This window comes from Dromaius novaehollandiae, chromosome 5 (genome assembly GCF_036370855.1).
Source record: "Dromaius novaehollandiae isolate bDroNov1 chromosome 5, bDroNov1.hap1, whole genome shotgun sequence".
Taxonomy (NCBI): Eukaryota; Metazoa; Chordata; class Aves; order Casuariiformes; family Dromaiidae; genus Dromaius; species Dromaius novaehollandiae.
In genome coordinates this window covers 62,920,810-63,186,048 of record NC_088102.1, presented here as the reverse complement: position 1 = coordinate 63,186,048, position 265,239 = coordinate 62,920,810, and the positions used below count along the sequence as shown (strand labels likewise).

Here is a 265,239-nt window from a genome sequence, read left to right as displayed (position 1 = left end):
TTTTAACACTAAAAAGACTGTCCTAAAATAAGGCCAATCAAGAGCATCATTCCTTTTCTGAAAGAGGGACAAGCATATATTTAGCCTTTGATTATTAATAATCATCAGAATTAGAAGAGCATGATATCTGTAAGTAGTATGGTTAACCTGAGAACAAGTCATTAGCTAGAAGTCATTTTAGACTAGATAACATTTGATTAATATGAATAGTTCCTCCGCCATAATAAAGTACAGTCTCTGTTCTGCCAAATAGTGCCTGTCCTTATTTTACAACTCTGGAAGTCTGGGAATCATTAGTTATTATGCTCCTGGTACACAGAATAACTGTTAATGGAATGCTACAAATCAAATTAAGAGGAAAATTCTGACAGCACTTATGTGATAGGTCAGAAAGTAAATACATACACTCTGTCCTTCAGCAACACATCTGGTCCATCAGAAATTTTTCACACTAACCATCTGAGGACTCAGGATCCCATTCTCATTTTGCTTTATACCAGGTTTATACAGGCATAAATTAATTACAATAGTAAAAGCCAACTCAGAATTAAGCTGAGTTTCACAAGTCTAGGAAGCAATAAAACCAGAAACAAGAAAGAATGGAGAGTCCTTCAAACAGTGCATTAAAATGGATCATATTAATATGGGTCCATATACACAGATGTATGTATGTATCGATACCCCTAGAATGCAAAACTAAAAGAGGCAGAGATGGGCACAGGGGCTGCCTGAAGCATTCATTCACAGCAACTGCTCTTGCAGATCGAACTGAAAGAACTGCTGAGCAGTTTATGCTTTACACTGTCATGTACAGTCAGAAGCACAAATCCATTTTCACTCATACAGGGTTTTATTTTTAAGGCATATTTCTTCCCATCCGATCTCTATTTTCTGCAAGCAGAGGGTCCCATTTTAAACATTTCTGTGTTTATCTCTGACAATGCCCATCATACATGTGCAAACTATTGCAAACTTAAGTCTGTGCTCCTTCTTTTCCATTACAGATACTGAAGAAAGTTTTCTCATCTTAGCCTTACCATACACAGTTATACCTTAGAAACTCAAAAAATATATAGAGTGGCAAATAAAAGCCATCTCAGTTTAAACAGATCACGCTGAAAATTACAGGCAGGATCATTACTTTCTAAGTCTTAAGTTAGCATGACAAGTGTAACATTGCCAACTGCAAATATCAAGCGAGAAAAAAGGAAAGAAATCTCAAGCCAGGCTCTTAGAACAAGATCTCATTCACCTTCATACAGAGCTTTTGAGTCTTTAATTCACTTTCTGGATTTGGAGCCTTCAGGACATCCTTCAACATTTACCATTTTCTTTTTGTGAGCCCAATGAAAAAAATACACTTTTAAAATAACAGGTAATTGACTTGTCCATGTCATTTATTTTAGCAAGTGAAGCATATGGAAAGCACTAAATAGGATACCTGCAACACAACTAGGAGATTTGGTACACTGGGAGGGGAAGCAGAGACCCAAACTGCTACACAGCTGACCATGATAAAGCATACATATAACTATAGAGATCAGGGACAGAGGAGCTCTATCATCTCACAAACTACAGTCACTTCTTTTGCCAAGGCACAAATTGTCATTTAGTATACCTTAAGCAAATTTTCCAGTTCAGACATAAAATCTCTGGAAAGATGGAATTTCCATGATCACAGAATGCTTATAAAAATGTTCAAAATAAGGGGAGAGAAAAGCATAACATTCTAGATTTCCTTTTTTTCTTTTTCACCCAAGAAAATTGTTTTGGGCAAAAAGCCACTGGCCTAATCACTTGCTTGGCATCTTTTTTCTTATCTTATCATTGAAAGCCTTTATAATTTCCCCTACTAGAAGAGACACCAATTTATGTAGATGGCAGTATTATGGGAGCAAACTGATTAGTGGTCCCATTTCTAGTGATTAGAATTTCAGAGGCAGTTTGCCTGGCAAAGAATTTGCTTTTGATGTTCAGCCATTGAATACGTGGCAAGCTGGTGCACTTTGGAGCTGTATTTTATCTTTTTATATAATGTAGAATAATCACCATATAAAAATGTTTATTGGTTCTCAGAACAGTATTAACACAGCTTGCTACACCATAAAACACCAAGAAGTACAACTTCTCCATATTTATGCTTCCCTTGCTTTCTCAGGGAGTAACTGCACAGTGATTTCCCCCTTCTGTCTTAATGAAAAAAATGCTCATTTGACATCACCTGCTTCCCATCAACACACATCTCAGTTCTAACACTCACAGGGGCAGCAACCCCTTTCTCAGCAACGGCTTTGTGGTTTCCACGGTATTTCGGCCATGCAGTGGGTAAAACAGGCTCGTTTTGACCGTGCGGTCTGCAGACCTCTCTTCAGAGCGGCCTCCTCAGCTGCAGCAGCGCCCACCGCGACAGCCCATCCGCGGCACGAGGAAGATCTTTTAGGAGACACTCAGCCACAACCAGACCAAAACCCCCATTTAATTTTTTTTTTAAGACTACATATACAGTGAAACACAGGCTTAAGGCAGTAACAGGGCCGTGCGAGCCACAGGTTCAGTCCCTCACGGGCGGACGCTACACGCTGCGCCTCACGGAGGCTCCAAGCTCACCTCAGGGGCGGCGCGCGCCAACGGTCGCCAACCGCCGCCGACCAGTTGGAACCGGTTCCAGCCGGTCCTGAGGTAAAAAACCGGCTGCGGCCAAGCCCCGCGCGGGCAGCAGCGTCACCCCCTTACCTGGCCGCACGGGCGGGCCATGGTGAAGGGACACTTCGCCCTCACGATCAGAGGGGACACGCAGTAGGAAGCTGTAAGGCTCGCCACGGCAGAGCACCGCCGCCCTCGCCCCTCACTCGCCCGCGTTGGCCACCGCCTCGTCGGGGGAAGCCTGAGGGGCGGAGATCCCCTGGCGGAAACAAGGCAAGGCGGGGCGGGGCGGGGCCGGGGGGCGGCAGGTGATTGTTTCTGCATTTATCTGATTGTGTTCTCCTTCCCCACCCGTAATCCCTAAATCAGAGGGTGGAGGTTTGCATTGGTTGGCAAAAAGTTAAGTACAATTTCCCTACTTTAGTCTGTTGCCTGTGGCACAATAGCGGCAGGCTAATACAGTCCAGTGTAGGGGTCACAAATGCTTCGTGTTGTCTCTTCAGTATGTCCTGTCTGAAGGAGATGGGACCTTGTATCCCTCCCACTCTGTCTGTAGAGAGGTCAGAAATAAAGGGGCTGTTATTTTAACTAGTTATTGTGTAGGACATAAATGAAAAGAGGATATTGCCCCCTACCCTGTAGGATAAAAAGGTATTTAAGGGTAAAAAATTAAGGCTAAACGGTAAAAAGCATTTTTAAAAGATTATGGCCTAACCAATGCAAGAGGAGAACAGTATGTCATCAGTGCAGCAGATCCAGAAGTGGGGATCTTTATCTCAAAATTATGCTGTCATATGCTCACATTGAAATACAGCAAACTGTAATACGTTTTTCTGGCTAGCTGAAAACATCCTGGGAGATCTCAAGGAAATTGCTTGGCTAAGGACAGCTAAACTGAATGTGCAATATAAAGGATTCAACAGCAACTAGATATTGTAGGTTATAGCTTCTTTAGCAGTGGGTAGACAAAAAGTGAGAAAACAGGCCCTGGGCACTGTGAGAGAGCCACAGCTCCACCAGCGGCAGTGAGGTGCTCTGACTAATGCTACAGCGAAGACAAAACACAGGCTCTAGGCTACATCCTGCATGTTGGTGGGGCAAGTGGTAGTTCAAGGCAAACATTGGAATGGGCAGCGTTTTGTAAAAGGACAGCTAAAGGCAAGGGCAAACAAAGAACTAAGTGGCAGCCCAAGGTAAATTTATAGCACAGATAGGCTGAAGAATAGTCATTTGAGTTGCATAAGGATTACCTTCCAAAAAGCTTCATGAAGTATTGTTTTGTATGTTTCCGTGATTTCTTAATAGATCTTTAAACAAGGAAGTTGTTACAGATTGCTTAAAGCAAGAGAGGCATTTCTTTGCCCCCTCCTTCCTATTCTTCTGTTAAATTGCTTCATAACTAATTCATGAAATTGATGCTTTTTCATGAAAGAGATTTCTTTTCTTCATAGTAAATGTGTCTATGGGTCAAACTTTTAAAATAAATTCTACTTACTATGTAGCCTCCTCTCACTCATGATGAGTCCTGCTGTCTTGTGTAGCAAGTGCTGCTCAGAAAAACGGCCTACAGAGTATACCAGTTTTACTGTTATGTGGTAATACAGAGCTTCTAGAAGCAACGAAATTATGGCTAAAGTTCATTATTCACCTTACAAACATCAAAAAAAAAAAAAAATCCAAAGGAGCTTAAAATCAAAATAGATAAAATCATCTTCACTTCAGGCAAGGAATGGAGAAACAGAAATGAAGTGACTTACACAAAGTTAAACATGATACAACCGCAAATTGAACCCAAATATCCCAAAGTCTAATATTGTAAGTTAGTATCTGTAGAAGATAACCTTGTACTTAACAGTTTCAGTGAAGGGAAGAGAATAAGGACCTATACAAATTACTCACTTCCTGCAAGGAAAGATGACAAGAATATCTCTGCTCATCTCTGTATACAATCCATTCTCTGTAATTAAAGGATTTCACCTTAATATCCATTTCAGTTACTCAGGCAGTCTGAAAGACATCTTTACTTATATTGATATTCCCCTAAAGAATAAAAAAAAATTTGACATTTTAACAGAGATGAGCAAAACAATATTATTAATTCAGGTCACGGCCCGTACTATCAAAGTCTTTATTGGAAGTATTGCAAGGCGTTGCATGGTAAACAGTGGTAGCATTTTAACAGTATTAACTATTAGCATTTTACAGAGTGAATATCAAGTTGCTGTTTTTTGGCATTGCTCTGGAACTCTTAAAACCAGCTTTAGACCAATACATATAAATGTATATTCACCTAAAAGTTAACACAGACACGAAAGACAGCTTCGCTCTAGCTGTTGAAAAACCTCTCTATTTGCATTACTTGTAAACTTGTTACTTCTGTCACTAAAATTTGTCTCTTTTTTTTTTCCTTTCTTCCACATATTGGGGGAAAGAAATAAAAGGACATTAGAGACTTTTCTATATAAAAGTTAATATGGAAGAAAATAAACGAGATGTCAAAGTTATTGCTTGCTAATTAGGCATTTGGACACAGTGCAAAAAGCAGGGAACGCAGTGTTCAGGGACCCAATTTAATGACAAGCATGCGATATTAGCGAACACAACAAGGAATGTGTAAAGCAAAGGTGGTCAATTCATGCACTTTTAAGGAACCCAATTGTCTTAATATGGGTTCTCCATTAGGGTAACTTCATGCTAATTGCAGTCTCTGCCTTAAAGTACGTCTTTCCTAAAATGTGAAATAACAAATCCAGTAAAGTAACACAGACTTTTGCATACAAGGCTGAAAAATCAGAGCAGGTTTGCGAAAGTGCCCAGATATGCAAAATATGAATGTGTTTGCACATACAGCAACATTTCAGTGTTGTACTTTTTTTCTTTAATAACTCCAATTAACACCTCCAGACAGTATGTCAGCAGAACTTACATTTCGTAGTCATTATAATTCTACATAAAGGTGAAGTAATAAAAGAGAGAGAAAAATCCCACTGTTGCCATTCTTTTAAGTAGAAACTGCTGTATGTATATTTTTTTGAACCACTGCCAAAGAGTGTCCAGTTGTCAGACATTCTCCTCCCCCTCCATCCTTCACACAAAGCAATGTGAAGGGCCAGAAGTATATAAATACAGATAGGGAATCCCCAGCAGTACTAGAGGCAGAACAAACTGCTCTGTAGCGTCGTCCACACATTTAATGTCTCGGGGCAGATGTAGTACAGCCAGAGTGCATCCAGAAATCCCTAGCAAACCTGAAAGCTCAGGGATTTTGCAGCCTCTACACATTAGATGAGACCTACACCAAAGATCAAGCTGTGTCCTGGGAACAGCTTGGAGCTGAAGGTGCAATGTCCACCTCAGGTCAATGTGCTGCAATGAGACTGTGTTAGGACACACTCTTGAGCCTTTGGGTGCAGAGCCCTAGAAGGCCAAGCCAAGGGCTTTCAAATGGTACTATTTGATATAATGGTAAGATTTATACAGTTTGCAGTTTTTCCAGTTTAGAAGCTGAAGTTTTAGTATGGAAGGCCCAAGGAGGAGAGAGCACAGGCAACAAAGCAATAGAAGAGACATGAGGAGAGAAGCGTTTCTCATTATCAAGTAAGGTGTGGATATTGAGTGGTGTATATATGAAGACCCATACCGCACCTAAAAGCGTGTAACATTACTAATCCTGATAGAACAAAACTAGATGCCCTTTTCCAGGCGGAAGTGTCTTGGTCAATGAAAACTGTGCATCATTAAGGATTCAGTGAAAACAGGGAAGAAAACTAAGCATTTGCCACTGATACTTGGTAACTATGGACAAAAACATATTAGTGTAGAGCAAAGAGGTCTAGTCCTTTGGGTGTTTGGGGGGAGGGTTTTGTTTTGTTTTGTTTTGTTGAAGTCTGGCTATGCTGTAGAGTCAACGTGAAATCTTCCATCAGCTTACAGTAACATGGAGTAATATACATCATAAGTCTGTATTGCACACTACTGACCTTACACAAACTATTGGGGGGGGGGGATATTTGTAGTTCGATTTAAAAAGTGATAAACTACTTGTAGCAGTGCTACAAAGTAAAGTCCCAAATTTGGAAGGTACACAAATCAGAGTCTGTATTTTCCTTCATTCTCTTTTCTAACTACAGGGCCCAGACACACAGCAAGTTACTGGAGTCCAGCAACTTACTGTATGTCAGCTGAACTACAGTAACTGACTGCTGCTCAGCTGATGTTCAGTAACCTATTACGCAAAGGAACTGGCATGTGAGTTTTGAGTACACAATGAACTGCTTCACAGTCTGTTCCGGAATAGCTGTATTATTTGTTCTCATGATTTTCTAAAAAGTGATATTGAGAGAAAAGAAAAATTATCTTTTAAGATGTGCATGTCTCATTGTAGAAAAGGGCTGATATTTTGATAAATATTAATATCGTGGCTTTTTAATAGTTTGTAATGGCCCAAGTAGAGAAAAATACACCAGAGTCAGGCAAAATTAAAGATTCCAAAGCCAAGCATTTGCTATTAGCAGCTAAAATTCAGTGAGTTCCTAATCATTAGGGCTTAGGAATGTTCAGATTCCAGACTTTATTTTTCCTCTTCATAGAGAAACATAACTATGACCTTGGATTTTTCTTCACAATTTTGACTGGAGCCTTGCAGTTATTTATGGCTATACTGCAGAACTTGTTAATACTTCACTGAAAGTCAAACAGACAGATGCACAGTCACATTTTTATAACAGTCTGTTCACTTATTTCCAGTGCAAGTCCATGCACTACAAACACTCCAGGAACAGGAGACTGATAAAACTAAGTAAATTAAAAGTTTGAAAGTTCTACATGAACTTACATTCCCAAAATCTGATGATGATCATTTCGGGTGCAAATGCACCAAAACTTAGCAGAGGCCACAAAGCTGATCCATTGCCTTCAAAACTTCTGTCCTAAGGCTCATTTCCATTGTTAGCTGTGAAATGTGGGATGTGAAGCAGATGATCTTCCATTTGCAAGAACAGGGTGAGAGTTGCCAAGTAAACTCCAAAATCTCTGCAGACAGCTCATTGCGTTATTCAGATACCTGTGTTACTCTATTTACCACCTCTATTGAGATCATTTCAGGTTTAAGTGTTTCATACATCTCTCTTTTTCCATCATCAGCCTCACAAAACTCTGCCTGTCTCCAAAGGGGCCATTATCTTCCAATATTGTCAATGTAACTGAAGTCAATAATTGGCCTCAGCAAGGAAATCTACATATTCCTAACCCCTGGTGGAGACACAGTACATATTCCACCTGCAAATATGGCTTGCATTTTTTCAGGGTGCCTAAGCTTAGAGATACTGTCAGCAGTCAACATTTATGTTGGCTGGATCCAAACCCTGCCTGTGCTGATGACACTTACGTTTCACCAGTAAATACTTGAGTGCCAGCTATGTCAAATGACTTGTTGGGTAGTGCCTGTACGCATCCGCTGATGTGCCAGTGCCCTGGGAGACAGCCCCATCCCCACTGGCAGTAGAGACTGTCCACATCAATTTCATTCTAGATATGCATTACTTGGACAAGAATCAGCGCAGATGTCTCAGGAGCACTATCCATGACCTCTCGGGTCAGTGCCAGAATGAAAGAAGAGAATTTATAAGTATGCATCCTCAGATGTACTACATTCACTGCCATGCCTCCAATGTCATGTAGACCTGTCTGCACAAGCTTCAAGCTACCAACTTTGATAGCTGGTATCAATACAAGTCTCAGTGAAAAACCCTTCCCAAAAGCAGAGTCAATACTTGAGCAGCAGTCCCAATGCTAAAATCATGTTATTTTTCTCATTCTTTTTTGGATGGAAAGCTATGCCCTGTAACATGTTCATACAAGGGGAAAAAAAGTGATATGTTTAAGCTGGAGGAAAAAGTTAAAATTGTTGCTGTGGTAAATGTAAATCGATTCTGAGACCCAGCCACATAATTGTCCATTAGGATATCAAAAAACAGATTCTTCTTCTAATTTAATAGTGTTCTAAAGGAGAACCCAAGAAAATGCTAAGCATTACTCATGGTGGAACTACATGACAGAGCTTTCGACTCATGACTCATCCAATAAAAGTGAAAGCAGTTCATAAGCAGAATCTGAAGAGTTTCAAAGCACAAGATGAATTTACCTTTAAAAAAAACCCATTTCAGTAAGAAGGAAAAAAATCAGTTACAGGAAACATAGGACAGTGGCTACAGCTGGGGAATGAAAATAAGGAATCACCCTGCTTTCTACAACAAGGTTTCTCACTAACTTTCTCCAGGCTGCACAGCAGGTTATTTAATCTGCGTCTCTGAAATGATGGTGTATCCAATTCTTTTATTTTCTTCAATGCCCAAGTGACAGATTACATTTGCAATGAAACAATTAGTAATCCACACATAACATTATTGCTTTTTTCCTTTGTTTACAGCCTTTGAACCTCACAATTTGGTTTTAAAAATCTGACCATATGTTACTTCAAGAATTAAACTGAGTTCATACTCCTGAAAGTAGAATGCTTACTTCACAAAAAAATGGTTTTAAAAGACTGTAAGATGATTGACCACTGTCAAGAGATGACTAAGAGGGGAACTGAATAATGAATTAACATTGGAAAAGATAGGTCAGGAACTTTATTCTTCTAATCTTCTAGGGGTTCTATGAAGTTAAAGTGTAGAAAACTCAAAACTCAGAAAAGCTTTTTCAGAGGATGTGACACTTGTTCCCAGGAAGTCAGTGTGACCCAGAACCCAGTAAATTTCAAAAAGGAACATTCATATGGGTAATACAAGTTACCAGAGCTACAATTAATTAAAACAATTTTTAAATTAAGGCTTGCACCTCAGGACAGTTACTGTCTGTATTGCTTCCACTTCTTAGGACATCACTGGAAGTCTGGATTCTGATTCTAGCTGAAGAACAAGCTTTTCCATGATAACAGGGACCTGAGCTGAGGAACTAGAGGCAATGTTGCTACAGGAGGAGTGAATGAGAAGGACACAGATGCATTAAAGCACCCAACAGCCTCACCACTGAGCTTGGTGGTGAAATGAACCCAAAATATATTGTACATATAGGAGTTAAGATTAACTGGAACTTTTCTAAAAATTACATACACAAAACACAAACTTCTGCAAATAATTGTCAGGTCATATACCCATAAAAGTCAAAAGAAGGTATTTTATTACCAGCTCATCTTACTTATTTACGGAATAGAGCCAGTATTAGTCAGCACAAGTAGTTGCTTCCAAGCAAGAATGCTTCAATCAGTAAGGAAGGGAGGTAATTAAAATGAGGGAAATCCAAAACACAGTTATAGCTACCAACCATGTCATCTAAATTGTACTATTTTATTCATTAAAAACAAAGCTTTGAAACAAAGATGGCATATTTTATGCAAGTTCTTGATTACCTTTCTGCCGAGGGAGCATGTAATTTACAAGAAAGAGGACTTAAAGCTTTAAGTGCCTATGACTTAATTCAGCATGCTGTATTGATGGTCCCATTTAGATGATTCCATTTTAGGCCCCTCTAACGCATTAAAGGCATGACTTACTCACATCCATTTGGCTAATGATCCCCTACTGCTCTAAAGTAAATGACAGCTATTTACAGTAAATTATTCAATTAGATAGAGGGAAGTGCAGTATTCATTTTATATTGTTTGACATGGCAAAACAGAAGTGTGCAAGAAGGCAGGTGGGGCATTTTAATCTTTCAGAATCAATTGTTTAATCCACAACAAGAGACTAAATATACTCCACAATACTTGTCAGCATCAGATTTTTATTGTAAACATTCTAAGAGACAGTGAAGTGTTGCAAATCTAGATAATATAATTCTACCCACTTCAGAAATAAGTCGTCATACAAACAATACAAGGAATGCTGGTAGCCACCATCTTATAAAACTGCTTGATTTTAAACATAATTTAAACTAATACACAAAGTGATTTTTTTTCCATGCCTGCAGGTATTTAGGAGACTAAATTTCCATTTTAAAAAGGATTTTAGGCACAAGCAAATCGGAATCACATTTATTTGTAATGGGATTTACACTGCTAAATGCTACCTCACTTTTGGAAACAGGCCTGACTCTCCCAAGACATTTGGACTCTGGGGTATGTCTGTGTGTAATCTAAGCAAATGACAGCTCAGTTGCTCTCATGAATTGAGGAGGAGGATTCAGAAAAAAAAAAATCAAACAAAGTACAAGCAAGAGAGATACAGTTTGGGGCTAAAAAATAGCCTAGAAAGAAGGGAGAATGATCACATGGCAGTAACTCAAAAATAGCCTTAGACAAATTCAAAGACCTTTTTCTCCATATTTTTGTTCTTTCTCAGTCACTGAAGGGCACACATTCATACATAAGCACATGCATAAGTAGCTTACAAACCCTGCTGTACATATGCTGACTGCAGGTTGTGGCCACCAAACCTGGAGAAGAGGGTGAAGCCGTGGTTCTGATTGTCCCCTGCCAAATCTCGGCCTCATAAAAGAGAAAATAAAGGAGGAACTCTCATGATTATAGGTGTGGACACAAAATCCAAGGTGTAGGTAGGGCTGTTACAGATCTTGAGCCTGCCAGTGACCATTCTTTGCACAGTTCTCAGGATCTGCAAAATTTAATACAGAGGGAAAGAAGAATCAGGCAACACGTCCCCACTGGTGAGCTCTGATTTTGCAGAGCATCTCCCTTTTGTGAGCTGGAGCACTGTAGAACAAGTACTAGGCACCTCACACTTTCCTCTGGCTAACCTGCCAATGCATTTAATTTTCTGTAGGCAGAGGGCCAAGTTCAGCAGGCACAGCACCCGCTCACTTTAATGGGAGTTGCACTTGCCTATGCCAGCAAATGAAATTTGCCCAAGGACTGCAAGCAACAGACTACAGAAAACACAGCTGTAGCTAGCTTCTTTATTCAAAGGATACATGTGAAAAGCTACAGACTAGACTGTTTTAATTTCTCTTTCTGTTTCACCTTTTTTAAAGCTGCTGGGACAGTGGAACCCTTCCCACTCTCAGCAGGTATTTACTCACTTTTGCTCACCAGTGTGAGCAAGGATTCCAGACTGGCTGTTCATACTGATGGATTTAATCAAAAGACTGTCTTAGTGCAACTAAACTACTGTGAATTTAACTGACATTTTGTGCCTATAAATCCAAAAGTGCTGATCAGATTGTTCAAAAGACCTCCTACACGTATGGCTCCTGAGTGCCTAAGAAAGATTTGCATTTCAGTGTCTCTAAAGTCTGTTTGATACTTCCTGCTTATTCTGCTAGCTCTCTTCTTTTCTGTGAAGGATTTATGTTACTTCGACTCTGAGCTCTGCCCAAACCAAATACATCAACCAAATTTTGCTCCAGATTCTCAGTGGCTCCAAGCTGTCGTGGATGCTATGTCAGTTTTCACCAGGCAAAGGTTGCTCCTTCGTTATTATGTGCAGAAACTCAAAAATACTGTCAATTTGAAATACTTTCTAAAGGATATAATAATACAAATAATAGTAATAACAACACAAGACCTTAGCAAGCAGTACTCCAGTCCTTCAGCCTGTAGAGTAGCTAGCTCTGCTTTTACCTACACCTCTTCACACAATGTCTTCATTGTTCTCCCTCCTGCTCTCAGACTAAACATATATCTGCTGACATTCCCTCTGGTGCACAAGGAAGTGGCTTTCTGAGTTAAATTCTTCTAATATGTGATAATCCTCTGAAATGTTCTACAGTTACTTTCTGCTGAAGAATTACCCACCTGAAAGGCACTGAGGTTAAACCAGATTGCAAGCTAGTAACAGATTGCTTCACCTAGTAACAAGCTCATAATGATGAAAAAACTTGTAGCATTGTATTTGAAACCCAGAAAGCCCAAATTAAAAATAATCAGATACAATAAAGACTGAAAATATGAATTTAGCTCCACATTTTTGAGGCTTTAATTCACGAAAATAAAATTAACTTCACCAAATTACTAACATTTTTGTTTCTCTAGTTTTGAAATCCCCTAGTTAGCCAAACAGGAAAGTTCAGAGCAACTTAGGCTTTCAAACTACATTGCCAATAAAACATCTGCACACAGTAGCTACAATGATGCTGAGGTTCAGGGACTCACTGCAGCTGTGTCCTCATCCCAGTTTGCTGCCAATCCCTGCTGTCCAGAGCAAGAGGAAGCTTGGGAGGGCTGTCCCTATCCCAGTAGTGCGGAAGTTTCTCTAAAACAAGAGTGTTAACTGCTCCAAATGGACTTGATTCACAAGTAGTATTTACAAAGCACTCTAGCATCCCTCTTGAGAGGCAGAACACAGTACAATTATACGAAAGTACAGTACAGTTTTCCTCCACCTTAGGCAGGTGCACTAGGTTCTCATTCGTATTACAATTAACAGACATTAAGGGTCAGGCACACATATCAGCTAGAAAATAGCATGATGATTAGTTAGCCCAACCAGCTCACTTAGATTCAGGCTTTGCTTGTTTTGAGTTTTTTTTTTTTTTTCCTCAGAACCCTTGACATTGTTTTCTAGCTATGGTAATACTTAAATAAATAAAGGAACAGGAAACACTTCTATGTGAGCTATCTGAGTGTGCTGTCCTATAATGGGCCCTCTCCCTAATGCCACAATTCATAGAAGTTTAGATTAAAAAGTACACAAAGAATGTTTTTAATAGAGCCAAACACGGAGCAGAACCACTCCCTGAGGTTTTCCAGGTCTCCCACAAGTCAGAAGCTGTCTAATAGGTCCCTGTAGAAACGGCTGGTAATTTTTCCATTTTCTTTCTCAGCAGCCAGAGGTCACCTTCTTCTTACAAGTCCTACAAACGCTTTCTGAAGTCCTAGTGTTTAGGAGCTAGGACTGGGAGGAGAGAAACAAGGGCATTCAAACACACAAAGAATGTGAGACAGTACATATGAAAGAAATCTGCTCTAAGGGAGGGAGGCACTTCCATTGAAGAGGACTACGATTTGGTCTGAAAAACCAGCAAAAGGCCTGACACGAAAGAAGTCTCTTGCATCCTGTGCTTCTAGCTTAGCACCTCAGCCCGTGATGCAGAGAGTAAGTCTCTATCTAATATGAGGCGGTGCTTCAGCAATGAGAACACATTTCCGGCACAGTAGCGTGTCAAATTTTACCTACACACCCTTCAGCTAAACAATCTACGTTGGCTACATTTTTCTCTGCAAGACTGGCACTGTAATTTGGCTCTTTCTAAATTCCTGTATCTTTAAAATGACAGAAGAGTTTCTCTTTTTCTTCACTTAATGCCTTATTCTGGAAGTGCTTGAAATCGCAAGGATATTTTGAGAACTAAATTACAAAATCTTGCATGACGACTCAAATACAATACAAATGGAAGACTATCCCTTCTTCTGGAATTCAGATCATCTTCTGCCTTCTATTTCATCACAACAAGATAGCAATCTCCAAAGCATTTCTATGATGGCTACATACTCAGTCCTGCTTTTTCCTTTAAAGGAGACCGACTGACTGACTGATTTTGTAACTTTTATCCAAGTCCTGGTCCCAGCAGAAAAAAATAAAGGGGATGTAACAGTACCAAAGTGTTTACCTTATAAGGAAGGTTACGAGTATCTCAAAGGCAATTGCTTTCTAGTTCGAAATCAACCTAAGTACAGAGACATTTATTCCAAAAGTCATCTGCAGATGGGGCTATACTGTACAGTGTTATGCATGTGAGAACTCCAAACTGGCAGCAGCCAAGCTGACTTCCAAACTTCAGTCAAGCTGGCCCTACAGAAGCTAGTCTGTTCCCAGGTTAGTTAGCTTAGCTGAGAAGCAAGACTAAATGACAAGGTGCTTTAGTCAATGGATCTCTATTAATTGAAGGAAACAGGCCTAAAATGCTACACATCACTCATTGTACACTGACAGTGCTGTGTGGCATGGCCATACTCTAACATTTCTGCAGAAATCTAGCTCTAACTAGGTGCCTACCTAATGCTCACTGATGGTCTAGCGTTTTCTCAGGATAGGAAGCAATACCACGTTTATATTAAATTGTCCTTGTAACTCAGGCTTAGCAGGAAGCTCTCTGCTGGTTAGCATGGATACTTTGAAAAAGTATGTTATCCTTCTAGTGCCTGAGAGACTTTCCTATTTAGAAGAAAATTAGTTGCCAGGTTTACCAGAACTGATGAGTTTTGTGCTCTGCCATTTAAAGTGATTCATAACTAAGAGAAAGAAAGTGAAATCTGCTTCACTGTTAATGACTGCGGGCAAAAGGAAAGTATGCCTGGACTTCTGTGAAGCAAAGGTGCTCGAAGGAAGCCAGAGTAACAAAGGAGGCTGAGGAAGGCCATGAGGGGTATTTGGAAGAATCAGGGCTGCGGGACAGTATGGAAGGAGAATTGCTGAGTAAAAGGAATCAGGCTGGAAAGAGCTGTTGTGACGAGTGGACAGGAAAGATTGGCTGAGCACTTTGGAGAGGAAGCTGTGGCACAAGAGTTGACAGAGGAGGTGGACATTACTCATTCCTGTTGTAATAAGGACTTGCAGTTTAGGGTTTGGTGGCCAGAAGCAGTCTGCACTTGAAATTCAAGGACAGACCAAGGTGAATCCTCTGCTGGCTTTGCAGCCTGCTGCTGCTGGTGCCTGTCTTTATAAAACAAGGCAGGCTCTGTGCCTGACAACACTTGTTGGTTGCACAGTTTCTGTCTCCCACTCTGTTCCCAATGCTCATTCCTGTGACCTCTTCTGGTTATCGAGCTCACATCTCCAGTGCTGTAAGGGACCCAGGAACAGTGTCTGCCATCTAGTGTCTGCCCAGCCCCTGCAGCAGCCATAATAGGGAGCCCAGAGGTACTGAGTTGCAGCTGAGCACCAGGAGCTGCAAGAGCTGCTCACAGCATCCTGCAGGGAGGAGCACAGCCCCTGGCAGTGCTGCTGGGGTAACGAGTGGGTTCCCCTTTTGTCCCTCGTTTCTCAAAGGCACCCCCTTCCCAGGTGTCAGAGGGAGTCCTGTCCAGCCTGTGGACCCAAAACTAAGTTTTCAAAGCATATACCCACCCTTTCCACTGAGTCCATGAAAATATGAAATTGAATCACTGTAACGCATGTGCTTAGGCTTTTTTTGTTCATGGGCACGTTCCTTACCGAGAAAGCAAGAGGAAAAAAAATGCCACACGACACACACCTAAAGTAATCTTACTCAGCTGTACTTTGGCAAAACGCCTAGGCAGCAACAAGATTTTCCCTTTAGCTAGCAAACATATCCCATTTCCTTTTTTCCAGGGCCCACATCCGTATATTCAAATATGGTTTTGGTATCAGCATTTATAGCTTTCATATGGTTACCATTTCTAAGGAAACCACTTCCTCAGCATAGACACAGTTGGTGTATTTTCTTATTTTCATTTTGTTCTGAAGTTGGCAAAGTGCTTGTAGAGCAGGGGGAGAGAGGGAGGAGAGAGTGCAAGGGAGAGAAATCAGACCTAGAAAAAAAATCACAAAGGTAAGTGTGTTTCTTAAGGTACACTAGATTGAATATGCAAAAATCACTGGTGAATTATTTTTCAAGCTCCCTTTCTGTCTCTTTTCTTAGCACAGCTACCTCAATTGTTTTGATCTTTTCTTGGGATTTTATGTAAAGATTAAAGCATTTTCTGTACAGGGACTAAAGTAGAGAGATCACCACTTTCAGTACTACTGTTTGCCTAGTTGCAGCTTACTCTGCTTTCTAGATGAGCATACTGCACTGGAGTTGAGAGCAATTTTGGTTGTCTGCACTGTCTTGGATATGACACAACCATCATGGTGTCGTTAGAAAACTCCAAGCACTTAAATAAATAGGCGCAGTGTCTAGCACAACTACATCATGGTGTCTAGAAAAAAGTAGCAGCAGCAAAGGCAACTAAACAGCTTAGAATAAAGCAAAAATAAAGCCTGTTCCAATAGGCAAGGAGTTAATTTGCCACTTCAGTACTAAATTGTGAAACAGCGATTCTAGAATCCAGTATATGTAAATGCTTCAGCTTCTGAGATACAAAAAATGGTATTAAATACTGTGGCTTTTTAAGAAAATATAACCCCAGTCCTCAGCCTGCCCTGGTACCAGAGGTTACAATCAATCAGGAATGGGCCTTTGCCTACCTTAACAGTTCACAGTTCAATTCATTAGACTGATCCTGACAAAGACACAAGCCTGAGAAATACAGGAGCACATATTCCTGTTTGCCACTGCTCCATTGCAGAGACTGACTTGAACCCTTGCAGTTGCTTGCTCTATCACACCATAATGGCATATAATAAATACTGCTTTCGAAAAAGAATCATCCACCTCCTGGGTGAAACAGATCAGCTGGCCAGTAAACAAATGAGTCTGAAAAAAATAAAAAACTCACAAAAACCCGTCCATTCTCTTGACGCAAGAGAGTACATTCAAACTCCCTTGCACTTGGTCTGAAAAGGCATGTTTAAACCCCCTATGTGATGTATGCTTGACAGTATAGTCCCTTTCTAGGAAGCAGGTTGAGATTTGCAAATTACTCAGATCCTGATCTTTTAGAACAAGTTGACCTAGGTTTAATTCTTCCTGTGCTTTGCCAACTGCAGTGCCTGGGAAAGTATAGCAGCCAGCCAGCCAGCCGTGAAAGATTGCTCCCTACAATATATTTTTCCCTCTTCACTCCAAACAATAAACCAGTATTGAAGATACATGAGATACTGGCAGAAGTTGAGGCTTTCATTTTGTACGTCAGAGTTTAGTTATGGTCTAATATATGATCTAATCACTGATGTTTTTTACAGCTTCTGATGGTTCCTTTCTGATAACTGCAAAGTTCTTATAGGTATATTTTCTTCCTTTTTAATCAGTGGGACTCCAGCTGTCTTCTGAAGATAGCTAATGATCAACAGGCCGTGCGATTCCCCTGAGCAACTTTTCAAATGTTTTTTTCTCCAAATAAAAGTAGATCTCATGAAGCAGATCTTGAAAAAATCTTTTAAGGAACAAAGATCTGATTTTCAAATAAAAAAACATAGCAAAAAAACAGAAATCTTTTCCAAATTTGATAAACACTGCTTTTCTGGATCAAATATATGGCATCCAGCACAATGCGAAACACGTATCTGACATCTGAAGTGGAAGCGTCTTTTCTGAAGCCACACCTAATGTTGTAATGTAGATCCATTAAGAACATAAGCCATGGCAGATGAACAGCTTCTGCTTTGCTGAAGGACAGCATGGATGCCAAGAACAGATGGCAGTCAAGGAGCAGTGCCAGTTTACACCACCTGAAAATATGGCTCACGCCTCTTGCCATAGTGAGCTATAATCTAAGAAGACTATAGAATGGCCTAGGTTTATTAATGTAAATTTCCAGCTATCATATCTTCTCTGAAATGTTTACACGCTGTCCTGAAGAAGGGTGAACTAGAATTCGGCATGCGTGATAGAATGAGCCATCTCTGGAGAAATGCAGCATCTCCAGGCATGACTTCTCTACACATAAAACTCAGTTTTTTTATTTAAGTTGTAAATGGTGGGGATTGTTTTTCCCTATATACTGTCTTGTTACCTTGCAGCATAGGGCCAGTAAGCAGAAAGGAGAAGCTGCTTCACTGTAGGATCAGAGCACAGGCTGAAACTGTTACCATTTTGAGTCCTCTTCAGGATACAAATAATATTAACAATTAAGTAAAGTCCATCAGCACCCAACCAGTTAAAAAATAAGTCATTTGTGTTGTGACTATTAACTAGAGTATAGGAAGAATAACTTTAAAAAAATCAAAATAATGTGGAAGGATTTCACATAAAACAGAAAAGCAGAAAAATATTTAGCAGCTCTCCCTAAAATTTCACTACTTCATCCACAATTTTTAGGAACTAGTTACTAGTTACTAGTACTTAAGAGCTGTGTGCTACAATTAACTTTCTTTGATCACACAAAGCATTCAACTACTAAATCAATTAACATTTCCTGATTAGTAAAATATCACATTAATTATTGCCATAATTAAAATAATCTTACTCGGAGAAAATGAAAACAGATACCCTGAGATTTTGGTTCTGGTGTCTACCTCATCTCTTAACAGCTACTAGCATGCTCAGTTTATGAAATATAAAAATAATCAGACCACCCAAAAGGTTAATAAGAAAAAAATCCTTTCCTCAAAAAGCATAAAGTGTTCCTTTGTATTATGTGACACAAATATGCTCACATTAAAGTTTAAAAGTAGTTTTCAAAGCTCTATATCAGGAACAATAAAGAAGCCAGCATAATAACGCAATACAGATGTTAAGTTCAATTTGCTTTTTCATAGTATAGTAGCATAGTTTAGTACTTAAGCATGGCATTTACCTTTGTCTTTCAGTCTGTCCTAATAGACAAACAGACATCCTATGAGCCACTTTTTCAAGGCAACTGTAGGACTGCGTTGTGTGCATTTCTGCCCACTGCAGCCCTGCATAGTGGAGAGCAGGAGAGGAACAAGCGATGCCACAGTCCAGAATGCTTTAGCCTTACATAGGCACATTAAATCTGTATACTGCACTGAGCACAGTCATACATCTGTAAAAAACCAAAACAAAGTCCCTTGCCCCCCAAAACCATATTGCCCACAAGACTTGCACGTATCCACGTGCTTCCTCTTCAGTGCCAGTACAAAGATAACTAGCAGAGCTAAGATCAAAGAGGTGCTACAAGAGACATTTACTGTCACAGAATTAATAGGCTTACCAGAAAGGGGACGAACGTTGCTGCACCTTGTGAAAAGGATGTCTTATTTCTCCCTCTCCTTTTTAATCTACACATGCGGTGTGAGGCGCAGGTTACACACGCACCGCACAGCTATGTAGTGTCACAGGACAAGCGAGTTCATAATTCAGTCAGTTTTGCATTGCCTCCCCGTTGCTCATTCCCAAATAACTAGTTTAGATATGTTTGAGATTGGAGAAGGAAAGAGGTGGTAGTGGTACAGAGAGGGGGGTTAAATAACTTTTCATTTCCATTGCAGATTTTAAAAGTTGACGATCCCAACAGACAACTATAACAAGGCCACTTTTCTGGCCACAAATAGAAATGCGCTAATCTTATATACATATATTGGCCCCAATACTCAGTAATTACATCCTTGCAAATAGTTTTAAGCTAGTGGCTTGCCTAGTCCACAGTGCTTGCAAGGCATACCACATCTGCTCAAAATCCATTCCACTTCTCGAAACACACGTGGACCCGAGGATCTGGAGAACAGAAAATAATTCAGTGTAGTTGGGAACACACTTCCTTTCTCTTTCTCTCTTCCTTATAGGTCCTCCCAGCACCAAAGGTAAGGAGTGGCTACCATGCAGCCCTCGTGCCAGCTTGGAAGGTTTCCAGACACATAGTTCTCTTAGGAGACTGAATGTAGAAGCTTTACAGTCTCAGCCACTTACTGAATAATTATTTATTCAATAATTGACTTGGAATCAAAAAAGAAAATAGTTTTCATACATACAATCTACAAGGCTCTGCTTATTTATTTTACAGTTATTCTGAACACTGGTCTACCTATTAGTTTGGATACTACTGGAATATCAGATACCATTAAACCAAAGCCTAGGCCAGTGGTTGACAACATAATGCTGAAAATGGACTCAATTCCTTCTACGTCAGCTGGAGCAAAGAATGAAAGTTGAACTCATGTTTTGTTACTGACATAGAATTTTTAGAGAAGAAATGAAGGGGCCAGTTCAGCCCTTTTGAAGATCTGTGTAACCTCAAAATAATAGTCAGGTCTGTAATGTAACTAAGGCAACCCGTATCATATTCTGGGGGTTGATATATTGGGCACATTTTGGGAAACAGAAACTTACATACATCTGGCTAGAAGAAAAGCAGTTTCAGTGCTCGGTCCCAAAAGACCAGTGTTTAATTGCTAAAAGAGATTTTCTTTTTTTTTTCTGTAAGAAAAGTTCTTCCTGAAATCATATCCTCTTTGGTTTCTTCATTGGTCCATTTTTTTGAACCAGGAACTGCTGAAGTCCCTCAATCTCAGACAGACTCATTAGCTAGGAAGACAGAGTACCCAGAGTTGGAACGAAATCCCTCCATCTGAGCAGTCTTCCTCTGCCACTGAAGAACTGCTGCATTCTCCTTCGCTCCAGGCCAGAGGAGATCCTCAGTTAATTTGCAAAGATCTGTTTTGCTCTGGCTCAGGAGGCCAGTTACCCCAGCAATGCCATGGCTGCAAAGTTGGCCCAAGAACATGGCTAATACTACTGCCAATAAATGTGAAAACAGCTATTTGAAGTAATGACTTGGCCTAGGGTGAGTTACGGGACGTCATCTCCGGTCTGATGGTATGGGGAGGAATGCTGAGGTTCAGGGACTCACTGCAGCTGTGTCCTCATCCCAGTTTGCTGCCAATCCCTGCTGTCCAGAGCAAGAGGAAGCTTGGGAGGGCTGTCCCTATCCCAGTAGTGCGGAAGTTTCTCTAAAACAAGAGTGTTAACTGCTCCAAATGGACTTGATTCACAAGTAGTATTTACAAAGCACTCTAGCATCCCTCTTGAGAGGCAGAACACAGTACAATTATACGAAAGTACAGTACAGTTTTCCTCCACCTTAGGCAGGTGCACTAGGTTCTCATTCGTATTACAATTAACAGACATTAAGGGTCAGGCACACATATCAGCTAGAAAATAGCATGATGATTAGTTAGCCCAACCAGCTCACTTAGATTCAGGCTTTGCTTGTTTTGAGTTTTTTTTTTTTTTTTTCCTCAGAACCCTTGACATTGTTTTCTAGCTATGGTAATACTTAAATAAATAAAGGAACAGGAAACACTTCTATGTGAGCTATCTGAGTGTGCTGTCCTATAATGGGCCCTCTCCCTAATGCCACAATTCATAGAAGTTTAGATTAAAAAGTACACAAAGAATGTTTTTAATAGAGCCAAACACGGAGCAGAACCACTCCCTGAGGTTTTCCAGGTCTCCCACAAGTCAGAAGCTGTCTAATAGGTCCCTGTAGAAACGGCTGGTAATTTTTCCATTTTCTTTCTCAGCAGCCAGAGGTCACCTTCTTCTTACAAGTCCTACAAACGCTTTCTGAAGTCCTAGTGTTTAGGAGCTAGGACTGGGAGGAGAGAAACAAGGGCATTCAAACACACAAAGAATGTGAGACAGTACATATGAAAGAAATCTGCTCTAAGGGAGGGAGGCACTTCCATTGAAGAGGACTACGATTTGGTCTGAAAAACCAGCAAAAGGCCTGACACGAAAGAAGTCTCTTGCATCCTGTGCTTCTAGCTTAGCACCTCAGCCCGTGATGCAGAGAGTAAGTCTCTATCTAATATGAGGCGGTGCTTCAGCAATGAGAACACATTTCCGGCACAGTAGCGTGTCAAATTTTACCTACACACCCTTCAGCTAAACAATCTACGTTGGCTACATTTTTCTCTGCAAGACTGGCACTGTAATTTGGCTCTTTCTAAATTCCTGTATCTTTAAAATGACAGAAGAGTTTCTCTTTTTCTTCACTTAATGCCTTATTCTAGAAGTGCTTGAAATCGCAAGGATATTTTGAGAACTAAATTACAAAATCTTGCATGACGACTCAAATACAATACAAATGGAAGACTATCCCTTCTTCTGGAATTCAGATCATCTTCTGCCTTCTATTTCATCACAACAAGATAGCAATCTCCAAAGCATTTCTATGATGGCTACATACTCAGTCCTGCTTTTTCCTTTAAAGGAGACCTACTGACTGACTCAAGCTCAAGAAGAATTAAGAGCAGCCAGAAGAAAAATAGCATACCTGTGTTATGTAATATAAGAAAAAGGTACAAATCCAAACTAGCTTTAACTTACACTGCTTAATGTGCAAAGATATCCAGGTTTCAGTCCTGCCAGGACCCCGGTCCAGCAAAGTACTTAAGGATGTTCATAGGAAGCAAAATGAAAAACCTCACATGTTTAAAACCTGACATCTGCTTAAGTGCTTTGCTACATTAGGGCCAGCAGCCTCAGCACTTCCCAGCTAAGCTGCTTGTGAATCTTCAGTTGAAATGAGTTGCATTGTCCTTCCCCTCTTGCCTTTAACCTCTCAAACCTTCCTTTGGTTCAGAGCACGGGCTGCCCGAGGTTTGACTCATTACAGCCACTGTTTCTCCATCAAAATGCATGGAATAGAAGTGGTTTCTAAATGTTTGACATTGATCTTAAGGACATGAAAGAGAAACCAGGTACACAAATTTTCATTGAGAACGACGCTGAAAAGCATGTGTCCTGCATGTGATTGCTTAGACTCAAAACTTTTACCATTCCTTTTATGCATTGTGAGAAAAAAGCTACATAGCACACCTACCTTAAGTGCCATTCAGAACCAGCTGTTCCTAGTAGTTTGTTAGTTAAGTGACCCTCTTTACTGCATAGAACTGATTTTCTGGTTAGATCACCAGTCTTGATTCTGTCTCTGGTTCTTGTGCAGCAAATGAGTCACTTATGCTCTGATTCAGCAAAACGCATGCCTAGTCAGGAAGTTATAGAAGCACATGCTGAAGATCTGGGCATATTCTTTGTCAAATAAAGTTCTGCTTTGCTGAACTAGAGCCTTACGTTCCTTTCTACAAAGAAAAAGGTGTGGGGGGCTGTTAAACAGTAAAGTGCTATTCTCCTGTTACCCTAACTTTTCTGTCCTGCCCATTTAGTCTGTAAACTATATAAAAATCAAAACTTCATTGGGTCACGCATTTGTATTTAGCACAATGGAATTGATTTCAACACAGGTTTCTCAGCGCTGTCATGTGGTTTGTTTTCAGGAGGAGTGTACGCATTACATTTATTAGTGCTTAGTTATGAAGTATATCCATAAATACATTAGGTTTCCTATATAAAAAATGTTGCAAACAAAACGAAAACATCTGAAAGTTTCAGTGTCCCCTGAAGCGCCAACAGTCAAATTAACTGCAGTGCATTATCTAGCAGGTGACATATTTGCTGTTCCTGAACAGATGCAAAAGTCTGTGTTCCCCAGATTGCCTCAGCATGGTTATGATTTTGACATGGTATCACTTTGACAAAAGCTGATCACCCAGCCCTCTGACCACTCTAGTTTAGACTTGATCATGTTCTCATTATTTTTTGCTTTATACTATTTCTTCATCTTCCAGTAGCCTTAACAAATCTAATTCCTGGTTGTCAAATCTGACGAGTATATGGGATACATTCAAAAACCTGTATTTTCCTCACTGGATGGGAACTCATCAGGTTCAAAAAATTTACAGCTCTGAGAAAAATTTTCAGTCTATTTTATCCTCCATTGTGTGAACATAACTCTCAATTAATTAATCTCATTACTCATAATTAATCTCATAACTCTTAATTAATTAATCTCATTACGGTAAACTGAATAACTTTAAAGATGTGAAAAATTGGTCAAAGCATTTTTAAACAAATCAAATATACAGCAACCTATTTCAAATGATAAAATATGAGACATAGAAATATGCTGCACAGACTTCCACTACTTTCATACTAAAAATCACAGTGCATAACTACCAAGTCTTTAGGTATGTGCCACAACAAAAATAGTACCAAAACCACATAGTTGTAGGCAGCTGATGGTCTTAAGAATGACAACGTAGATTCACATGGAGAAGACAGCAGATGAGTGGAGAAAGAAGAGAAACTTGGGAGTAAGAACTTGAGCACAGGACAATGATAATACAATCCAAACACTCAGATAAAATCAGTTTATTGTTTAGAAAAAAAGTGAAAGAGAAAATATGGGATGGGAAATTGAGGCTGCTTTTGGTAATATATGTTTGTCTCATTCTTTACCAGTCCCCCGAAAAGTCTGTTCAGACACTTTGTCCTTTTCACTAACAAGAGAAGATGCATGGGCCACATGTCTGTCATGAGGACAGTCTCTGAGGGGACAATGTTCTAACACATGAACGAAACGACACAAGCACGGTGGCTGACCAGCAGCTGCCTGTTCATTATTCAGACTTTTGATCCCCTGAAATACTGTCCTATAGGGGAATTATTTGCACAAACTCGGGTTAATTTGGACATCACAAAAATGACAATTCACACTTTCAGTAGAAGCTATGTTACAAGGAAAAGACATTTGGAAGTATTAAGACCATCTCCCCTCCTTCTTTAAAAAAGGCATTTTTGCATAACATTTGCCTGCATACACAACTACAGCTCTGTGACACCAGTTCATTGAGAAACAGTCAGAAATGCCCAGGCTCTAATAATAACTCTACCACACTTACCCCTCTTAACATTACAACAGAATCACAACCTATGTATGACTCAATTCACCATATATAAAGCAGGAATATAGTTATTCATCTGGGATTACTATACATCTTTCATTTGTCACTTTGAAATCTTGTGTGCATAGTTTTTGAGGAATCCTTCAATTAATCTGGAATCTCCTGACGCACAATAAGCCTATTAATACATGAAACATCCCAATATTGTTGCACATGTGGCATTTATCACTAGCACTGAAAATCCCAGGTGTAGCTTTATCGTATACAGTAGCTCTGACACTTTGGGAATGCATAAAGTACAACATTTTAATACTTCTGGGAGCTTCAGACTTACTGTACATGCATAGAACAGCATGACTAGGTGCAGTTGGCCATGAAATCCCAGATTGGCATATGTTAATCGCATATTTGTCTACTCAACAGCAAATGTTTTCTTTCATATCACTAGGAAACACAGATCCTTCAAATGAGTTACTGAGTTCACACTGCACCAGTCGGTACTGCAACGCTCACAAAGAGAACCTCATCCCATACTCGCATCCCAACAAAATGGTAAGGTCTCTCTGCTATTTCGAACCTTGTTTTTGAAGTGAATCCACTGACTACTTATGAGCACAAGCACTTCTTTCATGATTAAATGGTTGTAGGATCAGAGAATATTATATATTTCAATATTGCAGCATGAAAACACAACTTGCATTTGCTCCAATTATACTATTGCCTACAATTTCTGGTAGCATATTTAAAACACTTTAAAGCCTGTATTTTATTCTTCCACAGTAGAGCTATAATAAAATAACCTGTATAGCATTAAGCCTAGCAGATTTTATAGCAGTATCTTAATCTTTCTTTTGGAAATACATGTATTTTTATGCCATAAACACAGACTGCAGTATACCAGTGTAAATTGCCTCTTTGAGGGCTGGAAATATTTTGATCAGCGCTTATTGGAGAAAAACACTTGAAGTCTATCACAAAATTGTGAAGGAGTCCTACCAGCAGAGCTGACTTGCATTAAGTTAGGTCAACCGCTCAGTTTTACTGAAGTCTTTTTGCAAGATTCGTCACTGTTTTATTATTTCAGAAGAATATTGTGGACCAATCATAAACATTTGTCCAAAGTTCTTTAATTACTTACTTGCATTTTAGTTTATTCTTGTAGTGTTTTTGATCCACTTGCACAGTATTTAAGAGCAATTTTACAAAAGAATGATCACAGTCTGTGGAGGGATAGCACACAGAAATCATGGAAGGGGTGGCCCTTGAGTCAGAACCATGACTTAGTATTGACGGGTTTTTTTGCTTCCAAGAGGTTTAAGCATGGGCAAAGCTAGTTCTTTGGCTAAATGAAAGGTAATTCCCCCTCTTGCTCAGCAGAAATCATAAAGAAAGAGTAGGAGGCAGAGGAGAGCTTTGTTCATCTTATACACTGTGTACTTATACAGATGAAGAGGCAGGAATAAATTTTATTAGTGACACCTTGGAGGTTTCTGTCCTCCCTGGTACTGCACTCTGGATAAGCAAGTCTGCTGTAAAACTGATACACCAGTCACTCTCATTCTAAGTTTATTGAGCATAAAACCTTTCAGATGGCTCTAACAGAGCTCTTAAACCCCCAAGAGATTATTAAAAAGAACAGACATTTCTACAGAACTAAATCTTTCTTCACTCATAGTTAACAACAGATTTTTACAGTCTTTTTCATTGTTCTATCAATAACGTATCTATTATAACCCGTCCACTGACTTTTTTTATATAAACTTGTTAACAAAACACTTCTGGTTTAACCATTTTTCATATAAACATATATGTAAATAACTGTATAAGTGAATTTGCAGAGCAATTCATTTGAATCTCACATCTCTCAAAAGAGCACTAAAGCAACTATAAAATAAAAGCTTTAAATTGTGTCCTGTTTTTCTCGCGTTAATATTAAAAGGACACAGAGTACTAATGCACTATTAACACTGCCACCGAGACAAAATATTTTGTTAACTCTTGTGAGTTCTTTTGCAAGTTCTTATGAGTTACATTTAATTTATTATAGTGGAAGCCATGTAAAACAACATGTGTGGTCTTCAGAGGAGAAGTAGTGCTGCTGCTGTAGGGAAGGGGTTGCAGTCTCTTCTTCACCAGACAAGACAAGTGTTGAGCAAAGCCACAGAATAGGCAAAGACAAATATAAATAGATCATTAAAATATTTCAGACGTGGAAAAGCAGATTGAACATGAGACAGGCAAGTCATGAACTCCAAAGGACTTAGAAGGAGGAGAAGGGACTTCCTATATTAGACTAGTTGCCAAGTAATGGTCACAGCCGGACTTCAGGATTTTATTTCTGTGCTGCTTTTAGTCATTTCTTTCCAAATCAACACTATTGTTTGATAATAAACACAGCTGATTCCGCTCTTTATAGAATGGAGCAAGTGTTTACCAGCTGTCCTGTAGTCATGAAAGACTCTGTCACAACAGAATAAAAAGAAAAGCAAAAGCCTTTGGCCATCCTAGCCAATAAAGCTATCAAAATGCTTGAACATGATTATTTTCACATCTCCATGTATCTCTGTTAACATAAAAAAATATAAGCCAAAGAACAGTGATTTTGTAGTACATTTGTGTAATGACCAACAAATCAACGCCACTGTGCAAATCTCATCTCAAGAAAAGAAAAAGCTTGACAAATCAGTTCTAGAAGAGTAGAAAGCTGTCTGCAGTTTTTCCCTGCTGCTTTTGGCAAACTGGAGATTGACATAACTTTTCAACATCCCTAGTTAATTCACTGGTAAAAGGCAGAAGAATTTATAAATCTCTTGTGTAAGGTTATATTAAAATTGCATCTATTTTTGCAGCAGATCTTATACATCCAAATCCATCTGTAAATATCCCTCAGTTTCCACAACACCAAGACCACCAAGCACCCAGCATCTCAGAGACCAGACAGTGACGAAACCTGTCTCTTCCCACTTGCAATGTGTCATATGCAGATTGCACATTGCCTGAAAAAATAAATAGCAAACTCATGACATCAAGGCAAGATAGGGATTTATTCCTACTTTGCTTTCAGGTGCCACATATTTGAGTTTAAACTCTGCAAATTCCAGGAAGTCAGAGAGCAGATCGGAACAAACAAAAAACCAACACAGCACAATTTTTCCAGGCCTGACAAGCCAACCTGCTGTTTTAACAGTGCCTGTAGGAAGTGGTCTCATTGCACATCTGCTTTAACTTAATTGTTTGAGACCATTGCCTAGTTAGAATAAGATAGTGTCCTTCAGCACTCCGGGGTGTTATTCTCACATGTGCTTATGACTAAATGAGACTCTAGGCATGTCACTAACTTAGTTTGGAACAATTCATATGATATGTAGCTTCCCACACATATGTATCCGTCAGTTAAAAAATTAATAGCTGAACTGAAGACTTCATAGGAAAGGCGTTACAGTTACAGCAATGGACCAAATTCTCTCCTCAGACAGGAGAATTTGGCTCCATAAAAACAGTAATCACAGAAACCCCAATATATTTCCCTACATTCACCACATTGCAACAGGTGATGTGCTACAGCTATTTCCCCTTTCTGTGTATAGGCATAATTGTGGTATCTCAGATATTGTAGTTAGCACTGAGAAACGATAGCTTTTTAAAAGGGAAAAATGGTAGCCTGCACTGTGATTGCAAGCTACCATAAATACTGCAGTTACCTAAGTGCAAGGCAGAACAAAGTTTGGCCCCAGTTTGAGGCCATTACATTCCATGGTAGTCAAAGTTTAAGAACTCTGTCACAAACGTACTTTTGTTTTTACTGAAAAAAAAAGTGAAATAGTTTAGCCTCAATGAATCAAAGAGATGGAACCAAAATACAGGTTTCCGCTGTATGAAGACCCTCATCTGTGTCCTTTGTGCTTTCCCTGGGCAGCTGATGCTTCCTGAGAAAAAAACAGGGAACAGGCACTGAGCTGAAGTCTTCTTTTAAAAAGCAGCCAGGTCAGAGGGAGGCAGGCATTGTTTTACGGAGACCTGGATCCAGTACAGAGTTTGTTTGGATTTTAAGATATGATCTCATCTCTGCTGATAGGCACTTTGTTTATGGAATCAAATCTATAGCAAGTAATAAACAGATTAATTTGGCACATGAAGTTGCTCTTCATTATTTCTCCAAAATCTAGAGTTATCATTACTTATATTTAGTATATTTAATAGCTACTGAAGCCTATGAGTTAATACAAGAAAATACTTATACAGTACAGTGATGGGTCAGTTTCATCCTTCAAGCAACCTTATTTCCTCTTTAGCATCCTCATCTCATTTTCTTCAGCCAAATTATCTGTGTGTCCATTCCCTCAATGTTGGTTTGGAGGAGCCTGGGTGGGGAGGGGGGGGGGGGGAGGGAGAGAACAACAGAAAGTAGTTTAAATTGAAAAAAAGCTCTAGACTACTTGAATGTATTTTTAACAAAGAAAACTTCAGGCAGTGTGAAAAACTCTTTACATATTTCCTTTTATAAGACTTTTCTCCCTCAGCTAGTTCACTGTTCTTATTATTCATTGAAAGTAATGAGTTCTAGCTCTTTACTGTTTCCCCTCCTTCTTCTCTCCTTTCTGATACACTGCATTTGCTTTCGAAAGAAATCGGGAATTTTGAGCTTTTTCCATACCCGGTGTTTGCTGGCTGTTACAAAGTCCTTTCATTAGGAGATTACATAAATGGGTACTTGAAGCAATAATGGTGCAGAACAGTATTTGAAAGGAACAATTTATTCATGCGATAACAATTGCCTCATTTATTTTCTATAGAAATAGATCTGATTAATGTTTCTATTTTCAAAGCCCATTAGGCTGTAGTCTGCCTTTGGCAAATGGTAGATGAATTCACAGTGCTAAACAATGTTTTTGTTTTGTTTTTAATACATTTTTATTTACTATTATTTTGTGACGTAGCTTCTTGTGCTCAGGTTTTGACAATGGCAAAGAAAATTGAGCTGAAAATAGAAACAAATAACAAGATCAACACAAATAGTTTCATATCCCTAACTATGAACAAAAAATACTAGATTCGAGAAAAAAAATGAAATTATATCAGGAAATGTATCAGTAGGTGGAAGAGTTGCCAACCAGGAGCAGGAAGGCAGAAGCCACAAATGAGAACTCAGGGTACAGGGAACTTGATTATCCCCAAACTATTCCTCTCCATGGAAGTACCTCCCAAATCCGTCACTAGGCGTGAAATAACTTAGCTCAAGGAAAAAACACGTATTATAAGCACTTTGTTTAGACAACGTGTTTATCCATGGAAACCCCCCAAGAAAGTAAGAGGAGAAAAAGAGCATTCTTAAATCGAACAATATTATCTATATCATGTCCTGTCACATGGTCAGTTCTTTGCCCATGTGGGTTTTTGATGAGAGATGGAAGGACAGAGCACTAATCTAAGAGCTCTGATGCTATGCTTGAATACTGCAGGGTGGGTACGTGCCACTCCAGTAAAAAAGCTACAGTTAAAAAGAAACAAAATAATATTTACCTTTAGCAGTTTATGAGTGGAATAATTTTTAGAAAGAGATTTGTATGAGTCTGAGGCCCTAGTATTTTCTTCCGCCTCTAAAACAGTTTTCTGTTTTTTAAATAATTTCTAAGGCCAGTTGAATTAGGCTCCTTCTTACAAATTCCTCTCATCTGTCTAATATTTTAAGAACATACACATTTCTTAGCACCTAGAGAACATCCTTCTGCTTTTGGCTTTAGTTTGGACAAGAAACTTAGGTGTAATGTTGGTCTCTAATGCTACAACCAGCTTGGTATCAAAATAAAGATGGTGGTTAGTTTTCCACCCATCATCATGAAGGGAGCATGGAGAATCCAGATCCACTAGAAATTTCATGATTCATATTGAGAGAAAAGTGACATATCTCTTCCCTCCTCCTTACATAGAGGTTACAAGTTCATAACTGCTACCAGAGAGCACTGTCAGTGCTCTTTGGTGTTTTGTACTCTATTCTGAAAAAGCAACACTAACATGTTGGCGAAGGGCCTCGTAGTAGTTCTGGCAGCTTACAGTGTATCCTGTCTTTGCTTTCACATCTGTACAAAACAATCACCGTGACGCTCAGACCAAAACAAAGAAACTATTTTTGTCGTATTACAGCACTTCAACACCAATACACTTACAGGCGCTACAACCTACTGTTATATCATTTTGAACCAGTTCATAGTACACAAGCCTATTTCATTGTTGACCTTTCTGCAACATGCATCAGGTCCCACAGATTATTTTGAAAATAATTGTATAAATCTTTAGTTTTGCTGGAGTAGAATAAATCCAATATGAGAGAATCTTAGCAGTATACAGTTACTCTGAAGATCTTGATAAATGCTTTACACTTTTTTTTGATTGCCAGACAATGGGAGCTTGGGCAATGATTTAGGGGCAGGGAAGGAAAGGGAAAGCAGATTTGGGGGCCTAGAAGAAGGAAAGGGGAGAGAGGATGGATTTATAAATTCAGAAGAGTAACAATCCCAAAGCAGTTATTATGGAATTTACAGAATCTGCTTTTTGACTGATAACAGTGCAAAGTCTTACAGGTATTGGCTATATTAATCCCAGAAACATTTGGCAAGACATTTTCCACTCATGTGGCCATTATTAGCCAAGCTCTCGCTTTTCAAAGTCCATCTGTATCTGTGAGCATTTTTTTTAATTAAAAAAGAAACTTAGACCTGAACAAAAATTAGAAAGGGACCCCCATTTTCCAAAGCATAGAAAATCAGTCTGTAAATGTGAATCAGAATACAAATTTGCATCCTTAATTCTTTGCTATAAACCTCGGTTGCAGTTTATAAGTGCAAGTGTAGGTTCACATGTACATAATCATGTGTACATAATCACAACCACACATCAGTAGTCTAACTTTGAAAGTTGAACAGATTCAGGAATTCAGAATTTTCCCTCCTGATTCTATGTTTCAGAGCTGTTTATTTGCTCCTGCATTTGAGGAGAACAACAAAATAGCAGTGATAGATTAATGAACAGTTTACCAGGAAATATATTTAAACTTTATTCCAGTCTCAGAGACATTATTAATTTCAAGATTATATTTTTGATTAAATAAGCAGTGGTTTACATTTCTTGGCCAAATCGTCCAATGTTGACTGTCCAAAAAGTGTTTTATTAGGTGGTAACTCATTCCTCAGCAGTCCTACTCCTGTGCGCAGGAGGCCCTGCAGTGGGGCACTCAGGACGCTCCTGTGCAGTCACTGCTCTGGATGCCTACTGACATGGCTTTTCCGAGGAGCGCAGCAAGGGGAGGGAAAGGTACTTCCAAGGTTTCTTACTTAGCTCATCTAGCACGTGGAACAAAGAAAGGCACTTCTTCTCTAGCCAGGAAAATTCTCTCACAAACAGTTGTAGAAAGTCTGTTTTGAATGATGAAAGCAGGGTGGTATTCCAGTCAAGAAAGCCGCAAACATTTTAAATGAAATAAATCGAGGCCACTCATATTTTATCATCAGCTCCTCCAGGATACTTTCATAATGTCCAGGATAAGGACCTAATCCCACATTTTGGTTATTGAGTTCTATGAAAGAGACCTCTTTTATTTTTACTCTTTCATGTACAGAGACTACAGCAAGTAAAATCCTTAGATCTAGGATGAACTTCTGCAGTGGGCTCACTGTATGTAAAACATGCTGTATCGTTCTATGGCTGCTTACATGAGGATAAAGACTGTCACAGAAAGCTCGCTAAGTAAATAGAAAGCTTAGCTAAAAGTTTAAGTTTGTAAATCATATTTAGGTTAAATGTTAGCAAATAATCCGTTGCTAATCAAAGCTGCATGGCTTAATGGTCATAGAATGCTTTGCTTAGGGCACAGTTCAGCTGTGGCCAAGAGTTTTTTGTGACTGGGTAGCTCTTATCATTGGTATTTTCCTTTTCACTGGAAGTCAGAAACCTGACAGAAAGCACTGATAAATATCAGAGTCATCAATCTATGTAACTCACAGTTTTAGCAACACATCAATCAAGTATTTCCAAGGAAAATTTCAGTGCAAAACCTAGAAGACTGAACACACAGGAAAACTGAACCATTTCCTTATTGTTAGGGATGCTCATTGCAGAGCAGAGCTGAGCACAGAAAGGTTTGGGGTTTGGCATTTTTCAAGGCCTTTCCTGGCCCATCAAGAGATATTTGCAATAGAAGGAAGATGTTTATCTATTATACCCGTGCATTTTCAAAGCTCAGTCAGACCGATGGACAGTATACCTGAGACTTAACTAGATTTAAAAATGAATAACTTGATATTATTCTTACAGAGATTTCTGTTCCTGCAAACACGAAATTTGGAGCATAAATTAGGGCACTAATAAAGAAGGACTTTGGCCCAAAGGCTGGAGCCTCTGCAGATCATGGACAAGGGAAGACCAAAGGGCCCAGGGAAACAAAGAGATAAGCTGCTCTCCCCAGTCCTGCGGCCAGCAAGACAAAAGGTTGATCGCTGGGACAGAGTTACAGCAGCCTCCTGACTCCCGTAATTTTTTACTTAGCAGCTTGCTGTCCCATAGCCTCTGTTGGCAAAAGCTCCTGCAGTTCACCAGTGACTGGGGATAGGTTTGACAAGCTCGGGGGGAATTGCCTGTGTGGAGAAGAGAGCCTGCAAGGTATTGCTGCACTATCACAGAGATGCCCAAATAACATCAAACAAGAAAACCCTCGACTGTCCCGGGAGCAGAGCTGCCAACGTCCCAAGAGCATCACCAAGGGAGCTTACTTTGCATAAGCAAGGAGATCATTTTGTGTGGTTCAGCTGCAGAACCAGAGGATGAATGGTGCTCAGGTGGCTTAAAGCCACCTGTTTAACTCCATATACAGTTTTGGTTTCAGCTAAAAATCAGAGTCAAATCAACAGAAGCAAATATACCTTACACCTCCTCCTTCCTTAGGCCAAAATCATACGAGAAAAGCCATGCCCTCCCTCATACACACTTAAGCCTCCATGTTCTTTTTCTCTCTAAAATTGCTCTCCACAAAGATGGTCAGTGATGTGCACAGATTTCATGCATGTCAAATACTGTTTAAAAACAGTGCTCCGTAAGCTGCTGCATTCAACCCCCAATTTCTAAATGAAAGGCACAAGAAAAAAATCCCCTGAAAACCCAGTCCCAAATACTTTCCGAGCTTATCAGCAAAAAGCTAACCCACCAGTGCAAGGTAGTAGAGAAATACAGGCTGTGCTCATCAGCACAAAACAGAAGTGAAAGGGGAGCAGTAAATAAATGCAACAGACACTGCAACAGAGAAAAACTATCCTGCTAGCAGTCAAGTCAATGGCAAAACTCCCAACAACAAGCAGGGTAGTGTTGGGCCCTGCATCAGCAGCCAGGAGCTCAATACAATAATCTTACTTTCTCCATAGCTTCCTATGCAGCTTCCTAACAAAAAGAAATTCACAGCGTATTCCTTATATAGTGTATCCCTTATCTTACTACTGGAAACACAAGAAACTTCACTGCAACCAGCCCCTATGCTGTTACTCTGATCATGTTTCAGTACAACTGATAAATAAAAAAGAGAAAAATCTTACATAACAGTCTTCATTCAAGACACTTAAATCTCCAGCTTCAAATCCATTCCATGCACTTTCAGTCACATAGAACAAAACAGTTTTACCTACAAGAAAAATGAGGATGGTGAAAAAGGCAATGTTTTCTACTGGCCCATTTAACAAATGAAACATTTACTTTCTGCTTGGTGTAAAGTGACAGGCAGCTTATTAGAGCTGACAGTGATCCTCCCTAGAGGATTTCAGTGAGCAAGTAACACAGGTGAAGGTCAGAGTAGCAAAGGAATTAAATGACGAGAGGAAGGAAGCTGCTCCCTCCTGAAGACAGAAGTTAGCTAGCAAAGCTGTTCCTAATGCAGCCCTCGCTGGTTGGAAATACAGTGCTTGCAAACATTTTCTATTGCTCTAGAAATGCTTCCAAGACATTTTGGGACTACAGATATGAATCTGAAGATTTTTAGACCTGGTTCCTTTCTGTTCACAAGCTCAATGCACTGCAGGTGCAATCCTAATGCAACTTGCACTTGCAGTAAGGACTCCCATGAATGCACAGTTTTGTGCCACTGCTCAACTTACATAAAATCAAAGGCAACGCATGTAATAGTCTTACCTATGAATCATACATCTATTAGACATATATGAAAAGAAGTAATATGGTATACTCCACTTTTTAAAGTAAATTATAGAATAAACACAGCTGTGCTCACCCAGCGAGTTTTAACTACTCCATAAGGCACGCATAGCTGGCTGGGGAGAGCTGCCTTATTTGTTGAATGCTGTTGCCTGACTGCCCTCAGCAGACCTTAAGACCCCAGAAGAATTAAAGGTTTAGGTAAGAGATGATTGGCTTTTGCCAAGGTTTGTTTAGCACTTGTGCTTTTTTCTCACTTTGACCCTGCCAGTTTGCTGCAGTTTACTAACCTGGGCAGAATTCCTAGCACCCAGCCACTGCCCCAGCACAGGCTGAGCAGGAAACACCCCTCGGGACCCTCGTGAGGTTTCTCACAGAGCTGGCCACGCCACACCACAGCTCAGCTCTCCCAGGGACACTATGCACAAAAATAGTACAGCGTTTGGGGGAAATGAAGGTACTGGATCTCCTGGCAATGCTGGAAAAGGGAAGACTTGAAAAGTCACTAAGAAGTGATAGAGGCTGTGCTATCCACGTGGTGCAATTTGTGTTCCTTTTCATGTTTATTCAGATGAAATTAAAGCAGTGAAAATAAAACAACACTTTTTTATTAAGCCTGACTCCATTGCATTTAGAAGGACAGAATATCAGCATACCTGCTAACGCACGTAGTCAAGATGAGGATGTGAATGTTCATGTATATGTGTCCGACCTTCTTATGTAGCCTGATGTGGGTGATGCAGAACAACTCATGGCAGCAATCAGGCGTTCTCCAATTCCAAAACAAGCTTTAGAAATTTTTGGATACTTCAGTTGGGCAAATACTAAATGACTGGTGTGACAACTCTTCTAAGAAGAACCTGTGACTAGCATTCTTGTTACATTTTTCACATTTGAAGATAGTTGATCAGCAGCAGAAATAGCTAAGCCCAGCCTCTGTCAGCTCAGGATCCCACTGATAATCTGTTACTGAATATATCAGCACTCTTCCAGCACTGCTTTATATCCTTCCTAGCCAAGACCCCATAAAGCATTAGAGCTACTGGCTTCTGGCTATTAGTGACCCATTACCATGGCAACAGGGATCAACCGAGAGCCAAATAATGGGGCTGTCACTGCTGCATCTGCACCCATCCACAGCCCTGGCCTCGGCACTTAAAGTCAGCACCGGCACCCCCTGTGCACTAGTGCACGCTGCAGGCGCAAGGAGAGAGAGTGACTGATTTATGGGCCTCGTCCCATAAAGCACACTCAGTGTTTCAAAACGAGGTTTCCTTTTGAGCCTTGCCCCTCACCACCTCTCAGATGCCCTGAAGTGAGAACAGGAGGTGAGAGAGGAATGGAAAGAAATGCTAAAGGAAACTTTGTGCCCTGGAAAAGGTTTATGCAACTTAGGATCACAAGTACAAGTTTCACTACTGTCTGCGAGGAGTTAGGGCTAGATTTCTGCTACCTTAAACTCACCTTACACCACTCTGTGCAACAGTGACTACAGTATTAGAGATCATAATAAGATGGCAGGCAGGAGCGTGAAGGGGGTCTTTTAGTACCAGAAGATGAACTTGCAGATTCCTCGCTGATCTCCTGGACTGGTTACCAGCACACAACAGAACTGAAGGAAATGTTTTATCTCATCAGTGGGCCCAGTATGCAAGCAAAAAGCTTGCTGCTCTGCTCTGGTCTGCAGCCCTGCCAGGGCTTAGTCGCAGACAGGCTTTACTGCCCTGTGCTTTCCCCCAGCGCCCCAGCCAGGCTAAGGCCATGGCCTCATTGCGCCCTTGTGCCAGGGAAGGATGCCAGCTGCCCCTGAAGGCAGTTTCCACCAACCTCATGTAGCTTTTCTGCATGTTTCAGGTTTCTCTGACAATTCTTAGTCGATTAGGTGCATTTGGATGGTGGAGGCAGGAGACAGGAATAAATTAAATCTGAAGGCTACCAGCATCTCTATTTTTAATCTTATCACTCTCCAGGCACACTTGTGTAATATGAGATCACAGATTTTATTCCTCCCTTATGTAGATACCACTTATTTAAAACTATGAAGGCCTATCCTAGCCAGAGACAAATTAATGTGGTTCTACTGACAACACTAGGGCTCTGCCAGAGTACACTTCCTGAGGATGTGAGCCTGCAAAAAGCAGTATCATTCCTCTCGCTGTAGCTTTTCACTGGTGACTATTAGGTCTGATTGAAAATTTTTCTTTATAACTCTGATTTATTGTAATTTTGATAATTTAGCGTTCTAGTATTGTAAATGATCAAGTGTGGCTCAATGTGAGCAAGCGATCTGGAGCACAGAATCCACATGCTTGTTGCTGGATACAGTTGAGAACAAAGATCCAAAGAAAGACATGTTTCAGAACATATTTGTAATTCCTGAAATGCATCAGGTAAGTAATTTTGTCTATTGACTATGTTGGTCAATTTTTAAAGGTAGGCATAAACATACAGTACAGTACTTGACCCTTTTCCTCCTAAACACAAAAAGAAGGAAGTAAAATGGGTTTACTACCTGGTTCCTCTGTAAGCAGGGAGGAAATCATTCCTGTTCAGCCAGCCACAGTGCTGGGTGACCATGGAAACTCAAACACTTTCCAGCTGTGCCGCTAATCACCGCCAGTGAGCAGGATCTCCCTACGCTCCACTGAGCAAAATGGGTTCCTCCAGGTACCAAGGAGCTGCTTTCGTTTGCAGTGCTTTTCCGCAGTAGGACATCTGCATCCATACTGGAGATGCTTCTGCATTTCTGCTGGCAAGAATCCCTTTTCTCATTATCCTTTACTTGCAGCCACAATTAACTCATCCCAAACTCAAAGACCTTCACAAGTAGTTGGGTATTCATTGACTTTTGAGAGCTCTAATTACAAGATTAAGGACTGGGAAGTAAAAATTCATCAAACTGCAAATAAAGACAGTATAGAATATGAATGTGGGTAAGTCAAAGGCCTTGGAGTCATACCTTTTTGTAAGAGCAAGAGAACCGTGAATTTTGATTTTATCAATAAAACATCATACTTTCAAACTTAGGTAGCAAATTTGGATTTTTTTCATTAAAATGGCACAATTTTCCTGTCATCTAGTCCCTGTTGACACCCTTCTGCCATTTGCAAAAGGAAAGCATGGAAAGTGTTTTTCCTGTTTGACAGGAGAGCTGGACAGGTTTATTTTAACAAAAAATTCTAAATTTGCTAGATAAATGAAGAGTACCACAAAGCAGGTATATTATCGTCCTGTGTCATAACTGTCCCAGCAAAATAAGAATCAGGAACCCAACCTCCTGTTTCTCAGCCCTCCAGACCATTCCTACCGATCTGAGTTGGTTTGCCAGATTATTCCTTTTTTGTTTGGCAGCACCACTTTATTATGCAAAGAAAGATCAATACAGAAATGCCTGGATGTCAAAGGTACACTGAAAAATACACACATAAGGAACATGAGATCCAAGTTTGGCTTAGCCCATAAAGTTTTGCAGAGTCCCAGATAGTCTCATCTCATATATTCTGGTTTCAATCTTGACACTCTGGATAATATTCTGAGCTCGAGCACATCTCTGTTGAAAACTCTGAGGATATATGGAAGGAAATACATTACTTGGCTCTAAACAATTTATATGAAATACTGGAGAAGAAAGTGATTTGACTGCCATTCACACTTCAGTCTAAATATTGAAACAAACATGCTGAGGTAGAAATGAACTAATAAGGGGCTCCAACCGCTTTAAAAGGTCACAAGCCTTCTCAAATGTTTTCAATACATTTTCAACCCCAGATCTGCAGATCTCGCTTTCCTTCTGTCAGGTACCACCACAAGGGGCATCTCCCCCAGCAGAGCTTCGATTGCCAGTTCAGTGCACCCCAGGGCTTTTTCTTTCCACTCTGACATCTGCAGTTAGCATCTTTCACCAGACCATCCACCTCATGCATCTTCCCATGACATGGACCTCTCCAGACCAGCAGTTAGAATCCAGAAAACACAAAGCAGACGGTACGGAAATATCTGAGCCACTTTGTTTGCAACTAAGCACAATCCACTTAGGAGTCCGACTAGAAAAGTTATAATTAATCACTTTTGGGGAGGGAGGAAGAAGCAAAGAAGAAATCTTCTTAAGAGATAAGGACAACAGTATCTGGTCTCAGACAAACTATTTCCTTTCATGCCTAATGAAAGTTCACATAGTTGGGTGCTCCTTGTAGCTCTTCTGAACCCATCTGACTTTCATCTGATTACCTAGGTTATTCAGGGAGAGTCTTCCAGCAATCAGGAAGAGAGCACCAGGTGCTCACTAGCTACCCTTCCTTTTCAGATAGCACTGGCTCCAGCGGCCTATCAAGGACCCTTACGCAGAAGTACACAAGACTCCCTACACTTCAAGGTATTTCCATATTCCCGTCACCAGTTCCACCTATTTTATGGCCCATTTAGACCAGATAGCCACCTGGAAAGATGACTGAAGAATGAAGAATGGAGTTAATTGGGCCATGTTTGCAGGAGGCTAAAGAAAGTTGGCACGCAGTTACTCACGCTACTCCAGCCAATTACACTGCTAGTAAACCTTGCTCTCCAAGACCACATTTGCTTTCAAGGTCCAAGAAAAATACATTTCCTCCTGTATTCGTTGAGGCGATATGAAGAGTGGTACAGCGCTCCTATGAAAAGAAAGAACTCTCTATGGCTGTGTCATCCTGTATATGCTGCTCAAGCAACTTTCTTCAAGCCCATTTTATTTCCTCTTTCATCACCAGAACTATCTGCCAGAAATGACACATTAAGTATTTGGCATTCCAAAATCCTAAAAAGGTGAATGGAGAAAAAACACATCTGTACGCAGGGTGATGGCTGTAAAGGGAGTAAGAGCAATGTCAGTAACCTTTGGAAAAAAAATTGCATAAGCCAAAAGAAGACTTCTGATAAATACTAATATTCTTTATTAGACATTGCACATCTTCACCCCATTTCTCTTACTATTTTATTACATATTTTACCTCATACAACACTGATGAAGATTTTAAGCCGCCTCAAAAAGTAAAAGGGTATAAAAGAAACAATAACATTTTTGATTTCCTCTTTAACAAAGAGAAGGAAACAAGCTAATGAGGATAGTAAAGTGTTAAAAATGTGTGATCTGTTTCTCAGTGCTACAAGTATCCTCCCTACACACAGTTCATGCAGACGTACCACGTTCATAAAGTATTTCATTTTGGCCTGCTTCTACCGATGCAGCACAGTTCCAACCTCCAACACAGCGCACAGGTTTCTTGGTCAGATTTTCAGCAAAAAAATTTAAAACCAGACTGTCAAAGGACTAGACATACAGCATGATGCTGCAAAGACTTTGCAAGTGAATATTATACTCATGCGTCAACCAGTTCCAGTGGGACTAGTCATACATGCTTACCCATACACCTAAATCTTCAAAATATCAGACTCCAGGTATATTTATTTTTACCCAATGTATTTCTATTCTGAAAATTAAAATAGATTTTATCATATTCAAGCATTTATCAGCCTTGATTCTAAACCACATGCTTCATTTACTTAGAGGAGCAAAAGAAAAAACAGCCAATAAAAAGTTTTTCATGAAAATGGCTCCATTTTAGAAGGAAACTGGTACAAATATCTTTACACTGCCAACACACTTCCACGCCCCATCTGGATATAAACCATTTTAAACAAAAAACAGATATATCATTACAGCTTTTTTCAGTCAGTCTGTAGAAACTGCCACATGTACAACTGAGAAAGAGTATCTACCCTAGGAATAGCTTTCCCTTTCCAAGAGGGAATATTTTCATCAGAGTAAACAAGTTTTAGAAATTCAGAAATAAGTGCCTAGGACCTGAGCTATATTTGCTTTCCACTGATCTCAGAGATAGATAGGAAAGTTTACATAAGATGAACAAATAGTTTAAAATAATGATATAGAAATATAAGATACAGAAACATGTCTTGAACAGCAAAAGAAGGAAGTATTCTGAAAGACTATGTTACCAAATATACATTCAAGCTCCTTAATTACATTCAAAGCATACTAAAATTCCAGTCCAAAATGCATTGATAGAAAAAGTAGCTAAACTGTCTAAACATTACATTTAACACACCCATTGCTGTTACATAGTGTGACTATAGGTTGAATCTCAAAAACGGCTCAGAAGACTATGGACAAATATTAGCACACCATAATAATTACCATTTGTCCCCATTTTCTTTCTGTATATACCAACAAATATGGTTTTTCTGCTTTTTCAACTCAAGCGGCCAATTACCTGCTCTGCTTTGCAAGCTCCCATGCAAACTCACCAGGAAATGGATAATGTGCCGTGCAGCACAGTGGGGAAAACTCTGATGCAAAATAATCCTGAACTTATTCAAGTAAGTCCCTCTGCTGCGTTCTCAGACTGAGCTATGTGTTAACTGTATTTATTCACCACCGAAAGACTACACAGTTACAACCCTGGCAAATACTGTGCATTTAAATAATTCTACTTTTGCTTAGCCACACAAAGGGGTTTTATTCTTATACCACAGCTGTACACAAAAGAATAGAGTGCCATTTCAAATCAAAACTCCTGAAGTTACTACTTACCCGCTTGTGATTATATATTCAGTAAACCCGAGGAGCTGGAAAGATTTTGTTGCGCAAGACAAAAGTTACAAAAAAAAGCAGACAAAGGTAACAAAAATGAAGGGAAACTAGCGTAAATCCTCTCTTCATTCATCTACTTAAAAATTCCTGAAGACTAAAAAGGACCTTGAAGAAAGTGCTCTCAGCAAAGACTACATCCTCTTGTCAGTCAAACCCTGCATAGTTTCAGCTAGGCATCCGTCCAAAAAGACATGGAATTATTCTATTTTTGTCTTCCAATGCAAGTGGAAACATTTTTACAGATTTGTGGTGAGGACTTCAATTTTTATAGTGGTCAGTTTGTAGAGGAATATAATTAAAGACCCTGTTAAACATAAGACTGCCCACAAAGAAGAAACTGAATAATTTGGAGATAAATAGCAATTCTATTACATTATAGTCTGATATAGAAGCACAATAAAAACTTTCAATGAGGCTAAAAATCCAGATGTGATTTATGGGAAAAAAGTTGTAAAAAAACTTTTTAAAAACAGCAACGTTGCCACGAGCCGTGGGACAATGACACATTTTCAACAAATGTAGGCTTATTTTTTTTCAAATGAAATAATTTGGGTAAATTTTTTTCAGTGATTTTAGAGAGAAAGCTAAACATTTGTTTTACCACCCATGTTATGTCTGGTATGTTACTGTTTTTATTCAACACAGGTGTTTCCTTTAGAAGTACTTCACATTTTGCCTACTGCTGACATAAAATAAACCTCCTAAACCACTGACTTTGTGAAGCATGGAAATATTTTGGAAATTGTGTATTTCACTTCTGTTGCATTTAATTTGTATCCTATTATACCAGTAAGAAAGTATAGTCGTTTCCTGTGTACATTCTGTCTGGAAGCTGACGCTGACACTGAATGTACATCTTTACTAATCCCTTGAGTGCTCAAATGCAAGACTTTCCTCACTAGGGAAACATTTTGGATCCAGCTCAATTCCCCAATACTCTGTCAGCATCTCATAGGCTGAACTTTTGTCGCTGCTACGTTCGCCTCTCTGCTCTCTAACTTCCTCACCGATTGCTACTTTCGCCCTTGCTTGCTTTTCTGATCCTGCCAGTCCTCCTTTGATTTCCTCCATTGCTGCCCTTTTCCATTATACATTGATAACTCTTGTTTATTCCTCTTCATAGCTTTATGTCCCATCTCCTTTTACTGCTGACCAAATTAGTGCCCTGCCCTGCTGGTCAGTCTTACAGGCTTTGCCGATCACCGCTGTTTGCCGGGCTATCTTCTGAGTTACTTCTTTAGTGTAGAAAGCTCTTTCCTCAATTAGTCCATAAAGTAAGCTGGCCCTGGCTGTCATCATGCCTTAGGTCAGAGCCTTCATCCAGATGCACCAAAAGATATTAGTCAACTGCAATAGTAAATCAGATGGTCGTGAGGAACAAACGGTGCCTTTTTCAACCAAGAAGAAAAGAAGCACTCCCTGTCCCCTTGTTCCCCTTTTCTCCATACTTACATGTTGCTTTTTGCTCTCTCATGTTTCAAGTTTCCTTACAGTGTGAATGCCTTGGGGCAGGAAATCTCTCTTACTACATTTTGAAGTAGTCTCTAGTATAATGGCACCCAATCTTTTTAGGCTACTAGGCATTATTGCAAAACAAGTGAGAAACGTTATTTCTCGAACATCTTTCTACTTCTTATTATCCTCCTCAAATCAAAGCTCTTATGAGATAGAGCTTCAGTTGAATGAAGAGACTCATTTTGATTTTAGGCATGGGATAGGGAAAGAAAGAAACCCTGTGTAGCTGAATGCACACTGTAGTCCTGCACACATATCAGAAAGACAACAGCCTATTAAAGCTTCAGAAGGGGAAGAAGAGGTTGGACACTGAGATGCCTGCCTTTCTGAAGCACCTTAAGCATAGTACAGTGCACGTTTCTGACACATGACATGCTAGCATCTCACACTTTAATTCTCATTTTTGTTAGGAGTGAGCCGAGAAAATATGAAGGAGGAGCATGAGGTAGGGGGCTAGGAAGGGAGGCAGAAGGGCAAAAGGTCTCCCTAAATGCCCAGTTGCTGCTCTGCTTGGATTACATTTGGAGAGACAGGATAAGTCGGAATTATCTTTATTAAACTGGTCAGGCCTTTTCTTGCTGATTTAAGAGTTGAATTTCTCCATATAACCCTTAGTTACAAGGATCCCTGGTAATCCATCACCCCTTGATCTCACGACAGATAGAGAAGCATTTTACCTCACGTACTGCCACAGGGGTTCCCAGGAACCCATAATCTTTCCTTCAAAATCATTTTTCACTCAGTTTCTGAATAGCGATAGGTTCATCCCCTCTCAAGTTCACCAGCTTGCCTCTTTCTCCCCTGCATGATGTCTAATGATGGGCTATTCCTGTTTTTCTTCTACTGAGGAGCCGGTTCAGTTTAACCTTTACTACAACAGTCTGAGACCCTCTCCCATGGTAAAATAGGCTGTTTTTTCACATTACTCCTTCGCAGCAGGCCTTCTGACTTCCACAGCTCTCACCAGCCCTTTTGGGAGCACCACGCAGAGAACAGCCCTGTCCTCTCACCAACCATTGCTCCAGCTGCGCGCCTGAGAAGGCTGATGTGTCTGGTGAGAGAACCGCACCTTCGGACCCTGGCCAGCAGTGGTTATTTTATTTTTCTTGTGCTTGCCAAAATACGGTGCCAGTTCTAAAAAGATGAGCAATGCTTTTAGGATGAACAAAATACTGTGATTTAGGGAGTTTGTCATTTACCAAAAGATCTATGCATTTATGCACTCAGTGTAGCTCCCAAGTAATAAAAGGGTGACATAATCTAGAAACCAAAGTTCTTAAACCGTATTTTCTTCACAAAAAATGAATAGCCTGCCTGCTCTGCTAATTCCACTCAAATGAATCTCCATACCTTCTCTCTGCAGTGGACAATCCAAAACAGACAGCAGGCACTGCAGCTGTGACTAAATTGTGGTTCAGTTAAACACCATCTCCAGGATCTAACTTCGAACACATTTCCCAATTTTTCTGAGATCCAAAATTTAGGAAAATAGTAAAGGCTTTGCACATACACCATTATTAATGTCTAATTAACATCTGATTTCTTGCTGGTTGCCTATAAGTAAGTCGTTGTTATACCAGTATGACACTGACTTTTAAAATGGAGATGCTTTATGGCACCTATTGCTTAAATGACTTGTTTTAAAATTGTCTGGTCTCTAAAATCCATCCATTTTAAGGAGTTCTCGAGAGGCAGAAAAGTTCTGGATTAAGATTACTATTCCATTATTGGTCAGAATGCTAATTTCCTTCCTGTGATACCAGGCTGCTTATCATTTTTGACAACACATTTAATTGCTGTTGCAACCCCTGCAACTTTTTCATAGGTGGTGCCAAGATTATTTTAATTAAAATAATATCTATACGGAGGTTAATGAAAACTGGGAATAAAATTCCACCAGGAGTTTGTCATCCACCACTCTGCCTTAAGTGAGTTCATAAGAACCTGAATCCCGCCCAGCCCCGCAATTAGCAGAGACCAAGAGGAAAAGGGAAGGTGCTCGTAGGTGGCTTCCACAGAGCTGCAGCTCCGTCCGAGACACTTGCCCATGCAGCTCCCGAGCACTCTCCCCAGGGTTACCGTCAGACAAAGTGCTTGGGATTCGGCCCATTCTCCTTATTCTCTTCAGATATACAAACAATCAAGTGGCATATAAAAGTTCACAGTATGTCAAATGCTGCTTTGATACCACCAGAGACATAACCTGGGATCACCTGTACTTTATCAAAGATGAGAAGATTTGCTTGTACCAAAAAAATGCATTCATTTTTTCTTCATTTTAGAAACAACTAAATGATACCACATGTGGAAATGTAACTCTTCCAGCAGTAAATGCACTCAGGCAGACACACCCACTATGATTTTTTTAAAAGCAGACTAGTCTCCAGTTTAAATAAATCCTGCATATAATTAGACAAATCAGTATCTGTTGAACAAAATTTTCTTTTTTTCAGTTAGCAACCCTCACTTAGTGCTAAACCGTATCTCTGCAAACTGTTCATCTAGCAAATTATAGGCTTTCATATAGGCCATCTTGGTTTGTTTCCCTGTGTAGTTGCAATTCTCAAACTTTGCACACAGTTCCAGTAAAGTTTCTTACACCAACACTTGCATAGCATATAGCTTTTTCATTACTAATTCTACCTCCATTTTAAATTCTCTGTCCTCACACCTTGTTTATCTTTCTTTGTGTGTAGTTAAAATAGACAAATCAGTCACCTTTCTTAAGCTAGGCTGGGCTGCACAGAGAATTAATGCATTGCCTTCAGGAGCCAGTTAGCTATAACTTCAGGCTCCTCTTCGAGCTCAGTTACGTGTTTTTTTCTGTGCTCTCCCTTTCTGTTCTGGGATCAAATCACTACTACAAGCTGCTTTTTATTTGAAGAATTGGCCATCTCCATAGGTGACCCTCCTCTGTGCCATGAACGCAGACCCAAACCCACTGAAGACAGAAACTGCAAACTCCAAATGCCTGTGTGAGCAGCAGCACTAACAAAGCTTGTTTTCCTATGGAGGTACATGCTATGTTTATTATGCCTCCCACAGCAGTAATCTCCTTTCCTTATCATATCTCAGATTACGTTTCTTATGGCCTCCTTGCCTCTTTCCACCAGATCCCATGAGTCCATCCCCAGATCACAGTGACTGGCAGTTTCTGTAAAAAAGAGCAGCTAATTCCTCACCTTTCCCTTACTACAAAGCTACCTAGGTCTCACTCCACTGCTGATTTTGATAAAACTTGTAGGAACTTAGTTTCTGTGAGATACCAGGAGTTTACAGTCTTTGCTAGCGACATAGCTGTTGGACTTGTTCTACCTTTGTGGAGTGACCGTCCCAATATAAGGACAGGGCGTGGCTGACAAAAATTCATGCTCCAATTTGGAAGCAGAGAATATATTGACGTAATAAGGTACAGCTGGTTGAAACTTCCTGCCAGCTTACTATTTTGTTATATACTGCTCATGTAAAAAACATGCAGCTGTTAAATAAACTATGAATTAGTAAGAAAAAATAACACAATAACTGGGAAACAAAGTGGAAGAAATCCTTTATGATGTCACGGTATTTCAGCTCTTGATCAAGGGCAGAGACAGAAAACAGAAGGCATATAGCAAACAAGGAAAACTAATAGTAGGCACGGTCAGTCTCAGAGAAATTTTCACAGACAGTGTGGTCAAACAACTGGTTCATGTTGTGTCCAGACATGTTGTATTCCCTTGGTCCTGTCTGCAAACATGGGAGTTGTTCTGTTTCACATTTTCAGTTCATTTAGTGGGGACATTTTTTTTTTTAATTTAAATTTGCCAAACATAAATCAGCTGGAATAGGAATAATTTGAGCAAGTTAGAGAATAAAGACATGGGAACAAATTGAAATATACAACAGCTTTTCTGTATCTGAGTTTTTCTGCAGGGGAGGCAGGGGATTCTTGCTCTCTTTTGCTCTCTCTCCATCCAAGTTTTTTCTAGTAAAGGGACAGCATTGTAGCTGTCTGTCTAATTCAAATTTGCTCATGTTTTCTTGTGACTGTGGTGATGCCTCAAAGCCTTTTCTATTAGTCTGGCCCATTATAAACCTTCTTTAGCTTGTAACAGTTCAGATACTTTCTGCTTTAAGGATAAAGGAGCTCTTCACTCCTCACACACTGCAGCGATTCTCTGATTACTGGGAGGATATTTGAAATGTAATATTGGGAGGAGAGGTGTAATTATGTCTGTATTTGAATAGAACTATTCTAAGAGCCTTTATTACGGCAGAATCTTTTGGCTGCTATAGGCCCTTGGGGTCAAGCAATTCATTAGGAAATAATTTGGACCTGAAAATGGTCTCATTGTTTTTTGGATGCTTGGCAAATTCCACCACCTTCTCAGGAATTTGGTATTAATTCTTATTGTAAGTGCTCAGACCGGACAGTCTAGGCTAGCATCTACACCAGCACTCCCTAGCACTTCACATGGTTCCCCCAAGGTGCTTTTTTTCCTGTGTATTCAATGTGGTTGCATCCCACAGCTTTCACACAGCAAAAGCTTTCCTTTTCCCTGTGCCTGGATTTCCTTTTTTTTTCCTCGCTATCTCATTTCATCCAATGCTTATCATAAATCTGCAATTTATTTTAAATAAAGTCCCAAATTCTGTTATGATTAGGGCACATTTCTTGCTCCATACAGCTCATACTGAGAACAGGCCTCTCAAAAACTGGAAGGGGGAAGAAGCAGAATAATCTTCCCTCTTTCAGTTTAACATTTGGATTTTAGTCTTTTTCCAGTTTGCCTTTTCCTATTTTGTTTTTGATATACCCTTTTTTATGTATGTTCTCAATCCCTGTTTAGCCTTGCTCTGTTCTATCCCCAAAACAACAGGACTGTTCACAGGGCCTAAGGTAAAGCACACATGGAAGTCTTACAGTTTGCTCTTCATCTTCTGACTAGAAGACATTAGCTTCCTTTCTTCTTTTCTATGTTCTGTATGTACTCATTCCAGCAGCTTACTAATGTAAAATATGCTGGAGAAGCAATGGAGACAGTCACCAGTGTTAGGGGAAACCCAGCCTTTCATTTCTTTTGTCCTATTCTTAAGACAGCCTGACCTACGCCAATAGCACTGCACAGAAGGCCAGGTTTCTGCCTGCTCTCCCAGCCTATAAAAGCACTCTAGCCCAAAGAAAGGACTTTAACAAGGGTTGTGCCAAAATATTCAAAGTCACATTTTTCCGAAGAATCTTCCCATTTTGTCATCTGTTTATGTCTACAGCACTCAGCCTGGCTCCCTCTTCTCAGTGAGACCTGGTGGGCACCGAGCATGTCTGGAAATGTGGTCTCAGGAGCAATCAGTCAGTTTTGAAAATCTTTCTCTTTGGAAATACCATCAGTCAGACTTAAGCAGAGTATAACCCTTTAAACATATGTCCCAAAGGGATGAACCTTCATGACACTGTTCAGATCTGAATTTGGTCTTAAAATGTCCAGGCCACTTCAGAGTACAGGCTGCAGACAGCATCTTTCAAGTACTGGGTGAGAGGAGTGCCAGGAGTCTCAGGGCTCTTCTGGTGGGACTTCCCTGAGCCCGAGTTACAATCGCTCATGAACACATAACAGTGCGCCCTAAGCAGACCAGAGAAACGCTGCAGAAATCACGTAATCTCTGTTGAGGCCAGTTGTAATACTGCAGTTGACTGTAGTGGGGCTCAGTAACCATATCCAATTGTGCAAGAATGCCAAAGAATCCTTCCACAAAAAACTGGTAGTCTCCACATTTAAATGTCCTCCATCAGAAGACAAAATTAAGGCTTTACCATCCAAACAAAATAAGCTGAATGGCTGACCTGTTCACGTGCAGAAACATATGGACTGGATAGGGAATAACATGTGGAAAATGGCCAACAAGTATCAAAAGTTCCGGGAAGCTGCAACTAAACATCCTTCTATGTAAGCCCTAGAGATACCACAGAAAATCAAGCGTTGATCAAAAATGGCTAGCCTGTTATGCAGGAAAAACCATGAGTACACAGCTTTTTAGAATAAATGATTTTCCATTACACACCCTCAGTGAAAACCCCTATAAATGATGATCCTTTAGAAGTCAAAATCAGAGAATAAGGTCCAGAACCCAGTTATTGCAGATATGTCCAATTCTGCGGCAGGAGGAGACCTGTGACAGCAGCAAGACATAAATGTGTACAATCTCAAGAAAACAACACTGGAACTTTTCCATGCCTCTGCCTAGCAACCCAGTCTCACAGAAAGGAGCTAGCAAAGGTGGAGTGCACATCTGCTGCCGAAAATGCAGAGACAGCAGTCTTCTACCACATGAAGCTAATAAGACTGTATTAAATCAAAGCCTGCATTTGTAGGACTGACCATCTATCAGTCTCCTGCAAATGACTATCAGGAAAAAAAAGTGCTGTTAAACAAAGAGTCAAATATTCCAACAGGCATATGCTTAGAAATGCAGTAGCAAACCACATAAGTTTTTGGCTTCTTATGCCAAAGTATCACGGATTATTTTGCTAAATTTTACTCCGGGTTACTAGGCATCCTAATAAGTTTTACTTTCCCTTTGAAGAACAGAAAAAAACATTCTAATAAATTGTAAATGATATTTTAAAAAGCATTGAATAAAAGGATACGAAATGAAACGTTCTCTGACATTTGATGGTGAAGTAACATCTGTACCTTGTTCTCCGTGTATTTCAAGTAGTACGACAGCTCTTAGCAGTGACCACCATCAGAAGAAAACCAGACATCTAAAATGGGATGTCAGTTGAGTTAAATTAATCTGAATATTACTATATACTTGCATTTTATATTAGTACAGTATTAAGAGGACATTATTTGAGATATGAGACTTCATGTATGGGGACATCAAGATACTCAAGCTTTTTTCTTACTGGTTACCATACATTTAAAACACTGTCTTGACTTGTACGCTTATATTCTGTTTTGTCTACAAGATTCTGCCCCGTTCAGTACACAGTATTGATGGTACATTGTGAACAATATTTTGTAACTCCTCAGACCTCCTGGACTGCATGTTTCTCACACCCTGTGGCATCACACACCATTTTCTTCTTGGACTTCCTTACGATACTCATCACTACCACATTTAAGCCCAGCACAAATCTAAATTGAGTGCATGATTCTCCCCACCAGTGCTTCTCTGCCATGAGTGGTTATCAGCAATCAGATCACTAAGAAGTTTTTGAAGGTTTCATTGCTTCCACTGAAGTTTGTAATGGGGTTTTGAGCATGGCAAGATGGAAGGATTAAATTTCAACTTCATTCTATAATGAGGATTCTTTTTTTTTCCCCTCGCTGCAATGTTTCCTCTAGAATTGTAGGCTAAGTTGCCAATTCACTCATCAGCACTATCAGCAGGGTTCAGCCTGCACTCCCACTCAGCACCGTTCAAAAATATTCCTCCAAATATTTTTTTTTATCTGAAAGGTGATTTCAGTTTTATGGGCCCAGTTGGCCTCCCCCTCGGAACTTTCTCCACCCGAGTTCCTCTGTCTGTGCTGGACATCCCCCCTTAACGTCCCTGTTCAGCACACTAACACGTCACTGATCATCATAAAACCTTAATAGCAGTAGGAGTACTGTACCTCGAGGTACCTACCTTTCTGAAGAGGTTGTGCAGTTCCTTGATTTCCATAGGTCTGCTGGGAAAACGCTTCGTAGGTTAAAATTATATGTTAGTATGCAGTGGTTTTTGGAATCAGCTCTGTGTTGATGTATTCTGTGTTCCTGTATTCATCTGTGACATTTATTGGGAGGCATCATCAGGTTTGAGCCAGCAAGCCTGAAGATGTGCTTCTCTTTAAAGATATGTTGAAGTCCATTGCTTTTCAACAAAGCACTTCAGCATGCATTAATTTGATGTCTGTGGCACTGGAGCATGCACTTAACTGTTTTTGGGAATTAGATCAACAATTTCTAGATAAGTAAGGGACAGCTACCGAACGCAGTTGTTCCAGTTCACTTATACAAGATATTCATTCTTGCAAATGCCTACCTGGGAAAACAGGTCAGGTATACAGCACGGGCAGCGCTGCGCCTGTGGTACTGCTCTCGTTCTCAGGGATGTTCACTGTAATAATTGTCTCTGCATCACTCGGAACCCAATGAATAATTCAGTGGAGTTTCATTACTCCACCAATTGTTTTGTTTACTGGAATATCATCCTTTTCGTTCAACGTCTGTCTGGCTTCAGGCGTAAAACCTGTGGAAAATGCAACAGTTCACAGTGGCCAGAGGAGATCTTTTCTTTGATGCTAGAGTCCTATAAACTCATGGTACATTTGATTTTCTGTTTGAGACCAACCTGAGAAATGCAACATAAATTAATCGATACTTAAAACTTGACTCCTTTACAGGCCAGGGTAGAGCATAGTAAACTTGGGAAGTTCTCTCACTGGATTACCTTGAATTGAAAACAAAACACAGTGGAATTTGGGGAAGCCAATTTGAGGAGGTGGTTCAGGGCAATTCAGGCCGATCTGTTCATAATACACATTTAGGGTAAGCCCTGTGAACTCTACTCTCAAATGCAAACGAAGTAAGGTTTGTCTGTACTGCGAGGTGTCTGCCAGTATCCCCACCACACGAATCCTAGAAGACACGCAGATAGTAACATAGAACACAGCAGGATTTTCACTAGCATAGAAATACTGGTTAGGGATGAAGTTACCAAATATTTTGACCACAGCAGCTAGACAAGTAAAAATCTGAAGTCTGTGGTTATTCTGCATGAGAGCAATGCTCCTAGGCCCATGAACTTACCTTTTACCTTTTCTATTAAAAGAATTATTAGTAGCTGACTATTTTCATGGTTAAGAGTAGGAGATCACGCAGAACATAACTCAAAACAGTTAGTAATAAGTTTAAAAACTGGAAGTATATATTAACATCTTCATTTAGATCAATAGCTCTACAAATAATTGATTTTTCTCTAGATTATCTGCAAAACTAATCAAAACTCAGAGAGATATTGCATTTTTCCACCACTGCTCTTCAGAAGGAGAACAAAATCAGTTTCAACCTGAATGGCAAATGATGTTTTGTGCAAAAACAACAGAAAGTTACTCTCAATGACTCACTCATACGTCTTGATAACTGAGTTTCACCGGTAGACTTTCTATGTCTCCTATGCCCTCTAGCTTCTAGAAGATGCATTTACTAACTGCTTCTTTTCTTAACTTGAATATATTTATATAGCTTTAATTTCTAAGCAGTAGTAAAAACTTCCTTCCCCTCTTTTCTTCCCAGATATAATTTTTACCTGAAACAAAGACATGAAAATGTTAGTCTAAATTCTCATTTAGATTAAAGGCAATTCACGCTTCTGTGGCAATATAAATGGTTCTTAAAGGCACACATTACATTTACATCAATTTAGGGTGCTCTGTGACTGCTGTAAAGGAGCTTTAGCACACTTGAGAAATGCCACCTGAATTGCAGGAATGGAGTATATCCACCTTGAGAGAGAAGTGAGTTGTAAGACATATGGTTTACTACTTCTTAGTCTGATGTGATTACAAAGGTCACTACAGTTCAGGAAGGTCATTAGATGGTATACAGCAAAAAGCACCCACTTTACAAATAATAATATTTTGTGGTCAGTGTGCTGGAGGCTGCACTTTGTGAAGTCTCATCAGGTTGAATGCCTGATTGAAGGAGAGCAAAACCTGGGGGAAAAAAGTGTCCATAAGAAAGATAAGCCTGGTGTCCAGAGATGGAGCCTGCAGGAGAACGGTGTTTCCTTGTACAGTGCAGGGGAGCTAATGGAGCATGGCCAGCTGAGGCTGGCTGGCTGCGAGAGACAACCCAGGGTTATCTTTTGTCTTGAAATATCATCAAGAGCTCCTGAACTGGGAGTGCTTTTTACCTGCCAAATTACTAACATTTGCAAAAGTGCGGGCTTTACCCTTAAATTCTGCGTACTGTGTCATTAGAGTGAGGCCGGTTGCATCATATAAAAGATAGTTTCTGCAAATGTTGTAAGGAACACTCAAATAAACAGTACAACTTCTGCTGAGGGGAAACACTGGTGATTACGATGGGAAAAAGGCCTTGAGGACCCTGAGGCTATCGCTGTACGTTCTGCGAGGGCCCTGGGCCACTTTCGCTGCCTGTGTTACTGAGAGATGGGACACAAATAAGCTTTCTAAGTTAACAGTGTTGCAGCTATTGGTGTTGCTACAAGGTAGTATTCCACCATCTTTTGGGAAGTTGGTGAATTAGTTGAAAATGGACACAAATCCTATTAAGGATGTCAGCTACACAGATGTGTCAGTTAGATAAGTACATGTAGTTTTAAAACACATAAAGACAAAATGAGTGCTCTGACACCCAAGGAGCACGATGACACATAGATCTGCTACCATCAAGCTGGAAAAAGATACCGATAATACAGACACTTTGCCTCTTCTGAGAACCTTAGTTAAGAAAGATAAGCAAAAGGCATCTTAATGTAATGCAAACAAAACTTCTGCACATTAAAGTGTGTTACCAAGAATATGACTGAACTAAAAATGAGCAATGTTTAAAATGTACAAAAAACTTTTGATATTACTATCAATATTTGAAAAGTGTTTCAAATCATTTAGTATCTATCTGCTTATGTGTAGACCTTGTACGCTTTTCTTTCAAACTCTGCAATTCCAGCATTTAAGGGTAGGATCTATTTCTTTTTTCCATTTAATTTTCTGCCTCCATTACATTAAGATGACAAATTGTTATGCACTTTTATAATTAATTTAACACTTAGTATCTTTCACTATAGAAGGATAAAGAAGGATTTTCCAGCCCAAGAGGGAATGATCTTTTTTAACTGAGAGTAAAGACCTTGCTTGGAAAATAAGTGTGCACACATGTGCGCACACACACACACACACACAAATGTCCATTGCAGCATTGTCTTCTGAAGTCTTTCTTGGAGGACTGACATGCTAAAAAGCATTTCTAAACTATTAGGATTCTTCCACACATAAAATCTGCATGTCCACCTGAAAGTCACTGCACTGGTACTGTCATCCCTCCCCATGATGTACTTTCTTCATCTTGCTTCAAATTCTTTTGCAATAACAGGCTATTCCTACCTACTACTACTAATAGCAATGATGCTTTTTCAGTTCAAATACAGGGTTATATTATGAGCTAAAAATGGAATTATAAACTGTCTATGCAACTATTTTAGGAATACATGCTAATTAGCATAATTGGCTCACTCTATAACAGGAGACAGTGAAAACCTATAATAGCCTTTCAAGCATGTCAGCAGAATAATGGGCACATTAATTTGGCTCATATAAGTGCTTTGCACTTCCAAAGTGTTTGCAAAGCTGCTAAGAAGCTACAGAGACTCTAAACAGCCATAGGATGAAAGTTCTGTCATGGAGCAGGAATGGCCTGAGCGTGAGACAACAAGAAGTAAGCAAACTTTCTGGTTTTCTAAGCAGCAGAACGAAGTGTTGCTTAATGACCTTCAACAAAGCTGAAGAGGAAGGTGGCTGATGGTGCAGCGAGTACAGGTCAACGGGACCTACGGGCCGGCGACAAATGGGGTCCGTGGCCCGGGGAGGGGTGCGGAGGAGGCACCTCCCGGCCTGCCGACGCCCCGCCAGGAGGTGGTGCCTGCAGGGGCAGGCTGGCAGCTCCCATCTGGAGCAGCAGGCGCGGTCGCTCCTCCTGTCTGTGCCGGGGGAGGACCGGGGCTCCACCTGCTTCCCAGCTCCACGAGCCGTCCCGAAAACCACCCACCAGTCCTTCGCATCAGGGAGACCGAACCATCCTGAACTGACTGATAAAAATGATTCCGAGAGATTAGGAGATCACCGGTAAATCTAAATACTCCACTAATGCTGAAGGAGATAAAACACAAGGTTAAGAAATACGAGATAATGCACTGAAAACAATAATTTGACTGCCCTCTCCACCTTCTTGCGCTCTAATGTGAACTGTAGCCACTCAGAGAAATGGCAAGGGTGTCTGGTAGGCAGCGCAGCAAACAGAGCTGCTTATTGTGTCCACCACTCTGTGCAATTACAAAAATTGTTCAGTGTTTAAAGCCCTCATCTCTTCCCTTCTTTCTCTGCTTCAACCCAAGGCGATTTCCTCTTTCTATAGCATAGCTCCTAGCTTCTCGAGCCCTTGCATTTGCTGTCAGTCTTGGCAGCAGTTATTCAGGAGCGTTACCCCTGTTTCCACCGTACATGATTCTCACCGGGGGATGACTGCATTCCTTGCAACTTACTTTGCTCAGAAAAAAATTAGCTAGCAAACCCTCGAAGAACAATCGGGAAATCAAATGAATTTCTTGTATGTACGATAGATACTGTAGTTCATGGATACTGAGTGGATGAATGCAATGCCAGATTGCCTCATGTGCTAATGTGACAAGATACTATTAGGAAAAGCCATTGAAAAGAAGAAATATGACACAACAACAGCAGTAAACAGAAAAGTGGACTAGGACGAGTGTAATCACCTTCTGTGGAGAGCCAGTCTGAGTGTAATGAAGTAATGAGTAGGATCGAAGAGTGTTTGCTCACATATTATGGAAAAATAGCCTGCCAGAGGGACGCATTCAGATTTGTAAATGCCACATTTGCCTTTGTGGAACTGAAACTAATAAATCAGCCGGGATCACACCTCAGCCCCAGCCAAAGGAGTAATGGGTGCAAAGCACGAAGTGTGATAAAGCCAAGAATAGAAATAAAAGAGAAATGTTGCAGTGATTCTTCCTACTCTGAGGATGGTTCAGAAATCCCCTAGAGAAGGTATTGTGATGCTTGGCATACATTACTTTCTGAAAGAGTATTACATTCTTGAACACGTTCTGCAAAAGAGGAGAATTTAAAAAGGTGTAAGGAGCATGCAAAGCAAAGGACAGTTCTGTGCAGAGCTCAGGAAGGATGTGGTGTATTTTAGAACAGTAAAAGGACGGAAAATATATGCACCCCATGTTCCCCTTCCAGCAACAGCAGCAGCATGCACCTGACTATTGGAAGGAACGAGCATGACCAGCTTGGACAGAAGTTGTCAGCGCTCAACACTGCTGAAATCAGGTTTAAAATACCCAGTCCATCTATAACAGGAATACTCCAATGCATCTATAACAGGAATGCTCCTTTTCAGCAGTCGGATCTAGAAAGGAAAAGAGAGATGCACAGACCTAAATTATCCAGAAGGGTTTAAAAACTATCCAGCATTCAATCTGCTAATTATATATGACAATGCTGGATTAGATAACCAATACTAAAATTTACTGCTGCCTGCTAAAAGTTGCTTTTGGCAGTGCTCAGTGTCAGAAGCAATAGCATTAGCTCTGCTCTTTCCTTATGCTGCAGATGATGGAAGCTTTCAGGAAGATGAATTAAATTCCACTAGCAGAAAAGGCAAAAAGGGATCAAACTAACAGGAGAGCATCACAGCGAAAGTCCACTTAGGTTATTTCAAAATGATGCTCTGTCGGTACCTACTGCAGTGTCCTGGTTCATGATCCTGAACCAAAACATCAGTCGGATCTAGGAGCAGGAGGCAATTTGCGCCTTAGCAAAAACTGCGTCGGTGAACAGCTCAGACCTTTCTCTTCACACTGGCGGCAGGGACACAGGGGCCTGTGTTGGCATTAGCTCCTCTGGCAGCTCGTCTTGCACACGTCCGTCTCCGGTCCCTGGGGAGCCCGCAACGCCTTGCACCCTGCCCCTGTGCCTGCAGCCCGCTCCGCACACGTCCGTCTCCAGTCCCTGGGGAGCCCACGACACCTTGCACCCTGCCCCTGTGCCTGCAGCCCGGAGCGCTCTGCACACGTCCGCCTCCAGTCCCTGGGGAGCCCACGACACCTTGCACCCTGCCCCTGTGCCTGCAGCCCGCTCCGCACACGTCCGTCTCCAGTCCCTGGGGAGCCCGCAACGCCTTGCACCCTGCCCCTGTGCCTGCAGCCCGCTCCGCACACATCCGTCTCCAGTCCCTGGGGAGCCCACGACACCTTGCACCCTGCCCCTGTGCCTGCAGCCCGGAGCGCTCTGCACACGTCCGCCTCCAGTCCCTGGGGAGCCCACGACACCTTGCACCCTGCCCCTGTGCCTGCAGCCCGCTCCGCACACGTCCGTCTCCAGTCCCTGGGGAGCCCGCAACGCCTTGCACCCTGCCCCTGTGCCTGCAGCCCGCTCCGCACACATCCGTCTCCAGTCCCTGGGGAGCCCGCAACGCCTTGCACCCTGCCCCTGTGCCTGCAGCCCGGAGCGCTCTGCACACGTCCGCCTCCAGTCCCTGGGGAGCCCGCAACGCCTTGCACCCTGCCCCTGTGCCTGCAGCCCGCTCCGCACACGTCCGTCTCCAGTCCCTGGGGAGCCCGCAACGCCTTGCACCCTGCCCCTGTGCCTGCAGCCCGCTCCGCACACGTCCGTCTCCAGTCCCTGGGGAGCCCGCAACGCCTTGCACCCTGCCCCTGTGCCTGCAGCCCGCTCCGCACACGTCCGTCTCCAGTCCCTGGGGAGCCCGCAACGCCTTGCACCCTGCCCCTGTGCCTGCAGCCCGCTCCGCACACATCCGTCTCCAGTCCCTGGGGAGCCCACGACACCTTGCACCCTGCCCCTGTGCCTGCAGCCCGGAGCGCTCTGCACACGTCCGCCTCCAGTCCCTGGGGAGCCCGCAACGCCTTGCACCCTGCCCCTGTGCCTGCAGCCCGCTCCGCGGCCACCCGAGCCGAGGCGGGAAGGGGGAGCTGGCCTCGACCCGCCAGCCCCCGCGACGGACCCTGCTCGACCCCGCCATCCTTCAGCCGGGCCGAAGGCGGAGCAGGCACGTGAGCGTTTCAGAGGGAGGACAAGGATCCCTGCCTACCTGCGCTGTGCTTTCTCGGTGGCCACAAGGTGGTGCTTTTTTACTGCCTATCCCTGAGAACGGGGCAGCACGTAGGAAAGCGGCAGGTCTTTACTTCAGCACAGAGCAGAGGACTGGGCTAAATTCATTACCTTCCCTGGGCCCACGTGATGCTGGTGTTCATATTTGTACTGTAAAACAAAACCTCTACAAAATCACTTGCAAAATGAAAGCCCCAAAACTCTGTAGTGATGTGAAGACAGTCGACAGCAAATTATCCTCAGATACTTTTTTCTCAGAAAGCTCTAGGCTGCTAGGTTTTCAATTTGGCATAGAATACTAATCTGAGGAAATCCTTGTGACTAATAGAAAGTTTTCATAAGTTTGTTAAACTGTAAAGAAGGCTTGATAGTTTTTAGAAGGAAAGGAAACTCTGGTTGCTATAGAAATACATGAAGCAGCCTCAAATGTCTCTCAGCAGAAGATGGCTGTAAATGGAAACAATAAACTGCTTGGGTTTCTAGATATTAAGGAGCGAAGGGGCCCACAAGCATCGTATCTGGCTTCTTACTAAACACGAGCCATTACATTTCACGCACTCCCCCTGATACCTGTGCCTAGGCATTTTAACTCCGAGCAGATAAAGCTGTTGCCTTGTGAAGCTGGGAACAAGAGACCGACTACTGCACGCACCTGGAGGCTCTGCAGCAACAGGGAGTCAGCGAGGTGAACATGCCCACGTGATCTTGCATATGATCCATACTTCCTGCAGGGGAAAACTGAAAAAAAATACCTGAAACCTGCAGGAAAATACTTCCTGGCCCCAAATTTTACAGCTGGGCCTTCCATAGACAGCCTGACCAGATCCTCACACAAACATGGGGCAGCGGTTCACCTTGCTGATTCGGCATGCCCAGTTGTGGCCAATTTCACATAGTTCCAAGGAAAATGGGAAAAAGTGCTAGACTATATCTGGACAACAAATTTCCAAGCAAAGAGGAGATCACTCCATGGGAATGACGCTCCTTCGCGCATTTAGGCATTGAAACATCTTTAAAACTGTATGGTTTTCTACCAGGTCTGCTTTGCGCGCTGACTTACCAGGGCTGAAATACTCCCAAAGGTGTAAAACCATAGCCACAAGTGAGCATGGTATAGAAGTATCGCCACAGGACGGCCTTACTGGCTATGGCTACATCTGCTTGACCGTACTTCTCTTTTTGCTATTATACCTGCAGCAAAGACAGACAGAAATATCATGAGAGCCTTAACCTCTACTTTGCACTGCGAGGTGATCTTCATCTGAACTGATGAAGCAGGTTTTAGAGTCCAGCTGTGGAACACAAACCAAATCTAAACAGATATCTGACTCAGCTCCTAAGCTGAAAAAGCAGCAGCTTTGAGGAGGAAGTTGGCAACACCACTTAGAAATCCATGGATTTGTTCCAGCTACCCTCTTCTGCACTCACACTAATTATTTATCCCTGATCCCTAAATAGAATCTGTCACACAAAAAGAAAAATAGACTTTGCTGTAGCTCCTTTTTCTTTCCCATTCACTTTTTCAAACTTAGACTTTTTCAAACACACACCCCCAATCGCAAAGCATATTAGGCTGTTTCACCTTGCCTGCATCTGCATCCCATGTTAAACGGTTTTGTCTTAACCTACATATAATGTAGTTTGTCTCTCTAGTTTTACTGAATGGGACTGCAGCTTCTTTTTATTTTCCAACAGTTTCACTTAGTGGTAGCTTTCTGATTGATAGCTTTGAGCTAGTGCTTTATAAAAATAATAGGCAGCTATTCTTTCTGTTCTGAACATTTGACTCAAAAGATAGTTTATAGTTAACAAGGCTCTAGCAGACCTATAGGCCATCTGAAATGGCATGAGGCTAGGTTAGTGCCAAGTGCTGGAGTAAGAGCGTTCAAATGAAAAAGCAGTTTCTCAACCCAAGTGTATCTAAAATACTTTTTTTTTTTAATTTTTGCATAAATTCACAAGTGATACAATATTGAAGGGGGTTTTTTGTTGTTTTTTTTAAACATACTTTACAGTCAGGTTAGGTAAGTGTTTTACATCAAGGCACAGCACACCATATTATACACATATGCCTTGTCAGGCAGCAATTTAGTATAATCCCCGAGTTTTGGCAGTAGTGCCAGGATAAATAGCATGAATCACATATATGCTAGAAGATAAATAAATAATAGATGCTGTCACATTTTATTTGAAATAGGATTGCATATAAAAAGAATATACAATAATTTAACTTGAATAACTAGAATCTCTTGTACTGTACATAACAGAAGAGGTTTCATTTGTATTAAACAAAACATTTTCAATATTAGGATGCAAAATTAATCTTCTTTTTGGCCATCTTGATTTATGGAGAAGAGTTGCTTTTGTTAGAAATGAAAGCTGGATTTTCAGTTTCATGACAATCTGAAAGAAACAAATCCAGAGTTACAGGTATGTTGATAATGAGTATTACTAATAAAATGAGTAAGTATTTTCAAACTGCTGTGTTTAGTTAGATAACTAGCTTCACAGGGCACTAAGTAGTAGGTCTATAAAAGCTGTTTTTCACAGTTTAAGCAAGCTACAATTTATTTTTTAGCATTTTACTGTATTGTTACTTGTCCAGTTTTTAGGAGATGATCACCGTAAGTCTGTTACTCATCCAGCAGAACTAAAATGCTACCAACTCCAAAGGCTGCAGATTCTATGCATATTGCAACATATTTACCATCTTTGTGTTAGCATTCAGCTGTTTATATTTGAACGCTCCTCCTTCGCCTGCCAAAGGCCTTGGACCCCACGTTGGTCGGTACGAAGTTGTTCTTGCCTACTCCTCCCGACCGGCTCAGGAAGTCCGCCAGGCGATGGGTTACGCAGGTTGCTGTGTTGCATGCCCTCTTCTGTGCTGTCACACTGCTTTTCAAGGTGAAAACAGGAGTTAATTCCCAGATGGCTATTCTGAATGCAATAGACTTCAGTAAGGGATGTTATGCTCAGAAAGATTTTTCTGCAAGCAGGCTTACTGTGCAGCAAGCATTTCCAGCTTCATCCTGCTCATTTTACAAGTTCTGAAAAATGGTTTTTTTCCCCCCCCCCCACACACACATCCCCCACCCGCTTTCCTCCCTGTCAGACTCAGTTTATAAAAGGTGGCTGAGCCCTGCCTTTCTTAGGCAGTCAGGCTGAAGGCTTTAAACCACACTAGACCTTCGGCAACACCTGAGCTCTACCCTGCCAACCAGCAAGTGGCTGTGGCTAATGGAGGTGCTGAGGAGGTCTAAGTCTGAGGCTTTTAGCCAGTCCCCGTTTCCTCCAAAGTTTAGATCTGTGCTTTGTTTGCACTGCTGCTGAAGGAAAGCAGTAACAGTTGGTTTGGACTTCAGTTCTGCACCTAAATCCCACAGGAGTCCATCTGTCTTCTACCCCCACCCCAACCCGTGAAGTCCTAGCATCACTGAAGACTGGGAATTTTGTCAGCACTTTTGCAGGGCTGTACCTGCACACCCACTGCTCCTTTGGTCTTAGACTTACTTTTCAGAGCTGAACCACACAAACATACTGCTTCCACATGCCTAATGAGTGACACCCTGGCCAAGTACAGCACTTTAACATGCAAGTTGTCTAACAAAACAATTATAGTCTAACTGTAGGCACAAGGGACTTATATACATGTTCATACTATCCCTGCTTGAAGGGGTTTTCTACTAACGATTTTTTTCTTGGGGGAGGGGGGTCTGTTTAAATACAGATTACAGAACTGAGCTCATTAACAATATCTCTTGTAACATCACAGCCATTTTTGGAACAGGCCTCTGGAGAGGTGCTGCAAAAGAATAATGGTAAAGTATAACAGTCTCTGAGGAACAGCCCATGAAAATACCTTTTCTAAATACATACACACTAACAGATAACACAAGTGCTACAAGAAAAGTCTAGTTTTGTCTTCCAACATACAGTTCACTCATGTGGTATTTTAAAAATATTTGGATTTTGAATATACTGGTGTAAAGACCAATTATAAAGTGAGAAGGAAAATGAAAAGTGTTAAATTCTTACCTGGAAGTGTTCAGTACTCAGTTTTAAACAGGATTACATTTCAAGTGTGTTTAAACATCTCTATAAGCCTTTCCCAATTCCTTTGCTTCTCAAAAGCCTTGCTAGCAGGATTGTATGCTTGCCTGATTACATCAATGCATATGAATGTATATATGTAACTCCGCTTTTAAGTTCTTTGTACTTTACCTTATTCTACAATTCAGGAATTACTGGCATTGTTCTGCCTCTCCTGAGCTTTAAGACAACTTGTAAAGTTTTCTAGCCTTATCTAGAAATCTCATAGTCTAAAACAAGTAATTAAAACAGAGAGATCTAATCCTTATAGAAAAATAGGTTTATTGAGTAAATGCATGGGTAGGCATGAAAGAAAAGTCTACTTGTACATTTAGTAGCCAGAAATGAGGAGCCTCATTTAGTTTTTTTTTTTTTTTTTTTTTTTTTAGAGTGAATGTCTAAGAAAATAATTTGAAATCTCAAGGCAATGCTGTTCATTCTTATTTATTTTTTCCCCTAGCCTGATATGCGTGCTATGTACTCTGTCTTCCTAACATTAGGTCCACCTCAAACATTCTCTGTCAAAAACGGAGTCAAAAGAACATAGCAAAGTTAGCAATCAAAGTTAGATCCACATGCATCAAGTTAAAAAAAAAAGAAGGGAGAAGGGCAGAATTAAGCACATCTAGTTGTCTCCCAGGGGCTCCCCATAGTTTGCATAGCGTTCATGGTCCGGGTCACTCAGCACACTCCGCTTCTTGCCAGGAGTTCCAGCCCCGACGTCAGTGCGAGGGTAAGTTTGCAATTTGTGCAATTCTTGAGACAGTTTGCCCAGCACACAAGTACTCAGACTGGCACAGCGTTTGGAAATAGGTCTATCCAGGCTGCAGGGGGAAAGAAAACATGCCCAAAAGAAGAGTAGTCTCAAACATGCATGTTCATGCATTCCTTCCCTAGACAAATAACTACAGTTAGGAGACAAACAAAAAAACTGGAAGAAAACAACCCCTCCACATCACATTGCATGCAAGGAAGGTCCACACAAATGCAGTCAGAAGGAACACACTATTCTTCAGTCAAGTCAATAAGACTTCAGTTCAAAAAGCAGGCTGATTAGCCTTTTGGATGCTGGTAGTTAGGGCACAGGGATTTTTACTTTCAATATACTCAGCATGCTGTTCAGTCTCTCATTCACCATCACCATGCTTCGCAGTACAAGTTCTGTGAGGGTAACGCAAACGCTCTGGCATGCCTGTGCCCTACGGGAGAGGGGCGCGGCGTGCATCAGGAGGAGTACCTCACTCCTGCTGGTGGCTCTCCATGCCCAACAACAGCATGCACTTGCATGACAGAGAATCCAAGAGTGACTGAATGGCCCCTAGCACTCCCACTAGGAAAACATACCTTTCACTGCCATATTTTAACACAACCCCCTCATTCAGGTTCAAATCGCCCTCCATTTTCAGTTGTGAGAAACAGATAGAAGCAGGTTAATAGGTGGAAGCCTCTCTCCTGGTAGCAACATGAGAGGCTGTCTCTGCAGCAGCATCCTTTTCCGAGTCAGCAAGGAGAGCTAGCCGTAACCCCAGAGAAGGGGAAGCCTTAGCCTGCAGAGGGTCTGCTCAGGTGGCTCTTGGTGGAGATCAGACACGCGGTCCCCCTGCCCTCCTCCCAGCCCCAGGACCGCGGTCCTTACCTATTCCCCTCAGAGGCTTGCTCCAGCTCTTCTGCTGTCATCTGTATGAACTCTTTCACCAGTGCATTTAATAATCTGCGAGCTTCATAATCACTTAGCATCACTCGATCTGTTACAGACTCTAAGCCAGGTCTAGGCAGAGGCAAACAAAACAGGATGAATGTAAAACTGGGACTGCTCCAGAGGACTGGAGGAGAGAGGTGTGTCATGCATGCTGCTGACAGCATCTTTCACAGGTGTGAATATACATGTCATGCTCATGCACAGCATTACGTGTTTTATATATGTCATTAAAACAGTGTCACAAGTAACATTATAGTGAATGAGAAATCCGAGTTCTTTTAGTCTGTTTTCTTAGCTCTCTGCAGAATCTTAAGTATTTTCATACCACTCAGATAAAGCGCTCAGCAGCAGGACCAGCTCTTTGCTCCTTACCTGACGGGGGCTGCCTGGAAGCTGTCCATCTGGCACATGACCAAGGCATAGACAGCAAGGAAGGATGAAATCTTCAGCATGACCATGATTCTTCTCTACGACAAAGAGGTACATCAAGCAATTACCATTTTCCTCTCAGTCTTGTAAGATCTGCTAGAGAGGTCATCTTCTGTCTGACACAAGTAGCACAAATGCTAATAGCCTTTTCTTACATTACCTTTTAATTCCTGCTGTTTTACTTCGATTTTCTGAGAATTTTATAACAACTTAAAACTGTTACAGGTGATTAAGAAGGCAGCTTTTCACAGTTCTGTAGTGCTTAACACAGAATTACCCTCAAATTGATGCAAAACACATTCCTCTGATTATGCATACAATATCAAATTCTATGTGCCAGACAGGCACAGTTACAGGGAGGGAGTCACACAAGAAAGCAGCGTTTAGGTTTTTTAAGTGCCGTTGTTAGCACTTCACCTGAAGCTGCTTGCTTCTTGGTACCGTTAGCACAGCAACCTCCCATCTCAAGTTACACTGTAAACATTAAATCCGTTTCAAAAAGCACCCCTACTCCGAGACCAGAAAAATGGTACATTCAGAAAATCTACTGACAAGAACAAAAAGAAGTTTTCAGAGACTGTCACTGAACAGTTTTGCTTTGATGCACGCCTGTTCTTCACAGCATCAGCGCCTCCGGCTCACTCGAGCCCGCACCACCGGCGTCGCCCCCTTGCTCGGCTCGGGGCGGCCGCCTCCCCACGGCCCAAGGAGGCGGCGCCCCACAGCTCCGCGGGCGCTCGGCTCCCCGCCTCGACGCTCCTGCCCTAGGGAAGCGCAAGAGACGGCGACTAACTTTCCGCCCCCCTTTCCTGCAGGGCCTCCCCGCACGCACGGCGGGTGGCAGCGGCGCCCCGGGCAGCAGAAGGGAGACCAGCGCGGAGCGGCCCCGCCGCGGGGCTGCCCTGCGAGACCCGCTGCGATGAAGTCCCCGGGCTGGAGAGGTGAGGAGCGCGGTGCTTACCGGCGTGCGGACCCGCGGTGCGGTGCGGTGCGGTGCGGTGCGGTGCGGTGCGGTGCGGTGCGGTGCGGTGCGGTGCGGTGCGGTGCGGTGCGGGAGGCCCGTGCGCGCCGCCGAGTCGCGGTGCCGCGCGCTGCCCGCCGGCTTCCCTTTATACCTGCCGCCGGGGCAGCGCGCGTGGGCGCCCGCGCGGCCGTCGCCAGCCAATGGGGAGCTCCGCCGCCCGCCGGGAACCCACCCGCCATTGGGCCCCGACCCCCAGCTCCGCGGTTACGTCATCGCCCAGCCCGGGAGCGTCCCATTCACAAAATCGGGCAGTGACTCGGCCCGGCGCGGCAGCCCATTTGCATTGAGGTCACTGCGCGCGCGGGGGGGGAGCCCGCCCCGAGCCATTGAGCTCCGCGCCGCGCCCCGGCACCGCCGCCCGGCGCCGCACGCGCCAGGTGCTTATTAGAGGCGACATCTGCTGCAAGCGCCGCTGCATTGCAGACAGGACGGGACGCGGCCTGGCCGCCGAGGGCCGCGGCTGCTCTGCTGCGGGGCCGCCAGCCGCTCCGGCGGGGAGCGACTTCACCCCGCACTTCGCACAGCTCAGTGATGCGGGTTACCGTTCTCTGGGAATTCCCCCGGCCGGGGCAGGCCCCGCTCCGCTGCCTCCTCGCTCTAGAGCCTCCCCGTTCCTAACTGCACCCGCTCGCACAGCGCTTGCAGAAGCCCGGAGGCTGAGGAGGTGCCCTGTGCCTCGGAGGAGCTGCCCCGGCGGTGCTTCGGGGCCCGCTGGCGCAAACCCGCGTTCCCCTCAGTGCGGCCGCGCTTTCCCATCCCGAGTGAGCGCTCGGGCGAGCCCGGGGGCCGGCGCGGAAAGGGGGGGCGGCCGCGGGTGACGCGGGGCGCTCGCTCCCCCTGACCGCACGGCCCCGAGGCAACACTCCGAGTAGAAATGACAATAACGCAGAGGTCTCGAAGGGCAGGTGCAGCGCCTTGGCGTAGCCCACGCCGCACACCTCGTGCTGCAGGGAAGAGACAAGGGGGAAGAGGCGGATTTCCCCCGCCTTAACGCCGAGCCCGGAGGCGGGCGCGGCGCCCGGCGGGGATTAGCGGCCGGCTGCCCGCCGCCCCATGCATCACCCCGCCGAGGGCCCTCCGTCACGGCCCGCCGGGCCGCACCTGCCGCCCAGGATGTTTGCTCGCCCCCGCCGCGTTTGCCGAGGCGCCGCCAACCTCCGCCCGGCGGCGCGCACGGGGCGGCTGCTACGCGCAGCGGGCTGCTGCCCTCCGGCGCCGGGAGGCAGAGAGCGGCCGGGCGGCCCTGCGCGGTGCCGCCGCAGCCGCAGCCGCAGCCGCCCCCGCGCCGTCCTGTGCGGCGGTAGCCGGTGCCCGGTGGGGCGGGCTGGTGCGGGGCCGCTCCCCGTTTCCGTAAGGCCGCCGAGATCGCACATGGGGCAGCACAACGAGGCCGCTGCGCCCCGGCTCCGCGGGACGGGCGCTGAATGCAGCTCCTCTGAAATCTAGATCCCTCACTTGGCTGCTTTAATGGATGCGCGAGTTTTCCTATTGATTTCTTGGCTTTTCTTCGTTTATTTTTCACAGAACCTGAACATACGGCAAACTCCTGATGGTAAAAATAGTGTATTTCACCTGGAAGTGAATAAAGTCCGAGATAAGCGCGGAACAGGTATTCTTTTGTTAATGCGATTCTAGGTTTGAAGCGTATAAAGAGGAACATAAACATACTGAAAACGCGGGCAATTCGCTGATTATCCGAGGAAGGCTTCTGCTTTTCGTTGCTGCCGCCGGCCCTGGGGGCTCCCCGCGCCCTCCGAGCGAGCCGTGCCCCCTCCCTCCGCGGGAGCCGGCGGCACGACGCGCCCGCGGGGCGCTTCAGCAGCTCCTGCCTCTCCGCTTTTTGCAGAAAGACGATTGCAAAACGGGTTAGGGTTTTCAAATGACAAGTCATTTTTTTTTCGTCGTAAGTTTTCCTGCGTTACGGTCCCCGGGGGGGAGGTCTTTGAGCTCTCTAACCCGTGGCCGCGTTGCTCCGCTCACCTGCAGCCCGCAGTACCGAGAGCGAAGCCGGTGCAGATCCGCAGCGTGGCGGTGGTGAGGTGTGAGCTGCTGCGGTGACACCTGGCGCGCGCGCTCCGTGCCCACGCGCAGCGTCTGGGGGCTCCCGCCTGGCCTCCGCGCCCGCGGAGCCCCGCGCGCCCGGGCTGCCCCCCGCGCTGCCCTTCGGCTTCCTGCGCCGCGCTGCTCCCGGCGGAGGCTCCCCCCCCTCACGCACACAAACCTGGAGTTTTCGTTTGAAATAACGAGTCTATCACACTCATTCCCGTCGGGGTGATCTTTAAAAATCTCCTGGAAGAGGGAGTTGCAGTATCTGATTTTAAATCCCTTACTTTCCCGCGAATCTTATTCTGATTTCTAAGCTAGTCTTTCTGAGGTTGCAGTTCGTTGCTTAGTTTACGAACGTTTAACATCCAAAAGTAGCATCTAAAGAAACGATTCAGCATTACTTTCACTGCTTCAAACACCACTATTCTTTCCCCCTTCCTCTGTTAACAGTTAACCCCTTACATTTGGGGGGGGGGATTTATACCTTGTCTGCATAGAATATTTCTGTTTTAACCTTTAAAATTGCCAACAATTCTGTAAGACTAGTATATTTCAATTCTTGGGGGTGGGGTGGGGGGATGCCTATCTCATTTTATCTTGTGGCTGATTCCAGTTAATCCAAGTACTTTTCTTGCCAGTGCAACTCAGCCTCGGACTGGAGCCTGTGGGATGCAGTGATTACAAGATTTCGGATGCCAGCATTTCCACTTTAAGCTTTCACAGGAAGAAACGTAAATTTAAAGCAACAGGTATTAAAACTAATAGATACACTTTTGTGCACATATGCATATATAGATGAAATAGTACTTGCAGGTTGGCAAGCGCTCTGACTGCTTCTTGCCAGAGCTGATGCAGGGACTCCCAGCTGGACTGCTTGTCCTTTTTCCCCTCAGGTATGTGTCTGCTGGTCCCACCAGACACGTTTTCTCCTTGCAAATCTCTCTTCTCTTGTACGTAACATAGAGAAGAAAGTATACCAATTACAAAGAACTCTAAAGTCTGGTTTGTCTATATTTGGAAGTTGTGAAAGAGATACAATACAAGACTGTCGCAAGATAATGGTCTCCTGTTGCTAGATAAATCCCAAACTAAAGGTTAAGCATTCGTGGAAAAACTAGCATAGAGGGGTATTTATGAGCACCCCACGAGGAAAGCAAGATACTTACTGAAACCATGTTTCAAGGAACTTGTTCTACATTTTGCAGTGGCAGATAATATATCAGGTAAAATAATCAATGGGTATGGGTTCAAAGTAGACGAACTTGAAGAGCTACAGAAAGGCTGCATTTGTTAAAAGAAATCAGATTATATAAACAATGTGCAGCTCCAAGTAAAAGGAATTTCCATTCAAAGAAATTAGTTTAAGTTTCTAGGGAGGAAGAGAGGAAGAAACAACTTTCCTATTTTAAAATGACTTTCCTTCTCCACGCTAGATACAACTCCTGCTTAAATCATGTTAAATAGTAGAATATTTTAACTAACATGTTTTAAAGTGCAACTGTTTTCTCCTACTTTAGACATTCCCATTACATCAGCAAGCTGTAGACACTGCAGTGAGGTTCTTAACTGTTACCAGCTGACATGTTAAACAAAAATATTGTATCTACAGGGTATGTTGAGATTTTTGTTCAATAGTAAAATGTAATTCTTCAGTTACAAGACTCTGAGCTGCACAGACACAATTTCCATTCCCAGTAATGGCTGCATATCTGACAACAGAGGACTCTAAAAGGATAGACAGGGACAGTGCCACAATCCATAGCTACAGCAAATACTTCATGATGGAGGTGAGCATGATTCATGTCTCTGCTCTCTCTAAGGCTTGATCTTCATAGTACCTAATTAAGCCTTTTGTAGATGAGGACATTTCATGACAAAACCAGCTGTAGAAATCAAACAGCCTTTTTCTACAAAGAGAAGCCTGAGAATTACTTATCTGTGTTTGGGATGGACGCATTTGGCTATTGAATTCAGCATCCCATTTCTAACAACAGCCAGAAAGCCGTTCCACGTGAGACGACTCCACAGAGCACGCCGGGGGAGGTGAGTGCTGATGAGCCCCTGTGAAAGCACCACTCTAATGTGGGGTGGCAGTCAGCTCTGTAGAAGGGGGTGTAAGCTGAGACGAAGGTAAGGACGCCATGCTGTTGTGAAAGCAAGCTGTATATTAAGAGGGGTATCATGTTTAAGACGCAAGAGGTAATCCTTACACTCTACTTGTCATTGATGAGATCCCAGCTGGTGTACCCTGTTCAGTATAGCATGACATACCTCAACACAGGTATGGACGAGTTGGAGAAACTCCAGAAAAATACCAGTAATAATTATTAGAGATCCCATAACATGCTTTAGGAGAAAAAGAAATGGAAGAATGGGGAAGCATTTAGTTAAGAGAAGAAAAGACTATGGAGAATGTGCTAATAGCTTTCAAAAATATAAAGATTTGCCATTAAACAGTAATAATCTACACTGTTACTACATTCAAAAATATACAGGCTTAAAAGGCAACAAGGAGTATGCCACACATTAGAAGGAGCTGTCTAAAATTATGAATAATGACATATAAGAATAGGTTGCATTGCAGTTACGGCATATCTATTATTGGAGGATTTTATACCGTGGTAGTCTAACATCTGTCAGGAATGACATATGTCTAGTTGATCCTTCCTGCTGGGAAGGAACATGGTCTGCTAGATACACTCTCATCATCTTTTCCATCTCCATTTTCTGTGATTCTGTAATTTTAATAGCTAGAGATTGATTTAAACTCTGAAACGTAATATCATATGTCATCCAAACTTTTGTTAGCATTAGCTTTTGCAAAACTTGCATCCTTAAATTGTCTAATTTCTTGCTTTATTCTGTTTCTATAGTCTCCTCAAAGGTCGTATTCAGATTTAGAATAAGTAGGCTTCAAGCTTATTCACACAAATAATGTTTCATACATTTTCCTTGTTGTTCGGTTTAAATTTGGCCAACAATGAGAGCCTTTTTTATAAAATGTAGTAGTTTCCTGAGAGCCACAGTGCTAATATAGATCTCAACACTGCAGGGTTCCCTTTTCAACAGAGATCAAATGTGTATTTAGGCCACTTCAGTGATGGCCACTTTCTCAAGAGTGGAACTGCCATTGGAATTAATTACTGGAAAATCCATGAATCAGTCTGGAATCAAGCTAAGTTCTTCCAGAATGCCTTAGAAAAGCTTCTAGAGTGACCATCAAAAGACATTTTAAACAGAAGTTCAATGCTAGATTGCTTTAATTTCATGGAAACATTCATACTGAGCTTTGGTTTTGCAGAAGTTTTACTGTATATATTCAGAATTTGGTGCAGAATAATGAGACAAACCGGGTCACATTCTCACAGAGGTTTGCTTGGCCAGGGAAAAGGGACAGACTGTGGGAAGTTGTCTGTGGCTTTGTCCTCTTCCGTCCCATGTAACCATAGCTCAGCTTCAGAATCGTGTAGCAGAGGCCCCAGCCCTAACGCGTGCCACCAGGCAGCACACGCCACCCTCTGAGAACTGGCAAAACTCAGCAGCGCTCCAGCCAGACCCGCTTCGGTCTCAGGCTGTCGCTCCGACACGCTGACGAGGGGAGCTCGCAGCTCACCGGACACAGCTAGCGTCAGCCCTGCCGTGTGACCAGGGTAATACAACGGAGACAAACTGTGGAGGAAAATCTGAATCTGTTTCAAGTTCAGTACCTATTTCTACTTCAGTTTTACACATTCTCCAGTTAAGATAAGAGATGAACAAACTCCTTACCTGGAAGTGACCTCAGAACACAAAACTAACCCTGTTAAGCAATAGCATGGTTATAAACCTTTGATTTGACTGCTTGCACAAGTGTGCTATTAGTATCCTACATGTCATAAGAGCTTGTCAGCAAAATATGGCAAGAAATATATGCTAAAGCCTCAAGTTAATCCAAAGTTTGTTCTTGACAGGATATAAGGACAGTGGAAGATCTCATGTCATCATTTTATTCTTAGCCTTGAGAGTAGTGAGATGTGATTAAGTCACAATGTAACTTAATATTTTTATCAGTCCTTTCCAGGACTGTTCAGTTGCTCCAGCTATACATCCCTGCTGGTTCCAGTAATGCCATCTATATGAGGAGGTCCAGGCTCAGTTGTTTTTCAGCTGACTGTTTAATCACTGGTCACTTGACAAAAGGAACTTGTGCAAGGGCAACAGTATAGCCTACACCCTTTGCTACATGAAAGACTGAGAAAGCTCTCTCTCCTTACAGAGCTGATAAATAGTACATAAAGGCAAAGGCTACTATCATAATATTTGCTGATCTACTTACAGCACAGTTTCTGGGAACCAATAGTCCTATGAGGCTATCAATTAAAAAGATAAATTCCTAAGTGTATGCTTTAAATTAACCTAAGTATACCCTGAAAGTTCAAAAACCAAACAGCAACTAAAATATGGCAGAAGCATCTTTGAAATTACAATCTTGAAGTCAGCATCATAGTTTTCTGAGTTTGTTTGACAATGTTAAATGTTTAGGCATGGTAGAACTGTGATTAAGGAAATGTTTATTTTCAGCAACAGAACAAACTCACAAAGGAAAACTAGGTTTTTCTGTTTTAGCAAATCTATAAAGCTCTGTCATCATTATAGGCTTATCTAAGGAGATGTAATCTAGAAGCTGATAATTTGTTATGATGATACAGGTGTGTTAAAAAGAGCTATGTAGTTGTAATAGATAAATCTGCACATGACTCTAAGCTTCTCAGGGGGCTTATGAAATGAATTTCTTCAGGGTGTTCAGTGCATGTGTATTTTACACGTCTATACAGATCTCTCTCTCTCTCTCTCCCCCCTGCCCTGCACCCAAGAGAAGGAGCAAAATCTTTACATACCAGTCTACAAAGAAGTTGGTTTTTTGTATGATATTTTATAAATACTGGTGTGACTTAACTGGATAGAGAAGTCATTGTAGGAAGGGCAAGAACTTTAGCCTGATAAATGTTTATCTTTTTTCTAGAAGTGCAGTAAAAAAAATCAGTGTTAAAGAAAGCAAAAGCCTGTTTAGACAGTAATAAGTATTGTGGCTGTAATACCAGTTGGTGAGCTATTTAATGGACATTGGAAACTATTTTATTTTTTTCCCAAGACTGTAACAGAGGCACCATCAGGATCTTAATATTGTTACTAAAAGAACAGTCACATCTATCAATGTATTTCTTCAAATTCCCTCAAAGTGCAAAGCTGCTTAGAGCTGTGTAGCCACTTCCAGTCAATGGATCGCTTTCTGCTTTTCTTGATAAGACCTGGGAGCACAGTCATTTCCTGTTACTTGATTGTCTCCAACTTCTCCTTGCAGAATTTATAATGCAAAGTAATTGTGAATCTTGATGACTAGACTGTTTTAGAAGAATTTAATAAAGATACATTTTAATCGGTTCCTTTATTTAGCCATCATTTTTATAGTTAAGAAAACCTATTACTCATCCTATGAGTTTGCTCAGTTGATCATCAATGATTAAGATGAGTAAAACCTTCCAAAAGCAGCAATTCAGCACAAAGTGCTTCACCCCCCCTCCCGCAAAGAAAGAAAAAAAGAACAGTCAGAGAGTGGCAAGGAATCTTGCCCTTGGGCAGCGCATGGAGGTTAAGTCTTCCAGCCCTAAATCCGTGTTCAAAAGTGGCTTCAGCTGTTCACGAGGATTTATGTATCACTCATTTCTGACAACTTTCAATTGCATTTATCCACGCTAGTCCTTTCTGCGCTCCGTTTAATCATGTGTCCTTTAGAGGTTCTCAGATCTTTAATCTTGGCTGATTGACCGGCTTTTCACGTTTGGCTTAGCCAAAACTGACTTCACTGTTCTGCAGTAGTGCTCTTCATTTTCTCATCCTGTGTTGCAGTAATACCACCACCTCTTCTGCATCACCAAAGCTCACATGCTGTAAGGTCAGTTTTGATTGTTCTCTCTCCTGCTTAAAGATAATAGTCAAAGCTTGTCTGCTTTCCTCTCCATAAAAGTCTATTCGTTTCTTTTCAGTCAAACATTCAGATTTTTCTTCTGTATCTTATTTTCCTCTTCTGGGTCTTTCCTGTGCTGAATTTGCTTGTGGTTTTCCCTTCAAAATGCTCACTGCCAAAATTGTCAATCTCCTTTCCTTTCTTTTCTTATACAGGTGCAGTGGAAGGCATGATCATTAAAACTTTGGGTGCATATGAAATATTACACACTTAAATAACAGAATATTAAAGATAAAATGTAAAAAGCCGTAGCACTTTTTCCTGTGTTTCCACAGACATTTTGAGAACTAGTCAAGTATCATCTTCTCTACGGGAATCGAGCAGGAAGAAAAGTATCAGCCTCTTTTTGTTTTCTCCAAAGACACAGACTAATATATGTAAGCGATTTACATCCTTATAACTGACACTACAGTAATACCATATAATTATACACCATATAATTGCATAATGTATCTGTCACATAAATGTTCTTACTCCCATTATAATCAACAGTAATATCATTATGCAAGTTAATCCTGTCTAATTGTCTGTAGGCTGTGAATTAGTCTTTCTCATGCTGTTTGGAAGTATTTTCTGACCAGCCAGTCTGTGTTCCTCTATTCACCTGCATATGCTGAGCTGAAGTGAGTGAAGTGAAAGGGGAGACCCCCTTCTTTGTTGAAATGTGTGTAAATAATGAGGTTCAGTTCAGTCCGTTTGAGCTCGCATGCTACAGCACAACTGCTCAAGCACACTGCACATCTCGTTTGTCCAGACGCTTTTGCCTTCTTGTGAGAAATCTGAGGGCACTGACGTTGAAATGCCGACATTTCTGTGGGTATGGTCTAGTTACGTCAGAGTCAAGAGACCAGGCACTGTCACATTGAAAGAAAGGATGAATAAGTAACTTAGAAGAAGTAAAAGATGAGAAATATACCCCTGGCAGTGCTTGAGCCACCTCTCCACATCCTGACAGACTGGGTGGGATTTTGGTACGGGATGTCTACACTGACATATGCTTTACAGGCATTTTTCAGCTTGGACAAAGAAGGTGCTGAGGCCTGCACAACTCGCTACTCCTCACACGAAGCTCACCTGACAGCCAGGAGTCTCCACCGGCCCTGACCCAGGGAAACCAGCACGGACCCCGGCCCAGCACCCAGCCAGCCTTCAGTGCGGGACAGCACTGGGCACCAACAACTCTGCATGAGAAAAGTGGTCAGTATTGTTGCGCTTGCCTTTGTTATAGGTTAGTTACTGGTGTATTGTGCTGTGATAGATACGTGATGTTTTATCTTTTCTCCTCAACCTGCCCATCTTGGGCAAACGTGAGCGGGCACAGCCAGTTTGATTGCCCTGCAGCCTCGCAGCGGACTTGCTGCCAGATCGCCAGCCCAAAAGCTGTACCTGGTCCTTTCCCAGCTCCCCGCCCTGTTCTCCCTTCCTGCCTCAGCTCCTACCTCTCCTCTGCGCTCCCAGACTGCCGGCCCTCGCTGCCTGTGGTTTCATCCCCTGCCTCCTGAGCAGCGTCTGGTGCCCTCCTCAGCTGCTGTGCCGTGTGCCTCAGCTCGGTATCGCCCCATTCAAAGCCGAATATCCCATCACAGAAGCGTGCTGAGAATTAAGTATTCGGTCGTTAGATAATCAAATACATAGTGCGTTTTAATCAGTCGGGTTATTAATGAAGTTTATCAGCGAGTTTGTTACGTGTTCAGATTCTAACAACCTTTTTATCGCTCTGTGTAAAGGTGCTAAGAATAATTCAACAAAAAAGAAACCTCAGGCAGGAAACACGCGATTTTAATAGGGCAGGGATGCTTCTGTGATGCCTAAAACTCCTCGTAAAATAGCGGTAATGCAATAGCAAAAACAGTGTGAGCGGCAGCGGAGAGGAATGTTTTATGGTCTCTTAGCAGGATGTTGCGTCGCAGAGCGGGGCTGCTTTCCCCCGGGCTCTCCAGAGCCGCTCGAGCCCTCTCTCCCGGTCTCATCCCGCTGCACGCCCCAGCGCCTGCACCGTGCGCGCCGTGTCCTCGCTGCTCGGTCCCACGGAGGCCACGCAGGGGGCAGAGGCGCCGGGGCAGCGCCGCGCCGCCGGGCGGGGGCGGAGGGAGAGAGGGAGGGAGGGAGGGAGCCGCGGCGCGCCGGGACCCCTCTGCCGCGCCCCCACGCCGCGGCGGGGCGGGGCCGCCCGGGGCCAATGAGCGCGGGCGCCGTGCGGCCGCCGCCCAATGAGCGCGGCGGGCCGGCGCGGCGCGGCGGCAGGAGGAAGCGGCGCGGCCGCGGCTCGGGGCCATGCGGCCGGCGGCGGCGGCGGCGGGCGGCGACAGCGGCAGCAGCAGCACCGGCCCCGGCAGCACTGGCCCCGGGCTGCTGCTGCTGCTGCCGCTGGCGCTGCTGCCGCTGGCGCTGGTGGTGCGGCAGCTGCTGAAGCAGCGGCGGCCGCCCGGCTTCCCGCCCGGCCCCGCGGGGCTGCCGCTCATCGGCAACATCCACGCGCTGGGCGCGGAGCAGCCGCACGTCTACATGCGGCGGCAGAGCCAGATCCACGGGCAGGTACCGGGGGGCCGCGGGCCGGGCCGGGCGGCGCAGGGGCGGCTGCGGGAAGCCGGGGCGGCTGCGGGGCCGCGGAGCGCCCCGAGGCTCCAGGGCGAGAAAGGCCCGAGGGAGAGACGCCAACGCCCCGGCAGGGAGGGAGCGGTGCCGGGGAGCGATGTCGGCTCCGTGGCGCCGGGCTCCCTCTGCCGGGCGCGGGGCCTGGGGCGAAGCGGCCGCTGTCCCGCGCAGCCCCCGCGCGGGAGCCCCGTCTCCGCCCGCCCCAACCCGGGGCGCGCACGGCGGCAACAAAACACACACCAGAAAGGCGGCGGACAAGCGGGAGGCGCTTGAGCGATGCAACGTTTCGCTGAGAACAGTTTGCTTTGAAGTGCTGTAACTGGGATACTTGGGATATTTACCTACAGAGAATCATTACCTTTATAGGAGAACGGATTTTTTCAGTTTCTTCCCTTTCATATTTTCTCATACATCAGACGTTTCTTTTCTTGCAGTTACTTTTGGTCTCTGTTAGAGAAAAGACTTCAGCAATTAGGCTGTCTGTGAACCTTCCCCAAATATCTTCTGAATTCCTCAGTCAGCTTCAAGCAACAGCTAAATCCTTTCAAGTTTCATGAAAGCTGAACCCAGACTGGCTCCCCGAGCAGGAGAGAGGCAGGCAGTTCTCAGCATTTGTAAGTGTGTACATGTGCACACACTTTTGGTAGCAGCTGGCCAGTCAGCCCGCAGGCACTAGCCAGCCATTCAGCATGCAATAGAAAAAAGTAAAAAGTGTTTCTAGCAAAATATTAGGATGAATAGTATGGAAATAGGAAGGAAAATATATAATCAAATAAATTAAGCTTTTCTACTTGCTTGGAATGCTGTGAGCAGTTCTGTCCATCTGCTGTCAGAAAGGAGCCGGCGGATTTTCAAGCAACTTGAAGAAGGCCAATCTGGATATTGAGGTCTCTGGAAAAAGACAACAAAGAGATTAAAAAAAAATAGTATTGTATAATGTAGGAAGAAAGATAAAAAAGCTAGATCAAAGTGTACAAAAGTCACAAATGGTCAGGAGAAATACATCGGGAGTTTCTTCTTGTCACATAAAAAAGGAATAGAAGAATGGTAATAATAGAAAAAACTAAAACTTGATAAAAGGAAATAGTTTTCACAGAATGCATAAGACGACTAACATTTTTTACTTCATATAGTGGAAGTAAACAGCTCTGAGAACAAGGAAAAATTGTAGGGTTGTATAGGTTAAAATATCAGTGTTACAATGTTAAAAAGTATGAAAGGGATACAGAATTTCAGTCTTCAGAGTTTAGGCTAATTTTTAATTTTTAGAATTTAGGATAAGATTTTCATTTTGTTTATCCTGTATGTGCCTTCTGCAGGATTCATTGCATCTTTCTCCAAAGTACCTAACGCTGACCACTTCTGGTAACAGGAGGTGGGACTAGCGAGGCTATGCTAGCATTTGCTGGCTGTCACCACGGCTCTCGCATCTGTCGTCTGATGATTCTGTCCAGTTTCAGGGATCAGAGGGACTAGATGGAGCTTATTTTCATGACTGACACCACTTCTGTGTCTGCCATTACTACATGACATTTTCGAAGTCTTCATGATATGAACATGTGACTTCAGTCATGCTGCGCATAACCAAATGCAGCCATTGGAATTTACATTTCCTAAGGAGAGGAGGAGGAGCAGATACGGCAGTGAAACTTTCCTTCCTCCTGTGGAGACAGTCCCTGCAAATTAGAAAAGTAGACAATTATTTTATTTCTAGTTCTTCCGTAAAAAAACTATATGGCATATCTATTAATGTTAGGGGAAAAATATATTTTTCTGATATATGTGCATTGTGGTAACAAATCACATTTTTTCTTAGTGACTGTACGAAAGCATCCCCAATCCTTACTTCGGAGAGCTGGCCACTGTAGTTGCATTGCAAAGCACAGAATGTAGCATGGGCTCATTTACTGCGTCTTTTGACAGGTTTGACAAATTATCTCACAAAAAACTCTACGATGCCACAGTTAGGTTACTGGTGGAACCTCTAGTTATCTGTATGCTTTACTGAAATTTATTCAAGTCTGTATTTTGCACTGATGTTTAGTGTTGTTCCATATTTTCGTTGCTTGTTTTCATTATTTGGTCTTGAGATTTACTTGTGATAACATTTTACAATCTTTATTATGTTTTTTTTTCCCCTCAAAGATTTTCAGTCTTGATCTTGGAGGTATATCTGCTATTGTACTGAATGGCTATGATGCAGTAAAAGAATGCCTTGTCCATCAAAGTGAAATTTTTGCAGATAGACCATCTCTTCCTTTGTTTAAGAAGCTGACAAACATGGGAGGTAAGTGCTACTGTGTTAAACATAAATTTATTTTTTGCCCCATAGATGGGTTTATGATCACATAAAACATTTGCTTTAGGTATTTTTCTCTACTTCCTTATGTCCTTGCATAAAATACTTGATGCTTCTTTGAAGATATTAAAGATTCTTTTCAGTTGTGGAAAGAATTGTCTCATGTGGATTGTAGTCCATAGCAAGAGATGTGTAATTCTTTGCCTCCAAATTTTCCCCCACACAAATTAGTGACAGTTCATGGGCCACTTTGTTTGTTCCTGGTCATCAATTAACTTTGAAGCATCTGTTAGTTTATCTTTTGGCTATGGTCAGTGAAAGCATCTTCTGAGATAGCTACACTTATCTCTTACTAGAATTCTTCCAATTGTTCAGTGTAAATTTCGAGTAACGTTTTCTTTTGCATCTAGTCTTGCCTTCTGAGTAGATTTAGTCCTCGTGAGTTGCCAGATTTGCTTTCTATAGCCTTCTTATTAAAAACATCTGTAGTAGATGGGCCTTTAACATCCAAAATCTTTTGGATGAGGAATTTCAGGAATTGGCGGAATTTCAGAGCTTGCAGCTCAAACTGAATTTCTGTAGTTCAGTAGCTCAGTATCTCTCCGTGGTGATTTTTTGCTCTTTGTTTTCTTTTATGCTTGGTGTTGCAACATCTCTGTTGCACTACCTGTTTTACTTTGTGCTATAAAGCTTTCACCCGAAATCCCAAAGTTGCACCTGTCTCCGGTTTGGCATGCATATTGTAACAGAGCTCTCCTTCGTACGTTCAATATTCATTTATTTACTTTTCTTAAACTGCTTAATTTAACTACTTTTAACCTAGACTAATTCTTACCAGGTATATTCAGGAACTGCACTAACTTAAAAGTGGCTATGCCAGTTCCTTATGGGTCTTGGCACTTTTTTTTTACTTGAGATGTTGAGAGACTGCTTTGAAGTCATTCAGTATCTGAATTTTCTGAATTCAAGTTTAATAGGAAACCTCATTTTATATTACAGAAAGATCTCATTTCTTAGCTTGTGTTTATCAGATGTATTACTTTGAGTAATTGCCGAGTAAGAACAGTGAAGAAAGGGAAACATGGACTTTAGCACACTATAACAGCCACAGTATACACTTTGTGTCCTAGGAGGACTTGTGTTTTCATTGCTAAAATGCTTTCATTTCTTTACGGATACACAATACTCTTGATGTACCTGCTGATGTTGCAGTCATGCTGCACGCTGCTGTGTGGAAGTATCCTTAGCAGTCATTCCATCTTAAATCCAATTTTCATATATATGAAATGAGTCCAAATTGATCTGATATGTCTTTACACAAAGGTACAAAATCTGTTACCCTGCTAGGATAGGTTAGGCACATGTATGTCAGGAGTAGTATAGGTAAACCTAATTCAGCTTTGAGACAGAGAGATCATTTATATAATCAGTCACTTAGTGGTTCTTCCAGTCATCATGCTATCATTTGTAATTTATAATTTATAATTTACCTTTAGAGTAGACTGATACTTTAAATAGTTTTATCATCTTATGGGGGAAAAAATAAAGAGTTGCATAAAATACTGTGTCAAAATATTTTTTCAGGCTTACTGAACAGTAAATATGGCAGAGGATGGACAGAACATCGCAAATTAGCCGTAAATACCTTTCGAATTTTTGGATATGGTCAAAGGTCCTTTGAACACAAAATTTCAGAAGAATCGATGTTTTTTCTTGATGCCATTGATACATACAAAGGCAAACCATTTGATCTCAAGCACTTGATAACAAATGCCGTTTCAAATATTACTAACTTGATTATTTTCGGAGAACGTTTTACATATGAAGATACTGAATTTCAGCACATGATTGAGATTTTTAGTGAAAATGTTGAATTAGCTGCTAGTGCTTCTGTATTTTTATATAATGCTTTTCCTTGGATTGGTATCTTGCCATTTGGGAAACACCAGCAGCTGTTTAAAAATGCAGCAGAAGTCTATGACTTTCTTCGTGATCTTATTGAACGTGTCTCTGAAAATAGGAAGCCTCAGTCACCTCGACATTTTGTAGATGCATATTTAGATGAGATGGATTGCAATGAAAACGATCCAGAATCTACATATTCAACAGAAAACTTAATTTTCTCTGTTGGAGAACTCATCATAGCTGGGACAGAAACCACAACAAATGTTTTAAGATGGGCAGTGTTATTTATGGCTCTATATCCAAACATTCAAGGTAAGGTTTTTGACATTTTGAGGAACTGATACACTTTCCTATTGCAAATTTAAAATGCTTTTTCAAAGTAGTAATTTGAAGTGCTATCCATAGTCCTAACCAAAAAGAAAGGTTTGTATATATTACTCCATCAGATCATTTTCTAAGTATATTATGGGCATATGTGAAAAGCTTATTTTTTCTGCAGATGAAGGAGATATTAAGTACAAAGATAATATTTTACTATATTGTTTTGTGAATAAATTTTTATGAAGTTTTAACAATTTTTTAAAATAAAGAATTTATCCTAAAATATGTAAGTTTAGTGGTACGATGCATAATATTGGTTGGCAGATGCATTAAGTCATCAGCAAAAATTATGTAAATCAGGTTTTGGCAAAGTGTTTGGGTACAATTTCTTTTTATCCTTAAGAGCCTCAATTCACAATAGACTTACAGAGATATATTCATACTTTCGCAAAAAGGCATTTAAAAATAAAAACATGTGTTAGAGTCATTCTGAAGTGAGGTAGCCATATGGATGTTTGAATGCCAGCCCAGACATTTTGTGCAAGAATTTGGAATTCAGAGGCGAACAGTCATGCTTCTTGTTTCACTGCCCACACTTCGCTTTTCCTATCAAAACCTTATCGGTACTTAGTTCAACTGAGAATTTTCAGTTTTTGGAGAAAAAGCAGATGAAATGACTCAGACATTAAGACTTGGAAAGTTACTGTTTATACTTTAACCAAATAATACTGCTCTAACATCAATTTAATCATCTGTAGAGTGGGGATTACAACACTACCCATGGCTATAAAGCTCTTGAGATCTGAAGTGCTGCATGGGAACCAGATATTATATATGACTGATTACATTTTCTTCTTAGGGTAATAAGTGCATGACTTTGTGCTTTCTAATTTTCTCAGTTAGAAAAATTTTTAATTTAAAATGGATGGGCAATAAACAATTATTCTTTTTTAAATTAAAGGTCAAATTTTGTAATAACACTTTAGTTAAATACAGCTTTAAAAAACAAAGATTGAAAATTAAAATATATAATGCTAATTACATATGTGAAGACCTGACACGCTATAAACAATACAGATCATTTGGATTAAACAAAAAAAATTGATGCCCAACTTTTTTAGGGTTTTTTTTTTTTTTTTCACTATTACTATTTTAAGTCTCATGTTCACCAAACTGGTTCAAATACTGGTTAAAATATCTGGCTAAGCAAGCAGAACCAAAGTTTGCTCAAATATCTTCTGACAGCCCCAACTTCTCATATATTTTCTTATTTCATCTTTTCCAGTTAAGATGATTAATTCATTTAACACAAGGAAACTGATCAGAGATTAAAAAAAAAATTGGAAAACTTTTTTCATCTGGCCCAGGAGTAAAAGCAAGGTCTGACAGGACTTTAAATGACAGGATTTGAAATGTTAGTTCTAAAAATCTTGAAGGACATGAAAGAGAAGTACCCAGCTTCAGTTCACTAAATACAACTGATAATTTTTTGTGGAAGCTTAAAACTGCTTTTGCTATTTTTAACTAGTCAGCACATTTAAGATGGCTAACAACAAATGGATTTAAGAAAAAATTAATGCTTCTGAGTTTCATTGATTCCTGTATATGCTTAACACAATATAATAAGCTATCAAAAAGAAAAAAATAATATAATAAAATGAAAAAATTAGAATCTGATTACTTAAACTTTAGGACGCATATATACATGCTTCATATTTTTGTTAACAAGGAGGTGCATTAAGTGCCATAATCAGTCAAAAGGGTATATTTGTTCTTTACAGAATATAAGAATATTTTAAGTATAAGAAGCTTAAATGCAAAAAAGTTCACTTAAAGTTTGACCTGCTGATCTAAATCAGTCTGTCCTGCCTCACAAACAACATCCAGATCTTAAAACAAGAACACTCTTACTCTTTTTCCATTAAGATCTGACCAAGATAATATTTTTCAATGGAGATCAAGAAAACTTTGTAGTTTTGCATCTCTTAAACATTGGCCAGTTTCATAGAGATCCACTCACCTGAAATCAGCTTCTGATCTCAGATTTTCCAACATAAGTTCCTGAATCAGGATTCAAAATCAGTTTGTCTGAGTAAAAAATAAAAATTACCAATGTTTTACTTATTTAGACTTTCTCCATCTAAGTATTACAATATACACTGATACATGAGTAGATTACGAAATGTACTTTCACTAAGCCGCTTCTTGTCTCTTTATTCTGATGTGCAATGTTAACTTCAGATTAAAGAACCTGGTGATTCTGCTATAATTTTTCCATCGTTGCCCGACTCTTCATTACTGAACCCACAGGAACTGTAAAAATCCAACTTTATATTAAATAGGGGTTGTTTCAGCAGTTCAACAGTTTCAGCAAAGAAAGCGTATCAGAAAAAAAGAAAGAGGTTTGAATCTATATGAGATTATTTAAATAGCCTGTGAAATTATTTAAAAAAAGCTTAAAGAAGAAAAATTTAATTTGTTGCTTTACAGTTAAAATTTAGACTCTAACTACTGCTGTCCCTCTTACTCTCATTTTATTGTTATGGATATTTCAGTTTAAGAATGAATGATTTTATACTGTAAATTTCTAAAGAATCATGACAGAATTAAACAAGGGAAAGTTTAAGTGACTTATTTCAGAATTATCTGTGTCCACTTACGTATTTGATGTACTTTGTCTTTGCAGTCTGATGCTTGTTCTCTTAGTTTTGAAGAGCTCCAGAAATAAAAATATACTGAGCAAAGAAAAGTATATTAAGGCATCATATTGAAAATAATTATTTTGAAATGAAGATTACTGATGTATATGCTAGTAGGAATTCCTAGTAGCAGGATGAGGAAAACAGAATCTGAATTTAAGAGCTTATAAGGTACTATATTGTTGTATAAGACATTTTATGTTTCAGTATTCTTGTAAAAGTATGTATTTTATATCCTTTAATTTTTTGTTTAAACTATTACACAATAAACAGAGGGGTTTTTTTTCCTTTTCCTAACAGGACAAGTTCAAAAAGAAATCGATTTAGTCGTCGGCCCAAACAAAATGCCCACTTTAGAAGAGAAATGCAAAATGCCGTACACTGAGGCAGTTCTGCATGAAGTTCTAAGATTCTGTAATATAGTTCCACTAGGTATTTTTCATGCAACTTCTAAAGATACTGTTGTGCGTGGTTATTCCATTCCTGAAGGCACTACAGTCATAACAAACCTCTACTCTGTTCATTTTGATGAAAAATACTGGAGCAACCCAGAAGTGTTTTTTCCTGAGAGGTTTTTGGACAGCAGTGGGCAGTTTGTCAAGAAAGATGCATTAGTTCCTTTTTCACTAGGTAAGAGTGATTCATTCCATTATTCTTCTTCAGAAATCTAGAAACGTAAAACATGTAAGTGATGGCAATAAATCAGGAACGGACAGCATGATACAGAGTATCCACAGTGCTGATGAAATAGCTATTTTAAAATTGTATTCAATATAAAGCTTAATATTAATCTTTTATATAGATGAGCATTTTGTTATATAAAGTAATAAAAAAGATAATACTATCTCTTTATCTGAGGGTTTTATACATTTCAGATTATTGTGGTAAATAAGTGATGTTTGTTTTGCAATTAATGTGCATAGTCCTTTGCTGCTGCAGTTATTACATACAGGTGATTTACACAGCCAGCTTTCAAATTTCAGCACTCAGATCAGCACCAGAAATTGCAGCTATTATTCAGAACTAGCTTGGGAGTCAGTATATAGTATTGCCTTGTCTTGAGGAAGTATTCTGATCATCCTAAATCATCTTTATGGATCTGTCTTTTGATGCCTATAAGGGAGGGGAATTTGTTTCATGTATTTTTAGCCACCTAAAAATTAGGTTTGGGGCTACCTCTGCAATCAGTGAAAAGACATAGCCTTGTCTACAGGATGACTTAGTTTACCTATCAGGGATACTCTTTCTCCAAAAATTTTAAGAGGAGCCAAAACAATTCCCTTAGACTAGATGCACAAATTTTAAATGGCCCAGGTTAGATGTGATGAATTACGTGTATTTTATTAAGCTGCTTTTTACCTTATCTGTGCCAGGTTTTGCTGTCCATTAATCTGTTTATTCCACAAACACCTTTATCCCTTGCAACTAGTCATCCATGAAATGGGAACTAACATTTCAAGGCATTATCTAGACCTGTTTCATATCTTTCCACTTACTATTATGTCACGTAATAGTGATTGGCAGCAGGCTGAAATTCAGTATCATTTAAAACATTTTCTCTCTAGAGTAGCACTTCAAGACAGGATAAAATGGCTAATGGCTTATCTAAATACATTTGACAGGATTAGCTTCAATAGCATTCATGTAGTGAAAACTGCAAACTTTCTAACACACATTTCTTGTCATAAATTGCCATCTATCCTTTCTTGCAGAATACCAACATCAAAGAGCTCCTCTTAGGACACAGAAAAGACTATTTTCATTCATAATATGAGTGAAAATGTAATTAAATAATTTTAAAACCATCTTTTCAAAAACTTTTTTTCCATCCAGGAAGACGACACTGTCTTGGAGAACAACTAGCCCGAATGGAAATGTTTCTGTTTTTCACTTCATTACTTCAACGATTTCACCTGCGTTTTCCTCATGGTTTGATTCCAGATCTCAAACCAAGATTAGGTATGACATTACAACCACAGCCATACCTCATCTGCGCTGAAAGACGGTGAAGAGGAGGGTCTAGATTGTGAGGTGGTATAAAATGCTCGAAGTTGTAGCCACAGAGGATCCACATTGCCTTCTATTTTTACATGTTTTCTTGTCAGAAGAGCAAGAACTCTTAAGGACTTGCAGATAAATTCTGCCTATTTGTGCATAAGCTTATGGTTTCTATTTACTTGGTTTTCACACACACACACAAAAACCACCACACTTCAACCAAAAACGTAAAACATGTCCTGTGTTTAAAGCTGATGTCTTCACTCCATCAATCTAACTTCTGATTCTGGTTTTAAACATTTAATTACTTAGCAAGCCATTTTTACTTTGGAAGCATATTTTTATAAATAGGAAGAATGTGGCTCAATTTTTATACTTGGACTCATCTGTGAAAATCGCACATAAATTATTCCAGCTAAGTTGTTCTTTACATCCATTAAATATACATAACTAAAAAGGTTTTAAAGATACCTATTTAAATGTATGTAATTAAGAATTACTAACTATATCTTTTCCAGCCTTGACAAATGATTTGTCAATTCAAGCATTTTAATCCTTCCTCTACCTTGCCCCATGTTCCCAGATGGGGCAAGTCTTCATTTTCTTTCATTTTCTTCAACTTACCGGTTCATCTTTTCATTTTCCCACTTGGTCATTTTCATTTCCACCAGAAACTCTGAATATGGTATGCAAGTCCCTACTGTATGGGGAGAAGTGGGACCTCAGAACAAGGTTCAGAACAAAACCCACGCTGAGCAAACAGTTACTTAGGGACAGGGACAAATATCAGGCCTTGCTGTTTACACAGCTTATGCTTAGGCTTGGAGCTGCAAAGAAAAAATCTCCAACCACTCCGGGCCTGGAACCTTTTTCTGAAGCCAGGAATGTGACATTTTCTGCTGACCTGACATTTTCAGCTGACACTGAGCAGAAATATTTCCTTTGTTTTGAAACAGCAAAAGAGAAGGATCAAATGAAGCTGACACCATTCCACTTATATAAATGCCTAATGACGGAACAATGCTGCAGGTCCAATTTAAATTGCTTTCTGTCTGCTGGCAGTCAGACTCGCGCGTCCCACAGAGTATCTCAACCCCCTGGTTCTGGCTGCGCTGAAGAAGGTATGCTGGCTGCTGCTCTTGCTGAAGGACTGCCTTCCGGTAGAGAACAGACAAGACTCAAAAAGGAGAGGAAGGGTGCAACTCCGAAAGCTGTGCCCTGGGCACTCCGTAAAAAGCTGCGAAAGAACCACTCCTAGGAGTGGGGCAGACAGTGGGGCGTAGGAGTGAGACAGCTGCTGAGGTTCTCAGTGCTATCAGGGGTGCGACTCTGCTGGACACCTGCATAAGCCGATGTCGGGGGCTTGTGGAATATTAATGTAAAAACTGTGGAATCTACAGAAATTGGGTGCCTTCAGCGTGCACTTCTTCCCATATCCCACCTTGTATTCTTAGATTGCACAGCCAGAACTTTGTAAGTACCTAGGTTTGCCACCTGGGTAACAAGAGACATGTTTGAAATAAATCTCAATTAAAGGGGAGAAGACAAAAAAATAGAGAAATCCAAGAACCTATTCTTGTAGGGCTACACACAAAATACACCTGACTAGTGATAATTCTATTTTGCTGATGTATATTGAGATATAACTCTTCCCAATCTTTAATTCTTCTAATGAGAACTATATTGATTATATGTCGTTCTGGTTTCTAAATCAAAATGCATTATAAAAGCCTTAGAATATCAATCCAAACTTTTACCATTTTATGGCAACTTACAGTCTCATTAAGCAATGAAATACACTTGACAAACTGTCTTTTCTGTAAGCCTATATCAACCTGAGTTATATTATACAAGTTTCATTCTGCATCAGTTTTCCTCATTATTTTTCCTCAGATATGACTGACAGAATTACCCTAATGATCCAATTTAACCATTTAAAATATTGACATAGTAGCTTTTTCCAGTCCTCTGGAATTTCTCCATCATATCAGAATTTATTAGTAATAACATCAATAGCCTAGAGACCTCATCAACCAGCCAGCTTTTCAGAATTTCCTGGTGAAAGTGTTCTATATCTGAAATATCTGGCATAAATGGCTGCTATTTAATATCCTTTTGCAATTAAAGTATTCATTATGTGATAAAAATTCACTGGTTGGATTTTTGCCCAACTAGAGAACAAGTATGCATTGAATAGTTCATCTTTTCAGCATTTTTGCCAGCGTTACTACATTCTAAAAATTTCTGTGATTTCCATTTAGGAATAGATTGGTATCATTGAAAGGGGTTTGTATTGTATTTTTGTTTGTTTTTTTAAAATGCTTGTATGGTTTAAGAACTCCTTATCTTTCAACTCTGCTGACCATAGATTTTGTTTCTGTCACTTTTATTCCACTGTTAATTTGCTGTATTTCATAGCTCACAGTTTAAATTCATTACTGTTCTGTTTTTCCCTCTGTTTTATATAGCATTATATTCGCATACATGTTTCCCTGCAAAGCTAGATGGGTTTATTAATCAATCAGTATAGCTTTTTCTTGTCATAGAATTTAAAGATGAAAAAGACATTAAATAATGTAGTTGTAGTTGTTCCCATTTGCAGGAGTATTTCCAATCTGGCTTTAAAGGTCCTAATGTTTTGGACTAAGACAATACATCCAGATACTGATGGAAAGATTTCTTTAATTGAAATTAATTTGTAACCTCTCAATTTTTTCTAGTAATGCCATGTATTGGGTTCATGGCTTCTCAATTTTCCTAAATTTCACTCCCCCAGCATTTATAGACTTCTCATTTTTGCATAGTTAGCTCTTTGAATTCATGGTGATAATTCAGAACTGGAAGCAGTGTTTCCAGGTACAGGTGTGTCACAACCAAAAAGAAAAAGCTTTCACATACCTTCTCTGTAACTCTGCTGATGTACCCGAATTCAGGAAAGAGCTTTTTTGCTGTCAGTTTAGCTAGAAGTGTGTATTCAGTTTGCCTGTGCTGCTCTCAACCCTTGTGTTAATCCATGGCTCCATGGCAATCTTTCTTTTTTTCCAGCTTGTTTACTTCAGCTTCTTTCTGTTGCTGTAAGATTATTGTAATATTCCTTGTGGTATTTCTGTCTTGTTCAGTGTTTGTAAATGCAGGGTAGATTCTGCAGTCTGCTCACAGGAATATGAATTTTAGGATTAAGAGCTGAATTTATATTCTTTGTTTAGTCAATTCTTTTAATTTGTCCTTGAGTTATAACTAGTTGCCTTTTCTGAGGGCAGTCACAGACATTGTTAGTTGGAGAGTTCATACACAACTCACCATCCCATTAGTTTATTCCCTTCTAGATCCCATTCAAAGGTCACCACAGCCAGCTATAGTGTACTACCAGAGGGCGTATTATAGCTGCTTATTATAATGTAACATCTATTTTAACTCTGATGTGAGTGATGTTTCAACTGGGACCTAACAACTGTCCAGAGGTTCAGTCATATAATCTGGAAAACAAAAGTTAATTAAAACAGAAAAAAATGTAAACAGAGAAGAATATAGCAGATTGAAAGCAAATAGCCGATATTTTCTAGTTTTTGCAGCTATTTAGAAATCATTCTGAAGCATAAGTGGTTTATCTGGAAAAATAATTACAGGTTTTTGGATGACATTTCTGGATTGAATTGACAGAATTTTTCAAACTAAGTACTAACTGAGCCACTGCTAAAAATCATTGTATCTATAGCAGCCAAAGTGCTATTTGGGATTGCAATTTAGAAAGACTCTTACTTCATTCTTAAAGTAAATATAGAATTATGGTAATTTTTAATTCTATACAGAATCTATACAAAATTTGCTCCTTTTTTAGGTCAGTAGTGACTTATGAGCTAAAAATCAGACTGGAAGATGTTACCTCCTTAGTCCATGGATTGAGTAACATTGCAGGAAACATGAACTGGACCTTCAAGACAAATTTCCTTTTAACCAGAAAGTGCCTAATAGAGTTCCTTCTGCTGTGCAGGTATTGTATTACCCATCGTATTATGGGTAAAGAGAAATGCTGTATCCAGGATCCCTAGAAATCTTTTAAGAGAACAAAATGAATATATTTTCTGTAGACACAAAATAATTCAGGTCATGCAGGACCAAGATCTGGCACTAGCTGAAGGACTTTGCTTAAATGTCTCTGGAGCACCCTGGCAGTGCCTTCTTTAGCCTGCTGGTCACTGGCAAATAGCTGGTAGATCATTTTTGTTGCTGAGGATAGCTGCCAAGAACAGGAACAGAAATATCTCCCCCATGTAATTTCTGTGGATCCTGAGAAAACAGGCATGTCATACTAAATAATGCACTACTGGCAAGTCCAAACCTCCAGAGTTACTCACGATGCCAAGGGCAAGCTAGGAAACTTTCTACGTAGATGCTTAAGGTGAGCTCATTTCTTTGCAGACCGTGTTCCACAAGGACTGCTGAAACAAAAGCTTTCCAGAGGATGTCACATCAGCTCCTGGTAGTGTCTACGGCAGGCTTTTGGTGTTAGCTTTAGAGACCTACAGGCTGTTGCAGAACCATGCAGACTAGACAGCAAGGGAAGAGAAGGCTGATGGTACCTGCTGTGTAATGCGCACACTAATAGAGCTTCTTTGCTTAATAACCCAGCCTACCCTTAACCACCACTCTGGCTTACCTGAAACATGAGCGCTTGGGGCCTAGTTCGCCTTTTTTCTTCCTACTGACATGAGTATCTCCTGGAGCTAAATTACTGAACAGATCTGCACATCTCCCTTTTTCCTGTACCAAGTTTTCTTGCAAAGGAAACTTTGATGTATTCTGAATAGGAGAATATTTCGGCATCCACAATGTAGGTAGTGTGGATAACTGGTATTACAGAACTGCACAGGATGATCTGATGTGCACTGAGTTTAAACTGTAGAAGTTTAGTGTAGTCTCTATTCAGTGGGATTTGGTATGTCTCTCCAAATGGTCTTTGCTCCTGACTAGACTCAAGCAGAACACTTAAATGTGGATCTTTCTGTATCTGCTTTGGTGATACCTCCTTAGGCACCATCATGGTACAGGCAAGTCTCCAGTAGATCATTCTGTCTTCTAGTAATGTTGCAGAAGTTACAGATTGCAATCCTGGAAAGAATTCACTTGATCACATTCATTTCATACACTTGCAGTCACCCTCTGTGAGATGGATAGACTTCTTGTTGGCCAGATCCATTATCAATAGAACGAAGATTTTCCTCTTCTGGACTGTAGCCTTTTTGGATGTGTCCAAATGTAAATTCAGATGTTTATGAGCAAATAACAGAAGATTGGCACAGGATGAGGGAAATCAATACAGAAAAGACGTAATTCTTAAAAGGGCTCGAGATTCATGGTGGATGGTTAGTTAAAGATGAGCTTTGGTTTAACTGTGCAGCCAAAAGAGCTCATAGTGACACACTGTTGAGTGAGGATACAGAAGCTATGTCTGTATTTGGTGCTGGCACAAGCATTCCTTGAATACTGTATCCTGTTGTCTATAATTAAAGGAGCATTTAAAAAATTAGTAGCATTCTGATAAAGCCATAAGAATGGCTAAGAATATGTTTATGCTACATATTCTGGGTAGCTGCCAGGTACTTCTACTGATCTGTCAGCTGACCAAATAGCATGGAATCATATCAGAGCCAGACCATGTCCGGACCAATACGCTTTCATTTCGGAATGATTTATTATTTCAGATTTGGTGATACACTAGCACTGTTGAACAGCTTTTGGGTAAACTGGAAGCTCAAGCATCTGTCCAGAATACACACCACAGAACTGTACTGTAGGACACACTGGGTGGTACCCCGTACTGGGTAGTTCGTTTACCAAACACGATTAAGCATCTTGCTTACAGCCTACAGCTATCTATATAGACAACAGAAAGTTAGTAAAAGCGATCTCTGCAGTTAGTAGACAAGACTATAAATAGAAGTCAAGATGAAGCATCTTTAAACTAGGAAACAGGTGAACGGTTTGGACTACTTTAGACTAGGAACTGGTATATAACTAACAGTGAGGATAGTTATCCATGATTGTTACAGAAATTTTAAAACCAGTTATCAGATATTTCTCTTGTACACTAGTTCTAACTTGCCTTGCCTTCAGTATGAGAAGTAAACTAGGTCACAGTAATCTTTCCTGTCTTAATTATCAGTTTATATAAAGAACTGTTCTCCCTCAACCCCAAACTTCCACAAGCTATTCAAGTGTTAAAGGTGTCTGAGCTTACATAGCAGGCAGGCTTTTTCTTGATTTGATACATTATCCTGCTAACTAATCAGATTCTGCTAGTTTGCAAATAATGAAAATAAGCTATTAATATGCATACTATTAGTCTAAATTGAGCCTAAAAATTTGTACAAGTACTAATGAATAGATGAGACAGATTATGTTGTCATTAACATAGCATGTTCACTGGTAAAAGTAGCAAGGCCAGAGAAAACAGTATGACAGCCAAGCCACCTGAAAAAGTGGTGGAAAAAGATGATGTAAATTTTGCAACAACACATTGAATAGGAAAATATAAGGACTAGAGAGAAATAGGAAAAAATCATAATGGTGAAGATGTCAGATCAGAATTTGTCTTTGGGTAAGAGATGGAATGATGAAAACAAGATAACAGCTAAGTGCAGTGGACTATTAAAAGCTTGGAAGGATAAATTCTCGGTATAAGTCGGGAGTTTCACACGTGTTTTCAGAGCAGCTAGATGTGTGAGCGTTTTTGTTTTTGTTTGTTTGTTTTGGAGCTGGGCCACGTAATTCAAATCCTTATCAAGATCAAATTAAACTTTTTTTCTAGAAATACTACACCTTATTCTGTCCTTCATGCAATACAGCTTGACAATCAGCAGCTTCTTTCATTTCTAGATCCCCTCAGATACTTCTGAAGGCATGTCAACTTCCTTGATGTCGACAGCATTATAATAAAGCAGAACACACACTCCAAGTGGTCACTTTTTGGGAAGACTGCCAGGCTTCCGGAGACATTACGTTTGTGACATTCTTCTGAATGGTAACATTCCAAATAAATTAAATCCATTAAAATAATGGAGCAGATCAGGGATGTGCAATCTAATCCAATAGTTTGGTATGACCGCAGCAAAGCAGATGGCTGCTTGCCCAAAATTTTGCATGTGATATAGAACAGCCCACAGTAGTATTCCAGAAAACAGAATAAACTTACTACTTATTCCTTTGCTGTTTTCAAGTACTAACTTCTTTGACTAGGCTAGTAATAAAAATCATAAAAGAAATTTTAATAATTTGTATAAATTATGACCCATCAAAAGGATGAAAAGTGATTACGTACAACAAAGAAACTTTTTACATTACAGTTGATTTCTCAGGATACTTAACAACATTAATCCCACTGTTAGCGTTTAGACAACAGCATACACATTTTATGTCCCATGGACACTCTTAAGCCCTCATTAAAATGAGGGGATAAAGAACAGAGAACGCTCAATTGCTGCTCAGGTCCTTCACTCATATAGGGAATCCAGATAAGGGTTTCATGCCAAGAAGGAATGAAAGTTAGATAATGGAATCAATACGGACAAAACATCTTAGAGAAGTCCAGATACTTTAAGGAAATTAAGTTTCCTTTCTCTACATGCACCCCACTTTAAAGAGGAGTCCAAATACCCTTTGATTGTCTTCATCTTACACAAGCTCAATTAAGATAAAAGTGCTGATGAGCAAGCACCATAGCAGAACTTTATGAGCCTAATTTTTCTAGGAAAAACATAGGTGTCTATGACTTTTCTTGTGCCTACATACATTTGGCAGTTCGTGTAATTGCACTTTTATGTGCCTAAATTTCACAAAAGTTACTTTTTAGGCTCCTTCAAGGCATCTTCAGATCCTGTGCCATTGTATTTTACGTTGTATAAAGACATACTGTTTTTGTCCCAAAGACTGTACAGACTAAGCAGAGGTGTCACATGTGAAACTAGAAACAGTACTTTGCTAATGCCTTATTTATGCTGAATAGAACAATAGGATTACAAACCCACTCAAAAATAGGTAAGACTGCTTCTTAGTTCACTTATATAATAGAGAGGAAGCTGAGTTAACGTACACATCAGATAGATGTGCGATACTGCAGAGATTAGTCAACACCAGTAGGATCAATGTCATGATAAAACAAAGAGCGGCACACTAGGTCCATTTGAATGACCACATATAGGAGCAAATTTTCATGTCTAACTGGCACGGTTGACATAGAAGTCAGAAAGCAATCTGCTCCCCATATGCAGTATGTAATGTCAACCTTACCTTTTTTGAATTTTTGGTATAACACATACGTATTAAGTCAAACATTAGTCTTTGTTTTATAAAGAAGTAAAATTGGTAGACTTTGATCTCATCCAAGGTGCAAAGGATTCTGCTGATCTGCAGAAATGAGTCAGCAGTGAATCATTACCTATTTTTTTGGCAAGATATTTAGAACACGGACAAACCACAAGGTGAATAGTAGGAATCATTTGAAACACTATGCCATCTTACCATTATTTAAAGGTTCTATTGGTTTAATGTTACATATTTCTATTTTTCTAAAACCTCATAGAAAAAACAGAAGACAGAAGGTTTCTGCTCTTTACAAGTTTTTTACTCTCTTCACTTAAGTTTCACAGATGGCAATGTTCTGCCAGGTAACACAGTCCGCATAGCAGAGGCTATCTTAGGCATTAGTTGCTCTGACCTGTGATCTCTGGCAGTACAGAAGCGAAAGACGACTCTCAGTGTGCAGATTCTAGAAGAAATGCTGCAGTCAGAACTTTCCAGTAGTGTTGTGCCCTTTCTAAAGGGTGTCTCTAGTGTCACACAGAACCAAATAAGCGTCAGTCACACAAATACATTAAGCATCTATTATTCAGTGTTATGAATGTATCACAACATAGACAGTGTTTAAAGCCAGCCAATTTCTAGTCAGACATTTTAATCTCAGTACCAAAGGAAAACACTGTCTTCTTTACTGGAACCATTTTCTTTAGCTTAATGCTATTATCAAGAAAACAAACAATTGCTAGTTACTCTAGAGTATTAAAGACAACAGAAGTGAGACTAACCAGAAATATTAGTTCAAACCTAAGACAGAAATGTTTGAGAGAAATGAGAGCAACAATAGAGAACAAAAACATTGAGAGAGACCGCTGACCTAGAGCTATGTACCCATCAGCTGGCTTCATAAGGATGTGGGGGATGCGCACCGTGCCAGAAGGGTCACTGCCGATTAGGAATTCAAGAGCACTGGCATGTTTATGCTGGAGCAGCTTAGTCCACAAGCTTTCCTTCCTGTCTTTTTTGAAATACAAGCTATTACTCTTTCTCATTTAGCAGAAGACATACTACTAATTGCCCATGGCCCTATTAAATTAAGATTAGATAGGGAAGAGATAACAGCTGTGTTATTTTGCCAGGTTCATCTCTGAGAAGTCACACTATGACCATTACAATAAAGTAAAGGCTCACTTCAGGAGATATCGAAAAGAAAATTCTTCACTGAAAAAATTAAAGTAATTGATTACCTCATTTGCCTTAACACAGACAAGAAACAACAAGCTGTCCAGAAACATAAATCTGAGGAAAGCTGGAGGAAAAAACAAAACACTGCCTTGATCATGCTGTTTATACCTCATTTAATCAACTTCATGTATTTATTTTCTCTACATTTTATAACTATGTGAACATCTAATTTTTACTGGCCACACAGATCGATTTTCTCAAACTTGCACCACAACTTAAGTTACTACCATTGTATCATTATCAGTAAAACTTCACTTTCTAAAACCATCCATGAAACAGGTTTGACAGAAGCAGATAAAGAATTTATAAATATGATGAGAAGAATTAATCAATATAATTCAAATCTGAGGGCATTAATTGGGCAGCCTTTCAGATTTTTTTTCAGAAAAAATTATCTTGTGGTTTAGAATTGTTTATATTTTTTATTATTTCTGTACTGTAAAGCATGGATTAACGCAACCAGTTTTATTATTTCTGTACTGTAAAGCATGGATTAATGCAACCAGTTCAAGGTTCCTTTAATTTTACTTACTACGCAGTATGTCTTCTTATCTGTGTTAACGAGAAGACAGACTGTAGCCAAGAACCATCACTGGCAATAGTGGCAGCCACTTTTGTCGTGGTGCATACAAATGCATATACCATGCTTACTTCTCCCTTCCCAGTTCTCATCTGCCAAACTGAAATCCCTTCCTCTTACCCCCAGCTAATTGCATCCGTTAACTGCAAATCCTCCCTCAGAGGAATCTCTGAGATTCCCGGTTTCAGACTCGCCAGCTAAGATACACCTCCAGCTCCAAACCTCTCATGTCTTCAGATACTTTTGGCCAGGACGGTAAGTTCTGCACTGGAAGTTTTAGTGCCAGGCTGGATTACCTCAAATCCTGTGTATGCTTGCAGAGGAACTGGAAGCCAGGCGCTCAGCACACCTGCCCAGGAGGACTGGCTGGAGCTGGACGCGAGCTCTGGAATTCTGCTGGCTCCTCCGACTGATTCAGCTGCCACGGAGGGTACGCACACTGCTGTTCGACTGCCGTACGTCTGTCAGCCACAACGCCTGTGAGAACGCACTCCTTCCTTTTCTTTTGAGCAAAGAGGCTGAAAAAGAGTGAAGAACTTTCTCAGAACCAGTTATTTTTGTCAGCTGATGGAACTCTCCTCCAAGAACAGTGATCCCTTTATAGCCCTTTTGTTAGAAGACTGAAAATTCAATGTAAGTAGAAGAGAGAAGAAATGGTTCTATGCATATAGCAAATCATATCTTACTGAAACTTCGTTAATTTGGACTTACCTTAAGTAATGTTGCATCAGTCCTTCCATTTTGAACCTTAGACTCACCACCTGACTTTGTTGAGGAGAAGGAACTCACAGGAAGAGGATCCAAGCAGTTCCTTTGGCAACGTATAGCAGTACCGTAACACCCTGAGCTCTCCAGAAGGCATGGAAGGAACTGGGCCCTTGCAGGAACCGAACGCCGTAGTCTAGTTCTGTATGCGTTGCATGCATGGGAGCAACTAATCTGACCAATATGGTAAAGGAAGGCATGCGGAGATGGGGGACTGCCTTGATAGGAAGGGTGCTGAAGACATCACTTAAAACAGAATATTATCCATACAAGGTACGTCTGCTGTAGCAGCACAAACTTCAGTGCAGGCTAATTTAGCCTACTTCTTGACGAAACAACTGGTGTGCGTGGCTTTAGGAAGTATTTTAAAGGTGTTCTTCAACACGCTTTTCCTTGTTCCATAGCATCCCTTGGTAGCTGTGAACCAAAGTGTGACCACAGATTTAAATTCGCTGTGATTTCTTGATGGCCTGTTACCAGAAGTGGACCGCGAGCATACAGATGGAATGAGCAGAGTCCGCCTTACCTGGGTATATACTGTTGTTGACCACAGCTCAATCAACCTTCCAATGACCTTCCTTCACCATTTTTGAATGATTAAGACACCTTCAGTTGCAGTTACCTCTGCTTCTGCAAACATGTCCTGAACTGACCTTTGATGACGTTTATACTTCTTTTTCCCCTTGCTCTAAGAATAACAATTAGTCACATATTACGCATACATAAACAACAAACATTTTACAGTGGATTTTGGATTGATTCACAATTAAACATATCTTTAAAGCAAGTTGTTGTAACTTGAAAATACCTAACTGGAATTATATACTAGCAGTATAATTCAATAAACACTGAGGTTTGTTCCTTGTTTTTTCATTTAAAAGTTGCTTCAGTATTTCTAAAGAGTATAAGGGAAACCTGAGATAAGAAAGTTGCTGGCAATGCTGTCACCAGATATAAATGCTGCGAATGCTTTAGTAAAAGATAAAATATTATTTATATCTTTTATTCTCTTTTTATAATACTTTTTAATAACCATTCTTTTAAACAGAAAAGAATGGAAATTGTCATGTAAAATACTATTGCAGTAAGTTTAGGCAAGAGCATTTGCATCCTTCTGTCAGTCAAAGCAAGAGTGAAATTAAATAGTATTAAAAGGGCTTTTTTACATACAAATATGTAGTCTAAACATGAAATGCTGAGACTACAGCATATTCAAACAAGCATAATTTCTGCTGTCTTCAAGTGATCAGGGAAATATATGAAAAACAAATGTAAACTACAAGTGAATGATTGGTAAGTGCCAGCTTCAGTAGTGCAGTATTCTATTAGTGACAGAAACGTCTGGTTTTAACACTACTTATGTGTAACAAAAAATGCAGTGACAGCAGTAATGGCAGCAAAAGGGGATTTTTCACGGATTGTATAGAATAGCTAAGCATGTCTCAGTGGTCTTTTAAATGGATTCAGGAAGAGCTTATTAGTGGAAAATAAAAAAAGAATTCCTTCTCAGTTATTTAAACTGGCCAATCAAGAGAAGAATAAAAATTCAGTGGTGTAAAATAGTGCAATACAATACGCACAAGGTTTTCTTAGGCATGTTACCTCTTTTTCAAGTCAACTGACATAAATGTAAACACAAATATGCTAACATATACTTAGCAACTTGCACATGTGTGCATTTATTTTTATTTAGTTCAACTGCACAGCATATAAATGTTTACTATTAAAAAGTGCACCTTTAAAAATAGTTTTATTTGCAGCTTATATAAGGTTATTACATACTTGCAGCCTAATTTATGCATTTTTATTTTTTATTTTTGCAATTAGCCCTACAGTGGTAGTGTTCCTAAAATATATTTTTGTGGATTGTCTAAGTTTCTTATTTAAAAACTCAACAATCTAAAAAGTAATATACTACAGTGATGTTTACCCTAGCATTAGGCCTTACAAGAAATTGTCACATTCTGCTCTCCATATGTATATTTCAGCATGTCCATCTAGCTTGAAGGCAATATAAGCTATGTCTGTGATGGAAGAAAAGATGTGGGACACAATAAAATACACTAGCCATTTTGAAACAGTAATTTATCTCTTTGTTAAAAAAAAAAAAAACCTCTTTAATTCTCCTAAAGTTTTACATACAAAGAATAAATGAAATATGATCTTATTTCCTCAAAAATTAACACCTAAAATTGATGCAAGATAAGATCTATTATGTGGTTGACTTGCTTTTAAACAGGAACCTGAGTAAGGGCACGAAATATAGCATTAAGACTAAAAGAATAAAATCCCTTAATTTAAGTAGCTGGACAAATTTTTAATGTTCTACCACAGAACAGCAAGGCAACAGATGAAAACGGCCTTGTATTCAATAATTTATGATGAACACCCACTGCAAACCTGAATATTTTCTGCAAAAATAAAACATCAGATTATGCACAATAATAAAAAGCATCAGAATAGATGCACCTGGACTTTTGCTTTTTTAAAACACAAACATCAGAACTCAGCATTTATGTCACAGTCCTTGAACAGTTGCTCAGAGATGACTACATTAAGCACACTACTGCACTAAGTAGACACCCCACAACAGGCCTGCACTGCAACAGTAACATGGTTTCCATATATGCACAGACTTTTTCATATTCATGTTCAAAAACAACATGAAATACACAACTCAAAAGATTATTAGGATTCATCCAACATTTCCTTGTTAGCAAAGAGTTCTTGCCACTTTGGTAACTGAAGTCACTGAACGTTTTTAAAAATTGCAGGTACCTCAAGGAAAATAAGAGTTCCATATTCAGCAAGGCAGCATTATACAGGATATTTTATACCAACTAAGGCATAAAGAACTTTGCATCATGGTATACAATACTCAACCTTTGAATAAAGTTTCATATTCTCTGTGGTGAAAGTGCATAGGAGGGGGATTCCACTAAAATAGAGAGAATCCTCTCACAGTATTAAGGCCTTTCAACTTTATGCAAACTGTCAGTCCAAAGTCAGCACAGTGAAAAAAAGAGTATAGGCTTTCTAACATCATACTGCACACCACTCTGAAGTTTTCTCAGTCTGTCTTTTCTTCTCCTAACTGCCGCTCCTCTTCCTCATCTGCTTCCTCAATAACCTGAATTTCATCTGCCTGAGGTAAGGATGTGATCTCAGTCAGCAGTTTAGCTCCTTCAGCTTTATTTTTTTCCTCTTCTTCAATTACTTTCTTCCATATTTTGTGATTTTCACTTAGATGGTGCATTAGCTGGCAAAATATTCGTCGTCTGCCCTTTTTCCTTTCAGCTTCTGTAGAATTGTAAACATATTTGATAATTTGAGATGCAAAATAGAGCAATCATATTTTACACATATAAAAGACAATGCTGCTTTGTGAAAGAGATGTAGCTTTGAGCAAAAAACCAGCTAATAAAAGATGGATACTCAATCACAATAGTTAAACATTGACAGGATAAAGTACAAATTTCTACTACAAATTGCAAATCTCCTGTTATTAACAAAAATTTGTAAGTATAAAATTTGTTTATGAAGAAGCATAATCTCAAAACATACAATATTTAAACTGTACAATTTCAACCATCATTGCTATGTCTGGATCTATTAAAGGAAACTTGTATGTGCCGATTCAAAAACAGACCCTTACTTAAAATGAGGTCATCTTCCATTTCTTCATCATCACTCTCCAACTGTGCTCCATCATCATCCTCAGCACTTTCTGCATCATCCTCTTCATCAACCCATTGGCCTGGAAGCAACCCAGCTGCATTATAGGAATTACAAAGGGGGCCAACTATGTGAGTAATGAAAGATTCTTGCAGTTTTGCAAGCTGTGGAGAAGAACGATCCATGAAGGGACTTATAGGCAATCCAAGACTTGCTTCTTCATCCCCCTGCAAAAGAGAAAAAATAAAATACAGAACCTCCCACAAAATTAACTTTAAATTTTAATTTTAAAAATTAATTTTAAGGGCCAAGTAAATATCACATAGATTATATCTTTTTAAAAGAGGCAATAATAGTATGCACTAAATGAATGAAGATGCAATTAAGACAATTTATGAGACACATTATGTGTCAGTCTTGCAGAGCCCATAGTTCTCTCTTTAGCTTTGCTCTAAGATACCCTTGTGCACAGAGATCTAGTTCTACGGGGGCTGCTATTCCTCTGCCTCTACAGGAGAGCTTCAGGGGAGGCAGAGATCTGACTTCAGCTGTCAAGTCAGTGAACAGACCAAAGGGGAAAGTAATCAGCTAGAATAAAGCACGATGGTAAATAGCTTCCCCCAAAAACATGGGGTAGAAGGAAAGGAATCGTAACATCCAGAATAAAATAATTATTTTCATTTTATAAACTGAAGAAGAATAATTTGGAAAGTAGCTAATACACAATTCTGAGTTATAAATACTTCTCCAGGCACTTCTGTGGGACCGCATACTGTTTACGAACAAGCTTTGCCTAAAGGAACCACTTAGAATACTAACGCCTTGCACTTCAGATTATTTCTCCTGTTTAAATCTCCCAAGTATTTTTGTAGTTTGCCTGTATTTTCCTGGTTTGAAAAACATTTTTCAATCTCTGGTTGTTGCCTCAAGCAGTTACCTCCTCAAAAAGTTGACCAAATACAGAAAAATAACACAGATAGTAAAAATGTTCTGGTATATATTTTGGGATGCTTATAGAAACTGTAGATGTAAAAATGGACAACAGTTCTTCAGACTTTTCCCCATTAACGGTGATAGAGAGGATTATTTATTAAAGTTCCACTGTAAAATGTTTTTTACATTTTAATAATGTTAAAGTTACTAATGTATATTTTTAATATTTATTTTTGAAATTCTGATGTATCCTTTGCACTGAGTTAGTTAGTATATCCTCCCAGTCCTGTGGTTTCTGTACACATTCTTTGACCTAGAGTCTAGTGAATCCATTTTCCCAAAATAGAAGGAGTTGTTTTTGTTTACCAGTATCATCCCAAGGGGGGAAAGAAGAAAATAAACTAATATCTGAAAAACAAACAACATTGGTAGTGAGCTTTTTTTCAAACTTCTGACAGAGCTAATAGGGAGTAAAAAACTATGTTAGCATGCTACCTAAAAAGCCCCCAAAAACTTGGCAATATTCAGCAAGAGAAGAAAAATACTTTACCTAAAGATATAACAGAGGGAATAACACTGAAATATTTAGTTATACATTTGGTGATGCAAAGAATTGATCATCTGCCTTTCAATAAGAAAAACTAGAGTAAATTACACTTTCCATACCTACCTGCTCATAAAATTCATTGACAATGCCTTCTGTCCATTTCAGATGCAGCTCTCTAACTTTTGCCGGGCCATTAATATCCGCCAGTTTGATGCATATTTGACAGACCAGCAGGCGATCGTTTTCATTGCTCCATTCTATACCATGACTGTTGATATCATTGGCCTGGTTTGAGCACATACATTTTTAAGAATTAAATTAAAGCTATTCATCAAAGTTATTTTCTCAGGCTCTGCACAACAGACATTGCATTAATTTTTTCATATCATTTTCTGATTTATATAATTTAAAAAGCCATTTTCTATCTTTCAGAGTATGGAAATGTGAGATATTATCAAGGTCAGATAATCTCACTGGAATTTTTAATGGTTTAAGGAAACTGACATTTATGGAAAAGGAAAAGAGCCAACTTTCTCCTCCCTACAGAAGTATGTGCTGCAGTTTCCTGTGCGTAATCACTGCATTAGCTTATGAACAAAATGGTATGCCTCATTTGAATCTTTAAATACTACTTCTCAATTAGCATGGCTTTCATATTTATTGTCAAGTTTTAAAGGTCAGAATATCCTGCGTTTGTACATTTTTGAAATACTTAGCCCAGAATTCAGTTGTGATGTAATGCCATTTTAGATAGCTACTGGTCTGGCTCAGCTACTGCTCCAGAAGGTCTCCTGTATGTCCTGTGTCATATCTGCCAGCCTCACGGGAATGTTTTTGTTTCAGCAACTGAATTCAACTGATTAAGTATGATCACAAGTATTTTTAAAGATTTTTTAAAGAAATTAAGTATATTAAAATAAAAGGCATTAAGAATCAGGGTCAAAGTCTACACTAGTACTTTAGAATACCTTAAACAGTTTAATTACCTTCTACAAATAAAATACTCTATTTGTGCGTTTTGGGGGGGGGATCAGTTAAGGTAAATTTAAATAATCTAAAACTTTAAATGCAAGTTATTAACAGCAACAACCACTGAGTAGCAATACTAATGTCAGTATATCATGACCAGATCAGTGCAGACCCTAAAATGTAACAAACCTTGGCATTAAATTCAGCAAGGAAATCAAAATGCTTCTTGAGATCTGTGGCAAGGATTGCTTCAATCACTAAAAAACGGAATCGCTTGAATTCTACATGATCAAGATTTGATAAAAAGTTGTATTCTGGTCGTGATAAGAAAAGATTCCAGGCAGAAGCAGCATGATGATTTTCTAAGACTGATCTGTCATTGTAGAGAACAGCCTACCAAAGGAGAGAATCATAAATGTCAGAGTTAAGCTTTAAAACTGTAATCAAATATTTTGAAGCATAAGGGCTAGTCAGTAATATGTTTTTGTTTGTTTATTTTTAATGAAGCTGTACCAGAAATGGTGTTTTGTCTTCCAGTTTTAAGAGCTAAAATGAACCAAAAATGGCAGATGAGAGACGGAAAAGAGGTTAAAAAAAGCAGCAAGTAAAGTTCTTTTTTTCTGTAAAAGACATTTCTTGTAAAATATCCATACATTAGCCACATAGACAGTCCTAGAGCCAGCTCTCCATGAAATAATCATTTACCCGCATTGATTTATGTTATTGTTTTCAATTTTGTAAACAAAATTATTTCTATACATATACACAACCAATACACACAAAACACTTCAGAATTTATCAGGACAAAAAGTGTTATACAAGTAAATACAAATTACTTTCCCCATGCCTTAAATTGGACAAATGTTCCCTAAGCAAGCAAGGGTAGGGATATAAAAGAAAAGAATCTTCACTACTTTTCTGATTTTAGATAGAGACAATTTTCTGGTTAAAAGAATTTCTTACCTGAGGTGCATTTGTAGCCACTAGAAAAGCATTTGTACGACCAGGGTGATCATAATCATGCATGGCAGCTGCTACGTACAAAGCCATCAATTCCAGGGCAGGAATACTTGATGTCAGGCACCCGTAGCTGTCATCATCAATAGAGCAGCTTTTTGAAGAAATATAGCTGACTCGAACGGGGGAAATACCACTAGCTTCATCTAAGAAAATTGAAAGTATAAAGATATACAGAACATTCTTTCATTTATATTTTAAACATACTTAAAATGACTCAGCCAGATACTATTGCTAACATAATCTTAATATAGTTATCTTTGTAGTGGTGGAGCAATTCATTTTCAAAGACAGACTTCTTATACTTAAACCAGCAATTTAGAAGAAAAGTTGATAATGCTAGTAAGTAATAAATTCATCAAGACAACACAGGTTTTCCAAAAGGGTAGATGCATTGCAAAAATATAACAAGCTCCGGCTGTTTCATGATGTAACACAAGGAGGGCAGACAAATTCCTCCAGACCATCCTGAAGCCTTTAAAAAACGTCACTAAACTGTAAAGCCAAACACTCCTTTTCTAAAACCAATTCTTCACCTATTACTACGTGCAGATATAATATACCTCAGTAACCTTTTTATGAGACAAGATCTCACATTACAATGCTGAGAGATAGCTATCATTCACACAGCAAATAAAGGAGATTTTGAGAAGAGCTGGGAGCGTAATCAGAAAAAAAAAGTTTTTAATTCACCACAGCCAGAGCTCACTCTTCTTGCCACACAATTTTAGAAGAAAAGACAGTAATTAGGTACAAAAATTACACACAAAAACCTATTACAACACATGAAAAAGACTTTTTAAATTGCACCATGAGATACAAATAAAGCAGTACTACACTGTAACATGAGTCCTAACCATCTGCTAAATATATACCTAAAATTATTAAGAGTTTCAGATTTTGGTTCTAACTCAGCAAATGTAATGCCTAGAAAACAAAGCAATACAACAAAACTGCCGTTTGAATGGATTTTGTCAATGATTTCTAAATACCATGCATTTTGACAAACATTAACACCGATTCCTGAAAAGATAAAAATTAAAAATTGAAGGAAAGGAACAAGGTGAACGAAAGTTACTAATATGGAAAAGAACCTTTGAAATGAAGTCATCTGAAATATATATTTTATGAATAGGTCATTAACTACAACCATTTAAAAACACTAAAATATTATTTTGATTTTTTTTCCCAATAATCTTAAAAACTCACGGTATACCGAATATAACTTCCTCTCCTTTGGAACTTAGCATGCTTTTTAGCAGCATAATAATTGTATGAATGCACACTGCATAGTAAATAAGAATATTGCTGATATTTCCTCTTTTAAAACTGTTTAAATGGTTTTACTTTCCACTTCTAATAATTTTTCATATATTGACATCAAGTTACTGCCGTTGTCACTTTTTTTTTTTAATCATATATTCAGTGTGCTTACACCAGCATGCAAAAAAGCACAGTGTTGTTGATTAGGTGACTTTGAAAATATAAAGTATCAAAACTACTACAACTGATACCAACTTTGCAATCCTGGACTAGACAGAACGGGTGGGATATCTAGCACCACGGAGAAAAATATTCAGCAATCTAGAAAGGAAAAGTCAACGGACTTAAGATCTGACAAGTGATCTTGTGACTCCGGTGACACTGAAACCAGAATAATCAATATAAATTCTAACTGCTAAAAGGATAAGATATAAATTCTGGTTGTTTCCTTTGAAAGCTACTCTTCTGAAGGACCAAAGAGCAATCTGATAAATCTTCTCCTCAACTAACTGCCAGCTTTTTCTGTAATGCCTTACTCACCTAAGAGGTGTTGACACCACTGTTAATATCTTACAGGAAGTTCTTGGTGAAGTAGGAAGATCAAATGGAAGGACTGTACAGCTAGAAGTCCTGGTTGCTAGTGAAATTATGGCATTTTTGACATGATGGTCTTTGTACACATCTTGATAATTGGCAGGTTAAAAAAAAATGTCTTCCTCCTAAACAGCTGAAGTCACGCTGGCTAGAGTGACCTCTATAAAGCTGAACTCTGGACCAACGTGTTCAACCATAGTTTCAGACTGAGCTATCATTCTCTTCTTCTCTGGCATGAGAAAATCCACTGTAAAATCCCTTGCATCTATACTACATTGGAAATGTTTCTACAGTGGGCCAGTAACTCCCAATAAAAACTTGTTTGTGCAGACTCTTGTGACAAGATGCCTTGAAAAGAAAACCATGGTAGGGAGGGAGGACAGGGAAGAGGAAGGACCACAGTACAGTGGAGAAGCAAGCTGGTCTCCAGTCTGACATCCAAGTATTTTGTTTTTAACATCCGGTGTATCTGACTGGAAAGTAAAGGGCACAAAAGACAGACAGAGGAAGTGGAATAGGGAGCAGAGAGCAGATGATGGTGCTTGGCATTCCTTCAGGACTACTGCTTGGAAAACACTTGCTAATTGGAGGAGACAGAGCTGAATGACATTCTTCCATATGCATGGTATCTAAAAGTAACTGAGAAAGACAGAAAGGGTGCTGCCTTTGGCCATTACAAAAAGCCTTTAGAATTGAAGAGACTCCTGCTAACATGCAGAGATGAAAAATGTTGAAAAAATCAAAGAATTATCTGCCAAAACTTAAAGCAATGTAGGATATCCACAGACCAAGGACTGAGCAGAAGAGGCTCAAAGAGCCTTAGAGAGACTTGTATGTCATTTGACATGCCTGAGATGTGCAGCAAGGATGACACATGTTAAGACACTGAGGCTTTATGCTGTATCCCCAAAACACATCCTGGGCATGCCTTCTATAACAAAGCACAGATTAAAAGTTCCACCTACTGTAAGAGGAGAGACTCGAGCAAAAAATTTAGTAGCTTCCAGAATGACTTCATTTATGGGCCACGATACCAAAGGCAGGGGTGGCATGCAGAAGATGTCAACCAATAGATAATCACATACAATTTCCACACCCAAGAAACAAACAAAGATACTATCACCCACTTCAGCAGTTCCCAAAGTGACTGCTGATCACCGTAATAAACCGAGGCAAACTTTTCTGCCATCTAGAATGACCAGGACTCTCCTATAGTGGAACAGTCCTAGTCATAGTAAGAGAGTTGCACAGTAAGGGCCAGAACAGCTTATCTCTTCTGTAAAGGGTTACTGAACATTAGTTGTTGGGGAACAAGAATCATCCAAAATAGTTATCTGTAGAATGAGAAGATAAAAAGCAGTGAGATCAGAGATTAAGACAATTCTGCCATGTAATAATTCTAATGCTAACGTGATGTATTGCATGTCCCTGTAAGAGTGCTGTATCCTCACTTCTTGCCATCTGAGAGAAGGAAGAAGAGATATGCTTTGGTACTTGAAACCATACGGTGCCTTAGAAGTCATAAAAAACAGGAACTCCTCTCTTTGCAGCTACAGTTCACTTGTGCTGAAGAAATCTAGTTCAGAGAAACGTTTCAGTAAGCACAGAAGGCAATCTAGCGGAACAAGGTGACACTGGCCATCCAGTTTGTGTCTCTTGATATCTGATTGCAGTAGCTGTCATTAAGATAAGAAAGCAACCATAATAACCTAAGCTTTTAATTATTAAAATGTACTGGTAGGTATGTGTTCCATGGGAAGGAAGGCAGAGAAGGAAGGAGGCCGGCGTAAAGATGTGTCTCAGAGTCCAAACTACAGATTTTAGAAAATCCACAGAGATACCAATGGTTACTTATTACCTTTAATGTCTCTGTAACCACTTCTTTGCCTTCTCCTTACTGTCATGTTGCTAAAGTTCTCCAGCTGTTATGCAGACTTGGAATTTCATTCCCTTCTTAAAATGACAGCACCAAAAGAACACGTTACAGTTTTGCCCTAACCTCAACAAGACCGAGAAAGGATGAATCAATCTCTTCCTTTGTATTTCTACAATCTGCCATTTCTTGAAACTGCAGACCTATAGACAAAGCTCAGTGGACAATACTGCAGAAGAAACTGACCCCGTTAGTTGAAAATGTTTGCACGATAAGGAGAGCCACAGTGTTGTTGTTTTCTTTTCTCTGGGCAAAGTCACCACTTTTTAAAAAAATGCAATAGTATGTATTTCATCACTGCTTAATAAAAAGGGGCTCTTTGCCTCACTAGGTTAAATGAAGATTAAAAATCGTACCAACTTTGATACTGAAAAAGCTTCAAAAGAATAAGATTATAATTTCATATTTTTAATTTTACTTTTTAGAGAGGGAAGAAGAAAGAAAAAGGAATTTTTATCATTTTTAATTCCTCCAATAAGTCTCCAGCCCCAACTCTCTTAACTGTCCTAGGAAGAAAATGCAATAGGCTATAGTCGGTGAATGCAGACAAATTTGGAGGAAAAAAAAGACAAAGGCAGTGGCAGAGATAGAAAGAAATTAGGAAAAAAAATATTAAGGAAGAAGTAACATATATGGTATGATATACTCCACAGTTCCCAAATTACTTCAAAAAATTACAGCCTTCTAAAAGCCCCATGACTTGCATCTTGTCCTTCTTACTGCATAGATGAAACAATGTCAGAGTTCCTCAAGAGTGCTGAATTTCCCCCATTGTTCTTTTAATGTACAAGTATTTTAGCATAGAAGTTTACATTTAGACGTGTATTATATATAAAATATATTCATAAATATACACACACATATATGAATATATATGTAAAAACTACAAAGATTTAATTCCATAAAGTCACAGACAACACAAAAGTAAACTTAATCAGAACTAATGTCATTCAAATTTTGAATGTAAATAGTCTTTATTTCTTTTTCAGGGATTATATTTTTCAGTTCTTATTGGCAGAGTAGTCACATCAATGCCTGAATGTCTATATGTAATTTCTAATATAGCATTCTCAGATACTCATTTTTACACTAAAACCATTAAGCCAAATTTGAATTAAGTGAAATACTTTGCTTTGGTATATTTACTTTGGATGATTTAATTTCCTAATAAAATTATGAAATATTAGTCTAATTCCAATGCTGAAAATATGCTGACTGTAGCAGTATACAGAGGTTTCACTCAGCAAAGGAAACTTAAGTGAAACAATATCCCTGGCTAATAAACCAAGCACTACCACAATTATCCATCCAATAATTATTCTAAAATCAACCACATGATACTTATGAATGGTATGTACTAATACTGTCTTATCTCTCACTGCCTTATTTTAAAATATTAAAAATATTTGAGTGGTAAGAATAATGGGAGTTTTTTTCCTGAGTAATTTTCAGTCCATTCATTTTATCTATTGTAGTTTCATTAAAACATCCTCACAAGAAAAAGAAAAACCTATGTGGATACATACTCATATCACTTTCCATGACATGCTCATTATGAATTTGCTGAAATCCAGGAATAGGCCTTGTTGTTAGATACCATACTGCATGAAGAACATCTGTGGCATGTATACGATTGTGATCTGAAAATAAGCAGAATATTAGATGAGCTACTTTCTTTACACTCTTTTGCCCCAGACTTTGTGTTTAAATTCCTCAATAAATTCCATACTAAATTTTTAATTTTTTTCCCTAAAAAAGCTTTTACTTTTAATATTTTTCAAATTTGGCCCAAACATAACACTTTAGATTTGCCTTTCTTTTTAATGAAGTTTTATTTGAGATGATATAATTCTTATTCTTTCCTTTTTCCTACTTGCTTTGTAAAACTTACTAAGAACATTGTAAAGTCTTTCCACACGGAAACATCATCTAACACACGTGTATTAACCATCTATGTATCTTTTAAAACAAGAAAGTTAACTTTAAAATGTAGTAATACATAAAATATCGAAACAATGGTCTATGTTTAACTTATATTAATGGTGTGGAGAAACAGGACCAAAAAAATGAAGCAAAAGACAGAAACAATAGAAGTAACACATCAGAGTGGGCTTGTGGTTTACACTGTACTTCATGTGAAGTTAACTTTATTCATCTAAAAATCATGCCTATTGCTCTAATTTATATAACATGTAATTATCTAGTTTTGAGTGCTCCATTTCTGTAGAAATACCAGGGCAATAAATAGTATAGAAAAGTCAGTAAAATGATTAATAAGTTATTTCCAAATTAGTAAGAGTTCCAAGTTAATTGAACTTGTCCATATGTAATCCAAAGAGTTAAACTAAAAACAGTTAAAATTATATTTCCAATAGGATCTCATGGAATAATATTGTCTACATTTTTTCTTAGAAACAAAATAAACTTTTGTGAGACATAAGCATGAATACAGAAAGTCCACATGAAACAGTAAAAATTTAGTGTGAAAAGATGCATATGTTTGTGCCATACAAGAATGACCAGCCTCATTAGGAGTAAACATATTAAAAATTATTTGAAATTAGACATAAGGCTGGGAAGACCAAAGCATCCCAGAGACAATAAGTTTAATCATTTGTCAAGTATACATAGGTCAATTCTTTACTTTTCTGAAGTCTTTTTTTGTGCTGAGAAACTCATTAATGAAGTGGTTACAGTTAAAACTGGTTTGCTTTCTTTGTCAGCATATTTGAATATGGGTGGGTTGGGATAGAATGCTTTCAGGAATAAATTCCACACAAGTCTGCCCACATTTTTTTCTTTGTTTGTTTGTTTTTAATATAGGCCAACCATTCATATATGTTGAGTTTTCAGTATGGCTAGGATCCAACCTTCAAAACCTTGTGTGTGGCTAGTGGGTGAAAAAAATCTGATATTTGGACAAATTAAGTAATTATTCATACCAGAAGCAGAAGGAAGATGATGTGTGCACAAGGGAGGGAGGGAGGGGATTGTTCGTTTTCTGTTTTTTGTTTTGTTACTGGGTTCCAAAAACGGAAAATAGTAACGGGCTCAAAATATGACATCAACTGCTACAGGTTTACCCCAAGGAGAACTCTGAGTCGGTAAGGCCCTACCCAGGATGCTGGTCTTGACTTGCACAGAATGGGAATTTCATGTCTCCTGAAAAAGCTTTGAATGGGAACCTTTACAAATGAGAGGTATTTACTTGTGGAGGTCCTCCACAAACAGATAAGTGGAGTGTGGAAGAAAGTTTATCCACCTGTGAAACAGCTAGAAAAAAAGAATTTAACTGATAAGATGAATGGTAAATATATTTTGAAAGACAGAAGTAAAATCCGAAAGATCTTACTAATTTGGAACAGTAATCCAAATTCAACTAGAGGACAGTCAGTAAAGATAGCAGAAAAGTACTGCACTTGGGGACATCAAACAAATGGATACAAAATGGATAATAACTGGCCAAGAAATGGTATGCTGCAGAAAGGATTAGGGAGATGGATCACAGACTGACTATAAAACTAAGCATGCTATTAAAAGATGTCTCAAGTGTGCAAACCTGAAAGTAATTATTCTGGCATTTTTGGATATGGTAAAGCCAGAGAAGACTTAGAAAAATGGTAAGTATAAAACACAAGTACTTATGAAGAAAAATTAAAAGAATTGATTTTGTCTAGAAAGAGGGACTTTGCAGAAACATAGTAAAACTTCAAAATAGAAGAAAATTCATTTAAAATGTTTGGACAACTGTTCCATCTATCCATCACAAAAGATCAAAAGAAAAAAAATCTAAAAGGGCAAATATTCTGTAAGGGAGACTTGTATTAAATATAATGGAAAAATGAATTTAAATTGATAGTAGAGGCTGTATCACTGACTGCTTTCAAGAAACAAGTTTGATAAATATCAAACATCTGCTAGGTATACTTCATCATACCTGAGAGTCAGGAATGGATTAAGTGACCTTTTAAATCAGTGATGGTGAGGTGCTAGTATTGTGAGTGATCCGGCATCTACAGGAATCTGGGTTGGCACAAATATCTGAGCTGCTTTTTTTTTTTTTTTTTTTTTTTTTTTTTTTAATAAATTTGGCAGCCCTAAATAGAAAGATAAATTATTACTGCCAAAACTCTTATTTTCCTATTATTCTATCAGAGGCCTAATCCAAAATTCTGTTAAATCAACAAATATTCTCCCATTGACTTCAGTAAGTTTGATTTAACTATTCATTCAAATTCTGTAAGATTATATTGAACCTATACATTAACAAATTAAGTTTTTGAGTCCACCAATTTTTCTGTAGTACATCAAATCTTTTCAAAATCCTGACAAATATATGAATTTAAAATATATTAAGCTCGGACATCGTCTACATCTGTGTTAAACACTAAACTAAAACACATACTAAAGGGCATATACTACTATAAAAGAAAAACACATTTAATTGGACATTACTTACAGGGAATATCTCGGTAGCCATTTTCAAGTGCACAGAAGTAATTCATGAATTCTTGAGTTGGGATTTTGAAAATTTCAAACAAACCAGTATCTTGAAACAAGGTATAAGTTACCTAAATACATATTAAAATGAACTTTAGTCTGAAAAGTCACAACATCTAAGCCTATTCTACTTTTCAACTTTAAAAATATTCTTGTTTTTTAAATTTTGCTTGCTTATAGAGCTGGAAGTTACTGAAATTCCATTAAAGATTATTTGAAAGCTAATGTCATACATATATAAGCTTAATTTTAGTGCTAAAAACATCATTATTTTTAAATATTCTCTCAAATACAGAATAATGAAGTTTTTGTTTCTCTACTGATAAATCCTATGTGCAACTGATTACTTTTAATAATATTCTCCAAACCTGTTTCATAATATGTTAGAGAACTCATGCTTTGTTCCATTATTGACCTAGAAAGAAATCTAAATTCTTACTTATATTATTCAAAATTCAGATTACCTTACTACAGAAACCAATTAATGAAAAATGAATTTTCTGTCTACATTTCAGACTTTGGCAAAGAAATGCTATATTTTATTCATTATTACTTATCTTAGTCTTTAAACAAAAAGATAGCTGGCAAATCATTTAAAAATGTACACAGACCACACACATGTGCATATACTGTGCAAATATATTTTGGTTTACAAGTAGAACTTAGTGACCTCAAAAAACAAAAAAAAACTAAAAAAAGACTGCAAAAATTAAGAAAGCTTTTCAAAACAAGACACCACTTCTCATTTTGTCACCTCTTTCTCACACACTTGAGAGAGAGAATACGTCCTGAAGCACGGGAAGTCTCAAAGGTTCGTGAGAACAAAATGAAGGGACATTCCTCCTTCCACCTGTCCCCCATACACAATTTGAGAACCAGAAATAAAAATGTTCCCTTCTGAGTGCATACAGTTGATAATGGTAAAATACACTTTTTCTTCAGCTTTTAACTGAGATATGTATCAGATGCTTCAAGCATAATAGACAAAAGGACAGGGGGAGGAAGAGGAGAACAGGTAATGCATATACATGCAATATTAGGAAGAACTGTTCTGGTAGAGATAAGTAGAAACCTGCACATTTAGGTACTTACAGGTTTGCACTATCCTCTAGGTTGCACACATACTAAATGCAAGCTTATATAGGTCATAGAGCACTAGTACACTACTGCAAAAACACCTCTCAAAAATGGATTGTGGCATCCTGAACTGCACTAACAGCAGTCAGCAACTAAGGCGACAAAAGACCTGGAATGAACAGACAAGATTTACTTAGGAATCAAAGAGCTGTGAAAAACACTTTTAAAATACTGTCAATTTTGGGGCAAACAGGATTAACTGAAGATTTGAAACAATACCCAGAATATCTTGTATTATCGGTGGGGAGTGGGTGGAAACCAGTGTCTAATGACAAAAATGAAATTATCCGCATTGTTTTATCATCTCTTCAACAGAGGTGCAGTTTTACACTTTGCCCTGCATCTGAGTGTTTCTAACCTTTTTTCTTGACTGCAACTGCTTGTTGCTCTCGCCTCCCTTGAACTGGCAGTGATGTGTGTTCTAATTCAGGATAAAAAACTAAACTACTAGCAAGAAAAAATACTTTGTGGTGAGATCAGAACCAAATCCAATTCATGTTATAGACCTATGATTGCTAGATCCAGCATAAGGAAAGAGGCAGAAACTTCCTGAAGACACTGATGGATGAGAGAAGCTGGAGGAGAGCAAACAGCATCACCAAAGAGAGCTTTGTAGTAAGTCAGAAAGAGATAAAAGGGATACTACATGCAGAAAGCAGCATGGAAAAAAAAATCCCATTGTTTGTAGGATCAAGAGGCAAAAGGCTGCCTAAAAGATCACTTCTGATCCCCCACAGGTGTAGCTCTGGTAGAAATATTTTACTGAAATAAAGAAAAAAGAAATGGTTGACGAACAAGGTAGCAATTGTGAAAGCAGGAGACAACTTTTCACAGGAAATGGAACATTATTACAAAACCTATTCCAATAAGAATGAGTCTAAACTACTTGACACTGAGTATAAAATGCAGAAGATTTAGTGCAAGTTGCCTATAAACAAAATACTTTTCATGGCTTACAATGAGATAGAGTACATAAGAAATGCTATTTCTACTTTTCGAGCTAGCATTAATATAGACTTAACTGCAAAACTTCTCTAGAGTTTAAATAAAATATATAAGCATGACAGCTTTATACACCCTCCCTCATACAATAAAAGACAACAACAAACCTGGCTAAGGATCCTTCCAGACTGGTCTCCCAATTTTTGCACAAGGTCAAAAATTTGGAAATTCCAATTGTTCATCTTCTCCATTAGTGAATCATGTTCTATTAACATCATTTCTAAGGAAGGATCCCGCTCCACCTGTATGAGAACAAGACACTTCGACATCTCTAAAGTAACAGTGAAAACTAATCTCTGAGTTACATCGACCAAAAAAACCTATGAAAATGATAAGGCATTATTGAATTTACTGTATGCTGCTGTAACTGTGGCTGTAAGAAAATCCTAAATCAATGATACAAATAGCACAGTTAAAACCCTGACTTCACATTCTTGGGCAGCAGATTCCAGGCTTTCTGCAGATGGTGCTAAATTTTCACTTTTTTTTTTTTTTTTAAACAAACTGAATTAATAAAGCAAAGCAAAATTTTGTGCAGGCTAACAAAACTTATTTACTGAGCTTTGACAGTTCATTAGTTGAAACCGCTTTAAAAAAGAGATGTCTAAAACCAAAATGTTAGTATAGCTTATTACACAATTTGTCTTCCCCCACTTTCAACATAGTGCATTGTATGAGCATTCAGTTGACAGTCTCACTGAATCTGCCACATATTTTGGTAAACTTCCAAGAGAAAATACTAGTCAGTTAGTGTTGGAGCATACTTATGTACATTAAATGTATACAAATTAATTTTGCTTAACAAAAATTTAATACAAATCACCATCTTTTCACTTGCTAGTGAAATTTATGCAAGGTAGAAGTACACAATTATTAAATGAAATTTTGTATTTTAACAATGCACCATTTTCCTTCAGACATTACAATTCTTAGCAATTCAGGGACCTTTCTACCGTATATTAGAAATGATAAAGAAACACTGTATTAATTAAAATTACTGCAAATACTTTTGTAATTACATGCTTACAAGTTGATTATTTGGTGTTTGATGAATCTTTTCCTTCCTTTCATCTTGTTTTCTCTCTGTATGGTGGAAAGGTTCTTTTGAAATACTAGTGCTTCCAACTTCACCTTAAAGAAAATATGTACATAAACACTATCAATAATTTGTAAATTACTGCTGTGCAACAATTCTTAAACTGAATATAACAGAATAATAGCTTGTTTCAAAACCATTTTTACTTAAGAACCAAACAACAAAAGGTTGTAGAAGAAAACAAAAATTTTAAGTTTTAGAAAAGCTAGAAACATCATTAGTAGTTATTGTTTCAGTGTTTAGTTTAACAGAGCTGGTACAGAACTTGTGTGACATGTGGCGTACAGGACTATAAGCCATGAGTGGGAGACTATTAAAAAATTCTATTTCCGAAACAGGCAATATTTCAGATCATTTCACTTATTCTAAATGGCAAACTGTAAAATAAAATATAGGTATGTAAATTATTTGAAAATATAAAAAAATCATGTAGAAATACAAAAATGTTAATTTTTTGTTATTAAGAAAACATAGCAAGTATTTGCATATTTTGAAATCCTACCTGATTTTCTGCCTTTGTATTCTGCAGATTCTGATTCTGGTGTTGGAACAGGCTTGAGTATCTGACGTCCACAGCTTACAGAATACATGAGAAATAGTTAAAACATTCAGTAATTTTATTCTTTTGCTACCACTGTGGTGCATTGAAAAATATCTGCAAATTACTCTTTCAAGTTATGCTTTTTAAGGTTCCTCCACCAAGTGACCTTGATATTTTCTCATGAACTATGCACATACGGGTTTAGTCTGTGCTTAGAAAACAACCATCCATCACCTCCCCCAGACTCACTGCCACGAATTAATACAGTAAAGGTAATTAATTAGTAAGTTTTTAAATAGAAAGAATTAAATTCCTAAGTAGGAAGGAAGTAGTCGTCGTCCTCCTCTACAATCTAGAAAACACTGCTACCCCACAATGACTGCTGCATTTCATATCAAGGTTGAACTATTTCAAAGCTGTGACATACAAAAGGCATCCTGCCCCTGGATAAAATAGTTACAGATTAGTAGGAGATGACATCCCTTATTTTCAATACTGTTAGATACAGGTGTTGTTATGTATTTCCATTTGAAACATATATGAAGTTACTAAACTTACACCTGAGACTTTACAGTACCTGTTACACATATAACCTGTGGGTGTTTTAACTTGTTGCTGAAAATCTGGAGAAATAAACGTGTATCCCAGAGGCTTATGTATATTAATGCTTGGTTTTGTAAGAAAGTCAGCAGTATCAGGAAATTCTACAGGTGACCAACTGACAAAGGACCCACTGGAGACAGATCCATGACCAGGTGAACCCACAGGATTCAGGCCAGGAGAAGCACCTTCCAAAACAAACATTATATTTGGTTCAGATTACATTAAGAACTTTACATATTGATAAGCCAATGTGCAAGTTTTCAAAATACCATGTATATCTCATGCTGTTAAACATATATTAAGTAGCAAGACCAATTCCAAGTTTTGAGATCTACAAATATGAAGCACAGTATAGGCCACACATCTGAGTGGCAGACTATGAAATATGTTATAACATCTGGCTTTCAAGGTTTCTCCCCCTCCCCCCCCTTTTCTTTAAAAAAAAACTTTGGTAAAGTTTAACCACTTAAGTTGAAACTTCCCATATTGTTTGTCTGATTCAGATTTTTTTTTTATTTCCAGAAAATTTCATCAAAAATAATTCAGTATTGATAACTAACTTAAAGAAAAATATTTTACCTAATTACTTTGCAATTGAAGAAAAATATGCTTGGGGCATTTAAAGAAAAAGTAAAAAAAGAAAAACCAAAATGTTGTAACCATATTTTTGAAGCAAGGGATTAAAGTTGGCAGGTACTAGCCTTTTTGACAGTGATGTGCCTTTTTGTTTTTGTGGTGATAATGTGCTCCAATCTGCCTAACAAGTCATTAAAAAACCCAAAGTTCACTCCTGGGTCAGTCAAAATAAGAAATCACACCACCTTCCCACTTAGATCCCCGAAATTTCCTATCCCTGTTCAAACAGTAAGCTAGCGCTCACTTCAAGCTTGCATCTGTGAAATATAGGAAAGCATGCTTGTAAATCTGCACTTTGGCTAGTACGAATCTGACATTAATTTACAACAAAATTATAAGTTAAGCCAAAAGATATTTTTTCCTCTGAAAATATACAAAAGATAGGTTATCTTGGAGTGCCCGAGGGAAGTTATACCCATTGTAAACATACTTTTATCAAACAGAACAACATGCTCTTTCTCAAAGGCTCAAAGAGCAACATAATGAGGTATTTTACTGACATCCCATGATTGAATCACTAGTTCTGCCGCAAACTATGAAACAAAAACTCCACCATAAGTTTTGTGATTGCACAGTGCATGGTAACAAAGTACTAAGAGAATACATAGCATGAGCACTGATTGCATTTAGGTCCTTAAATAAGGAATGCATAATTATACTCTTCAAACAGCACCACAAATTGATACTTAGATCTCACAAACCTTAGGGTAGTAACTAATAAGGTTTTGTTACTGTCAAATACAAGATTTTTCAAAGTCCACATTGTTAGATGCAGAGGAAGAACTTTCAGAGAGTAAATCTCACTCCACTGCTGCAAAGAAAGATCTGGCAAGTTGAGAGGCAATCTGTAAACTCCCTTCCAGAGCTAAAACAGATTAGTATTCCAGCATTAGGTATTAATTTTATTCCCTTTGTGTGCACACATTCAACAGTATTTTCCACAAGATTCTTATCTCTTTCAGTGCACAGAATGACCCTGATCTAGAAATCCATCAGTATTAGATGCCAAAGAAAACCGGTCTATGAAATTTTTATCTGTTTCAGAGTTTGGCAGATGTATTATGGTCAACGCAGAAAACTGCAGAAAGCAGAAGGCAGCCCAGAGTTTCATGAGAGTGGTGCATGAGAGTGTGCAACAACATATCTACATGCAAAAAACTGCAAGATCTGATTTGACTTTGCACATTCCTTGGTGATTAGAAGAATGAAATAATATCAGTGAGTAACCCAGAGAAAACTAGTGAGACATTTTTTATGAGAATGAATTCATCTCTCTCAAGCTGGATTGTACATTCAAATTTTTTTCAAAAACTTATTGCAGAGGTTATTTTTTAAACTATGCTCAAATGGATAGGCACAACTGTCAGAAAAAGGTCAGTTTGCACATTTTCACTTAATATGGGAAAACAGACCAATCATAACCCCTGAAAACTGATATACACATTATAGCAGCACTGCTATTACAATCTCTGTCTTATAACACGAACAATGTAAGAGTAAAATTTATTCCAACTTCTTCTCCCAAAATTTTATTAAATACTTACCTCAGGTTTCTATCAGATATTTTAGGTGCATCTAAATTACACAGTCCCAATGCAAAAAATGGCAGTACTAAAAAGGTCACCTTATTATGGTAAGTGAATGTTGCAATTTTCAGCAAGTATCAACCACTAAATATAACAATATTTTGCAGATACCCAGGATGAGAAAGATAGTTGAGATTTGTACAAAGTTGACAGTGTTAACTATAATTTTTAGTAGTCTTAGAAACAGATCAAAAATAAAACCTTTTAAAAATATATGCTACATGCTGATGTTATGTTACTGTCATATTTATATGAAAAAAATAATTGTAATACATGATATACTGTAAGCAGTTTGAATTAAATCTTCATGTATGTCAATCTTGACATCCTGCCACTAAACTACACAAAGTACAATATCTTACCTACTCGTCTGGGACCTATATGATGACTCATAGAAGATGATCTTTGTTTTGGTACTGCCAGTAGGTTTGCACCAAAAGATCCATTTGAATGAGATCCTTGGCTAAAAGCAAAACAATAAGAAATATTTTTTCTTTATTGTCTTCATTCCATTTCTGTCAAATAAAATGCTTGCAAAATAGCTAGACTGTTCTAATACACCGTTATTCAAGAAAAACAGAGCACTGCAATGAAGTCAAGTTCAAGATGAGCTACATGTCAATAATATGGAATAGAAATCACGTCAAGTATATGGAATAGAAAGCAACAGAGAATCCTATGCAGTCCTAAAAACACACAATAAAAGTCTTCAAATTACTTGCCATAGTTTTCACTTTCTAAAATGGCTTTCACTTTTCCTGAATGTTGCCTAGAAAGCATACAATATCTTTCTGAGTAATTCAAGTAATTGTTTATTTACTAGCTAGACCTTTTCACAGAACATTAAACAATATCTTCATTGCCAATGTTTTTAAAGGAATGCTATGGAAAGACAAATTTTCAAGATAATGAAAGTAATTAGAATTTGCTGAATTACTGTGCATTTAGCATAATTCCTTAAAATTCTGCTACTAAATATTACACAGCACTACATGAATTTATTGTTAAGTGATAATATCAAATACTCTAGTATGTTTTAACAGAACAGACTATTTTCTAACCTATCTGAGAACATTTAAAAGATTGGTTAAGTTGAAAATACCATGACAATCTTCCATAGCTATGGCTTTCTTTTCAAATCATTTTTTCATATTTAATCAACCATTTTATTTATTATCTTAAAACTAAAACCATTTCTGATGTTAATGAAGTTATATTGTACTTCAGTAGCTACAGTGTAGCTATCTCAATTGTTAAGTTATGCCATCTGCTGTTGTAGGCATGAAATTGCACTCCAAAATTCCAATTATGTTTTCCTTTTGTAAACAAAAATGTGATATGTAATCAAAAATAACTGTATAGATGTACCTGAAAGGGAAAATACTTTATGTAAAAGTAATTATTTCATTTTAGTATGGAAAAAACTATTTACCCACATAGATTTCACTTTGTTTAATCGGATTTCAAACAAAAGTTATCAAACCCATAAATACTTGACCTACCATCATTTGCTTAAATATACAAATATAAAAAAGTGCTAGCTAAATTTAAATATGTGAGCTAAAGAATAAAGAAAGATGTATTATTCTGAAGTCTGATACTGACATGTTAAGCAACTTTGAACAATGTTTGGGTTGACAACTGATGAATCTTTCACTACTTGCACATTGTTTAGCTATCCGAACTTGGAGGTACTCATTTAAAGCACAGAAAAATTCTACATTGGTATTTATGGTGTAACATAACTATTAAGCAAGGTCAGTTCATCTCAAACTGGTGTTTGAATGACAAACCAAACCAGGAATTCACAGGCAAATAAAGGACAAGCTCTTTAGAGCTGCATCTGAAAACTGTCTGGATAGATAGAAAAACTTCTGGAACATTAAAACAGTTTTTGTAGCAATATTTATTTATTATACCACTACGTAGTGTCCTATCTTCCTCTACTCAGCTAGGATTCAGTTGAACACAGTCATTTGTGTAAAAAAACATTGATTTTTTACAAGCTTTCCTCCCAGGGAACAGTTTGCTATTCTGAGAGTGGAGGTTCCACTCTCCATTTTTACCATCTGCATGTTCCTCCCTCCTTCTCCTCTGACACTTGTTTGGTTTCTCAGTGAGCTGAATCAGCTCCCTACCTGCAGGAAAAACTATGCCTTTTCTTTTGCTGAGTTACTTTCTGACAATTTAAGGGGCTGACTCACAAACCAAAGCCAATGGCACAAAAGGGCCGGGCGCACATTCTAGCAGCGAAGGACTGTCCCTTCCGGCAGCAGGAACAGCTGTGCCAGTTCAACTATCTCATCTAACCACATCTGTAAGGTAAGCAAATGATCACAGGGGATTTTGGGATGATTAGGATATAATTATAGGTAGAAGGAAACTTGAGAAGAATGATCGCTGGAAGATGCCTGGGGACTGGGACAGTGTAAGAGCTGGCAAGAACCCTGAAGGGAAGAAGGCAAACCATGAGAAAGGGACCAAATATTCTAGGCCTGTATGGCAGGGGCTTGAGGGAGGTAACGGGACTGGTGCAGTGCTGAGACTGAGGAGGGGACGTCCTGACGGGTGACAAGGTATGAGTGCTAGTCACCGGGGTCAAGGGATAATTTAATGATAATGGACTAAGAACGAGGGTGTTTTCTGCACTGCTGCTTTTAAGCAGGTATGCTCGAGCAGGTTCTTTGGTCTGTAGAAGCTGCAAGGAAACCCTCCTCCTCTCATAAAACTACAAAGCGTCTGCACCAGAAGTGCAAAACCTCAAACTGAAGTCCCACAGTTTGCAAATTTAAAGTCTGTTCTCTGGTTATTTCCACTGGATATAACAGTGGAGACTCTTTCAAACACTGAATAACCAAATCAGCATGAAAATACTACCTTTAAACTACTGTAATAATTGGCCAATAAGAATTTGTGATGCACATTCAGCCTGATTTCATATGACCAACAGAACTGTTGCCTATGGATTAGCAGTAGCGAAAGTATAGCAGTTGATGTCAAAATCATCCCAAACAAAAAAATATCCTGCTGTTGACATGACAGCAACAACTATGGAAAATTATCTATAATAATTTAATTACAACTTAAGAGATTCAACTATATTTTACACATAAGCCACAATTAAGTTTTATTATGTAAATACTTGAATAGTCTATTTTATTCAAAGGAAAAAATGTCCCTGACAACTGCCAAATTGTTTAAATGATTTGCTTTAAAACTAAATGTAATCTTGATAAATAAATTCTTGGACACTTGTTGCACATAAACTTTCATCCGCTACTAGTAATTATCAAATATCATCATAACTCATATTTTGTTTTTCTTCTTCTTCTTCTTTTTGTTAAGATTTATGTAAAAAACAGTTAAGTTTTAAGAGATATCAGGTATGCATAAAACAAAAAAATGCACAAATTTTTACTGATTCGAATGGCAACAAAATTTCAAACATATTTTTTGTATTTTTCTTACAAGACATTACGCAAAAACATACAAATTTAAATAAAACAAAGTGTGAAGTTTCACTCTGAAAGACATTAAACACAACAACAAAAAAAGTATGTTAATTTTAGTCCTAACTCAAGATGTAATCTTAATTATGGAAATAAAAGCTTTGTTTACATCATATTGACTGACAAGAAGAGAAGAGACGACTTTCTTAATCTACCTTACTGCTTACTTGATAACTGTACTAATAAGTGTTGCAATACACACAACAGTTAGCTAAGAAATGCAAAAAAATTATATAATCTTTTTTAATTAGAAAAGAAATTATTGGATATGTGGAAGTTCAAAAGTGATACATATTTAAATAAAAAGGAGAAGGAAGAGGAAGTCAGTAATGGTTTAGAGGTTACACGATTACAAAACAAACTAATTTATGTTGGACGTTTTTCTCATTTCCTACCAAAACTGGTAGGTAGTGCTACTTCTTATGATGGAGCATGCCATTCAACCTCAGAATGACCTGATTTCTAGTTGAGATCAAGCACAACTACAGAAGAACGATATATTATTAACTCAAAATGTTTTCTAATTCATGCTGGCAGAATACAGTGACTAAATTCAATTACAAGATTTAACATTAAATACTTCCCCTGCCAAGTTCCAACATTATAGACACGAACATTTTAGAAAGACTACATTTATTATTCTACCATTAAAAACTAGTTAGGTGGTTACCTTGATGTGTTACATTCCTGATGAGATCTCTTGCTGTTACTCCGCTCCCATCTAGAAGATGGCGATTCTATAGGGGGAATGCCAGAAACTCCTGAAGCTCTTCTCAGCTGTGGTGTTGGCAGGCTACTCCTGCTATTTAGTCCCTGTTGAGTAATTTAATTATAGTTAAAATTTACATAACTGAAAACAAACACTGAAACTTTATTTATTGCTTCTGAAGATAGGATATGACACTATTTATTAACTGCTTACAATGAAATGTAATGAAATGTAGCAATGCAATGGCAAAAAATAGGATTCTTCTTCAGAATATAGATGCATATAATCAGACCTTTCAAAGGAAGAAGTGTGCCAGGAAAATGTGTTTAAAACAAAAATACAAACCATATTTGCAGTGTTGAGTAAGGTTTGCAGGGTCATGAGTGAGGACAGGTGACCCTTGGATACTAGTGCTTCAAAAGGTCTGACAGAAATAATGACATTGCAATTTTAAGCTTCACCAGGTGGTCAAAGATCATACTTAACTCACAGAACTATTACATATTTCAAAAAAGGAAAAAGTGTTCACACAAAAAAGTACATTCTCTTACCCTGAAAAATCAGACTGAGTTTTTGATATGGGATGTACCTTGACCCTGTTTGCTTTGCTGCAAAGCTGTAGTTATGGCCAAAAAGGTGTAATTGGACAGGCAGAATAAGAAAACTGTATCTGCGCCAGAAACATGTGGTACTCCTTATCCAACACTACCAGAAAGGGAACCGGGAGTCTAGTCTGTCAAATTACATGAACCAGCTCCGGCAATGCTACACTGATGCACCAAAAAAAAAATCTTCAGACAGAAGGCAATGAAGGTGTCAACTAAGCCATGTACTCTTGAAGAGTAATTTGTTACACAGGAGTTAAGCAATTAAAATCAAAGATCTGAAATAAGTCAAGTACAAAGTGGTATGCAGGAATAGTAGGTACCAAAGGCAAGCTGTACTCATAAATTGTCTGACAGAGATCATTTGGATTGATGCCTTGAGACAACTTCCAGGGAAGAAGAGGAAACAGACAGCTATAAATGTAAAGTTATTTTCTCCAAGGTGGGCATTTAGGGAAAAAAAAAAATAAAAAAATAAAAAAAAAATAAAAGCCAGATGACTGCTTCCTGCTGAACTGATTTCTGCAAATATCCATGTGAGATTCAGCCTCTGTATCACTTCCACAGATTAATCTGTGGATACTGAGCTTTTTCCCCAGAAGCATTTGTCTTGACAATGATGGCCAACGGACATTTCACCGACTGAATCTGGCTCATGAGGCAGTCTTATCCGGCCCCAAAATGGAGAGCCAACAAGTTGACCAATTTTGTCCAACCAGCCAACTGTTTGGACATGGAAGCAACTACAGTGCAGTGACTTCCCAATGAAGCCTCTCGCATGCTTGAGAACAGGAACAGACTCCCCTGCTTTGGGTCTTAGCCGGACTTAGCAGGCTCCCTGGGGCTGCAACAGGAACAGCAAGGACAGATACCTAGGAGCAGCTTCTGTCTCCCCCAGCAGACAGAGGCAGGGCCAGTTTCTGTAATGGTTGAGAGCAAGTAGATGGTGCCTAAGCTATAAGCTTCCTTGAGTGCTCGGGAAGGTACAGAGCAGAGATAGCTGCAAAAGCCAGCTTCAAGCTGTCAACACCACACAACCCTAGAACTAACAGGCACTGATGCACCGCAGCTGAGTTTGTAATCTGAATGTTCTTGCACTGCATTCCATAATGTGTCACATAGTACCCATATTCTTGCTTACAGTTATTCACCCTCAATAAGGGAGGGGTGACAGTAGATAAATACATTGGTCTCAATGTGATGTGCTGCCCAGGCAGAAGACATTACTTTTACTTTTAAATAGCCGACTTTTTTCTTTTTCTGATGGTTAGTTTGATGTTTACAATAGTACATTTCTTCGGGGGGCAGGGAGGGGGGAAGTCAATGAAAAAGTCACACCACCAACTGCTAGACCAAGACTGTAGGAAGATTATGAGCCCTGTTCCTGCCATACCATGAATATATAATACTTTGATTTTACACTACTTTTTTTTTTGTTTGCTTATTGTAATCCTGTGCTTATTTTGAGGAATCTTCTGTTTATTTTTAGAGTGTAGACCAGTGCTCTCCACTTATCTACCCCTCAAACACTTGAATTTTTAATTTTGTTACCTATCTACATTCGGTGTGTTTTCACAGCTTTACTTTTGACCTTAACAGCAGTTCATAGATATTCAGTAAAGAAACTACTATCCATACAAAGGACATTCTTTCCAGAAGAATTTTCTTTGACAAATTGCTCAAAAATGGCAACACACTTATACATTACAATTAGAGTCGTTTGACCTTGAGTAGTTTTCGATCTCCTTTTTCAGCAGGGTCCTCTATTTCAGGACAGGGGAAGAAACCAGGAAATGGTGTGAATGGATTAGCCTTTGGCTTGCATGTGCCTGAGAAAGCACCCATCAAACTATTAATGCTTCGAAGGGAAGAAATCGCTTGTGGTGGAAGGGAGGGGTCAGTCAGGAGGTCTGTTAGCATGGTCCGAGCCTCATTTAGTACTGAAAGATCAACTCCGTTTCCACTGCCAGCATTCTAGAATAGATGGAATATTGCAAACAATTAACATTTTGAAACATTTCACTAATAAAAAAGTTTTAAATGAGCATCTTATCCATCAATAAAAATAAAATGCAGTTTAGTTTTCTTCTGAAGAAAAAGTACAGGTACATACATACTCACATACCATAGAACAAAATTTTATGTTCTGAGAATTTTTATAAATAATCCTGTCAAAACTAGACCCAAAATTCTACGTATTTTCAAGACTGAGTCTATAAACAAAATTGTCACATTTTCTTACATCAAACATCTTTTTAGTAATAATTATAAGGTGATTTTTACACAAGTCAGAAATAAGTCACTTCCTTAGAGGGGGAGAAAAGAACAGGGCTGATTTCTGCAAAGTATTTCTTACGCAATAAAAACATATTTCAGAATTCAACACTAGTTCTTTTCTTTTTAAAATAAAGATCTAGGGACAATTTTTTTTACCTCAATTTTTTATTACTTTGTCTTAGAATTAAACTTGTTATTCTATCTCCTCCAATAAAGTCAAAAGAAATTTTGGGGTGCCAAACTGTTATAAGCCCCTTATAAGGGTACAATTTCCAAATCAGTTTAAGCCTAAGTTAGAGTTGATTCAGCTTCACTATCTTTATTATCCTTGATTCTGCTGAAACAAATCCTAAAAATTCTGTCAAAAAGTCATTAAATTTTATTTGGCACAACTCCCTGAACAGAAACAGCATTGGCTGATTAGACACTAGTGCTGACACATGACAGACAGGGAGAAACAAGCAGTCAGAAAAAAAGTGAGATCTTGGTAGCCCTGAGTTTTGTGACATTGCTGGGGAAATCACTCCCTAACATTATGCTAGGGGATATTTCAGTCAGCACTCCCTTCTTAGCTGGACTGGAGACTCTTCTCACATACACTAAGAAAGTACATCCCTGTCAGCTTGGTCAGAATTGCTAAATTTCAAGTCTACATAGAATTAGAGCATACTAGGACAACCCAGGTAACTGAATTCTCAGCAAAAAAGCTGAAATCTGACAGGTCACAGTGAACTCTCTGCTTGATCACATTTCATTAAGGAATTCATAATAGACCAACCTGGTAATAGGGTTTGTACCATTGCTTCAAATCCCAATCCCAAAGAATCATCTGCAAAAAATGAAGAGTAATATGGTGATATGTTAGTGCTGTTAGCACTGAAAAACCAACAGTGGAACAAATCTTAATCATGTGATGTTATATAAAATACTTCTCCCTTCATCTTTTGATAGGACAAAACTTGCGTCATTGCCTCACTTACCACCACCACAGCAAAAGCTCTAAAAAGTGTTGAATCTGCATGGGACAGAGATATCCTGATGACAGAATAATTATATGGCCTTATTCTAATATTTCTGGATCACTGATAAATCATCTAACGTGTACACTAAATTAGCTGGTGACAGTGCTTTTCTACTTCGATTCATCTAAACTTATAAAAGCAAACCTATCCTAAAAATCTCCATTATCTTTTACAAAAGCAGCTAAATTATCAAGAAAACCAGCATTTAGCTACCAGACTCATAGCAAAAGAAAAAATTATAAAAATTTGTTCTTATTTAACTATAAAACATGCCCCCAAATTACTGAGAAAGAGAAGCCTAATAGCATGTACTGAAGGTAAATGTGCATGGGCTATATCAGGCTTAATAAATCTTATACTAGAACTTCCTACCTGAATTACAGAAGCATAGAGCAAAAAACTTCATAGAGTGGGTACATCTCAGAATATTACAGAGGATTTACAGGTAAAAACTTACACCTAATGTGATAAGTACGCAATAAATTCACAACAGAAACACACATAAGTGACCAGATATCGCTTGCATTAGCTAATTTTTGAATTCATTTAAAGAACAGCTAAAATACAGCATTCTGTTTTAATTTAGCCTCAGAATAACGAAACCTAATTGCAGAAATCCACTATAACTCTGGTTTTAGGAAAATGCTATGCATTTCACAATTAGGAAAGAGTTCAAGTACTTTAAAAACAATATTATGTTTTAAAATAAAAAAAATTGATATTTTGATGAATCTTAAAAAAAGCAGCTTATTGTTTGCATAACATTTAAGACAGTTTGTGGATAAAAAAGGATAAGAAAAGGGAAAAATAATGTTCCTACAAGAATTTCTGGGTTCTCAAAACACCATCAAAAAAAAAAACCTGATTTTTTTCAAATGGTTCTGCATATATAGGATTACTGACACAAAGCTCTTTAAGACTGAACATACAATTTTCATTTATGCTTGCTTATTACCCAAATGCTAGAATCATTATATAGTATCTTTTAATATCCTGTAGTGGGATATATCTTTAGAAAACTTTGCTAAGGAAGCAAAGCTATGAATCTTGGCCATATTGTCCAAATACTTTCCCAATATGCAACCCTTGTTATTAAGACCGAGTCTCAGGCCATCTTTTTTGTATGCCTTTATATCTCCATCACTAATTAAGATATTAAATAGGAGTTTAATATAACAGAAAAGGCCAAGAAATACTTCCACATATACTTACCATATGTACATACAGATCTTGATAAAATTAGCATTCTGAATGATACTGTCTTATCTACACTGATTTTTAGGAGTATTTCTAATTTCGTTTTTGATAAAACACAACTACTAATCTTTTGGTAAAAATCTAATACGCTGTGTGAACTGTTTGTTCACCATTCGGAAACCTTGCAGCAACTCAATGAAAAAACATGTGTTACACATATCCAGCATCATTAATCACATTAAATAACAGACAACTTATTATGCATACACAATCAGATTACATGCAACTATTATTTTTTCCTGCTCTGTCAGTTCAATGCAATATAGTATCTATAGTATAAAGGCCTAAAAATTAAGTAAATTCCATGACTTTCTGTAGGAAATCTAAACAACAAAATAATTAGAAAAAATTCATTGATTTGTATCTAATTTTTGTTACTGCATGAACTTCAGAGACTTGTAGCCCTTTATACTAGCTACATGAATATTCCCTCCTCTTAAAAATAAGATAAAGGATGCAATTTAAAGTGTTTACTTTTTTCTTATCTGTTTCCGAATTATTCTACATTATTTTCCAGGGCTATTCAAACAGTAGCAATATTGTAAATATGGCACAGAAAGCATCTACATTAACACAATTAAAATAAAAAGGCAAAAACCTCCCCAATACCTCAGGTTAAAGATCTGCTGTATTTTTAAAAACATTTTCGTGCAGGAGTATTTTTTAGTTTCTGTTTGAATATGGCTACAAATCTACGTGTCCTGAATAATTTCACAAAAACCACCAGACCCACAGAAGAACATCAGCAACACAATCTGAAGATACTATCAGCTTCAAATACGTCAACTCTGCTCACTTAATTTTTCTTCTACTTACCAAAAATAAAAACAACCTACAAAAAAATAAAATTCACGTCTGAAGTGTTCAGTCTTTGTAACTTTTTGTCAGCCACTAAAAATACCATAATTGACAAGGTTCTACTTTTTCTTTGATAAATACATGTTATGCAAATGACTGCATTTACAGATTAAACAAATATAAAGATAATCCTATAACTACAGAGCACAGATAAGATACCCATACCCCTGCTTGGTGCTTCATATTCTGCAGCTTTTGAAGTAATTCTGCTTATTGTAATGTGTGAAAGCTATATTTGTTTCTGTTTCTCTAACACCTCTTTTGTAGCGAAAATACAACATTCCAGTCTGGAACTTGTCCAGCAGAAGGTATAGAAGGTATAGAAAGTGCCAATACAGACAGACAGGCTGACTTGTCATCAGCACCCAGGCAAGGGTAACTCTGGAAGGGTAACATTTTCTCTTCTGTTTTCTTCATACAGACACTTTAAACACTGTTTAAAGTTAACAGTTGTAACATCCAACTGTTATGAAAACTTAAGATTTCTAATCATTAAGCACACACAATCTGGGAGTAAGTTATGCTATAGCAGAAGTCATATTACATAAAGCAAGAAGATCTAAATCTAAGAATTTAGATTTTACGAACTTAGATTTTTTGTTTTTAAGGTGATGAACTACCTTCTCCTTTTACATGACAACTTTTTTTTTCTTTTTAACCTGAATATATAAGGTGAAGGTTAGCATGTCAGTAACAAGCATTAGGATAATGACTAACAGTATTTATCTGGCCAGATCCATGTTGCATGAAGCATTTGGTTTTAGCTCGGTCATTGTAAAAATGAAAGCTTTATCCTCCAACTAAAATGAGTTGTCCAGCTTAATGATTTTAAAATCCAAGCAGTTTTTAAAAAACAGCTCTTCATTTCCAAGTTTCCAGATTGACAGTTCTTTACTGCATCAAAGAGGTAAATCTTCTGGTTTCCGTCTGTCCTCCAAAGCACAGCCATGAAGGCTGCATTCATCTGGTTCACTGACTACTGACTCAACTAGCAACAAAGATCAGACATGCACGAGTGTTACGAGTTTTGTCAGCTGTAACAGCAACCTTTGGTACTAATGGCCCACAAAGTTGCATCAGCTTGCTTGCAGCTACCATTGAGGGACATGGAAGAGGTTTCTCCTCCTCCAGCTCTTTTAGTATTTTTTCTTTAAACCTGTGGCACATCAGCTAATTTTATTTATTCGCTGTAAACAAGATCTTAAGAAAATACTCATGTCCTTGCAAACTCCAGAACTTTTCTGAACCAAATCTGTAACTGCAGCCACTTTCAATGGTGCAACCTCTTTTATTCAGCATTTTAGCTGTATACACACACACAGACATACATAGTCTATACTCTTATAATTTTGGGGATCAATCTATAAGACTAAAAAGGTTCAGTCCTAGACTCCTGAGTGACCTCCCCTTTACTTCAGCACTGCCGTAGTATAGAAATAGGCTTGAAGTTGCAGAAGGAAAAAAAAAATTCACTGGCAAGTGTTATGAGTTGATAAAAACTGTTGGCTCAAAGTAACAATCTCTTCTACCAGGCACAAAACGTAGATCACTACATAGTGAATATTTTTCCACAGTAAATATGACTCGGTAAATCTCTTCAGTAATTAAATCTTTACAGGGTAATAACTGAAGGGGGTTTATTACCTTTTCTTGGATGCTTATACTAGACCACAAGATGGCACTCAAATGCAGAAAGCCTCCCCCCACCCCCCCAAACAAATAACCCTTTCTCACTGTGAAAGGAACAGAAAACAGCAGCATATTCCTTAACACACCTACTGCAGAATAGGATCGGTCTGAGGGACAAAGGTGGGTGACAGTTTTAAAGGTATCAGCTGATAAATTCTGCTTCTTTACAAAAACATTTCTGTTCAAAGAATTTACTCCTTAACATGGGATTCTACTCAGAAACTATGCGTAAGGAAACTTGCACTTCATGTCTCAGTACCTGCTAGACTTAGCTTGATTAGCTTAACTGCCTGCCTGATTAGGTTATTAATAATATTAACAAAGTAGTATTTCTGGCATCATTCTCTTGGGAGATGGAGCTGTAATTACTGACTGGATCATCAATACAAGTTACAAAGTATTCCCAAAGCTGCACCGATCTTACAGCAATACAGGAGAAAAAGGAATACAGTTTATTTTAGTTTAAAGTGAACAGAGAGACTGACCTTAAAATAGGTCGTAGGCAGAGCCTCAGCGATCTTTGATTTTGCAACCATAAGACATGTTGCAGAAAGAACTGTACCCTGTAACAGCAGGATTTTGTAACCCACTTGCATGTAACACTCTTCCTTACCTCTTCCAGGAAGACACACCTGATCTAGGAGGGACAGGACTGATTAAACTTCCAAGCAAGCTACAAGCTTCTGCTCAAACTGCTGCTGAGCAGCTCACATGCTTTAGCTGAGCATCAGCTTCCAGTGCCACCATCTCGGCAATCATACGAGTGGGAGCTCATCTGAGCGTGACGCTGCCGCGGGCTCCGATACTGCAGATGAACTTGTGCTGGGGTGAGGAATCTAGCCCTCCCCCACAGACGTGTATCCCGAATTACCAGTCACGGCCTAGGGGAGAAGTTCTCCCATCAGCCTGACTTTAATCCTGGAGTCTCCCAGTTCAATTCACTGTGGGTCATCCAAAGAGCAATGAACACACTTTCCTATTTTTAAAAAATTGCCTGACAAGCTGCCTTGGGCTTTGAACACAGTTGTATGCCTTGCTCATTAACGGACAGGGACTGCACGACGTTTAAACTTAGGAATTGCATCTATTTTGCCTAAGAAATAAACAACACAGTTAAGACAAGCCACCTTACAAAAACTCCTGAAGTACAAGTGATCTTTCCTGATTCAGCCTCCATCAGCTGGCAATGAGTTCAGGCCAAACTGAAACTCAAAGCAGGCTAAGAGTACTCACAGAGGGAATTTACTTCACTGCAATGAATAAATAAATAAATCAAAGAAAAAAAACTATTAAAGCACAACAGCTTTCCCACAGTCATAATTCAGAAGAATGAATTACTATAGCCAGTTCAATAGGTGTTTAGTCAAACCTAATTTTACCAAATTTCAGCATGGCTTTTTGGAAAGCACATCTTTTAGCAACATTGGAAATATCTGTTAAAAATATGTACATCTGTTTGCAGTAATATAGACCTCTCCTAATATGGTTTACAGTTCAGTCAAAGGGTACAAGCAATATTAATTATTACAAAGAAAAAAGAAGGGAATAAGCCCTCCTCTGACCAGCTTGTATAAACTAAAATCAGATGAAAAATGGGAGAAGACAGCCAATGAAAAAAGTAATTAGCATAGCTCTGGAAAAAAAATTAATTATTTTTCTATATTAAAAAGTTATCTTTCCTGTCCTGGTGCAGCGAGGGCCTATGACAGAAGCGTACCTGAGAGGAGTGCTAATGATGGAGAGAGGGGCGTTCCTTTGCATCTTCTTTGCGTGGGCCTCAACTCCATTTGGCTAAAGTTGTATTTAAAATGATGTATTTAAAATGATTTAAATGGTTTAAACTTCTAGAAGTTTAAGCATAATAAAAGCCTATGGGTTTTACTCTTCTCAAGTTAAAAGCACTGAAATTACTATAAAAGTACACTAAGCATTTTAAACAGTTTCTTTTAAAAGCTTTTAAAAAGCTTGACAATATATTTGGACAGATAACTATGTAAGGATCTTTTCAAAATAATTTAACTTCAGGTAAAATACAAAACCATAATATCTTAACTATTCAAAAATTACTCACTTCTGTGCATTTGAAAGCCTAAAACTTCCAAAATTATACTAAGGATAATATTCATATTTATGCAGCTATTCAAAATACATGGCCAAAAAATTGTTTCATAGTTTATGATTCTAAAAAGAAATTTCTGAACTAAAATAAAACTAATTAATAAGCTACACACCTTAAGCTGAAATGTTTAATCCATATGAAGGCATACCCGACATTAAGATTAGTAACGTGATTGTTAGATTACCTAAACTAGGTAACTGAAAAGTTTTAGTTTCAATGGTTATATTATTCAGGAAATTCATCATGCTTTTTAATGTGTTCTTTAAGAAAAGAAACCTTGATCTCTTTGACATCATCCATTAGCATTCCACGATCCAAAATTTTAATGGAGAAAAAATGAATACATAAAATGAGTTTCCACTTTTGACCACATCCTTCATTGGTCAAATAGAAAAGATTCCTAGCTGCTAGTAGCATCTGTTCAACACCGTTAGGCATTAGCTCCGTAAATAAGTATTTCCATAGCAACCAAGCACAGAATTAACTAAACAATGAAACCAACACCATAGCAACTTGATTCAGAAATCAACTCTGTAAAAAAAATCACCTCATTCAAAAGCAAAATTCTACAACCAGATGAGAAACTAATTTGTTTTAAAATATGAAAAAGGTTATGTTACATTTCCATTTCTTTTCATGACTGTCTTTCAACCAAGACTGATGCTAGATTCGCTGCTTTTATTTTTAAATTAGTCTGTTGTAACAGTTTACAATCAATTAGCTTCTCCAACCCATATAATTTAATGATACAAGAAACAAACACTACAGTATAACCTACAATCCTATTTCAGTATTTTTAAAAGCTTTCTCTCTCCCTCCATGTAGAAGACAGATTTTGAAAAATAGTACGCTACTAAGTATTTCAGGTATATTCAGTATGATACTAAAGGTGATGCCACTAAAGTATGACTTTCTCAAAGTAGAAGTAGCATTATTTAGATAACAAAGTTCAGTTGTGAAACCTTGTGGGCCAAAGCCGCAGCCATTTGAGTAGACAGATTATCATAATCAAAACAAAACATGATACTAAGAAAATACTGAATATGATACTGAAGGCATCTAGAATCAAGATGATAATACACTACCCAGTAAAGCTTCTCATGAAAATAAATGGTACTGGAGAAAAAACTAGCATACTTTTATAATTCTAACACTTACCAGTTCTGGACTATATATAATTTATTTATGCAAGGCAGTAAAATGACCAGGAGGTTGTGATGTCTGCAGATAGACACAGTCCTTCATGATTGTGAGGTCTAAGCACTGTCCACCAAAATTAAACATTCATCTCCCTTATTTTGGACTCATTCACTGACTATGAAACTCTTTCATAAAAGGCATTATCTTCGTATAAAATGAAGCACTCACTTTTGTAAGAAGTCTAAAATCTTCCCCCAATGAAAGAGACCTGCTTCTCCTTAACTGCTTTAGTAAACATCCACTCTAAACGTTAAATAGTACCTGCAGTATCTTTGGGCATTTAAGAACCATACGTAAACATACAGGTGTCTGGCCACTACAATATTTTCACCAGATTTCACAGTAACCTGAGTTTCCCTCTAAATACACATCTTCGAGAGCTGCAGCCAAGAAAATTTTAACAAGTCAGCTTTAGAGTCTAAAGATGTTTAAGTATTGTTTTCAGTAAGTTGGTCCACAGCATAATTACGAAAACAGAGCAAAAACGCTCCACTGTTGGGTTAAAGATTCAAATAAGCCTTCAGCATGCTTATTCTTAAAGTTAATACTAATCCCTGCAAGTAGAAAAATAGTATTTTTAGAAGGCATTTTACTTCTGCTTTTAAAAACAGGAGAATCAGCAGGTCAGCTTCCACTTTGTCTGCCCTAGAAAATTTTCCGTGTTCTTATTGCTTGTTATGTTTGCTTGGACCTCCCTTTTCTACTTTATGACATCTTCCAACATTTCTAAAAGGTTATAAAAGGTGTTTTGTCTATCAAGGGAAAGTAGTTTTTTCTTATGTAGGTAATGAAAAAAACTGGCTAAAACCACACTTAGATCATTTCCTGTTCCTTCTAGGTTTTGTGAGATTCGCACTTCAGAGTAAAGGCCAACCAGTAATTTATGGCAACTAGGGGAGGGAGGGTGGAGGAAAAAAAGCCTGCTATGTGCAGATCCTTTAATTACCCATTATAAGCCTTTTCCTTTGGAGCATATGGTTCTAATCACCACTAAAGCAAAGAAATAGTGTTAGGTGGATTACTGCTCTGATCCAGTGTAGTTGCTCTGGCATTCCTATATTCTGCACTCATTTTACTGTCACCCGAAACCTAAAACCTTTTTTTAAAGTTGTGTTATTTTGAAAAAAACAAAATCTAGAAATTGTTCCTAAAACATCCTTTTCACATTTACCATTTGACATTATTTTAAAGCAATCTGTAGTAAAAGCTAGAGCATTTACTGGTGTGTTGACACTGTTAATCTACCATGTTGGAATAAAACAGAGCAACCTTAAATTTCGCCTTTCTGAAACAGATTGTTATGCACAGATCTTACCTACTTTGAAGCATTTTTTATTGTATGCTGAAATATTCTTAATGCAGTAACATTAGTTAGAATAACTAAAAGCTCTTGTTAGAGATGAACTGATTTCCTTTATTGACATAAATTTTTAACCAAGTATTTTTCCGCCCATTACACTAGAGATATCAGAAGTAAATGAATCTCAGATTTTTTTCTTTGCAGAAAACTAAAACTAAGAGGAATCATTTCATATGAGCACTAGTTTTATTCAGCACTGAGCTGAAGAAAAGAAGATACTGAATTTTTCATAACAGGTTTATCACAATTCTTTCTTAGAAGTCTCATAAAAATACTTACGTTTCACCTCTCTCCCAACAACCCCTCTAAAATAAGCAGCACATAGTCAAGCCATACAGCTCTTGGCTAAAAATTAACACAGAACATCAAATGGTCCAGGCCAAACAAATTCAAGCAAATGACTGTCCAGTATCTTGCCACTGGCAATAGCAGTCAGTTCAATATCAGAATATTCTGAAATAAGTGGTTCTGCTTCCCAGAATATTCTTTCAGTCTCAACAACATGGTTCAAGGAGCCATGTGTTGGATGTCTTTGTATTTTACAACATCCAATAGATTTTTCATCTTTGAATTTGATCACTTTCTCAGCGCCTATTGTAAAATTTTGACATTTACAATATCATACGCAAGGGGGTTTCACAACTTAATTATAGATTATGCAAAGTTCCTTTTAACTTGGAATCTGACAACCTGCCTCATTCAATGCCCCCAAATTCCGTTACTGAAAAAGCAAACAATTAGCACCACATTCCTGCAGTCTATCCACTGAATGTCTTTTTTGCCAAAAAACTCCAGCTAACTTCAGGCACAAAATACAGCATTCTTTTAGACTATGAGATTGTACTTCCGAATCCCCCAGCAATGACTTGCTCTTGATTAGGTCATTCAAAGACAGTGCTTTCAGAGGAACAGAGCTTCTGATTTGCTAAACACATCCACCTTTAAAATTACTGTATTAATTGTTGTCTCAAGTATTTTAATTTACAGAATTGACACAAGGTACAAGCTTTACACAGATCAGTGGGTGTTTTTGTTTATTTGTTTGTTTTTAGTAACTCATCCTATTAAGGAAGAGGATGACCCAATGAGTGACATTACAGAGATTCAAGTAAGGGAAGTAAACTGGAAGAAAATGGTCAAGGAGCCTAAAAAGAAGATGCTATGTCAGGAAGGAAAATAAACATTGTTGCAGTGCTGTAGTTGGAAGTTATACACAGAAATTAAACTAACTACATTCTAAATTGCTTAAGCTAACAAATTTAAAGCAATAATTTTAAAGTAGATGAAAGACTGTAATTATGAGTCTGATTACAAGAGCAATTGTGTTAGCACAAGTTAAATCAGTATTAAAAAAATACCTTAATGGACAAGTTTCTGGTTGAAGTGTCAGGAAGCTCAGAAAGAGATACCTCTTGGGGAGGAAAAAAATACATATTGAAATTCTAAAGGAAATACTACAGATAGGTTGCTGTCAGGGACAGAGAAGAATGAGGGAACGCAAGTTGTTATCTTCTACGGAGTGCTAATTTGCTTCTCTCTACTGCAGTCATGATAAGTAGTACTTTAGTTGGCAGTTTCCTAAGCAGCTGAAGAAAAACTCAAATGACAGCAGATTTGAAAGAACACAGAAAATTCCTTTCCATATAGTAGTGTTTTGATGTTTCAAATGAGGGGAAAAAAAAGAGCAATGATGCTGACCCGCTAATTATTTTATAACATTTAAAGAAGTCTAGATTAAATAAAATTACTTGGGCTAGACACACATAAACAGTTATCTGTGCAAGACTCATCATTCCCCTGAATTCAGGGGAATCATTCAGGGGAATGACGAGTCTTGCACAGATAACCATTTATGTTATGTTTATCTTGCATCTGCAAAGTTCGCAAAAGAATCTCCATGCAATACAAGGAGACTATATATATATATATATATATATATATATATATATATATATATAAATAATTACACCTTGCCTCATGTAAACTCATTCATCTAGGAAAAGAGTATGCAGTCAGGTGTCTCTGGTAGCTGTTACTAATTACTAATCAACTAGTTGTGACCAAGCTCTTTTTCAAAAGATTGAGGGCTGAACAAGCTATAGTTCAGATTTTGGTTAAAAGGAAAAAAACCTCTAAAACTCCAGAATTTGTTCTGAAAATTTTTTTTTTATAGTATGCAATAGCACATCCTCCTGAAACTAATTGACTTTACATAGACCTAAGTTGAATTTCATTCTTTGCTAATATGGTAACTAAACATATACTTCCAGGAAAGAAAAGTCATCTTTGTCAATATCTCTTCCCACATCCAACATCTCGGGTTTCTTTTCTACAATGGCTTTTTTATAATTTATATTCCATTCTCCTGTTCAAACTATTACAGTCAGCTTTTCTCAACATATCTCTCACATGTTTCATCTTGACATCGGATGAGTGGCAACCCTAGAAGGGGGGAAAAAACTGCTCTTCAGCCAAGTAGCAGAGCATGACACTCCCACACTTGGAGCCTACTGTGTAACTTAGGATATTCGAAGGTAATGCAAAATCGTATCACTCCAGCGTTTGACTTATTCTTTAAACCACTTTGCTACTCTGCTCACAGAATACAGGTCATAATTATTTGAATATTCTCATTACAAAGGTTTCTGAATATAGATGTATAAAATCCTAACATAAACAATCAAGCCTTCGAATATCAGGTTTCAGGGAATCTCAAAGATGCCTAGGTTAACAAAAACATTTTTTTCATTTCAGTAGCATCACTTAGATGGAAGAACTTACACCAAAAGACGAGGTCACAATGGGTCCAAATATCTTCCAGTGATTATAGAGTACTAGGAATGACTCTCTAGCCTTTCTTATACAAGAGGATAAGTATTGGGATGTTCTTTTAAACTCAAACTCTTTCACAAAAATGTCAAAACAGTGAGAATTACAGAAATACCTACAGAGTACATTTGTACCAGGGACCTCATATGCCACTTGGGACAAGTATTATTTCCAATGAAATTTCAGAGTAGCATACCCAATAAATATATCAAATACTGAAAACAAATACAGAATAACTTTTCCCCAGTGAATACTAATAGTTTTTTCCTTTCTCAGTCTGTTTCTGATAGCCTTTGATGTGTCTGCTATGAAGTGTCTATCAGATTATATTTTCCAAAATAGCTATTAACAAGACTAACCTGACACAAAGTCTATGCTCACCTGCAACTTCTGCATTCTTACCAACAAATGCAACTCTCAACTATCTTTTCTTATAATTTACAAACTACTTTACAAAATGCTTTGATCTTTTCCATTTTAAAGCAGAAGAGGGGAACATCCCTAGAATTTAAAGACAACACTCAATATAGAGCATCCATGGGATGCCAAGATTCCCAGCAATTTCTGACTACAAAAATACTATCCCAATGAGAAATGAAGAAAAATTTTCACAGAAAAACCCACCTATCAGACCATTTCAATTTGCTATTCCATTATAAAGACTCATTATCTTCATGAAAAAGGCAAACAATTGTGTAGTCACTCATTTCTAACTGAAAGCTATACACCTTATGCATTAAAAAGGAACAATTTTTTTTTAATTACAGAACGAACTACAGATTTAATTCTAAAATTAACACATAACAAATATCTTCCACAGCATCTTCATTACAGCCTTTACTCTGGAATGTGCCATTTAGAATTTTTTCTCTATTCCAGGATATTAATGGTATCAATTAACTTATGACATTCAAAATGCATATGTTAATCAAATACCCTTGTAAAGCACACACAAACTAAACAAGTAGGAAGACTGGCCAAAATAAATAATCAAATATTTATTCAATCCTGATTCAACACATGCAAGATAAGATTTTATTCTAGTAACCTTCAAAGGAGTAAAAGCTGTATTACGTGGTATAACCAATCATAAGCTTCATTTTGTACCATAGGAACCGAAAGTAGCAACAGTAACACCAATTTTGAAGGGATCCAGAAGAACGTGGGAAAGCTGTCTGAGGGAATTAACAGAAACTATGAGAAAAATTTTATAAATGCACCATTTAAATGAAACAGTGACAAAAATCAACAGGACTTTTGTACATAGATACCATGTTCCACAAATCTATTGGACTCTCTGAAACAGACTGTGAACACAGATAAAAGTGAACCAGTCAACCGATGTACTTTGATTTCCAACACGTTTTGACAAGGTCTCTCGTCAATGGTCTTGAAAAAAAAAATCACATTTGCATGGGATGAAAGGGATGGCTTCTTCTGGATTAGGAATTTGTTAAAACAAAGAAACTGAAGAGTAACAGGAACTAGTTCACACGAAAGCAAGAATTTACTAATAGAGTCTTCCTCAGAGATTCAAGGCTGGGATCTATACAAATCAACCCACCCATAAAACAATCTGAAGAGGCAATAGAAGACTGAGGTGACAACATTCACTGATAACATAAAATTTATGAGTATAGTCAGAAATAAAGGTGATTGTGAAAAAAGCAAAGGATCTTATCATAATAAGTAAATAGGCAATAAAACATTGATAAAATTCAGTCTTAACTAATGAGTAAATGCTGAGAACAAAAATAAATCTTAACTATCTATACAGAAAGTTGGACTCTCTTTTCATCAGTATCAAAGACGGAGATCCTGATAAAGTTGCTTCTCCTCAAAAACATCAGCCCAATGCTCAAAGATGTTAAATGATACATTAGAAAAGAAACATCAAATAATACAGAAAAACCATTGTAATTGCATAGATCCATTCTACACCCACAGTTTGAGTGCTGCATGTAGATACAGAAGTATAGAAGAATTTAAAAATATACAAGCTAATGAGAGAAATCAAAGACAGAGCAGCTTCTACTGGGAGGAGCTACACAGGCTGGGGCCCTTCAAGTGTGAAGAAAATAGAGGGATATGACAACAGTCTATAAAGTTATCAGTGTTATGCAGAAGGTAAATAAGGAACAGTTATTCAGTATTGTTCATAAGCACATGAATGAAGGCCATGTAATTGGGTCATCAGGCAGCAGGCTTGAAAGCAACCAAAGGAGGTGTTTCTCACACACGACATGGTTTCTGTAACATCCTGCAGCAATAAGTACAACAATTTAACTAAGTGTAACCAAAGATGTTAAAAATTTACAGACAGACCAAGCCATGGCTACTAACCATAGTCTGGACATACCCTCTGGGTACGGATAGCCCAAACTGTAAATGGACAGAATTCAGCAAGGAACCTCAGTGGGGGAAAAAAAAACCGCACTCAAATATATGCTACTACTGACTATTACCAAAGATAAAAAACCTGGTCTGGGTGGACCAGTTGATATCATCTCCAATTAACGTAAGACGAGTAATTATAAAAATGGATGAGGACTCCTGAAAAACAGAAGCTTGATATTGAACTCGCATATTGAATTTGTAAGACCATACAGATAGCTCAGAATAGCTGAGTCAGTGAAAGCATCCTTTGCAAGGAAGCTACAGCTGGCTAGCATCTTCCTACAGCATATACTGAAAAAGCACACCAGTTAGTCTCGTTTTCTATAAAATGACAAAATGCAATGTGACAGAACACTGCATCAGCCAGAGCCTTGAGGTTCCTTCCTCATCACATCCAAAAAAAATCCCTTTTCAATTCAAGAGACAAATTCTCTTAGAACATGAACTAGAGTAATTAAATTTTTTGAACAGGGAAAATGAAAAGTAACATAGAAATCAATAGGGTTTTATAAACAAAACTGCCTAGTATGTCCTTCCATGGTTGATTTCATCATTTTAGCAGTTTTCTCTGGTTGCAGCAAACTGTACTAACCTTTTGCATCCTTGGAAAGTTTCTTTCTGAGGCCTGCTTATGATCTGCTCCTCTTTTCTCCTCTACCTCTTCAAGGTACAGGTTTCCAGCTCCTTTCTGTGAATCTCATTCTTCCTCCATTCATGCAGCCTGGAAGCTTCTCTTCCCCACCACCCAAATACCCACCCTGAACTTGCTAGCATGCTCCCAAGGGCGGCAGCAGCCCCTCCTCCCCCCAGAGGCTTCCATGCGACCCAAGTCATTCTCCTTCGAAGAAATATAGTACAAAAATGATAAAAAAACTGATACGATCCATCACATTTGTCTATATTATGGCTTAAATACAAGGCTTAATTCGTTTGTTCCTTTTGCATGAATAAATGATGCTAAATAACCAAGTATGTATCTTCTCCAAAACTCAGATACAAGACTGATCAAAGAGCATTGAAAAGCTCAGTCACACTTTCTTTTTAGGCTCTTTCTCTGTCTCTATGTTTATATACAGACACACACTTTATATACACATTTCTGTAGTATCTAAACATAATATGCAAGTTTCTTAAAACATAACTTAGCACTAAAACAGTTTCTCAACTGTATTTCTAGGACTGCTGTCACAGGAGAACTTCAAACTTTACATAAAATAAATTAAAAAAATTAAATAAAAGCATCATCTTGCACAATGCTCAGAAAATCCACTGAGAATGTAAGCTACAAAAATGTTGCTATTTCACTTAATCTCTCAACTTTATTTCTCTTCACACTTTCAAAATGTGAATATCAGGCTGTCAGCTAAAAATAATTGGAGAAGTTTTCCACAGTGACAAATAGGAAGAGCAGCATTTAAGACCTCCAAGTACTAGAATGCAACAGCCAATGTCAGAATAACCAAAACTGAAACAAGCTGCAGATAGCAAGCCAATAAAGCTGAGAACACGCCTACCAAATATTTCACCAAACATGTTGATGAATTTATTAGAAGTACATTCAATTAGAAGCTACCTTTTGAATATTAAATAAAATGAATTACAAGTCTATTCTGAACAAGACAGGCACTTCCACAACTAATTATACCAGCTTTAAAAGGAAAAATGCATATGTCTCTAAACGGAGCACAGTATCACAGAACAGTTTAAAAGCACTCGAATTCAGAAGAGACATGTAAGAATTCCTGAGATTAGCACTTTACTTAAAAGTAGCCAGTGACCCTCCAAAGCTGAATTTGAAGTTCCAAATTAAAAGGTTCATATTACAAAAGACAGTCCTACATGAAAACAGGTTCATTTGTTTCCCCATTCTTTATATCTCCAACAATTTTCTTCTTACTGCTTGGAAGGAAACAGGAGCAACATCAACTAGGGGAAGGGGAGGAAAGAGATAAGGAAGAATTAATATTCTGGTTAGATTCTAAATTACCATTTCTTAACTTGCTATTTCATTTCAATAGGATTCCTTCATATTTTAAATGCATTTTCTAGACTGCCCAGCTTGTCATACAAAGGTCTATGATCTGATGTATCCACATTGCTGGTATTTTTTTAATTTGATAGTGATTGCTAATGATCACATGAGCATGCTCTATTGTAGTGGATCAAATAACCTGGCAAAACCATTTTAAAATATAAATCTGCATGTTCCCTTAACTTGGTAGGTAGTATAGCAGGAAAACTGAAGAACAGCAAACCTTCAAGTGAAGGGTATATATTCCTCTGAATCACACTAGCTTTAATCATGTTTAGCGCTCCAATATTTTCTTTGTCCAACTGCAAATATCATAATTTAAATCACATTCAAGCTGTAACAATATGAAGTAAGGATAACCAAAATAATTGGTATCTTAATTCCCATAAAAAGTAGTGGTGACCACCCATTTTTTCTTCAGAGCGTAGTCTGATTTCCTACTTTCTAAATACTTGCACTGTGATACATAGCTGCCAAAACGAGCAAGGAGTGGCTATAAAATGTATTTTCATTTGGCAGTGCTTTGTACTCTCTTTGCCTTGATGCCCAACAGTGGAAAGCAGGACCTGAAACTCATGTTTTTTAAAAAAGAAAAAAAAAGTTTTAATCAATATTCCTGAAGCTTTTTACAAATATATATGTTTAGGAAAAACAGTAAAGACTTGATACATGAAAGTGCTTCACGGGTACCTAACAGAAAGAACAAATTAAAATAAAAACAGAGACATTAAAAATTAGATACAGAACACTATCCCAACTAGATTGTTGGAGTACTCCAACCTGTATTCAGTATAGAAGGAAACAAATTATATATAGGAAAAAGTTGTATTTATGCTATTTAAATTCTGCAATGGAACTAGAAAGAAAATCATTGACATACAAGCTTATATATCACAGATGCTGTTCAAAATAAAGATAAATTACAAAATGTTTCAAACAAAAGAACAGAATTAAAATTGGGCAGCCATAAACTCAGAAATGCTAAAATAGGTTGACAGAACCTTGTCTGAAAAATATGAAAAGAAAGAATCTAGAATTTCTTCTACATTATCTTTTCTTGCCCTTCCTGTTACTTTTTTTCTTTTCATTCTGTCTCTTCATACTGTCCAACTTTTTAGTATTTGTTTCTACTAAGGAAAGTCAGCTGACCTGTGAGGGTGATAAGCAAGACATAGGCTAATTGCTGTAAATATTACCAGAGATTTTGATCCAGAAATTAATCAGGAGGCAATAGATGGTAGGGGAAAAAAAAAAAAGAAACGAAAACAAAAAGACTATCAAAATTTGGAAGAAACAACAGTCTTGAAGAAAATTGAAAATTCTGAACAGCTTTTGCTGTTAATGTTTCTTTTTTTCTGCCTTCTCATTTTTAAAAGAAAAAAACACATGCTATTTTAAACCCCTCTCCTGCACAGAGTTTTGATTTGTATTTTTCCAAGTCTGCTTCATTGCAGTGGCTCTTTCTTGCTCAGAGAAGAAGGCTATACAGGTATCAGCCATTAATGGTAACACTTATTAAAGACCTATTACTAACTCCAGCTTAACACACATAGGGAGGATTCTCTTTTTCTTATTCTGGAGCTCTGTGATGACAAGGTTTCCTGTGTTTCCTGTGCTTCAATTATGCCACTAACTGCTGAAAGTTTCTTTTAACAGTGAAGGAAGAACAGTCAGGCTAAGCCTTAAAGGCGGAAGATAAAAAGGGAGGCACACTCAAAGTCATGGAATATTAGGCCCAAAGGGACCATTTTTATTCTTTATTTACATATGACATAAAACCTAATGTAATAATTTCTGCACCCAGCCCACAACTACTGACTGGTCTACTGTAGCGCCTATTTTTTTTAGAAAAAAGTTTTCTGGGGATTTTCACAGAAGATAATTTTAGTTGAAAGAGACTGTTTGTATGTGAATGAATGTTTTAAATATTTGCTCTTAATTATGTCATATGAAGCCTAACTCAAGTGCTCTGAATTATCTCATCTCTATAGACTACAGAGGAAGCAGAGAAAAATTCATCTGCCCCAAATCAATGTTATTAAAAAAAAATCCTTATCTCAACACTTACAGCAAGAGACAGCTCATATCCATCTTCGGATTCTAACCTCCCCCCTCTCCTCGACAAGGATATGCACATACCTGCAGTATCTTTTACACATACAAAGAGGAAATATATGAGGAGTTTAGCAGAGCGGGAAGACCACCATTACTTTTCAACATTTCCTCTCACTAGTAAAACGAGCAAATCTGGCATTTAGAGAAAGTTAAAAATGTAAACAGTCAATCAACGGATGCTTCTCATAACCACAAAAGCTAAACCACTTAAATTTATTAACAACTAGAAATCAATTTATAAAAAAAATAACATGATAAAGACAGGTGGACTTGGGTTCTGTGGCCGATTTGTGAGAGTTCAGAGATTTTCCCAAGGACTTCTTCGCAGTAAGAGAAGGTGGCAAAGCAGCACAGAGATTTAATAATAGTCCAAGTGTGAAGGCAGCTTTGACCAATATCGTAGGAGACCTAATGCTCTGACACACCTCTACTGAAGAGGTTTATTTCCGCAGGGAAGAAGGTAAAACTATCTTCTCTGTGCTAAATTTGGTTAGAGATCAATTCTTTGTCAGAGCCTATTTTTCTCTCCCTTAGTAATGTGAACCCTAACTGGGCCTGAGTTAGATTTAGAAACCTTTCCAATACTTTACAAACCTGCCATCAGGTCTGAAAACTTAGGACTTCCACAAGAGGAAGTTATTGATGTTTCCTCTAGTAATCCTGGAGTGTGAATTCAATTCAAATATTATATTTCTCAAATACGTGCAAAGATATTCTTACAGACATGAATTTCAGAAGCAGTCTCTATAGTAAAGGTAGCTCTTGAAACCCACTGGAGGAGTGGAAGGCATGGTCAACAGTAAAGGAGAATCCCTGAGGCACAAATCAGAACAGGCAAAGTAATTTGCTTTAAAAAAAAATAGTGATACAGGAACAGGAGAAGAAACAGCAAAAGAAACAAATTGCTGTGGTTTAAAACTGCTATGCAGTTTTAAGTAATGAAGATTATGGGATAAAATTTTTGGCTTATGCTGGTGTGGAAGCATGTAGGAAGGCAAGATTTGTGTATGTGTCTACAGATCCTTCTAATGCAAGAAATTTTCCAGTCTCCAGAGCGGTGGCATGTGCACACCTACAGAGTGAACATATACAGCTGGATAAGCATTCTAATAGAAATCATGACTACTAGGAAATTGCATACTGCTACTTAGCAATAGTTCTCTAAGAGTCTAGCTATTAAAGTCCTGCATGGGAACTGTAGATAAAAAGTCCAGAACAAAAACATTATTTTTATATACACGTCTCAAATTCTTGAGCAGATCATTAAAATTTTTACTAAGATGCACTATTCCATTTCCTCTCTAGCTGCTGTCCTTAAAAATACTTTACCTCTCACTAAAAAGGCACTTTCCCCTCTTTCTGATACTCATTCTTGTTTTCAGAACTTTCTTTCATATAGCTATCATCAATGGTTCTTAATATAATTGAACATTTTCATGCTGACTTTATTATAGTGTTTAAACTTCTCTAGAATTCAAGATTACTGTAAAATATTGTTTCGACAAAGTTTAGTAGAATGTACAAGAAAACACTTCAAAACTTCATCTCATCAGGTTCTCTCTCTCACAAAATGATTTAAGAAAAGTAGCAATGCCATAATTTATGGGTGCCTCTCTTACAAACCATCTGCCTCAAGCAAAACAGCTGCCAGTGATGCAAGCTGGGAAAGTAGCCAATCTGGCTCACATGCAACTATATACCCAAGAGAGCAATAAGTCACAAAACAGTACCCAATTATGCAAGCATTTTTGAATCTTGGGGCTCAAAACAGGGCTAAGGCAGTATGACAGTCTGAAGGAACTCGCAGTACTCACGTACAGTGCATGAATGCTGCTCCACCACCTGATCTTTCCGTCTTACCAGCTTTTACATAAGAACAAAGTGGTAAATTCAATTTTACCTAAAAGCTAGCAAGATTTCTTAAAAACATAGTAACCAAATTATAATATTTAAATTGCAGAAAGATAGCTTAAATAACTGCTTGAATCCCAAGACTCATGCAATACTACCTTTCATCCAAAAAGCCCAAGGACTTAATCATTCAAGAAAAAAAGAGTCAATAAATATTTAGATAAGTGACATTATTTTGCCCCAATATGAGACAAAATTAAACCAAACATTATTTCTATTGTCATCTTTCAGATATTACCATCTGAGTTTCACATATTTTGTTCTTTAAAAACAATTAATTTAAGAATGTGATAAAGACATCCTCTCCAGTCAAACTGAAAGACTAGGGTCTTGGGTTTGGGTTTTTTTTCCCCCCCTCTCCTGGCAGCTAGCCAGTAAGAGTCAAGCTGAGTATATCTGAGTAAATTTTGACAGTTGTAGCATATCAAATTAATTTTTTCAATGCTCTTTCATTCACAACAAGGTTTTCACTAATTGCCAAGATATATGAAAATTGAAGTCTGCACACATTTCAGTCTCTGCGGACCTCCTCTTCTCTAGGAAAAAGGTAGACTATGGTAGAGCTAAAATATTAATCCACACAGAGCACTTTACATTTTGACATATTTACTGGAAGAATTGACAATTAGTGGACAATTTCAAATAATAAGCCTAAACCACACACCTAAAGGAAAAAAACAAAACAGAACCATTATTAAATATGCAAGTACATCTTATTTGGAGGTGCTGCCTTCTGTTTTGTTTCCTAACATAGCAGGAATAGTTGTTTGCCAAAAATTATTACAGTTTCACTGCTTGGCAACCCTCATAACAGTAAAAGATATTCTAAAATTAAGAATACAGCTATACTTCTACTATAAGCCCCTCCCTAATTTACTCCCCCCCCCCCAAAGGTGGATTTAAAAGTCAAATTTTGGTTTCAGAGCTAGTAAATTTGAATAGATCTCTAAATTGGTCATCTCTTTACCTCCCTACTTTCTCCCTCCTCCTTCAAAATAGAGAATTAATTATTCATAAAAGCCTTCTAATTTGCTGGCACAAATTTGTTCCAAAAGGTTCATTATGAAATATTTTATACGATTTAGTAGTTTTCATAAGATGAAAGCTAATTTGATAAACTTTGATTCCAAAAAAAGTGAACAACTCTAAAGATGTTTGTAACTGTCATACATCCACTGAAACAAGCTGTTCAGTTCAGCAAGCTCTGCACAGAATAGATGAGGAGCAGCTGGAGCAGGACAGAGCCGTAAGGAATTCCACATCTTTAGGAACATTAGCAGACCAAGGGAGAAGGGAAGCTTGGGCTTCATTAGTTGTCACTTGCAATGTAGTTAAAGATTTACAGAAAGGAACTCTGCTCCTCATAATTTTAACAAATCTTTTGGAAAAAACTCAGCCATTAAAGTGGCAAACTTAAAAAACAGAAACTCAAGATAAAAGCCTAGAAAATTCATTTAATAAAACATTTTCTGGTAAAAAAAATAAAGCAAAAACACATATCTAAAAGCAGGAAGAACATTCCATTATATAAAATAGAAAAAGTCAAATGCAAGATAATCCTGTAGGAGGAGTTACATTATTCATTACAGTGGAAGAATGACTTTATCAATGCATGAAAAATATTACGTCCTTGATGTGCAAATCTTTATGAAAACAAAAAAAAACCCCTTCATTCTTTTTCAGAAGAACCGCCCCCCCCCCCCCCCCCCCCAAATCTTTAATCATTTTGAACTGCTGAATACCATTTCCCTGAATCGCCATTTGCAGATGTTGGGAGCTTTTGAGCAACAATATTGAAATCCTGTTGCTAGATGGTGCTTAAATATAAGTGATACTCAATTTGTGAAGAAAACAGAAATGCAGGACACGCTACACAATGTCACATATAGAATATAAACATACATATAAATCAAAGACCAATATCTATCATCATTACTCAAATTTTGCAGAATTTTTTCACTTTCTCACTTTTTCAATTTGATGCAGAATACACCTTAAAGGGTCGAGACTTCTTGCCATACACTAGACAAACATAACTGAGAATATAATCCCCACATAAAAGTTTATGATGCTTCAAAGAAATACAATGTACAGAAAAGAATAATTGCAAAACAGGAAAAACAGTACAACTGTGGTATCAGTGCATAGTGCTGAAGATTTTGAACTACAACAAGTACCTCTTTTCAATAGCAAAACAAAAGTTAGTAAATACACTCTGTAGATTAAATCTTGCACCAAAAATACAACAATATTGAGAACAATGTAGAAACATTTCATTTTTTTCACAACTGCAGAGTGAAAAATCATGCAAAGATAATGGGGGGGTGTCTTTTCTACACTTGAAATTAATTTAGACTGAAAGAGGGCATAAATTTCAGAAGAACTCCCATTTAAAAATCTGAACAGGCAGCTCTATGTTTTACTCAGATCTACGGATCTGAGTAAAAATGCAACATTTCAATTAATATAACGTACCCAACTCAAACACAGGCACGGAAAACTCTTCCCTCTTGGTACAAACTGTTTGCAAGAACTTCTTATGGCTCCAATTTCTCAGCAAGAAAGAAAATGGGTAGATATGTACATACTGCAGCAAATGGTCCTTGCTTTCCTATGGGTTTCTCTCTTCTGTTCAACAGTGGGGTCTAACTGCAGTTTTCATGTTAAAACATTTGTGAGGCCTTTCTCCCATAGGTAATCTCTATCAAGTAATATAGCTTGCACAGAAGCCTATAATGAAATCCTTACTATAACCTACAATCACAAAACTCAAAGGAACTGGATCACTCTACCAGACTTGTCTGAAATCATGCAACAAGTTCAAAAGCTAGTAGGGAAGAGAGGCCAGATATACAGGCATAACACAAACACTCCCCTGCACCTCCCTACCCACACAGCAGAATCACATAAACCTCCCTTCCTTTGGAAACTGAGCTAAAAAAAAAACCCAAACACTTTATCTCAGATATTTACTAAATAAACATATCTATTCCTCTACCAGAATCGTACTTTCTGCTCTATTCATTTCTAAAAACAGAAATACAAGACTCTAAATGCATCTATTGTATGAACCTTGAATGCCAAAATTGTGAATGGTGTGACAAAGTGTCAGGCAACCTTCCAGGAACATTTAAGGGAGCTGTGGTCTCTCTCCTGCCAGTGCATGATGTTGGCATTCCCATATCACATGGAAACGTTGAGGCCATGCATTTACCCCTCACATTCAGATCAGGACAATAGCTATCCTTGAGGTCAACTACAGTATAATTTTGTTATCTGTACTTAAAACTTAGCTTTGCAAGTTTTAATACATTTTGACACAAGGTGCACTGTCAGTAATCAGAAACACATTTGCCACCTTTAAATAATGAAAAAAAAATCAGAACATTTAAAAGTATCATTTAGATGGATAATAAGCCTATAAACTTTTATGATACAAGATCTACCCAAATACTAACTGGCTTAGAAAAATCTTCCATAGACATATTACTTTGTTTTTAATACAGCTAGTCACACGTGCATTTGAAATATCCAGGAATAGCAAATGTTAGTGATTATTGAACCCAGCAGGACACAGAAATACATGTATTGAGATGTGCCATTTCCTTAACAAAGTAATAGCGATAGTAGAATCATGAAGCATAAGCTGAGGAGTGTGCATTTTCGACCCTATAACAAACGATAAGCCATGCGTGTCAGACACTAAGACATTATAAACGCTGAAGAGCCCTAAGAACATTTTCAGTCAGTCTTACTGGCCTCATGGATATGGACTTTCCCTTGCCACTTTGCAGTACTTCTGTTAAACACATTGTCTAACATTATCAGCAATCTAAGTACATAAATATTCATTCTATATAATTAATAATTAAAAAATTTAAAATAATTTCAAAAGGAGAATGTGTATTTTGTGCACTACAAAAGTGTTCTGTATGCTCTGTAAAAATGCAACATTTTGACAATTTTTTAATGATGTCCATTTGAGCAAGGATCCTACAATGAAATCAAGTTTCACTTAAGGAAAAGAAAGTTGCATGATTCCAATATAGCAATAGAACTTCACTGTATAAAATAACTAAAATATACTTTGGCAATATTTCTCATCTATAATAATGCCAAGCTCCTTTTTGATCAAGGTTTCTCCCTGTTCCCACCACCGCCCTTGATGGGTACTTGTACATTTAAAGGAGTTAAAACAATGACAAACACATTTGAAGGAAAATCAGAGTGCTACACACTGAGGAAGATCAAAAGTATTACATCAGAAATGAACTTTTATTCCACAATGGCACATTTAAGCCTCAGTGTCACATTTCAATAGAAAACAGGTGAATAAATTTTATCAGTTTTTCAATGTAATTGCCAATATATCAAGAAAATGCCCTAAGTTTTGCTATATCTTTTCTGTATTTTGAGTTGCACAATACTCCTAAAATACAACTAAAGAAAGTTGTTTTAATATTTCTTAAAGACTGAAAATATTTAGTAATTCTACTAGTTTTTCTAGCTATGTTGTTTGATCTTCATAAGTGAGCAGAATAAAATCCACTATAGAAAACTCCACAATAAAAATATCCTACCTATTATTATGTTTTCCAAATTAAAAAAAACTATGTTCACTTTAAACAGCTGCACGATTAAGATTAGTGCACAACACGTCTGTAGTCCCAGATTAGACAAAATTTTTTTAAACTCTGGGCAAGTTCCAATTTTTTTCCTTCATCATATCACTTTGTGGAAAAAGTTATAATAATATGTGTGTCAAAGCTGCATTTCCACACCTGAACTTGTTGAATATCATTAGAATTAAAAAGGAACTTGTTTTCTTGAGTTACAATATTTTGGAGGGGCAGCAACAACACCACTTAAGAAGTCACATCATGATATATAGCCATCACTCGATTAGTAGCTTTTATCTTGTTTTAGATGTTTATCGTTGTTTTTGTTTTTAGGGTAGGCACTACATTCTGACATTAAAAGCGAATATATAAATACTAACTATTAAACACAAAACAAATGAAACCAAATAATATTTCCAATGGTATGAAAAGATACAGAGAGCACCCACAGGCCAATTTCTCCATCATCGTTACTAAAAATTCCCAATACCTTCTCCCATCATTCTTCTTCCGCTATTAGTTGAATGGATCCAAAATGGAAATACTTGATGATTCACAGCTATAAGATCCACATTGTTCACACTACAGCTTTTCATCATTGAATAAATTTTCTTAGAAAGAGGCTATCAGTGCCCTTCCCAAGGAAGTTCCTGAAAAAATTTTCTCTTAAAATGATTACAGCTTCTAATATTACTGAGATTAGTGCCATGCTGTGATATCCATGCTGGTCATAACTATACACACAACTACTGAATCTTAAATTCAAGAGTTATCATTTGAAACTTATAATGGTCTAAGGATGTATCTTAAGCTTGAAAATATATGAATATATTTTATACCATTATGACAAACTCTCTCAGGTACTAAAAATCAAATAACTAAGATAGCTTAATGTTCTTTTGGGGCTAATGAGTAATTTAGTAAAGCCATTGCACTGGGCAAACGATGCCCACAGTAACCTAATACTGTTCCTGCCTCCAGTCCATCTCAGATAACAGAGCAGATTATGAACCAGTCCTCACCCTCCGCAGCAGAAGAAGCTGGATAAGTTTAAAACTTTTTACCATAAATCTATCATGCTTAGTCATACATCAACATGCCCATTAACTCTCTAATTGAGAAAAACTCATCTGAGTCAGATGCATAACATCTATAGAAAGAGACAAACGTAGCTTATCAAAAGGTAATTTAAAAGTAACTTTTAAAATTTCCCAAGTCTATATGGCAATACAGTTTTAGACTGAACTGTAACATAAAAGGTCTTGAAATTGGTAAGTGGATAAGCACCATATTCAAAACTGTAGTGATGTTCCGGGGACAAGGGGACACAAGGCTTGATTTAACATCAGCTGTGATAGCTAATGGACTGTGATTTCAATACTCAAGCATATATTCAGCAATTCCACTTTATAATTTTATTCTAGACTGAATATGTATAATGACTTTCAAAAATAAAGTATTTGTTCAGTGAACTACAAGATTGATCAGTAATAATTGAAAAAGTTTATGTACTCCATCAGTTTAACATGCTGAATATGGAAGGAAAATCACTATTATATGCAAGAGAAAGGGAACTACTGTGTTCTTTCAGAAAGCGCTCACCACCATGTTCCTTGGCTGGGGTGTTCCTTGTGGCAATAAGAAACAGTTGTGTCCTCTTGAGTTGCTAAATTTTCTTTTTAAGACAGACTGTTCTTTCTCCCTAAGGAGCTTACATTCAAGACAGTTTGCTTGAAGTCCAGTACTAAGCTGAGAAACTGTAAAAAGAATCACATAAGCAATATCCTTTTTGGAGATTGCAGACACGTATTTTTCATTCAGATGCAATTTGAGTTGTGTATTATAAAACTATGATGACAAAGGCTACCTGAGATTGACAGAAAAGATAAAACAAAAATATTTTTTCTTTGAGAAGACACCAGCCTCTACTTGGACGATAGCAAAAGTCACTGCCAGGCAGAAACAAGTTTAGAGGTCAAAACCAAGTGCCAGTATTGCTATCTTGAACAATAATCACTCTATCCAAAGAATGTTTCTGCTAATACATTAATACTACTTCTGTGAAGAGGAAAAATACAGACTGAACCTCATAAGATTGCCAGATGTCCTGTATAATTAAGATGTCATGTTTTAATGGTCAGATCTGTGCCTTATGAGAAGTACATAGGACACGGCTTTTCTGGTATTTCTGTGCTAACACTTGTTTTTCCAAACACGCAGAGATCAAAGTTATGGGGCATTCAGAAAAGCGGTTATTATGCTGATAAACTGTACTTTCCAGGCACAGTTAATCAATGTATGCACAATTTAGTTCTCTGCCATTGCCCCAGATTTTAGCATCTAAACTCTGGCAACCCTCGAACACTGTCAAAATCCTACACACAAAGAGCGAGCTTGTTTCAGTTCCAGATGTGATTGTGACTAAGGAGCTATTTCTGACCTTCCACCCTTCTCCTGCTGACCTTGGCAAAATACTTGTAAAATGGGACTATTTATATTTATGAGTTGCCCTCTCATAAGTGGTTCATTACTGCATCATCAATCTGTATAGAAAACAATTACTGGTGGATTACTGATGGTAAAAGATGCATGTTTGACTTTTTTTTTTAATACTATTAACATGTAAATGCTCGAATCAGACTGCTAGAGGTTGGTGGGAAAGGAAAAGAAGTTAGACTGTTGAGAAATCAGCATACTATATGGTAAGCAGATAAAATACATCATTCTAAACAGCACATTTATACCGATATAGGCAATGAAAGGTCAGAAGACATGTTTTCCCCCCACAATTTAGAAAAACTTTAAAGTCACAGGAACAAATAACAGAAGTTGCCTGCTGCTACAGTGAAGACTGCTCTCCAATTAGCGATTAGTTGGACTTCAGCAATTTTAACTTAATCCTTCAGAATATATTTTAAATGGTGAAATCTTCTGAAGAAAAAAAGAAAAAACAGCTAAAGAGACATTCATCATCAGTTTAAATCTGTTTGTTAGCATGTCAAATTAATGGGTCAAATCAAGTGGGTAGATATTATATTAACTGAATCTGTACTCAAACCAAAGACAGATGCTGAGATTTCTAATATTAATTTTGTGATCCATATAAGAATGTTAAATGGGTTTACTTAAATGTATGCAAGCAGTAGCCCAAATTACTTTGCACTTTATTTACAATACTATAAAAAAATCTCTGGGAAATTAGGAATAAATTAATAAAAGCACTAAAAATTTTAGAACTACTCTGATCTTTTGAAGCAGTCTGGTATTTCTTAATCTCTGAATATTTATGTGAAATATAAACCTCATGCTTCCAGGAAATGTAAATTATGCTGTTTCTCAACTAGTAAAAGTTTGTGATGTAGTACTTCAGCCTGATGGTTCATACTTGGCTGATAATATGACTCAAGATATGTGAGCTGCTACAGATCCACATAAAGCTGGATCTACCTTAGTGAAGTGTGACATTTTTGTAATCATTTGGCCATCTCAGACCCATTCATTAGGCAATTACTGTGTGATACAAGCTGCCACTTGTCAGCTGCTTCAGCTGAAGCCTCTTACTGGTTTTAAAAAACAAGATACTTCATGGTTTCACCCCTCAAAGAAAATACACTGGGCATATATTATTACACTAGGAATAAAAGCAAGTCCATAGGCAATTATTGCAGAATAGCTGGTGTGTAGTGATGTAAACACCCCATAGTAACATATACACATGTCTAAATGATTGTAGAATAAAAGATTAACATAGACCACTTTAAAAGCAGGGAAACAATTCAGTATTTCTTTCTATTCCAATCACTGTGTCACCACATATATTCTTTACTGTAAACCTTCCAAACTGTGAATGGAATACAGATTAATTTTCTGATGAGTTTTCTATAATGTTCAAATTAAAAAAAGAAAAACAAAAACCCCCACAAACCCAAACTGAAAGAATCTTCTCCAAGAGAGGAGAGCACTATTATAAATTTTTTAAAGACAGAGCAAGACAGAAAGACAATTGAAATAGGGTGGTTTTCTTAAAAACATTAGTGTTTTACTGTACATGAGATGCCAATATTTAAACTCAAATACATGAAAAGCTGATGCACAATGGACAATATATATACATTTGTGAAAGAGATGCATAGCACATCAGCAGCACACTTCTAGAAATCAAAAAATATTTTGGTTAATATTTTAGAATCACAGCATCACTGTCACATGGTGGTATATTATAAACAATAATTTTAATGAGTGACAGAACTTGTTCCACTGCAGAAGAACAATTGTTTAATTAGCTGTGACATTCCTTTTTTGTGATGCTTGTAAGTAATTATTCATCACTGACTCAAGAAAACGGAATGCATTTTTCAAAATTCAGCATAGGAAATATGTATCTGTGAAATTCTCAGACTCATATTTGATGCAATAATTGTTTTTATATCCATATTAGCATTTTATTTTCTAAACAGAAGAAGAAACATACTAACTGTCAATACACTGAGAAGGTCTAGTTATGAGGGATTTCTATATCTAATAATATAGAAATTTTGCCATACTTGAAAAACAATAGGTCTGGTCCACAGGAACAGTACAATATTCTGCTTCTTTGTTATTCAGTGTACAGCCTCATACTTGCCGAATGCTGTTCAAAGCCACTCAACAAATAAACCAGTTTACTTGCTCTGGTTTTGGTGTACTGCTTGTTACGCTAATACCTGAATAATTCACAAACAGTTTTACAAAATTAGCTACAAAGCACTCATATTGGAGTACTTAACCAATTAGTAATTCAGTCAGAAAAAGATGAATTAAAAATAATCTTGCTAATTTTCAGTGTCTAAGAACTGAATGTTCAGGTTCTTTCACTGCTTATATAGATTCTAGACATTCAAAGTACTGTTGACTGACTTTGGCTAGAGCTAAGATTGCTTAGCGCTATTGCAAATCAGATCCGCAGTTTCGGGGGCGGGGGTGTGTGTGTCAAAACTAGTAACCACCTAGGAAAAGTTAGGTTCTAGTGACTTACCCAGAATCACACACACACTTCTCCAATGCAATGTTCAACCGCCCTGGCGTAAGCCCATCTCCTCTTTCCTTTTGACCTCTGACTCATTCTTTGCACCCTTTCTAATCAGGGGGCAGGGTGAACTGAGAGGGGGAGGAAGAGGGGGAGGAAGAGGGGGAGGAAGAGGGGGAGGAAGAGGGGGAGGAAGAGGGGGAGGAAGAGGGGGAGGAAGAGGGGGAGGAAGAGGGGGAGGAAGAGGGGGAGGAAGAGGGGGAGGAAGAGGGGGAGGAAGAGGGGGAGGAAGAGGGGGAGGAAGAGGGGGAGGAAGAGGGGGAGGAAGAGGGGGACATCTTGTCATCGTTTACAGATGTACCGAAGAGTCCAGGATTTGGTGTGGGGGCAGCAGAGGGTATGGAATTACATAACCATACATTGCAAAATCACAGTCAACTTTAGTTCCAGAATTTTTTGACTTTTGAATTCCTTCAGGACATCAAGCCATTTTAGAATTTTTTTTTTTAACTGCTATTGCCTAATTCTTCTTAAGGCAAACCCAAACCCCAAAATTCCATCATATGTCATTGTACTGATGGAGTGACAAGTCATCGGCAGATCCGTCCCCTTGGAACAAGCAATAGTAAACATCAGGCTAACGTTCTTTATCGAGATGAATATTAGAAAGGGGTAGGAACCTTTCTTGAGTGCTTCCCTGCAGCAGAGGGAAATGGTGTTATTCAGGATGACGGTGTCATTCAGGATGACGGTGTCATTCAGGATGACAGGCTCCCAACTGGAACATTTCTCAGCAGGCACAAACTCTTCCACTGCTTCTCTCAAATATGGGACTTGTGGCCCTGTCCCTTCCAGCCTTGGTCCAGACACATCCCTTACCTCCCTTTTCAAGTCTCCTTCTTCAGTTATCTCCAGTTATATTTAATTCTCAAGCTTCTCATTATAATAAGCTCCTTGTCTAGCATGTCGATCTCATGACTCTAGACAAAATTATCCCATTCTCATTCCAGTTCAAACCACCACCTGAACCTCCTCTCCTTCAGCCCGAGCTTCCTCTCTTCTGCTTACTAAAATTTTTTAACTTATTTTCGTCTCCACATCCACGTCCAGTTCTTATTCCTACTGCAATCAAATCAGGCAAGACAAGACATGGGAGAGAAAGCATAGAAAAAAACATTTTCCTGTTCAGTTCTGGGGCACAAGCCCAAGCCCAGAGCTGAAATTATAGGCAAAGATCACTTCAGACAGGATTGTGCACATAAAAGTAGAATCTTCAGATACTTTGGTATAAAGATCAAGGAAGTTTTTATGGGTCATACATAAAATGCATTAAAAAATGTCTGATCTGAGAGCAGACATTCACAAAGATAACACACACACCCCTGGCATAAAGGCCACATCTGTTCAATTTCTAGTCCTGTCCTGCAACATAAGAGTGCAAGAGTTTTATGGTTAAGATAAATGAAAGAAAATTAAGAAATAAAAGCTACTAGGAAGTTTTATCAGGGACCAAACAGTCTCCAGCCTCCCCTCAACCCTGCTTTCTCCAGAAAAAAAAAGATTATTTTTCATAAAGAAAGGAAATCAAATTAACAGACATTAGGTAAGCAAAACTGTAGCACAAAAAGTTAAAATTTAGCAAAGTCACTTAAAAAAGGGGGGGGGGGGGAACCTGTTATTAAAACTGCATTATATTAACACTCCAGATCCTACGTAGCTCTTCCAGGGGAAGGGAGAGGTTTATGAAACTCAACAAGAAGGGTTTCTATAGGCAGATCAGCAGCAAAAGACGACCCAGGCAGCGTTAGTGCATCACTGAAGAGAGAAGATCACTTAGCGACAAAGGATACAGAAAAGCTGGAGGTACCTGATGCCTTCATTCCCTTGGCCTTTACTGGCAAAGTCTGCTCTCAGGCCTCCCAAGTCTCTGGGTCTACTGACAGAGTTTGGGGTACTACCCACGGTATGATCCAAGGCAGAGGGAAATCAAGTTAGGGACTGCTTAAGCCAGCTGGACATGGGGACTAGCTGGGATGTTTCTAAGGGTGCTAAAGGAGCTGCCTGGTGTCTTTGACAGGTCATGGTGACGAGAGAATCACTACCCAGCTTCTAAAAGACAAGGATGAGGATATGGGGAACTACAGAGCAGTCAGCTTCAGTTTGGCTCCTGGGAAGATTATGGAGCAAGTCCTCCTGGAAGACATACTGGACTGCACAAACAGGTGTAGAGCCAGCAGGTAAGGGAAGGTACTCAGCACTTAGGAGCACCATATACTAATACCAAACATAAAAACAAAACATAAAACAGCTACACTGGCTCAGACTGAATGTCTCTATCCTGGTGTCCTGTCTTTGGCAGGTCAACAGAAGACTCCTGTGGAGAAATATAAAATCTTGTTCTCCTGAACACATCCAGTACTCGGCAATCTGCAGTTCCAGTGCATCCTGAAGCAAAAGTGGCATTGTATTTAACAGCTCTCAATGGATTCTTCTTCCTTAAATCTCTGGCATCTGCAGCATCTCATAGTGAGAAGTTCCTTAGCTTAAAAAACCCACTATCTAAAAAAAGCTCAAATGTCTGATGCCCCTAGGCCAGAAAAGGATGGCTTTCTCTGTCATTCATCGTTTTAGACTGTCATATCCTCCACAACTATCTTCTTCCACATTGCAGAGTCACAGGCCATAAATCTTTCCTTGTATGAAAGAGATCCCAAGAGCTTTGATTAGCCCTGTTACCTCTCTTACCTTTACCAGTTCTGCTTTTCAGAAATCCAAGTAGACTATCAGATGGAGCTCTCTTACCTACAGATTTATTGAGTCCTTCAAAGAATTCATGCAGATTTGTGAGGTATGACTTTCATTAATGGAAGCAGGGTAGACTTTGCCCCAAAATACTATATTTTTCTGAACTCAGGAATTCCAATGTTTATTATGACTTCTGCCAATTGCCTGCTACAAAGATCACAATTACTGGCCAGCAGTTCTTCAGAGATCTCCTGGGAACCTTTAAAATGTGACATAACATCAAGCAACTTGCATTCTGCTGGTACCTAATCTATTTTAAGTGAAGAGTTGCGTATCACATTTCACAGTTTGGTTATTTCATCCTTAAGGTTCTCAAGAACTTTGGGCACATGCTATCTAGTCTTGACATTTTGCTGTTTTTTCATTTTATCAATTTCTTCTGTAGCCTTTTTTACAACACTTTAATTTGAATTAAAACCTCTGAAACACTGCCTGTAAAATAAGCTTCCAGCACAGGAATTTTCTCCGGGTCCTTCCACAGTGAATTTATTAAAACAACCTCTTTTTCCTCCTGCAATGGCCTTATCTTATATTGGCACTCCTATATCTTGAGAACTTACTGGTCCTACAAACACTCTGTGAGGCTTCAACCTTCTAATCTATTTGAAAAGAAGGTATTACTAATATTTATACTTAAAACTTGTTCTTCAGATTCTTTTTTGATCTGCTTTGGGCTTCTACTTTTAACCTGTCTCCCTTAGCATCTTGTTTAACCATGGCATCTTTCTTTCAGTCTTCACCTCTTTTTTGGAAAATGGCATGCATTTGCCTCAAGTTTCCGGTATGATGTCTTTCAACAGGTGTAGAAATTTTCCTTTACTCACTTCCCCTTTCAGTTTAACAAACTTTCTGACTGATATGATTGTCATTTAAGCACAAGTGTAATGCATCTTTTGGTTACCATTGCTCCAGTATGAATGCTGAATGTAAGTACATTGCAATCATTGTTACAGAAATGCTCTTTGATTGCTATTCTGATGCAGATCCTAAATATTCATCAGCAAGAAGTTGATAGTTGTTTCTCCTCTTCTGCATTCCAAGATTGGCCACTTCAATAAACAATCATTGATGGTATCTAAAGACTTGGTCTAAGCATCCCATGCTCATGTATAATATAACCAATTTACATAAAGGTATGTTTCATTAATGTCATTAATGTAGTTTTAAATTTAAGGTGCCACAAAACACAGGATCTCTGATGGGAGAACTGGTCTTGTTGAAACTTTAAATACAATTCTTAGCTATTTCACAGGAAAAGTCATAGCAGGAGAACAGACAAGTGCCTGGAAATTTTACTTCTAGTAAAATCTATCTTTAAGCATAATGCAAGGCTAAATTTTGAGCAAATTGTGTTTGTTGAAGATTAAATCTCATTGCCGTACATCACAGAGTAGCACTAAGAGTCTAAGAATTTCCATAATTATTTCAATATTCAGTAATAACTTTTGACAGTATCTACATTGCATAGTACAGTTTCATGAAGAGATATTCATTCTAGCTTCCAAGATTTTTATATTTTTTACTAGTATTATATGTAATTCAGTCTATACATAACTTGGTCTTTATCTAACAGCTAAAATGATACCAAATCTAACTCAGTATAGTATCATCTAACATCTTACAGCCAATCCTCTAGGTTCCTTAACCCGTAAGTTTTTCACTAATCTTAAATGCATAGATGATGATTTGTAAAAACAGCAGTATTATTCTTTCCTTTGTTCAGATTATATTACATTAAGCAGAAGTCCTGCCAAAATTTAATGAAGCATTTCTTTATTGAATGATCTCGAGGATGGCTTTTGCAGTTTGCTACTGTGTTATTTCTACCCATAATGCCACTATTAATTTGTGACTTTCTTGACAAAGCCTGGTGTAAGGGACTACCCAATTTTTACCCTATATCAGTGAATATCTAGTATACTACTGATGCTATGGAGAATTCTTGTAGATCTTAGAAGCACATTTTTCTTTTACAAAATGTTTAGTAATGTATTTCTTGTGGTCTAGTCCATGAAACTGTCGCTTCAATACATTTAATAGTTACTGAAGTTATCAGTGAGCTTTAAAAATAAAGTCTGAAAAGAGACTCTAGCACCTCAATCCAATGGAAGAGAGACTTCTAGCAATAGACTACTTCCAGCAAGTGACTTCTATCCTGCCAGATATTAACCTGTTTAAGCACTGAAAGCTCAGCTTGCTGTGTGATCCAGCACTTTTCCTGCTCCAAGTTTCTTCTGCTGCATGGTTCTTTACTCACCAAAAAAAAAAAAAAAATAAATAAAAAAAAAAAAATTCACTAGTTAACCGGGAAAACATGCATCACATCTTTCTTCAGCAACAAGTCCACAGAGTAGTAAGTCATGAGGATCTCCACAGTTCTCTGCAAGTTTACGTCCCAAGAAAAGAAAGATGGGACAAGTAAAGATGTCTGGCCAATTTCTACTAGCATAGAAGAGCTAAGAATAATAGTCAAACGTACTGTGATGTTTCTAGTTTATTCATACAAGCTAGCAAGGAGTATGTTAGCGAACCCTTAGCAAACCGCAAGCTGGCTAACTTAGGTAGTACTAGCTCAGTAGCCACAGTGGCTAGAGTTCAGCATTGACTCTGGACTTCAATATTTGCTCAGCTCCGCAGGTTCATTTTGCCAGGATACACAGCCTGGGCAGAATTCTGTACTACTGCAAATATGTATTCAGCAGCACCTGAACTAGTTAGCTATGTCTACACAGAATTTTCATACCAACAGGTACAAACTCTCATAGGATAATTCAGTTTGGAAGGCACCTCAGGAGGTCATATAATCATAATATGCAAATAGTAGATGTTTTCTATGAAAAAATAGATATCCTCTATCTCCACCCTTACCTATATTCCAAAAGTAATAGTTGCAAATTTCATTCCCCATCTTGTAATAATTTCCGTTTTAAGCCACATTTCTGTAAGGTTTACAACTCCAGCAGTTAAGTTCTATGTCAGGTATGAAATCCCCTTGTAACTTTTGTAACCCAAATGGCAATAAGCAACTTTTAGCCATCACAATTAGTTTGGGAACCACTGTTCTACAGCAAGTAGGAGAGTCAAATGTTTGATCAAAAAGAATGCTCAGTTTCTTAAACAAGGCAATGAAGCAAAGCTGTCAAGAGCAGAAAGAATGACTAGGGTTCCTTTGCAAAATATGCTATGCTATTTATTCTAGGTACAAAATGTTAAAGTGATTGCTGCTGACAAAGAACAACTCGAAAGGAAGTCACAATATAAAGCCAAACTACCTCTGAAGACTAAAGTAGGAATTACTATACTTCAGCTAAAACTAATTGTTTCAGACATAATGCCTCGTTTATTCACAAACCTTTCCTTTTTTTGGTAGCCATAGGTGAACTAGCCCTCATGTAGGTGCTTATTACGACCTATAAAGACAAAAAATATCTTCAACACCTGCATTCAAATATATTTGATTTGTAACTTTATACAAGCATCTTATCAGTCAACTCTCTATTAAATGCTGTACAATACACATTAATCAAAATTAAACTATCTATTAAAAAATCCTTGCCTTTCAGAACATTTCTGAAGACATTAGCTTCATGTTTAAGTGTACATCTAGAATAATAGCAAAAGTCACAGGAAAAGTGAGGAGGAGAAATTTACACGGTCAACATTAGATCAAAGTTATAGAAAGATTATGAAAATATAAACAATGAGCAAAACAACAAAAGCCTACTGTTAGCCATTCATCAAAACAGTATTACTCTTTCTAGTATATCACATATCTTCCCAATTTATTCCAGGTCATTACTAAAATTTAATTTTCTTACGTGAGCAAATGAGCACAATAGTTCTGAACACTTCTGTTGCCTGTACACTACTTTTCAAAATTTCAGTTATGGTCAGTTTAAGACATATTGAAAAACTATTAAAAAACACCTAGATGATAAAATAATGCAGCATTAATATGTTAGAATGCTATACTGAAAACATCATTTTTTCAAAAGTAACCCTGGACTGCTAATTATAATTCATGAAATAACATACTAAAAATTTAAAAAGAATTAGCATTGGTATTGCTGTTCTAGCAAGAATTTTTTCTCAGTTTGTCTATTATAAATTTACTGAGAGATGATTTTGCATTTGAGCTGTTACAGTTTCACAGACTGACAGAACATACAGGATGGTAACAAAGGAATCTGAGATCTGAACAGTTACTGTTCATTGCACTGCAGTTAGGAAATGTAATGAAAGTCTATTGCTTTGTCTCAGGGTAAGGTAATTATGGTTAAACTACAGGTGTTCTTAAAAATTTCACTTAAATATTTTATTCCCTTAAATCATGGAGAGATTATAGTACTGTTTGAACTGTCTAACAAATTAAATAGGTTCATTTTTAGAAAATTCATTATAGAAACTAGATGTATTTTCTAATAGCATCCCATGGCAACAGCTTATGATCCTGTAACAATCTGTTTTAAGTTTTGTAAGTCACAAAATACCTCGTTTCTTTGTTTATACTGCCAACACTTAACCTAACAAGAAAAAAGTGACCCTTTGTCTATAAAATTGTATTTTTGGATCTCTGCTGGGGCTGCCTTTTGAATGGAAAAGTCTGTGACACTGACAGGATAATTTTTGGCATAATCCATTTATTCACAAAAATATATAAAATTCTTTTTGAACACAATAGAACCTACAGCACGAATACGTGCACAAACCCAAATCCTCTGTCCAAGTTGCAGCCATTTCTCTGTAACTAGGCAAAGACTGTTATATTAATTCCAAGTGACCTTGCACAACGCAGTCTCAACAGCCTTCCCCTGTAAAACAGAATCGTATCATTTCTTACTGAAAAGATTTTTCCCCTGTTCCTTTGTACCCTTTTTTTTTGCACAAGAATGTCTGGTATCATTGATTAAAACTTGAACTGGCATCATCCTGCAGCAAAAAAACCTAATGGCAGATCATTATCACCTTCAGGGAAATAAGATAATTATATATTACTGCAATATAGTCACTCTAAGAATATAAATGAAGCCACGAACTTTGACATAGCAAGCTATATTCTAAAATCACCTTTAAAATCTTTTTTTTAACAAATTTTCACTGCTAGATGTCATTTATATTGCTACATTGAATTCATGATTTTCACATATTCTGCCCAATGAATTGGTCAGTAGAAAGATGCACAAAAACTACTTCATTCTTTTCCCCACAATCTTTAATGCATTTAATTGCACATTAACCCTTGTAATATGCAGCAAGGTGATAGGCAGCTATCTATGACTACTCTTCTTACTGATTTTCTCTTGGTGTGGTGCTCCTGGAGACACTGCAATAACAGGTAGCTGCAAAGGGTAGATGCAACAAGTTCTAATCCATTTTACAATCCCCCAAATCCACTGAATACGACATCTTGAAGTCAAGGGTGAAAAGATATTTAGCTGATAAGAGCAGATGTTGAACTCCATCTCAGTCAAAGTTCTATTAGAAACAACATTAAGAACCTTGGTCTGAACCATTTTTACGCTTTTGTACAAATGAAATTCACAAGTAACTTCAGCGTTTAAGAATAATTCACTGAATTAGATATAATTTCCTAACTCTTCCTTTTTTACCTTTGATATTGAAAGCAAGAGAAAAGATTTTTAAAATAAGAAAATATGATTAAAGGGAATGAAAATTCAATAAAAAAACAGAAAAAGAATTAAGGGCAAATCAGTCATAGCACCTGCAGCTACTTAACTTTTTTACCAATCAGAATTCAGGTCTGCTACATTCCTCTGAATAATGGAAGTATTGCTTTGCAAAACATGCTCGCAGATGACACCAAGATGGGGGGGACCACCTGATACACTCGAGAGCAGGGCTGCCATCCAGAGGGACCTAGGCAGGCTGGAGGAACGGGTCAGCAGGTCCCTGATGAAATTCAGCAAGGACAAATGCGGAGCCCTGCACCTGGGAAGGAAGAGTCCCCTGCAACGATACAGGCTGGGGACCGACCGGCTGAAAAGAACCAGGGATCTTGCCGGACAGCAAGAGGGACGGGAGCCGGCAGTGCGCCCTGGCAGCAGAGGAGGCCAGCAGCATCTGGGGCCGTATTAACAGCAGCATGGCCAGCACACCACGGGAAGTGATCATCCTCCTGCACTCAGCACTTGTGAGACCATACCTGGAGTACTGCATCCAGTTTCGGGAGCCCCGATACAGGAAAGACATTGATAAACTGGAGAGAGCTCAGCAGAGGGTCACCAGGATGGTGGGGGCTGGAGCACCTGCCCTGTGAGGAGAGGCTGAGGGAGCTGAGTTTGTTCAGCCTCGAGAAGGGGCAGCTTCAGGATGACCTAACAGCAGCTTGCAAGGAGGTCATCAAGACGAAGGAGCCAGGCCGCACCCAGTGGTGCATGGTACGAGGACGAGAGATTGTTGAAACAAGAGAGGTTCAGAATGGTATCAGGAAGAACTTTTTCACCATGAGGACAGTCAAGAAGTGGAAAAAGATGGAGCAAAGTCCCCAGAGATGTTGTGCAGTCTCCATTCTTGCAAGTTTTCAAGACCAGACTGGACAACATAACACACCACAGTACAGGATATGTGAAAAGACTGAAATGGACTTTGAGACAAGTGAGACCACCACAACAACCACATTCAATATGGGCCTTATTCAGCTTGATCTTTTCACCTTTATACTTGCTAATATTCTCCTATGATCCACAGCAGGGAGTTGCAATTTTTTTCATATTGCCCAATTTATGTTAAATTGAAGCAATTATTCTCAACTTCTGTTTAATTCTGAAAGTTGTTGCTTCTACTTGTCAACCTGAAGAAGAGTTTCTATGCCCCTCAAATTGTCTTTTTTTGCAACTGCGTTTTAATAAATCATCCAATACTACTACTCCCTATAAACTTTCTAGTCTCTCTTTGGACCACCATGATTACAAACCCCACTACTATTTCCTTTTCATACAAAGATTTTTTCCCTCCCCCCCCCCAAAGGTAATTTTTTTATTCAGTGTGGATATGTTGCAAGTATAACCAAGGACAAAAAAATTCATAAAGGTTATTAAACCAGCTACACTCAAGTTTTATTTAGTACAAAAGCATACAGCAATTAAATATTCTGAGAGCACCATTCCAAATTTTCCAAATGTATGTGCTCTAACCAAAAAACTCTTAAGAAAACATGTTTCACTTGATCTGGAAATTGTATACCTGTTTTTATTTTTAGAAGTCCTATTTCTAACCTTCAAATCTTGCCAGGTGCTATGCTATGACATTTATGCTCCTTTTGTATAGTGCACTTAATACAATAATTTAAAAGAGGAAGAAGACTACCTCTCTAAAGCAATAGTGGAGAGAATATATACTCTTCCCTACGGTCTCCTGCAAACTAGACACTGCGGCATACACAATAGAAGATACAACCACTAATCAAAATAAAATACAGAAAAAGTATGACATTGCGAACAGTATGCACGCTTATTTAAAGAACAAATGTCTTTGGCCTAATCTAACTACATACTTTCGTCTTTTCTAGGAGTCTGCCCACAGCAGATAAACACACAAACCTTCTTGTACTGCACCAACTGACGTCAGCAGTCGCTTAGAAACAGCGTTTGGTGCAAAAGTGGTAGTACCGAAACTATATTTACAATTGAAAAAGAATGACAGTATGCAGGGTTCACCAAAGCTTCAGGAAAAGGCTTACAAAGTTACAAACAAAAACTACATAACATCGTTTCTAAAAGCTTCACTGGATTTTCAAAGAATGTTGATCTGCTTAAATACCTTGCAGCGATTGCCCCACCAAGAGTATAGTAATTCATTTTCCCATATTTTTAATTTACAATTCCCTCCACCCTACCCGCCCCCCACAAGTCATCAGTTTTGGAATGCAAACTTAGAGCTTCTTTCACTTCTGTTTAATCTGTAAACAAAAATTCAAACCCAGTAACAACTTCACTGGGTAACTGTTTACAAGGACAAAGCACTGTTGTTCCCACAGCAGGAAACAAAAGATCTCACAAAACAACCTGTAGCTGTAGAAATAATCATCCTGTCATTAATTTCTAAATAGTCAAATGTTTAAAATGTCTACCACTTAAGGAACTTAAAAATGTTCAAGCTTAAATAACTCAGTACAAAAATTACTTTGAATAACTTCAAAAATAAGCAGCTTAAAACTGCAGAGCTATAAAGCTGTTTTCCACAGTTTACCAAATAAATGTTTAATTTTACAGTTAGAGAATTTTAATTATACAGTTAGAGAATTTTGAAATAATGTCTGAGTTAAAACTGTATATACAGTTTCAGTCCATAATAATTTACTAGAAATAAAGCACAGTTTGAGTAGCCTGATACTTTCCATTATAGAACATTTTATAAAGCTTATAGCATTTCCAAATTGCAAAACACTTAAATTTAAAATTTCCAAGCCAGATGCCAGCTGTTCTCCTTGTTTTTAATTTCTGTGAAAATTATGGCTATTGGCTATTCTTTAGACTAATTCTAAAGGAAATACATTTCGCTTGTATTGAAATTACACACAGAATGTTATGGCAACATGATCTGGCACAAGCTCTTTAAAACTGAAAGCAAGGCACAGGTATCAAGAATGTGTTTTTGTTACACATGTGGCAATTTATTGAAATCAAAGAAAAAAGTTTGTATGTTTTATACATGTTAAACAATGTTAAAGTTAAATGACAGATTTAAATATTACACTTGTACTGAAGTTCTCCACCTTCAGGCTATAGAAAATAAACAGTTTTCCTTAAAGCTAGGCCTAACAGGGACCCCAGTGCACTGTAATGTTAACCACTGTAACAGAGTCCATAACTCATGTGCTCACAGCTTTCTCCTGCTGGCTGTAAGAAAACATAAAGGAAGAAGCTAAAACTAGAATGGCCTGGAAAAGGCCATTGCAGAGAAAAGGACTGAAGAATATGAGTCAATATTACCAAAAAAATGCTTTTTTCATATTCTTTTGATATTTTTGAGATGAAACCTTATGTTTAACAATATTCACTTTCAGCCCTGAGCTCCAGTTTCTCTGACACAGAAAGCTGTATATATATTTATTACAGGGTTTTTTTTGCTGTACACAGCACCAATACAAAAATTGCACAGACAGGGAATGCTGAATCTCCCTCTTCCTTCAGGCCAACATAAGAATTACTAGAAATTTGAAAAGGATTGCTGGCACACATACTATATCAAGTGGAAGCAATAACAATCAGGAACACAGACACAGCCCCTTGCCCGCTCCCCCCCCCCCCCCAAGAAATCCACCATTCATATGCAAAACAGAAAAACCACCTGAAAAACAGTAACCAGGGATAATCCACACTTCTGCATGTCAGGAACTTAATACTTGAAACAGTCTTACACAGTTCATTCCCAGTTCTCTAAAACTAAAAGAACAGTGGCAAGTAACATCAATTTGATTTGAAGCAGATAATACATGGTTTCATTCATCTCATAGTATTTTCCTGCTACTGGGAATGGGACAAAGCCACTCCTGTGATTCCAACATATCTCTACGGAATATTGTCTCTGGACAACGTCCAAATGTAATTTGGGCCAAGAACAGCCATTTGATCCAAAACTGAAAAATTCTGACAGCAGTCAAAGGTCTTACCTAAGCAGTTTATCTGGAAGTCAAACAGAGAGATCTGAAGAAAAAATTGGCCTTATTAAATTTGTCAGAGACCACTCTTGTTGCTTCTGTTATAGCTCAGAAATTGCTTCAGCTTGCTTTCTGATTTATATTCCTGCACATGGACTCTAAGTCAATGGATTATTTTCCAGGATTCTGAATTTGCTTCCCATCTCACCTCTCACCATGACAGCAGAGAACTGATTTGCCAGCTTTCTGATACCCCTGGGAAACAAAGCATCAATTTTCTGCTACTGTAGCTGGAAATAATGAAGGTGCTGTAGAGAACAACTGCCTGTTCCAACTGTTCTGTACTTGGAGAATTTTTGAGGGGATGGAAAGAGCTCCACAGTGCTTCAATGGGCAGCACCATCAGAAGATTCTGTTGTCCAAGGGTCACTGCTGGTAAACCTTCCATGCAGAAACATTCAGAAGCCACTTGGGTATCTTTTAAATGTAACTTGTGATAAGAAGCAGAGACCCAGAAGCAAATATTCAGATTGTGCCTTTACATAGACTTAGATTGACAGAGAATCTGTCAGTCAATGCACTAAGCATGCATTTGCAGACTCCTAGGTTAGAATTATGCTTCTACAGTGCTAACTTTGTATCCCATAAGGAAGTAAGACTTACCGGCAAACTGGGATGAGTAGGTACTCAATTTTTTTATTGTGGTTCTGATATTTGGTCTTAGGAAACAGTAGAGTTTTGAGTAAGTGTCTTTCTTCTTCAGAAAAGTTAACTAATTACACTAAAAAAACTCACTGCTGAGATAACCAACACAAAATCTAAACATATATGCTACATCACCTGCTAGCAAAACGTGAACTTTGAGATACAATGACAAACATACTTCACTCATACATAAGTTACTTTTCTTAGAGGAAAAAAATACCTTGGAACATCAGAAAAAGACTGTGAGGAAAAAGAGTGGGAATCATACTTATTAATAAAACTTTTGGTTCTCTGATCATTCTGAGAAAAGAAATTCGGTAAAAATTCATCCTTTCCCTAGGAAGAAACTTTCTTTGCTACACCCTTTTATTTGATGTCCATTTTACTATTCAAGGCTCAAAAAAAATAGGTTGTGACCTACTCTTCTACTTCTTGATATGTAGAACAAGAAATAAAAATGACAGTCTCTTTTACATCCCAGCGACAGCAGTGAAACACGCTAAGTCAAAAACCGTTCAAAAGCCTCCTTGAAACAATGGCCATTGCCTATCTTAACTAGTAGACTAATTTGGTTACAAACAAAAAGGTTGCGGTCTACTGAGAGAGGCTCACAGCATAAACAAATTGGCCAATAAATAAGACAGCATTTCATTTATCTTGGAACCATCAACACTAGATAGCTGGTTTCTGTAACTGGTTAAAGACTGAAGAACAGTAAACTAAGTCCTATAACATGATAGGAAATACACTGTCATGTTGCACTACATAGAAACTCATCTTTTCAAAACATGAATAAAGTATCTCAGTGGGGAACATCAAAAAAGCAAATGCACTTTTGCAGAAAAAGGGGTGAATAGCTCTGTGAGAAGCACAGCTGAGGAAATCCTTGTAACTTTTGTCTTATGACTAGACTCCCTGGCAACTTAGAGGTGTGAGCTGTAAATGCCCCCTTTTTCCATTTAGAGTGCTCATTCCATCTGTCTTGTGTGGCTTCTTCTGCCTTTCTCTCAGTGAGGGTACTAGTAGGTGCTCTCCTCTACCTGACTTCAGATTTTCATGAAATTCACAGGAAATTTATTACTCAAGATGACTATTCTCTGTCAAACTTCACTGAAATAGTGCAATGGATTCAAAAGGTACTAGGGAGGAATGATTACTTGACAAAAAGGTACCTTGAAACAAACTGTGCATATGATAGTGTGCACACATACACGTGTAGGCATGCCCATATATCAATTTGTATATATTTTAGTAGTGACAAAACTCTTGTGAAGGTACCTATAAATACTTACAAAATGTTAGGCCATAAGTTAATACAGGATTATACTGTCAGTAAATTAACCTTTAGAGGTATGTCCAATTCTAAAAGAAAGATAGAACAGCCATCTTAGAGGTCACAGGGAAAACACTAGATTTCTGTGGTAAGGGTATAAAAATTCCTTTAAAATTACAAGTATTTGACAGCGTAAGACAATGTCTTTTATTAGTATTTAACATGAAGACAAAATAGAAAATAGAAAATTACCTCTTAAAAGCTTTTTGTCTTGTCAAGTAATCATTTACATAGCAAAAAGATCCTCTTGAAATAACTGCACTTTCAAGATGTAATCCAAATTCAGCTCTAAAGATAAAAAAAATTTTTTCTAAAGGAAGCTCAGTTTAGAGTTTACTAAAATGAACTGGTTAGAACCAGAAAAAGCTACTTAGAAAAAAATGCTCTCATTTGCAGAATGGAAGAGTTGAAATAAATTGATTTATTCTTCTATCACCAATAATTCATATCAGTGCTTGAAAAAAAGTAAGCAAGGCTGAAACATATTATTATAAACACTGCAAGAGTGACTCCCACTATTACAGCTCTAACTCTCACTATCGCACTTAAACAGTCTTAATCGCCTCAGGACACAGAAAAAAGCTTCTACATTTGCAAACTAGAAAATGCACTTTCTCGGTGTGTATAAATGGTTATTAAAAATGGCTACAACCGATTAAACAAAGGAGCATACCACACACTTTAAACAGATCATGAAACTAATCGGAATACTAGGCAACATGTTTTAAATGTTGAAATATAAAAGTTTTAAGTTAAGAGGTTAAGCTGTCCATTTCAAAGGTTTTGGCAGATATTTTTGACACTGATGATAGTTTTGCTGATTTTAAAAAGGTTGTGTAGCTGGTTTGAAGTTACGAGATTTCAGTGTGAACATACACGGCATTTTACAGTATTTAAACACACCATAACAAGTCAGTGATTAGATCCATAGATCCAAGAATGGGGTAGACAAACACAAACATTTTATGGACATTTTGCAGATTACTCTTCTTTTGAATGAAACACTGCAGAGACTCTGAAATCACTTCTGTTTGATGCATGTTTGGGATCAATAGATAGCAAAGTAATCTTTACATTTCCCCAAACCACACAGGACTAACTGAGCAAAAAAAAAATAAAATCAGTGCACAGTACATTTGCATGGGGAACAAAACCTTTAACATATAAGGAAGAGAATTTTTTGACTGGAGACCATCAGATAGTGCTGTATACAAAGTAAAGCAGGAAAACTCAGATTAAAGTTACCTAGTCTGGGCTTGGCTTGATTCCCTTCCAACATGAAGTATTTAAAGAAAACAAACTACATTTCACAGAACACTCAACTTCTGATAGTTCACCAGCCACAACAGAGAGCTTTGGCAAAATATTTAAGCATCGTAGGCTACTCCTCCAAAAGTTTAATTAATCAAAAAGATTAATGGCAGAACAAAAATCAACATAAACTATCCACTCATAGTCACCCAAACTCCTGAGTAGATTGCACAGTATGTTACGAGTTGTCTCAGTTATAGTGTTAGCAGTATTAGATATATCTGCTTTAAAACTATCACAAACTATAGTCACTATACCTCTTCTCTAAAAATGGCGTAGAGTCATTACACCTTTCCGCAGTCATTATGGATGAAGGCTAAGGGACACTCTTATGCTCTTAAAAAGTGGTTCCCAAAATTTCTTGGTGAATTAATAATTGCCCCCTACCATTCCTAATAATATTTTCAATAAAAAAGTTTTTTTTTTTTTTTAAGCTTTTCAGTACATTTCTGACAGCTAGCATTACTTATTAAAACTTTACAGGCAAAAGGTTAGGAAGTCCAGTGACAGACAACCCTGCACATTCTTCATAATTCACATGGCACTGTAAAGAATAGATTATCTTGTACTATCACTAACAGATAAAGCCTTAAGAATTGCTAAACCCTCATTTTGACATAATCAGAAAAAGCGTTCTGACTCCATCTTCTGGCTAGACAAAATTGGTAAGGAAGATTAAAAAAAAATCAAGCAAATTACTCATTACTTTAGCCTGATGATTCAACTTATACTAAATCAAAACTTGATTTAACTGAAATAGCACTTCAGTTTCATTCTGTAAGCTTGCTTTTTGTTATCCAGGCTTGTTTCTTCATTAAAGTTCTCTCTCAAGTTCATGTTTCTTTTCACTTTCCTCCTACACCTCCTGTGTTTTTGAGCTTAATCATTGACACATTCATGAAACCAATACTTCTGTTAATATTTTAGTTTAAAAAAAAATTAAAAACTTAATCAAGGGCAGATTTCTGCTTCATCTTCCTGAACACTACATCTTAAAAACAAAAAAACAAAACAAAACAAAAAAAAAGTTAGGTGATCATAAACTCTCCTTTGTATCAGAAAGCCATTATTAGTTGCAAAATAAAAGATCTAATATTTCAGATTCCATGAAGGAGTAAAGAAAAAGAATCTTCAAAGTGGCAGGACTACAGGTGTTTTACCAAGTTTTTCTCTCTGATCACAAACTTCTAGCATAAGGCAGGACAACACACTCAAAGTTTGCAATAGAAGCACATATCTGAAGTCATCTATGTGTACTGCCCAATAAATGAATTATTCTAAAGCTGAAATCATAAGAATGGTGCATCTGCCTCCATCTCTCCATAGAGAGATCATCTCTCCAGGAAAGAACATGCAAGTAAACACCTGTACATGATAGACATACCACAGACTAAGAGCGACTATAAAAGGAATAAGTAACACATAATTGGACCGCACAATTCCATATTATAGAAAATTATAAACCCGATTGAAGCTGTCAGGAACAAAGTCATGGGACCTATTTGTCTCAAAGTTCAGTCCAAGCTTGAACTATTAATATGAAACAGTGTTTTTAGTCACATTTTCCTTTTTCTTGCTGTCATATACCTGAATTTTGGCAACAAGAAAATTAAGAGCCAAGGAGCTCTTGCAAACAGTTAGACTGAAGCTTCCTTACTATAACAACTTATTTTATTGGAAACTTCAAAAACCTGCAAAAACAGGCAGAAAAATTAACAAAATACCTAAAAGCATCAGTGATGGACTGCTATCCTTCCTGACTCACCACAAGAGGACCTCTGCTTCTACATTCTAGGATAATAGCTTTTTTCCATTACCATATTACATACTTAGTCCTGCAGATTGAAGCAAAATGGATTGCTGAGAGTGCAAGACTCGTGACTCACAGTAGTGTTGTTACAGTTTTACAGTGTTTTCATTTTACTTTACTCTCTTTGAAAATAATTAAGAATTTTCAAACATAACAGTATTGCACTGCTTTAGCACTGTTTTAAGTGAAAGCCCAGTACCCAGGTATTAGGAAGTATCTGATCTGGATGTGTCCTTTACCAGTTCATTCTGTTCCCACATATGAATACAGTATGATTCTTTTACTATATAATCTTAAATTATTTTTCAAAAGGGCTTTCTGCCCCATTTACTGTACAAGTCTACCTTAAACATCTAAATTAGACCTTTCAATTGAAGGACTCTGTGAAAACTTTGTATATAATACGTTGCACATTTGGCATCCGATCTGACTGAAATTGCTTAAACTGCATGATACTTTATATTTTAAGTACCTGTTTGCCATATTGCAGCTAACCAATATTGAAGCATTCTGTTCTTCCTTCTGTAAGTTGATAAATACAAAATATATAGTTCACCCAAGAGACAGAAAAAATGTAGAAGCCTTTTTTTTGAGGGGGGGGACGACACTATTTTGACTGATTTTTTTCAGAAGCTCTAACATGCATTCTTTTCACCATAGTTCCATTAGCTTTAAGTCAGTATTACTTGGCATTGCCACAATAAAGGAGCAGTCCTGCCTTCCACCAGCTGCTCATTCCCATCCCTGCATCACTCCCTCCCTGATGCAGCAAAAGCATTCATGCTGACACGTGGCAAGAAACTACAAAAAGAACTGATTAGTTTTAACATGGATTAGTTCCCCAATTTAGTTCACTGAATAGTCTCATGAATGCTTGGGTCAGCACAAAGGGGGATGATGCCAGGGCAGGAATGAGCAGACAGCAGTAGGGAGGACAATTCCTTTCAGTGGAAAGGCCACAAACTGCTCAGGGAATTGCAATATTTGTGTAGAGATGTTAAGATTGGAAAGGATATGTCCACAGGTCAAAAAAATTCCCTTTCTGTGACTACGTAAAAACTAATCTAAATTGAACACAGTTTTTAGCATCAAGAAATCATCATTAAGCATACTCCAACCCCAGAACTCAAAACTTAACTGAAAACTTGCACTGCAATTGTATCTCCCAGCTAACAAAAGCTACTGTTGCACCGCGTATTTGAGTCAATTCTGCCATTGGTACAATCAGCAAAACAGAGATAAAGGAAACAAATCAAACTACTAAGGAAGAATGGGGAAGGCTGGAAAAAAATAGAAGCTATCAGAGACAAATATGTAAGAGTCGGACTACTGACAACTCCTAAATTCTTTTCTGATTTTGGATTATTTTCAACTTTCCTTCAATATGCAAAAGTGCAACCTTCTGTTGAGCTGTCTCTCTCATGCTCTGCTGTTCTACTGACAGATCTATACATGTATTATACGAAATTTTACTAATTTGCTCTATTAGCTCAAAAATTTGAGAGTCTATTCCTTAGATCAAAAGGATGAGTCTGGGAATGAATATTTAGGTTACAATGTTCAGCAATCCAAAATTAAAAAAAAAAAAAAAGAGAGGTATAGAAAAGTTACTGATATCACTTGAGCTTAAACGACATAGAAGTCCTTGTCTCCAGTGCATACATCAGCAAAAACTACTCCTCTAAATAGCTGCTGTACACAGAGAACAACCTTTTAAATTGGAAATTTTTATATAGTTATTATCCCGGAAGAAAGATGTAGTGAGATATGAAGACTGAGCAAGAAGACCTGCAATTGTTAAAGGCAATGAGAAGGAGAAATGAGCTCTCTATTCCACAGGATTTTCATGAACTGTTAAATTCTATTGATGAATTAAGAAGTCTAAAATTCTGTGTAGATTCCACACAGATTGAATGGAGGCTAACACTGAAGAAAATGGGAACAAGTTACTTGGACCCATACAATAAACTGCAAAAACCACAAAATAGGAATGGAAAACTTGTGACATGCCAATAAATTTTTAGGGATGGCTAAGGCATGTAATTCCCTCTAGCTTTTATCCTCTAAAAACACAAAATGAACAAAAGCCTGCTGACAGGTTTACTGCAGGCTGAAGCTGTGATCTCCTGGGGTGGAGGTACAGATAAACTTCATATTCCAAGGAAAAAGGCAGGTTTTAATTGCAGGAGAAAAGGGCTAGCAAACAGAAATAACTCTCCACCACTTTGTCTATTACTCTTAATAATTATGTGAAAATAAAACAAAGTTTTACTGGCAAAGACAAAAAGAAAAATGAAAAAAGGCCTGGAAGAAAATTATTCAAATTAGACAATAGGAATAGTATAAAGTTCCATCTGTCTTACGTGATTCTGAGGATCTTTTAAGAAATAACAATGTCATCAGAAAACAAAACCAAACCTTTGTATTGATCAGAAAAGCATGAACATATTTCTGACTCACAAAACTACTATCAACGGAAGGTGATCTGACTGCTGGCCATTTTAGCTACATACATGAAGAAACAATGGACTGTCAGTGCCTTTCTTAGTGTTTTCAGTTGTATTTTGTAAAAAATACTGCATTGTGTAAGAGTTACAGAGAGCAATTTACTGACTTATTTGCCCCAGTAAGAACCACAATCACAATAAGATGGAAGAGACCTTTATCCCTTTTCTCCTTCTTTGTGCCCATCTACCTGACTGGTTCTAAAACATATAGAAAATACAGTATTAGAAAAGTTGACTTATAAAGTCAGGAGACTATGACAAATATAAAACTAACACCCAGGAATTTCATGGAACATCCAGGACTTCGCTGAAAAAATAAGCTCCCCTACCTGAAATATTAAATAGCCAAATAGCTTCCTACTACTGCTATCCTTCCATCTGTTATCACAGACTTATCTTTTGAAACATGCATCTATACCAAACTTATTCTGGTTGAGAATATGAAATTCAGGAAACAACTGAGTTGTCTGCTCATGAAAATACTTTGAAAAGCGCTAACAACTGCCAATTATTAAACTCAGCTAATTTGGCCATCCTAGGCAGGAGCAAATGAATTAGACAATGTTGTAAGTTACACAGAAAATAAGAATGTGATCCTATGATTCCCATCTCTTTCATTGAAAAAGCCAGACAAGGCTCACAGTGGGAAGTAATAAATAACGCTAAAACAAAATATTGAGTATGTCTCATGTTACCTGTAGGCATTGCCCTACATAAATGGCAAATTACCAGACTCATGAAACCCACTTGATCTGAGATACCATAATCTCCACTTTACTGCTAAGAATTGAAGGGATAAAGAAGATTAAAGACAAAATTCACACTGATTTGAGATTTCCACATCCTATTTTTTAACACTCAGGTTACCTGTTTATCAGCCTTACAAATTTAAATCCCAATACTCATTGACTTCAATGCTAAAACTTCGTAAATTGCAACTGAGCTAAATAGGAATGCATATCAAATAAAGCGCATACCAAAAGGTGGTCACATGTGATGACATGTATTAGTGAGGCTGGACAAATCAGTCAAACAATTTTCACTATCACCAAAGACAGTTGTTCTTTCTTTAGAACAACATCCAAGTGCTTTAGCCACAAAAACAAAACAAACAAACAAACAAAAAAACCCAAATCCAATCTTTCATGAAAAGAATAGTAAGGACCCTGCAGAAAGATCCCAGGCTGGGCAGGCAGTGATTGCAGTTTGGAATGCAGCCCCAGTGACCAGCTAACCATAGCTGATACTCAAGTACAATGTGAAAAATGCTCCCTAAATACAGCATGCTAAACTCTGCAGCCAAACTAATCTATCGTAAACGTGCAGAAACAATACCCAAGGCAATCTTTCCAAACCTTGTATTCACTTTAATAGCTTTGCATATAAATTTCAGATACTGACACAGCTCTAGCTTTTGATCTGATTTTTTTTAAACAAGGAAAGAAAATGTGATTATATATGGAAAAAATTCAAAAATAATTTGATAATCCTAACATTCAAATATCTCAAAAAACCTAACTTTTCAAGCTTCACACAAACACAGGAATATGCATATATTCTGTATTAACCTTGACACTTCAGCAAGTTTAGCTTGTAACTATGTACTCTAAAACTAGCCTGTTAAGCTCTAAGTTTATTTATCTGTTTGCCTGTGTTAGATAATTATTTTAAGTAAAAATACAATGACAAGCATTCTTGGTTTAATCTATTGTTCAGTGCATGGTTCCCTGCCCCCCCCCCCCCCCCCCGTTATCTAGCTATAAGGCAATACTCATTAACATATTAAACCAGTTACTGTGAATTTGTTTATAGTTTTGAAGTTAAATGTAGAAGAAATCATGATTTTCCAAGATAAAACACATACTGCTTTCAACACTAGCTAGTTTATACTGGTGGCTAGGTAACCACTGGAAGTTATTGAATTTTAATCAACATATGAAAAAGTCTTTAGAAAGAGAATCTGTTACTTTTGAGGTTACACCTTAAGTAATGTTCCTTTTGAAAACCACGTTTTAATATATAACTTACATATATATATATATATATATATAAAACTTTAATATATAACTTCAGAACATGCAAGAATACTTTGGTGTAATTGCTAAAAAGGTGGTAATGTATGAAGTGATGATGAAACTTGAATAGTACTTTATTTTGGTAAATAGAGTTAAGCACTTTTGCACAGATAAGAAAAATGCTATCATACATCTTTCAGAATCAAGCACAATTGCAAAATTCTTTGGAAAGGTAGGCTGGAGAGTTTAAATACTTTCAGTTTATCCAAAGTAATATTTTGCAAATTCTCATAATCGCTGTAGCCACAGTCACAACATAATAGTTTGAGATGAAGCCAGGCTTTTCCTTTGTAACAGTCAAGTTCAGCTTGCAACACTATCAAAAATAAAAGAACTGTAAGCTAATTGCTAGCAAGTATGACGCAAGCCGTTTCCTCGGTAACAGCCCAAGTTGCTGAAGTGCCTGATCCAGCATTTCCTCATCTGTTTGCACTCACACCAGCAGTCTGACAATGTAGTCACTGCATCCTGTTTCACTCAGCAGCCAGCAAAACATACTACGGGTTAACCCTTCACGAACATCTTTACAGTTAACCTATCATATCTATAAATCAACACTTATAGCAATATTATACGTATGCATTTTAAATTTTCTTACACATCTGCAATAGCTGTTTACACTGCATTCTTTTTAATCAAAAAGGGATGTGAAAGAACATCTAGAATATAAAACCCATATATTTCAAAACGCAGCCAAAACATAAAAGCCCATGTAAACTATAGAAAGTATCTGCCATAAATTAAATAAAAAAAACTTTAGTCACCTGCAGATTCTATATAAAACAGCTAAATAACAGTACCTTTGTAATTTTATAATTCCAGAATTTTCCTGATTTTATACAATACCTAAAATTCATTAGATACAAACATCAAGTGTACTTCTCATTCACATAAAATAGATGTGTTCATAAATAAGTCAAGAGCATGTCTTAAGAAGTTACAACAAAACAGCTACTGTATATGCGGGGGGGGGGGGGGGGGGGGAGAATCACATTCTGACCTAAAGCATTTTAGGGGAGTATTTTAAAATGTTAATTTGATTTTAGCCATTTCAGGACATGAATAAAAATGAAAAACTACTTCCAGCACAGATCTTTTACATGCTGACATCAATGCTCATTCCATGTAAAACATAACTGCTTTCTGTACTATGGGATAATCATGGGGCATAAACAAGCAAAAAGGCAAGATTAAAAGTCATATTCTTAGCATAAAAACTCAGGGTAAGGCTTCACCAAGGAAAAATACACATGCAGTTTAGTGATGAAAACGTCTCCCACCTAACTGATCTCTACTGGGCAATTTTAAGTGGGAAATCCCCAAACATTCTAGAGCAGACAAAACGCCAGCCAGCCGTAGAGACTTGTCATAGCAGTTTCCTGACCACTAAAGAGAAGCAGATATCGAAAAGGTGAAGGTGCAGGGAGGAGATGATGCTAGCGACTTATTTTTACTATTTCTTTCACAAAGTCTTACTCATTCAGGAAGCTTAAGTTCATACCAAGTTCATATGAAGTTAGAACTGGTCTAAAAGAAGCTCTAAACAGTCCTGACTTTCCAATAACAAGGTGTCTCATTCTTTCAAATACATCATGGATTCTCCAGTTTCTTGAGAAACCTTTATGTTCAAATTTAGTGTCTTTATTTATCCATAGTCTAAAAAACAAAATACCAAGTGTCAGGCCGAAAAGCTCAGATGTACAAATGAGTGGCGTGAAATAAAACTCCGAAGAACAGTATGCAGGTATGCACTGGCAACTATACTTATCTAGAAAACAAGAAACAAAAAGGGATATCATGTTTACATGATATAATCGATGCTCTGGTTTAGTTAGCAATTAACTACTTGTTAGCATTTCAGTGATTTTTTTCCTCTAAATAGAGGTGATTCAATCAGCAGACTTTTCTACTCTGTTAGTATAGTTTTCCTCTGTGTCACTTCTTGGATTCTTCCCATACACCCGCAATTGGCTTTGTTCTGCTTTTGCAGTACCAGTATAGTAGGCAGGAATGGTAGCCAAGGGAGACGAAAACTTGCAACAACAGGGAGAAAATGTCTATTGGTGAAGAAAATTTTCCTCAGTTGAATGGAAAACCAGCTAGAAAAATACAAAGGAAGTAGTCTGGTACCTGATTATTGAAATTCCAAGGAGATCAAGGAGTTTCAGGAATGAAGAGGCAATGACAGGCAGAAAAGTTGTGATGATACAAGGTATGGTGAGTAACCCATGGGGGAGAAAAGCAGGCCAAAAGAGACTAGTGAGACTTATGTTTTTGGGTTACCCCGGGATCCAAATGCTTCCCATCCCAACTCTACTCAACTATGGATCAGGGAGTGCTGAGAAAACCTCTTCTCCAATCTGTGAACTGTTGACAATAATTTCCTTCTCTAGGCTCCCTAAGGTACAGGTTTTGTGGTGCTTGGCCATGTGATGACTTCTGGTATACAGTTCAAGGCTCAGGCAGATTATCCAAAACTAGAATAGATAATGCTTGCTGAGGTCTTTGATAAAAAATATTTTTTACATATCTGGACTAGAACCAAGAAGTGGATGAACATCCACAGACAAGTTCTATCAGAAGACAATAAAAATGCTCCCATCTAAATATGAATCTAGGTATCAAATGACCTAGCATTTGGATTACTTAACTGATGTATAGCAAGACCATCTTGAATAGAAGGATAGCCTCTATGCAAGGCTTGGAAGTCTATCCAAATATCGACAATTAAATGTCCTTTCCCAACAGTCAGAATTGTTGTCTGCTTTATAAAAAAAATTGATGAACTATGGAATCTACTAGATACTCACTTTTTCTCCAGCTCTGCCTCCTGCTACACTCTGACTGGGATGTGAAAAGGAAATTTAACTCTGTGGACAGAGCTAAATAAACTCCCAAATGACATGCATGTCAAGACAGAGGCGAGAAACACACTCTTCTTTTTGTCTCTGGCTTTTCTTGGCTTACTCCTCTTCATAAAATCTGCAAGGCTACCACTGAAGAATATCTCAAGAAGCGTAGCAGAGCTGATAGGAAGGAAGTGACAGACCTGGGACACAGCTGGGAAGCTAACAGACATGCAGAGTCAAAGCATTACTCAAACTGGAAATAAAGTTCAGATTTTTCCTCAAAAGCTCTGCAAAAGTCTAGTTTAATTTGCCTGCCATGTGGAGGCAAATAAAACTCAAGACAGCAGGATGCTGTAAGCAGAATGAAATACTTCAATTAAATTCATATATGAATTTCAGTAATACAAAGATCAGGCAAAGCTTTTTTTTTTTTTTTTTTAATAAGACTCTAATATTCCAGGAAGGTACTTCTAAGGATACAAAATCTTCAGTGCTTTCCCATTGCTTTAAGTAAGGAGAAAAAATGGAGTAAGATGCTTTGTATTTATTTTTGACGCACAGTTTATTCCCCATTATCATTAGCCAGCTACCTACTCATGCTAATAAATACATCACTGGAGCTAATAATCCCACTTCTCCCTCCCCACTTGCTTACAATTGGAAAGTGTTACGCCAAACAAGCAAGATGGCTAAAAGTCTTAGTCTTCTCCAAGTAAAATAAAACATAACTAGAAAACCTTTGCCCCCTCTATCCAAGAAACAAACAGATTGTTCTCAGCTTTTATAGATTCTCTGTAGGTAGCAAAGAATAGGCTCCTAGCTAGGAAAGCCTACACATTAAGACCTTACAAAAAAATTTGCACAGGTAACAGGAATATGCTTATGGAGAACAAAGCAGGTGAGCAAACACCTTGCATCTAACATGCAGAACTAAAAGAATGAAATGAAAAAAAATCAAACAAAGTTATAATACTATATATACACACCAAGAAAAATAATGAGATTTGTATGAGTATGTCAACAATAAATGTACATGTCTTTTCAAATGCAGTCTAGCTGTGTGTCATTTTTCAGTATTGGGCATTTATTTGGTATTCAGCATGAGATTCTAGAAACATTTTTATGTTATAAATGCTAAAGAGATATTTAATTCTTCTACTTTATAAATTATAGGTTACCAAATATTCTACAGGAGTAAGTTTCTTAAACAGTAATTTGGTTGATACACTTCAAAAAAAGTGAAACACCACTTTTTCAGAGCATTTTTGTATCTGTGGTGAAAATTGCTCATAATTTTGAATCCAATTATGTTACTGATCCTCTAATGCAAAGAAAGATAAAGACTACACTGGCAAGACAAGATGTTAAAATAGTTTAAAAATTAGGAACAGCTAAGGACAGGAAAGGAGAAAGAAAAAAGACATTGCAAAAGAGAAAGACAAGCAAGAAAGCAATTTACTATTTAATACTAATCTTCTGGAAAATTCTTTATCTTGTATTTTGAAGGCCCAAATAATTAAAGATGTGCCTAATAAGGCACCAATCCTGTCCCCTGCTAGCTAAGTGGAAGGAACAGAGCTTTAAGAATGTATTCCTTTGAGATTGTTAACACCTGCTCTAGAGAGCTAAGGTTATAAATTACATTAAGCCCTGTGAATTTTTGACAAGTGGGACTATAATCTCATTTGTTAAACACTGTAAAACACATGTTCTTTTCCTCTTGAAAGCTAAAATGCTGTGCTGACTCCAGGTAGTTTCCTACCAGGACAAACGTTAAGGCAAGTATAGAAGACTTACAAATCTTCAGCAATGAAATTTTAACAGCAGTAGTCTTACACAAGAAAAATGACATAACTATATACCTTTACTACTTAAAGGAGAAGTGTTACAGGCCCATTGTTAAAGTTATACTGAATTTGCAAGTTAATGCCAAGATTGTATCTCTATTTTATATAAAACATAGCATAAAACTTTTCCAAAGTTGTAAGCTACTTTCCTAAACATAAATTAAAATAAAAACAAGCTGCCAGTTTCATATGTACAGATATAACATCAGTTTCTATTTAAAGTTGTCCTGAAGTTTTATCTTTAGTGATCTTTAAAATGGGTTGCATACATTTCATACATAATGAACAGGTATGCAGAATACATATATATGTATTCTGTTTTAACAAGACTTGAGTTTGAAGTTTAGGGTCTTCTAAATGGTTTCCAATTTTTACTCTTCAAAAGAATTTTTATCCTTCACATAGGGACTGAAATACTGCTTTAATCGCAAGAATATTTCACATAAGACTTTGAAATAACTGTCATTTTTTCAGAGGGTCTAAAAACATAGGCTACCCATAAAAGCAATAGCCAGCATCTATTGTTCATCTACACATCTAACAGGACCTCTGTTCGTCTACTCTTGCTTCCTTACCTCCATCTTAACACCATAGAAAGTCACCTGCAAACCAATTCTTTTCAAGTTTCTCTAAAAATTTTATTCTTCAGCATTGAACAAACATCTGCCAGTTATGAAAAATAAAGCCACAATAAGACTGGCCATTAACCCAAAGGCTGTTTCAAAGCCTTCCTGCTTAGACAAACTTATCCAGCCAGAAGCTCCAAAGGAAAAGAAAAGTTAGATTTTCAAAATTACTATGAGCATGAAAAGGATCCTTGTATGGAAAATAAAGAAGAAATCTAATTAAAGATTTTATATCAGTACACACAATAAATTTACAGATGCTTGTAACCAAAATACTTCAACTGTGCTGTGCCATAACAGCACAAATGCTGTCATGTAGAGTGTAGAGGATTTTAATCACTCAGTTTACCACATTTCTTTAACCATTAGAAAGATAAAACATAACTTCACCTTTTTACTCTTAAAAAGAAAAGACAAGTGATGCCTAGATAAACATCTATGTGCTTAGTCAATTGAAATTCTCTCCATGCAAATTTCATTTGAAACTTCCTTTGCAAGTATGCTTCCATGATCTATAGATAGTATAGATATAGATAGCAATAGATACTACGACCCCTCAAAATGCAGAGTGAGTTAAAACAAGGACAGAAAGAGAATACACATGGGGTGGACAACACAAATTTGAGTTTTCTTGCATTGTATTTCATACCTTAACTCTGTCCTATACTGATGTGTTAGGAAAAACAAAAGCCCCTCACGTAATTAATCTAATGTATTTATTTAACCCACTTTATAAACAACAATACAGAGTAGATAAGCCTGTGTGGTTCAATGCATTTTTGTACAGATTCTCTCAGTGGAAGCAGTATAACCCAGATGAACAAAGACCTCTACCTGGGCAAAGTAAAGCCTGCTTCTCAGACAGTCCAACTAGTCAAGTGGAAAAATCTGCTAATGTGGCTTTACTTCATCCAATCTGAGCTAATTCATTCAGTGCCAGAGTCAATGGCATTTCACAGACACAGCAGGATTTAAACATTTTCAGCGTCCTAATCACACCTTCAAGTTTGAACACAGATTTCCCTCCCCTACTACTCGCACATGTGACCTTAGCTGCTTGGATCTAAGAAAACGTGGCTTAAATCAACTTAAACTGGCATCCAAATTATGCAGGGAGGATAATTCTAAGGGACTGAAAATTTGTAAGACACTGTGGAATTGCAAGAATGTATATCAAAGAACTTGTGAGTGCATTTGTGTGTTTTGCTGTATAGATGGCACACCAAATGCCATTGAGGCTAGTGCAGATATTAATGAAGAAAATGATTACTTAAGACGTCTCCAAATGCATTTTCTTTTCAAAATTAGTATAATTAAAGCAAAAGTATGACATTAAATTTCATTAAGTACTAATGATGTCCTATAAATACAAAGATCAATCTCTGCCCCACAGAAAGTTCACAAAAAGTCATTTCTTGTCTATCCCTTCCAAAAGTTACAAGCTTAGCTTCCAGGAGGACATCCACTTCCGTAAAGCATAACACCGTAAGGTTCCTTGGTTACCATGCATCTCTCACATAGAAGATAAGCACTGATCCTTAGATATCTCATAATCAACAATCAAATGTTGAAATACAGTAACTGTATCAGCAATTTGCTTGAAAGGATGTAAGCTGTTCTAAAGAGTTAAAAGTACTAGAAAAACTCACTGATACCCATTCTTAAAACTGTATTTCTTATCTAATACTTGTCACTTAGAGCACCCAGAAATTTAGAATTCCTTTAAGAAAATCTGCCAGGCAGAACAAAACTATACTCCTGAAGCAGCAAATAGCTATCACCTAACAGCGTTTAGGAAATAAAACTGATCTGAAAATAATCTGTGATTGAATCTGTAACATTAAACTGACTTTAAGAAAAACAAAAAGGAAAAGACCTTTAGAGACACTAAATCTAAATATAGGCCTTTAATTTTAGGTCATATTGGAACAGAAGTCATGCCAAAGATGTGGACAGTCTAGTGTAACTATGGAGTCTAGTTTAAGAATGCTCTTTTTAGCCTTTAGTTTAGCTCCCATTGTGTTAGAAGTGTTTAATCTCATTTAAAAGAAAATGTAACATGACCAATAATGAAGGTTAAAAGAGGCATTCTAATACAAGGATCCTAGGGCTTATGCAGGGAGTCATAGCTCAACTCTTATCTCAGTAAACTGATAAAACTTTCCTCTGCAAACCTTGTCTCACTTGCAGAAGACTTTAGTCTATATTATGAACTTCTGCTGATAAAACTATACTGACTGTAAATATAAATAAGGAGGTGTGAAATAGGCTTGCTAGCAGAAGCACCTAACATGGGCACAATTGCTCCATGGCAGGGGGGAAGTACAGAGGTGGTTTGGGCATAATGAAAGCACTCACCCAGAATTAAACCATATGTACATTTCTCAATTGCTATTAGCAGCATGGATACAGCTAAACCAAGGTACCTGTACTGCTAATTCATACCAAAACCCTCTGGAACATTCCTCACAGAAGCAGCACGATCTCTTAAAAACAGATCCAAAGCATCCAAATACAACTTAATGTGGTACATTTTCTATCGTGTCTTGAGTATCTTACAAAAAAGGAAATTATCTAAGGAAAAGATAATTTTCACATTCCATACCATAAGTTTTTATTTATCACGTGAACAATAAATGGAACATCTGCTCCAAATATGGCTTTAACTTAGTGAAGATATTTGAGTTTGCACAAAGGAGCATTAAGGCTGGCAACCCAATACTGGGTAACAAAACTTAACAGAGTTATCCACTCAATTAGTCATTCAATTGGAAGTAACGGTCAGCTTTTTCCATTTCTCTTTTATGAAGTGAGTTTAACACTGGTAGTCAAAAAGGCTGGGCAGGGCAGCACCGGACTTCATAAATACTGAAGTACCAAATAAACAGAGACACATACAAAGATTACTTAAACATCTGTGCCCTCTTCTGTCCCTCCTCCAGTAATTTTACACTTGTTTCAAAGGAGCATGCTAAATTAAAAAACTATGAAAATGTAGGGATGGCCCACGAGAAAACACACACACATCAAAGCATACCCCAGGTCAACAGCTGCCTTTATATGTCCTTTTCCAAAGTTATATGATCTGTTTTCAAGCATAAGACTGCTTCTGGAAACTATACTTTTGTTTTAACAGTCATTTAGTCATGCAGTCTCTAGAGTTCGTGAAACATCTCATTTTCCTCACACTCACCAAAAAGGCCATGCAGTTAATTAGGTCTTCCTTAAGGACAAATCTCTGATCTGCTTTTTTCCCCACACTTCCCTCTCCCAAACACCATCATCCATTAGCTTATATCATGCTATCATCTGACTTCTTAGCATTGGTGATTCCTGTCTGTTTGGAAGACTAATTTTCTTCTGGTTCCACTGGATTCTTAAAGTTACTGACTCTTCTTATGCTTTGCTAGCATTCCCTCATACATTACAAAGTCTGCCCTGCCCAGTCCAAGCCTTTATCCTTTAATCTTTCACTCCTGCTCTTGAGTTGCAGAAAAGTCTTTTTTTATTAAAATCTATTCTGTTGCATCTTTCCATCTTGCTAAGCATTTATATTTCCCCCAGTGAAAAAAGTCACATTGGAACTCAACTTCTCCTTTTCCCCTTGACTCTCACCTCAAACTATTTCTTCAGCTCTCTCTTCCCATAGTTTTATCCTAGAAAAAATGGGTGAGATCCCAACAAATTACTTTATAAGCTTGGCCTCCTGTGGTTTGCCCTCCCTTTTCATTCACAAGCCAGAAACTTCTCACCTGTTTTCTTCCACAAGTTTTTCCATCTGTGATGGGAAAGATTACATTTTCCAATTTCCCTCTCTCTTTTCCTTTTCTTTGCATAAAAGCACAAGACTTACTCTTTTCCATCTTTAACGAGTATTCTATGAGCACCAGACCTGATAGCTTCAAATGACTATACTCCGTGATTGGCTTGAATGATAGTAAGGCTGCATAAAATTTTCACTTGTTAGGGGTCAGAAAACCAAAACAGAAGGGGGGGGGGGGGGAAGTTTTAAAAATTCACTTCCTAACAAAAGTCAAATAAGGCACAGGCTTTAACAGGAATTTTTCCACACAGTTCTGGTATTCATTCATGACATGAGACACTCAGGGATTGTCAGGGTTCAGCTCACACTGCAGACTTGCCCTCTCTAGGGACATCCTCTCTGGGGTTCCACGTCTCTTCCTACTTATTTCTTCATAAAACTTGCTAGAATTTGGTATATTTGCAACTTATGCCCCCCATATTCAATCAGTTCAGCTGGTCAAGTTCAACTATTAGGATGATATTGGCAGGCACATACATACACACACACAAGTTATATTGGCAGATGACACTTTTCCTACCTGACCCCTTGTAACTTCCTTTTCTTTCATATTTAACCTCACAGAACATACTGTTCACAAACCAGTCTGGACATATTCTCTTCCACTGTCATTCTAGACACTCTTCTGTGAAATTTTTGTTCCTAATCTCTACAGTTTTCTTGTAGAAGTTAAAATGTCTTCCTAGTCAAAGCTGAACATTAGTACTTTATCCTGTTAGTTCCGTTTGACACAGTTAATCGCTCTGTCATTGGAACCTTCTCCTCCATCAGCTTCTCCACTCCTTTCCTATTGTCACTTCGGTCACTCCTGTAATAAAGCATCCTCAACCTCCAACAAGATTTTTCCAGCATTTCCATGGCAGTTGTCTATGATGTCCTTCCTTTCTCCCTCTACATCTTATCTCCAACGTTAACCACACCTGAAGAAACATTCAAGCCCCTTTGCTACACCAATGATTTACAAACACATTTCTTTTGACCTACTACTTCTGTCCAAAACAAAACAAAAATCAAGTTTTGGATATCTAAAAACCAGGGTAAGCTAAACTTAGCTAACAGAATTCTTAATTATGCTCAGCCTCCCTAATAACATCCTTTGTCATTTTCTGTGAACTACAGATATTGTAAAAATACATAGTAACAGGTAGCTTCTGCACTAGAAAGCTTACAGCATGAGGATTTAAGATTGCTGAAATATAATTTGCTTCACAAATAGGAAGTAGGAACAGATATAGATTGTCTAAGCAAATGAAAAACTGCATTAAGTTACATAAATATTTTAGATTAATTGAGGCCTGATCTGTCTAACGTAATCCACAAAAGTTGAAAGAGAGCTAGGAATTGAAATTGGGGAGATCTGGGGGTTAATCTAATAGCTTGATCACATGACAATTCTTCCTATAATTAACAGAGTGCAACATGAAAGTGTTATCCATGAAATATGCCAGCATTCCCACACATATGAACAGTAAGTCAGGTAGCTAGGAAAAAAAAAGGCAGCTCTGCAGACTGTTTTGTACACATACCTCACATATAAAAATCAGAAAGACCTATTCTTTCTGCAAGGAAAAAATATGCATTTTAGAAAATACTTTTTTTTTTTTTGACTCATCTAAGTTCCTGTGTATGACTTCCTACACATAGTCTCTCTCAGATACCTGTTCATCTGCATGTTAAAAAATTTTTTTGTTACATTGTTTTTCAGGACATGGATTATTTACAAGAGCTGCAATACTGACTAGCACCTTTTAGATTCCCATTCCCGAATTGGCTTTCATGGAGAAAAAGAAAAGAAAAAGAAATGAAGAGCTAACGGCCAATGAAGATAAATTCTTTCATACCAGTAGCAGATTTACATCCAATTAACACATGTAATCAAAATACTGTCTTATACAAAATCTGTAATACCAATCAATAAACACTGCAAGCATACGACTAATAAGCAATACCTCCCTAGGTCCAAGATGAACACTGCAGTAAGGATGCAAAAAGCCCGTTCACTGCTAAAATCATACAAATTTCAGTAAGAAGTGTTAATACAGTAGAGTTCAGAAAAAAAATAGCACCTGCATAACTTTTTGTTTAAGTTTTAGCTGTATCACATTCTGATCTATATGCATTGGTATTTACATATTTTTACAATGGTGTTTAGATATACCTACTTAAAAATGTAAACACACAATCGACTTTTCCCTCCCAAACTACATTGTTAGCAATATGTACTGCAGAAAAACCACACACAGCAAGAAGTTGTAGACTGATGGCTAAAGCAATGCTACGGAAAGCAATGATTCAAATATTTACCATATAGATTGCTCAAATCAGAAAGCATTTACAGGATCAGGCTCATAGGGCCTGTTTCTACCTCTACTCCGAAAACAGTGACAGCTCCATCTGATTCCAGTGTGCGCACTACTGGTTGCATATACATGGAACTGCTCCCCCCTCACCCTCCATGCATGCAGATATCTTATAATTATTGGTTTAAGCTAATTAGTGGAAAAAAACAGTCAACTCAATATAATGATTTTCTCATAGTATTTAACTAGACAGAGTCAGGCATAATTTCAAACCAACAAGTGACTGAAAATTTATGGTCAATTTCCCTATTTTCCCCTGAAAGTAGCTCAAAGTTATATCTATCTTTGTTTTTACTTGCTCCTGCTTGTAGAGGTTCAATCCACATTAATAATCACATAAAATACATCAAGTATAATCACTACAGTAACTTAGCTCTCATTTATCAAAATATTCAGGCCCTAGTGGACCTATAGCACATTCCTTGTATTACGCTGATCTTTAACAAAGCTTTCGCTATGTCTAAATATTAATACTGAAAAAATCATTACAATATTGCATAAAGACCTGCAAAACATGCAATCAATTTTTAAAGAAAATTAACATAAATGCTCTCAAAAGCATTAAGTGTGTACATCCTTTCTGTTTCAAGGAAACAACATAAAAAGCTTTTAGTGTTTATTCGAATAAAGTTGCACACTGTATGTTTACTTCTCTCCTCACACACAAACAATTGACATTTTATCAGCTCTGCAATGTCTGATATCTCTCAAAGACAGACAGGAAATCAGAGGATTTAAACTGTATTATCCTTACAAAATCACCCACAAATTGTTGTATAGAACATACATCTATGAAGCCCATTTAAACTTTGCATAATAAAGCACAATATTTACTGTAAAGCATAACAGACTGCTAAGAAAATAAGGTAGAAAATTTAAGATCTCTTTCTTGTTTCTATTTACTTCTAATGATAACAAAGATATCAAATTCTGGATGTCTACCAGACAGTTACATTTTATTATGAACATGTATGATTTAAGTACACTCAGTAAAATCCATGTATTTAGTTATGGCTGACATTTATGATACTTCTTAAAGAATAGTCAACGCCTTAACTTGAAATACACACATGCTTTTAGGAAGTGAGCTGAATGTCAAAGGAAGCATTTAGTAATTTGCATGAGAACAAATATCTTTTATCATCTAGAAAGGTTCATGAAAGCAGTCACCAAATTTGTTGATTTTTTTTTTTTATGTCAGACTGAGAAAGAGCATTTACTCTCTAGAAGGGAACAGAGTAGAGAAAGTAAGTTATTATACAATATTCCCAACATATCTTAATTGGTATTAAAATATTTTAATGTTTGTTTCATAGTAGGTATTTAATAATTTAAAAAAATATTGAATGAGTTATTTCAGCATACTTGCACTTTAACGTTTTAGGTAAAAAAACAATTACTGGTGGATTATTCTACAGAATAAATGCCGGCAAGAAACACTCGAAAACTACTCCACTGTTTCAGATTCACCTTGTATTTCCTCAGAGCTATTTCATGGCCATCACAAGAGGTGTATTATGGAATATATGTTAAAGCAGAATTAGAGAATTTCATGTAGGATCCATTAATTTCAGACACAACAGAAGTAGATGGGGGGATCTGCAGCAACAATCACTTCACAGAAACCGTTCACTTGCACGTTTATTAAAAACACTCCCCTTGTTCTCCCTCCTATAACGGGCTGATTATCCACTTCCAGCAGCCTCCGGCCAATTCCATCGGCAATACAACTTGATGTTCCTGGAGTTCAGGTGTAATTTCCCAAATATAAACAAACTCAACCCCACATGGGGGTTTGTGCACTACAAAAAACAAGACTCATTGAAAAGTTTTCCACGAGGTAAAAACCAACAGAGTTCCATTCAAGAAAACTGAATGTTTCGGGCATCTTTCCAGACTCTACTGAACAGTTCTCTCTCTTCAGTAAAAAGAAGTTTCTTAAATCAAATCAACCGAAACTTAATGTTAACTTATTTGGAGTGAGGAAGAGAGGGGTATGCGGGAAAGAGAGAAACAGGAGACAGTAATCTGCAAGGCAGAAGGACAACCACCAGTCAAACATCGCCAAAGACTGGTAAATAATATCCCTCAAAATCTGAATTTTCTTTAGCACTTGGCAATCATTTTGTCGATAGAAAGTGGGAAGAAACTGAAGTGCCGTGCAGCTAGAGCGCTGAGGTTTCTTTCCCTCGTAAAGTCTGCCAGAAGCGGAGGAGGTGGGCTTTGGAAAAGAAACAATCAAAATAATAAGGTAGCTGATAGCCGAAGGTGCTGATTTTTTTTAGAAAGGATTAAGACAACTTTTAAATATTTAAGATCGTACGACTAGCGCGCCAGCACTCCGTTCTACTGCAAACATATTATTATGATTTAGCTCCTATACAGACACAAAGGATAATACCGAATCTGCAGAACCAAGTTGAGGAACTAACACATGCTACGGAACTAATATATTCCGCTATTCCTTTAACAGGAGTTGACAGTTAGCAGACATCCAGCACATACATGTACAGAAGTTAGGAAAACCAAGTGGCGCTTATCATTCCTCAGAAAAGTTTCTCCCTCCAGTTTTGGAGAAACCTACCTGCTCCCTGGAAATGCAAGGCAGCGAGGGTCTCCTATACATTTTGCAGCTGCCATAGTAGCTGGCCGAAGCTTCCCCTAAGGATACGCAGCTAGATCTTCTCCTGGGTCTGATCACAGGCACTTTTTCCTCCACGCTGGGAAGCCGTGGGTGGTGCTGCTGGTGGTGCGCTCCTCGGCTCTGAGCCGAGAAGATGCCACGCTCCCAGCCGCAGAGTGCCAGGAGGCAGCCTGCCACCCCGACCAAGCCGGCCAACAGCGGTCTGAGGGCTGGCGGGAGCGAGTTAAGGCTGGTGAACGACACCAGCCAGACCAGGCTAGAGAAGACCAAGATCAGCAGACTCCGGCGGAGCTTCAGGGACCTCTGCAGCAAGGTCAGCGCTGTCACCGAGCCCAGCATTGTCAAGAGCCTGCCTGCAGCCGTCTGCAGCTCGACGGGGTCCTGGGACTCCTCTTCGCGCCCCTCCGCAGGCAGCAGCCACTGCAGCGCCACGAAGTCCCCCGAGAAACAGCAAACGGGCAGCGCCAGCAGCCACCAGCAGGTCGTGCCGCCGCCGTGCTCCCCGCGCTTGTCCCGGGCCAGGCGGCAGGTGAGGAAGAAGAAGGCACATGCGATGCTGAAGAGGGGGCTGAGGCAGCGGGACAGGCACAACAGGGCGCGCAGCGGCCGGGGGCTTCGCCAGCTGCTCCCGTCCTGCTGGCCCCCGGCGCTGCCCCTGCCGTGAAAGGCCAGCAGCGAGAGGACGACTGCAGCCAGGGCGCCCAGGCTGAGGAGAGCCCGCGAGGAGGAGGAGGCGGCGGCGGGCAGCAGCAGCAGAGAGAGGAAGCTTTTCGGGGGATCCTGCCTCAGGGGGGTCGCGCAGCTCTTCACGTAGCCGTTCCGCAGGCTCTCCGGGCCGCCGCCGCCGCCGCCGGGGAGCGCCAGGGGGGCAGCCGCCGCGCCGTCCGGCTGCTGGTAGTGCTGCGGGAGTTTGCTGGCTCCGCGGTGGGAGGCGGACGCGGCGGCGGCTTCTCTCTCTTCCCTCATGGTGGTCGGGGAAGCGCGAGGGGGGAGGACGGGGGAAAGGAGCGGGTGGCGCTAGCTCCTGCCTGGCCGTGCCTCCCTCATCTCCTCAGGAGAAGGGCGCCGGGCTGAGCCCCGACTTCTTCCCCCCGGGCGGCAGCGTCCAGAGCATGGTGGGTAACGACGGGAAAAGAGAGAAAAGGTAAAAGTCTCTCTCTCTCTCTCTCTCTCTCTCCCCCCGCAAACGGATCTGGCAAGAGGGACTCGCTGTCGCCTCCCAGCGCTCACCGGCGGCAGCAGCCGCCGGCAGAGCCCCGGCGGGGGTGGGAGTGCGGCGAAGAACAGCCCTCCGGCCAGTCAGTCAGCCGGGGGCCCGCCCTGCCCGCGCGCAGCTGCGCACGGCGCGCGCCGGGGGGACGGTTGAGCCCTAACGGCCACCCGCTAACGGTCACCCGCTAGCGGTCGTTCCCTCCGAGCGCGCGAGGCGGGCGGGGGGGGAAAGAAGGGCGGCGCGCGCGCGTTCCTGCCGGGCGCGCGCCGCCCTCGCGCGGGGCTCTGCAACGGCTGCGGGGGGGGGGGAGGGGGGGGGAGCGGGGCGTGAGGCGCCAGCCGCGGGGCTCCGGCGGCTCCCTGCCGCGCGCCACGCGCCGCCTCTGGCCCCGCCCCACGCCCGAGGGCGGCCGTTAGGGAGGGCGCCCCACGCTCCCCCGCCCGTTTAACGGCCCCCGGCCCGCGCCGCGCCCCGGGGGGAGCGGAGAAATGCTGGGCGATGGGCAACCTCGTGCGTGTGCGAGTATATTTATGTAGAGAGGCTAAAAACAAACGCAGTCCTAGCGCAGCACCGGAGACCTGTGCGCCGGCGGCCGCCCCGGGCCTGGCCCCCTGCGAGCCCGCGGAGGTAGGAGCAGTGCCGAGCAGCGCGCTGGCCCGCGCTGAAGTTAGTTGGAGTGGGGACAGCTGCTCAAGCGGTTTGGAGACATCCGGGCAGAAAAGCGGAGCCCTTCCTACGGGGGGCTTTTTTTTCCCCCTTGGTCTTTGTTTTCTGTTTTGAGATACCGCGGAAAAGTTGCCAATATGTGCTTGAAACAGCACGTATAAAGGATCTCAAGGTATTTTCACTTTAAGGACCATCTCTCGGTTTTGGGGTTTTGGGGGTTTTTTGTTGTTGTTTTTTAAGCACGTGAAAAGTAACTATAGATTAGAGCAATTTTCTACACTTTTTTTTCAGCCTTTGTTAACTATGTTTACAGATTAGACCGCATTGCTACACCACGTTTGATTATTTGTGCAGCTAATCCCTTTGGAATGGATCAAAATAATCATTTTGCACCAGGCTGTTGAAAGTGTTTAGACTGTTGTCAGTGAAAATAGGCAGCTAATGGTATTCTGAAAAAATGCCTATGCTCATTCATCCTGTTTTTTTCTGTGAGTAACTGCTTAGCACTTTTGAAATTCTGATTATACCTCTACCTGTATCTGTAGGCATCTCATTAAATAAATGTTTTCCAAGTCTTGTTTTCACTTAATATTGCACTGTTTTAGGGTTTAGAAATCAGATTAGGTGTGTCAGTGATTACACTTCTTGTTTGGTGTATTGAAATGAGGAATTCTTGAGATGACTTAGTGTCATTACATGTGATTTGCTACACTTAAATAGCAGTTAAGTAGCACTTTCTTTGGGGAAGTTATACTGTAACAGGAAGCAGTGCTGCAGCATATGGGCCTAAAAGTTGAGGATATGCAGAACTCATCTAGCATCATTACTGACACAAAATACAATATGGAGGAACAAACCAAATAACTTCTGTACATAGAAGGTTGGAAATAAGTAATGATTTATTTTTTCAAAAGGCAAATCCAATCGATGGAGCTTTGATGTCGTTATACACCTTTCTCTGTTAGAAATACCCGTATGCTCTCTTCTGCTGCTCACCCTCTCCCCTCCCAAAAAAGAAATTGTGCTATGGCTTACTGCCATATACTTGTGTGGAATCCTTGTTGAAAATTGGTTTACAGAAGAGGAAATGTGATTCTTTTTATCCAGCATTTCCTTTCACAATTGTATCTTGCATTTACTTTTATTCACATGTCATTAACATTACTTGGACCACAATCAGGTATATATGTAGAAGTTTACATGGCTGGGACATATCTTACTGTTATGCATAGCTCCATCATGTTTGGATTCTGTTGAATTCAGCTATAGTGTAATCTTCATAAAAATATCACATCTTAGTGTATGTCTGTTTGCAGCAGTGGGCAATAGAGAGTGCCTAAGGAAGATTATAAGGATAAGACATCAAGCATAACTTGAATGCAACAGACTGTGGCTTTAGCACTTTCTGAATCAGAAATGGTGCCTTGTTCTTAACAGTCCTCAGTAGATTTTTATTCCATGAATTTCCTCCATCTTTTTTAATCCATGTAGGCTTTTGGCATCTGCAGTGTACTAGAGGAAGGAGTTCCACAACTTTACTGTGTGTTGTGTGAAATAGTTGTTTTTTTGAGCTTGCTGTTTCATTTGATATTCTTCTGGTATTGGAAGAAACAATCAACAGTTGCTCCATAGTCACCTTCTCCCTTTAGTTCATGATTTTATATCTTTCTGCAGTCATGTCTTTTCCAAGCTGAGGAGTTTTAGTCCATTTATTCTTATGTGGTACTCCTCACCCTTTTTTGTGCTTTTTAGCACCACTATGTCCTTTCAGAGATTGGGAGACCAGGAGTTGCACAGAGTTGTCAGGATATAAGAGCAGATGGATTTATGCTGGGTCAAAATAATGCTTTCAGTCTCATTACCCAGTTCATTCCTGATAATTCTTGTCCTCTATTTGTTTTGTTTTATTTTGTAAGGGGAGCACGGAAGCAGGTAAACACTATTGTTTTCTTAGCACTAACTATATAGCTCCTAACTCTCTTTCCTGAGTGTTAACAGCTATGTCCACTAGATAGTTTTATAGGTATGTCTAGAATTTTTTCCACATGTACCTGATGGTGTTATCTACATTAGATTTCATTTTCCTTTTTATTGTCTGTGCACTCTGACTGTGTGCAGCTCTTTTCAGCCAGCTTTATTTCTACTACCCTGAATAACTTAGTAACATCAGCATACTTCACTACCTCCCTATTTATTTGTTTTCAGATCATTTGTCATGAAATAGTTAGCTTTTATTTCAGTAGTATGTCTTTGCAAGAAACACCCTGAAGAAATGTATTCATAATTCATTCCAAAATGTTATCGTAATATAATTGTTCCGTAGTAGCACCCTTGTTCCTTAACGATACTGTTTCTAGCATATTCTGTTATAAAAGGATATAACTATGAATAGGTCTCTGTCCTGAGGAGTTTATAATCTAGTCATGAAAAGTTTCAGTATAAAGAAAACTTGGTTTGAGTAGGATAGCATTATTAATTACAAGAGCATTAACTAAATAATTTCTTCTTGTAACAGAATCATTTTAAGAATAAAGAAATATTTTGTCAGTTACCATGGATAGGTCAGTATACCTTAAACAAATACAGAAAACCTTGCAATAAATAATAAGAGGTATTTAATTTGAATTGGAATGAAGGAATAAATTTCAGGGTAGTGTAGCTTTTTCTTGTCATCTTCCAGCTTCATTAATGCAAGAAAATAGGTAGTTTAGTGATTTTTGTTTGATTCTTAAGGTATCATATGATGCTATGCCTGCATGTGTATAACAATGGCTATGGATGCTATTGCATATATGCACTAACAAATGATTCCAGTTGCTGTTTGGTAATTTTCTAAAGAATAATTGGGCTATAACAGTTCAAAATATGAAGTTACTGTTTTCATTGTCTATTCTCCATTCCAAAACGCAGTAATTAGAAAGAACAGACAGTATAACCATGACTCTTTTCACTCAAGGCTGTAATCTTGGCATCTCCTTTGGCCTGTTTCTCTCCTTGGACCCACACATCCAGAGCACGTCTAAATCTTACCACATCCACTTGCATATTTCTGAGTTTTAATTGTGATCAGTTTCTGACCATGGGACAACTTTTGCATCTGTTTCTCTAATAATATTGGACACAGTTGCCCAAATTTTTACTTCTTCAGGAAGCCATTTTGTGGTTTCTCTTCTATCAGCACACAAAGCTTAAATTCTAGGAAGCCCTCTTTCAAGTTTCTTTTGAAGCCTTCCATGCTGTATTCGGCAAAGTAATAATAGTTAGATCTAATTGTGTATATATATGCTAGGAACATAATCTTTGCCTTTTTTACATGGGGAAAGACATGAACATTATGGTGCCTAACTTGAAAGTGAGAGGACCTCTAGGTCCTTTCACAATGTAATTTTTTCAGCAAATTATGGGAGAAACCAGTACTTGCTGGCTTCTCCTTTTTGTGTATTTCTGTGACAAAGCTGTCTCAAGATATGGTTAATAGCTTTGCTGAAGTCTGAACTTTTGTGTTGGCCAAACTGCATCTGTTAGAGTTGTGCTTTACTTTTAATAACAGACTTAGATGCATGAAGTTTTTTAAACAGTGTCCTTTGCAATTGGAAGAAAGACATTTAAGCCATACATTTGATTTAAATAGTTTGGCTTTCTGATCATAACCTGGGAAAATTTGCTTAGAAATTCTTGTATATAATTGAAGAATTAAATTGATGCATTGTTCCAGGAACAGGTTTCTACTACCTGACTACTGGTATAGTGTAGAGCGTGGACAAAAGGGTGGGAACACAGGACATATATTGTGTTGAAGCTAATAAGTCATTGCATATCTGTTTTTCTTTGGTTTGTATCCATGAGGAAGTTAATGTCTCTAGTCAGAGAGGTGGATCAGACTGTTGCCATACATTTTGCAAATTGCATGTAAACAATACATTTGGATGAATTCCTACTGTACTGTAAATACAGTTTTGAAAAGCTTTGTGAAAGTGTAGATATGTCATTGATTAAGATGTTTCATTATTTTGTTTCTAAATATTACAGTTCCTTTGACAAATTAGTTAGTAAATTAATATACAGACAATTAAGGTTGTGCAGGCAGTAACAGCTCATGTGTACCTCTGACTTTGATATCAGTTTTACATCAGTTTGAATAAATTGCATTATTACAACCGTAATCATTTAGTGAAGAAAATGAAAGAAATATTACACCTCCAAGCAAACACGTGTACACACATGCAAGTGTGGTTCACTCAGGGAAAATAAAGGCTTAACAAAACTTGAATGAATACTTGGAGAAATGCCAGCATTATGTATTACCATTGTACATTTGTATAGAGGCAAATGTTGTGGCTGCTCTGTTTGGTAAACCCTCAAAACACATGCCCCAGCTTACTGAGCACTTGCAGCTAGAGGCTGAAGCATGCCTAAATACAAGAATGTGTTCAGTTTGTGCTAATTTACCTTTCCATGGTCTGTCAGTTGCCTAGATGATATTCATACTGTAATTGGCACTGTCTGGATGATCTCAAATTTGTGTGTGTAATGTGCTATCCTTTTGAAGCGGGGGGATCGTAGAATATCTGTTATGGGGCTGATACCACTACTAGGATACTTATGTCTTGACTTCTCTTTAGAGAGACATCTGCAGTGGTTCATAGGCAATGAGACGTGATGGAAGCAAGTGACTTTAGGATACTGAGATGTATCTATTAAGTGAAGGCCTCCCCTGCCCCAGAAAATACAAAGAAAAGAGGCTTCTTGTGGAAGTGTATTTATTACGCATGATGTTACTACACCTGCAGGAGGGGATGTTGATATATTTGGCATGTTTAAGGGTGGAAAAGAGAGACAGGTCCAATTGCATTACTTAGTAAGCAAAGCATTTGGTTTCAAAGGTAAGTAACAAACAGTAAGTCACAAAATGATAATTGTTGTTATATGACAGAAAATACCAAATTATAGCAAATTACATATTTTCATTTGATTTGCCAAAAGAGGCACATGACAAAGAAAACTGTAAGGAAAGCAATAGTAAAAAAGAATGTTCCTTGTACAATAAGATGTCTCTACTGGATATAGCACTTGTCAGGTTAAAAAGCATGGGTGAGAGCACTAGAAATCTGGAGATGGTGCGATGTACCATTATTAGGTAAGATTTCACATTTCCTGAGTCAGAAAATATCATAGATAACAATGCAATGACAGATTCCAAACTGTAGCTCAGTATTGACTGACTTGAGGAAAAGTTAGTGTGTAGTAGAAATATTTTACAACCTAATTAAAATCTTTAACTCTTAAGAAACTAGAAGGACACAAAGCTTTATCTAGCCTCAAAAGTTTCTTCTGGTGCCTGTATTTTTGATTTTGTTAAGAGGAGAAGCAAGCTTGCTTCTGGTACTGTATCCAAAATACATCTACTGCTTTCTTTGGTAAATCTCAGCAATCAGTCCCTCAAATCTGAACAAACTTGAGCAATTCTCGAATTGACCCAACACATGCATCCCCAAATAATCATGTAATGATATGCACCACTACAGCTGAAATGTGCTTTGGTCATACCCCCATTCCCAGTTTAAAGGTGAAATTGTCAATAAACAATGATTTGTAACATTTTATAGGCAGAACACATTGATGCTGATGCTCAGACAACACAGTCAGGCCATGTATAACCCATATATTCCTTCAAATCGCACTAACAGTCTAACACTTTATTAGCTTTAGGAAAAGTTTTAATGGAATTGCATAACTTTTAAAAATATCATTTCTATCCAATATGTATAACTTATAAAAATTTCTTTAGATTTTTTTCAGAAGTTGTTTAGAAGATTTAAATCAATAGAAGTTGTTGGCTGAATTTTTTTCCCAAGCTAGCAGTGAATTTGGATATTCATTTCATAAATAAAAATAATGAGAATGGGTTATCAAAGTTCAACAAACAGCTATCAAAATTCTGTCTTTAAGATACCAGTGAACTGCATAATTATATATGATGCTGGTTTTTTACATGAGCTCATCTGGAGAACAGTGGGATAGCATAATTTTTGACAGTAAAAATGCAGAAATTTGTCAGCTATGAAATTTTTGCCAAACATCACTTTTTAAAAACTGATTATTCAAGTACAATTTGTCAACTTATGATATTAGCAAAATTGAAAAGTAATAACACAAAATAGGTGACTTTCTAGACATATATCATCTCTCTATAAGAATTTATTTTATGTTATTCTGAACCGTCTTTTATTATAAAAGTTACCATTCCAGTGAAATAGCATTAAACCTAGGAATGCCTAGTAATATTTCTGTGGTAATTCATTTCTTAACTTGTTAATTGAAATTTCTGTCTTGAATTTAAATAGAGGCATTTTATGGAATCTGCTCATTAGTAGTGCTAAAGATTAAATCTAACTAGCTGGGTCAGTTTTCCAAAGAAGTCTGACTTAACACATGAGTATCAGATTCATAAATATATTCTCATAAAGATCAAAATCAATCCAAGTCAGGTCATTTATTGGAGGGAGAAGGAAAAAAAGTGAGCTGAATTATTCAGTCAGCTTCTCTTGTTTCCTGTGTCTTTCAGATATCCATTTTATTCACCCTAAATCATGAAGACAGATCCTTAATTAATTAACATTAATTTGAATTCAGTTAAGTACCTAAAATTACATTAGATTGTCAGCAGGCATAAAACAACTTAGTAAAGAAACTATGCTGAGTTATACCTCTCAGAGGCTGGCCAGTGTTTCAGCACATGCTTGACTATACACTTAACTATTCTGTTTGGCCATATTATTTCATTCAGCTATATATATAAAACCTTTGCAGTCCTTAATATATTCATAGGCTCATCATACACTATACTTACCATAAGAGAGCAGTAAGTAAAAGCTTGGGCCTGAAAGAAAATGGTAAACTTATTCACTGTTTTGTTCATAAATAAAAATGTAATCTTTGACTTGAAGTATCAGGCTGCAGATATCTGGATGAGAGTGACTTGATAGTTACTGTGTTGAAATATGTACAGTATCTTATGTCTTGAATAGTAAAATTGATATTATCTGCAATAGTAAACATTGAGATATTAACATAAATTTTCTTATCATCCTGAATTTTAAAATATTTGGAAATTAAATTGATTTTAGTATTAAAAATAATGTTAGTCTAGTAGAAGAATCTTTGTAAATGAATCTCTGGAGATAACATGTAAATGCAACATTTTTCTCATAAAAGGAGGAGAAATGTAACAATCTTGTAAGGATGACTTAGTAACTTTTTTTGGATATTGAACATGAGATTAAAAAATAGCCAGATTATGCAATTAAGCTAACTCTCTTATTTATATTGAAGTCTTTTGTTCTTCTAACCACAGAAGGAATTCAGCTATGTAAAAAAAAAAAAAAAAAAAGGCAGAAATAAATTGTGTGTTGGAGACAGAAATTGTCTGGTTTAAAATGATATAAAAGTATGTGTTTAATGTCTGTCTTCTGAAACCTAAGCACTGTGGCAGCATTTCTGAGTTTTTTTTTAATATTTGTAAAGACCAGGGTGTTCATCATACATAACCTGGGCCTTACAAATTGTCCATGAAGTTATGACATGCAGTGAAAGCACTCTGATTTCTTGGTAACCTTGCCTATTTATTTTAAAATCTACACATTTAGCTAAAAGTTACTTCTCTTCTTCTGTAATCCAATAGAAACATTTTAGTGTTTATAATCAGTACTGTGTACAATTGTGATTATTAACCAGCTTTTAGCACTTTAACTGAAGCTCTCACTCCCTTTCATCATTCACAGCTTATTGAAAGTAGCATACCCATTGCTTACTTTGGGCTTAAGGTAACTTAGAGCCTGAATTTACCATATCAGAAACAGCACACCATATAGACTTGAAATGCTTTTGTCACTGCAATGGGTTTTGCTGTTTTTGTCTACTCTTGTCTTATAATGGTACAACATGATTATTTCCAAATATTGAGGGATTGTATCTAGTTGTCAAAGGCAAATAAAAGTAGGTAAAGCAGACTCAGCAGTTTGACAAGATAAAGGAACAGATGCGTCACTCTGATCAGTAAGCTTAACTGTTTTGTGCTCAAAACTAGCACTTACTACCTTTAGGAATTACGTGGCATTAAGAGGAGGAAGAATAGTTGGATATGAAAACGTGCTTAAATATTTCCAGGATGTTCATTTTTCACAGGTGATGCTCTTTATGACTCAGAGTAAATAGCAGCCTTTAGAAAATACGGCTAATCACTTTGAGGTTTACCCAAACAGCAAAGATAAGTCAATCATAAAAAGCTCTCCCTCCCCCATTTTTTAAAACCTGTGTTAATTGGCTATGTAAGCAAAAATGAGGGTATGTTACAGAAATTTTAGAAATTCTGAGTCTGTAGGTAATGCAAGAATATTTTCTGCAGTTGACCAATTTTTATGTGCTTATTTATAGCTTAAATGTGCCAAACATACTTGGGTACAAAGTAATGAGGTAGAAACAATCAGTCGTGCACCTGTTTGATATTTCTCATAATGAAAGAATAATAATTGACCAGTAAACACAAAGGTAATGCATTTAGTAGTGTCCTTATATTGCTTTGGAGGTTTTGTTTGAATTAATAAACTACAACCTGAGGAAAGGACCTGGAAAGAGAATGGGATACCGCAATAGGTTTTACCAGAGTTGGTCAATGAAACTGAGAAGTTTACATTATAATATCTCTGCACTTACACTCAATTAGCATGACTGAGGTAGCAATGACAGATGCTTAACACGCCTAGCTCAAACACTGTATCAGAGAAGAACTTCGTTTAAGTTTACATCATTAACAGATTTCTTACTGCATCATGTATTTGCTGTGTCATTTATACTCTTCCATACTGATTCCTTTTGTGATTGTGTAACCTGCATAAGAGTTTGGGGAGGTGTGAAAAAAAATCTGGAAGGTGTTTTGAGACCAATCTGTTATGATCAAATTTTATTTAGATTTGGAAAAGAACGGTTATATCAGTTCCAAGTTAGATTAAAAAAAAAAAAAAAAGCACGTATCTTATTTTATCGTAACTACTAGCATAACATTGACCATGATCTGAGTTGTTTTTTTAATTTACTGAGCATTCAGATAACTCTGTTCAGGTAGAATGGATGCACTCCAGACAAAGACAATCCCCCATATCTGATCCTCTGATTCCTGAGCGAGACCTTGGGAGTGGACCAGCTCCATGACCATTGTAGCAATTGGAGAGGCTGGTCACACCTGCAGCATTGTGCTTCCTGTTTTCCAGAGAGGCCTAACACAATCTGTTGCAGTTCGGGCTTTGTCTCCTGTTGACATTGCTGCTAGTCTCAAGATCCTTGGCATATGTTCATGTCCTTCAGAAACTGGTCTTCCTGTGGTCTTGATTTTATCTTGACAATGCGTTGGTGCTTCATCAGTACCTTCCAAGGCTGCTTTTCTAAGGACTCCTAAGCCTCTTCTGCTCCATAAAAAACTTGACTCTCAGTTCAATTCCACATTTGGAACTTCTTCGTGTTCTTCTCAAACGATATTCACAAGATCTTTGACCATCTGGTGACCTTTATCAGATTACTGCCTCAAGGTTTTTGCCAGAAGTTTGACACTCGTACTAATTAGGGTCATATGTCATCTAGAATGATCCTGCAAGCCTCATTTGATGCAGTAGAGATGGCAGTGTGTTCATTCACCTCCTCCTTATTTCTTAAGCAATTTTCTTGGCTCCTTTGTTCCCAGAGTAAAACAATTATACAGGAAGAGATTCTTTAGCCTTCATTCTGAACAGACATTATAAAGGGATGTGAGCTGGAACATCGTACCAAATGCAGCTTGAAAATCCAATGCATGCCAAAGTGGTAGGGAATAGCTTATTCTTTCACTGGTTCTTCAGTGAAATTTTGCTGCAAGAAGTACTGACTCTTGGTGGCTGAGTCCGGGCAATATTATTATTGGACATTTCTTCTAATTACCCATTCTCCAAGGTCTTGGGAGCAGATGCTTTCTTTCTTAGCTAGAAGTTGTTCTTGGGTGACTTGAGAATCTTGGAGCTGTGCCTGTCCTCCTGAGCAATACTATATCAGGCATCAGATACTCTGCTACCAGTCTGCCCAGGTTCTTGAACATGTTGGAAAGCAGACTAAGTCATTTCAAGCATAATATCACAAGCAGGAAATTCAGGACAATGTTCTAGAGACTCTTTTTCAAGAATGTGGTTAAGCAAGACTTACTCTTCCCTTGGCTATTAATAGGAAGTGCTACCCTTTTTACTCCAGGACCAGAATGTCTTCTAGACCCCTTCTCTATCAACTGTTAAGGGAGATGGATGCATTCATTTCAGCCATGCATGTGTTCTCCTCTTCTAATCTTCAGAGCAGCTTGGAGGATAAAATAAGATAATCATGATCATCTTGATAGCTCAAGTTGGCTGATTCAGGTAGCACTGATTTCAGAATCTGCACTGATGTCAGACTATTGGGCCCTTCAGCACAGCGCCCCAAGCCACTGCCTTCATATCAAGATCTCTTAAGGATGGCTATAGAGCAGATTTGACATCAAGATTTCAACTCCTCTATGCAACATTAATAAAGTCTGTTTTTTATATATGCCCAGAGAACATTTATTTGTCCTTCAGAGAAGCAGCCTGATTAATAGAAGAAAAAATAAAAGGCAAATTTGTTTGGCCAGGTAGACTTAATTTGCCATGGGATGCACAGAAAAGTCAATTTTCCTTTCCTTGGTCTCATTGTCTGGAATTTTAAACAATTTCCTGGATGGATCTGGGTTCCTTTATCAGCTCAATCTTATTTGACAGATAATTCAGCCCTGCACTTCCAGGCTGATGGTTACTTTGTTTTTGCTGACACTACAGTAATTGTATCTTGGAGGGTTTGGTAATATTTTTCATCTGCTTGACAAACTAGTTTTTCAGTACTACTGCTGTATTCAGTAGTAGCAGTTGTTTCCTCTCTGAACACTTTTGAGACCCTAGGTATGTGAATCTTGTTTTAATTCTCGGTAAAAGCAGACTTTCTAGTTGACTCCCTTAAAGCTAAAGTAACTCTAAGCACTCATCCCAAATTCCTTTTTATGGTGAATGCAGGGCTTTACTTTGACCAGGGTATTAACTTGCTAGTATATATACTTGTCCAAACAGCATGTATGCAGGACTGAAACATTGCACATACGCTGGATGTCAGAATAAATTTTATTTTACTTTGATCAGACTAGGTGGTTGGAGAGAACCTTCCCCCACTGCCCCTCTGATGATGTGTGCTGACAACAGACACAAGGGACAAGCAGTTATGATTTAATGTTGTTTTGCTGGATGGGGTGTTAAAGCTTGTTACGAATTGAAAAGGTGGATATATCTGCCACAGCCAAAGCTTATTTTACTCAGTCTCAAGAAATATCAGTGTTTTTTCTGTAGACCATTTCTGTTGCTGAGATCTACAAATCTCTGTCTAGGCTTCTACTCACATTTTTACAAATCATTAAGTACTGTAAAAGCTTTGAAACATAATGCTGTCTGTGAAAGGGTTGTTCTTCAGTCACAGACTCAGACAGATGTCCTTCTTCAATCTCTTTTTTATTAGTTGTTCTTTTCATTTACTGCTGGAAGTCACGTATAATGTGAACGTAAACAAAGATTTAGAGAGAAAAGTCTCTCACTTGGAAAAACTTTCTTCAAGATATATTATCTGTACGTGCATGTCTACCCATCTTGGGAATTCTCGGACTGTAAGGTAGGAATGAACACTGCTCTCTTTTTTTGCCACTGCATGGAGAAGAAGGGTCTATGCATGCCATCATGAATACTGCTGAGGATAAAAACTATCCAACCTTGTGACAAATACACCATAAATTAGCTACATACTCAACATATCAAAGGAAAGTAGTTTCAGCTAAGTATCCTCTTCTCTCCTATAATCTTAATTTCAGTGTGACTGTTTAGAGATGAGAGTTTGATTAAAGCATAGGTATGTAATTAATTCTCAGGCTTTAATTTTTTAATTGCGTATCAAATATTTTGCTCAGTGGAGACTCTGGGCACAGAGATGCTCATTCGAGTGGTCAGAAGTGGTACCTAGGCTTTAACATGTTTGTGAATGTTCATCACAGGTCCTTCACAACTTAAGCTAAAGAGATCTCGAAGGGAAGTATACATTAAGAAAGTAGGAGTATGAAAGAAAAATACAGGCAAAACTAGATATATATTAAAACTGTTACTAGCTATTTAAAAATAGATTGTAAAATCGTGATATGCCTATGTGCAGCAGTGCAACTTAAAAAATGGCATTTCCTGTTCTGAGAAGCATTCTATGAAATTCACATTCACTTCACTTTGTGGAAGTGATATGAGTTCATCCCTGGCTGGAAACCCGAGAAACTTGGCCAATCTGATATCGATGCTCAGAAGTCTTTTATAGGAGAGTTAAATCACTCCTAAGCAATGAAGTACTGCTGTCATTTTACCATATTTATTTGTATACTACACTTGTACTTTTGTACTTTAAGGCTTTTTGTAAAAATATAAATATGCATAACAAACCTGTTATTCTGTCAAGTCCTGTTATTTAGTGTCTTATCATCTTTGTAGCTTAATCAGATTTGAGCTAAAACCAAAAGACCATTTATGGATGTGTTGCTGCAGGCTGATAGCCAGTATCTAGATTAATCATTTAAATTCACAAGGTAAATGCAATGATGTGAAATGTAGAAATACACGTACCCACCAGTTTTCAGTAAAAACAGAAATGAACTATATTTTATTTACTGTTTTCTTTTGGTTTAAATCTGAGAATATAAACTAATTACTGAAAATATTAGTAAAACTGTGGCTACACTGAAGCCAGTGAAAAAAAATCATTGATAATTATGTCAAGATTTTAACTTAGAAACCCAGCTTTAAAACTCAGGGTCAATATATATTGAAGAAATGTATAATGAGGCTGATTAGCATTAAAAATACATATTGCTATCACTTCAGTAGTAAGCTATGTTAGGAAAGCAACAGCTATATACCTGGGTGAGGACTGGTAATTATTGATAAGGAAGCAGTATCAAGGCGTACTTTGTATGCTGTATTATTAAATGTATTATATTCTATGTATTGCTTTATATAAGTGGCTTTTTGATAGGCTCCTAAACATATTAAGTTACTGTTGTGCTTTAGTGGTAAGACAACAACTTTGGCTGAAACTAATCTAACAACATGCTAGCTGAGTTTTGTATAAAGTTAATAGTGAAATAGATATTTCAATAAAAGGAACTTCTGCTTGACAGTGGTGTATTTTGCAATTTTCACCCATGTGATTTTGCACAATACTGAAAACAAATACAAAAACATTCATATTGGCTGCTCAGTATGAAACAAGTAGGTGCTAAGACTTTCTGAAAGTTTTATCACCGTAATGTATTTCAAGGTGCATCACCAAAAGCTGATATCCTCTATCATGAGTCACTTTTAAGTGTTAAGATACATACTTAATTTCCAATCTGCAAAATAATATCTTCCTGTTTTTATTAATTACTCTAAGATAGCGAAAAAGGCCTGCATAAATGCAAAGGTGTGTTTTTTTCTGATTTTTTTCTTTTTAACTATTTCCCCTATTCCAGTATGAAATCTTCCAATCTGGTGGTATCTTTTGTCTGAAGATATATTGTTCCTGTTCACTTAATGGTGCAGTAAACACAAAACATTTTGGTGCCACAAAATCTGTTGTGAATGAGACTAGTAATCTACATATGTATTCACAAATTTATTTGATATATACTTCTTAAAATCAAAAACAGCTGTGCGGATGTGTTGACTATGTAGTGATATGCTAGTAAATGTTGCAGAGACTTTTAGATATTCACTGGTTAGTTTCAAGGCAGGGTTATTTCAAGGCTGTCTGGAATTACTTTAGAGCCTTTCAGGCCCTTCACTGAATCCTTCCCTGGACTAGTCTTAAAAGCCAAGGCCTGTGCCAAATACTCTGGATTTAGAAATATCCTTACATCAGTGGAACTTGTTCATAATTTAAGCATGTATGATGCACTGTCTGAACTCAGTGGTCTGTCAGAGCAATTGCAGACAATGGCCATTACACTGCCAGAAGCATCTTACGTTTGTCAGGATGGGCTCAGATTTCTGCTTCCATTGTTGTTAGTCTTGGAATATATGCAGTAAGGATGGCAGTACCAAATAAAACGTGTGCTGTGAAAACAGGGATATGCATGACAGCAAAGCTGTTAAAATCCATGTATCGAAATTAGGAGCTTGGCAAGCACTAGCAAAAATTGGCTGATGACAGCAAGCCTTTTTTTTTTTTTTTTTTTTTTTTAAGACTAAAGCTTACTCAAACAAATATTTTTTTCCCTGCATATTAATTCTAATTGTTGTCTTTCCTAATCAAAAACTGAATACATGCTAAGAATGGGCTGAGTAGCATTTCGAAAAGTGTGGGCCACAGATAACAGAATTGTTGCCTAAATAGTAAGTGATCATTAAAAGTTTAACACTCCTATAGCACTTGAAAATGTTTGTAAAGAGAAGTGCCACAGAAATCCTTAGTGTCTTGCCATGAATGTTAAGTCATTCGTAGGGGCCTCCCTTTCTTAAAAAAAAAAAAAAAAAAAAAAAAAAAAAAAAGTGCATGTACTCTAGCAACTTTTTATATGTGAATGTATCTCCATTTTTCAGACAGCAATTTTGGCAATAATAGAAGGGGAAAAACACATTGTGAACCTTTTATTGTGTGATCTACGTATAAGTACCCATTGTAAAATATTTATGGAATATAAATGCATAAATAAGAAGGTAATACTTTGTCTAGCCATTACTTTAGTATGGCAATAATGTCTGTGTCATAAGGAAATAGGATCCATTAATGGTCTCATGGATTACAAAAACTTTATCTGTATCTCCATATCACACTAACTGTGATTTTCAACCTTTGCTGACAATTATGGTTAATTCTTTCAGAGGTAGAAATTTCTAAAAATGTCATCACTAATATAACTGGTATAGCATTCATTCATGATCTCATGTATCATTCATAGATGTCTGTCTCTGTTACGTATCATCTGCTGAATGTTTGATGAATACTTTGGTTTTGATTCACTTATGCTCATTACAGGCAAAAGTAATTCAGACAATCTGAATCACAGCAGCAATTCATATATTGAAGCAATTTATCCAGCTATATGCACACTGAAATCAATTTTTTATGTTCAGACCCTTAAAATAACAGCCATTCTTTTTCATTGAAATAAAAAGCTTAATAGATTTTCATAAAACTCCAATAACATATTGCATAATATTCCCATTAATGATAATAGTCCTGCAGGTATCTGTTAATGATTTAGAGACAATGCTGTCTAAAAGGCTTGACTGTACCTTCTAGGCTAATACGCAAATTATAGCTCAAAATATATTTTTATTTTACAATCAATGTACAATTAATGTATCTTATACAGAAACCCTTTCTCATTCAGAATGAAGAAATAAATTTCAGGACCAAGAAATAACTAGAAATAATAGCTGTATGAATTTCTCTCTAAATAGATTTTTGATGGTTTTATTCAAACAAAAACAAATCAAAACTATTTTACTGACCAACATATGCTACAACAGGTTGAATGTTTGAACTTTGTACCCCTTTTTTGTTCTAGGATTGGACAGAAAGAGCTAGGCTCCTTTCTGCTCTTCTATTCCATGCGGATTCTTTTAGCCTGTTTTCAGCACTGCCTAATCTTTCCCAGCCAGCTTTGATGATCAAACAAGGTTAGTTGCCCTGAAGGGGCTGCCCTAAAAAGGACAAACGATGATGTCAGTCCACAAAAGCTATAGACTTAAAAAATAAGGAATAGACTTGGAAACTTTTTGTAGTTAACATTTCTCATGACAAAATATTAAAGGTTTTTTAATTAGTCAGTAATTTAAAAGAAGTGTTTCAAGTCTTTGGTAAAGTGAATGGATGGGGAACGAAATGATGTCTGTGCCTCTAATGGTACTTGTAAAATAACAGGAAAGGAGTTTGGCATCATTTATGGAGACAAGCTATTTTTCCTATTTACAGTACTAAGTACATTTTTTTTTTGTTGAAACTTCTAAGAGCATCTTTGAATGATTGTAAGGACAAGTACTCATGTACTTGTCAAATCAAGTATGACCAATGTCCTACACTAATGCTTACAATTAAGTATGGTTTACACATTCTAAAATACCCATCAATGAAAAAGTAAATTTATTACCTGCATTTATGCAAATATAAACTGTTCACAGTCAAGAGAATGGATTTGTCCAGTTGCTCTTTGAATCCATGTTCAAATGACCACAATATTCTGTTGCAAGGGGTTTCATAGCTCCTTTATGAAATGTGTGAAGAAGTACCTCCTCATCTTTGTTTGAACCTGCCATTTTCTTGCTGCCTGTAATGACATCCGATACCAGCACTAGGGGACAGCAAGAACAATCAAATCCATTCAGCATCACTGTGCCAGTTGTCATTTGATAGATGTTCATCACTCCCTTTGATCTGTTGTTTAGACTGGAGACTCATAATCTTTTAAGTCATTCTTCATATGAAGCTGTTCTGTAATTTTAATCATTCTTCATTTTTCCCAATACTTGCTTCAGTACTGCCATATGGTTTTAATGTGGGAGACAAGAATTGCACAGTATTCAAGCCTGAATGGTTGCAGAAGCAGCATGGATTTATACAGTTCTCTTTCCTAATAATACCTAATATTTGATTTGGCCATTGCTGAGTACTGAATGTATATTTTCAGAGCTATCAATTGTGTATTCATGTCTCTGAAATAATCCTGATTGTCAGGTTGCCAAGTGTGATACTAACAGTGAGAAAATATTATTTTCTCCTAAAGCAGATCTTTTCTAACTATAAGATTATTTAAATGTGAGAATAGTTTTAGTTTTACCTTTCTGTCCTCTAGTCTTTTGTATTATGATTTTTCTATGTAATATAATAGGCTGATTGCCGAGTTTACCATTCACTTATTTTTTGGTTTCTGTAATTAAATTTGTACTTATTTAATCATCTTTTTCTATTAATTTAAACCTTACACATAACTACACAAGCATATCTTAAATACCAGTGTTACAACTGTAGTAGTTAACCACAGAAGCTGCCTTCGAGGAAATTTATTAGTATTATAACATTAATACTGTGAAATGGCCAACTGTGATAGATTTGGTGACACTTAACAGTAGATCAGATACAGTAGTGACAGTCTCTGAAGTTGTGTCCCGTATAGCTTCATCAGTGTGCCTTATAACATAGTAAACAACAGTTTAATCTTCACGGTCGTTCAACCCTGCTTTTTCTGCTGTCTCTATCAACTGCGCCTATGTTACTGTTGCCTTTTATTATGTGGATTTCTATCTACTATGAAGCTGTCTAAAACTATCAGATCATTTGACACATGCCACTTTACACCATATCAAGGGTGAAATTTTCTCAGGGGCAGCGGTACACACAGGGCTTATGCATCACTTCAATTTTACTGACACTCTAAGGCTTTTGTTTAAATTCTCTAACAGTTCCGTGTGACTTGGAAACAAGTACCTTCTAAATAAAGTATGGGCTTATCGTTAACATCAATAGTTATTTGCCACATTTGGGCAAAATATATGTAAAATGCTTCCTTTCTAATTCGATGTCCTTGCTATCTTAAAAGGAGCTATTTGGTTTGGCCTTGTTCATCCCTCTTTTTCTCTCATTTTGTATTTAAACATTGTATTCTAATTTCAAGTGCATCAATGGAGAATATGTTGGATATGTCTTAAAACCAATGCACTGAGATGTGATATCAGAAGTACAGCGCATGACTGTTAGCTTCACCTGCCTGTACCTCTGCTCGAGCTGAGCCTAAAGGACATACAGGAGCATTCAGAGGGAAGTGAATGACTTCCTTCTACTGTAAACATTTCCTGGTTTCTGGAGATTATCCCTGCCTCTAATACTCCCTTGTTTTGCTGCTTTGGGAATAAAGTGAACAGTTACACTAACTGAAGCACTGGCGATTAGCTGAAACTGTCCAGTGTCTGCCTCAATGTACTTTCTCTAGCTTATATGTAAAGGTGAGTAAGTAGCTTACATGCAATCTTTTTTGCTATCACATTACCTGAATCCGTTTGCTTTAGAAGAAATTTTCAGAAGAAAATCTTTTTGGTTTAGTTTTGAATGTATTTTTCCATCCATGTGTATAACAAAAAATATTACTTAAGAAAATACTTAAGTTGTAATTTAATAAGCCCATACAATAGTTCAAATAACTTCCTAAAGTTCTTCATTTCTATTGCTTTTATTTAATTTGTACTGTTAAGTTTTAAAAATCCTGCCTTTTTATCACCAATAATGTGGTTCCAAACATTATTTCCTGTGCTTATCAGTATATAAACAGAACAATAGAGAATCTTGGCATAGTTTAGCATTCTATCAAAACTAATACACTTTTGCCAAAAGAGAGGAAATATCTGTCTCTATTGTTCTGTTAATGTGGGTGGGGTAAACAGACCTTTAGGGAGTCACTTATTGTTGTAGGAAGTTATTATAAAATGGCATTATAGCAGAGACTACAGGAGTATTTACTGAAAGTTCAGCAACACTTGAAAGCTATTCAGCCCACTTAATAAAATGTTTATATATCCTGTTTCAATGCACACCAAACAGTGTTGAAGAAAGGAAGTCATTTCATATCAAATGAATTTTTATTAATCACAAAGCTTAAAAATAACAAGTCAGATCAATTTAAATCAATCTGTGAACTTTTTTCTAGACAATACTGTAGCCTTCTACAAGAAAAAAGACTTGTACAAGAGAAAATTCTCCAACGATAAAATGTATTATCTGTCCTGCAATAATCAAGAGGTGATGAAATACTAGTTTGATTTGAATAATTGTGTGATTTCAGCTGCTAGATTCTTGTTTTAAAAATAAAATATGAATATATTATTATTTGATTCTCTTCTGTCCTCATGCTTAAGTCATGCAATTTTATAAATGAGTTCTCATAGTTATTTTTGACTCACTTTTCAGCTCTAGATAAAAAAATATTTCTAATTTTCCAAAATAAGAGATCTAGTAAGCAATTCTGTTCTCTATTAGACTTTTCGGTTTCTATCTTTAATTTGAGGGCAAAAGACCAATTTAGAAATTTAATCACATCTTAGCTCTAATTGAAAAAGACATAGCAATATCTCTAATACAATTCCTAATAGTGCTTCTCATTTAGCTGTTATATAATTTCTGAGACTTCCTGTTCCCTTGTTTTCAAGACAGAAGTATAAGAGGATTTCCAGTCTGCTACATCTGATTAACCGTGGCTGCTGTTTTACTCCTACCAAACTGTATTTATTTGTTTTTTACCCTTTACTACTTCAGCTTTTAATTTTTGTTAGCTGGGACAGTGTGTGAAAATTTAACTAGTTTGGGAAGCCCAATACTTTGTAAAGGTAAGATAGGATAAAAGAACTACAGCTAAAATGTAACTTTAAAACCTGCTTGTAGGTATTTTAGAACAAGCAGCATTGGACTCTTTAGTGTCCTGAAACAAGATGTGTAATTTGTACACTCGCTGTCTACACAGGATTCAATTTTTCTGAGTGCCTGAATAATTTGAAATTTACACTCTGTCTTCAGATGTGTAACATTTGGCTTCTGTTTTGTTTCAGTGTCCTGGTACATTGCTCTTACTTCTTCCAGCCCGCCTTTTAGCTGCTGTGTTGCTCTGTTTCCCTTCTACCTGCAGATCTTTTCCCTATCTTTTCTTTTGAATTTTGCTCACCTGAAAACTCTTATCTTAGTAAGAAAATTATTATGGTTGGCACATCAATGCCTTATTTCTAGCAATAGCAAAACTGAAAAACAAGCCAGACAGTAATACAAAGGTTACTAATCAGTTCCGGGGCAAAGAGACAAGGCCTGAGCTGGCCATGTTACAAAGAAAAAAATAAGATTTAGCAAGCAGGTTCTCGCAGCTGCTCTAGAGGTGGCTTTGGTGATGTTGGGAGCACTTAATACAATCATTTAAGGAAAAACTGTAATCGAGTTTATCTGTATGCACTGCTAGCTGTAGCTAAGCTTCTCCTATAAGCTAGAACAGTGACTGTAAGAAAGTGCGTGCTCTCGTGCTCTTCACATCCCGGGACTATGAAGCGCAGAGGCCGAGTTTTCCCAAAGCACAGGGGACACGTGACAGGTGAAAACAAGGCAATTCACAGAATATATATTACAACTTTGTAGTATTTTATTTCACTGCCTTTATCTTCAGGGTTTTAAAAACTGCTGGGGCTTTTTCAAAGCGGATGAAGTTGCACGCCCCTGCTTCCCCTGGGAAGCACCACTGCGCGCGCCGCAAGCTGCCCTCCCCGCGCATGCGCCGCCGGGAGGGGCGGTGATAGGCCGCGCATGCGTCTCGCGCACGCCGCGCTGCTCGATCGACGATTCGAGGGGCGACTAGCGAGGCCTTAGCGCGCCCAGCCCAGACGCGTCGCTGCCAGAGTCCCGCAGCTAGGCGGCCGGGAGCTCGCACGGGGGTCGGCGAGGAAAGATGGTGGGTGAGAGGCGACGGGCCGCGCCGCGCCGCGCCGGGGTGGGGGGGGGGCCGGTATCGCCTCCGCCGCCCGTCTTCGGCCCGGCAGCCGGGGCGCGGAGCGGAGCGGGGCGCGCGGCGGGGGCGGGCCGTGAGTAAGCACTTCCCGGGCCAGCCGGGCCGGCCTCGAGGCCCACAGCCCCCGGGGGCGGGGGGCCGTTAGCCAGCCGTGTGCTCCTACCTCTGCCGTGAGCTGGAGCCGCCCCGGCCGGGGGGTCGCGGCGGCGCGGGAGCAGGTGCTTCACCGGAAAGGCTCCATACAGAGAACGGGCGGCATTTAGCTCGGGAGCGCGGTGCCTGCCTGCGCCTTCGCCATTACTCAGGGGGCTGTTTTGTTCCTTCTAGTTCCGCAACCAGTACGACAACGACGTCACGGTTTGGAGCCCCCAGGTAAATCCGTTTCCAAGCTCGCTGACCTGTTTTGTATGCTTCTTGTTTTTCTCTCGTTTCATCTTTTCTTCTTCTTTTTTTTCCCCCCAGCAGTGGTATCTTAGCGTAGATTGCGTTCAGATGTTTAAAACTTAGTCCAGTCCCCCCCGCCCCCTTTTTTCCGTGTTTTCTACACTCTAGGTTACTAGAAAGCCTTAAGCACAAGGACCTGAATAAAACTTAGATAACTTGGCTGCGGGCCTATGAAACTCTTACTTCTGGTACATACATGTGAGTCCTGTTACACTGCAGTTTTTGCTTTTCACAGTATTTAGGGACCTGTTTTCTGAATGTTCTTGTAACACGCATGTGGGTACACATGCTAAGTATTAGATACAAGTTTTGTTCACAACAAAATAACTTAAATATGGTAAAGCCTTTAATGAAAATCAGTTACAGGAAAGTTATTCCCAATTGTAGACTAAACAGCTCCTTTCTAACACTGCTTAGCCTACAAAAGAGGGAATGATTTAGCAGTACCCTAAGATTTGGGAGATTCAAACTCAGTTTTATGTTTTTTGATATATTGCTTACCAATTTGTTATTATAGGTCTATAAAATGAGAGTAGTATCTAATTCATTACTTAGTGCTTAAAGGAGAGCATGTTTACTTCAAGTCAAAATAGGAACTGTTTGTCATTTTAGGCCAGTAATTTCTATTGCTTTGCAAGCCTTCAGTTGAATGACAGTACCTGTACCCACAGGGTAATCTGAAGCATGGAGTCTGAAATACGGATTTTTGTAGTATGAATTCACAAATGTTAATTTTATAAACTGATCTCTTCACAAACATTCCTGTTACATTTATAAGTTTTATATATAGGATTTAACACTGAGAGCTAGAATGTGCAAAGGGTTAAATGCTATATCATTTTGTAATGCAGCAGATATTATGCTTCAATGATGTAGTCATAGCAGCTGTGTATCTCTAGCTTTCCATGTTGTGGAATGTTATGGGGCCTTCACAGCATCTCTGTGCTTGAGATTATTTTGAGATTTGTGCTGGAATTGGGAATTTATCGCCTGTGAATCACTTTCACGTTGTGTGTTCTTCTGAAACTTGGTAAGGTTGTTTTGAGTTCAGAATAAATATTATAAAAATTTGAAAGCAAGGATTTTGATCAGTTTAGGTGATTAATATTGTCTCTTTTTTGATACTGTACTCTTAAGATAGGACACTTGTGGAAGATCAATATGTTTTGAAAATTTCCTCATTTCTAGATTTAGGAAAACTGAAAAGAAAGTAAATGTAAATATATTAACTTTATATTAATATGATGATATATCATTAGTTTGTGTTTCTGTATTAGTATTGAAAGTCTTCATCATATAATACTATTGTTTGAAAAATACATTTTCGATATACATCGAAATAAAGCATGTTTCATACTTTCCATTGTGTGTTAAGACCACCTTGAATATCTGAATGTTCTTTAGTCATTAGCATGATAGCTGTAGACAACTTTGAGCTGCTTTGAGAAATATACCCTTTTATCTCAAAAGGATGATGAAAACTTTGAAGATTTGCATTTTAATGTTTAAGATGCTGATGATGCAGCAACTTCAGTTAATGAGATGTCCATTTGAAATAGTTCAGTGCAGATGTTTACTGAGAAATCTTTACACTTAAGTGAATGTTGCAAGTTGAAATGAATATAAATTAAATTGTGTACATTTTATTAAAAAATATATGTATGATCAACATGTTCAATATATAACTGGGATATTCCTTAGGGCAGTCTGTATTACTGTTTTTACTCCTTACTTTTGGTTCTTTTCAAGCTTATTTTGTAATAATGAGCCGTAAGTGTTGCATAAATAAATCTGTATGTGATCACAGGCCATTCCATATAGGCAGAGATACGAAATACTTTTTTAAAGGATTAGGTGAAGTTGGTGACAGTCTGAGACTGTAAAAGGGGAAGCCAGGCAGCTTCTGTTTCTCCCCAGGCATTCCCACATCTCTCACATGGCATGCAAGCTGAGATGTCTAAAAAATTCTTAAGTTTTGTTTCTGCAGTCCTTAAATAAATATTTCATGCTGTTAATTTCTGTCATGCTGTTAAGACATTTCTTTGTGTAGCAGAAGTGTGTTCCAGTTGGTTGTACTCCATTGCTATGGCTGTGTCTTATAAATTTTGCTGCTTTTTAAGTTCTTTAATGGATGCAGAAGGAACCTTAAATTTGTTCCTTCTAATTCTAGTCATACACATTGTTCTTTATAAAAATCAGTGGCATGGATATGGAGCTTGCCAGAGAAGCACAAACATGATGGGCGTTATCTTTTCTAGTCTTCTTCAGTTTTAAAGTTTGATTTTGAAATTTCTAGATATCAGATATTTGTTACAGAATTAAAATAAATTATATTAAAGCTGTATTACTAATGTCTGTTTAATATCTGAAAAATTAAAAGGCAGAACTCAGTATCCAGGAATGCAGCCCTGCATCCACATCTCATTCTTTTAAATGATTGTGTTTCTCTGGTGAATGCTGTATTTTGAATTTCTTAGCAATCTCCTATAATAATTATTCTAAAAACTATAACATTCTACTGAGACTTTTAGTAGGTATTAAAAAGTCATCAATAGCATTTAATTTCTAAACTTTTTCAGAAATGGCCTTGAAAATATGAAAAGTACTAATGACTTTTTGTAAAAGACATTCAAAATCGTTACTGTGTTACAATTGCTTCTCCATACCTTCCTGTAGATGCAGTATGGCTGGGCTGCAGAGGCAGTTATATGATGCCCTAATAATTCTGTTGGTTTTGTTGATACAGGAGCAAAGAATAATTATATTTTACTGGTGGTTGTTTTCCAATATGTTTTAAGGAAAAGGAGATGCAAGAATAAAGGCTGGAAAGGGCTTCATATTTTTTTGCAGCCTTGTAAGTCATTCATGAAAGTCGATAAATACATGTTGGACAGGTCATAGTGATTCTATACTGCTCTTGGAGAGGAAATATTGGATATTGAAATTCTGTTACTATCTTAGTGGATAAAATGGAATAAGGGTATGTTTGGCATAAGCTGGCCAGCTAGAGTGTAGCAAATTAGCTGTTTTGCCCTCAGTGGCAGCATTAAAAGGATGTCTTTTTCCTGCAAAGATGCTGACTTTTATAGAACTTGTGGGATCTTAATTGTCTGTGAGACCTCTACTCCTCTTTCAGATTTTACTGCAGCTGACTAATGGGTTCAGAAGTTATTAGGGAATAGATGGTGAGACACCGCAATTGCATAAGACTCATTTCTTTAGGAAACTAGAATAAAAGTTAGAGTCCAGCCAGAAGTTCCATTTTTGAATCGCGTTGGGTTAGACACTGGTTCCACTGAAGACGATGACAAAGTCTCACAGTTCTGATAATGCTTGGATTCACCTTTCTTTTTAGTTTTCCTACCTTTGTTTGTATGCAGTAGTGAGTGGCTTAGAGACAGCCAAAGTTACGTGGGTTAATGTGAGAAGTTTGCAAAAGGTAATCAAAGAGGTCTATGGCTTGTAGGTTTAAATTGTGTTATGTAGTCTGTGTATCTGTTTGGCAGGGGATTCAAAGGTCTGTAAATCAAAAGCTATTGAAAATTGATATAAAAGGTTACATTTTATACTGACAGTTGATTGATTTTATTCTGTAGGGGCGAATTCATCAAATAGAATATGCCATGGAAGCTGTGAAACAAGGCTCAGCCACCGTGGGGCTGAAATCAAAAACGCACGCCGTTCTGGTTGCTCTAAAGGTAACTTTAAAACTGTGTTCTGGGGACAGCAATGTTAGCAGAGTACTTTTAGCTTGGTAAATTAGTTTTGTCCAGTCTGAACTTTTATGCTGTATATAATGGAATATGTAATCCCAGTTTCCTTATGCTTGAACATGAGTGTAGAACTATGAATATTTTCAGTACCTATGCTAAGCAGGTCTTCACAAATTGATGAAGTGAAGGAAATCAGTGAAAGATTTTCCCTTTAGAAGCTAATTGGTCCTCTGATCTTTTCTTTAGTTTTAAAGTAGTAAAACTATTTCTTTTCTCTCACAAAACTTGGCTTTTAAAGTGAGTGTCCATTCTCTTTTTCTTTCTTTTTTCTTTCTTTCTTTCTAACAGTCTCCTATTGAAGTAGGATTAGATTTTTTTTGTTTTCTGTTACAAGTTTATAGCTTTTATTATTATTACTGTTTCACAATCACATTCAGTTCTTGCCATAAACATTAGCGGATTTCTTCACAGTGACTGGCAGACTGTCAGTCTGCCACATAGCTTTTTCTTTTCATGCATAGAGAGCACAGTCTGAGCTGGCAGCTCATCAGAAAAAAATCCTGTACGTTGACAACCATATTGGTATCTCAATTGCTGGACTTACTGCTGATGCAAGACTCTTGTGGTGAGTATTTTAGTGGTTGACATACAGAGTTCTGCAATAATAATGAAGTGAAAGTCCATTTGTAGACTATTGCAAATGAAATTTTATGTTTAGCTAAGGATTAGTCTTGAGTTACTGCTCTCTTGTACTATGCTAAAGACCTCAGTATGAAATTCTGGCTTTTTTTTTTTTTTTTTTTTTTTTTTAAGTCATTGGCAGGAATTTCATTTGTTTGGCCCAAAATTTTGGTCTTTGGTTTTGTTACTAGTAAGAGAGTCCTCTGTCTGTTTTGCCCAGTGTTGTGGGGTTTCCAAGCAGCCTAAGAAAGTGCATCACTTATTTCCCTCTAGTAGATTATTCTCTGTACATTTAAGACAGTTATTAAAAACATCCACTGTTGTATACATAAGCTTCAGAGGGGTTTACCTTTTATCTGCTGGCTACACAGTCTCAGGGGATGAGGTAAATGCACACTGAAGGAGGAGGGTTCCTCAGTTTTATAGGAAAGGACAGAGAAGGCATAGGAAGAATCTGTAAAATACAATTTAATTGCTGTACTGTAGCAAAGAAGTGTTGCCACTTAAATGTGATTTTTTTTCCAGATGACTCTTCTGTAGCCTGCATGAACTTCTACCTTCCCTTCATTTGTATTGCTGAAATAATATAATACTCTTTCAAGCTTGTGGTCGATTTTATAAATAACAATTGTATGTCATGATAAAATGAAATTATGTAGTGCCTTTGGCCCTTTTTCTCAACAAGCAGAGCTGAAACAATAATATATTTACCTTAACAGACAAATACTGAAAAAAAACCTCATTGCAACTTTCACTGTGCATTGACTTGATTTTTTTTTTTTTTTTTTTTTCCCCATCCTCCTTTCTGTGACCTCCCTCACCCAGCAATTTCATGCGTCAGGAGTGCCTGGATTCCAGATTTGTGTTTGATAGACCCCTTCCAGTTTCTCGTTTAGTGTCGCTAATTGGAAGCAGTATCCTTTTGTTTGTTTGCTTGCTTTGCACTTGTTAAACTTTTACTGTTTTTTACACTTGTTTATACTTGTTCTTAAAATGCTTCTTATATATCACAACTTAAAATGAATTAACTTTTTCAATGTAATATGAAAGTTAGTTTTTCTTTATTCATGTTCCTTTCTCGTCCTTTTAGAGTATACTCCATAACACATGAATTGGTAGAAAATAAAGTGCTATGCAACATTTTACATAGCACTACTTTTTCTGTTACATAGCACTGCCTTTGGAGGTGGGGAAAGAAAAGATGACTGCACCATTCAGAACATGATCAGTTACTGGACTGCAGCTGCTCAATCAGGTTTTTTTCTCTGGCAACTTTTGTTGTCCCCGCATGGAACACAGTGGTGCCCTTGTATTCTGTTATCAGGTGCCTGCAAAAAATTCAAAGGGAAAAGAAATTAAATGAGTCTGTGCAGCATTAAGTGAACTGTTTGTGTTACTTGGTTGAATGCACCACATTTCTTTCAGGAAATTAATTGCTTAATATTCTTTGGGTGAAAACAAGCTGGTGTTGGTATTCCAAATAAGGCCTGTGATCTATTTCTTTGAACAAATTCCTCAATAATAGGAAAGGCTTTACAAAAGCTGTATGACAATTTTGGTGCATCTCTGCTTGGCTTAGGAAAATGTTTTAGGTAATTAACATGTTTTCTTGAGAATGTTTCCTTAGCTTGCTTAAGAAACCCAGATACCAACGCAGCGTTATGGCAGAAGACCATATGGTGTAGGTCTGCTCATTGCAGGTTATGATGTAAGTACAGTGTGCAGGTTGCTGTTGATCTAAAAGAAAATGTGGTTAATCCAATTTTATACACACAAATGTTAAGAGGGACAGATAGAAGGATTCTGTGATTAAGGAATCATTTTCACTATCTTACCCTAAAACATAACTTTTATAAGTGTTCATTGGTGGCTAATCCTACTTACACTTGTAAGGTATACATTCAGAAAAATGAAAAACTAATTATTTTAAGGTGAAAAATGAGATTCTGTAGCAGGGCATGAGTTTCAGAAGTGTTTGGGGGGGGGCTGATTGCTACACTGAAACGCTATGAAAGAGATGGATTTTCTAAAATGGAGTTCCAGTGATCTTTGTTTTAATGTCATTTTGTGTTTCTGTGAGAAACTACAAAAATTAGACTTGTTCACATTTTCAGCGATCAAAATGTTGGTGGTTATATGCTGAAGTAAGTCTTTGATAACAGTAATTATTTTACTAGTGATCATGAATCTTTACAAACTATTATTTTAAATAATTGTTAATAATAAAGACAAATGGATGTGAAAAGCCTCACTGGACACTCTCTTGTTTAGCAAGAACAGTTTGCTTAATATAGTACACACATAAAGAGAATCTCTGCCTTGAAGATATTTCACATGAAGAAGGTTGAGGGAAATGGGCAGCTTGCCTGAAATCTTGCATGGCATGCTTAAATCTACAGCAGGTTTTTACGCTTGTGCAGATCAGACAGAATGTGTGTGAAATATTTTACTGCAAGCTGTGAGGTAGGAAGATATGTATGCACAGTATAGCTTATGGAACAGAGAAAGAACGATTTTTGGTGCCTGCTATCCTGCCTGCATAAAAACTATATTTTAAAGAAGAAAGTGTAAAGGAGGATTTTTGTAGAATGTTACATTTGTTTGTTTATAGAACATTTGTTGAAGACTTGAAGAAATTGATAAGAACAATGATGTGATAAACAATATAAAATGTATGTCTGCTTATACAGAAGCTATGTGATGTATCATGACACAAAACTTTGTTTTAGAAAATGCTGTGTGGTTTTTCCTTTTCCTTCTGGCAGGATATGGGTCCTCACATCTTCCAGACTTGTCCTTCTGCAAACTACTTTGACTGTAAAGCAATGTCTATTGGTGCTCGTTCACAGTCAGCTCGAACTTACTTGGAGAGGCACATGACTGAATTTGCTGACTGTGAGTAATGAAACTCTGTCTATCTAATGGTCGTCTTCAGCTGCGTGGGTTTTTTTATGCTACTGCTCTATTCTTTTGCATTTAGTAAGATAGGAAGATAAATTTTGGAAACCAAGTTTAGCATAAATATAAATCTGCATGAAGACAAAAATTGTAAAGAAAACATTACAAATCTTCACTTCTAATATCTGGATATTTGTTAGATCTAATGAAAGAGAAATTTCAATTCAGAAGCTGAGAAAAAAGTAAAAGGTCTCCATTCTGTTTAACTTGGGGGAAAGAACAATTCTTTCCATTTCAAAGAAGGGATAATATTTCAGGGTGAGTATTTAGGTTGTGAATTTAAAATTGCAAATTTATTTTTTGTATGGAATAGTTACGTGGAGGCTACTGTGTATCTGGTTGGGGAAAAAGAGCTTGAGTATCACTGTACTGGAGACAATGCAGGTGCCAGAAACATGCATTTTGCCTCAAATGTAAGGAAGGGCTCATTTCTCAAGTGTATTTTGATAACCAACTCTATATTCAGTACCAGAAATACACAAGGAGTGGAATTTCAGAAATCAAAATAGCCAACTGGGAATGGGAGGAAGGGCAAATGAGTCTCTAGAGGTAATACTGTATATTTCATAAATGTCTTTCTAATTGCATTTAATTTTTAGGTAATCTAAATGAGCTAGTTAAACATGGACTGCGCGCTCTGAGAGAGACTCTTCCTGCTGAGCAAGATCTGACCACCAAAGTAAATACTATATTTATTTATTTATTTATTTATTTTAAGAAGAAATTCTACTGCCATTGTTGTTACAAATTACCCTGACAGAATTAATATAAAGTATGTCTGGCATTGAAATTTGGAAGCCAAATACTGGTAGATAGTGTCATCTCCATTTCATATGTTACCCATTTACCTACAGCTTAAAGATCTGTGATTTTTTTTCTTTACCATAACAAAATGATACTTTTTCTAAATAAGGCATCATTTGCCTGGTTGCTTGCATAAAATATTCTACTTTAAGCTTTGATCAGTGTTTAAGGTGCATTGAATGCAACTAGATCATCACTTTGCTTTGTAAGCAGAATCAGCAATTGGAAAGGACTTGGAAGGGAAGGGGGGAGTTTGCCCTTCAGTCAGAGCACAGCTATGCAAACAGTTGATTGAGCATCCAGTACCAAAAAAAAAGTTTTCTGCAAAAGTTGCAGAAACCTCTGGCAGGAAATATGAATTGAGCAACTCTTGAACAAGAAACTTCTAAGCAGATTTCTTGCCAAAAGCTAGTGTTAGTTGTGGCTGATGTGTCCTTATCTGTGTTTAAGATTTTTTATTCTTAGCCCATCTTGTTTTGTTACAACTTTTACAATAAGGAAAATGGGGAAAAAAGATGAAAATCAGTAATTTTTGAAAAGTCAGGTATTTGATATTTAAAAGAAAAAATAGACAGAAATTGAAATCCTTGAATAGTGGTTTTACTGGTAAGATTTTGAAGCATGATAGCTTTTGTAGGGAATAAATCTCCGTCCCGCCCTCCATCCCTTTCCTTTTCTCATACAGCCTACCTCTCTTCCTTAAGTAGACACAAATAGCAAAGTGAATCCCTTTATCAGAGGAAGAAACTTGAACCTGTTTCACAAGTGAAAACTGTAAAGCCATTAAGTTATTTGCAGAAGAATGTGTCTCATTTCTTTGAAAATTTTCCTCGACAGAATGTTTCCATTGGAATTGTGGGCAAAGACATGGAGTTTACTATCTATGATGATGATGACGTAGCACCATTCCTAGAAGGTCTTGAGGAGAGACCACAAAGAAAGGTTTGTGTTTTATGTACAAATAAATAGGCTTTGAAAGGCAACATTTTGTGATGTATGACTGATCACATTTATGTTTATGACATTCTCTTGTAGTCTAGTAGAGTTTTAGGTATGCAGTATTAAAATTTGACATTACTACATGAAAACAGGAGCAACATAAAATCTTGGTCTAAAGACTGAAGCTGGAGACTAAGCTTCTTATTAAATCAGTTTACAGTGAATTGGCAGGCGGCCTTTCCAATGTCTTCATCATTTTTCCATATCTGGGTTTATTTTTTTCATTTTCTTGCAACAGAACTGGCTGTGTGTGTTTCTGATGCCTGTCCCAAGATTCCCCCTCAGTCATTCTAATTGCGAGCTCTGTCCTTCTCCATGCATGACTTATATAATACTGCTTGTAAGCTATTTGCTTATGTGAGCTGTGTTTACCACTTGTGATGCTCAATCCGGTATAAGGCTGATTGCTAGATATTGTTTTCTACCTTTGTAAAATATGTTTTTTTCTTCTCTTTAAGCCTGCTCCACCTGCTGATGAACCTGCGGAAAAGGCAGAGGAGCCCATGGAGCACTAGTTGGTGAATGAATTCCTCTGTGTGTTAACCTACGTGTAATTATACAGGAACATATACCCATCTGCTGGTAATCTTTATCCTGACGTATATGCGTCTTCTACTGACACATTCTGAGGATTACTCTTAAAAAAAAAAAAAAAAGAAAAGAAAAGAAAGGAAAAAAAAGAAAGTAAACAAACCCACCTATCCTTGAATGGTAGACAGGATAGTTGGATCTATTTTCTTTGACAAGAAAGATGTTACCGTTTTCTAAATAGTGCACAATACTGTTTTTTTTTTTTTTAATGAAAAGCATATTGCCTTTAACTTGTAAGGACAAGTGGAAATAAATCTTTCTTGGAATCTGCTGTTTATTTTTTTTCAATCTGAACAAATAATTACTCAAATACTTCTTTCATATCATCAGTGTGATAGCAAGATGCAATCACGTACTTGACCATTTGTCATATTGAAACAGTGATTCATGAGGACTTATTTGCTTTATATAAATATAGTGCTCATGAAGTATTGCACTGACAGAAATTTAAAGCCCTCTATCTACAAAATAGTTGTAGAACAAGTAGGATGCAGCAGGTTTCCCCATGTTGTCTTGTGACTGTCTCAATTGTGACATGCACTGACATTTCTAGTTATAAGTGTTTACTAGAATTATTGCAGACTGAATAAGCATGAAGCTGCCAACAAACTTTTTCAGTTCTCCTTTTTTAATAAAACCCAGCTCATTCAAAGCTGAAATGAATCACTTTATTTCTTTAGAGCCATCAACCAGGGTTTTTTTAGCTCACTGATATGCTAAATGGAAATAATGATGGAAATGTAAAATTGCCCTTACAAGTCCCCTGAGTTATCAGGTCTCTGCATTGCTTCTTAATAAACATGTGCTCTTGGGTTTGTCCCTTCAGTTTGTGCTGTAGAGTCTGCCTGATGGTGGAGCCTGTTTAGGGACAGCTTGGATTTAAGTTCAATGTCACAAAACTTGAATGATCTTTTTATGTTGCAGTTTGCAGTACTACATCGCTATTATTGATCAGCTTCAATGAAGATTTTCCTGCTGGCTGCTGCATGTCGTGTGAACGTTAGACACTTCAACTGACACTAGTGTAATAAAGCCCAATTAAAGTGAAAAGAGTAATTTCCAATTGGCAACGGTGGCAGCAGTGTTACTAAACTGAGATTTCTTTAGTGATGTCTCACAGGGAAGCCCGGTGAGCCAGTGCTGTATATAGAGATGCAAAAGACATGCGAATCTACAGCGTGATAAACAGAACTAACTTGGCATTATTCATCTTAAATTTTGGCTTCTATTAATGTAGAAGCTGGGCTGGCTGAAGGGGCCTGGCCCCGCCCACCGCCGTGCCACCTGCCCTAGCTGTCGTGGTGGACACGCTTAGCTGTGCGACGTCACCCCCTGACGTCACGGCTCGCGGTGCTGATGCAATGCCGAGCCGCGCGCTCCCTGCCGCCCCTCTCCCCTGCGGCTTCCGCCCGCGCTTCCGGGCCGTCTCGCAAGAGGGCGGTGACGTCAGAGGGGCAAGTCCCTCCCCGACGCATGACGTGGCACCGCGGGGCGGTGCCTCGCGGTGCCGCCGCGTTCGCGTGCGAGCGCGAGCGGGAGGCGTGTCCCGCCAGGGCCGCCGTAGCATCGATGTGGCCCGGGGAGGGAGCGGCTCCACGTCAGCCATCGCCAGAGCGGGCCGCGCTAGCGACGGGAGCTGCCGCGGGCCGCGCCGCCACGCGCCGCACGCCAGCTGGGTGCGCAGCCCGCGCGCGACAGCGCTCGCGGCGCGCGGAGCCCGCCGCGGGTCCAACGGCCTCGCCGTGCGCGGTCGCGAGCCGCGGCCGTTGGGGGGGGGAGGGGCGGGCGGCCGTTGGGGCCGTTGCGGTGTCGCGGCCCTTCCCGCTGCTCTGGGGGCCGCGGCAGCCGGCCGGGGCCATCCTGGGCCCTCGGGGGAGCGACTGGCAGCCGCCGGGGCGCCCGAGCTCGCAGCGCCGTGCGTGAGCGGCGCTAAAACAGGGCAGCCGCTCGGGGGGGCGCGTTGGGGTGCGGCCCCCGGGGGGGGGGGCGGCGTGCGGCCGCCGTGTTTCTGGTCCATGCGTTTTTCATGGGAAGGGTAAGGAAAGGAGTAAAAGCTAAGCGTTTTAGCTCTTAAATCATAGCTAAGTGTGCCTGGCGTTTCGAGCAAGAGCTAGGCACCTGGGAAGTGAGGAGAGAAACCTGTGAACTTGCTTTTATGTTCTGTTTTCCGGGTGGTGCTGAGGTAAAATGATGCTTTGGCAGGGTTTTAGTTCCTGAGGTAACTCTTTAATGCCCTGTACAGAGCTCTGGAACTCACAAGTCTTTAACGCTGCTTTGTAAAGCTAAGTGAAAACACGTAGCTGACTACAAAATTCTGTGTTCAGGCAGTATTGATAGCTAAAACTTAAATTCTGTAGTTGTAATTCTGCCAGCAGCATAACTGAGGCTTAAGTTCTGTGGGGGTTCATTTGCTTCTCAAGGGTGTTGTAGCGGGAGAGCAGGCATGTTCTCTTTGTCTTGCAGTTCATGTTCTGGAAATTGTGTGGCTTTGAATTTCCTTATACAAGCGTAGCCATTGTCCAGTTCTATTGCTGGGGAAGTAGAGTAGCATCTGCTCTCTTCTTTATCTGGAGCACTCTTGGTAAGCTCAAGTTTTGATTGGGGAGACACTGGTTCCAAGGCTTCATGCCTCTCTGTGAAGAAGAATTGGTTGTTGGTGTCCTCGCTGCCCAGTCTCCCAGTTCTTATTTTAAGAGTTTCCCTTCACTGCTACTTTTCAGAGCCTAAAAGATGGTCTGTGTTTTCCTGCTTTAGAAATCTATTTTGCTGTGATTTTGGAGGGAGTTCCTGCAGTTGGGATCTTCCTATAGTTGGGATCTTCCTATAACTAAAGATACTTTGTCTGCTTTTTTCACAGCTGTGGTTTATTGTTTGTGTGATGAGGTTGATAGAGATGAAAATGCTAGTTGCAGAGTTTTGAGGCAGGAGCTCTAGCTAAGGGAATGGGATGGAAGGCAAGAACTGCTGCTGAAGCAAGAAAATTCTTGTTTCTGAAAAACACCAGGATTGACTTATATAGATATTTGTAGAGAAACAATGAGTTTGGAGGATCTAATCCTTAAAAGTGTACAACTCATAACAGAAAGAAGCTTTTAAAAATAAATGTTGTGTTAGAACCATTTTCTGTAGTAGTAGAATTTGTGATCCTGTTCTAATTACATTCTTTTCTCACAGCTTGGGAGCAATGGTACTTCTTACTCAAATTTGTGAGCCTCTGAGGCAAAAAGAGAGGCTACAGCCCAAGTTAGCACAACTTCCCTGCTCAGTATTTGGGCTGAGATTCTTCAGCTGGCCATTTGATAAGAAAAGGGACTTTAGTTCCGGTATCAGCTTGTGGGGTTTCTCATCCATTCATTCAGATGCCTGACTCCTTGGCCCGCTTTGCCTCCTCTTTTGTAAGAGAGGGAGTGCTTTCAGCTGGACTGGTTTTTGTTCTCACTTGTTCTTACTGCTTTAAAAGTAAAGTGGGGATGGTGGATTTACAGGGTTCACATCTCAAGAGTTGCCTCAGCGCAGGTGAAGAGGTGATGGGGGATAGGGACTGGTGTCCCCAGGCAGTAACTTCGTAAACTGGCATGCTGTTGAAAGCTTTGTGTTGTGGAGCTATGACCCTGCTCAAGCTCATCCAGCTTCAGAGGATTCTTTCAAGTTTTGAAAGTGATCTGCAGTGATAATTGTTTGTTTTATCTGAACTGTCAGCCACACAGTACCTTTAGTGGACTGTAATCCTCTAGTACTTCTTTTTTATATGAATACTTACTTTCCTCCTATTAGTGACTAGAGGAGCAGTTGAGTAGAGTTGAGCTGATGTAATGATTTTTACCAGGTAACAGGGAGATCCTGCTTTTTCCTCTGTCACATTCTCCCTTTTCCTGTCCTTGGTTTCTGCTCTGTTGGATCTCATGCTTATTTTCAAGACTTCCTTCATGGGCTGATTTGTCTTGTTAAACAAGAAGAAAACTCTTCCCCTTTTTCGTTGTGGTGTTCTTCAGGTTGGTTTTGCAGGTTAAGTCAAAGGTTGAGCCCTTGCACTCCAGTGCCCTGGAGGGCCACAGGTATGCAAGGAAAACAGTGGGGAACATATGGCCAGGATCAGAGGGGTGAGTAGAAAAGGGAAAAGCTGCCTTGTCCAATCAGTGGCAATCAGATGCCCATACACTTCAGGCATCTCTAACTGTACCCTAAGTACTGGAAAAATTTCTTTTGATTTTTTTTTTTTTTTTTGCCCATTACTTTGGGAAATTTCATATTCTTACTTCATTATTTTATATTAACAGGAACATTTAGTGTAATAAAACATTGAGAAGGCTTTTGAATGTGATTTTTTTGAGAAACCCAGCGATTCCTTGAAATCGTAAAGTTGCAAAACATTTTTGTGCTGCTTGTTATCTGTTAACTTTGGGGTGATTTTGTTTGCTTGTTTTCAGGTTGTCTGACATTTCTGTCAAAACAGTTCTTCTCTTGAGAAAACATTTGTAACCAAGAACAATGACTGCTGCAGAGAACGTGTGTTACACGTTAATCAATGTTCCAATGGATTCAGAGCCACCTTCTGAAATCAGCTTAAAAAATGACCTAGGCAAGTAATGAACTACGGTTTGAAGGTTACTCCGTCTTACCTGAATTATGCTCATTTTTCCTCATTATACCTTTCCTAGAATACTGTTTATATTTTATAAACTCCAGCAAGTCAATTTGATTTTTATTTTGTTGACTTGTGAAATGTATGAATTCCTGTCTTTGCTGTGCTTTGTGAAACACATTGTGATATTTATTTACTTATTATGTGTGGGTATCTTTTTCTTTCTCTTTTTTTCTTCTCGGTCAGTGGAAAATTTTGAAAACTGTTTCTGTCTTTCTGTATGAAGTATGCTCAGGTAGACTTAATGTAATGTAGTGATATAAATATTTTTATCACTTGCTGTTCAGTGCTTTACTGTATCTTGCTTGCAGAAGTGCCAGTGTTAGTGTTTAGTAAGTGTCTGACATCACGGTACGTCATAGTATCCTGGTATAAAATACTCTTTAGTGGCAAAATTTGTTGAACTCAGTTAATTCGAGTATGTTGATCTGCAACTAAATCTGAACTCTGTGCTTATTCTTTAAGTATCTCCTGCTAACTCTTTATTCTTTTAGAACTAAGAGGGTGAATTTTATTGATGATGTTATATTGCACTCCTTGAGAGGGAGTTTGTATCTTCAGATGTCAAAGATTAATATCCTGTTAGATTTAAAAACTCTAGCTTTCTGATTTCATAATTACAGTGACTTGCATTCTTGAATTTTTCTGTCCTTTCTAGAAAAAGGAGATGTCAAGCTGAAGACAGAAGCTCTGAAGAAAGTAATCATTATGATTCTAAATGGTGAAAAACTACCTGGACTTCTTATGACCATTATACGCTTTGTACTGCCTCTCCAAGACCATACCATCAAAAAACTGCTTCTGGTCTTTTGGGAGATAGTTCCAAAGACCACTCCAGATGGCAGACTTTTGCAAGAAATGATCCTTGTATGCGATGCGTATAGAAAGGTAGCCTGATGTTTATTGCTTATGGTCGCATGCTGGGTCTTTATATAAGTATATCATTTTGCGTTACTTTTTTTAGTATATATGTAAAAATGGTATATGTTCTGTGTTTGCTTCCTAACCACTTCGTCTTGCTGTTTCAGAGCTGGATAACTTTTAGATAACTAACAAACCTACTACCAAGGAATTTTGGTGTGCTTATTTACTATTATTACTAAAGAAAGATTTAGTACTCTTACTTCCCAAGTTGGTGAACTTCAAAGATGAGGGGTAACTGCTGTCTCCACAGTTTCTTGGGACAAGCTTTGGGTCATAAAAAGAAACACGTTATTTTTGGAATAACTTCATTGTAGTCTATTTTTGACACTACTGCACAAAGATAATAAGGTTCCACAAGTTCTGTGGGAAGCAGATGAACATTAGTACATTATATTCACTAGATATTAGTATCCATTGTGCAGGAATGCCTGCAGCATGAGCTTCCACAGCTTGAGTCATCAGAGAAAACATACACAACACAACACTCCCCCCACCCCCCAATTTTGTAAAGTTTACTACACAGAAATACTTTTTTTAAAGATTGTGGCACAGCAGTGTTTTAAGAAGGTATTTCATGAGATGACAGTGAGGTGTCCTTGTTGATATTTGGGATTTGTACCATGGAAAGAATTGGTGTGTGAAAAGGCTAGCAAGTACATTCATCTGAACTTAACTAGGTTGTAGGGTCAGGCATTTCATATATGCTTCTTATTTATTTTAGGATCTTCAGCACCCAAATGAATTTATCCGAGGCTCTACTCTTCGTTTTCTTTGTAAGCTGAAAGAAGCAGAATTGTTGGAGCCTTTGATGCCAGCCATTCGTGCATGTTTAGAACATCGTCACAGCTACGTGCGCAGAAACGCGGTTCTTGCAATTTACACAATTTATAGGTAAATGCCAGAAACTATTTACAGCTTTGTAGACGGAAGACCAAGGCTAGCTTTGGTGACCTAGATAGTTTTGGAGATCTCATAAACGTCTAGCAAGGGCAGCAGTATAAGTCACTGTTAATTGGGAAGCAGGGGTGTGAAGGGAAGGAGGGAGTTCCCCCCTTCAATCCCCCTACCCTGCATGGGCTTCTTTGGAAAAGTGAAAGGTATTGCTGTTGCTTTTTCAAGTATGACTGAGGTCCTCATGCTGCAGGTCAATTTGTATGGGCAAATACCTTGCTTAATGATATAAATATTAATAGCAGTGATTGTCCACAACTATAAATACAGAAGAATCTTTACAGGAATATGGATATATGTTATTTATTTGAAGTGAGACATTCTTCATGTAATAGTTTACTGCAGTTACATACTGAAGCATTGTTCCAGTTGTTTACCTAAACTGTGAATGTTACCATTAAACCAAAATCACTGGTGGGATAATATCTTAGTTGTCATGATAGCATACGATTTTATTTTTTTTTTAAGCTCCTTGGGTCTGTTCAGTTTCAAATAACTACACAAAAGCTATGTCTCATGATTTGTTGTATGCTATTTGAATTTTTTTTTAAAAAAAACACTTTTCTGGAAGATATTCAATTAAGCCTTAGGTTCTGCCCTTTGATAATAGTCCTTTTAATTATGGTGGGGTGTGTGTGTGTGTGTGTGTGTGTGTGTGTGTGTGTGTGTGTGTGTGTGTGGTGGGTTTTTTTTTTTTTTAAAGAAATTTTGAACATCTTATACCTGATGCTCCTGAATTGATCCATGATTTCTTGGTAAATGAGAAGGATGCAAGCTGCAAAAGAAATGCATTTATGATGCTAATTCACGCAGATCAGGTAAGGATTACTTGTGCTTTAACTCATTTGGTTTAATTACTCGAAAACCTACTTGTTGGTAAACTAAGGTACTACTAAGTAAACAGTTTAACTAACTTTCTGTTGAAACTATGAACAAGAAATAAATAAAGAAATTTGAAGTAAAAATCAGAGTAGTACCAATATTTGAAGTTGAAAAAGATTTTGGAATGGAAGCTCTTAAAAATTTAGTTGAAGATATTCTACCCAATGGAATACCTGCTACAGTACATGGTAGTGTTAGCACACCTGTGGAATATTTGGCAACTGTGAATAAGTTAACTTAGGTCTTTAGTACTGTCTTTGTTTAAATAGTGTGCGTGCTGTATTTGAAAAAGGCACACTTTGGTGCTGAAAACTATAAGTAATTTTGTCAGATGAGCCTGACCAGATTGAGAAGTGCTCCTTTACCTACTGCTTTGTAAGTTTTATAGTCACATGAGAAAGAAATTTCTGTTTATTGTTTGGGATTATTTGTTATACAGGCAATTGTCTTTTGTGCCTGGTTTGCATTAAGTTCATGGCTTGTATTTTTGTGTGTCTGTCTTTGTTTTCCCTCATCCATTGACAAAATGGGCTATTTTGCTATTAAGATCTGCCATTTTATTTTGATATATTATTGTGTAAGTTGTTTTAAATTGCTAGTTGAGGAGTTGAATATGTGCTGGTTTGCATTTTGACTAAAAATAATTGCTTTAAAATACAGCTGAGTGAGAAAACTCATCTGAATAATTTAAAATAATTTATTTTTATTTGTATAGGATCGAGCTTTGGATTATTTGAGTACCTGCATTGACCAAGTCCAGACATTTGGTGACATATTACAGTTGGTTATTGTTGAACTAATTTATAAGGTAAAAGGAAAACATAATGGCATATTTAGAATAAATGTGCATTTTAACTTATATTAGACCTCTTTTTAGAAGGGATAGGACACCACTGGAAAAGGAATTTTAGCTAGCACTTGGTCCATGTTGGGGGTGTGTCATTGCTATAGTAGAGCTGAATATAATCTGTCTCTTAATAAACTGCTGACGTGTGCAGAGTATAGAGCAATATGTCTCATCTGATTTGCTGTATCATGAACTGTATATTATCAAACTGTTGTTTTTTGTTTATATGTGCAGGACATCTGTTAAAAAAGCTAGTTGAGGGTATATATACTCTTCCTTTTGAATCAAAGTTTTAATACCTTGCAACTTTGCACAGAATTGTCAATAATAGTTTTTTATTAGCTTTTGTAAATAGCTTTTTGCAACTGTGAAGGACCCTTTTTATCCCCAAAAGTTTGTCACTGTTTGCTTTATTGTCTCCTGATAGAGTAAGATAGTTTAACTGTTAAACTATGTGGTTGCTGGTTTTTTTTCTTTATAGGCCAACTATTTCATTTTTTTTAAACCTAGGTTTGTCATGCAAATCCATCAGAGAGAGCTCGGTTTATTCGGTGCATTTACAATTTATTGCAGTCATCAAGTCCTGCAGTGAAATATGAAGCTGCAGGAACACTAGTTACACTCTCCAGTGCACCAACAGCAATCAAGGTATATGAGAAATGTTTTCAGACGTTTCAGTAGTATTTAGTGCACTGGAATACTGCATCCTGTACATTGGTACTTTGAAAGACTAAAGACTTCTGTAATATGAGGTGTTTGACACATCACATGTGAATCACTGTTTTATAATATCTCTTATCTATATTGATCAACAAAAAGAATGACCAAGAGTGTATTTTGCAGGCCTGTGGCTAGTGGACTTCATATCATTTGGTAATGAGCAAGTTTGAACACTGTATACTATCACAACAGCTAATGCCAACCTGCATTCTTCTTGGCATACTTAGCCAAGCAGACTAATGCTGAAGATGTACAGAGATTGAATGACTTGTTTTACTCATTAATGTGATCCTCTCTAGACCAGGATGAAAATATAAAGCAGAGAAGATTTACATTTAGATTTCTACTTGACCCTTGTGTTCCTAGACTTATGTTTATACCGCTGATTATTTGAGACTACATTGAAATTTTAAACTTGTAAAGAAACTTCAAAAATAAAATATACCATTTAGATTGATATAGAAAGCATTGTAAATAGATCAGAAGTTGAATTAATTCTTACATTCTTGCTTTAATGTAGTTGATTTGTTGAGTGGGAATGTTGCACCTAGAAGCTGTCATTAATACTATGTTTGGATGTGCTAACACTGGCTACTTGCAGATACTGTTGTAAACTTTTCTGTGCCATTTTTGTCATGAGCTGGTGGAGTCACGTTTACAATTGACCAGAAAGCTTTAAAGACTGTCTTTCGGGTTCATTTCTCTTTCCAGTTCTTGAGCAGTTGCTTTAATAACAATGTAGAAGGTATCTTTTTCTGAATTTCTTTCAGAAATTGCCCTCTTCTCCATTACTTAAAGTACTATTTTTTTTTTTAATTTTAGGCAGCTGCCCAATGCTACATAGATTTAATTATTAAAGAGAGTGATAATAACGTGAAACTGATTGTTTTGGATCGGTTGATTGAACTAAAGGAGCATCCTTCCCATGAACGAGTGTTACAGGTATGTTACCCCTCTCTTTTTCTGCAAGCTTATCGAAGGCTTTCTTAAAAAAAAAAAAGCTTTCAGGGGTTGTCGTATAGGGAAAAATAGAAAAATATACTTAATATACTTCTGAAGTTTAAACTTTCTGTTGGTACATTTGTTAAAAATAGCTGGATGGTATTTTACATTTAGACCTGCTGCTTTTATTTTCCTGCATAAGAGCTAACAATGACAAATACTGTCTTCATTGTAAGGTTTAATGGTATAGCTTACACAATATACTTTATGTAAATATTATAATGTATTAAATGAGCAGTGTGAAATTTTTTAATGCATATGTAGGACATCTGGCTTGTTATCTATCGATAGCTTATATATTAAGTATTCAGAAAGTCTTCGAAAATCATTGAGGACTGAAAATTAGAATTGCATGAAAAGCAAGTCACTTAAAGCAGCAAAGTAGTTAGTCTTTCATTATTGTTTCAGGATCTGGTTATGGACATCCTCAGAGTATTGAGTACCCCAGATCTAGAAGTGCGCAAAAAAACCCTTCAACTAGCTCTGGATCTTGTCTCTTCAAGAAACGTGGAGGAGGTAAAATATGTGTTACTTATGTTTCATTACACTTCCATTCTTTGGAAAAATATGTGACTTGTTTCAATTTTATTTGATCTTTTCTGTAGCTGGTGATTGTTCTGAAGAAAGAAGTGATTAAAACTAATAATGTGACAGAGCATGAAGATACTGACAAATACAGACAGCTGCTTGTTCGTACATTGCATTCCTGTAGTGTTCGGTTTCCAGATATGGCTGCAAATGTTATTCCAGTGGTATGCAAACATTTAATTATATTTTCATTAAATATGTTCTAGCTGTACCAAAATCCTTGCTACCTTCCACCACAAAAGAATAGTGAAGCTATGTTTCTAACAATGGGTTTACACTATGTTATGCTAATTATAATGCCCTAAAGAAGTGTAGGACTTCTGATGTTGTAGTTATTCATCTTCTCTGGCTTTTTTTTTAATATTCTTGAAGAACATGAGCTGAAAAACACATCTACCTAAAGGCACAATAATCTTTGTTTAAAAAAAATTGGGGATTATGATAATTGGTTGGAATGTATAGGACTTTTTTTGTCATAATCTCATTGACTTTAACTTTGCTTAATGAGATATATGTACAGTCTTATTTTTCTAAATGTAGAAAGAAAATATTGCTGTATGAACACAATACAATTTGGGGACTAAATTTAAATTAAATGAGTCTATTCTCTTATTCCTTCCTGTTCTTCCTGTCTATGTTCATCTGTTTGATGCTATAACAACTTCTGTGAAGCATGTGATCTCTTGCAAATTATGTAACCGTGTCGCTGTTTGTGCTCATGTTCACACTCTTGTGCTAGCTGATGGAGTTTCTTAGTGATAATAATGAAGCAGCAGCTGCTGATGTTTTGGAATTTGTGCGTGAAGCAATCCAGCGGTTTGATAACCTCAGACCTCTTATTGTTGAGAAGATGCTTGAAGTCTTTCATGCTATTAAATCTGTCAAGTGAGTCCAAAATATGATCTTAGTCCAAAATCAAAGCTCTGTATTGAATGTTTATTGTCATTACATATATTCTAGCTGTTCCAAAATCCCTGCTACCAAGCCACACAAAAGAGTAACTGAAGCTGAGATGTTCTAGGGGATAGATGACTTCTAGGTACCGCTTTCCTCTTGGCTATGTATACAAAACATACATTGGGTGCTTGTTGAATTGCATGAAGTAAATTGACTCAAATTTCGTTTTTATGGTGCAATTGTTAATTGTGTTTCCAGTTGCTAGAGAGCATCACTGTTGATGAAGGAAAACCTGAAAGTGATTATTTCTTAAAATGGAGTTACGAAGGGATTATTGCAGCAGGAATTTGCATTTGAAGGAAACTGGAAATACTGTACATTTGTCAGAAAACCCAGTCTTAACAAATATAATCTGCAAAGTGTCTTTAGAATCTCTCAGCACACTAAAAACTTGGTTTTCTGATTAATCTACATAGGTTCAGTCATATAAGGAGAACTATTCTGTATCAAGACAGCACTTTACCATTTTTCCAATAATAGCATACTCTGAATCCTAGCTCCATCATGCTCTCATTAAATGGCAAAAAACTGAAACAGCGGTATTTTCCTTAATCTTCATTTGTCTTCCCATTGTTCATTGTCACGCATGATGGCAAAGTTAGTCTGTCTTAATTAATTGGAAAAATTACATCTGACCTTATCCAGTTAAAATAGAGTTAGTTTTTATGATTGTAATAAATTTTTTTTTATGAATATCAAGATTAACACAGGAATAAATTCATAGCAGGCAATATATCTTATTTGATATACTTGTTGATTAGTTTAGCAAGGCTGAAAGGATGAGTGTTTTTGATCAAACTTCCTACATTTTATTTAATATGCTGCAGGCAGAGTATTTTCTCTATTCTGTCACTCATATCCTTTTGAATTTATTGAGGTTAATATTTACCACCTGACTGTAAATCACTTCCCTTGATACTAGTGTCAGTATATCATGAAAATATTACTAAGTTACTGTTCTTATCTTAGGATTTATCGAGGAGCTTTATGGATCCTTGGAGAATATTGCAGTACAAAGGAAGATATACAAAGTGTAATGACAGAAGTTCGCAGATCACTAGGAGAGGTGTGTTTGTTTTGTTGTTTGTTAGACTAGCTTTTTATGGTTTTACTTACTATATGCAGTGTGTTTTCTAACAAAAAGACTTTAAAAATCGGGTGAAAGGCAGTTTTGAGCACTTGTGACAGGTAATTGTGTGTGCAAGAAATCTAAAACAAATTAAATGGGGTTTTGCATTCATAATGAAATTATTTTCAAGTAGAATGTCTGTCATCAGCATATACTTAGAATAAGTGATAGCTGACTACCTCATGTCTGGGAGGGGAGATGAGGAATTCCTTATTTCAGAAAATTATGGCAACTTTAAGATACAATTTAACTGATTATATCCAAAATATCTGCCGTTCACAAATGAGAGTGCTTTTAAGTCTGGGAAGTACTGAGAGGTATCTAAGACATTCTGTACAATGTTGTGAATGAACTTTACTCATGGGAAAGAGGCTTCCATATACACTTCAACATCTACATATCTTCTTAAATTCTCTCAAATAGTTGCACTGTAATTGACCTTACAATACAGACAGTTTTTATGAAAACCTCTGTACAACAAAAATGGCTTTTTTTTAAATACAGTAATTGCTTCCTGATCACTCTTAGATCCCGATAGTAGAATCTGAAATCAAGAAAGAAGCTGGTGAGTTAAAACCTGAAGAAGAAGTGACTGTGGGTCCAGCCCAAAAATTGGTGACGGAAATGGGCACTTATGCAACACAGAGTGCTCTTAGTAGTTCCCGACCTGCTAAAAAGGAAGAAGACAGGTATCTAAGATTTCATACTAGACCAGCAATGACTTGGTTAATTTTAAGAGTGGTATTCTCTCTCATACAGTGTTTAGTGGTTGAGACGGTTTCCTGTTTTTAAGGTATTATCTGAAGTAGATGATATCTGATGAGAAGTTGCCTAATTGCTTGGGATTTGTAGTCGACACTTATTATATATCAAAAAGGACATTATGATATCCTAAATTCTGACTGATTCTTTGTTCTTTGTGCATCAAGTCCCTTTGCAATTTTAATTGGATAAGGAAATATTGCATTTAGATTAAGAGAGTTTTTTTCCTTAATGTTGCTGTGCAGTGTTTAATGTCTGCTATATTTTACTTCATTGGTAGCTAAAACAATTGTTATATTTTCTTAATAACTGCAGGTGAGTTACTTTGTTTGAACTGGTCGTTACCACGTGAGAGCTACGATGAAATATATTGTGGGTAGAAATTTTTATCCCTTGCACTTTTCACTTGACTTTCTATTCTGTGTAGAGTTGGCTTGTGACTTGTAAATACCTCTATATGTAGAAAAATTACTTCTGGAGGAAAAGACCTTCTTCTGAGACCTTTCAAGCTTGTTTTGTTTGTACAGTATTGGATGCTAAAGTATGAATATAATATATATGTTAAAGAGTATCTTCCAAAACTAGTCTCCTGATAATCATCTTTCTTTGCAGACCTCCGTTAAGAGGATTCCTGCTTGATGGAGACTTCTTTGTTGCAGCTTCCCTTGCCACAACTTTAACTAAGATTGCTTTACGATATGTGTCACTAGTTCAGGAAAAGAAGAAACAAAATGTAAGTCATTTACTGTATTTTCACTGTAGTTACAAAGAAGAGCTGGCTGTTGCTGTTGAGTGTGAGAATTGTTGTGTATGGGTTTGGGAGGGTTGGTTTGTTTGTTTTTTAAACAGATAAGAGGCGGGTTAAGTTCAAAATAAAGTGCTAGTTACATGACTGGGTAGTAATGGTGTTTGGGTTGCAAAATGGGCTACTGCTCTCTTTCCACTGTGTCTAGACAGTGTCTAAATCATGCTGCTTGTTTTATACACAAGTACTAACAAAAAGATGCTTTTTTTCAGCTATTTTATGAATTGATGAATTTGCATCCATTTCTGAAATAAAACAGAAGTAAATATTTATATAAAATCCATGTAAAATGCAATAACCTCTTCCCATTCTCTTTACTTTTTTTCCCTTTCTCAGTCCTTTATTGCTGAAGCTATGTTGCTGATGGCCACTATTCTCCATTTGGGAAAATCCTCTCTTCCTAAGAAGCCAATTACAGATGACGACGTGGATCGTATTTCTTTGTGTCTGAAAGTTTTGTCAGAGTGTTCTCCGCTCATGAATGATATTTTCAACAAGGAATGCAGACAGTCCCTCTCTCATATGCTGTCAGCCAAGCTAGAAGAGGAGAAACTTTCCCAGAAGGTGAGATGATATAAGCTTGTAATCATAAATACCTGGATTTTTTTTAACTGATATTCGCATCAGTTGGTTGCAGAAGCTGCGTGAATTTCACCATTTGATTGTATGTGAGTATGTAAGACTGTATTAAGAATAGAATTCATCATGAATTCTTGAATATTCCTTTGTCTTTCTGCAGAAAGAATCAGAGAAGAGGAATGTGACAGTTCAGCCAGATGATCCCATTTCCTTCATGCAGCTTACTGCTAAAAATGAAATGAGCTCAAAAGAAGACCAATTTCAGCTCAGCCTTCTTGCGGCAATGGGAAATACACAGAGGAAAGAGGCTGCTGATCCTCTGGCATCCAAACTTAATAAGGTAATATAGAAGTCAGAAGTCAGTTGGTGCTTATGCACAGGATCAACTATTGGCGATGCAAGCTGGAACCGCTGAACCTAATTAAATTGGTTGATTGGAAAGACCCATGCATTTGTTGACTGGGATGAGGAGGAGAAAGGGAAAAACCCTTCTTTTCCTTAATGGCATTCCCTTGCTCATACGAGAGGGAAAGAGTAAGGAAGGGAGTCAGCGCTGAGCCTCTGGGATGTAGAGAAGAAATAAGATTGTTTGCTAATCTGAAGAGCACAGTAAGGCTTACTGTAAGGAGAGAAGGGAGGTTGCAGGTGGTTAAGAATCACTTTCTCTGGCTGCCATACACTATTGCCAAGTGCTGTGGTTTTGTTTTTCACTGTTTGACTTGGTCCAGTGTTTTTCAACATGTTTATGAGGAAAAATACCTTCAGTTCTTTTCTTTGACAGGTTACTCAGCTGACAGGTTTCTCAGACCCTGTCTATGCAGAAGCATATGTCCACGTCAATCAGTATGACATTGTATTGGATGTGCTTGTAGTAAACCAGACCAGTGACACTCTGCAGAACTGCACACTAGAACTTGCTACGCTAGGTAAGGAATATTGGTGGAAGCAAAAGCAACTGTTAGGCAGCCATGAGGTCTTGGGTGTTGGCAGTGAGCTGGAACACTTTTAAATACTTAAAACTTTCTGCCAGCTAGTTGCCATTTTTAAAAGATATTTTCAAATGCCTTTGAAAATATTTTTTCTTCCAAATGATAGGAGACTTATTTATTGGCACTAACAGTACTGTCATGTTATAAACAATCAGATTTTGAACTTTTTCTTGCTTTTTCACCAAAAAAATAGCATAGTATTCTATTTTCCATTCTCCTCTTCCTGAAATATGGACAGTATTCTCTCATATATTTATTCCCTGCTGTGCTGTTACCATAGAGCAAGAGGACAAATTCCAGATCAGTATAGAGCAAATTTGAGCCAGTGGAAAGTCATCTGCTCTGGGTGGTGCCTGCACTCAACCTCAAGTACTAAATGTTGTGTTTACTCAGCTGAAACTGTTCCTTCTGCCAGCAGCTGTAGCAGGGGCATGTTTGAACAACACTGAGGCTTCATTAACTTCTTTTAGGGGCAGGATTGGAGCAGATAATATAAGAACAGTAATCTTTTTCCCATTGGGTATTTTATTTGTTTGTCAGGCAAGTGTTGATGAATGTTTACAACATACTAGGAGAACACATGTTGTGTGTATTTTTAATTGGTGTAACCATGACTGAGGGATCTAAACTTCCTCCCCATGATAAATGGAATGAAGATACTACTTCGTTTCTGTGTGCATCTGTCCATTTATCAGTTCAGTAAGGCAGAATTGTATAGTTTATAACTGTTACGTTGCAAGAACTGTGACTTGCTGCATCACTGTTGTGTGTGTAGAGCTGATGCATTCATGCTGTATTATCAAAGTGCACAGCTTAAAGAAATACTCTCATAGAACTAAGGTGTCTTTTACAATTGCTTGCTGAAGGATTATGAAAAGTACAGCTCTTATTGTTTCCTCATAGCAATTACATTCAAAATCATGGTGATACTTTGACCTGTCCGTAAATAGCTTAGTGCATGTAATACTGAACATTGAACTTTGCATTTTGAGGCATTTGGCAGTGGGATTAGCCATTACAGTGTTGTTGGTGTTTGAAACACAAGAGGTAGAATTAACCATTTCCTGCTTGTTAAGAATTTGTAGTAGACTTGGTCCAAACCCCACTTAAGACAGTGTTTTCATTTGTTTTTGGTGGATTTTGAATAAGTACACTAATATTTTAATTAACTTTTTTACGGTAAATTATTTTGTCTTACAGCTAGCAAATTGTAAAGAAAAAAAAATAAAACAACCCAATACCTTTATGGGATTTACTGCAACTTGATAGATTTTAGAATTGAATGACAGGAAAATTAAGAATGGTGACCCAAAAGCTAAACCCATTGTGCACTGGTAACTTCCCTTGTCCCCATCCTCCCAATTTCTTTAAACAGGTGACTTGAAACTTGTGGAAAAACCATCTCCTCTGACACTTGCTCCACATGATTTTGCAAACATTAAAGCTAATGTCAAGGTTGCTTCAACAGAAAATGGAATCATTTTTGGTAATATCGGTAAGTAAACAATTTTGTGTGCAGCATTAACATTAATATGTAGCATTTCTTAGATGCTTAATGAGCTCAGAAATAAATACTTAAAGCACTTCATACAGGAAGAGGAAATTAAATGGTCCATAATCTATTAATGGTTTTGTAATTATTAAAAAGAAAAAAAGGCCTTTACTTAAAGTCATGGTAGAGTATGCTATCTTTAGAATGATTATCAGCATGGCATTTGATCCAAGCCTCTGAATTTAAAACATGAGCTAAGTAGCCTTGCCTAAAAGACCAGCTATCTTATCTAAAAGGCTCTACCACACTGGTAATGTTTCAGAAGAAGATAGAGACCAACACTGAGCTGAACAAATATTTGCTGTTGTTAATTGGCAAATGGTAACTGAGTACTTTTATTTGTTGCAAACTCACTTTTTAAACACTAGGTGGTTTGTGTTTTGTGTTGCAGTGTATGATGTCTCTGGAGCAGCCAGTGATCGCAACTGTGTTGTTCTCAGTGATATTCACATTGACATTATGGATTACATCCAGCCAGCTTCGTGCACAGATGCAGAGTTCCGACAGATGTGGGCAGAATTTGAGTGGGAAAACAAAGTTAGTTTTCTGTTCGTGTTATTTTGAGGCTCTTTTGGATGAGGCATAATTGTGTTTTTTGCTCTACATCAACACATACCAGCATCTTTTCTTATAATATAAGCATCATTCATTTGCTTATGTAATACAAGTGATTGTTGTTTGTATTGTGTTTAAGACTAGACAGTTCTAGCTGTATCTGTGTCTGCACATTGTCTGTGCAGAAATAGGTACCATAATTTTCCAAATATAGATAGTGGCTTTGGTATTTGAAAGAATCCATGAAGTCCATAAAATGCCTAAAAGTAGTATGTGTGTTGAGTCTTACCTCTTGTCTAGAGGCTGTCCAAATTGCTCAATGGCTGCTGTGTAGTTCAGCTCAAAGGAGAGAGAATAACAAGTTCTTGCTCAGACTGCAGAATTATACTGCTTGGCCTCTCCATTTCAAAATAGAAGATACCATAACTCAGAAGTGATGTGCTGCACTTCAGGATTTTTTATGGATTCCAAGCAGAATAATTTTTAAAATTTTGCAATGCACCTGAAGCATCCAGAGCACTTAAGGATGCTACATAAAGAACGCACAAATATCACGTACAAAAGAGGACGCCTGAGCTGTTAATATCAGACTTCTTATTAAAAGAGTTGATTGGAGGGGAGATGTTCTCATACAACAGAGCAACATAATTTAAGAATAGAGTAGCAATGATTAAAACAAACACACAAAAAAAGACAGCTGTTTTACACAAACTGTAGCCTTGTTTGCTGTATGTATTTACATGTTTAACTTGGGACTGAATTTAAGTGTCCCAAAGGGGACTCGTGAACAATAGTTTTTATCCTACAATATATGGATCCTTAGCAATTCATAAACTATCCTCAAAAGATGTATTAAAAGGCAGTTTAATCAATACCCACAATCTTCAGTATGAGAAAGCCAAGGCAGCCAAGAGAGCGCTGTCTCTAACAGCGAAAGATCAAAAAAAAAGAATACTTCTGTTATGTGCTGCACACTGGCCCATGCAGCCCTTTTCAGCTGCAGTAACCTGATTTCCAAGCCACTCTACCTGATTTAAATAGCTCTGGGCCAACTTGCTTAGTCCTAAATAAATAAATAAATAACATAAATTAGCTACTTACAACTCTCCGACGTTTTCCAGGGCAAAGAAGGAGCTTTAGGCACTTTGGCTCATCAAAGTTTCATAGCACTTCAAAGTAAAATTATGCTCATTCCCCCCTCCCCCCCCCCCCATATTTTAATTACAGTTTTATTTCAGATATATACAATGTTCTTCGTTATCCTTAGCTATGGGAAGTACTAATACAGTTTCATGGAACAACTTCCCTTTTTCTGAAGGAGGCTGTTTTTCGATGGAGGATGAAGTGATTCCTAGCATCAGTCATTTAGAAATAAGCTTTTAGAGTAGATATCGCTGTCGTTCAGGCAATGTATAGACTTAAACCATATTCATAATACATTTTAGGTGATATGGTAGTAAAAAGGATTTCCCACTCTTTTTAACTAGTAGATTACAGGAGGTTCAGACTTCATATGGCGCAGCTGCATAGGCTATACAGCTAGCTTTCTGAATGTGGTGTTTCTCAAGAGAAACATAGTGGTGATCTCCTTGCAGAATCCTGAAGCAGAGGTGATTTCAGACATGTCTGATGTGCTGTTTAAGGTAATAGCACTTTTTTCCCTTTTTGAAGGTTACAGTGAACACAAATATCATTGATCTAAATGAATACTTACAGCACATACTGAAGTCAACCAATATGAAATGCCTGACTCCAGAGAAGGTGAGCTGTTTGCTTGGAGGATTTTAGACACCCTTTTTAGTTTGTGTTCTTTATCGTTTAACGTTTTTTATGAATGTTATTAGAGATGTTTGTTTACAATATGAAACTATATATATTTCAAAGTTTTGAAATGAGTGTTCTGAAAAGAGTAGAAGAAATTAATGTTGTCGGAATTCTGTGCCACTTATGTTCTTTTTTTTTTTTTGTAGCTGGACAAGAAATAGTTAAGGCTTGTTTTAGTTTGTAGTAGCTGTGCTGTAATACATACATACACACAACCATGTGATTTTGTACAATTTTTTTCAGTAGCTCAGAGTTCCTTCCTTCTCAGTCAAAATTTATCTTTATTTGCTATTTAGCCTTTTTGTTGTAAAGCAATATATGTATATAAAAAGCTATTTATTATTAATATATAACATAATAGCTATTAGCTACTATATGTATAGCAGTCATTTGCTATTTAGCTTCTTTAGTCTTTTTTGATACCCATTACTCTTGTTTCAATGACTAATACAGATTATATCTCTTTCAATATTAATCTAAAAAAAATTTAGAATTAATTTAGAAGAATGTCAGCAGTGTTTCCCACTGTGTGATTCGCTCATCTTCCAAAATGCTGTATATGAAGGCAGAGGTTTAAATGTTAAACATTGATATCTACTTGGCTATATCTAGGATGAATCAATGTATTTAAAGGATTTTGGCCTTTCTAAAGAGTTCCAATGTGCTTTCTATAGGCACTTTCAGGTTACTGTGGCTTTATGGCTGCCAATCTTTATGCGCGTTCCATATTTGGAGAAGATGCACTCGCCAATGTCAGCATTGAAAAGCCAATTCATCTTGGACCAGATGCTCCTGTCACTGGCCACATACGAATCCGTGCAAAGAGTCAGGTAACTGGTTTCTACTGACAGCATTGTTTCTTCTCATCATTTTTAAGAAAATGTACAGCACACTCTAAAAGGTCACAGCTTTTTTTGTTACTACTGCAGTTAGTTCCTAATATTAGGTAAATATAAAATTTTCAGGAATGATGAACATAGTTTTTAAACTAAGGCTGAAGTTCCTGCCTTGTTTACATTTTGTGTATTTTGTGAGGGGAGAATGGTTTTCTAGTTAGGTGTAATCAAAGCCCAAAACCATATTATAGATCTCCTCTGTCAGTCCATTCTAATAAAATAGGCCTTTGGGCCAAGATTTCCTCCTTTTATCCATAGCACTGCAAATAGGATGTTACATTTGATTTGCTTCTAGATAAAGAGCAGATGCCCCCTGAGGGTCTATGATCTGTTTCTTAATGAATTAAGCATTAAAAAAAAAATTAAATAGAATTATCTTCTAAAATTACTTTGGACGATTTTGGATTTTAGAACTTACACTTTCTGACTAAAAAAATACCAATTTGGAACTCTGTTTAATAATGAAAGAGGTAACGTATCAATAAAAGTGTCTCAAATGGCATACAATAAAGGGTTCCCTCAGTTTTTAGGGTCAAAGAAACCATTCCGTTTGTTATGTCATTGTAAAGATTTTGGAGTGGTTTAAATTAATATTTCTGGTATGTTTACAGTGAGGGTTTTTTTTGTTTGTTTGAGTTTTTTTGTTTTTTTAATATAAGACTGCCTTAATTAAATATTCTGGCCTAAATATGCCAGCTCTAAATATGTTAGTCTCATCTTGAGATTATTCTGCTGTTGAATAGGTGAATTTGTGCAGTTTCTTTTGAGATCTCCTCCTTTTGAGATTTCCTCACAATGTTAATATGATTCTGTGATGCAATTATATTTTGTAGCCTTTTTGTATCAAGTGCTGGTATTGGCACCAAGTCTTTTGACTCTTGAATTTCAGTATTTATATTGACAGTTGTAACTTATCTAGTGGCAGCATACTTTCAATTGATGAAGGATCCAATGGCTGAAAATTCTTTACTCTTCTGCCTGTAGTATTGATGACAGAGCTTTAGTAGCTGCAAGCTCATTTAAGTTTTGTTGATTCAACAGTAATATTTAGATCTTGCCTTTACCTAATGTTAAAAAGGTATGAACTGTAATTTTATATAAATACATGAACAGTTAGAAATACTTTAATTTCCATGCCACTAGCTTTGCAGATTTCTGTTATATACAGATACAGTGATTATAAAGTATCAACATCATGAACATCTTTTTTTTTTTTTTTCCTTACAGGGAATGGCCCTGAGTCTTGGAGATAAAATCAATCTGTCTCAGAAGAAAACAAGTTTATAAATTTTACATAATGTCTTTTTGAGTCTTTTACAATTTAACTTTAGGTATGTGGCTTTTGGGATCCAGAACATCTTATATTCTTCATGTTCTGTAACTGTAGAAGCCAAGCTTTTGAGCTGAATGCATTCCAGCAGATAATTTATAGGTTCTCATGATTGATACAGAGCAAAACTTTAAATCTCCAGGTTTTATTTTCTTTGTGTCCTGGAATTTGTTGTCTTTGTCTCTAATATATACTGATGCTCACAGTACAATAAACAAATCTATGCCAGTGCAGTTTTGTTTTTAAATTATACACTCTGTATTATTTGATTACTACTGAATATCTGGCAGGTTTATTTTGACACTCCAAGGAATGAGAGTATTTAATTGCTTAAAATGTTTACAAGAATTGTACAATTACAACTGTACAATTACAGGTCCTGAATTGTGTTAGTTTGTGACCATGACTCTTAAAATACTCTTGTGTATCTAGGAGAACACAGATATCTGTGAGACCTAAATCAAAGGCTGTATCTTCTAGATGGTTGATTTATAATATAATCACTTGGCACAAAGTTTTAATATTAAAATTGTATAGTTTAGCATGTAAAGGGAGACTGTCAAAATTCAGCTCTTTCCAGCAAGTGGTAAAATCTTAAACTTTCTTAGAGTCTGAAATACTTTCCGAATAGCATTATTGTTGTGAGTAACACATAACATTCTTGGTGTTTTTATTTTTTTAGTTGAATACAAAAAAGACAGCGAAGTGCAACATTAAAGTTCTAGCAATGTAAGCAGTATTTTCAGTGAATGCAGCCAGTAGCTACATATGTAAGCTCAGGAAGGAAGGATTCAGACTGATTATGACCTTGCATTGAAAACGAGTGCATTGAACCATGTTGGGGAAGTCTCGGAAAAGGAAGAATTGTGATTGGAGTTCAGGTCAGGATGTGGAAGTGAGTTAACACCATTTTAGTAGTAGATTAAAACATATAGCCATTAGACTGAAAATATATTCAGCTGAATCTGTTAAGCATTAATTCTGAATTTGTTAAATTGTTGCAAGCAATGAATTTTACAGAAGCATCCCCAGAGCCAACAGTGCTCTTCCACTTGGCAGAAGGTTCTCCTGAAAGAAGTTGAACAGCTGCAGTCCTGCTCTAGTAGGACAGAAGAGAACTAATATCCTAAGTAGCTCATTCTTAAATCATTTAAGGCCTCAGTGGTGAAAATAGGTATTTTGCATTCTTGAATAACCGTAGGAACACATGTATCGTTTGAATAGCACACATGTAAAGTTTGAAATGAAAGACTCCAGGCTGCTGAGTTCTGTCTAGCTGAAGGATCATCCAAAACTACATTGCAAAAATTGAACTGATAGTGAGATTCATATAAGTACTTAATGTTCCCCTCAATATTTCTTTTTGTCAGCTAGCTTTGGTGTGTTTTTATAAGCATTTGGTTCAGTATAGTTCTTTTTCATTACAATCCTGTTAATCCCATAACAAGTATGTTATATGTTAAGCTTAGGAGCTAGAAGATAGTTTGCCCATAGTTTTTTGTCATTGTTTTATTTGTTTGTTTTTTAAAGGGATGGGTGTAGATCTGTCAACATCAGAAACTTTGCATTGGCTGCATCATTTTGAATTTTCAGTAAATAAAATTTGTAAAGTCAGTAAAAGATGGCTGGCAGTAGTAAATTTTTTAAGCCATTAGCTGTGGAAGCCATGCTGTATTTAATACACAGTCAGTATTAAATTTTTCATTAGTGCACCCTAGTGTACAAATCCCTATTGGAGATAAGCCTGTACATCTGCTATGCCATTTATTAAATGCTCTGGATTCAAAATATGTGACTTTCAGAAGCTTTTGTACATTTATTTTATTATTTTTTCATAGATACACCTTGCACTTATCACTTGCGGTAAGAAAAAGGTCTTGGATAAGCAAACTTGTTGATTTAATATGTCTGAGCTGAGATGCTACTTGAAAGTAGCTTCCAAAGGCTTTGATTACCTTGTGCACTTTAGTGAGCATCAAATGTGTTCACAGAATGTACAGGTATGTCACAAGTATAAATAGTAGATAGGTACTGTTGGCATTAAGCATTATGATGAAGTAATTTTAAAGCCTTTATCTGCCATGGTGGGTAGCATCCAGATCTTGTACTCCAGTAAATGTTAGAGATTTTTTTTTTTTTTTAACTAAGATAGCAAAAACATGTTGCACTGAGTGACCTGGTTATACTTTGCATGTTTTGAAATCTCTTTTGGTTCTGTTCCACATTATTTTGCTTTCTAATGAAAGTTCTGACTCATGCATCACATGATACCAGCAAGAGCTGACGCCCTGGATATGCTGATCTGCCTTGATAACAAGGTTACATGTCTATGTGATCTTACAGTGGTGGAAATTCAGAACAGTTGTATTGTCCGATGTGAAGCTGTGCCAAATTCACAGTGATGTAGTAGCGATGATCAGAATGTGACCTTAGTTGCTTAGTACTGCATAATTCAGAGGGGGGAAGAAAAGCATACAAGTATGTTACGCGTGCTGTCCTGTGAAATTTGGTGTATATTGGTATGCTGCTTTTGTTTGGGGCGGGGATTTTATTCTAATGTTTTTAAGCTAAACCAAGAGAATGAGAAGAAAATCCTGGGACTCATATGGTTGGTTTCATCTCTGCAAGAGCACTGTGATTAGCAGGAGTCATAGCTACACATATAATGAGTTGAATGAGATGGATTTGCTGACCATAACCAAGGAAGCATGTTTTTGGAGGAAGATGACAACTTACAGTATCTGTTATCCAAGCCCTGTTTCAGCTGCAGACTGCAATCCTGAAGTTGGAAAATAGGAAAAGATTCTGGCATGTGCAGATGTCTATATTTTATGCAACTCATAAATCAGCTGCTAAGGGCACATAATTTAACTTGGTTTAGGGTATCTTTTGCTATCAGGACTTCATTTGTGCAAGGACATGAAAATACCTGTTCAGAACAAGCTGCTGTGTCTTTAGGATTCATTCCTCCTCTTATGTCCCGTTTTCTAATAGCTGTCCTCCTGAATTACTGTTGCATAGAAGTTTTTATTGGTGATGTATATTTTTTTTTCAGTAGCCTGGACACTGAAAAAATGTTAAATGCATGTTTCATACCCATGCTTTAGATATGAAATTCTGTCATATCTATCCTATTGTGTTTGGCTAAGATTTTCATCAGTAACTCAAATTATAGACTGGTTTTGGTTCAGGTTCTCTTTTCTAGAATGGGTTTTGTGCTCTAAAGAGGTGTTTTCGGTGTCTGCCTGCGCACAGAAATGGAATTTGCAAACTGTGTCATTCGGTGGCTCACCTCCCGAGAGAGGTAGTCCACTGGACTTCAGCCACTCCTGGTCAGGCTCCTGGGGGTCAGTTCATTTGTCACTGCTTACAAGAGCTATACTTGCGGCACCTGCTAGCCACTTACAGGGAGAGGAAATAGGGGGAAAGTGAATGTATTTCATGGTGGTTCCTGTGAGGATTAGCAGCTATGAGTGAATAGGAGAGCCAGGTGCATGAGAGCAACAGATGCACCATCAGTCAATTTAAAAACTGCTGTCTAAGGAGAACAAGGATTCTTAAGTAATTGCTGTTGAAATGCAGATCAACATTAATGCAGTGCAAAGCATTTCCCAAGGAACTAGAGAACTGTCTCCCTGAGCAGGAACAGTAGTGCTGCATGTCACCATAGAAAGGAAGATCTCATGCAGACTAGTTTGCCTTACAGTAACCAATTCTCTGGGCAACAATAGTATGTATTGCATATACTGTGCTTGGGTAAGGTAGTGGTACTCCACAACTCTGGCTTCAGAAACTTGGGCAAGAACAGGAAGCAATTCCCATTTGGGAATAAATGGAGCAAGAAAACTTGCTGCTTTTCTGATAGAGCTTTTAGAAAGTCATTATCTGATGTAGTGCTGACAAAACAGGAAGCTGGTTTCTCCTATGCTTTTGCTCCTAACTTAAGAGCTGCTGTGAGTCAGGACCAAATTTTGTCACCAGGGCCAGTGAAGATCTATTTTTGTGTTCTATTTAGATGGTGTGTGAAAAGCAGGAAAGTTTTTATGGTGACCAGCATGAAACAGTCAACTCTCCTTTATCTAGGAAAGGAAGGGATAATCCCAATAAAACCCAAAGGTAGATAATATAAACCAAGAGTAAATCAGGCTATAGGGGAACATATTTTGTGTATTGAGCTTTAGAAAGGTTTGTAAATGGGTTCTGTAGAAGCTGGGACAGCTTTTTGCAGCTGTCAGAAGAGTGAGGCTGCATGAGAGGGGCATGTGCTTCATGGTACAGAGCTGCAGCTGGAGTGTTGCGGAAAGACACAGCTAGTTAATCCACAGTTTGGGTAATCCACATAGTGATAGCTATCAATTAGCTGTGCTCAGTTGCAAATAAATATGTTTTATAAAATTTTCATGTGTTGCTACACCAGAGGGTGCTGTCTCACAACTATAAGAAATTTTGATTTAGAGTATTTTTTTTAAAAAGGCATTAGTAAGGAGGAAGAAAGTAAAGGAGGTGCAGTGGGCTTTGCCATAAAATGGATACAGGATAGTTTTGGCCCACTCTCAAGGTCATTTTCGAGTGTGTGTGTATGTGTGCGCGCACACACGTGTGTATGTTTGTTTTGAGGTTGCCTAGCTGTCTGTAACCAGCACACAGCAGTGCTGACAGCTCAATTTACTGTTTTAGTACATCTGTTTCAATGCTGACTTTTCTCTCTAGAGATTTTATTTTTCAGAAGTATAATGAGATAGGTTTGGCTGTATACATCTGGCCTAGGAAGGGTTTCCTGTATGGAAGACTTGATAATGAGTTCATTAAGGGAGAATATAAATGAAATGTAAGAAATCCTAACCATCAGTTTATCTGTACATTTGTAGTACCAATCTAGGCAATTTTTTGTTTGATCAAAGCCACAAACGTCCATCTTATTTCACTAGATATTTCTCCTGATATTTTGTGTTTCCATTTTTAGGAGTGTCTTGCATAGTTTGTCATTTTAACCTCTTCCAGATTCAGTGCATTTTTTTACTTGTTTGCATCAATGCAGTATATTTTGTCAAAATGATTCACGGTCTCCGAGAATAGAGTTGGCAGCAAAAAATGTATTTTTTTTAATATTCTGAAAGATCAGCATAATTGTAATAATTATAGGTTTTAGACATTTTAAAATTGAGTTCTGTGAATTTGAATGTTATCATAAACACTTATTTACACAGCTTCTGTGACTTAAAAGTCCCTATTGTGCTGTTTCTTTCACTGTCAGTTAATTTAGGGGAAGCAGAAAAGACCAAGCCTGTTGTTATCCTGGCCCCAATACAACAGTAGAGGTGGTGGCTCTCAGTGTTCCTGTATCTTATTAATGCCATCTTCCAGGCTTGATGTTTCAGATTCTCCTTGTAATGTCTGATCAAATATACAGTTTTTCACAACAGGTGGTCACATTAGCATCTTTTCATTAAAATATGGCCTTTTCTTTTTCTAAGGCCTTTATAAAAACATATAGGAATTATAAGAATATTATCATGCTTCTACTTTTTGTTCATCACTTCCAAAGTTTGGAAATGCCATCTGACTTCTGTATTTAGAAAGGTTAGGAAAACAAATTTTCATATACAGAAACTGTCATTTGAATTTCAAAATGCAATAAGGATGTTTTATTCTGATCTATTAGAATAACTCTGCTGTCATTCATCTTATTTCAGACACAAGAACAAAGAATTATTCCCACTGAGTTGCCTTCAAGCTACACACTTGAGAATACATAAATATTTTAATCATATGTAGAAACTTTACTCTAGATGAGATTCCCCAGGACCTTTACATAGTCTGAACTTCTTTTCCTTTTTTGCTTTAAATATTTAATGTTACTAACAAGTGCTGATCTCTTGTACTGTCCAAAAATAACATGGCATGTTGCACAGGCATTCACATCCCTGCTCTTAATTGTTTTTCAAATGAAATCTGTCATTTTTTTCAGTATTCACTGAACTTAAGGTGATTTTCCTCCTGGTGAGACCCAGGTTGAAATTGTGAACCAGGACCCTCTCTGGGGTGCCCTCTTGCAGAATGGCTGCAAATCCTCCAGCAGTTAGCTCTATACACGTGTGGCGTGCAGCTGAAACTGGGACCTGATGCTGGCTTCATTCCCAGTTCAGCCTGCATGTGGACAGTAGGTCCACAACAGGAGTCAGAACAGAATCACAATGGCTCAGACGAAATCAAAGTCGATCTCCAAGTTGGTGTCTGAATTTCATTTTGACCATTAACTTGTGTTATTTCTATCTTATTCAGCGTCTGCCTGCAGAGAGACTGCCTGCTCTAGACTGTCATATGTTCTAAGATCTTTCAGGCTGTTGTCTGTCAGTAGGAGGCCACTGTACATGATAAGACATCTTGTCACAGAGACCAAATGGACAATTCTTTGTACCAGATGGGAGTTATGCTCCAGGCTTCGATACGTTAAGTCTTAAGCAACATCTTTGCTTGCTTACAAAATACTCTAATATCTGAAAACTGCTACTTGAAACGGTCCGCTTAGTTTGTTATGTGTTATGCACCATATTTGGCTGCAAGATCGGATACCAGCCTGGAAGGCAAGTGTTCCAGTCTATTCTGCTAGTACAGCTGATATTCTTGCCATGTGGAAAGTGATTGCATTCATCAGTGTCTTACAGTGGCATCCATATTCACATGTATTATTTTCCTAAGGAGAAAGTCAATTTTTATTCTACAGTAACTATTGTTCTTTGAAATATTGTCATCCGTATGGATCCTGTAACTCGCCCTTCATACTTCGTTTAGGTGGAGAAGAGGAAAAGGCCACCTGAATCTGTAATGGGGCACATGCTGCAAAGGGCTTGTGAGTGACTGATTCAGGCTGCTTGCAAGGCTCAGCACATGTGCCCACAGAGACCCCCACTGACTACAACCCCTCCTAGAACCACTGTCTCTATAAATGCCGTGTTCCCAAGCTAACTAAGTTGCGTTCACACGTGGAGGTGTTTGCCAGTAAAATCCCTGTTGTAAGAGCATTCTTCTTTTCAGTTAGTCCCACACAGACTTGGTCGAGGTCATCTCAAAGAAGCAATTTCACTCTAGGTATGACAGCTGGCTTCCTGTGTTGTACTGTACTGCCGCATGATACAAGTGGCTGTATCTCTCATAACTTCGTGACATATAAAGACCAATGAAGTAACTGACAAAACTGAAATCTTTTCTTGTAGTTTGCCTGTACAGGGTAAATATTCATGCTTCCATCATGACTCAGTGGAAAACAGATTCATCTTTTACTCCAGTTAGCAGGAATTGCATTGGGTTCCTCCGAGATTTTTGTTATGGCATATCAGTTTTTTCTAAAAGGTACAAGAAGATAAGCTGTTAAAATTTTAAGGTGTTTGACCTGTCAATTGCTTTCATGCTCGTATTTTGAAGCGTATAATGGGTATGCTCAGGCTGTATTAATACATCTTTAACAAGAGATGTAATTATTCCAGAGTTTGTATGCCTGCTCCATAAGTAAGAACAGGTGGTTTTTTCCTACGCCTGTTCTCACTTACAGTTCAGGCGTACAAGTTCAGCAATGATACTATATCCAGCCTTAATAAATGTGAATGTTGCCGTAGAAACACTGTCACTTTGAGAGAGGTATGGAATGCCAAAGAAACCTGTTCTCTCAGCATGCAGATGCTAAAAGCAGATGAAGACATTTATCAGTAAATCAATTAAGCCTATTATTTATGGAAAATACAGATCATGTGAGACATTTGCACTATGGAATGCGTTTGTTAATGAAGTGAAAAATCAGGAATTGTCTTTGTTCCAGCTAATTCCTCATGTGTTATTGTACAGCATGAAGATACAAGTCCTAGCAAATACCTACCTTTTCTGGAAACATAAAACTCCCTAAATTCCCAAGTTCTATATGCTGAAGCATATAAATACTGTATGGCTTGCAGAAGACTATTAAGCTGAAAATTTTATTTAACTTCAGCTTTTTTTTGTTACAAATGTATTTTTTCATTACAGATTTGCTTGGGAATTACTGGAGTTTGTAAGTCTGTGTATAAACCATGCTTTCAAAAGCTTGCAACTGATTTTTGTAGTAGTAGCTAATAGATGGTACATGGGACTAGGTCTTTAGAATGAAACAGATTTCTGCCATTTGCTACTCGTAAGCTCGAGACATCACCATAGGACATCCATTTCCATAGCTGTAAAGTGGAGATAGACTGTCTTTGTTGTTAAGTGTTCTGAGATCTGTTGATGAAAAGTTCAGTACAAAAGCTTAGTTACTGTTCTGCTTTTGAAATCCTAGTCAACGGTCCCAGTTGTCCTCCTAGTCAATAGGCAGTTAACTGAGCTTAGTCAGCTTTCAGAGAAAGCTCTGGGTAGATGCAGCAAGACAGCATTGGGAACTGGGCTGCCATGCAGACATTGCGAAGGAATGCTGGGGAGCAGCTGCCTGTTGGAAGGACAGACTTCACCATCTCTATTTTATAATTTACTGTTTGTCATAGTTTAATGTGGATACAGTAAACTCTCAACAAACCAACACTAGTTTTTGACATTCTCAAAGCTAATAAACAGTTGGGTACCTGAAGTGATGTTAAGCAGCATCAGAACCACACCACAAGAGGGACAGCCTGGTGTCCCTCAGCTTTTCGGTGAGCCAAGGAAAGGCAATCAATAAATAATTGAAAGCTGGGGTTGGCAGGCTTGTCCTGCTGTTCCCATGTGGCCTTTAATGAAAAGAGTTTTTTGAAATATGCAAAATCTTGTTCACTATAGTGAAAGCATATTTTCTATCTCTGTTTTCTAGTGCGTCTTTACTTTAGTAGGCATAAACATAGCTAGTTTTGTCTTTACTTTAGTAGGCATAAACATAGCTAGTTTTGGAGGAAAAATGTGATAGTCCTGCTGTCTTCCACTAGTCAGTATCTTTTGGAAGTTCTTTTCCAAGTAGAATGGCTTATTTTAAATCGTATGCCATCCTCTATGTGCATAGGGCTAAATGCACTTGCACGGAACTGCATGAAGTACTTATCCCAATTGCTTTGAAGAGCTTTAATACTTCATTAGCACTTTCTCTGTGGAGCAAAATATTGGACTTTTAAAAACACTTTTAAAAAATGAATGCTAATATAGACCCAGAACGTGTGGCTTGTCTCAGTTACCTTCTGTCTGCTGAACCTGTTCTCATCTCCCACTGTGTGCCACATTTCCTTTTATTGATAACAACCTATGCGTAGTTGGCAGGAGGTCTACTTTTCCGGAAAGTACTTTAAAAGTTTGCTCATTGTCACAAATGAGAATTTGCTGTTTATCAGTATTCTACTTGTTCTAGTATTCTCCTTCAGCATAGTCTGCAAGTACTGCCCTACTTCAGGCTAGGAAAAGGTTTCTCATAGCTTTTTTTCTTCAAGCTGATATGCTGGAATACCACTACACTGAGCTACACATCTGTGTCAGATGTGAATATCCTTTCTAGATAGTAATTTTTAAAATGGATGATATTGGCCTTACAGGGATAAGAACAAAATATGATTCTGAATTCTATTAGTCAGGAAAGTTGAAACAACCCACTGTCTCTGTTGGTACCAGTCATGTAAGATTGTATGATTTCTGGTGTAAATCAGAAGACTTTCAGTTTTTAGTAGACAAAAAGGTTATCTATCCTGCTTAAACAATGATGATGAACACGAAGCTACAGAAGGGAAAAAATGTGGTAAGATAAGGCTTGACAAGGGCTGGGGGGAGACAGGGAAGCAGTATGACCTAACCTTTATGATTACAGATGAGAAAGATTGACTTACAAAGGTCTTCTGAGCTATAAATTTGATCAGACCCATTATTTCAAAGCAGCCGTAAGTCCTTGAAGTTTGTATTCCTGCTGTTGTTGGAAACTTGCTTGTTAACCTACTTTTCTACTGTATTGTGCACTGACATGCTAATGATTATTTATGAGTAAGGTTAAGGAAGACCAGATACCCTCCAGTGTTCCAGCATGTTGTTAGATTTTTCACATAGATATTGGATAATAGAATTATTTTTAATTACAGGTGACAGATGTTGAGAATTGTGTGAATGTATGAATAACATAAAAATGCAAAGCTCTCAGAACACTAATTGTTTTTCCCATGGGTACAAGCAATTTAGATGAGTTTTTGCTTTAACTAAAATCATATTTTCCAGTATGGTATTAAAATTCTTCCTAGTAAGTGCATGAAGTAGTCTGAAGCATATTTGAATCAATTAAATTACTGATATTAATACAGTTTATTCGCCTACAAAAATGGGAAGAATGTAAGTAGCTGAATGCCAAGACCTCGATCTTAAATAAGATTATACTGGACCTATGCTATCATCAAGCTTCTTTTACTTCAGGTTGTCAAAAGCAATCTGATTTAGAGAATTCTGAAGAACTAGATCCTGCTGTTATAAAAAGAATGTGCAAATTGACATATGCTTTGCCCAGGTGAAGACAGAGCGGGGCCGTAAGCATAGAAAAAGGGAAGAGCAGTGGAACTGAATCTTCCCTCAATGAACTCTTAATTTAACTCTTGAAAGTATTTCGCTAATCCTCCTAGATTAGATGCTAACAAATCCTTTTGGGGAGTTAATTTCTTTGGCTTCGTGTGATACTCCCCACTACTCTGCTACCCCGCTACATGGCTCTGTGGGAGGTAATAAAGGGTAGTATCTGTAAGTTGTTCAGGAAACCTTAGCGGCACTGTCTTTTTGCTGTTAAGGCTACCAAATCTTACGAAGAGAATATGTACTTTGTTAATCTTGAATGTTTTGTATCTGATCATTAGTTACTTGGGTTCCAGGTGTGACTTTTTAACTTAATATACAGAGAACGAAGGATCAGTGGTTTTAAAATAACTTGAAATTGCATTAAATTAATTGGGAGCATCAAAACAGAACATCTAAAGAAAGGATGCTGCATACTAAACTCCTGATACTGCTCATTCATAAAGAGTTCTTCCCTGCAATACTAATTTACAGAAAATGAGAATGACAGTGGCTGATAACAGAATTGTGTTGTGCAAAGGATCTGTATCATGTGATAAAAATTTTCCTGGGTGATGTAAGCGATCCAGGTATTACAATCACTTGTCTTTTCATGTCTTTTGATGATAATCTTAAATGCAATATAGTTCTAACCTTATGGTTCAGCATATACAGTTCAGTCATCTGGAAAGTATGTTGAATTGGGGCCTTTTATGTAGATAAGCTCCATGTAACTGTTTCAAAATCCAACCGAATCACGTCGATTGCCCAATGGCAATCCAGTGCATTTTTGTCTGACTTCTGCATACATTTCATCCTTCTGGCTGAAATTCATTCTGGTGCTCTTGGCTGGGCAAAAGGTATCTGTGTTGCTGAAGTTCCGTTAATGCTCAATTTTCAGAAATTAAGCAATTAGTGATGTGGGTCTTATGTTAGTTCTTTACATGCAGAATTCATGCAGTATGGGATGAAAACAGGATCTAAGCCTGAGAATAACCAACCGACGATCATCTCTGTTCTGCAGTTTAGATCCAAGGAAGTATAACCTCATGCACAGCTACACTGAAGTGCCAGTGATGCCATAACTTGGCATTAATTGAAGTTTCTTCTGTGCTAGGTTTGGAGTAGTCTGTAGATTCACTGGTACGGCAGACGAGGAAGGTTTTTGTTTTGCTAGAGGCTACTCCTGAAGTGGCAAGGAAACTTTCTGGTGTCTCAGAACCAGATTAGAGCTTCTTAGAAACAGAAACAAAGTTGAATTTTGCAGCCTGGGGCATCAGAGGCTAGGGACTGGTCAAGGCTGGGCAGTTACTCCCCACAAGAGAGGGAAGAAGATGAATGGACCTGGGAGAAGGGGCAAGGGGAGAGCCTAGAGCAGGAAGGCCTGCTACATCTGCTGCTTCTGGGGCCCTGGGCAACAGTTACAGAGGAATATAACAGTTACTGTCAAACTCCAGTAGTAACTGTCATGCCAAGCAACCCACCTCTTCCTTGGGGTGGCAACAGCAGCCTGGGCAAGTTAACCTGTTTTTTCATGGCCCTCGGGGAGACATGCATGCAGTGGGGCTGAGGCTGTTCTACTTTCCTGCCCTGCAGCAGCTTTCTGCTTTGTGTATGCTTAAGCTGTGCTTGATGTCCCTCTATCTATTCTGACTTATCTATTTCAGGTGTTTCTGTAAAGATTGTGTCCATAGTGCATAAGGAAGGACATGATATGATTTTCAAGACTGTCTCAAATGATTTTTCCTCTAATGCGTTCTTTATAGTATCTTCAGGCTGCATATCACCCGTGGTTGAGTAGCACTCATCACTAACTGTATTGTAGCCAGGGCCTCAGCTGATATCCTTAGGACCAGCCTTTGGTACTGTTTGCAGATTTGCTAAAGAGAATTAGTGCAGAGTTGAATTTCAAATGGACATGGGTTGGGTTTGTTTTAGGATTGTGTTTGAGATGAGTATTGTGGTTGGTTTAGTTCTAAAAAGCCTGTTTCTACACATATTGTATCACAGCCCTCATCCAAGGAGGTTTAGGGGTCTCTGCTGAGAACTATGTTGGATTTTGAAATACAGGGACTGTCTGTTTACTTACTTAAATGTTTACAGCTGTATGTAATGTAGCCATATATAAACAAAAGAAGAATTGCCCTTGATTCTCCTACACCAGTAAAAACACAGGTATATGCACTTACCCATGCACACACAGACTCTCAAACTCTGTATCTGAAGCTTCTTAAAAGGAACTATTTTTCTAAATTCCTTGAAAACTTGCTGAAAATTAAAAATCAATCCATTTTCTCCATTTCTGTCGAGCCAGTAATCTTATGAAATTGGTTTTTTGTGCTTGAAGTCAAGGATTCTGACAGGAGACAAATGCAGTCATTTATCCTGGCAGACTCATTCTCTGCCTGACCTCACCCCAATGGCATTTTGGAAGTGTGGGTTCGTTATTTTGTTCAGGTGAATCATTCAAAATTACCATTCATCTGAAAGAGTTTATCAAGTACTAATGGGATCAAATACTAATGGGATTTTGCAAAAAAAAAAAAAAAAAAAAAAAGGCTTAGCAATTCTTCATCTAGCAGATTGATGAGAGATGAAGTGAGTGTCTGAGATATTTATTAACTTCTATTGGTAGTTTTGAATATAAGAAAGGAATGTGCTTTAAAATTAACTAAAGGAAGTATGTTACTCTCCTTAATTGTTAGTGAGGGGCTTTAATGCACAATAAAAACACCAATCATCCAGATGTTTTCTGCTTGTAATAATGTTCATAACTATCAGAAGACTACTTTTAATAAAAAACTGAAATTTTCTTTTAAGCACGAAGACTTACTAGTCCTTGTTTTCTGGATAAATTACAATTTTCTAACAATCTAGAACACTAATGGCTGTCTAGTCCCAGTAGGTAAGGGGAAATGTTTCTCATGTAGTTGCTCAGTGATGGACTCTGAAGAAAATGACAGCTATGATACTCATCTTTCTCTCAATTTATATCAAGCAGAGTACAGCATCAAATTTTGATGCCAAATGTAATTATTCACTAGAAGCCAGTGTATATTTAATCCTCAAAGGCAGGAGTGTTAAGTAGGCAGGATAGAGTCGACACATATGGAATATTACATTCTGTAATGATGCTGGAGCTGGTTAAAGCTTATTCCCTAATTCTGTATCCAAACATCCAGCTGTGAACACAAATCGAAGTCCTTGTGGGTACAGATCAGTCCCAGGTGCAAACACCCAAATATGCAAGCACAATTTAATTAGTGCAGACTATACTGGAAGGGCAAACCTGCCTTTACCAAAATGTACCCGTCATTATTCCTTAGCCAGAACAATGTTTTAACTAGATGAGCTTTTTCTCCCCATAAAGTTGTGTTTTGAGTCTTATCTTTAGATTGTCTGTTAAGTTTTGTGGAGAGTGTGATGGTATGTATCTAACATGTGCTAGGCATGTTTGCACCCTGGTATGGTGTGCCATTTTTCACTGGGATACCTGAGTGATATAATATAAGTTTCAAATAGTATTTATCTTCTTTTTATCTAATGTCATGTTACGTTCTCATCCCCTGAGGAGCAAAGCATTGTGAGAAATAAACCAGGGAGGATCCTGCGTAGGAAGGGAAATTCCAAACAAATAAAAGGAAAAGGACAGTGGTCGTGGTGGTTACTCACTGGAGCACGTTGCTCAGAAAGGCTCTGGAATCTCCATCCTTGGAGATGGTCAAAACTGAGCTGAACAAGGCCTTGATCAACCTGATTTGACTTTGAAGTTAGCCGTGCTTTGAGTGGGAGGCTGGACAAGATGACTGCCAGGGACTCCTAACTTTTCTATAGCTCCGTGATTCTGCACAGTCACCTGTCGTCTTAGTGGTTGGCTTACTTTTTTTTTTTTTTTTTTTTTTTTTTTTTTTTTTAAACACTCATCAGGCCCAGAGTAATAGCAGATGGAAAAAGGAGAATACAGTATTGTTGAAAGATTATTTTGATTTTTGGTGGTCAACAGAAAGACATCAGTTCATCAGTGCAAGGGAGAAGCAGATGGAAGCTGCAACTTTAAAATCAGATGAGGTTAAGATTAGTTTTTAGCAGAATGTATTTTGTGTCTAATAGCTAATAACGTATCTTTACATTGTATTTCGAAGGCAGAGTATTTAAAATAGTTTTCTGTCCAGTATTCTGCTGATGGAGAGTTTGGGGATTTTTCAGAAGATGAATGCTGATGAGGATCCGGAAGATGATTGTCCCTAACGAAATGTTTTATGGCTAAGACCGTTGCTGGAATAAAACCATTGGCTAATTATTCCTGCAGCTTGTACATCTAAATCTTATCTACACTCTTTAACTCTAGCTTCCTCCTTTCTTATTGATCTCATTCATTAATGAATACTGTGGATCCTTTTATTGCATCTTTTCCATCCTGGATCATTACAGGGTCACTAAATGTAATTCTTCCCTGTGGGCATATACTACCTGTTCTTGCTCATTTCACAACGTGGTAATTACGAATAAACCAGAGGTTGCAAATTATGAAAACAACTCAGCTGACACTGAATCTAAATTAAACTATAGGAGGAAAATCCATTTATGCACCCACATTGTTATTTTATTTTTTGCTTTGTTTTTTAATATAAAGGGACTCAGTCATATTTATCCAATGCCTTATACAAAGTATGAGTCCTGTGGCAGTGTTCTTCTCTCAATTTCAGCTGACTATGAGAAAGTGTTGCATTTTAAATCAAATTATTCCTACTTGATGGAGTAAATGTTTGCACCTGAGGTCCTGAGCAGCTGCAGCTCTCACTGCAGTCTGTGAGTGTGATACATGGTCAGTTCTTCTGAGGACTGTGGTGCCTGTAATGGGGTACTTGCTGTGTGTGTGAAAGAGAGGGAGACAGACCACTGCTGCTTGAGGACTGTAGTGCTGTTTGGATTTTTTCCTATTTTGTGCTTCTTTGGGCTGGACTAGGGCACAGTGTAGAACTGGCTACTACTAAAATAATTTGTTTTTCTCTCTCATGCCGTGTGAGGTGTCATTGGAAGCAGAAGCTTTGTAAAGAAGGCAACTGATCCCTCTCTTTTTTTGGATAGCTGATTCTTTTCTAATCAAACTGGCGTGGAATTGGTTTCCCATCAATGGCAGCTAAGAGTGGACTGCCTACATTTTCTGTTGCTAACTTTCCGATGTCCGAGGACAGTACACCTTACTTTACATACACACTATCCATTACAGCATGTGTCCTTAAGCTGTTTATATAAATTTGGATGTCCCTGGGAGTATGTATTTGTGCTCCTGAAGGAGAGAGCTAACAGATACACATACATTGCCTGATTCTGAGAGAGATGAAGAGAAGACGCAATATGTATCTTTTACTGGTCAGATCTAGAAGTAGTCCGTTTTGGTTTAACATTACCCTAGTCTCACTAGTGTAGCTCGCATTTAAACCCAAAGATAGCAGGAAATTTGTAGTACTTTTGATAACAGAGACAAAGCAAGTACTGAGTGCAGGTTTCCGCAGAGCACTGCTGTTGAACCTCAATTATTCCTGCCTGCAGCACATCCATTATTCCAGTCCTTAGACTCTGATCATCAGGAAACTCCTGCTGTGCAGGTGCTGTAATAAGAGCAAATCCCTGAGGTGTCTGAGGACCATAAGCCCATTTCACCTCTGCTGATGCATCAAATATGAGCTCGTGTCTCCAGTGACTAAACTTTCTGCACCACCAGCCTTGAGGCCTCTCTGTAATGCTCTTATTTCTGCCTTGGTCACAGGGGAGTCTCCCAGGCTTTTAATCTATAACTTATTGTTTAAAGATTTATTTGTTTTGCGAGGTTGCTGCCAACACTGATCATAGGCTGGCATGGGTGGAAGGAAGCTGTAGAATTGGAAAGATGTCCACTTGTGCTCCAAATGAGTGTCTTATCTGTGATAAGACTGTTGTGAAGGATTCAGGTCACTTGCAAATGTCATCTTAAAGCTGCAAATGCTTCATTTTTCTTGTTTACAGTGGAATTGCATGAGCAAGAAAATGAGGTGTAAGTAGTAAGTCCCTTGCTGTTGCAGAAAAGCATTTTTTCCTGGGAAGTGCCGTGTTTCCATGGCTACCCTTTGTTAAGATTCCTGCTGTTGGGCTCAACTTTAATTCTGCAAGTACCATGGGATCCCCAGAGGTGGGATAGCGGGGTCCCAGGAAGGGGGAGGGGGCGTGATGTTCACACACTGCTCCTTCACAGACCAGCAGTGCTGGGTCTCTGCGATGCACTAACCCCTCCTTCTCCCCCAGTTTAAGGAAGGCAATCTCACTTTTCTCTCTCTGCCTCCTTCACCCTCCAGCAGGTTTTCCACTTCAGGGACACACTGCCATAACAGGAAAATTAGTTAAGCCCAGAAACTGTAAAGAAAATGCTGATTGCTCTCCACTAGCCAAATCAAGACAGTGTAGTCAAGGGGGCCTCTGAAATCTGGTCCCAGCCCCTCTGCTTGCCCAGCTATCAGCTTGTATTCTGTTGAAAATAAATAAACAGTCCTCTTTCTTGGAGTTGCTGTTAATTTCAAGTTGAGATATTACTGTTAGATGTTTCTATCTCAGATTTTTCCTGTAATTCAGATTCTCCCTTCCTTGTGCTGGCAGCAACAAGTTGATACAAGGCAGAGTTACTTTTAGGGCATTAGTGTGGCAATATTTGGATGCCACAAGCTCAAAGTCTTGGGTGGTATTCAAAGTTTTCTGCTTACCCACAGATATACCTATAATAATAGGAAAAAGTTCCTAAAAGTCTAATGGTTGTTTGATAACTTCTCTCACAGTAAGTGTGTCTCATACAGATCATTTGATTCTCTCTCTTGGCTGTGTTGAAATTGCATGTTCTTGTCAACGATGTGTGTCCAGAAGCAGTAGACTTCAAACCTATTCATGGGTATTTCTAATTTCTCATTATCTTTTTCCCTTTGGAATTGATTTCATATATCTCAGGCTTTCTTTCTTGTCACAAAAAAGAGCAATGCTGCTTGCAGCCTTTTCTCCTACTTATCTACTTCTATAGCCATGAGGAACAAGAGAAGTCTCAGCTTCTATTTTCTTCAATTGTCTGCTAAATTTCCTTTGAAGGTTATTTTTCCTGAAGGCTTTAACTGATCCATTTTCTTCACATTTCTCTCTCTCTCTCTCTCTTTTTTTGTTTTTTTTCTTTTTGGGGGGGGGGGTTGGCAGTGTGTAATATGTTTGTGTAAGGGAAAAGAAAGGAAAAGAGAAGAAAATATATCTTTCTGTTGACAAAACTCTTTGGTTCTTATTCTGCTTCTGGGCTTTCAGCTTGGATATCCTGAATGCAGCTACACATCTCTTCTATGCTATAAAAGGAGATGCTGCTGTGAAGAATGACTATGTGAAATAACATTTCTTATGGACTTTAAATCAGCCCCTTTCATAACAGATCTGTTCTCCATATATATTCATTTAATCATAGCTCTTTGCTTTAGTGATTTTAAAATGAGTTTTTATTATTCCTTATTCCTCAAGTCATCTGGAGCCACAGCTAAAACATACTTATCCTGCCTTGGAGGGGGTGTGAAGGGTGGCAAATTGTCTGCTCCACAAAAAATGCCACTGTCTGCTCCTTTACTCTTGCGTGGGGGCTCTCAACACTCTTGTGAAGAGTATCTGCTAGGACTAAGTGGCAGGTGAAAAGCAGAGCTGTTCCGGGAGTGAGAGTTGTGCACGTGTGCATGTCCTTACCTCTCCTGACTAGTACACAAAGTGAGGGTGTTGGTGTGCCTGTAGTTCTTCCTGGTGCCTCTGACTCTTACCATGCTGCAACAGTGGCATCAGTAAACTCTTCCCTCCAGGCTGTTTTCAGAAGGTGCGTGGATGGGCAGGGATTTAGCTTGCACGCTGACATTTCGAAGGAACCACATCCAAGATATCTGAATGGCTGTCTCTTTCCCTATATCTTAGCAAGGCAGTAAGGTTTTGTTGCGTTTGCCTTATTCTCTCTCATGATGGGGCTCATCTAGAGAAGATTAGGGGCCTTCTGATGCAGAGAATTTGTTTGTGGCATCTCTTCCTGAGTATGTTGTGCCATCAGCTTTTACTTAAATCTTCAGGACTTCATGCAGAGCTGTCTTGTCAAGTAAATTCACCTTTTGACAACTTTGACCCCACTTTCTCACCAACTCTTCTGGGCTATTTTAATACTT

The 265,239-nt window shown here is 38.2% G+C and overlaps 5 protein-coding genes and 4 long non-coding RNA genes across 17 annotated transcripts; 4 read left to right on the top strand and 5 right to left on the bottom strand.

Annotated features, from left to right (window-relative positions):
- Positions 1-27,435: 27,435 nt before the first annotated feature.
- On the bottom strand, positions 27,436-41,967 carry LOC135328520 (uncharacterized). Its single transcript, XR_010389507.1, has 3 exons — positions 41,638-41,967; positions 34,445-34,530; positions 27,436-29,230 (listed from the first exon to the last, which is right to left on the bottom strand). It is a non-coding gene; the product is annotated as an uncharacterized LOC135328520 (long non-coding RNA).
- Positions 41,968-60,029: 18,062 nt separating this feature from the next.
- LOC112985693 (calcitonin gene-related peptide) lies at positions 60,030-65,427 on the bottom strand. 3 transcript variants are annotated; one of them, XM_026104517.2, is made up of 5 exons: positions 65,254-65,427; positions 64,236-64,330; positions 63,801-63,932; positions 60,783-60,970; positions 60,030-60,478 (listed from the first exon to the last, which is right to left on the bottom strand). In XM_026104517.2, the coding sequence occupies exons 2-4, from the start codon at positions 64,319-64,321 to the stop codon at positions 60,808-60,810; spliced, it is 381 nt and encodes a 126-aa protein (XP_025960302.1). In that variant the 5' UTR covers positions 64,322-64,330; positions 65,254-65,427; the 3' UTR covers positions 60,030-60,478; positions 60,783-60,807. The 3 variants fall into 3 exon arrangements, with proteins under 3 accessions (XP_025960302.1, XP_025960303.1, XP_025960301.1); XM_026104518.2 differs by having other exon boundaries at positions 60,783-60,967; XM_026104516.2 differs by lacking the exons at positions 60,030-60,478; positions 60,783-60,970 and adding an exon at positions 62,593-62,988.
- A 7,341-nt stretch (positions 65,428-72,768) lies between these two features.
- Positions 72,769-83,319, bottom strand: LOC112985676 (uncharacterized). 2 transcript variants are annotated; one of them, XR_010389505.1, is made up of 7 exons: positions 83,147-83,319; positions 82,507-82,574; positions 76,757-77,637; positions 76,320-76,408; positions 74,806-74,959; positions 74,441-74,547; positions 72,769-74,220 (listed from the first exon to the last, which is right to left on the bottom strand). It is a non-coding gene; the product is annotated as an uncharacterized LOC112985676 (long non-coding RNA). The 2 variants fall into 2 exon arrangements; XR_010389504.1 differs by having other exon boundaries at positions 76,757-76,852.
- LOC112985674 (vitamin D 25-hydroxylase) lies at positions 75,569-87,047 on the top strand. Of its 5 annotated transcripts, none has more exons than XM_064513064.1 (6): positions 75,569-75,897; positions 78,107-78,248; positions 79,845-80,477; positions 83,486-83,815; positions 85,019-85,144; positions 86,140-87,047. In XM_064513064.1, the coding sequence occupies exons 1-6, from the start codon at positions 75,577-75,579 to the stop codon at positions 86,439-86,441; spliced, it is 1,854 nt and encodes a 617-aa protein (XP_064369134.1). In that variant the 5' UTR covers positions 75,569-75,576; the 3' UTR covers positions 86,442-87,047. The 5 variants fall into 5 exon arrangements, with proteins under 5 accessions (XP_064369134.1, XP_064369135.1, XP_025960269.2 ...); XM_026104484.2 differs by having other exon boundaries at positions 75,578-75,901; XM_064513067.1 differs by lacking the exon at positions 75,569-75,897 and adding an exon at positions 76,405-76,575.
- An 8,248-nt stretch (positions 87,048-95,295) lies between these two features.
- LOC135328519 (uncharacterized) lies at positions 95,296-96,843 on the bottom strand. Its single transcript, XR_010389506.1, has 3 exons — positions 96,592-96,843; positions 96,012-96,482; positions 95,296-95,818 (listed from the first exon to the last, which is right to left on the bottom strand). It is a non-coding gene; the product is annotated as an uncharacterized LOC135328519 (long non-coding RNA).
- Positions 96,844-97,717: 874 nt separating this feature from the next.
- PDE3B (phosphodiesterase 3B) lies at positions 97,718-193,326 on the bottom strand. 2 transcript variants are annotated; one of them, XM_026104489.2, is made up of 16 exons: positions 191,865-193,325; positions 125,976-126,026; positions 124,646-124,894; positions 122,277-122,419; positions 118,460-118,560; positions 115,850-116,060; positions 115,234-115,307; positions 114,663-114,766; positions 113,743-113,877; positions 111,456-111,567; positions 108,523-108,636; positions 103,153-103,352; positions 102,379-102,582; positions 101,344-101,505; positions 99,721-99,967; positions 97,718-99,365 (listed from the first exon to the last, which is right to left on the bottom strand). In XM_026104489.2, exons 1-16 carry the CDS (start codon positions 192,888-192,890, stop codon positions 99,136-99,138), a joined length of 3,363 nt encoding a protein of 1,120 aa, XP_025960274.2. In that variant the 5' UTR covers positions 192,891-193,325; the 3' UTR covers positions 97,718-99,135. The 2 variants fall into 2 exon arrangements, with proteins under 2 accessions (XP_025960274.2, XP_064369133.1); XM_064513063.1 differs by lacking the exons at positions 115,850-116,060; positions 118,460-118,560 and having other exon boundaries at positions 191,865-193,326.
- A 149-nt stretch (positions 193,327-193,475) lies between these two features.
- On the top strand, positions 193,476-212,757 carry LOC135328518 (uncharacterized). The gene is made up of 2 exons (XR_010389503.1): positions 193,476-193,975; positions 209,456-212,757. It is a non-coding gene; the product is annotated as an uncharacterized LOC135328518 (long non-coding RNA).
- A 1,445-nt stretch (positions 212,758-214,202) lies between these two features.
- PSMA1 (proteasome 20S subunit alpha 1) lies at positions 214,203-224,873 on the top strand. Its single transcript, XM_026104488.2, has 10 exons — positions 214,203-214,360; positions 214,745-214,789; positions 218,458-218,559; positions 219,096-219,199; positions 220,081-220,169; positions 220,893-220,963; positions 222,021-222,150; positions 222,813-222,892; positions 223,855-223,959; positions 224,475-224,873. The coding sequence occupies exons 1-10, from the start codon at positions 214,358-214,360 to the stop codon at positions 224,529-224,531; spliced, it is 786 nt and encodes a 261-aa protein (XP_025960273.1). The 5' UTR covers positions 214,203-214,357; the 3' UTR covers positions 224,532-224,873.
- Positions 224,874-226,093: 1,220 nt separating this feature from the next.
- On the top strand, positions 226,094-246,774 carry COPB1 (COPI coat complex subunit beta 1). Its single transcript, XM_026104486.2, has 22 exons — positions 226,094-226,283; positions 229,035-229,186; positions 229,908-230,137; positions 230,895-231,064; positions 231,828-231,942; positions 232,722-232,814; positions 233,364-233,501; positions 234,396-234,515; positions 234,984-235,091; positions 235,181-235,327; positions 235,903-236,048; positions 237,090-237,186; positions 237,778-237,938; positions 238,624-238,744; positions 239,153-239,380; positions 239,556-239,735; positions 240,177-240,321; positions 241,760-241,879; positions 242,328-242,473; positions 244,163-244,252; positions 244,990-245,145; positions 246,439-246,774. The coding sequence occupies exons 2-22, from the start codon at positions 229,096-229,098 to the stop codon at positions 246,496-246,498; spliced, it is 2,862 nt and encodes a 953-aa protein (XP_025960271.1). The 5' UTR covers positions 226,094-226,283; positions 229,035-229,095; the 3' UTR covers positions 246,499-246,774.
- Positions 246,775-265,239: the final 18,465 nt, after the last annotated feature.

Excerpts from the sequence above, each read along its gene's own strand:
- COPB1 (XM_026104486.2), top strand. The coding sequence starts at position 229,096 with ATGACTGCTGCAGAGAACGTGTGTTACACGTTAATCAATGTTCCAATG. Across the intron at positions 229,187-229,907 it reads CAGCTTAAAAAATGACCTAG|AAAAAGGAGATGTCAAGCTG; the intron begins GCAAGTAATGAA and ends TGTCCTTTCTAG. Across the intron at positions 237,187-237,777 it reads TTCGCAGATCACTAGGAGAG|ATCCCGATAGTAGAATCTGA; the intron begins GTGTGTTTGTTT and ends GATCACTCTTAG.
- LOC112985674 (XM_064513064.1), top strand. The coding sequence starts at position 75,577 with ATGAGCGCGGCGGGCCGGCGCGGCGCGGCGGCAGGAGGAAGCGGCGCG. Across the intron at positions 78,249-79,844 it reads GAAGCTGACAAACATGGGAG|GCTTACTGAACAGTAAATAT; the intron begins GTAAGTGCTACT and ends ATATTTTTTCAG. Across the intron at positions 80,478-83,485 it reads TCTATATCCAAACATTCAAG|GACAAGTTCAAAAAGAAATC; the intron begins GTAAGGTTTTTG and ends TTTTCCTAACAG.
- PDE3B (XM_026104489.2), bottom strand. The coding sequence starts at position 192,890 with ATGAGGGAAGAGAGAGAAGCCGCCGCCGCGTCCGCCTCCCACCGCGGA. Across the intron at positions 108,637-111,455 it reads TGGCTACCGAGATATTCCCT|ATCACAATCGTATACATGCC; the intron begins GTAAGTAATGTC and ends GCTTATTTTCAG. Across the intron at positions 103,353-108,522 it reads TGTCATGGAAAGTGATATGA|ATGAAGCTAGTGGTATTTCC; the intron begins GTATGTATCCAC and ends CAATTTTCTTAG.
- PSMA1 (XM_026104488.2), top strand. Across the intron at positions 214,790-218,457 it reads TCACGGTTTGGAGCCCCCAG|GGGCGAATTCATCAAATAGA; the intron begins GTAAATCCGTTT and ends TTTATTCTGTAG. Across the intron at positions 218,560-219,095 it reads CCGTTCTGGTTGCTCTAAAG|AGAGCACAGTCTGAGCTGGC; the intron begins GTAACTTTAAAA and ends TTTCATGCATAG.
- LOC112985693 (XM_026104516.2), bottom strand. The coding sequence starts at position 64,321 with ATGGTCATGCTGAAGATTTCATCCTTCCTTGCTGTCTATGCCTTGGTC. Across the intron at positions 63,933-64,235 it reads TTCCAGGCAGCCCCCGTCAG|ACCTGGCTTAGAGTCTGTAA; the intron begins GTAAGGAGCAAA and ends GCCTCTGCCTAG. Across the intron at positions 62,989-63,800 it reads CAAGCCTCTGAGGGGAATAG|CCTGGATAGACCTATTTCCA; the intron begins GTAAGGACCGCG and ends TTCCCCCTGCAG.